Below are 288,358 nucleotides of genomic sequence, written 5' to 3' on the forward strand. Positions count from 1 at the left end.
TCTTCCACACAGTGGAAATTATCGAGATTACTCAAAACCGTGAAAACACTTTATTCGGGTGAGTTTATTATTTTGTACACCTTTGTCACAATTCTCTGGATAATACACGCTGATGCAGAGCTGGAAGTAAATCCAAGGCATTTTGTTAAAGCACAGAAAAATGCATATATTCAACCAGGATGTAGTTCATATAACAACTGTGTGCCAGTCAGAATCCCGGTGCCAGCATTCCAACCGCTGGCATCCGATGGTAAGTATTGCGGTTAGGGGGAGGGATTGGGGTTAGACACTAGGGGGAGGGTTAGGGTTAGGCTGCGGGGGGAAGGTTAGGTTTAGGCTGTGATGGGGAGGATTAGGTTTAGGCTGCAGGGTGGGTGGGTTAGGCTTAGGGGTAGGGTTAGGATACTTACTGCAGGTGTCAGTTTCCCTACTTTGTCGAGATGCCAGCATCAGGATTCTGAGCGCCGGGATCCCGAGCGTTGGCATCCGGTACCCAACCCATTCATCCCTAGGGAGGGTTGTATGCGGTACATCTTGTGGTGCATCCGCCCCATGTGTGCAACTATTTGCTACTAGTCATCATTATCACTGCACAACTGAACCTAGGCATGCTCACAGATAACTTTGCCCTAGTAGGAATGCCCTGTCACAACCCAGTTATGCCTCTTCATTCATAAAAATTGAATAATAATATAGAGATAGGGTGACCAATGTCATTTAATTTAATAGATATTAAAATAGTTGTGCAATAGTATCGACATAAATAATATACATGATATATGGCAAAATGAGAAAGAAAAAGAAATAGAAATAGATATATAAAAAAAGGAAGGGGGAGGTTTAGGAGTACTAAACAGAGAAGATTATTTAGCAGAAGCCACTAGACAACTTGAGAACCAACTATTCTATCTTAAACTATCTTCTAATCCCACAAACAGTTTCCAGGAAGAACTTAGTACCCTCCTGGATGCTGCTCTTACCAATGGTATTATCACTAAAGACACTTTTAAGTTTTTGTTAGTAGATCATCCCATCATTCCTATATACTATTATTTGCCCAAGATACATAAATCTTTAGAATGTCCTCTGGGACGTACTATCATATCAGGGACAGGTTCACTTACCACCAATCTTTCAGAATTTGTAGATGCCCATTTGCAAAAATATGTAAGTGCACTCCCATCATATATTAGAGATACTACTCATTTTTTACAAATGATAGATTCTATTGCTTGGAAAGATTCCTATGTATTACTCACGTGTGACATTGAGTCACTTTACACAAATATTCCTCACAAATTTGGGTTATTAGCTATCAATCACTATCTAAATCATGATTTAGGTCTACATTCTTGTCTATGTGAATTTTTGTTATCTTCTATTCGGTTCACCTTAGAACACAATTACTTCTCTTTTAATACACTATTTTTTCTACAAACATGTGGCACAGCAATAGGGACCAAGTTCGCTCCGAGTTATGCCAACCTCTACACGGGCCTCTTCGAGGAACGGCATGTGTGGTCGGGTGAATTCGGAGCAAACTTGGTCCTCTACAGTCGATACATTGACGATATTTTCATTATTTGGGATGGTAGCATTGAAGAATTGGAAAGGTTTGTCTGTCACCTTAATCACAACACTTCGGGTCTCACTTTCACTCATAACTTTGATTTCATTACTATCAATTTCATTGATATTCAAGTGACAGTATCAGATGGCAAACTGCACTCAGTGACATTTACTAAAGAAGTAGATTGTCAAATTATCTACATTACAAAAGTAGTCACCACAAACCCTGGAGAGATAACTGTTCCAGAGAGTCATCTTTTGTAACCCAGAGTCAAGATCTCTATCAAACCTTTGTTCAAAAGGGTTATCCAAGACACATTCTGGAGAGAGCCCTTTGCGAGGTTAACCAGATCTCTAGGTCATCTATATTATCAAAAACAAATAAGAGGACTGAAACATCACCTTCCATTGGAGGTTCTCACATAATGCTAGATAGATCACTCACTTTTGTCAGCAGATATTAGTAACAGAGTCAAGCTGTCACAGATATACATAGCCGAATGTGCTTAGTGCTGTAGTCCTCCAGATAAGAAATTAAACCCATGTAAACATGTAGTGGCCACGGTACTGATGGTACCACATTTGCTGTCTCTGAACGGGCCACCTTCCTCTCCCTCTCCTTCCAATGTGCCTTTACCTCAGTGCTCCCCTTACTGCTGGTTGGGGCTGGCGAGTCTTGCTGGGATGGAACTGCTTCTCTGGAGTGAATGCTGGACAGTAAGTTGCATGCAGAATGGTAGTGGTTAGAAGAGGCAGAAGAACTCCTCTATAGAGGTGGAGTCCTTAATCCTCATTTTACATAATTTTTTTATGTTTAAACACTGATTTTGTTGAAAGTACCAATAAATCTAAAGGTTTAATTGTATTGACCCTTTACATTTGTATTACCGTGAATGGATGGGTAAGGGTCCCAGTGCACTGCTTTGCCCAGTGCCTACAATTCTGTTAAGATGGCCCTGACCTCGACCCTGGCCCACCATGTACTGGAGGCAAGTATTGCAGCCTCGCAGCCTCCCCTTCTCTTACCCAGTGCCTTCCAGACAATAAGTGAAATGCTGGATGGTAGGTGTACACGATGGGCTGCTACTTACCTGCTATAATAGGGTTCGGTCCTCCGCTTCCCCCAGGTTCATGTGCACCCTCACCCCCGACTAGTTCATGTGTTTTTTATCTAACTTTGATTTTTTTAAATCGATGGTTTTTAGCAGTTTTCTCTGTGAGTTTTAAAACTGCAAATATATTAAAGGCAATTCCAGGCACCTTATGTATATTTTCCAACCCAACACATGAGGAATTGGTATTATTAGAATTGTCATTTTAAAAATGTTACAGTCATTGCATCAGTTTCATTAGCTTTGAACATACATTTTACTGGAAGAATAATCATTTGTTGTATTAAAGACATGAGAATTGTTAGACTGTCACATGTCCCTTACCTGTATGTCTCGTCACGTTTTTCAGATCTTCTCCCATGTAAGCAGCAGTTGTGTGGAATGTGAAATGCTTTTGTCTTGGACATTATCTTTCTTCTTAGAAATTTTTGCTTGTAGTTCAGGGCGTGATTCAGAGGTGGGTGCTAATGCATACGTGCCTGGGATTTCTATTGGATATTATGCAAATGCTAGTCTCAGCCTTCTCCTGTAATTGCCAGGGCCGGCCCGAGACAAATTTTTTTGGTAAGCAAATATATATTTCGGTGCCCCCTGTAGTACTTTTGAGCTATAAAGGTGAAAACTAACTAAAGGAAAATTAATATCGCAATATTGCATTTCATATAACACAACACAAGGACTGTAACTTTAGCAGAAGACAAAAAAGAAGTTTCATAATTGGGAATTCACACAGACTATTAAAATTACACACGTCACATGCCTTTTCCATAAGCAAATTTCGGCTTATGCTAGGAGGCAGACCACAACTGTTGTGTGTGGCTGGCATTTCCGTAGGCTACGACAATGAATTAGCATCACTGGGCATGCTCTCTACATATTGTGCAGAATAAGAGAAAACATTTTTGTGGAATACAGAAAAATATAACTCCGGTATGAATATCATTTAAGGTATGAGGCTATCTCCTCCGGAAGGTTAGCGTTTGTTTTCTTATTTTTTGATTGTGAGAAAATATTATTGGCAATAATATACGCTCACCAACAAAAAATAACAAAACAAGCTAACCTGGCTGAAGCAAAAGGCTATCTAATTCATAAAAACAAACAGTGGACGGACTATGTCCGCCTTTTCTTTATTTTTGGAGGAGTTTGACAGACTAGGAGGGGTTCTGGCAATAGATGCCAGCGCCGCCCCTAGCAGATGCAGTCCCCTTTGGATTGGACCCAGGACCCCACGCCCGCATTTTTATTTTCAAAGTTCAGACTCACTCAAGAGTCAGGACCAGGGTTGGACTGGGACTAAAAATTGGCCCTGGCATTTAAAGAGCACACAGGCCCACCTCGCGTCAGCATCTGTCTCCTGGCATAGACTCCTCCCCTAACTATTCCTGACCCCTCCCACTTAGTCTATGCTCTTACAAATGTAATTAATATTAGAACAGACAAGTACACATAATTATCTATTAAAATACATACAACAGAACACATCCTGCATGGGAGTCAAACATTTGGTATTGTGTTGGTTCTGTTAAGCTGTATACACACCTATAGATATATCTGTCCAATTCGTGTGGTGGGACAGAAAATCTGGGAATGTGTGGGTGCAAATAACAATAGAAATTTGCTCCCAGATGCTGGAAAATGGACCAGACTTTCCCACCAGACAGATTGGACAGATATCTATAGGTAAAGCTGGCATTTCACTGGTGTAGGTCATACACAAGAAAGGGGAAAGCATTTTCCCAAGCGATAGTTTAGCAGTTGTAGAAGATTAGATAGTGTTCACTGTAGGACTTTTTTAGGGCAGGGGTGCTGAATGCAGAGGACACCTCTGTGCACCAAAGCAGAGCCACAACTACACATTTTAACAAAAGAGCGTTTGTGCTGCCAACTATAGGGGAAGCAGGGAGAGTGCATACTGAAGGCACGCGCAAAAAAAACTCAGGCGTAGTTTTGCTGGGAAGGGGCGTAGCCAGCTAATATTTCACTTTACGTCACACAGTAGTGTCCCTTTTCACATTATGTCACACGGTAGTGGCCCATAGTCACGTTACGTCACACAGTAGTGTCCCTTTTTCACGTTATGTCACACAGTGTCCCTTATTCACATACTTATATATGAATATTTGCACATAAATATTATAAAATAGAAATATAATAAACAATATATTGTATACAATATTAATACTACATGGATCTGCAGGTTTGAAATAGCAACATACTTAAAGGAATAGAGAGACAGGAAAAAGAGAGGAGGAAAGGGGGGAGCCAGGAGAAAAAGAGAGGAGGAATTTGGGCAGCTGGGGAGAGAGAAGGAAAGAGGGGACCCAACATAGGAGAATTAGGGAGAGCCAGGATAGAGAGGGGGAGACGGGAGAGATGGAGGGGGAGAAGGGGAGATGGGAGAGATGCAGAGGGAGACAGATGGGAGAGGGGGAGAGAGAGGGGGGGGAGAGGGGGATAGAGAGAGAGGAAGGGGTGGAGGAAGGGGGGGAGAGGGAGACAGACAGGAGAGGGGGAGAGAGAGAGACGGGATGGGAAGAGAGAGAGAGACGGGAGGGGGAGAGAGAGAGAGACGGGAGGGGGAGAGAGAGACGGGAGACGGAAGAGGGGGAGATGGGGGAGGCGGGAGAGGGGGAGACAGACAGGAAGGGGGGAGAGGCAGAGAGAGAAACGGGAGGGGGAGAGAGAGACGGAGACGGGAGGGGGAGATGGAGAGAGAGATACTACATGCTGCACCCCCCCCAAATGACATAGCACATGCTGCGCATGCAGCCCCCCAGGCCCCAACACTGCACCCCGCACAACTGACATTATTTACACATGCTGCTCACCCCCCCTTTCTCCCTGCTTGCCCCGTGGAGGTGTAGTTACCTGGTGAAGCTGCAACAAGCACATGCGCAGCGAGCACATCTCCCTGCTGTGCGCTTGCCTCATGATCCTGCCCAGTCAGTGCCCAGTTCGGAGGGTGGGCGTGGCAGATGGGAATGGACAGCCTGGCCCCAACCACCGCCCAGAGAGAGGACAGCCCGGACAGCTGGACAAGTGCAGCCAGCAGCAGGACGCGGAAGCCGGTCTCAGCCGGTGTCCGGACTCTTCAGTGCGGCTGTGTGCATGGCCCTGGTGGCGGCAGTACAACCTCCCATACCTCCTCGTGCTCAGAAAGATTTCAGGAACGCGCGGCCGCGTCATGATGCAGCGTGATGATGTCACTGCATCATGACGCGGTCACGCATTCCTGCAATCTGTTTACTGAGCAAGGCGCCGCCCGGGAGGTTGTACTGCCGGGTGAGCCTGTGCTCAGCCAAAGCGGCCCATTTGGCCATCGGCCCTTCTGGCATTTGCCAGATGTGCCCGATGGCCAGTCCGGCCCTGGTCAGGACTTACATGTTTTTTTTCTCGAAGCCTGCTGCCTGCCATGGCTAGCAGATCTCCAAGTGCTCAGGTGCAGCCCCGGGTTGAAGTGTCGGAGTCCTCTCCAACGGCCGCCGGCCACCAGTCGCCGCAGAGGTACAGTCAGGGTTAGGTCCCTTCAAGCCAGCAACTAGCCCCAGCCTTCATTGCGCACTGTGATGAGAGCAACGTGACGTCATGACGTCATGTCACCTGGCTTTTCCGCCCAGCGATACAAACCAAAGGAGCCGAGACCCGCCACCAATAACAGGATAGCGCGGTGCAGTCAGCTGTGTCACAGTGACACAATCTGACTGTCACCTGCCTTCAGTTTGCATGTCGCTGGCCACAGCCGGGTGAGGACGCCCTCTTTTATGTAGCACCCTACTCGGCTGCATAACCAGCGTATATGTAGAACCTGCCCTGGTAATTGTCAGCACCGGAGATTACAAGCCCTGAGATGCCTACTTTCAATGTTCGTGGACAGTGCAAATCCTCCATTGGACAAAAAGACTCCACCATGAGTGCACCATTGCGATGACCGTCAACACTTATGGTGCCCTATGGTGTTTGAGAATGCAGCCGCATTCACTGACCCACCTATAACACTACTATAATGCCCCTGAGACAGCCGGACTTTTTTTCTGCGTTCCCTTCAGGCAGGGGCACACTTGTCTACTTTTGAAAAAGCTTTTCAAGGAGATTGTGAAAGCAGCACCTATGAGCGTGGCGGTACAGTGGGCGTGTACTGCTACATCTGAGAGGCGTGTCACAATACTGACTTACATCCAAGTGTAAATGAGCCACAAAGCAATTAGTAAGATCTATGTGTTGATGAAAACACACTGATACTTTACAAAAAATGCTTAGGGATCATTGGGCCTGATTCACTACCAATCCCAACTGCGATTACGCACGTAATCGGTGGATTGTCGCCTTGTGCGCATGCATCGCAGACCTATTGCCGAGTGATTGACAGGAAGTGCCGTTTGTGGGTGGTAACGGTGGGGGGAGGGTGATTGGCGAAACGAAGGTGTGCCAGTGCATTCGGATGCCGCTACAGGAGCGTGCATAAATTATCCACTGTGAAGCCTTACGCAGCCTGAGGCCTCATAGCGTGCAATGAAGTTAGCAATTCCTGAGTAAGGTCAGAGCTTGTGCAAGTGTGCGTGAGGCTCCCATTATACTCGATGTTACCGATGGTTTCGCAGTCTTACGGATGTGTGTAAGGAAAAGTGGGTGTCCTTGTGTAGTGCTGCAATGACATAGCGATCCCAATGGATTAGCATACTATCGCAGTGAGACTGGGTGCGTAATCGCTATTGCAATCGAAGTTGCGTTCCTTACTGAATCAGGCCCATTGTGCCTTATAACTAATGCAGGGAAATTATACTAATGATCCCATCTGAATGTATATAAATAACAGCTTCATAATGGGGGTAAGGTGAAATCAGGGAGGTTACTAGACTCTGCAGGGAGACAGGGAGATTGCTACTATTTCAGGGAATCTCCCTGATAATGAGGAAGAGTTGGCAAGTATGGGCAGGGGCTTTATAAGAGAAGAGAGGGCCCGTGTGCAGACAGTGCAGGCCCCATCCACTCTGGCAGTTCAGTATATTCTGGCTTGGTGCTTGAATCTACTACGCGGGTCCCTGGGAAAATAGTGCCTGCTCCTTATTCCCGGGGACATCTCTACTGTGCACGCACAAGTCACCAGGAAAATGGCCACCACCATTTTTCCCTGTGATTGTTGTTGCAGTGCAGCTCCCTGGAGACTGCAGAGAGGTAATTAAAACTATACATGAGTGAAGGGTGTGCGGTGTGGGGCCCCCTGGGCCCATTATAAGTACACCATTGACTTCAGGCCACCTCCCAGGAACGCCCTGCATGACTTTCTGCTGTCATCTCAAATGCGATCACCTACGCAACAGTAATCTCTGCGTACACTCAGCAGTGTGCATGCGTCATAGGAGGTTCTCAGACTTCTTGCGCGTGCACAGTTGCTAAACTGCGCAAATATCAACCATGTGTCCACCTCCGAATCAGGCCCTCAGGGGTCTGTTTACTAAGCTGTGTTAGGAGATAAAGTGAACGGTGATAAGGTACCAGCCAATCAGCTCCTAACTGCCATTTTACAAACACAGCCTGTGACATGGCAGTTAGGAGCTGATTGGCTGGTACCTTATCACCGTTCACTTTATCTCCTAACACAGCTTAGTAAATAGACCTCTCAATCTCTACCTTCATATGCACAACTGTATGGTCTTATATTTGTCACACAGAATGTTGTACATGTGACATTCTTTAGCAGGGGGGATGCAGGTCGCAGTCGTGAGAGTCGCTATTCTGTGCTGTATTTGCTCTAAACTTTAAATTATAGTAGTCAAAACCACATCAGACATCCTACTATTCTTTTCATTTCATGTTACTATTGTAGTCGTGCATACCTTTCATCTCAGCTAATTTTTTCAAAGCATGCTTAAACAGGTGAAGTTACTGAATAGTCACTGAATAGGTTCTGAAAAGATCCTTGTAACTTATTTCTGGCTAAAAAAAAAAAAAACTTGACTGTCTCCAAACATATCGATGTCCACAGTAAAGGTGGATGAAAAGATGAATAACTATTACATAAAGGTCTCTCAGAAACAGGAAATTTTTGTGTCTGTATATTGCTAATCTTGTATTTGTAACATATGGTTATTATGCAATACTAATACCACAATTTGTTTAAAGGGGAAATTATTTTTTCTGTAAAACATATTTACCCATCCCAATAACTAAATAATTAGAATAAGGAACGTCAATAAAGGTCATTTTCATGGGACTCCAACCATTCCTTTCAGTAAGAACGCTTCTTAATGAATTCTATAAGCATTCTGCCTAGAAGAAAGAAGGTAATATGTATAGGTTAGTAAATTAGCTGAATAGATGAGGAAAAGCAATATGGAAACTTTCTGATGTAGCCCTTATCAGAAATGACTGTGATTGGGCATTAATTCATTGAATAAATAAATAATATATCTATTAAATAGTAATGGTTTGTAAGAAAAAAATATAAACTACATGTGTATATAGGGGAATAAAATGATATGATATAGGTTATATCTTTACACAACGTTTGAGGTAAAATGTTAATGAATTCATGCCATATATATATTATATATTACTAGCAACCTGCCCCGGCTTCACAGGGGAGCAATTTAATCTCGTCACAGCATCCTGCATCTCATAACAACCTATGCCATGTGACCACAGCCCCCTGCATCTCTCCACAACCCGCAATTCTGTTGCCCTGCATCTGGCAGTGGCCCGGCCACTGGGATGTGCTGGGAATGGCAGGAGGATCATGGATGAGAGATTTGTATTGCAGCTACCATAAGCATTATCAGCAGGTTGTCCCCGGCGCATCTATGCATATTTCCGCATCCTCCATGCACACCCCTCCACGTTTGCGGAACATGGCGATGAGCAATGTCCTGTATTTCCTGGGCTTCCTGTTGAGCTTCCGCAATGTAGTGCCCCTGTCCGAGAACAGCGCAGACTTTCATGGGAGGTGCCTTCTGTTCACTGAGGGTGAGTGGCTAAGTGGGAACATCACGCTGGAGAGGGAGCACTTCACGGTGGAGGAGTGGTGGCCGAACTCTGCCTACAGGTTCAGCGTAGGAATGGACATCAGAATCCCATGGTTCTAAACAACAATGTTTTTGTTCCAATAGCAGTGCCTTTACCATTTGATAGTGGTGGTCCGATGTTTGTCACCATCGAATGAAAATGGTTGTTTGTTTGTTTTGTTTAATTCCTGATAGCTATGCCTCTCCTGGCTCCTTCCTGTCTACTGAGTCTGCATCAGGGCATCTTCATGGGTTCATTGGAGCCTGTCTCTCACTCTCTGTCTGCCAAAGATGTGACCCTGCTTAGTCCCTGTATTGACCAAGGCACCTGTCAGTTTTAAAAAAAAGTTTGTCTGCACTCTACATGTCAGACACAGGTATAACATTTAATAGCATGACAAGAAAAGAAACAGATTTTTCAGAATAATACAAGTGTTTCTTTATGACACTTTTTTGACCCTTAAGGAAAATTCATCAAATATATGACATTGGTGGACATTATTCTTACTTATAACGCACCACAAGGGATCCACAGCACCTTCTAAAAAAAAAATACTTAAAGTACTAAACATTGCAGAACATGGGATATAAGCAACATAAACACTGCTGCACATGTCATAATAACAAAAGCAGAGTCAGATGATCCCATAGGTCCTGAGCTGTTGTTGGAAGAGTGAAGAAGATGGTAAAAGTGAGGAAGAGATAAACACATGAGAGAGGAGGGCCCTGCTCATGTGAATTTATAACCTAAAGGACATCCAATGTAATTTTGTATTTATTACATGTAAAACTATCATAGTTATAAAACAAGGGGTTCCTCACCAGGAGCACATTTGCACTGGAGCAAGCATTTTCTTAAACACATTGTTTATGTACTATAGAGTTGTGAGTTATAGAGTAAGCTAGCCCATGAGCGAGCTATTTACTTAGAGGACACCTTCTGAGTTTTCCATTCAGTCTGCAGCAGGCCCGCTGCCAGGCTGACTTCCTCTATAACACAGAGAGAGCTTCTAATGCTGAACAAACACTCCCAGGCAAATGTGATGTAATATGATATACTTTATCTTTATAAAATACATAGGGTACAATGCTAAATTTAGCAAATATATATATATATATATCATAGGTCACAATTATAGATACATTTTAGGATAACACAAGGTGTCATCTGTAATTATTTAATCTTTAATCAATAATAAAGTATCCCAAGATGACTAAATATACAAAACTACAGTATTACTTTTACAAAAGTAATTTTTTAACTTTATTCATCTTTATGCTTTATGCTAATATTAGGACACTGTTATAAAGTTGGCTAACGTACATGTTTTCTAGATAAGCCGATTAGAAGCTGACAATTTTGTTTAGTGTGTTCATGATGTGAAACAGTGCAGATGTTGCTTATCAGAAGCTAGATATTTGGATTTAAGATTATTAGGAAGATAAATATTTACATTGTTATTGACGTTGGTATGCTAAGGGAATTAGGGGGGCCTAACTGTGAAGACAAAAAGTCTACAAAGTGTTACGAACCCATTAGAGACCTAGCACCGTGTGACCTTGGACAAGTTCATTTATCTCCTTGTGTCTTAAATTGTAAGGTCAATAGGACAAAAATTCATAAAGCATGTAAAATGTTCTCTCTTTGGCCTTGAATATGGTCAGAGATGTTTGGAATAAACATGATACTGATCAATTTCAATTATGTAATGAAAATTTTTGTGCTTATGATTTCCAATAGCTATGAATACATAAAGGTAAAACTCCCGGCAGCTGTTTTTGTATAAAGGTTTTAGAAGAGAAATAACTGGGCAAGCGTTGTTCTTACAAATATCCACATTACATGGCCTCTAAATGGTATTTAAATATCCCACTGAAAATAGTCTGACAGAATGCTCAACAAAATTGTAATATTTTTGACCAATTGTTTTTAAAATTATATATATATATATATATATATATATATATATATATATATTTATAGATTTTATTGTTTTGATTGGTCAAATACAAGTAGGAAATAAATGTTATTTTTAACAAGTTCTTGAAGCACAAAAATAACAGCAAATTCAACAAATGTTCAATAAATATTTATTTTTATTTTTTAAACTTTTTTAAACAAAAATATTCTGATCAAAACTGCAAATAAAAGGTTTGTGAATCAATTCACAAAAAATGAACTACTTGTCCTAAGTAGACTGAAACGTGGGAGTTTCTCCTAATCACTTGATGACCATGATGACAGATTTAGCTCCATCATTAAAGGATTAGTAATTCATGTAACAGCACAATATTAAAAGACATCTCTAACCAAATTTTCTTTAGAAAATTTTTTAACACTTGAAAATGTTTTGTAATTAACCTTAATTAATAATTATTTACCTTTCAGAAATAATTTCCACAACAATTGTACCTTGCTAAACCTGGCCAACCCTATCATCTGACATTCAATCACATAAGAATCTTCAACACATTATCAGTAATCAAAGCATTATGATTTAAATGAAAAAAGGAGTGAGAATAAATTTTTGTTTTTAAAAATAATTCACTTGATTACATTTAAGTGTTTGTCAAAGCTTCAACCACACTGACATATTCTAAATGCATTCACATTCGTATTAATGCATGTAAACAAGTCAGACATTAAAAACCATCTACAGTATGACAACATTACTCGTGTATTGTATTTGCATCAAATAATTATATTTTCTATGTTTACAGCGTATAAAAGAAAGCTACAGTGAGCTAAAAAATGATAGTAAGTACACAAGTAAAACGTGGAGGCTTTTGAAATATTTTTATTCATTTTTTTTGTAGCAAAACATTTTTTTAAAACAGGTGTTATGAGGACCTATAAGTATTTTCAAATACTAATGATTTTTTAAATTGGAAAGCAAAATAGTTTGCATATTCGTGTAGTACGTTAGGATGATTTAAATGATGTAGGCATTATATAATAAAATAAAAATAATATTGATTTTATTTATATAGCATTTTTCTCCAATAGCAACCAAGTCGCTTTACATTTCAGGGTGGCAACACATAATACAATGATGGCAAGGCAGCCATCTACAATAATTAAAGTGAGAAAATACCACATGCGCAGTACAATTATTGTGGTAACAATGAGAAAACAAGACATAATCAGTTCCCTTTATCATTCATGCTATCCCCAATGGGTGAGGCCACCATCTTGAGCAGACTACATGGTTGAAGGTACAACTACTTTGTTTTAAAAAATTACTAAACCCAAATAAAATACATTGATATTTTGCCTTTCTATTGATGTGATAAATAATTATCTAATCAGAAATCTATTTCAAAATTGATCACTGCAATTTTCTATATTTTTATGAAACCATTCATATTTCACCTGCAGAAGTTTCATAGAGAGCCTCAGCATAAGTGAGGTCCGGCATATCTATTGTGAAAACCCACCACCCCGGGCTCAACCGCCAAATAATTGATCTATGCTATGGTGTCAATTCAATTCGCACCATACATCTCGTTCTGAAACTGCATGTCGCAGTGCTCCTGTACTGGCTACCGTAACTTGCAAATATGTGCACAGCCGAACATCATACTGATGTGCTCGGCGGCACATAAAGTCTAAATAAGTTGACCCCCTATATGTGTTTAGATTTTTCTGTTCCACATTTAGCAATAATAGTGCTGATAGGAGGTGAGGGTGAAAACTGGCAAGAAATAGGTGTCAGTATATATTTTGTATATTAAAGACAGTGAGGCACATGCATATAAGATATGCAGTCAGACATGTACAGAATCATTCAACATTTCAACACTCACAATACCGACAATAACAATGTCGACATTGTCAGAATGTCAACATTCCATTTTAGGTTTAGGCAGTAATTAGGTTTAGGGTTTGGCATCAGTTGGGGTTAGTGTTAGGCAGCAATTGGAGTTAGATTAGAGTTAGGCTGCTGTGAGGCTTGGGCAGCAAATGGGGTTAGTTTAGTGTTATGGTTAGGCTGCAGTTAGAGTTAGGCAGCAAATAGGACTAGGGTTAGTTTAGGGTTAGGGTCAGTATTAGATTAGGATTAGGGTCAGGCTGCAGATAGTTAGGCAGGGACGTGCAGTCATGGTAGGCATTGGAGGCCGAGCCTCCCCTGTTATACTCCTGAGATTTTATATAAAAATTATTAGAATAATACAAAGAAGATATTTATAACTTATTTTTTTTATCTTCTTTGTTTATTGTAATAATTTTTATTGTTAACCCTCACCAGCTTTGTGGAGCTCCCTGGGACTGTAGGCAGATGAGAGATGAGGCAGCAACAGCTTAGCCTCACTTCTATATAGTCAGACACTGCTTGTAGAGCTGGGGACGGGGCCACACCATGGGCAGTAAGCTGCACAGAAAGATGGCTAATTGAGGCATGCCTCTGTGTATGGGGGGATGCTTTGAGCACTGATGGACATCTTTGATGTGTCATGTGACCAGGAAGTGCACTGCAGTATTTAGAGATTGGAGCTCAAGTGAGCAGCAGCAAGAGAAGACACAGTGATACAGGTAGAAGAATCAATGGACACTGAATCTTAGTGTAGTGAGGGGAGAGTTACAGTGTGTAGGTGGCGAGACAGGCTCACAGCACTCAGACCCATCTCCATGTGTGCCTCCCCAGCCTTGACCTCACAGCACATCACTGGAGTTAAGCTGCAGTTAGGGTTAAGCTTAGAGTAACAGTGAACGGCAAATCCCATTGTCGACATACTGACTGTTGACATTTACAATATCTACATTCTGGCATAATATGAGTGTCGACATTTGACATGTCGACATTCTGTACACGTCAACATTCTGTACATATCGACAATATGCTATCGACATTGTGAATGTTGACATTCTAAATGATGACAAAATTGACACACCCGCATATAGGACAGTAGGTTTAGGGCTGGCAGAACCTAGAGAACTAATTCAAATTAGTAATGTTCATGCTATAGCTTTCTAAATTGGTGTGGTGTGTTTTTTTTTTTGCATTGTTTGTTGATATAATTAGTAACACTATTTTATAGTGCACATTACACTAATAAAAATGTTTATACTTATTTGTATAAAGTAGAAGAAAGACGTCACTTCAGCCACTGCCTGAGGCAGCAGAATGGCTATCAGATTATAAGACTCCTGACAATGATGGGGTGTGTAAGGAAAACAGACAGAGGAAGCTAATTATCAAGGTGGTGATATTGCACATAATGTTATTGCTGTAGGTGGACAATCGTTAACCCTGCTCGTTAGCAGACATTCTTCCCCATGTAGTGTACATAATTAATTGGTAGTGAGACTCTATAATAAGTCCTAATACTTCTGCAATTAATTACTTTCAGGTTTTGCTCAAGGGGAAAGGGGACAGCAGTGTTGCACATTGTAACACTTCCGCAGCATTAAATGGAAGATCAGAAGGAATACGCAGCTTTACGCAACTTCTCGTAAAATTAATGAGAACCACCAGCACTTCTGACTGAGGTCTCCCTGACCGGTAAATAGGAGGAACACTGTTCCTTCCCTATTTAGCTCAGCTATTAATTTGCCAATAAAAAGTAAATGAAGCCGTGAAAATCTTGCAGACACAAGTCATTTTCCCAGTGACCATGTACCTCACATTCATGGAATTATTAAAAGAGTGAAGAAGCAGCTGTAAGGGTGTTAAACTGGTTCTTCAAGTTGTTGTGGCAATGAGTAAAGATTAAGGAAATTTTTAAAAGTATAGTGAACATATTTGTCTCATTCCCCATTTGGACTTTAAATTTTGCGCATTTTGCCAACCTAAATTAGCATTAAGAGAGATTTCATAATAAGCCCATTTGCGCCACATAAAGACATGACTTGCGTAACATTCATCTCTCTGTGCAAATGCATAATTTATGCCAATAATTTTAAGCTAAGCAATCCTTATACTTTTGACCCCTTGCACTGGTTGTCTTGTGCCAGGTGCATTTGAGAGTTCACTATAGTAAATGTGCGGCAACGCAAGGCAATCACTCCATGTATCTGATTTTGAGTTACACTTATCTTGAATTTACACCTTTTAGGAAGTACATCTTTGCACACGGCAGAATCCCGAATTTATGATGATGATGATCAGATTATTGTGATCAGACGTATCTGTATGCTAGAATTATAGTTACTGTACCTTAAGATACATCTGTAAGTGCACAAATAAAAGCACTTTGTTTTCTAATTAATTCTAAATCAGGCTCTAAGTATATTCATTACTACACAAACCGTAAAATGAATTGATGTCATCATCACAGCTCTATTCTGGGGAACATGACACTACTCTTTATGATTATCTTTAAACGGTATTAATATATATATATTTTTTAAAATATACTGTAACCTGCATTTTAGCTCATTTAGGTTCTTAAAAATCTTAATTATTTTGGTGTCATTAATATTAAATACATGTACAATACAAATAAATATTTTATGGAATATGTATAGAAAACATTGGTAAAAAAAAACTTCCTTTATGTATGAATTCATCTGAGAAGTGTGTTTATGTGTGAAATAATAATTAAAACATTTTAAAAATGTTACCTATACCACACATTTTAAAGTTAAATGTAAAATACACTAATTTACATTTCCTACATAACATCTTATATTTAACTAGTGATCCGCCCTGGATTCGCATGAGAGCAATTTTGAATTTACGGCAATAGTCTTTTTTAACCAAGGTGTTATAATATCGCCTTCTAGATGAGATTAGTCATTGTTCCTCCTGATGTCAACACAAAAATGTTTAGTTTTGACGTGACGCACAAAAGGGCCAAGTAAAGGTGTCCATGAGCAAAACAGTCTCTACTTAGGTCAAATCCAGCCACATTACATGTCTTTCCCTATGCATTATTTATTGCCATGCCAAAGCAGACTCTTACCGGAAATTGGACTCGTTTGAAATTAAAGAATCGTTTTTCACATAAATGAAATAGGAACGGTAAAAAAAAGGAGAAACTGAAATTTTGTATCACTAAACAGGGCTTACATCAATTTTTTGGAGAAACCAGATAATATGTATTGATCTCTACATGGAATAAAAAAAATGTCTATTGTTGTGATATACGTATCTTTAACGGTTTCATTAACTTGTTTCACTAAAATCGTCACTACTCAGCTCCCTTTTGTCATACATTAATGTTTCATACACCTAAACCATCATCAACAAATGCTCTATAGAATAGTGAAAACTGCATCGAAATCCGTCCAGTGGTTTTCAAGATTATACTATGTATAGATAAAAAAAATTAAATGCTGAAATTCATGTTTAAAACTAAAATATTTAATGCCTCATAAGATTGCATTTTAATATAAATAGGTTTGACAATTATTTTATAACTAGGCCCTACTAAGTAGGTTGTATTTGTTAGTTTGTTTTGACATTGTGATTTAAAAAAAAAATGTTTAATACTTTTTATGTGAACTGTGTTTTTATTAGATTTTCTAAAACAAAGAAAAAAATAAAGTGATATAGTGGTGGCTCTATCCAGTATAATATCTTATATTTCAAATAATGAAAACAGAAAACAACTAGAAAATAAATGTTTTCCTATTATAAATCATACAAATATATTCTAGAACATGGAATATTTGATTCTCCTAAATTATACACCTTTAACATTTCAGACAAAGACTCAAATCTCAAGTGAATGTATATGTTCAAAAAGTTGTATTTCAAAGAATTTGTACTTCTCAATATCCTGACTAGTGAGGCTTAAAGAGATACACAAGACTGGGTTTGATAGGAAACTATTCTTTGAAGAGTGAAATTTAAATCCCATTTTATTATGTTGTCAATGAACTGCCGAGATTCTCTTTTGCTTGTTAACATGATAGCAGACAGATGAGAAGAAATAGAATGTAGTGGTCTGTGAAAGTAAAATCAAAGACGAGAGTTTGAAGGGGGTTCTCAGGTTACACAGGTGAGTCTTAGATCCCCAGTCAGTGACCCAGCTAGTGGGTAGAATGGTGATGGTTCCGTTTGGATGATCCAACACTTCGGTATCCCAAAGCAGTAACAAAAGGACTGCAAAATATAATAGCTTTCTAGTACAATAAACAAAAGAGGACATTTCATAGTGAATAAACAACTAATTGCACTGTTATTGCTGTAATTTGTTTTTTAAACAAAGTTTTTAGAACATTTTGGAAAAATATTTTATTGTTAGACTAAAAAGCTAGTTGTTTGTATATTTTAGACTATCTTTGTTTATATCACATCCAGGGGAATTTCTCCCTTAATAAATAGACCAATTTTCTAGTTTTGTTGATCTGCCTGTTTCACTTGGAAGAAGTTTATATTTTTGTGGCATAGTTACTGTATTTAGATTTTTTGAGACATAAATTTGAATGTATATCATTGCAAAAATTGGTAATGATTGTTCATGGACTTGAGCAACCTACATTCTCTGTGAATTTTACAAATTGTGGGTGCGTAGATGATAAAGAATTTTTCCTTAAAAAATAAATAATAGCTCCAAACTGTCTCCTTATGTATATTATGTTTGATAGTACTTGACAAATATAATTTTATAAAATGTTCTTACTAATACCAATACATCATAAATACACTACTTTTTAAAAGTTTTTTCTTTAAATTAAATGTAACTCCTATTGGCCAGCCAAGTTGACATACTGTAAGTAGTGCTGTTAACTACAGATTCTGGTACAGGTTGAGTCTCCCATATCCAAATATTCCGAATACGGAATATTCCGAAATACAGAATCTTTTTGGCTTGACTGAGACAATGAAACCTTTGATTTTTGCTGGTCCAATGTACACAAACTTTGTCTAAGGCACAAATTATTAAAAATATTGTATAAACTTACTTTCAGGCTGTGTGTATAAGGTATATATGAAACATAACTGAATTTTATGTATGTACACAAACTTAGTTTGAGCCACAAAATTATTGAAAATATTGTAGAAAATTACCTGTAGGCTGTGTGTATAAGGTGTATACAACACATTAATGCATTCTGTGTGTATATTTGGGTCCCATTCCCAAGATATTTCATTATGATATGCAAATATTCCAAAATACAGAATATTTCGTTATCCAAAATACCCCTGGTCCCAAGCATTTTGGATATCGGAGACTCAACCTGTAATAACAATGAAAGTTGGCAACATTCATTGACTGCCTTGAATAATTACTATGGTTACAATGCCTGCCTTTGAAGAAAGCCCTGTTACTCCTGAGGCTAGAGCCTTTTCTGCCTTTCACATGACCTTGCCCAGGATGTTTTAATGGTAGGTTTGAGAACATTAAGCAGTTACAGCCTGATGCAACACCTCCATGTGTCTGGCTGAATTAGCCTCCTCAAATGAGTTGCAATGCCTTTTCTGGGTTCCAGATTTGCTCTAAAAATGTGACACTTGCACAAGAGAACATCTGCTCTAGATTCCAAAATAAGTTTGTATTTTTGGGGCACCATGCCTGGCATAGTGGTTTGCCTTAATGCCTCGCAACCCTGAGTTCATGATTTAGTGGCTGTAGAGATCCGACCTACTAAGAATTGCCCAGAGATGTGCATGGTCAGTGTGGTAAAATTTGCTAAATGCGGCTGCATATGGCAGGGCCAGCTTCAAAGCATGTTCAACCAGTGCAGTCAAACGGGGGTGCCAACCCATAGAGGACGCACCCCTCCCAACCATCCCAATTTTCAGCAGGACAGTCCCATTTTTCGGGCACTACCCCGCTGTTCCACCCGCGGGCCAAGATGTCCGCGGTGCCAGCCCCGGAGAAGAGGAATGGATGCCACGCACATGCGCATGGCATCCATTCAGTGCAGTGAGAGGTCTGGGAACAGCCCAGCTACTGAAGGAGTGCTGGGCTCGCCCCAAGCCTGACGTTAGATGGGAGGCGTGCCGTACGGGCATGCCCCAATTAGCGTCGCTTAGGGGATGGGGACTATGTTAATTAGGCCATGCCCCCTTTTGAATGTGCACGGCAAGGGGTGATGGGGCGTCGGAGTCCCTCTCCACACAGGGCATGGCAACACCTAGAGCCGGCCCTGGCATACGGTGCTACGTGCAACTCAGACGGGAGAGTGAGATTCGGTTCTGATGTATGCAGAGAACTATAAGATCATGTTCAAACTATTGTAAATGCATGTTAACTGAGAAACAGACATATAACGGCATTATTTTCAGGTGGTTGTAGCAGGTACAAACACTGGGTAAAGATGATGGTAACCAGAATTCTGATCTAGTACTCAAGATGTTTTATAGGGCCCTAACTGTGAGGATTTACATTTTTTTTTTTTCAATATGTGTTTATTTCAGTTTTTCAGCATGTTAGGTAAAATAAATTGTTTCAAATATACTGGTAGATTAATTGGTTCCCAACAAAATTAACCCGGGTGTGTATGTGTGAGCATCTCTGGTAGGGAACATGGATTGTAAGCTCCACTGGGGCTGGAATTGATGTGAGTGGCCAAATATTCCCTGTAAAGTGCTGCATAATTTTTGTGCACTATATAAATAACAGATAATAAATAATATAATAAAGCAATCAAATTAGCGATTATAGCAATAAAAAAAATAGCAATATTACACCCATCACATCATAGATCAATAACAAATAATATAACCACATATAATAAAGAGCTCATCCAAATCATGTAATACACATGTAAATTACAGTGAAATATTTATGTAAATGAAAAGAAAAAGAGAAGGAGAAAGAAAGAAAGAGAAAGAAAGAGAAAGAAAGAAAGAAAGAAAGAAAGAAAGAAAGAAAGAAAGAAAGAAAGAAGAGAAGGAGAAAGAAGAGAAGGAGAAAGAAAGAAAGAAAGAAAGAAAGAAAGCAGACAAGGAGAAAGAAAGAAAGAAAGAAAGAAAGAAAGAAAGAAAGAAAGAAAGAAAGAAAGAAAGAAAGATCAGTTAGAAACATTCTAGTTTTGTACCATAATGTAGAACAAAATAAATTATGAATTTGTTGTTTAATTGAGATGTTAAAAGTATCAATAAAGGATTCCCATATAGAGAATAACTTCTCTAGTCATTGTTCATTATGTATGAAGGTCTCCATCCAGTCCATCTTAATTACCTGAAAGAGCTTATCTTTAAACATTCGCATAAAGGGAGGGGAAGGATGTATCCACTGCTGTAATACACATTTTCTCGCCACGGCTGAGAGAGTCAAAAGCAGTTTGCGACAGCCTGGTGAAATTTTGGAGTTAGTCGCGAGAATGCCAAAGGTAGCCCGTTCTGGGGTCAATGGTAAATAATTCACCAGCTCCGAAAAAAGCAAATTGCTTAACTTGAGGTGCAATCCCAGAAACAATGGTAGTGGGAAGCATCTGGTCTCATACACTTTGGGTAAGTTGACGAGGAGGAGAGTCTAATTAGATGACTACGGGAAGGGAGAAATACCCTCTATAAAAACAAAATTGTAAAACATTTCCTGATTGGTCGCAGCTAAAAAAACTGGAATAGAATATAAAAGAGTGTGCAGAGTTTTTGATTCGCTAAGGTCAGGAAAGTGCTTCAGCCAAAGTGTTATACCAGTATTGTAATGACCATTGTAATATGGTGCCTGGAGTATTTTGCAGAACAAGGAACCCCTAGAACCAATAGGAGATTGTATTGCCGTATCCAATTATTTCATCCCCACAGGCGAGAGGAAGGAAACCACCTTAGAGGCATATTGCTGTGCCTGCAAAAAGAACAAGTGATAGGAATGTAAAAAGGGGTACAGAGACTGTGGGGTCTATTTACTAAGCCTTGGATGGAGATAAAGTGGATGGAGATAAAGTACCAGCCAACCAGCTACTAACTGTCATTTTTCAAAAACAGCCTGTGACATGGCATCTAGGAGCTGACTGGCTGGTACTTTATCTCTGTTCACTTTATCTACATCCAAGGCTTAGTAAATAGACCCTTGAGCCTGAAAGAATGAAAATGGATGTTGAGACAATAAGTGTAACAAACTGCATTAAGAGCTTTGGAAGCTCAAAACGTAAATGGACAACAGGCTGAACCGTGCTGAAAGACGACATTACCCAGCAGAGGCAGGAACAATGAATATGAGGCATTGAGGTTTCATTTATTGAGAATAGTGTGCCAGGATGACCATGCAGACATTAATAGAGGGTTGTCTTTGTTAAGACGTAAAAAAAAAACACTAAGGCCCTTACTTGCAGTGAACGCAGATTCCCAATGGTCATGAATCTGTGCAGGCACCCCACCCGTACTGCGCATGTGCAGTACAGGTCCTGCATGATTGCATGCAGATCGTCAACAGACTGTCAGTGATTGACAGTCTGCTGCCGTTTGTGGGTGGGAGGGGGCAAATGGAGGTGTGGCATCGCGGTGGGAGGGAGGGAAGAGGCGGATCTCCATCGGCTGACAGAGATTTCCTGGCCTCTTTCACTCATCTGCAGCAGCCGGCTTGCGTGACCCAATGGGTCACTTAGTTGGCCTATGTTCCCGCAGAGTATCCGATGCTTCATTGTACAACGCACCTGGGATAAGTGATGCAGCAGGAGGCATGATGCTTCCTGCTGCATCACCATATCTGCAAGGACGGAATTGCAAAATTGCTTGTGTGCAGCTTTGCAATTCCGTTCAGTACTGAATCAGGCCATATTGGTAAGAAAGGATTTTTCAATCAAATAGTTAGTATATAAGTTGGAGTGTGAAATCCAATCTTTAATGTGTCTGAAAATGTCCGTGTAATTATATAATGCCATGTTTGGGACGTTAATTCCCCCTCCAATTTACTATGCTGCAGCAATCGCAATTTCAGTCAAGGTTTCTTCCTCTTCCAAATAAATTGTCGAAAGCCTGTGATAATTCGTTTTACAGAAGAATAGCCCCCAAAAACTGGTGTTTTCTAGGATTATACCTCAAACATACTTTGATAAATGGGCCCCTTGGTCCTTTGTAAACTACCCAAATTTAAACGATCTCTGCAGAGAGAGGTAGCCAAGGCCATTGCAATAGATTTAGTAGGATTTATTGTAAAACCCAAAATCCTACAAAAATCATCTATTTTGGAAAGAAGGGGAGATAGGCAAGTTTGGGGGTTGGAGATTGGCAAAGGCCGAGACCTTAATCTACATCCAACCAAATGAAATACCTTTAAAGAGGGACCAAGACTGTAAAATATTGTAATAAGGGATCGAGGGCCAAATGAAATAGCAGAGGGGATAATGTACATCCCTGCTTGGTTCCTCTAAACATTTGAATAGAGTCACCCAGAAGACCATTTATTAATAATTTCGTATAAAGAGAATTGTAAAAATAATGAATTATATTAATAAGAGAAGAGCCAAAATCTTGCAGTTGTAACACTGTAAATAGGTGGGGACACAAAATTTTATCAAAAGCCTTTTCAGCATCCAAACGTAATAATATATTGGAGGAGTGGTCTGGAGTAGAAAAGAAATATGAAGCCGCCATAGCCAAACAAACATTTCGGAAAATGTGTCTCCCATGGGTGAACCCAGATTCATGCGGAGATAGAAGGGAAGGAATAAAAGATTGTAAACAAGTGGCTAATATCTTTGACAAAATTTTGTAGTCCTGATTTAGGGTCAAAATTGTTAATGCCTACAAATATATACTTTATTAATTTTTATTGTGTGTGTGCGCGTGTGCTTGTGTGTGTGTTGCACATTTACCAAGAAATCATATGGGGTTTTTTTGCTCTTTTTACATTATGGAGATATAGCTTTTCGCTGTATTTTTACATCATGGAGATATAGCTTTTCGCTGTATGTTTACATTATGGAGATATAGCTTTTCGCTGTATTTTTACATCATGGAGATATAGCTTTTCGCTGTATTTTTACATCATGGAGATATAGCTTTTCGCTGTATCTCTTCAAATGAATTAGAGGAAAGCAATTCTCATGACAGATTTAGAGAATATAAAGCAATCTGGTCATATTACATTTAGATACCGTGTGCAGTCCCTGAGAGCTACATTACAAACAGCCTATTGTCAACAGTATTTTATGTGTCAATTTGGAATCACGAAATAGATCGTGCTTCAAAATCAAACCATCAAATCCAAAAACTTTGCACGTTATGGTGTTCCGTATAACCAGTGCGCCCAGTGCCTAATAACATCGCACAGAGGGGGTGGGGCCACCAGCACCGGGAAGTGCAGCACTGCCCAAAGCGTCCTGAGAATGCTCCGAGCGACGGCACAGACGGCATGGTGCGTGTCCGGTCCATCCACAGGCACCTTGCTAGCCAGTAGTAAGAAGTGGTGGATCCAGGGAAGGGGGCGATTGGAGCGACCCCCCCAGCACAGTCCATCCTGCACTGAACACAGTGCAGGCTGTGTGCCCTCACTGCCCCTTATCTAGCTGCACCGCCGACGGAGGATGTGTGTCACTGTACTGCACACACTGCTGGGCTGCTCTCACGCCTCCTCCCTGCCCCAGCAATAGTGTGACACACACCGCTGGCTGTATGCACTGCACTTATGGATAATTAGATAGGATAAATACCTGGCTATAGCAAGGATGGGGTGAGACAGGAGAGCAGCCGGGGACCAGTGGTGTAGTACAGTGAGAGTTAGACTCACGTTCGGTGCGGGATCTTGGGAAGGGGAGGTGTTAGAGTCACCCCCAGCGGTGTACACTGCACACTGTCTGTAGTATGAAAATGACTTTCCTGTGTGAGGCGGCTCTGGGGCGGGCACTGCAGCCCTGCTCCGGGTTTCAACTGCTAAGGAAGGAGCAGTGATGGTCTGTATATAAGTAGCTGCCTCTCCGGTCCTAACACACAGCTTTATTATATACTGAAGCTCACCCCATACACTCCATGAGACTTGCTGTTTGTGTGTATGTATAAATGTGTGTGTGTGAGTGCCCAGGTGCACAGCAATAGTATCACTACACAAACATTACATACAGATGGCTCTCATATGGGACTTGTTAAACCTTATCTCTGTACACCCCTTCCTGGCAAATGCCAGAAGGGCCGATGGTCAGATGGGCCGGTCCGGCCAATTTCGTGGAGGGAGGCCCGGGTGGCAGAAGCTTTGAATTTGTTGCCGCACGGCCACCCAACCGTCCGCAGCAGCCCTCGAGAATGACAGCTCTGCTCTCATTCTAATCTACTGTACGTAATCCCGACCGCCGGCTTCCCGACTGTCTAATCCCGGCAAGTGTCTAATGACAGGCGTCGAAATCCCGACGCCTGTCATTAGACCTGCGCCAGGAGCCCGACACCCGGCTTAACGATCGAAGGTAAGCCGGGCGTCGGGCGCGGACAGCCGTCGGGGGGGCTCATAGGTTTGGGGCCCCCGGGGGGATTTAGGGTTAGGCACCATTACCTCCCACCATTGGAGGTTAGGGTTAGGCTAGGGTAAGGGGGGGTTAGGCACCCCCCCTGGGATACAGGGTTAGGCTGTGGGGAAGGGGGGGTTAGGTTTAGGCACTTAGAGGGGGGTTAGGGTCAGGCACTTGGGGGGAAGGTTAGGGTTAGGCTAGGGGAAGGGAGGGTTAGGGTTAGGCACCCCCGGGGGGAGGTTAGGGTTAGGCACCCCTCCCCCTGGGAGACTTAGGGTTAGGCTGCGGGTAAGGGGGTGCTAGGTTTAGGCACTTAGAGGGGGTTAGGGTCAGGCACTTGGGGGGAGGTTAGGGTTAGGCACCCCTAAAGGAGGGTTAGGGTTAGGGGGTAGAATTAGGTTAGTTTATACTGACCTTTGGACATTCGGGATCTTCACCCTTACCGGGCTTCTGCTGTCGGGATTTGAACCATGCGGCTGGCGGTAAATCATACTGATTCCCTCTCATACACCCCTAGTTACAAGCATCACAAACTAAAGTATCTATTTGCACACTCATGCCACTGGGAAATATTTAGAATTGTATGTGTATTTTTTTAACCAGATATTTGAACATTTTTCTTTATTTGTTCGAAGAACATACTGTATACACAGTAAGCTAAAAGTATAAAATAAATATATAACAGTGATACATTTAGGCCTGATGCAGTGTTGAGAGCGGGTCTGTTGGCCTGTGCGTATCTAGCACTGCCCACGCTCTGGATCTGAGCCTACGCATAGGCGTAGCAGAGCAGGATGCAATTTAGTTGCATCTCCACATGTTGCTGAAGGGGCGTACCTGGGCTGTGTGACTGTGTTCTAATGTAGGCTCAGTGAAGACGTGTCGATGGAATTGTGGGCTTTGCAGAGATGTGCTAGGTGTATATTTGCCTATCTTTTGTCCTTACCAAGTGTGCCCTGATGATGATTATGATGGGTACTGTATCACACCATCTGTATGGATAGGAACAGTCCAGCTGCAACATACAGCTCTGCATATGGGTGGATACCTATTCTTAGTTCCAAGCACACAATGCAGGAGCAATTACAGCCAATTTGCGTTCCCATCTGCATCAGCCCGTAGTGACAATACATATATGTAATAGACAGCAATGCATCAACATACAGTAATATATACCAAAGTTAAGAGAATGCTATCAGCATTAGGACGCCCATTAGCATCCACCAAGAGCTTGTCCTGTGCTTTGCTTTGAGAGTGCCTTATCCTATGGATGCAGTTACCTACCTTAATACAGAAGCACCGTAAGCATGTTGTTTCCTGCAGCAAAAACCCTTTTGGCCCACCCACATTGGAAACTGAGGTTACTACATCTGTCATTAATACCGGCTATCTTCACTGAGAAGTGACTGCACCACCACAAGCAGTAACCACCCCACAGAGAAGAGCCTGCTCCGGAGGCTGGGCAGTGCTATCAAGGTGTCACTAATTGAAGACCTCTGCTGACCGTGCACCGAAGCTTATTAATAGCAGCCCCTGTTCCACGCCACCATTGGATTGTTTATCACTGGTTCCCCACTGCACCCTGACAGTGGGCCTTTGGCATATTGACGGCAGCTATCATCAACACAGGTGGGGAATTTCTATATGTTTCCCAACACCAGAGGTCTTGGATATCAGCTACCGTGGTGTGATCCACCCTTATGTGACGAGAGTACTCACATTTTTTTACCATTTTTTTTCTATTCCACAATCATCTCTGTTATTGTCAAAAGAAACTTTTTCCGCAGCTTAAAGGGGCTGAGTATGATATGCCGGCGGTTGTAATCCTGACGCCGGAAGCCCAATCAGTGAAGATCCCGGCAGGGGTGGTAAGTACCCTAACCCTTCTCTCCTCCCTAAACCCCTATTGGTAGTGCCTAAGCCAAACATCCCCCTGGTGGTGCCTAATCCTAACCTCCTCGCAGTGATGCCTAACCCTAACCCCCCCTGCCCGCCCCCTAAACTTAACTCTGTAGGGGGTGCCTAACCCTAACCCCCTCCCCGGTGGTGCCTAATCCTAACCCCCCCTCCCCATAGCCTAACCCTCCCAGGAGGTGCCTAAACCTAACCCCCCCTTCCCCGGGGAAACTCAAATACTTACCCAGGGCCTAACGTTCGGTAATCCGGCATTCGGTATACTGATCTCCTTCTGGGTAGCAGTGTCAGCATTTTGCCAGGCGGCGGGATTCCGGCATCAGAATATCGGTGTCTGGCATCCCATCCGCCGACATATTAACTACATGCCCTTTAAAGGAATATATTCATCCTTTCTCCACCCCCTACCTCCCTCCATTCCCTCCCTCCCTCCACCCCCTACCTCCCTCCATTTTTGCACGATCACTGTCAAGATCAATACTGAATGACATTTATTCCTTTTTCAGCAAGCACTAAAATAAGGACTCTGTTGTGACTCTGTTAGTATGTTACGCATTTTTACTGTAGCAATAGTTAGCAACAATTGTTGCAATTTGCTCTTGTGGATCTCATAATAGTGTAATGGTGCATACACACGGTCAGACCTGCTAGATCAACGATGAACGATTTTACCAACGAATTCATGAACGATGAACGATTTCTGACAGTATTTAAATGAATGATATTGTCCAAATCTGACTGCAAGCACAATCGATTTCATATATCGTTATCTGACATGCGGCATGCCAAACATGTCAACGATATGAACGATGTTACGATTTTTACAATCGTTATCGGTCATATCTTCCAGAAAATCTGACCGTGTGTACCTTCCATAAAAGTTTGTTTTATTTATTGTAAATGCTATGTATTTGTCAACACTTATTTGATTGACAAATGCTAATGTCATTATGTTTCTCTTTTTAAGAGTAAATAGATTTTTATAACTTAATTAGCAATCATCTGTGTTCAGCATATCTACATTTTATCAACACGATATATTGATTGGATTAACAGAGTGCTGCAGTCCCATTTTCATTGCAGTCCACATAGTCCAACGCGACACAATTCAGCCAGGAGACAGCTGGGGGTCATCACTTACATTACACTTATATTACTGTAGTGCTGGGAATAGTATATATAAATTATAACATAAAACAATATTAGTTGTCAAAATAAATAAAGAGATAAAAACTTGCTGATAATATATAATTGGTACAATTTAATGTCCAATAAACTTTAAAATCACACTTAGAAGGAGACGTTGCTAATTAGCAGCATAAATGATTGCAGCAGGATTTAAGAACCAATTCATATTATATTAAATCAGAGCAAAGTCCATCATCGGAAATTAATATTCCATACAGCTGACACAATATATACATAGAAATAGAAATGTCACAGTGTATGAAATTGTTACCAACAGGTGATAGATCCCACACAGGCTGCAGTCCCAGTAGCAAAGTACTCCCTTTCAGTGGCAAACGAAGGATTTCTAGAGGGGGGTTTCCAAATGCTTGATTTTAGAGCGAGTGCAGCCAGTCCACGAAGAGGGTAGAATCAGCACTTAACCAGCTTTAATATGCATCATACAAAGTGTATTGTGTGTCATAATTCCAGCATTCCAGTTTTGGCGGGGAGGGGGGTTTCCAGGCAGACGGAAACCCCCCCATGCGTTTGCCTATGCCTTTACAATGAAATTGGTCTCCTGGATTCACTTGCACTGTGATAGCTGTATCTCAATAATCCTGGAAGTGTTTTGCGGTATCAGATTGAGTGATTAAGCTGTAAACAGTGGTTTGTGCAGCTCTGTGAATGGTCAGCGGTGAGACTCTGCAGTGGAGGCCCACAAAAGGAAGGAAGCTGATACACTGACCCAAGAAGGATTGGGGGGTTAGAAGTAACCAAAGCATTTGTAGGGCTTCTTTCTAATATTCTACTTCATAAGTCTTTTAAAATATTTGTTATTAGAGATACGAAAGTCTCCTGCAGTCAGGGCTGTAGCCAGCCGGCCCAGGCTCCATTACTATTCATGGGGCATGGACTAATCAAGGAAGGCGAGGCTATGCCCTCTTAGAAAACAAACACTATTTGCAGTGGCTGCACTGTGCACTGGGAAGGGAGACACTGTGAGCCCCTCAACCCAGCGCAAATCCTGAGGGGGCGCGATCAGTGCGATCATTCCCCCCACATGCAGGGGAGAGGAGATTTCTGCTGCAGCTCAGCGGCAGTGAGCAGTTTCCCTGGTCTCCCACTGCAGCGAGGGGGGCAGCGTAGGACAACCTTCCAACAAGCCCAGGCCCTGGCAATTAGTACCTGCTCCCCCACCCTCTCGGTGCCTCTGCCTGCAGTTCCGGCAAAATATTCATTCAAAGTATTGGTGCCATGCCTCAATCTCCACAATAGCAAAGTCCATTGGAATATACTGGCGCTATATAAGTTAATGCTAGTAAGCAAGTATGTAAATAGATAAATAAAACAATATAGTTAGTTTTGCAAAACCTAAGTTGTGATGTCAAATATACTGGTAGGTTATTTGACTTGCGCCAAATATTCTCTGTAAAGCGCTGTGTGCACTATATGAATATGGTAAAAAATAAATGTGTGGGTGTTATTGCACATTGCACATCAGGGAACACAATATCTTGGCACCATTATGAGATCCCCTCATTGTTAAACCCATTTAATGTTATAGGAGGACTCCTCACTTTGGCAAAAAAGTCTTAATTAAGAAGTAGCAAGATAAAAATTAGGTGATCCCAATGGTGCACACATATGAATGTTAGACCTTACATGTAGGGGTGCCGGGAGGGGGACGGGTATGGGTACTACTTACTCAGGCTGGATGGAGGGACCCAGCAGGTGCCCAGGCATGGAGAGAGAGTAGACTGCTGCTGCTCAGTGGCAGCAGTCTCTCTTTCCAGACCAGCACACAGGAGGTGGGGGGGAGGTTTGATTTCACTGATCACCCCCAGGTAAGGGAGACACAGACGGGACTAGAGAGTAAAATAAAATAGACCAGGGACAACCTATAGTCGAATAATACATGCAAAATATATCCCAACAGTAAAGCATCCTGGGACCATTCACGTGTGGGATTGCTTCTCAGCCAAGGGAGTGGGCTCACTCACAATTTTGCCTAAGAACACAGCCATGAATAAAGAATGGTACCAAAACATCCTCCAAGAGCAACGTCTCCCAACCATCCAAGAATAGTTTGGTGAGGAACAATGCCTTTTCCAGCATGATGGAGCACCTTGCCATAAAGCACAAGTGATAACTAAGTGGCTCAGGAACAAAAATATTAAAATTTTGGGTCCATGGCCAGGAAACTCCCCAGACCTTAATCCCATTGAGAATTTGTGGACAATCAAAAACCCACAAATTCCGACAAACTCAAAGCATTGATTAGGCAAGAATGGGCGGCCATCAGTCAGTATATGGCCCAGAGGTTGATTGACAGCATGCCAGGGCGAAATGCAGAGGTCTTGAAAAAGAAGGGTCAACACTGCAAATATTGACTCTTTGCATAAACTTAATGTAATTGTCAATAAAAGCCTTTGACACTTATGAAATGCTTGTAATTTTACTTCAGTATACCATAGTAACACCTGACAAAAAGGTTCAAAAACACTGAAGCAGCAAAACTTTGTGAAAACCGATACTTGTGTCATTCTCAAAACTTTTGGCCATGGCTGTATATATATATATATATATATATATATATATATCAGGAATAGAGCAGCACTCACTATTAAATGTACATCCTTGCTGGGGTGCCACACTCAGGCTTGTATATCCAAAAAAGGAGCCAATATAAATAATTGAAAAAAGAGCGCACTCACCAGGCTTTTCCAAAATTGAAAGGTATACTCAACAGTTTATTGCATCATGTAGTCATAGAAGGTCGACATTTCGATCCACACAGGGACCTTTCTCAAGACCAACAACCTGCACAGTAACCACACATAGTGAAGATGAAGCCCCATACTGACACCTGTGTGCCCTTATATACCCATAACAACGATAGTATACACCTGCAGCATAATTGCCAACCGGAAGTCACCATCTCCAAGCTCCAACATCGTTATGACCATATCTCATGTTAGCCTTAGTATAACAACATCTTTAATATATAACATACCTAGTGCGTCCGTTCACACTGTAACCCATCTAGGTACAGCCACGCGCTACTCAAAGCGTCGCGGCATACTCCCCGCAGTCTCTCTCTAAACAAACAGCCAGGAAGTCCCACACTAAGCGGCTACGAGGCGTGGAACGCATAACCTGACAACTGAACAGGCTTGCGTTCCACCTGCATTAGGAGCCGATCACATGATGAAATCACAGGCCGAATGAGAGATCCGGAACACATAACTAAATGGCAGTTAGTGTTCCACAGTGTCATAACAGTCTCCCTGTCCATTACCATGAACCGGAAAACTTAAAGTGTAGAGCCCAATACCAACTCCTAATCTACGTTATATCACTCATAGTCAGGGTCCAGAACACACAGGTGTCAGTAAACACACCCATAAATTACCATTTTGATCATTCTAATATGAAAATGCAACACATGTACATATGAAAAACATAAAACACATATATTATAATTGACCTGATCACCAGCTGTTTTAAAACAAAAAAACTTAGTGATACCGAATCATAACATCTCAGGTATTAATCTAGACGATAAGCCCTTAGACAAAAATAGAAAAAGAATTCATCTCATTAAGGCCCCTGGGGGCCACTGTTCCCAAATGGTGTATCCACCACGCTTCCTTCTTTAGTAACCTCAAGCCTCGGTCACCACCCCTTGGTAATGGGGGTATCCAATCTATCATCATACAACGTAATGTTGCCAACTGGTGATTTTCCTTGAGGAAATGCAACGCCACAGGTTTATCAGAGGAGCCACTGTTATAGGCCAAACAAATTGATGATCTATGTTGATTCATCCTTTCGCAAAAAGTGCGTATCGTTTTCCCAATGTACATCAGGCCACAGGGACACATCAACAAATAGATTACATGATCCATAAGGCAGGTCAACTGATAACGAAGGTAGATCTTTCTCCCAGTGTGTGGGTGACTAAAGTACTTCCCCACTATCATTGCTCGACAGGTTGTACATCCGAGACATCTATAACAGCCTTTCTGTTGCGATAACCAATTATCATCCCCGCATTTTACAGGTTGCATATTAGGTCTCAATAGGGCGTCCTTTAGATTGGGTCCCCTTTTCACACTCAATAGTGGTCGATGACCTTGTAATTTCTTAAATGCAGAGTCACTGGTTACCAGTGGCCAATGTCTTTTCACCGTTCTCTGTACTGTTTTCAGGCTGGTGTCACAACGAGTGTTGAGAATCACTCTATTAGAGATGTTCTTCTCGGACCCACCTTCATTAGATCCCATATAGAATGACTTTTTAGCTCTGGTGAGGCACCTTTTTACCACCTTGGGACGATAGCCCCTCTCAATAAATCGCCGTTTACACTCCTCCAATTGTATCTCAGCTCTGGAGTTGTCAGAGTTGTTACTCAATATGCGCAGAAATTGAGATATAGGCAAATTCGATTTGAGTGAATCTGGATGGTGACTTGTGGCCCACAACAACATATTTCTGTCAGTGGGCTTCCGATATAGGGTGAATTCAAGTGTGCACCCCATTTTCAACACAGTAACGTCCAAAAAATTCATAGTTGCTGCGTCAATCGATGCTGTAAATTTTATAGGGCTATTCAAATCGTTCAAAGATTTAACCATACTGTTAAATGATTCGGCATCATTCCCCCATATCAAAAATGCATCGTCTATAAATCGACGAAAGTACAGTATATCCTCAAAAAATTCTTGCAAAATATATTTATGCTCAAATCTATTCATGTAGATATTAGCATATGTGGGTGCGATATTCGATCCCATAGCAGTTCCCGCAATTTGGATATAGTACTCCCCCTGATACATAAAGTGATTACACCTCAATACTTTACCCAAGAGCTCACACATGAACTCAATTGGTGGACCATTATATGGGCCCCGTACAAGGGCTTCCCTAACGGCCTCTATCCCATCATCATGTGGTATAGAGGTGTATAGAGATACTACTTCCAAAGGAGCCAATAAGGCATCATGAGGCAGTGATTCAATAGATTTCAAATCTTTCAAAAAATGACCCGTATCCCGAAGATAGGTCCTAGTAGATTGTACTAAAGGCTGTAAATAACGATCGAGAAACTGGGCAATTGGCTGTAGAATTGACCCCCTGGCAGATATTATAGGTCTGCCAGGTGGGTCAACCATCGATTTATGCACCTTTGGGAGAGTGTAAATAACAGGACACACCGGAAAATCCACAGTTAAAAATTCAGCAGTGCTATCATCGATCCACCCACACTTAAGGGCTGTATCAATGAGATCATCAACTTCCTTCTTAATGCAAATCATCGGGTTATATTCTAACTTTGAATATGTACAGATGTCAGCCAGTTGTTTTTTAACCTCAGCATCATATTTCTCAAAATCCTGTATAACCACTGCCCCACCTTTATCGGCATTTCTTATTACTATAGATGTATTGCTGCGTAAAGATTTCAAAGCCTGTCTTTCATCAAATCTCAGATTATCAAACTTCTTTTTATTCTCAGCAGCATCGATTTTTACATCATTGTCCACCATTCTCAAAAATGTCTTTAAACTAGGATTTGTAGATATTGGATCAAAAGTACTACTTTTACTAAAAGATTTAATACTTTTATTATCAAAATTAATTTCTCTCTTTTCTTTCTTATCAAAATATTCACGAAGTCTAAGTTTACGACCAATTTTAAACAAATCAATTGACCACCGAAAATCATCAAACGATTGAGTTGGGACAAAGGAGAGGCCCTTAGAGAGCAAAGAATATTCAGATGGACTTAGGGTATATTTAGACAAATTGAAGATCAACTCTTCAACCCCTTCCTCCCTTTGCCCTTGCCTCTTCCTACCCCCTCTTCTAGGGTGCGGCCTCTTCCCCCTCCTACTTTTTGACCCCCTCTCTTTGATCTGGTGCTTGGTCCTAAAAAAGAGGACCCAGATGGGGGGAGCCCTTCTGTTGTCTCAGACTCAGAAGAGGATTGTGTATTTTGATCAAACTCACTCTCCCTCACCTGTCGTCTAAATCTCCTATTCTGTGTAAAATGCATACGTCTATGTTCTCCAGAGAGCCAACTATAAACAGTATGCCTTTGATAGTCAATTTCCACACTTTCCAATTTTTCCTTTTAAAGGAAACTAAATCGCTCTTAAATTTATCCAACTGAACTTGCATGCGCTCTAACCAATTATCAGATTTATCTGCTGCAAGGATAGGTGTATTCTCTCTCTCAAATTCTTTCATTTCAGACCTGATTTTCACAAGTTCCTGGCTAACTTCCTCAATCACCAATGTGATCAAATCTAGAGAGCATTTATTCAGAATTCCACACCATCTCACACAAAACCCAGGATTTCTACGCCCTATAGTAGGTACATTAGTTACTCTAAAACCTCTGGGTATACGTTTCTTCCTGACATATTCAGATAAGAACTGCCCATGTAGAACCAGTTCAATCTCTCTTTTTTTTAAACGATTCAATTTATAGAACACATCAACAGGAGTCTGTGTGGGTACTTGATCGAATTCAAATTGATTAAACAAAACTTTGTTGATCTCATCATCAGTCAAGCTGATTTGAATACTTTCGGCCTCACTTAGAGAGTCATTATCCACCAAATTGAATCCATGAGCCATACTGTACTGCAGAAGTCAATTCTACAATCTTACAAATATAAATGATAAACCACTCCCCGTTTTTTAAAAAAAAACATAAATCAACACATAACAGCTATGGTGATCAGGTAAAAAGAAAAAAATTCATAATTACAAAAAATAAAAATAAGGTGCTAAAAAAAGGCACAAACTCACAAATCTGGTAACCATCTACAGGTCAGCCGTAGCCAAGAAAAATATATAAAGAATAGAAAAAATCCACCAAAGTAACAAATGTCCACTTTAAAATTGTGTTTTCAGGGTGCACACTCAAAGGTCATCCAAATCCAAGGTCCTCAAGTATATATCAGGAATAGAGCAGCACAGAAAGGCTGTTATAGATGTCTCGGATGTACAACCTGTCGAGCAATGATAGTGGGGAAGTACTTTAGTCACCCACACACTGGGAGAAAGATCTACCTTCGTTATCGGTTGACCTGTCTTATGGATCATGTAATCTATTTGTTGATGTGTCCCTGTGGCCTGATGTACATTGGGAAAACGATACGCACTTTTTGCGAAAGGATGAATCAACATAGATCATCAATTCGTTTGGCCTATAACAGTGGCTCCTCTGATAAACCTGTGGCGTTGCATTTCCTCAAGGAAAATCACCAGTTGGCAACATTACGTTGTATGATGATAGATTGGATACCCCCATTACCAAGGGGTGGTGACCGAGGCTTGAGGTTACTAAAGAAGGAAGCGTGGTGGATACACCATTTGGGAACAGTGGCCCCCAGGGGCCTTAATGAGATGAATTCTTTTTCTATTTTTGTCTAAGGGCTTATCGTCTAGATTAATACCTGAGATGTTATGATTCGGTATCACTAAGTTTTTTTGTTTTAAAACAGCTGGTGATCAGGTCAATTATAATATATGTGTTTTATGTTTTTCATATGTACATGTGTTGCATTTTCATATTAGAATGATCAAAATGGTAATTTATGGGTGTGTTTACTGACACCTGTGTGTTCTGGACCCTGACTATGAGTGATATAACGTAGATTAGGAGTTGGTATTGGGCTCTACACTTTAAGTTTTCCGGTTCATGGTAATGGACAGGGAGACTGTTATGACACTGTGGAACACTAACTGCCATTTAGTTATGTGTTCCGGATCTCTCATTCGGCCTGTGATTTCATCATGTGATCGGCTCCTAATGCAGGTGGAACGCAAGCCTGTTCAGTTGTCAGGTTATGCGTTCCACGCCTCGTAGCCGCTTAGTGTGGGACTTCCTGGCTGTTTGTTTAGAGAGAGACTGTGGGGAGTAATCCGCGATGCTTTGAGTAGCACGTGGCTGTACCTAGATGGGTTACAGTGTGAACGGGCGCACTAGGTATGTTATATATTAAAGATGTTGTTATACTAAGGCTAACATGAGATATGGTCATAACGATGTTGGAGCTTGGAGATGGTGACTTCCGGTTGGCAATTATGCTGCAGGTGTATACTATCGTTGTTATGGGTATATAAGGGCACACAGGTGTCAGTATGGGGCTTCATCTTCACTATGTGTGGTTGCTGTGCAGGTTGTTGGTCTTGAGAAAGGTCCCTGTGTGGATCGAAACGTCGACCTTCTATGACTACATGATGCAATAAACTGTTGAGTATACCTTTCAATTTTGGAAAAGCCTGGTGAGTGCGCTCTTTTTTCAATTATTTATATATATATATATATATATATATATATAAACAAATCGCTCCAGCAGCCCCCCTCTCCAAGCCAGTAAAGTTGAAAGTGCAGGTGCCTTCCTCACATGTGCCTCCAAAGAGGGGGATCACGTTGCATGGGACAACAATCAGACGGCACTCATTGCAAAGTTGTAACAGGAGACTAGGTTATACCAACGTTTCAATGTTTTAATGTAACAATTTTCCTCAGGGCACAAAAAATCATACAAACAAACTCACCTATATACCCCCACCGGGCCGTCCGTGTCACCGCATGTACGCCGAATCCTGCACGTAAGAGAGAGCCCGATACATACATCAGTACAGTAGCAGATAAATATGAATGACAAATAAAGTAAGCACAAAAAATGCACAAATCAAACCATCTCACATAGCAATGAAAGATAATATGTGGTAGCATACTAAGCAAAGTATGTTCATCGAATGTATAGAATGACCTAGAGCCTGATTCAGAGCCGGACGCTCTTGAAGAGTGCTCGCTCTGAATCAGGGCGTTTTTTTTTTGTGCGGCCTCCTGGCCGGCGCTAAGCTGTGGGTGACCACCCACAGCTTTTGCGAGTGGCCAGGTGATGGTCGCGATGGCCGCAACCAACGCAACTATAGGGGGTGGCGACAAGACCCTTGCGGTAGGGTCTCATCCGTCGCAAGCCCCAGAGAGCTTCCTGCTCTAACAGAGCAGGAAGCTCTCCACTAACATCACTGGTGATGTCAGTGGTGCCTCCCACAAACGGCAGGTGTTCCTTCGGGAATGCCTCGTTTGTGTAGCCACCCCTCTTGCCCGCCTCCAAAACGGGGCGAGCTGTCAATCAAAATCGACAGCCGCCCCCTTTTGGTGCGAGACCCGTAGTGACGGAGTGCCCGTCGCTGACTGGGTCTCACGCATGTGCAGTGAGGGACCATCGACCTGCTTGCGAGTGCTGTGCGCTCGCGAGCGGGTCTGAATCAGGCCCCTAATGTATACATTAATGCAGTGGAAAATAAGCATTGATAAGTAACAAATACAGAAAGCATATGGGAACCAAATTGCACTAATTGTATAAACTGCTAAATATATATATTATATGCAAAATACGATTTCTAATAGTGCTAACAAATTAGTTACTACTACAGTAATTTATAAATCATGAAGAGGTATCATAGAAAACAACTTAATCCCAAATGTTCATTAAGTCCCCGAGGAGACAAAGTAGCTAGACGAAATATCCACCTACATTCTGCTTGCAACAATTGAAAGCCACGATCTCCACCTCGTTTCAAGGGTTTGACATGGTCAATGATGTGATAACGTAATGAGGCCAAGCTGTATCGTGCCTCTAAGAAATGTCGGGCCACTGGTTGGTCCGTTTTACCTGAGGATAACACAGATCTAATCGTGGACCTATGGACCGCCATTCTTTCCTTGAAGGCCCTCTCCGTTTTTCCATCATAATGTTTGCCGCAAGGGCAACTAATCAAATAGATGACAAATTTCGTGGAACATGTCACTCTGTAACGGATTTTAAACCTTTTGCCAGAAAACGGATGACAAAAAGTATCTCCACAAATCAAATAGCTGCACGTAGTGCAGCCAAGACACTTAAAGCAGCCATTACGAGCGGTTTTAAGAAAAGTAGAACCCCTTTGGGCTCAATAATTCTGAGGTCACATCAGTCTTCATGACATAATCACGTATATTGCGACCTCATTTATAGGCTGGCATTAAACGCGTACCTGACAATTTGCTTACATTCATATCTGATTGGATAATTGGCCAATAGGATTTGCTGATGTGATTAGAGTGATTACTATTGGTATTGAAGGTATTCACCCAAATGAAGCGGTTATCTGTGTTCTTTTTTGTGATGATGTTAATACATCAGATCTGGACATTTTAAGGACTCTCTTTTTTGTTTTAATCAAAGATGCACGATCATATCTCCTAATGACGAATTTCTCAACCATATTGTTTAAAGCTTCATTCAATGCCGATTCGTCACTTATGATGCGTCGAACCAGCAATATCTGTGACTACGGTAGTCCACCTTTATGGACCGCAGGATGATGACTAGAAGCAAGCAAAATATTATTCCTGTCTGTAGGTTTGGAAAACATGGTAGTGTTGATGCTATTGTTACATACTGTAATTGTGACATCCAAATAATTGACTGCAGAGACATCGATATGATAAGTAAGTTTGACTGGTGAGTCTGAAGCATTATGTGTACAAATTAGATCCACAAGTAACTGGCGTGGTCCCGTCCAAAATAATAATAGGTCATCTATGTAACGTAGATATAATAAAATGTGAGAACAGATATACGCATTATGAAAAAATAATTCCTCTTCTACATGGTAGATGTAACTATTTGCAAAGGACGGTGCCACGTTCGAACCCATGGCACAACCTTTAAGTTGCAAATAGTAAGAACCATTGAATGAAAAATAATTGCGCTGTAAAGTCAATTGTAAGAGTGTTAGAAACAGCTCAATGTTAGGACCAATGTAGAGTGGATTATTTTCAATGAGAGTCCTAACAGCAGCCAGTCCCTGAAGATGCGGTATGCAAGTGTACAAAATTTGTACATCAATGGTGAATAATAGATAATCAGAAGGGACAAAATCAATAGTGGCCAATGTGTTGAGCAGGGCAGTAGTGTCCTTCAGATAGCTAGATTTGGACTGAACACATGGTTGCAAAACAGAGTCCAAAAAAATGGAAACTTTTTGAAAGATGGACACTCTGGCAGAGATAATGGGTCTCGCTGGTGGGTTATGACAGTTCTTGTGTATTTTGGGTAAAGAGTACAGCAAAGGAGTGATAGGAAATGGAGTACTTAAAGAATCAGATATTGATTGAGAAAGTAAATTGTCTTTTACAGCTTGACTTAAGATGTTGTCCAATTCATTCTTAAAGCGAGTCGTCGGATCCTTAGGGAGAAGGCGATAAGTACTGGTGTCACTCAGTTGTCGATCAATCTCTGATATATAATCCGAAACGTTCTGAATGACCACTGCTCCGCCGTTATCAGCGGGCCGTATCACTATATCAGTATAGGTACTGAGGGCTTTTAGTGCCTGCCATTCTTCTTTAGTGAGATTAGAATGTGGATATGGCTGTTTGATGGCTGCTTGTTGCACATCTTTATCAATCATATGACAAAACGTCCAAATAGAGGAATTAGATGATACAGGATCAAACTTAGATTTCTTTTTTAAAGACTTAGGTATAGAAAAATTCTCATCACCATCAGGTTCATTTGTAGGCTCAACATTATTAAAATGTTCACGTAGTCTTAACTGGCGACTTAATTTATAATGTTCCACCTTCCAGCAAAATGGATCAAAATTATTAGTAGGAACAAAATTTAGGCCTTAAGAGAGGACATTAGTTTCCACAGAGTATGACAGGTGAGTAGATAAGTTGAAAATTATTTATTTCTGGGTACCGGTGGATGACCACCGCCTCGTCCTTTTCCCTTGGCCCCCGTGCCTTGTGTAGCGCCTCCGGGATCTGCATTTTGTGCCCTCGTACGGACCCCTAAAGAGTGACATCCATAAGAAGAGGTGGAAGGTTCTAAGTCACTTCCAGAAGTGGTGCCATCCGTGGAAGTCTCAGTGTCAAAGGTTCCTCAGTTGTGGTGGCCTTGTCATATTGCCAGTACCCGTGGCCTTGTTGGTGGCCTTGTCATATTGGTGGCCTTCTTGGTGGTCTTGTCATATTGCCAGTACCCGTGTGCCATGGATACACTTGTTTTCTAGTATAATTCATGTTGACTTTATCCAATTCAGCTCTTTTGTATTGGACCAAATCCTTGCGATATTTATCTATCTGCGTTGACAATTTGTAATACCAGTTAACAGTAGAATCAGATAATAACGTTGGTTTGTGCAAAGTCTCAAAATCATGAATTTTAGTACAGATGACAATCAGTTCACGAGATACTTCCTCAATGACTAAAAGTATTAAATCATACGAACACTTGTTCAAAATAGAAATTAATTTTTTACAGAAGGGAACATTGAAACGACCAATTGTGGGAACATTCTTAATGCGAAAACCACGTGGGATCTTGCCCTCCTTGTGGTAATCTGACAAAGTCACACCATGATAAAAATAATCTTGTTCACATCTTTTTAACTTAATCAATTCATGATATAATTCAATATTGTCAGGATTTCCACTTGATGCACTAAGGTTTTCTATAAAACGAATATTGGCTGCATCAGCATCAGAATAGCTGAAAGTCTCACCATATATTAACTCTATTGCAGCTACTAGCTCATCCAAATCTGTGTCTATAGGCTCAGACATATTAGCAGTAATTGTGCAAAAAATTAGCAAATGTGCAAAATAACGAATTTTTTCTATTTTTGCACAAAGTATCTTGTGTGTATCTATCTCTATTTATTGCACTGAGCACTTTTTTCCATGTGACATTGGAGGAACCTACAGCTATTGGACTGCGTTATTTTGCACACTTGCTAATTTTTTGCACAATTACTGTGCAAAGTTCATTTACAATCATAAAGTTTAGCAGCACATATACATTATGAGTGTAAATGATGTCATATTTGCACTTTCTGCCTTCTTAGTTGACATTAAAGAATTAAATAAATGGTGATTAGTATATGGTATTAAAAATAAAAAAAATAAAAAAATCTTCCTAATTCGAATAGTAAATTAGAAAAAGTGATATATAAGAAGGCTATAATTCCTTAAATAAATAGTTTATTGCTATAGTAGGCTATTTGGAACAGACCAGAGGAGGAGCTGGGCACCTGGCATACAGAGATTGCAGCTGTGGCAGGTTCCGCTAAACATCATGAAGTCACATGTGCCCCATGTGAGACCTGCCCAGAGTGCGTTATTGCTCTGCTACATTGCTAAGTGCAGGGTAGCCTAATGTACAGTGCTCTCAAAGAGAAAATATACAATATTTGCATTGAAGATTTCCCATTGGTTCAGCTCACAGGTTCTCAAACTCGGTCCTCAGGACCCCAAACAGTGCAGGTTTTCCGGGTCTCCTCCCCAAATCACAAGTAAAATAATTAGCTCCATCTGTGGATCTTTTAAAATGTGTCAGTGAGTAATGATTACACCTGTGCACCTGCTGGGTGACCTGGAAAACATTACCTGTGTGGGGTCCTGATGACCGAGTTTGAGAACCACTGGACTTTAGCTGATATAAATATTCAGTAGGAGAATACAGGGGAATAATCTACAGATAATCAGCAGGTCTTTGCATATTAAATGTGTCAATCTGCAAACTTCCCAACATTTAAATACGTGAACCCGGAAAAAAACATAAGAAAGACCTGCACCTGATCCGCCCAAACTTTGCCCCAATCCACCCAAACCCCATTCCTGTCTGACTATAATCACTCACTTTTGGTCAAAGTTCCACCCATTAAAAGGTACATGAAAATCTGGACAATTAAGAAGGTATGGATGTTCAGCAGTATTTGTTGTATTAAAAAGAGACATACAGTACAGAAAGAAAGCTTGAAGGACACGTCTTCTTTCAACCTAAATAACTACGTAACCGTGAAAACGATGATATAGTAAGTCTGAACATAAATACAGCAAGTACCGTAGGTATTTAGGAAGGTTTTATGTTTCAGCACAATGCTTGAAGGACACGTCTTCTTTCAACCTAAATAACTACGTAACCGTGAAAACGATGATATAGTAAGTCTGAACATAAATACAGCAAGTACCGTAGGTATTTAGGAAGGTTTTATGTTTCAGCACAATGTGGCTTGGTTTAGCTGAATGCATTGTCCAAAAAGTTTTATGCTTAGGTTAAACTTTCAAAAGCAAAGCTTTTTACCGCTAAGCTTCCACTTTCCCCATGTTTGTTTAACGAATCAGCTCTAATGCCTGAAAAGAAAATAACATGTGTTCCTTATTCAACCCAAAGGTTGGTCTGTTTCAGGCAGAACAATGCTTAAAACAAACATATATTAACTTTAGGTTGTCTGAAAACAATGACTGTATGAGTGCTATCTTGGGAAGTGGATTGGAGAGTGATTGTCGTCCATTGTCATTGAAAAGTAAAGTAAGCTTGCAAAGAAGCAAACAGGTGTAGCTGAGGTTAAAAGTATGCGACAGTGGAGATCTGTCATTTGTTATGCAGGGTGGAGCTCCCATTAAGTGAAACTAGGGTGGTTGTTTGGTATGCAGTTGGGATGCCGACAGTCTAAATGCCAGCAAGGGTCTAATGACAGGCGTTGAAATCCCGACTCCTGTCATTTTACCTACGCCAGGAGCCCAACGGCCGGCATCCCGATCAAAGGTAAGCCGGGCATGGACAGCTGCGGGGGGGAAGGGTTAGGTTAGGGGCTCCCCGGGGAGACTTATGGTTAGGCACCCCCCCTGGGAGGGTTAGAGTTCAGCTAGGGGAAGGGGGATTAGGGTTAGGCACCCCCGGGGGTAGGTTAGGGTTAGGCACCCCCCGGGAGACTTAGGTTTAGGCTGCGGGGAAGGTGGGTTAGGTTTAGGCACTTAGAGGGGTTTAGGGTTAGGCACTTGGGGGGAGGTTAGGGTTAGGCACCCCTAAGGGAGGGTTAGGGTTAGCGGGGGGTAGGTTAGTTAGTACTTACCTTAGCTGCTGTCGGGATCTTCACTGGTGCCGGTCTTACGGCGTTGGGATGTGAACCGCCAGACATGCATCCGGCGGTAAATCATACCGATCCCGGTTGTCTAGGATGAGCTTAATATATAAAGAATGAGTGATAAAATGTCTCTTATCAAGTTATGCCTCCCCAGTGCCCCCATATTGCCCACCAGCCGCTAACATGCTGGAGAAACAGCCATCAGCTTCTTACATGTATAGCTGTCAACTGTTGCTCTTCAATGTCAGTGTTGTGCTGAGCCAGGTGCCATACTGTTGGTCCGAGATGCCACATATTCTACCCCCCACCTCCTGCCTACAATGCTATAAAGGACAGGATTGCCGCTTAAGAGTGGGACGTGGGTGCTGCTTCTAAATCTGGTGCTGCAGAGCTTGCAACAGCCCTGCAGTTATGGACATTTAAACAAGTCTGTGTACGTAGCTGGGACTCCACCAAGCCACAGTCAGAGCAACTTTCCAAATGGAGAAAGTTTGTAGCAGACGTCAATCTTTTCAGAAGGGGCCGTTTTGCAATAACTCTCCATCAAATTGTAAATTATCATAGAACAACATCTGAGGATCCGCATTCTCATTGGTCTTGGCTAAGGCCAGGGTCGCCGCCATCAGAGAGTAACTAGGCAAAAATAGGCTCTATGGCAGGGTAGTAAGCAACTCCTCACTAATAAGCATAGGAGTGTTCACCAAAATTGTCAAAATTCACCTGGATGGTTACGAAAGAAATCCATGGACTAGTGCTGAGGTGGCCAATAAGTGGCCCTCCAGCTGTTGTTGATCTACATATACCAGCATGCCCTGAAACAGTTTTAACATGGCCAAATAGAAAAACTGGCAGGGCATGCTGGGATGTGTAGCTCTACAACAGTTGGGGGGGGACAGCATATTGTTCACCACTGGACTAGTGAATTCAAACTTGTTATTTGTTATGTCTGTTACAAGTCTAATATTGCAATGTAATGCCAATGGTCATATATAGTGATTATGGTGTCATGGTTTAGGCACGATTTGTTGCTTTGGAACGGGATGCAGTTAGGATACCGGCGGGCGCTATCCCACCCGCCGATATCCTGACACTTACATCCTGACATGGGACGTGGAAATGCTGACTCCTATCATTAGCCCCACTACGGAATCCAGCCACCCGGCATAATGAACGAAGATATGCCGGGTGTCTTTGCATCAAGCCGCGGGGGGGTGGTGGTTAGGTTTAGAGACCCCCGGGAGGACAGAGTAAGAAACCCCCCTGGAGGGTTAGGGTAGGATAGGGGGGTTAGACTTAGGCACCTATAGGGGGGGTTAGGCACCCTCTCGGGAGGGTTATGTTTACAGGTGCGGGGAGGGGGGGGATTAGGGTTAGGCACTAACGGGGGGAGGTTAGGGTTAGGCACTCCTAAGGGAAGGTTAGGGTCAGGGGGGGGGGAGTGGAGAGTTAGGGTACTTACCTTGACCTGTTGGGATTTCGACCTGCCGGGCTGCCGCTGTATTTGATCCAGCGTTACATACCGATTCCCTTCGGAACATGGCTAACTTACCCTCATTGAAAACGTAAATTTTACTATGTATCAGAGGTTTCCACAGGACAGTATCAGGTCATCCATCGATAAGCCGAAGCTTCATTATGCAGTAAAATAGATAAACCAAAAAATTCAAAGAAGTATTTAGTAGTGTACCTGAAGACAAAGATATTTGGGGTTTTGGAAAGTATAAGTAATAACTTAAATCCAATAAAGCATTGCAGCAGGATTTTTATTGAAGTGATGTAACCAGCTACAGTAATAGGAGGCCAAGCACCTTTCTGGTTGAAGATTGCTTAGATTCCTTGTAAATAAAATGCAGATAAATACACTTTTTCATCATCAGAGAAATTCACTAAACGTGTGATGAAACGTGCCAGGACTGTGACCTATCTCCATATGATTAGCAGATTATTGCATCCCTGTGCTGATAACCATGTGAATTAAGTAAGGACTTCTGGCATATATTCACACCTCTCTGCCGTGTTCACCAAATACCACAAGCCAACCTAAGCTATTAAGTAAGAGCACTCTAGTCACTCTGCTTATCATAACGGGACAGTTCCAATTGTAGACACTGAGCTGGCATTTCATTTGGAGGACACTCCTAGACCGGACATTGATCCCCAGCTCAACACCTCGCAGGTACCTACCAACAAGCGGTAATATATTTGGACCATGTTCTTCCTATCTTGGGCATGAGGAAAACTATCAATTTTATTTGCTTTAAACTGCCATTCACAGTTTAACCAGTTCATTATTATTTGTGCTTTTCTACATAACTATGCCCGTCTTTTGATTCTACTGCATTGTGTCGTGACACCTTAGTGTCCCTGACGTGTCACGCAAAAATGACGGTGGGCGACACAAGACAAAAAGGCAGGGTCCTGCAGGACGTGCTCAGGCTACTCAGCAAAGCAAGGGGAGAAGAGGATGCTTTCCCATTCTACCCCCTGCTCCAGGATAAGCAATGGCCAATCAGCAATGGGAGGAGAGTGTTTTCCCGGCTCTACCCCCTGCTCCAGGACAAGCTCCAGCCAATCAGCAGAGCAAGGGAAGGAGAGGGTGCTTTCCCATTCTACCCTCTACTCCACTGGGTACCATACAGTCTTATCGAAACAAACTTCCATCCAGCGCCTGGCTTCCTGCAGCATCAGAAAAGAGCCAGGAGCAGGCAGCCACAGCAGTGCAGACGTCTCAGCATGATGGCATTTGTCACCGAGTGGAGCCAGGAGCAGGCAGTCGCACACCCAGTAGGAAATGAAGAGTAAAGGACTCATAAGGTACAGTAAGCAAACTACAGTGATTGAAGAGAATGTGGAAGGGGGGGGTTGGTATGTAAAGAACCGCTGGGAGTGTGTACTTTGGGTACTATAAGGTTCATTTACTGTACATTTATTTTTATATCTTTAAAATGTTGTGTTACATATGTGGATGTCACTCCTCAGTGAGTCACAGCACAAAAACGTTTGAGAACCATTGTGCTACAATATGCTATCAATGGGGCACTGTTGGTACCAGCCAGGCACATTTGGCGTCAGTATTAAGAACACTTATATGCGCACTAATAAACTAACACATTTAAGCACACAGAAAAAAAGTATTATTTTAGGCTAAATAAGTTGACATAAATGTAGGGTAGGTTTCAAATGCAAATAGGACGGTCTTTGAAATTCATTGTATATACAGTACTTTCCAACGTGGGAGTTTTCCATAGCGGGTGCATTCATGCAAAGATAGGCGCACCAGTGTGCGTTAGGCAACAAAAAAAGGCATTTAAGCAAAAACTAACTCATCCGCATATTATGAAGCCAGTAAATGACCCTTTTATACATTTTCTAATTTTAACCTAACACGACACATTTAGCAGAACAAGCGAAAAAATAAAAAAGTTACAAAATTTGAACTCTAGAACACACGATAGTCTCTATTGTAACTTTCATTATTCTGCTTGGAACACACAGGACCTGTGAGTAGTTCTAGTTGGCAAAAGTTTCTGGAGTGACAAACATTCCTCTTTCTACAGTATTACTTTACAATTAAATGTTCCCTTTTTTATTTTAATGGGTAGACCAAGAGAGTAATTTGATGTGCTTTGAACCAGGCAATCAAACATCAATTAAAGTCAATGAGAGTTTTCAGACTGTCCAGGCGCAATTGTATTTTTGCAGCATATTTAATAACCCCCAGAGGATCCTAAAATATTTTGTGATTTTCAGATAACAATGAAAAAAAGAGAAAGAAAAGAAACCTGAACGCGGTGTATCAGACTAACAGTCACAACAAATTAAACATGATCTGTGCGAAGCCGGGAAAATCGCTCAGCTACATTTTTTAACACTTTTATTTTTTTAACAAGCAAAACTTTAAAAATAGAGTTTAGTAAATTGATAAATACTGTACTAGAATGTGAACTAAAATAAGAAAAGAACTATATGCAGCTGTCCGACAGTGAATAGTGGAACAGTAGTATACCCCTACATCTATAGCTGAAGCTGGAAAAGTGCACAACTACTATACATATATATAATATATATATATATATATATATATATATATATGTATATATATATATATATATATTTATTTCCAACTGACTTTGTGTGTATAAATATATATATATATATATACACGCACACACATATATATATATGTATATACACATACACGCACACACATATATATATACACATACACGCACACACATATATATATATGTATATACACACACATGCACACACATATATATATATGTATATACACATACACCTACATTAGAACAAGGAGTACAGGTTCATTTCTCTTATGTAGCTGCTTTCAATATGTATGAAGAGTATTTTTAGCTTGGTCATTACACTGCCAAGGTAGGAACACCTAAATTGGACTTTGCAGTATATCGTATAATTGCATCTTTACTAATTCGCTGTCTTGGAATCAGCTTTCACTCTACTCTATTCCTCCTCATACTTGGACAGTTTCCAAGTTCTGTATATGGAGAGTATGAACCACTTGTACAGCATCTCCTTATACGTCCTTTCACTACACAAGATGCCACCAGGAGAATGAGCTACGCCCAATCATTTGCCACTTTGAACACTGCAAACGGCCTCGCAGTAACAAAACTATTTTCCCTGTAATCAATCATGAATGCTACATCTGATCTCCTCTAGACAGCCCACCATTCTTCACTTGCTTACTGTCTTTCCATACATTGGCTACTCAGTACCTCATAACTAAACGTAAAGAGTTGACCGTACCTCTGTCTCACCTATATTTCTGACCTCTACGTTCCATCCATGACTTTCTAATGTTCTTTTCTTTCTTCATACAAAACATCTCTAATACACATTTATAGAACTATGGGGCCTATTCATCAACACTAAAATAACGTTTTTAAGGACATTTTCCTTAAATAACGTTATTTTGGTATTCATGAACAGACTTAACACAGGAGATATCACAGATATCTCCTTGCTAAATCCCCCTGCGTTAATTTCCACACTCCCCATACATTAGTACATTAGTATGGGGATGTGGAAATTATGGTATTCATCAAATTCCGAAAATTATCAATTTTCGGAATTTGATGCAGTTACTATTCGCCACTGTGAGGTGGCGAATAGCAGAATCCACTAACCTGTATCAGCGTGTGCAGGTCCCCCGACGAGTCCCTCCGGCGCTCTGCTCCGTCCTCAGGCTCCGGAGGCTGGTCTGTCATGTGTGCTCCCCAGCAGAGCACAAGAAAGTTTAGAAAAAGAAAAAAAAAATTTTTTTCTAATCTGTCATGTGGTCTGCTGGGAAACCACATGACAGACCAGCAGGACGGAGCCGGAGGCTGCTGCGCGGACAGGTAAGTCGGGGGGGGGGGGAAGGTGAGTGGAGGGGGGAGGGCCGGGGGGGGGGTACGAAACTTACCGCAATTGTAGTCAGTACTGCGCATGCGCTGGTTTTGCGGATGTAACAGCGCAAGCGCAGCACTGTTTCCAGACGCGATAAGGTAGTGTAGAGAGGGAAAAGTATCTATTTCCCGAAAAGCTGTCATCGCAAAAATTACAGCTTTTCAGGAATAGATACTTATGGAGAGGTGGAATGATGAATTCCACCTATAATTAGCTAGAACTCCATGAGAGTTCTAAAGCTAATTATCTCCAGTGAATTTTTAAGTTTAATGAATAGGCCCCTTAGGCCCATATTTATCAACGATTGATATTCTTGTTATTCTTGTTATTAATCGTTATTAATCTTAAATGTGCTCCAACCAATCAGCTCCAACTGGCATTATTCAAACACATGACAGCTAGGAACTGATTGGTTGGAGCAACATTTAATATTAGTAACTAGCGATAACAAGACTATCACTTGTTGATAAATCTGAGCCTTACACTTTATCCCGAAAATAACAATCCCCACTTTATTCATATTCTACTTTATACTGACCAATACAACCTTCCCGGCTGTTGTTATTTTCCCTCTACCCTTTTACCAAAGTGATCTCCATATCCAAGTGATCCCCACGCAAGTTGGCTTGATATCACAGAATGTTGGCCAGAAAAATTACGCCAGTGTGATAGAACCTGTGCTTCCTTTCCATGGCACTCAGTGATACGCAGGCACCTTTTGTTTTAGTATCATTTTTTATTTTAATTATTAGAAAAAAAAAGTGAAATAATTTCAGACATAATACAATGAACATCTGAAGACTTATCCAGCATGTGGAAGCTCCTATATAGGGGCGTATTTATAATAGGTGTAGGGTGTGCGGTGCACATGGGCCCCTGAGTCCAGGGGGGCCCACACCGCACACCCTGCACCCATTTGTTATAATACCTATCCCTCCGAAGTCCCACCTGTAGCGCTGGACAAAACACCTGCAAAATGGCCACCGCAGCCATTATACCAGAATTTTGCGTATGCGCACTAGGGAAGTCTCGAGGAAAATCCCCAGGGTTTACTGCTGCGGTGACGCTGGGGAGAGAGGAGGGGGCCCCGGACGGGGAATGCACATGGGCCCCCTCCTCTCTTAAGACGCCTCTGCTCCTATACGTCTTGTATCAACTTGAAAATTTAGGTATCAGAATCTTTTCTCTGAGTACTGGCACCTTTTTTCATTAATAAATAAATTAAATAACAATCACTGTTTAGGATTATTATTGGACATGTTCAGAAATGTGGTGGATGGGAAATGATCATAAGTAGTTCCTATCGGCCTGTGTATACAGACATCTTCTGACACCACTAGCAGGTCTCAGTGAACCTGGAATTGAATCTGGCTGCTTGTCAATCAGTGAAAAGCGTAGAGGAGTGGACCAGTGGAGAAGTTGCCCATAGCAACCAATCAGCTTTGAAGTAGCATTTATCAAGTACAATCTATAAAATAATAGGTAGGAGCTGACTGTTTGCTATAGACAACTTCTCCACTGGTCCACTCTTTTCACTGCTTGATACATAAACCCCTAAGGAGTGTACTATGCCTTGGAGAGAGATAAAGTGGAAAGAGATAAAGTACCAACCAATCAGCTCCTGTCATTTTACAGACTGTGTTTGAAAAATGACAATTAGGAGCTGATTGATTGGTACTTTATATATGTACATTTATCTCTCTCCCAGGCTTAGTACATAAACCCCTATATCTCATCCAATTTAGCCACCTATGTGGCCATATTGGACAATAAACTTGCTGCTTGTGCTGATTTGCAGGATCGCCCTATGTGTGACTTGCTATAGATTGTAAGCTTGCACAGGCAAAACTACCTTTACCTTTTGTTTTGATGCCATTGGGCTTCACTTACAAAGCACACTGGAGGTGCAGTGGAAAACACCTTGACTTTGCACTGGAAAATCTAAATGGTGGAGGTCTACTCTCTGCCCGCGGGAGATGCCTCCACAAAGCAGTAGATATGTAGAGAGGTTGGAAATTCTATTGCACTGAGCAATAGTGTAAACGTCCCATCAAAGTCCAACTTTACCTTCCACTTTAGAAGCACTCCATTCATTAGCTCTTACATTGCTCGTAGTGCACCTACAGGTGAACTGCTCTGATGAAGTGCAATATAAAGGCGCAAAATGCTTCTCATTTAAATAAACAGGACAGAACCAGGAGACCATCAGCTCTGAGCTGGTGCAAATTTCATGTCTATTTGTGAAATAAATCTGGCTGGTTGCACCTAGATGCAGCATGGGTGCACCTTAAAATGTCACCCTCTACACCCCTTTATCTCATTCCAATACTCTCACTGTGCAAAATGAATCTAATTTTTACACTGCTCTTACAGTAGGCTCACCAATGTAACTACTTCTAACTCGGCAATTAACATTGTCACTTGCCCAACTGCTCCCTTGGGCTTATGCAAACCTCTGGTCATTCTTGAACCTAACGGTATTGGTGGAATTTATTTGTACATGCACAAATCGAGGCACCGAGGTTGTGCCGTACCTCTGCACTTTTTCACTTTGTAAATGAGGCCCACAGTGTGTAGTTTGCAACATGATCTAGTGCGTAAGCAGTGCTGTTCAACGAGTGGGTCCTTTTTAAGTAAAAGATGATAATAATAATCTATATAATAATCTTGTATGGCCTGTCCTGAGATCGACATAAGTACCCCTACTCACACCAAGAGGCAGGGCCAGATTAACGGGGGGCCAACTGGGTCGGTTGTCCCTGGGACCTCACACATAAAGGGCCCCCACACAATGTCCCCACAAAGGCCCGGGCCCCCCAGTTTAGAGGGGCCCTGATATTCCAGTGCTCAAAATGGGGCTATAGTGCAGCCACGACCCTTCTGTCCCTGCCTCCATTATTGCAGCCACAGCCACCTAAGAGGAGCAGGAGGAAAGAGAAGTGGAGCAAGCTGCTGCACCACCACCGGTGTCTGCTCCGCAGGCTGCAGGCATCCTCTCCTCAGAAATACAGTTTTATGGTAAGTGAACTTTATTTAGTATATATATTTAATTGGGGCCCCCACGCCCTTAATCCGGCCCTGCCAAGAGGGACAAAGTAAACGTTTTCAGAATATGCTTAAGAATCCTGAATTTTGAGAAGTATTTCCAGACTCCCTGGGTAGAAGACAACCCTCCCGGAACCCATCCACTTCCCCAGTGTAGTGGGCAAAGGGGAGGCTTGATGACACAACTTGCTGTGAAGTCATCATCCTGGCCACGCCCCCCTCTACATGAAACCATGAAATGCAGGCATTGCACAATAGTGGCGGTGAGGTGGCATCTCCTGGAGGGTATGTATAACAGAACAACAGTTCTTCAGTAGCTGTGGTGTAATCACTGCACTATTATAGCGCAGCCCCAATCTTTTTAATTTTTTGCTTGGAATAAAAGTATAGTATGACCTATTTTAGGGGAATTACATTGCAAGCTGCGTGCAGGGACTGCTGTACAGTGCTGCACAATAAAATATTTATATATACGGTCATTTCTGGGGCCTTTCTCCGAAATAAACTGATTTCTTGTTCACACTTAGGGCCTGATTCAAAGATGTTCGCTAACCCGACGGTTACCACACATCTCCGCTTGTTAGAGGACTGCACATGTGCAGGATGTGTACAGTGCCTGGGCAGCCCTCCATCTGCTAGTCCGCTCTCAGTGCCTCCCAGCCACAGCCTGATTGACCGGCTGTGGTGTTTGGGAGGCGTTCCCAGAAACGGGGGCGTGTCACCCCCCTTTTCCAGGAGGGACGAGGCCAGGGTCTACATCAGTGGGTGCAGATTTCATGGCCTCACAAGCTGCCAGGACCTGGTCAGCCTGCGGTAAGCTTCAAACACCGCAGCCTGGCCAAAGGGGCTACCATAGCGACCGGTTGCAATGGTCATCCCAGGTTGTGACCTTGATCGCAACGCTTGGATTGCAGATGCAGCAAGGAGGTGTTTGTTTCCTACAGACACCTCCTGCTGCATTTGCACTTTAGATGGACGAAATGGCACAGCCGCTTGCGTGAGGCTCTGCAGTTCCGTCCAATCCTGAATCAGGCCCTTAGCTATTAAACTAATTTACTTTTGCAACGGTCTAAGGCGACAACATTCACAAAGTTTTTCTTCCCTCTAAATCAGAGGTAGGGAACCTTAGGCTCCCCAGCTGCTCTGTGGGACTACAAATACCAGAATGCTTTGCCAGTCAGAGGACTTCTAATACTGGTACTTACCGTTTGAGAGTCACTGGTTGCCTAAGCCTGCAACCTATGTTATTGGTGACTGGTGGTGACCAAGGCGTGGTTTTGTCACACTTTTTCAAGACCCACAACTCTCCCCAAAACTTCCATTGCCCTTATCCAGTTATATCTCATGACAAGCTGTGACTGCTCCGCTGCTCAGTCCCTTGTGTGAGATTTACCTCATTTTGCAATTTCACAAAACAGTCCCATTTTGTGGGGGCAATGTGTTCTCCAATCAAAGCATAGCGTGCGATTCGAGCCCAGGACGTCTCTGTCTTATTTTCCCATGTGCTAAGTGCTTTTACTTTGTTGTGACCTCTTGTGAGTGTTCTTTTTGTTCTAGAGATAGTGATAACCCCTTCCTGGGAAGTCACCCTTTTTGCCTGAGCTTCCACAACCTAATCTCATCTGCATGTCTCAGGATGTTTAGGAAATGTCACATCTTTTTCCCTGATGTCACAAGATGTCTCATATCTGATCAACTCGCCAAATGATTGCCAATTATATCCAACAGTCACTCTCTGTGCAATGACTTAATTGCTTGAGAATAAGATAAATGGATTATATGTGGTGTATTTGAGGAAAGGAGCCCAAACTCCTCATGACTGCTGGAAAAGCAGAGGGGATTTCACTATTAGGTTAGGTTAACACTGTATGCTAATAGGTTCCCACTACTCATCCAATGTATGAAGTAACAGGGGGTCTCAAGTGAAATTATTTCTATTCAGAAACAAGTTTGATTCTTGGAAAATTTAAAGCTGGAGTTTTTCTTGATTGACTTTTTAACTCATGTTTTGGATTAAGTCTTATGCCTTTATTATGCTTTTATTATGCATTTACAGCCCAATAATGCAATATATAGGTACTGTTCTACTTTCTAGATAATATGAGTGCATTTAGAGTATATATATTATATATATATATATATATATATATAATATATATATATATATCAAATTTAGAGCCGTATTCAATTTGATTCGCACCCGCGATACTTTTTCGACTCCTGGACTTTCCACCTACTTCGCCTGTTTTGCATGTGGAAAAGTATCGTGCGTGTGCCCGCGTATCCCCGTATTCAATTTGAAAGTACGTGAAAACGGGACCCGGCGAAACTGAAACAAGTGCAAAGTCCTGTCAGATTTGGGGAAATCAGCCTGACACCCCCCAAAAGATGCTCTGGCATGGGGGTTAGATATAGTTACCCCCGGTTTGGCTTGCTGCAGGTATTTGGTGTTTTTAAACAGGCTCAATAGCTGCTAAATAGCGTTTTTGTACAAGTGCTGAAGAATAGTATTCAGGAGGTTTTTTTGCAGAAAATAACTTATACCAGCAAATTTGGGGGACTTGAAAATTGGGGTCAGCATATTTTAAAGTTGTTAAAGTTAAGTTTATAAATTTTAGAAAAATCCACTTTCCGCAAGCACCTGCAATGAAAAAAACACTTGGGGACCCCCCTAGAGTCAAGTTCACTAGTTTTTAACTTTGTCCCCCAGCATTTATTTTTTTTCGCCCCAAAATGAAAGTGATTTTTTGGCGTGTTTTTTTTTTTTTTTGACGCAGTTTACCTTTGGGGGACTGTCTGAAGGCTGCACGGGGGTTCCGCAACGTTGCACCCCAAAACCCCAATTCTGCACTTTTTTCCGCCTGCTATTCATAGGCGAATTTTTTTCGGCTATTACATTGCATTGACTTTCCGCCTAAGTGGAAAGTCTTTCAAATTGAATACGGCGATACTTTTCCGCCTGGCGAAATGACGTCATCGGTGAAACTTTTTCGCCGATTCCGGCTTTTTGCTCCAAATTGAATATGGGCCATAGTGTTGGTGCTGCAAATATAAAAATCAGGGTATAACCACCCACAAAATTGTATAAGGCAAACACGGCATCTTTAAATGTATAAAGGCTGCTTGCCTCAAAAAAGTACCACTTGTCAGAAGTGCTTGAGAAAATCTGGAAAAAAAAACAAACAAGATTAAGACGTGCCCAATGGTGCAATATCCTTTAAGTTCACCAGCATGTGCACACATGAATTAAAAAGTGAACAATTATGTGCTTGCTATTATGTAAATGCAGCAGGAGGTATATGATGCCCCCTCATACCTCCCAACATTTTATAATCCCAACTCGGGACATCCGCGCGTAAAGGAGATGCTGGGCTGCCCCCGGGCTTTCCCCCTTACTGTGCATAAATGCTGTGCGCAAGTGCACAGCATCTATTCTTGCTCTGCATACATGCTGCTCTGCTATGCAGAGCAGCGGTGTATGCCACCCCCAACTTATCCCCACACCGCGGCCCGCGGATGGGACAGCGGGAAAGTCCCAGAAAAACGGGACAGTTGGGAGGTATGCCCCCTGCTGCATTTGCGATCACAGCACTGCGACGGAGGATGCAGGCATGGATCACCATGGCTGTGTTGGTGGACGGCGCTTGACGGCCAGCCAGCTGTATTCCAAAACTAAGGGGTCTATTTTAGGGGTGTGCACCGGCCACTTTTCGTGTTTTGTGTTTTGGTTTTGGATCTGGATCTTTCTTCGTGTTTTGGATCTGGATTGGTTTTGCCAAAACCACCCTTCCGTGTTTTGGGTTCTGGGTTTTGTGTTTTGGATCTGTATTTTTTTTAAAAAAAGCATAAAAACAGCTAAAATCACAGAATTTGTAGGTTTTTCTGCTCCTATGCTATTATTAACCTCAATAACCTTAATTTCCACTCATTTCCAGTCTATTCTGAATACCTCACACCTCACAATAGTGTTTTTATGTCCAAAAGGTTGCACCGAGGTAGCTGGATGACTATGCTAAGCGACACGAGTGGGCGGCACAAACACGTGACCCATCTAGGCGTGAAACTGCAGTGGCAGACAGGATGGCATTGAAAAACTAGGCCCCAAACTGTACATAATGCAAAGAAAAAAAAGAGGTGCAAGATGGAATTGTCCTTGGGCCCTCCCACCCACCCTTATGTTGTATAAACAGGACATGCACACTTTAACAAACCAATCATTTCAGCGCCAGGGTCTGCCACACAACTGTGGCTGAAATGATTGGTTCGTTTGGGCCCCCACAAAACAAGCTGGCAATTAATCTGTCCCTGCACAAACTGGCTCTACGGAGGCAAGAAGTCGTCCTCATCCTCCTCATCCACAGATTCCTCACCCTCTTCAGTGTTATGTACATCCTCATCCTCACAGAGTATTAATTCGTCCCTGCTGGAACCACAGGTCCCTCTGTACGTTCTGGAGGCTGGTCTCCCTGGAAGAGTTGATCATTCATTTTATGAACATCATCTTCTCCACATTTTGTGGAAGCAACCTCCTACGCCTTTCGCTAACAAGGTTCCCGGCTGCACTAAACACTCTTTCGGAGTACACACTGGAGGGGGGGCAACTCAGGTAAAATAGAGCCAGTTTGTACAGGGACCTCCAAATTGCTTCTTTTTCCTGCCAGTACAGGTACGGACTGTCTGACATGCCTACTTGGATGCTGTCACCAATGTAATCCTTTAACAGACAGACGCACGCTTGTCGCTGCTGCTTTGAGGATTCAAGTGCGGCTACAGCCCACACAATTCACAAAGACAGAAAAAAAAAAAGAATATTTTTATTGTTTGTGGAGCACACTTTGAGGGTTACACCACCCTCTAACAGACAGACGCACGCTTGTCGCTGCTGCTTTGAGGATGCAAGTGCGGCTACAGCCCACACAATTCACAAAGACAGAAAAAAGAAGAAGAATATTTTTATTCTTTGTGTAGCACACTTTGAGGGTGTCACCACCCTTTAACAGACAGACGCACGCTTGTCGCTGCTGCTTTAAGGATGCAGGTGCGGCTACAGCCCACACATTTCACAAAGACCGAAAAAAAAGAACAATATTTTAATTGTTTGTGTAGCACACTTTGAGGGTGTCACCACCCTTTAACAGACAGACGCACGCTTGTCGCTGCTGCTTTAAGGATGCAGGTGTGGCTACAGCCCACACAATTCACAAAGACAGAAAAAAGAAGAATATTTTTATTGTTTGTGTAGCACACTTTGAGGGTGTCACCACCCTTTAACAGACAGACGCACGCTTGTCGCTGCTGCTTTAAGGATGCAGGTGCGGCTACAGCCCACACATTTCACAAAGACCGAAAAAAAAGAACAATATTTTAATTGTTTGTGTAGAACACTTTGAGGGTGTCACCACCCTTTAACAGACAGATGCACGCTTGTCGCTGCTGCTTTAAGGATGCAGGTGCGGCTACAGCCCACACAATTCACAAAGACAGAAAAAATAACAATATTTTAATTGTTTGTGTAGCACACTTTGAGGGTGTCACCACCCTTTAACAGACAGACGCATGCTTGTCGCTGCTGCTTTGAGGATGCAAGTGTGGCTACATCGCACACAAGTCACAAACACATTAAAAAAAAAATTTTGATTTTTTGGAGCACTTTGAGAGTTACAACACCCTTTAACAGACAGACGCACGCTTGTCGCTGCTGCTTTGAGGATGCAAGTGCGGCTACAGCCCACACAATTCACAAAGACAGAAAAAAAAAGAACAATATTTTAATTGTTTGTGTAGCACACTTTGAGGGTGTCACCACCCTTTAACAGACAGACGCACGCTTGTCGCTGCTGCTTTAAGGATGCAGGTGCGGCTACAGCCCACACAATTCACAAAGACAGAAAAAAAAAGAATATTTTTATTGTTTGTGTAGCACACTTTGAGGGTGTCACCACCCTTTAACAGACAGACGCACGCTTGTCGCTGCTGCTTTGAGGATGCAAGTGCGGCTACATCGCACACAAGTCACAAACACATAAAAAAAATAGTTTTTTATTTTTTGGAGCACTTTGAGAGTTACACCACCCTTTAACAGACAGACGCACGCTTGTCGCTGCTGCTTTAAGGATGCAGGTGCGGCTACAGCCCACACATTTCACAAAGACCGAAAAAAAAGAACAATATTTTAATTGTTTGTGTAGAACACTTTGAGGGTGTCACCACCCTTTAACAGACAGACGCACGCTTGTCGCTGCTGCTTTAAGGATGCAGGTGTGGCTACAGCCTACACATTTCACAAAGACAGAAAAAAAAAGAACAATATTTTAATTGTTTGTGTAGCACACTTTGAGGGTGTCACCACCCTTTAACAGACAGACGCACGCTTGTCGCTGCTGCTTTGAGGATGCAGGTGGAATCTAGACGGGATTTGGAACCGAGGACACACTACCTCCATCAATTGTCTAAATCCCACTGCACTAATGTCGGATACCGGACGCACGTCTAACACCAACATAGCAGTCAAGGCCTCAGTTATACGTTTTGCTTCAGGATGACTGCTGTCGTACTTCATCCTCATCGCTAGGGACTGTTGGAGGGTCAATTGTTTAGTAAAAGTAGTGATGTTCCTACTTCCTCTCTGGGATGATGAACAACTCCCAGCAGCAGCAACAGCACTAGTAGGAAGTGGTTCTTGATCTTTCCCTATTTTATTTTTATCAGAGAAAGTTTGGTCCTCCATTTATGTTATATTGATATATATACGTGCGGCTAAAGCGCACACAAACACAGAAAATATTTTTTTATTTTTGCTGGAGAGTAGTGCACTTTGTGGGTTACACCACCCTTTAAGAAATGAGCCAGCCGGCTCTTTACTTATGGGACACAGGCGCACGCTTGGCGCTGCTCCTTTGTTGATGCACGTGCAGCCACAGTGCACACAAGTCACAAACACAGAAAATATATATTTTTTTGGTTTGGAGTGTACTTTGGGGGTTACAGAACCCTTTAACGGTCAAGCCAGCCGGCCCTTTACTTATGACACAGGCGCACGCTTGGCACTACTTTGTTGATGCACGTGCGGCTACTGCGCACACAATTCACAAACACAGAAAATAATTTTTTTTTTGGTTTGGACTGGAGTGTACTTTCGGGGGTTACAGCACCCTTTAACGGTCAAGCCAGCCGGCCCTTTACTTATGACACAGGCGCACACTTGGCACTACTTTGTTGATGCACGTGCGGCTACTGCGCACACAATTCACAAACACAGAAAATAATTTTTTTTCGGTTTGGACTGGAGTGTACTTTGGGGGTTACAGCACCCTTTAACGGTCAAGCCAGCCGGCCCTTTACTTATGACACAGGCGCACGCTTGGCACTACTTTGTTGATGCACGTGCGGCTACTGCGCACACAATTCACAAACACAGAAAATAAATTTTTTTTTGGTTTGGATTGGAGTGTACTTTGGGGGTTACAGCACCCTTTAACGGTCAAGCCAGCTGGCCCTTTACTTATGACACAGGCGCACGCTTGGCACTACTTTGTTGATGCACATGCGGCTACTGCGCACACAATTCACAAACACAGAAAATAATTTTTTTTTTGGTTTGGACTGGAGTGTACTTTGGGGGTTACAGCACCCTTTAACGGTCAAGCCAGCCGGCCCTTTACTTATGACACAGGCGCACGTTTGGCACTACTTTGTTGATGCACGTGCGGCTACTGCGCACACAATTCACAAACACAGAAAATAATTTTTTTTTTGGTTTGGACTGGAGTGTACTTTCGGGGGTTACAGCACCCTTAACGGTCAAGCCAGCCGGCCCTTTACTTATGACACAGGCGCACGCTTGGCACTACTTTGTTGATGCACGTGCGGCTACTGCGCACACAATTCACAAACACAGAAAATAATTTTTTTTTTGGTTTGGACTGGAGTGTACTTTCGGGGGTTACAGCACCCTTAACGGTCAAGCCAGCCGGCCCTTTACTTATGACACAGGCGCACGCTTGGCACTACTTTGTTGATGCACGTGCGGCTACTGCGCACACAATTCACAAACACAGAAAATAATTTTTTTTTTGGTTTGGACTGGAGTGTACTTTCGGGGGTTACAGCACCCTTAACGGTCAAGCCAGCCGGCCCTTTACTTATGACACAGGCGCACGCTTGGCACTACTTTGTTGATGCACGTGCGGCTACTGCGCACACAATTCACAAACACAGAAAATATATTATTTTTTTAGCACTTGGGGGGAGCACCCCTGATGGACAGAGCACCCCCTGGACAACACTACAGCACCTCTTTAGGACTGGGACACTGCACAGGACTTTGGAGTGGACACAGCCCCTATGGAGAACTGACTGCACAACACAGTCCAGCCAGCCCCTATGGACTTTGAAGTAGTGGACACAGCCCCTATTAACAACAGCAGCACAGCACAACACAGCCAGCCCCTATGGACTTTGAAGTAGTGGACAACAGCAGCACTACACTACACTACACTACACAGCCCTAACTCCCACCCTCCCTCTTCACTGTCCACAGCCGAGTGAGAAAATGGCGCCGACGTGGGTACCTTATATAGGATCCAAAACCCGCGAGACTCGGAAGGCGGGATGATGACGTTTTGCCTCGATTTCAGATCCGAGTCAGGCGGGAAAAGTCGAGCCTGATTCGGATCGGACTCGGATCGGGGGGGCTCGGGGGGGTTCGGATTTCAGAAATCCGAACCCGCTCACCCCTAGTCTATTTACTAATCAGTGTTAGGAGTGAAAAGTGATAAGGTGCCAGCCAATCAGCTCCCAACTGTCATCTCACAGGCTGTGTTTGAAAAATGACAGTTGGGAGCTGATTGGCTGGCACCTTATCACTTTCTTATCACTTTACACTCTGTCTCCTAACACTGCTTAGTAAATAGACCCCTAAATTTTTATTGATATGTGGCTTATCTGGGTATCTTTTAAGAAGTATTATGCTATGAAATATATTCCCAGGGCTGGCTCTAGCCAAATTGGTGCCCTGGGCAAGAATTTAGCCGGTGCCTCAGACCTCCAACCCCCCACATGCGCCTTCAGCATGTGTGAAATGGGTGTGTGGCCTTACATGAAGGGTTATGGTCTCGTGAGACATCCTGCTTTCCATCACTTTGGGGGCGTGGCCAGCACTCCCAGAGATGCTGCTGCCCCCAGGTTCTCCTCACACTGTGAAGATGCTGTTCGCATGGCATCTATTCACCTGCAGAGCAGCATAGTGAGAGTGCACCCCACCACCCATGCAAGACACTGCAGCCCGCAGGAGGAGGAGGGACCCGCTTGCGGGCACAGGAAAAATGTGGGTCTTTGTTGGGAAGGGCACTGCACACGGTGTTAATAAATCTCCCGGTGGCCCTGGCAATACCTCAAACTGGTTTTATCTGAAGAATATATCTAATGCGAAACTATGAAACCTGTTAAGTTTGCCTCAGTCCTTTTGGCATTTTAAGTTTAGATAATTTATATACAGTATAGTAGCAGCTCCAGAGGTAGGGCTGCAGCGTAGTCCAAAAATTCAAATAGTGGAGCCACCCTAAATGCCAGTGAGTCCCGGCTGGCGATGTTTGGCAGTGTTTGGGGTGGCAATTGGTGTGGCTCCCCTATTTGAATTTTGGAGTGCAGCCACACCTCTGGAGCCGCCGCTGGTTATATATAAGAATTTACGGACACAGGGCCTGATTCAAAGGCACACGCTATTTGCGTGCGCTCACTCTGAATTAGGGCATCCCTTTTTTTAAAATTACGGCCTCTAGACCGCTCGCACAGCTGTAGGTGACCATCCACAGCTTGTGCGAGCGACCTGGTGATGGTCGCGATTATCGCGACCATCGGCATTGCGAGGAGACCCTTGTGGTAGGGTCTCAGCACTCACAATGCCAAGTGGACTTCCTGCTCTAATAGAGCCGGTAGTCCACGAGTGATGTCAGTAGGGCCGCCCACAAACGGCAGGCATTCCTTCGGAAACGCCTCCGTTTGTACAGCCACCCCCCCTCAACATCGACAGCCGCCCCATTTTGTTGCGAGCCCCGGAAAGAGTGATTTCTCACTCGCTACGAGGCTTACGCATGCACATTGTGCACGCCGCACGTACGTATTGCACAACAATCTACCCGCTTATGAGCGCAATGCGCTCGCGAGCGGGTCTGAATCAGGCCCACTGTACATAAGCTTTCCTAAAAGTTCTGCAAATATCCGAGTCATGCTCTGATCCCATTACTATTATCTTCAGCCTTTGCTATAAATGCATGGCTCCACTCTGTCGGGGCGATGTATCAAAGCTTGGAGAGAGATAAAGAACCAACCAATCTGCTCCTAACTGTCATTTTATAGGCTGTGTTTGAAAAATGACAATTAGGAGCTGATTGGTTCCTACTTTATCTCTCTCCACTTTATCTCTCTCCAAGCTTTGATACATCTCACTCTGTGCCCCTAAGAAAGTGTCAGGACCCAGAGTCATTGAACCGTATGCAGTGGTGACTGCGTCTTTCTCTATGACGTGCTACACACCTGACCAACAACCTTCCTGTTAACTCCCAGGAGTGCCCGCTAAAATTTCCTCTCTCTGCATCCAAATTAGTTCTGCGCCCCCAGTTGGTAACCATCGGAACACAGACGCAGTGCGACTCAGATGCCCGTGCAGACTGAAAACCTCGTCCGCTTGCGTCCAACACCGACACTGCGTCTATCTCTGAATCAGTTCCGTCGGTTTATGTACCGTAAATCAAGGGCGGTGACCATGCTTAGTTCTTTATCTTTGTCCAGACTAGGAAAGACAGGAACCATCAGCTGCCCGTCCCCCTGTGGATTATAATTTATTACATGAACAGTTAAAGAGCACTGTAAGCCAAGGCTCAAAATAGACCTTAGGGAACAATGACCTAAGTATATTATTAATAAATAATGATGTAGAAACAATCCCGCAGAATAACAAAGAATACAATTGTTCCAAAGGGTGCAGAAAATACTGTGATGGTGTAAAAATAATCGATCACCAATTTCAAGAATTCCTGACATTAAATATATTAGTATTAGAGATAAGCGGTGCGGTTCTACTTGGTTCTTTTCGTCAAATTAGCGCAAGTTCCGATTAATTTTACTGGCTATTTAAAACTCGTGAGAGCCGATAGCCAATAAGATCCAAACCTGACCTAACCGAGCCAAAACCGAAACGCTCATCTCTAATTATTATAGTTGTGATTATTGGGCCTGATTCAGAGCCGCTCGTAAGCGGCTGCTCGTTCGTTCCGAGCGATGTTTGCCCAACTGCGCATGCGTATGGATCGTAATACGCATGCGCGAACCAGTCAGTGCGGCCGAAAATCGTTTGTTCGCTAAATAGCGAATGCCTGCTATTTTGAGTGACAGGGAGGCGTATGTGGGTGGTAACAGGGAAGGGTGCTTGAAAACAGGGAGTGGAGATCCGAACGCAGGCGTGCTTAAAGGTCAAAACGGGCGTTTTATGAGTGTGCATAATTAATACAGCAGCGTCATTGACCACGTCATTGGGTTATTTTATAGTCAGAACTGCTCGCAAGATTGCGGTAGGAAAAACCAACCACAAGAATAGCCAGCAGTTCATACGCTGGTCGATGTACTCGATTAATATAATAAATAGCGGACATGACGTAGGATGCGAACGGCCAGGGGGCGTAGTTATCCAAAAAACGACCGCAAGTTTTGTTCGCTCGTTCAGACATAGAGGTGGGAACAGACCGCAAAGAGCGAATATAGTTTTGATGAGGGTTTTTATTATCCAGTTTTTAAAAGTTTCCCTGGAAAGCAGTTTCCCTGATTCCGTTATAATTTCCATGTTTTAATAATTGCATTTGACGAGGGATAAGATTTTCCTATGGTTAGTCAAACGTATGTTCATATGTGGTGCATTGAGGGACAGATTGGGAAGTTGTTTAGTGGACTAACCAAATATTCCAGACTGCACAACTGGCCATGGATTGCACGATAGTGCAGCTGACCAGCTGACGCGCACCACGGACAAAGCGAGAGGCATATTTTCGGAATGCCTCCAGGCACTGCAAGATATATGAGGCGATCTCCATTCTAAGCCTGAAGTTTGCTGAATGATGGTCAGGCCTATCAAACAGGTTTGATACCCAAACCAAATGATCTAGACAGTTTCAGGCTGAGAACGATTATATAGTTCAGTACCATACACTGAACGATAAGTTATTTTGTCGGCTGGTTTGCACAATTATTGTCCATCTTATTAGGCATTATGCTTCCCACTGACTGATGAGTAAACATCCACAGGGCCACCAAGGAATCAGGCTGACTCCGGTGCTAGAGTGAGAGCGTAGCCAGTTATCTTCTACATATTGGGGCAGATGTATGGAGCTCTGGGAAGTGATAAAGTTGAGAGTGATAAACGACCAACCAATCAGCTCCCAACTGTCATTTTTCAAACACAGCCTGTAACATGACAGTTAGGATCTGAATGATTGGTTGTTTATCACTCTCCAATTTATCACTTTCTAGAGCTTAGTACATCTGCCCCATTGTCCACTGCTACAAATGTGTACAATGATGGGGGAGGGGTGGTGTTTCTCCACCTCCATGGCTGACCCCGGGCCCTGACCGGACCCCCTATTCAGGCCTGGGTAATCTATACCTTCTCGGTCCCCTCTTGGATATTCACAACCTGACCAAAATGTTGATCAAAGTCAATGATCATTTTGCCCCTATGCACCTAGTGATTTTATACATTGTAGGGCTAAGAGCCTGAGTTAGAGATGAATGGCATTGCACAGCCGCAAAGAAGTGGGCAAAAAGGGGATATGGCCTTCCGGCTAGGGGCGTGGCCTCATGGGTGGGGGCGGGCGCTGCATTGTAGCACTTCATGTACAGATTGAGACTCATTCACACTAGGGGTGAGCGGGTTCGGATTTCTGAAATCCGAACCCCCCCGAGCCCCCCCGATCCGAGTCCGATCCGAGTCAGGCTCGACTTTTCCCGCCTGACTCGGATCTGACATCGAGGCAAAACGTCATCATCCCGCCTTCCGAGTCTCGCGGGTTTTGGATCCTATATAAGGTACCCGCGTCGGCGCCATTTTCTCACTCGGCTGTGGACAGTGAAGAGGGAGGGTGGGAGTTAGTGCTGTGTAGTGTAGTGTAGTGTAGTGCTGCTGTTGTCCACTACTTCAAAGTCCATAGGGGCTGGCTGTGTTGTGCTGTGCTGCTGTTGTTAATAGGGGCTGTGTCCACTACTTCAAAGTCCATAGGGGCTGGCTGGACTGTGTTGTGCAGTCAGTTCTCCATAGGGGCTGTGTCCACTCCAAAGTCCTGTGCAGTGTCCCAGTCCTAAAGGGGTGCTGTAGTGTTGTCCAGGGGGTGCTCTGTCCATCAGGGGTGCTCCCCCCAAGTGCTAAAAAAATAATATATTTTCTGTGTTTGTGAATTGTGTGCGCAGTAGCCGCACGTGCATCAACAAAGTAGTGCCAAGCGTGCGCCTGTGTCATAAGTAAAGGGCCGGCTGGCTTGACCGTTAAGGGTGCTGTAACCCCCGAAAGTACACTCCAGTCCAAACCAAAAAAAAAATTATTTTCTGTGTTTGTGAATTGTGTGCGCAGTAGCCGCACGTGCATCAACAAAGTAGTGCCAAGCGTGCGCCTGTGTCATAAGTAAAGGGCCGGCTGGCTTGACCGTTAAGGGTGCTGTAACCCCCGAAAGTACACTCCAGTCCAAACCAAAAAAAAAATTATTTTCTGTGTTTGTGAATTGTGTGCGCAGTAGCCGCACGTGCATCAACAAAGTAGTGCCAAGCGTGCGCCTGTGTCATAAGTAAAGGGCCGGCTGGCTTGACCGTTAAGGGTGCTGTAACCCCCGAAAGTACACTCCAGTCCAAACCTAAAAAAAAATTATTTTCTGTGTTTGTGAATTGTGTGCGCAGTAGCCGCACGTGCATCAACAAAGTAGTGCCAAGCGTGCGCCTGTGTCATAAGTAAAGGGCCGGCTGGCTTGACCGTTAAAGGGTGCTGTAACCCCCGAAAGTACACTCCAGTCCAAACCAAAAAAAAATTATTTTCTGTGTTTGTGAATTGTGTGCGCAGTAGCCGCACGTGCATCAACAAAGTAGTGCCAAGCGTGCGCCTGTGTCATAAGTAAAGGGCCGGCTGGCTTGACCGTTAAGGGTGCTGTAACCCCCGAAAGTACACTCCAGTCCAAACCTAAAAAAAAATTATTTTCTGTGTTTGTGAATTGTGTGCGCAGTAGCCGCACGTGCATCAACAAAGTAGTGCCAAGAGTGCCCCTGTGTCATAAGTAAAGGGCCGGCTGGCTTGACCGTTAAAGGGTGCTGTAACCCCCGAAAGTACACTCCAGTCCAAACCAAAAAAAAATTATTTTCTGTGTTTGTGAATTGTGTGCGCAGTAGCCGCACGTGCATCAACAAAGTAGTGCCAAGCGTGCGCCTGTGTCATAAGTAAAGGGCCGGCTGGCTTGACCGTTAAAGGGTGCTGTAACCCCTGAAAGTACACTCCAGTCCAAACCAAAAAAAAATTATTTTCTGTGTTTGTGAATTGTGTGCGCAGTAGCCGCACGTGCATCAACAAAGTAGTGTCAAGCGTTCGCCTGTGTCATAAGTAAAGGGCCGGCTGGCTTGACCGTTAAGGGTGCTGTAACCCCCGAAAGTACACTCCAGTCCAAACCAAAAAAAAAATTATTTTCTGTGTTTGTGAATTGTGTGCGCAGTAGCCGCACGTGCATCAACAAAGTAGTGCCAAGCGTGCGCCTGTGTCATAAGTAAAGGGCCGGCTGGCTTGACCGTTAAGGGTGCTGTAACCCCCGAAAGTACACTCCAGTCCAAACCAAAAAAAAAATTATTTTCTGTGTTTGTGAATTGTGTGCGCAGTAGCCGCACGTGCATCAACAAAGTAGTGCCAAGCGTGCGCCTGTGTCATAAGTAAAGGGCCGGCTGGCTTGACCGTTAAGGGTGCTGTAACCCCCGAAAGTACACTCCAGTCCAAACCTAAAAAAAAATTATTTTCAGTGTTTGTGAATTGTGTGCGCAGTAGCCGCACGTGCATCAACAAAGTAGTGCCAAGCGTGCGCCTGTGTCATAAGTAAAGGGCCGGCTGGCTTGACCGTTAAAGGGTGCTGTAACCCCCGAAAGTACACTCCAGTCCAAACCAAAAAAAAATTATTTTCTGTGTTTGTGAATTGTGTGCGCAGTAGCCGCACGTGCATCAACAAAGTAGTGCCAAGCGTGCGCCTGTGTCATAAGTAAAGGGCCGGCTGGCTTGACCGTTAAGGGTGCTGTAACCCCCGAAAGTACACTCCAGTCCAAACCTAAAAAAAAATTATTTTCTGTGTTTGTGAATTGTGTGCGCAGTAGCCGCACGTGCATCAACAAAGTAGTGCCAAGAGTGCCCCTGTGTCATAAGTAAAGGGCCGGCTGGCTTGACCGTTAAAGGGTGCTGTAACCCCCGAAAGTACACTCCAGTCCAAACCAAAAAAAAATTATTTTCTGTGTTTGTGAATTGTGTGCGCAGTAGCCGCACGTGCATCAACAAAGTAGTGTCAAGCGTGCGCCTGTGTCATAAGTAAAGGGCCGGCTGGCTTGACCGTTAAGGGTGCTGTAACCCCCGAAAGTACACTCCAGTCCAAACCAAAAAAAAAATTATTTTCTGTGTTTGTGAATTGTGTGCGCAGTAGCCGCACGTGCATCAACAAAGTAGTGCCAAGAGTGCGCCTGTGTCATAAGTAAAGGGCCGGCTGGCTTGACCGTTAAAGGGTGCTGTAACCCACAAAGTACACTCCAGTCCGAACCAAAAAAAAATTTATTTTCTGTGTTTAGCCGCACGTATATATCAAATCGATATAACATAAATGGAAGACCAAACTTTCTCCGATAAAAATAAAATAGAGAAAGATCAAGAACCACTTCCTCCTAGTGCTGAAGCTGCTGCCACTAGTCATGACATAGACGATAACATGCCATCAACGTCGTCTGCCAAGGCCGATGCCCAATGTCATAGTAGAGGGCACATACAATCCCAAATGGCAAAGTTCAGGAAAATGACCTTGAAAAAGACATTTAAATCAGCTGAAGAGAAACGTAAACTTGCCAATATGCCATTTACGACACGGAGTGGCAAGGAACGGCTAAGGTCGATCCCTAGTATGTTCATGACTAGTGGTTCAGCTTCACATGACGATGGAAGCACTCCTCCCACTAAAAAAATCAAAAGAGTTAAGCTGGCAAAAGCACAGCGAAGAACTGTGCTTTCTAAGAAGATATCACAAATCCCCAAAGAGAGTCCAAGTGTGGTGGTGGTTGCGATGCCTGACCTTCCCAGCACTGGACGGGAAGAGGTGGCTCTTTCCACCATTTGCACGCCCCCTGCAAGTGCTGAAAGGAGCACCCACAGTCCACTTGCTGATATGCAAATTGAAGATGTCACTGTTGAAGTACAACAGGATGAGGATACTGGTGTAGCTGGCGCTGAGGAGGAAGTTGGCGAGGAGGATTCTGATGGTGATGTGGTTTGTTTAAATCAGGCTCCGGGGGAGACAGTTGTCCGTGGGATGAAAAAGCCCATCACGGTCATGCCTGGGCAGAAGACCAAACATTCCACCTCTTTGGTCTGGCAATATTTCTATCCAAATCCGGACAACAACTGTCTTGCCATATGTACCATATGTAAAGGTGAAATAAGTAGGGGTAGGGACGTCAACCACCTAGGAACATCCTCCCTTATACGGCACCTGCAGCGCGTTCATAAAAAGTTACTGTCAAGTTCAGAAACTTTGGCTCAGACCGTAAGCAGTCCAGGGACACCTAAATCCCGTTGTCCTGTTGTATCCAAGCGCCTGCAAACCACACCGTCAACTCCCTCCTCGTCAATTTCCTCCTTAGTCAGGATCGGAAGTAGTCCTGCAGGCCATATCACTGGCATGACTGACTCTCCTATCCGGGATTCCTCCGGAGGATCCTGCATTGCTACGCCTACTGCTGCCGCTGCTGCTGTTGCTGCTGCTGCTGGGAGTCGTTCATCATCCCAGAGAGGAAGTAGGAACACCACTACTTTTACTAAACAATTGACCCTCCAACAGTCCTTAGCGAGGAGGATGAAGTACGACAGCAGTCATCCTGAAGCAAAACGTATAACTGAGGCCTTGACTGCTATGTTGGTGTTAGACGTGCGTCCGGTATCCGCCATTAGTGCAGTGGGATTTAGACAATTGATGGAGGTAGTGTGTCCCCGGTTCCAAATCCCGTCTAGATTCCACTTCACTAGGCAGGCGATACCGAGACTGTACAGAAACGTCAGAAAAAGTGTCCTCAGTGTCCTGAAAAATGCCGTTGTACACAATGTCCACTTAACCACGGACATGTGGACAAGTGGAACAGGGCAGACTAAGGACTATATGACTGTGACAGCCCACTGGGTAGATGTATCACCTTACGCAGCAACAGCAGCAGCGTCACCAGTAGCAGCATCTCAGAAACGCCAGCTCGTTACAAGGCAGGCTACGCTGTGTATCACCGGTTTCAGTAAGAGGCACACCGCCGACAACCTCTTAGAGAAACTGAGGGAAATCATCGCCCAGTGGCTTACCCCACTTAGACTCTCCTGGGGATTTGTGATATCTGACAACGCCACCAATATTGTGCGGGCATTACATCTGGGCAAATTCCAGCACGTCCCATGTTTTGCTCACACAATAAACTTGGTGGTGCAGAATTTTCTGAAAAGCGACAGGGGCGTGCAGGAGACGCTTTGGGTGGCCCGAAAAATTTCTGGCCACTTTCGCCATTCAGCGACTGCGTGCCGAAGACTGGAGCGCCAGCAAACACTCTTGAACCTGCCCCGCCATCACCTGAAGCAAGAGGTTGTGACGCGGTGGAACTCAACCCTCTATATGCTTCAGAGGATGGAGGAGCAGCAAAAGGCCATACAAGCCTATACATCCACCTATGACATAGGCAAAGGAGGGGGTATGCACCTGACTCAAGCGCAGTGGAGAATGATTTCCGTGTTGTGCAAGGTTCTTCAGCCCTTCGAACTTGCCACACGTGAAGTCAGTTCAGACACTGCCAGCTTGAGTCAGGTCATTCCCCTCATCAGGCTTTTGCAGAAGCAGCTGGAGAAAGTGAAGGAGGAGCTAAGACGGAGCGATTCCGCTCGGCATGTGGGACTTGTGGATGAAGCCCTTCATTCGCTTTGCCAGGATTCCAGGGTGGTCAATCTGTTGAAATCAGACCACTACATTTTGGCCACCGTGCTCGATCCTAGGTTTAAAGCCTATGTGGTGTCTCTCTTTCCGGCCGACACAAGCCTGCAGAGGTGCAAAGACCTGCTGGTGAACACACTGTCAGCTGAAGCGGAACGTGACACGTCAACGGCTCCTTCTTCATTTTCTCCCGCAACTGGGGCTGCCAGGAAAAAACTTAGGTATCCTAAGCAACCCGCTGGCGGTGATGCAGGGCAGGCAGGACCAAGTTTGGACATCTGGTCCGGACTGAAGGACCTGGCAACAATTTCTGACATGTCTACTGTCACTGCATATGATACTGTCACCATTGACAGAATGGTGGAGGATTACATCGGTGACAGCATCCAAGTAGGCATGTCAGACAGTCCATACCTGTACTGGCAGGAAAAAGAGGCAATTTGGAGGCCCCTGTACAAACTGGCTCTATTTTACCTGAGTTGCCCCCCCTCCAGTGTGTACTCCGAAAGAGTGTTTAGTGCAGCCGGGAACCTTGTCAGCGAAAGGCGTAGGAGGTTGCTTCCACAGAATGTGGAGAAGATGATGTTCATCAAAATGAATTATCAGCTCTTCCAGGGAGACCAGCCTCCAGAAGGTACAGAGGGACCTGTGGTGGTGGATTCAAGTGGGGACGAGTTAATACTTTGTGAGGATGAGGATGTACACACTGAAGAGGGTGAGGAATCGGTGGATGAGGAGGATGAGGATGACATCTTGCCTCCGTAGAGCCAGTTTGTGCAGGGACACATTAATTGCCAGCTTGTTTTGTGGGGGCCCAAACGAACCAATCATTTCAGCCACAGTTGTGTGGCAGACCCTGGCGCTGAAATGATTGATTTGTTAAAGTGTGCATGTCCTGTTTATACAACATAAGGGTGGGTGGGAGGGCCCAAGGACAATTCCATCTTGCACCTCTTTTTTTCTTTGCATTATGTACAGTTTGGGGCCTAGTTTTTCTAACTGCCATCCTGCCTGCCACTGCAGTGTCACTCCTAGATGGGTCACGTGTTTGTGCCGCCCACTCGTGTCGCTTAGCATAGTCATCCAGCTACCTCGGTGCAACCTTTTGGACATAAAAACACTATTGTGAGGTGTGAGGTGTTCAGAATAGACTGGAAATGAGTGGAAATTAAGGTTATTGAGGTTAATAATAGCATAGGAGCAGAAAAACCTACAAATTCTGTGATTTTAGCTGTTTTTATGCTTTTTTTCAAAAAAATACAGATCCAAAACACAAAACCCAGAACCCAAAACACGGAAGGGTGGTTTTGGCAAAACCAATCCAGATCCAAAACACGAAGAAAGATCCAGATCCAAAACCAAAACACAAAACACGAAAAGTGGCCGGTGCACACCCCTAATTCACACACAGATGTATAAATGTCGCATGTCAAATTAATTATGGCAGTCTAGCCAAGTAGTTTTGTTGCTTCCAGTTTTTTTTATTTGTGCGAATATGAAGCATATTTTGAGCAAAAAAGACACTCGGCGCAGCCCAGTCATCTGGTACCGGGTGCCCCGAGATGGACTGTTTTGTGCTACTGAAGCCGCAGTGGACACATCTGTATTTATTGAATGCATTAGCCTCCCCTATGGACAATATTCATGTGGAATATATTAATTCTATATCAAAAACATAAAAGAATCTCCAAGTTAATATTAAACGTATGTTTAATTTATATCTTTGTGAGATCTATTTAGCACTTCACATGCTCTCCAGAACAATCCATCCTGCACTTAGGAGTCCAGACAAGGTCAAAGCAGGCTGTCTGCACAGTAGGTGAATATTCCTGATCTGCACAAGCCTGTGTCATGGTCTAAAAACACAATAGGTGGGACACAGACTGGAAAGGCATTACTGGAACCTGATTTACTGTACGTTACAGCAGTAGAGCTGTGACATGAGTGGGAGATCCTATGAAGACATTCAAGTGTCAGACCTGATACAGAACCATCATCACTGTTTTCAGAGGGGGCTCTCTTGTGAATAAATAGTTGTGTAAAAGATTTGGTTTTCTATCCTTATATAGAAATATCAAACCTTCTAAAGAGGACAAATAGAGGTATTGCACAAAGCAACCAATCAGATTATAGCTATCAGTTATCTAGTACATTGTAAAAAACGATAGCTAGAATCTGATTGGTTGCTTTAGGCAAACTTGTATAAGGTTTGATAAATCTTCCCATATTAGTCTTTGGGCCTGATTCAGACCCACTCGCAAGCGGCTGTCCGCTCGCAAGTGGGTCGATGTTGTGCACTGCGCATGCGCACGACGTCGGGAGTTCCGTCGTGCGCATGCGCCAGACGCGACGAGCGAAGGACTTTCCTTCGCTCGTTGTGTCTGATCAAAGGGGGCGTGCTGTCGATGTTGATTGACAGCACGCCCCCTTTGGTGGGCGTGCCGGGGGCGTGCCTCCCTGACGGAGGCGTTCCCAAGGGAACGCCTACCGTCAGAAGCCGGCCCACTGACATCACTAGTGATGTCAGTGGGAGTGATTTTGGCTCTGATAGAGCCAAAATCACTCCGGGCCTTGCGGTTGAAAACCTCAACCGCAGGCTCCGGCTCGCAGTGGCGATGGTCGCGATTGTCAAGACCATCGCGGCCATCAAACTGCATGCTCGTATAGGCTGTGGGTGGTGACCCACAGCTATACGAGCGTCCAGGAGGACGCTCCATAATTATGGAGGGTGGCCCTCATTCAGAGCGTGCGCTCTGCTCAGAGCGTACGGCTCTGAATGAGGGCCTTTATTCCTAGTAGTGATCCCAAAAACAAACTTAAGACTTAAAGCCCCTACAGACTAGACAATATTTTAAATGATTTGGCCGATTCCGATGCATCGGAACAACAAATCGTTCAAAATAATCAAGTGTGTACGCACTATGCGCGATCCCACGGCATCATTCGTCGCATCTTCTGGTCTTTTGTACATACAGGAAGATCTGTCAATCTCGTTAACGATTTGACGCAGATCGTGCAGTGTGTATGCACCACCGAACAACGAACAATATGTTGTTCTGACCTGGCTGAAGCTGGCGTAACTTGACTAGCACTCCCTGGACTCTCCCCTCCTCCATTTTGTGTCTGGATCATCAGAAAGAGCAGTAGCAAGCAGCATCTAGGCGCGATTACCACACAGCATCTACAGTATATCGGTAAGTATATATTCCTGCCTCTATACCATACTTGCCTACTCTCCCTGATTGCCAGGGAGACTCCCTGAAATAGCAGTAATCTCCCTCGTTGCTCCTTACACCAATTATGAAGCTGTTTTATATATAAAAAATAGAGATATATATACATTCAAATGGGATCAGTAGTATAATGTCCCTGCATTGGTTATAAGGCACAATGATCCCTATGGCTACATGCATTTTCTCATAAGTATCAGTATTTTTTCATCACCATAATAGATCTTACTAACTGCTTTGGGGCTCATTTACATGTGGCTTTAAGTCAATCTTATAGCACACCTCTCAGATGTAGAAGTGCACGTCCACTTTACTGCAGCGCTCATAGGTGTTACTGTAGCAGGGCTGAGTGTACCAGTGCGGTCACTCACCCTGCTACTAGGCATCCTCACCCTCCACGCCTCGATGGTGGGGGTGCCTTGGGGCAGCGGGAGCCCCGGGCATCAGAGTGGGGTGGGATCCGGAGAGATCCCAGCCCCGTTCGAGAGTGTGGCGGGGTCCATCCGCAAGCCGGCCGGCGGGCCAGGATCGGTCGTGATCCTGCCCCCCATCCGGCGCAGCGGGCGGGGAGGTAGCGGCGGATTGCCGCCGCTACTCCACGTGCGTGATGGCGAGTCTGAATCTTGGGGGATTCAGACTCAGCCAATCAGCACGAGCCCCTTTGAATGTGGCGCCGATTGTGAACCAATCAGGGCTCACAGATCGGCAGCCAGCAGGGGATGGCCACGGCGAGCCAATCGTAGCTCGCCGCGTCATCACCCCGCCCCCTGGCGTCGGCTTGAATTAGCTGGTGCGAGGAGGGGAGGAGAGGTGCGACGGCCGGGACGGAGCGTGGAAGAGCTCCCGAAGACAGGAGAACGAAGACGCCGGACGAAGAGCCGCAGACCGGCGCCCACCAGGAGTGAAGACGGAGAAGGCGCCGGAGGCCCTGGGACAGCAGTGTGCGACGCAAAAGAGCTAGCCCCGGCCACTGCTGCCCAGGTGGACTGCAGGAAGCCCGGAGGTGGCGGAAGTTGTTCCACCTCCGGCGAAGACCACCCGGAGGATGGGCCAGGCTCATCTCAGCCAAAGGCCCCAGGATTGGTGCTGAGATCAGGACTCATCCAGCAAAGGGACAAGATTATTTTCGGTGAGCGTAATTGTTTTGTGTGCTGTTTGTGTTGTGTGTCACCCAACTTCCCTTTTCCCTGTCAGGAGTTTTCGTTCGGGGTACACCCTTGTGCTTGGCACGTAGGTGTAGCCAGTCGGAGGCCTAAAGTGCCAATGATGACCATCCACTGATCCCAGTGGAGGTCACCCCGCCTCAGCACCTTGTTCTTTTCCAGGGCCAGGAGTGGAAACCCAGTTCGACTCTCCGCGTCCGACCTATGTTCCAGGACTGTCGACGGGAGCGCCCTCGGCGACCTGAAGGTGAGAGTCTGGGAGTCAGGAGGTAAGTGTCCGAGTCCACTGGCACCCCAGCCGAGGTTGCACACTTACAGTTCAGGGGGACCCCCCCCCCCCACCTCTTACATTACTTTCACAATCTTCCTGGAAAACCTTTTTCAAATGCAGGCAAGCATGCTCTATACTGCTGGTGACACCCTGCTGACCACCAATGTCTATTATATGCCACTGACCACCAGTGTTTCTTATATGCCACTGACCATCAATGTGTTTTATATGCCACTGACCACCAATATGTATTATATACCACTGACCACCAATGTGTGTTATGTGCCACTGATCATCAATGTGTGTTATATGTCACTGATCACCAATGTGTATTATATGCCGCAGACCACCAATGTGTATTACAGTATATGCCACTGATCATCAATGTGTATTATATGCCACTGATCACCAATGTGTATTATATGGCACTGATCACCAATGTGTATTATATGGCACTGATCACCAATGTGTATTATATGCCACAGACTACCAATGTTTCTTATATGTCACTGACCATCAATGTGTATTATATGCCACTGATCACCAATGTGTATTATATGCCACAGACCACCAATGTTTCTTATATGCCACTAACCATCAATGTGTATTGTATGTCACTGACCACCAATGTGTATTATATGCCGCAGACGACCAATGTGTATTACAGTATATGCCACTGATCATCAATGTGTATTATATGCCACTGATCACCAATGTGTATTATATGGCACTGATCACCAATGTGTATTATATGGCACTGATCACCAATGTGTATTATATGCCACAGACTACCAATGTTTCTTATATGTCACTGACCATCAATGTGTATTATATGCCACTGATCACCAATGTGTATTATATGCCACAGACCACCAATGTTTCTTATATGCCACTAACCATCAATGTGTATTGTATGTCACTGACCACCAATGTGTATTATATGCCGCAGACGACCAATGTGTATTACAGTATATGCCACTGATCATCAATGTGTATTATATGCCACTGATCACCAATGTGTATTATATGCCACAGACCACCAATGTTTCTTATATGTCACTGACCATCAATGTGTATTATATGCCACTGATCACCAATGTATATTATATGCCGCAGACCACGAATGTTTCTTATATGCCACTAACCATCAATGTGTATTACAGTATATGCCACTGATCATCAATGTGTATTATATGTCACTGATCACCAATGTCTATTATATGCTGCAGACCACCAATGTGTATTACAGTATATGCCACTGATCATCAATGTGTATTATATGCCACTGATAATCAATTTGTATTATATGGCACTGATCACCAATGTGTATTATATGCCACAGACCACCAATGTTTCTTATATGTCACTGACCATCAATGTGTATTATATGCCACTGATCACCAATGTGTATTATATGCCGCAGACCACCAATGTTTCTTATATGCCACTAACCATCAATGTGTATTACAGTATATGCCACTGATCATCAATGTGTATTATATGTCACTGATCACCAATGTCTATTATATGCTGCAGACCACCAATGTGTATTACAGTATATGCCACTGATCATCAATGTGTATTATATGCCACTGATAATCAATTTGTATTATATGGCACTGATCACCAATGTGTATTATATGCCACAGACCACCAATGTTTCTTATATGTCACTGACCATCAATGTGTATTATATGCCACTGATCACCAATGTGTATTATATGCCGCAGACCACCAATGTTTCTTATATGCCACTAACCATCAATGTGTATTATATGTCACTGACCACCAATGTGTATTATATGTCACTGACCACCAATGTCTATTATATGCCGCTGACCACCAATGTTTCTTATATGCCACTAACCATCAATGTGTATTATATGCCGCAGACCCCCAATGTGTATTGCAGTATATGCCACTGATCATTAATATGTATTGTATGTCACTGACCACCAATGTGTATTATATGCCGCAGACCACCAATGTGTATTACAGTATATGCCACTGATAATCAATGTGTATTATATGTCACTGATCACCAATGTCTATTATATGCTGCAGACCACCAATGTGTATTGCAATATATGCCACTAACCATCAATGTGTATTATATGTCACTGACCACCAATGTGTATTATATGCCGCTGACCACTAATGTTTATTATATGTCCTGACCACCAATGTTTATTATATGCCACTGACCACCAATGTGTATTATATGCCACTGACCACCTATGTTTATTATATGCCACTAACCACCAATGTGTATTGTATGCCACTGACCACCAATGTGTATTATATGTCACTGACCACCAATTTTCATTATATACCACTGATCACCAATGTGTATTATATGCCACTGACCACCAATGTTATATGCCGTTGACCACCAATGTTACCACCAATAACCCTGCTGAATACCTAAGTTACCCCGTGATGTCCTTTTTTGTGATACACCAATTCTTCTTTTCAATTTTGTTCATTTGTGGCTTTCCGGCCTTGTTGTATGTCATTAACAATCAAAAAGACCTCATCTCAGGTATGTTATGTCCACGCATGCACCCCTAATCTACTTTGGGTAAAACAATGCAGACCAACAATGTTTATTATATGCCACTGACCACCAATGTGTATTATATGCCAGTGACCAACAAATGTGTACTATATGCCACTGACCAACCAATGTGTATTATATGAGGCAGACCACCAATGTGTATTATATGCCACTGACCAATCAATGTGTATTATATGCCACTGACCAACCAATGTGTATTATATGCTGCAGACCACCAATGTGTATTATATGTCACTGGCCACCGATCATGTTAAATGGCCCCTGTTGATTGGGGGCCACAACATGTGTCTACAAATCTGGCCACCCCCTTACTGATTTTTAGTCTGTGTTTAATTAATTAAAAAAAAAAAATTGCAATGAATTCCTGTATACACTAATATATATATTTTTCTGGTAGATATGGCTATGAACAAAGGAGCTAATTCAGACCCACTGGCAAGTTGCGGTCACTCGCTTGCAAAAAAGGGGCCGTATATTTAAATGAAGTGCTCGCACTGTGTAGCGTAAGGAAGTGCGCTTGCAAGTGTCTAAAGATGCCCCCTTGCCACTCGCAACACACGTCATCTCCGGGAAATTTAGGATTAATCGGGACCATCGAGAGCCATCGCAACCCTTGGGGTTGCCTTAACCTGCCGCAAGCACAGTGATCAGTGCTGGCTGAAATACATGCAGGTGATGTGTACAATGACGCTACTTTGCTAATTATGCACGCCCTTTAAATAGCGTTTTGGCGGCCTGACACGCCTGCGTTCACACATCCACTCCCCCGTTCACAAGCACCTTCCCCTGTTGCCACCCACAAACGGCACTATCTGTCACTCAAAGCAGCGACCTGATAGTGGCATACGAGCAACCAAAATCAGATTGCAACGAATGGCTTGCGCACGCACGCTGCGAATTATACGCATGCGCAGATGGGCAAAAATCGCTCAGAGCGAGTATTCGCTCCTTAGCGAGCGGGTCTGAATCAGGTCCAAAGACCTGAACAGGGTTTATTTATCTTTACAGAGAGGAGTGTCTTTGGAGAGTAAAGGCGAGAGACTACCCCAACAAACATTAAAAGAATGCTGCCCTCCAAGAATTAGCGGATTACAGCCAGAGTCACTACAGTGCAGCCTCCAATGAATGGGTCCGTAAAAAGATCCCGAATTTGCATACAGTGTTCCTAAAAAAGCACAAAAAGAGTCAAGCTTCCAAATCATCGGGAGCAGGGGCAGGTGACATCTACCATCCAACGCTCTGGTATTATGAGCTGTTATGCTTCACCCTGGACCAGGACCCTCAGCTCCCATCTCGGAGCTCTATTGATCCTGAGCTGGGGACGAAGCTGAAGATTTGGGGAAACGTCCAGCGTTGATTTGGTGAGTGGAGACACAATGCAAACACACCATGCAAAATGTTTTAGCAATCCCTAATAAAGTTAAAATTTGTCCTCTCTAGTTTATTTTAGACAGTCTTCCTGCCATGGCACTGCCCCCACTCCATTAAAATAGGTCAGATACTCCTCCCTGACCTGTTTTGCACGTGCAGTGTACTTTTCACAAACCCCTGTTGCTGCCACAGACGACCACCGATCCAAGGCCTATGGCTGTTCTGGGTCATCTGGCATAGCTGTGCCATTTGTCCTTTGCTGGCTCTTTTTCCACCTTAGAAAATTATGCAGGGCACAGCATGCCAAGACGACCCAGTCTATCTTGTCCACACGCAGGTTGATGGCTGTATGGAAGATGCGGAAGCGATTGCTGTGGATGCCAAACGCGTTCTCCACAATCCAGTAAGCAGATGACAGTATGTAATTGTAAATGAGCTTCTCCTTCGTCAGTCCACTTTGCGCATGCGGCTTCATAATGTGTTCATGAAGTGCAAAGGCCTCGTCAGGCAAAAACACCAAATTTAGGCCACGTTTCATGTCCTCAACAGATGGCAAGTTAAGGCTTTTGGAAATGAGCTTCTGGTAGAAAATGTCTGTCTGAAGGACTCACCATCCAAAGCACGATCATTCTTGCCAACATCCACAAATAGAAATTCGTAGTTTGCTTTGACCACAGCCATCAGAACAATGCTGAAGAATCCCTTGAAGGTGTAGTAATAGGAACCAGTGTTGGGAGGTGGGGTTATTCGAACATGCTTGCCATCTATACTTCCCCCGCAGTTAGGGAAGTTCCGCCTTTTCCATTCCTCCACAGTTGTAAGGAACTAGATTTTTTTTTTTTTTTAATGGTTAAAACATGACCTTTATGAAAAACTTTTTTTTTTTTTGCTGTCACCCAGGACTTCAGCAGCATCATGGAGAGTGAGGGTGAAAGCTCTAGCCAAGCAAGACCAAAACCCGCAAAAAACAGCAATGTATTACCAGCAAAAACAAGCCGTAAACAAGCACCCTGCAGATCAATTTCGGCAAAAGGCTGAAAAGGGGCTCCAAAACCCACCTGACCAATTTGACATCCTAGCCTCACATTTGGGCAGTGCGATGTGTCAAATGGTCCAGGAGCAACAGCTCCAATTTGAGAGGCTGACCTATAATTTAGTCATTCAGGGGAAAAGTAGCCAACTAACGCCACATACTTTTATAAGTGAGCCTCAGCAACACCAAATTGCCCGTACCAGTACAATGATGGCTCCAACCCCATCAAACCCTACTCCTCCACCCACATATACGTCAACATCTTCCACTGCCATTTATAGTGCCTTAATGGAAGCAGAGGAAGACCCTCCTCAGTTTTATAAATTTTATAAAATGTGTTATATTTCGGTACCCCAATTATCAACAAGTTTTATCATTCCTAATAGCTACTCTATGATATATGGTGCTTCTGCCGCAGATTGTACTAGGTCAATAAACACATGCCGTAAGGGCAGATTGAGGGTGCCGCAATTTGCGCATACAGCACGTGTTGTTTATTGACCTATTCAAATCAGCGCCACAAGCACCATATATCATAGAGCACCAAAGTTATTGGGAAAGATAAAACGTGTTGATAATTTTACTTATAATGTTGTTTACGTACAAATAGATGCACATACTGTTTGTTTGGAGAGAAAATTATATCGTTAACGATCTAACGATTTGGAAGTCTTTAACGACGCACAATATATTATTTGGTCGTTCGTTAGATTGCACAATGTGTATGCACTAGATCGTTTGCCTGGGAGTTCAAGTGAAATTTTTGACGACATCACCTCATTTGCAAGTCATCTAGTGTATACCTAGCTATACTGTACCTGTTTACTCAAGCATCTCATTAATGCCTTTTATTTTCTAAAAAAAAACAAATGCTTATCTATTCTTTGTACTCTGTTAATCCTTTCTATGTTTTTATAAGTAACTGTTGTTATTATTATTATTATTATTAATAATAATAAAAAAAAATATTTTATTTATATAGCACTTTGCATGTCAATATAAAAAAAACACATGACTAGTGGAATCCAAAGTGATATATAAATATTATTATTATTATTGTTATTATTATTATTTTTAATAATAATAATAATAATAATACTTTTATTTATATAACACTTTACAGTCCAATATTAAAAAACATGATTGCGTTTTTATTAGTGAAATGCAAAATGATATATACATACAATTATTATTATTATTATCATCATCATTATAATAATAATAATAATAATAATAATAATAATAATAACAGTTGCTTATACAGCACCAGCATATTCCATGGCACTTTAAGCACCATATTACTAAAAAAAAACCTTAAAAGTGTTTTGTCAATTTTATGATGATTTCAGAATAGTCTTGAATTCCAGGGAATCACAAAGTCAACTTATCCATGTCTGCACAGCTTTGCCAGCCGGGTCCCTGTGGCATACTTAAGATAGCCGCACATCAGGCGATTACTGTTCTACCCAGGAGACAAGTGTGACAAGCTAGCGTGTAGGGGGTGACATGTGTGGCAAGCTGCTGTGCAGAACAGGGGGGGGGGGATTGTGTGACATGCTGGTGTACAGGGTGGGAATTGTATAACAAGTTGCTGTGCAGGGGGAATTGTGTAACATGTTGCTGTGCGAGTGGGAAGGAATTGTGTGACAAAATGCTGTGTAGGGGGAGGGTGATTGTTTGACAATCTGCGGAGGAGAAGTCTGATGGCATACTGTATGTGAAACACATATTTTATAATTTATTTTTTACTTTAAAAAAAATAAATAAAATAAGTATAGGCAAGGGGTGGCTGGCAACTTTTAGACTGAGGGGGGCAAATGCAATTAAGTGGCCCTGACTTTTCTACCAGCACACAGCAATGGCAAAATAGACATGGCAGAAGAACTGCAGGTGTAGTTTATATAATGGGGATGCGGTTTAAATGTGTAGTGAAATATATGAAAAATAATTTTGTCTAAGAACTATAATGAAATACATCACCTACCATCCCTCTCTGACAAACAGAGACTATTCTAGTGGCTGATATAAAATATAGGACGCAATATACACTAACCACCTCACAGCACCTCATTGTTCGACGTGGCCATCTTTTTGTAGCCTGCTATGGTGGCAGCCATTTTCTGTTAGCCCCTGCTGTTTGGCTAGATCTCTACAGAAGGCTCTGGATCACTAAAATTGTTGCAGCCCGGGGTGTAGATGGCACCTTGCCCCTCAGCCCGTCCGCCTACTTCTGTGACATCAGAATCGTTCAGTTGGTGAGAATTTGGCTGGTCTGATGAAAAAGTTGGTTAGATGTGTGGAGTACATAAGTTGGACAGATAAGTTGAACAAAAGTTAGACAGTTGTTTAGTTGGATGAAAGCTGGTAAAATGTGTGGCCAGATTTTCCACTTTTTGTTTCCAATCCCCGATAAAGCTGGGGAGGTCCAGGTGGGAGAAGCGAGGATATGCCACAGAGAGTTGCATCAGTGATCCACAGTAATCATGTCTTCACTGGAGAAGTGGGCAGCATGTGGGAGATCTGTCAACTGTTCCGGGAGCCTGGAAGATCTACCCCAAATTCAGGAGTCTCCTGAATTAGGCAAGTATGCCCTGTGGAGGGTAGAGTTGACCCAAGCATTTTCCCTGCACACTGGCCTATCACATTTAGAAAATGCCCCAAACGGCATATAATGAATAGTATTATGTCCAGAAGTGTGCCCTCTCAACAGCGTATCCGCTAGTTGTGTGTGCACAACAGGTAAAACAGCTGCTGTGTTGTTTGTTGTGATGATCAATAAATATCTGCCAACTAGATGGACGGTTATGTAAACAGAGATACTATTCCGGGTGCATGGTCCTGCTCTTGAAAAGAAAAACACATTAAAGAGGCCAAGAGGTCATTTTTTATCATTCTTAATGTATTGACATTTGAAGATCAAAGACTACTGAGGAAGCTGCTGAAAGAGTCTAGACCTGATAGATGTGAAGACTTTTTCTTGGTTCTTGAACTAAATGTGAGGGTGTGATCCTGGTATCTCAGTGTTGACACTAATTACACTGTACAGCCCATCCAGGCTCTGAATCAGCAGATATGTTACAACTTTGTCTGAGTGAGAAGGGAAGAAACAAATCCAATTTGAAATAGGAAAGAGGAGCCTGATCCTTTTCCAGTAAAGGAAGTTCCGATGAGTTTTATAGCATGGCCTAGATGAAGATTCATTGAAAGTCCAGAGAAAGAGAACAGCAGCAGGATATATGTGTTAGAATTTCTTGTGTATTGCACACTTTTATTAAGGAGTTACCACCAGTAAAAATGTGACAATGTAAACGGTCGATGGGACTTGGATAATACCCCAGTATTCGGTTTGGTTCATGGAATAATACTAAATATTTGGCTCATATGTCTATACAGTATCTTGCCCAAATGATCCAGAATTCTTTTTAGCAAAATTGCCTTGAACAACACAAAATTTGGTTACAAATGTCTCTATCCTACCCTATTCCCAAGTCAGAGTGGTAAAGGCCAAAATAACTGCACCCCCATCTGTGAACTGGAGAGCCACTTTCGACCTGATATCTTACACTGACCATCACCTGGTGAGCTGACGGACTGATGTTATAATATCCTCCCAGCTTGAAATTATAGAGCAATTGGGCAGCTGTGACACGTGAGATACTCTAATCCAGCGCTGCTCTGCATGGTCAGTTCTTCAGCTCCTTTCACGCTGTGCTAATCTCACTGCGACCAGTGTACCGAGATGGCGGCTGTGAGCTTCCTGCGGCAGACCAACACATTTGTGCCGTATACCCTTCACAACTGCAAGCCACAAGCGTCCTGCAGTGGATGATACACTGGACTGGTCTTTTCCTGCCCCATGGTACAGTCCTGAACACAGAGCGTCAGTGAGTATTCACTAATAAATATCCGCTGTGGGCAGTTACGGACATACAAGACTTGAATGCACAGCAGTGAAAATTAAAGATACAGATTCTCCCCTAAAACAGCTTATTTCCACCCTAAACAATGCCTGGGTATTCTTATTGAGAGGGGAACTGTTACATATATATATATCCTTTTGACAGATTCTCCGGTGTTACCATCCAAAGTAACTTATTTGTATCAGCTGAATAGATATCTGTTCCTCTATTGGATACATTTTTGGATACATTAACTCTGGACATTTGTTTTTATTGAGTTTTTATTATTATTATATTTCATTTTACACGCTGTATAAGAGTCTGATCAACTCTTACTGCTGAATGTTTTTATGTCTAATAAGATTCATGGTGCTAAATAACTATTTACATACATTTCATGTGTTTCTGCATGTTCAAAAATAAAATCTAAATACATTATACTTATATTACTTATATTTGCTGTTCTGATGTCCCAGCTTAAATATTAAGGTGCAGTAATATTTTCCCAAAATAACTGAGAGTTAAAGTTATGATCGGAGAATGAAAAAAAGAAAAATGCAGCATACGTCTTACATAAAAGGGCTACAACATATATATAAGCTCTGTGGTATATATAGTGTACTTATAACCGGTTGACAGTGTGGCTGGATGTAACCGAATATATGTAACTAAGCCAGCAGTGTTCCTGATGGTGTAATTCATCTTTTTAATCGGATCCTCAAATATGTGTTCTAATATGTTATAAACCAGTAAAGTTCAGGTGGGCAATAACTTGAGGCTGGGGGTTGTTGTTCAAGACAAAGTCTGAACACTCGGATGGACAATAAATGTAGGCTGGAGCTTGACCACTCACAATAAAAAAGTCTGTCCCATGTAATATTAACCAGGTGGACAAAAATTTTAGGCAGAGTGTTGGGTGGGTTTAATGCAATCCTTTCTATATGATGTAAGGGTGAACCTCCTCCGTCCGGGCTCAAATGTTTTGACTGCTGGTCCGTCACCTCTCTGCATTCTCATCCGATATGTGCATGTGAGTAAGGAGCCGAGTGTGTTGAGTACAACTGAGAGCTGAGGCTCAATTAGTAAAACAATCTACTTTATTTATTAATAAATAGTAGTAAATAATGCCAAGGTCAGTGAAACTGCAATCCAATCACAAATGTAAATATAAAGTCACGAGCAAAACTCTGAATTATACCAACGTGTTTCGCCCCTTTTCATATTTTTTCAAGGACAAATGGCTGCTGGTGTCCTCTTACCGTGCTTTATAGTCAGTGTCTTCATTTGTAATCCTGGCTCACAGTGACAAGCCACACTTCCGGGTTCAGGCTGTCTCACATGCGCAGTGGGTACCTGTCTTCCTTGTGTCACTGAGCCTGTTCAGTCCTGTCCACAGACATTCATTTCATCAGCGGTTTGGTGGATTGTTAATCAGTTCTCCTGTATCACCCCATGGTCCGGTATCTCTATTGTTTGTAATCCTGACTTCACCTGTAGAGGTGGCCATCTTTGGTTGGTCTTTATTGCAGGAGATGCCTCTAAGCTCTGATCATTACATGTTTGTGTAGTCTGTCCTCCTAAAAGTAGTAACGGTGGCCATCTTTGGTTGGCCCATATTCCATTGATAAGTCTAGCCTAATATCAGGGATGTAGTGCTTCTTTGTGGATAGCAAGTAGCAAGATGTAAAAATTTGTTCCACAAATATGTGATCATATAGTATTAGTATTGGTATTTACTAATAAGGGTGTATGTGTGCTGTCACCGGTTATAGTATTAAACATAAAACTGTAATCGTGGATCTTTACTTCTGGCAGGCATGGGATCACGTCATATGTATATAATATATATATATATATATATATATATATATATATATGTGTCTAATACAGTATATTGTCATATTACAGTTTTTCTCCTTCTGATAAATGGGAGAACTGAAAACTAAATATATAAAACAAACAGACCCACCCTGGATAATCTGCAGGTTGTGTTTTCTAGATCCTTGCAGTTACATCCATTCCCTCAGGTGGGTCTTTATCCTCTAATCATACATAATCTCCTTCATACATAGTGTTTATTAACTTCATGTTCATTATAAGTAGAGTAACTCAGGGTTAGCACTCTAATAGCTATATGTGTTCTGGAAAATCCTGTAATCATTTTGTCCCAATGCCTAAGACATCCTTACTGATCATCGAGAGCACATAAAAAAAATTAAAATATGAATAATGCATATGGCCCCTCTGACCCTAGGGTCAGAGTGTCACTAACTGTATAGATGAATAGTGATATCTATGGGTCAATGTTTAGACCTTTTGGGTGTAGTGTGTGTAGATCATAGATCTCCCTGCTTTCCACACATTCTATTTTATCAGTTTTGTTCCCGCCTTTCCAATTGTAGTGGATTTTATCAATCGCTACAAACCTCAGACCTATAGGGTTACACTGATGTGTAGTCCTAAAATGTTTGGAGACGCTTTGGTTCTCAAAGCCTTTTGATATGTTCCTAATATGTTTGTTTATTCAGACTTTGAGAGCTCTTGTGCATCCTACATATTGTAGCCCACATGGGCATTTTAATAGGTAAATGAGGTTATCGCAATCACAGCTTATTGTATCTCTAATTTTATATTCCTTGTTGGTTTGATTTTATGTGATGATACAAGTGGGTCTTGTGCTCTTGTAACCCAACTTTTTACAATTACAGCACCTACCACAATGGTAAAACCCCTCTTTGATAATGGATCCCTCTAATGTCACCTGTTTGGATCCCTTTTCTGTCCTAAGATGGTTGTGGACTAGTTTTTTCTTTATGTCAGGGGCTTCACGGAAGGCTATGTCTGATTTGTCTGGCAACATGGTGCTCAAGCTACCATCCATCTGCAGGATGTGCCAGTGCCTTTTTAGTATGTCCTTCACCTTCAGTGATGCAGCTGTATACTCTGTTACAAAACATACCTTCTCGTTTTCTAATGATGGCTGCTTGGAGGAATATTCAAGTAGTGTTTCTCTAGGTTTTGCCCCTTGAGCCTGGAATGCTTCTTATACTTCCTTCATGTTATAATTTTTCTCCTCAAATTTTAGTTTTAGATTTTTACCCTGTTCTCTGTAATCTTCTAATTTTAGTATAATTATGTCTCAGATGTGTAAATTGTCCTTTGGGGATACCCTTTATCCAACTTGGGTGATGGTTATTATATGCCAGGATATAGCTGTTGACATCTACCTGCTTATAATGTGTTTTAGTATGTAGTTTGGAATCTTGTACAAAGATTTCCAAATCCAGGAACTCTACCTTTGTTTTGCTATAAGTAGAAGTGAACCTTAGGTTCCTATCATTCTCATTGATGTAGGTCAGGAATTGTTGTAAAGATGTTTCATCCCCTCGTCAGTACATCATCTATATACCTCTTCCAGAGGACAAAGTTCCCCCAAGCTCTGCATTGGACCAGATTTAAATGTCCTCCCAATGGCTCATGAAGATATTTGTGTAGCTTGGGGTGAACTTGGTCCCCATTACTGTCCCCCTCCGCTGTAGGTAAAAATTCTCATCAAACCACATGTAGTTGTGTGTTAAAATGTACTCTATTCCCAGAAGTATGAATTAATCTGTTCCTTCTCTAGTTCCCCATCCTGATCTAAGAAATACCTCACGCTATTGATACCTTGTTGGTGATCGATTATGTTATAGAGTGGGTGACATCACTGGTTATAAGCAAAAGCTGATCATCCAACTCCACATCCTGTAGAACATGGAATACCTGAGTAGTGTCCCTAAGGTAAGCCTTCTGTTTTTGACATATCTTTGCAAGAAGTGATCTATATATTGTGAGAATGGTGAAGTGATGGAATTTATACCAGATGCAATTGGTGTGCCAGGGGGGTGGGTTGTGCTCTTGTGGATCTTAGATAGATGGTAGAAAACCGGGATGACTGGATTGGGTGTGTTTAGAAATCTGTACCTAAGTTGTGGTCATCAAAATGGATGGATGCGTGCAGGATTTGGGTGGATGGGGTTTGGGTGGATCGGGGTGAGGGTTAGGCAGATCAGCGGCAGAATTTGGGAAAACTAGGCATGGGACTTCTTTTGTCTCAGTTACACGTGTCTACAGGTTAGGAGGTATGTTAATATGCTGCATTGTAAAATAAGTGGAGTGTGTTCATTATCCCATTTTTGCCTTAATATAGCATGTACGTGGACATATCAAAAGCTGTTGATAATATTGCTGGGCATAATGCACCTATGTTGCTTTGATCCACTCAATGTGAAATCTTTAATTGCATACAGAAAATACATAATGTGTAAGCTGGCAAGCTGGTTCAGCTATACATGCAACGACTGAGACTGACTCAGGTAAGTGATAAGCAACTATTACTACCCACAGCCAGTATTGTGCGGGCAGCTGATTTTACCCTGTACTGCCTCTGTGTTATTGTTTAGATAAATATGGTCAAAATATCCTTTTTTATCACAGCGATAAATGCCTTTGAGAGGTGAATAATGATAATTTGGCTTCTCAACCCTGAATTAATGCTTGGGGTATTGTTAGAATGTTTTAAAACCGAAATGCGGCACTTCGAGGGCGGCATTTGCTACTCTCTAACTTTCAAAGTAGTTGCAAATTTCCTTCAGTCTCAGTAAAGAGTACAAGTTCTGCATAAAACACGACCTCGCTTACTCTGCTCCCTTTTTTCTCCCTCTCCCCTCTGTAAATGAAAAGAATAAACAAATCACCTCTGCACATGCCCTCAGGTCCCTACATGTACTCCAAACTGGAGCACCAGTGATCAGCTACCACCAATTAACAACTGATGATCACTAACTAATTAATGATAACCAACAATTAATTACCACTAGGGAGGATTTTTTTCCTTTGGGCCTGTGCTTTTGGCCAGAAGCATAGGCCCACAGGAAATAAATAAAACTTTCATGGCTCCCCCTCCTACACCACAGGAATAAAATAACATTAATTTTTTATCTTAGAAAAAGTAAATAATAATAATATTTGAATTGCTCAACTCAATCCCGGTTATCGTGAGAATCCCAGGATTGAGATTTTTTCAATCCCGGGATTGCAAAAATGAGGCGGGATTGGCTTCACTAATTACCACCATACCACCATTCCCAAAGAGTGCACTTTCCTTATGAACCAGGATTTAGGTCTCTCTGCAGTTGGAGGAGTAAGGTCATGTGATACTAATCTGCTATAAATCTGGACTCTTATTATGTGCACTCATCTGCATTACCGCCTCCACCTATGGTCATGCCTCATGGTGTAGTTTACAGAATATGAAATGTAGGTCACTTGGATTCATTCTCCACCTGGCATGATGTCTGACTCCTCGTTACATAACAGTTCTTCTCAATAAAGAGGCCTTTGTTCCTTTTTGTGGATAAAAAAGTTATATCTCTCTAAGGTAACTTTCCACTGTAATTGTCCAATTACCTCGTATGTAGCCAACTGAGGGTATTATGAGCTATGACCATAGTGAACTAACTAGCCTACAACGAAGTAATACTAGTGTAAGAGCTTAGATTTTTTTACAACGACATGTATTTCACCTTTACTAGACCTAATGCAGTTCTCATTGAGTTTTAGACAAATGTCGGTCAGTACTGGGGTTCCCTATCACATGTACAGTTCATTAATGTTGTATATATAGACAATATCACCATCATTGCTTAATTATTGAACATTATACAGCATTCCCAGGACTATGATGTATTCGTTACAGTGCATTGCCGTCATCAATCTGGTACATCATCATGCATGTTTCATCAGTGTATACATTTATAAAAGCACCCAGGCCATGCACTCTCTAATAGTTAGCCAAGCCTCTGTGGTGGATGGCCACACCCCCTCCGATGACTTGCCACACCCCTTAAGCATGGTTCCCAACCACTGCATTCCCCCCTTCATGCACCAGTCTGACACTGGTGTGGACTATGGCTGCTCGCTGTTGGCGGGCGCTCGCTCTGAATGTGGGCATTTTTTTTGTTTTGTTTTCAGCTTGTGCGAGCGGCCAGGAGACCGTTGCGATTATCGTGACCATCGGGCTTGCGACCCTGGGTTAGGGTCCAGCTGCCGCAAGCCCGAGTAGACTTCCTGCTCTAATAGAGCAGGAAGTCCACTACTGACATCACTAGTGATGTCAGTCCGCCCTCCTACAAATGCCAGGCGTTCCTAAGGGAATGCCTGCGTTTGTTCGACCACCACCCGTACCCGTCCACAAAATGGGGCAAGCTGTCAGTCAACATCAACAGACGCCCGTCTTGTTGCGAGCCCCGTAGCGACTGAATTTCAGTCGCTCACTGGGCCTCGTGCACGCCGGATGTGGTGCGTGCACAGTGGGAAACCATCAGGCCGCTTGCGAGCCCACAGCGTTTGCGAGCGGCTCTGAATCGGGCCCTATGACTTTCCTGTTGACGTATAAGGTGGACAAAATATAAAACTGGAAAAATGTATCTTTCAGGGCTGTAAAAACAAACGTGCACTCCTGTGTCCACAGCACACCATGGCAAATACTTCTTGTTTCCATCGGGTCATGTAGGGGTTTGGCCTGAGTGCTGTGCTGAGAAATACATTTAAAATAGTAACCCAATATCCCTAAAAAGGCTGTAACCTATTTTAGTCAATTGAATAGTGAATAGTGCCACTTTATAATGGCTTATACATTGGCTAGGTCATGGCACACATGATCAGTGGCGAATGTTACCTAAGGGCAGCAGTGCTGAAGTCAAGTCCCCCCAGTAAAATCCACCAACCCCAGTGAACCAGTCATAGGGCCTGATTCAGAGTTGGGAATAGAGAGAGAGATAGCACTTAACTGTGTACCTGGACAAACCATGTTGCAATGCAAGGGGTGTAAATACATAATTTTTTTTTGCTTGTAGGGTAAATACTGGCTGCTTTTACATGTAGCCCACAAATACTGCACAGCTTTATTATTACTCTACAATTTAGATGTCAGTTTGGACACCTCCCTCCCAAATCTAAATCTCTCTGCACATTTAAATCTGCCCCACCTGCAGTGCAGCATGGTTTCACCAAGATGATCAATTGAGAGAGATATCTCTCTCTATTCCCAACTCTGAATCAGGCCCATAGTCTTCCAATGGGAAGCGACTGCCAGTGAAGCACTATCTGCTAATCCCACACATGACAGGCAGTCCCATGGGGAGGTGTTTTCTGAAATGCCAATCCAGGCTGCGGTTAGCAGAGAGAGCTCCCAATGGCCTTTCCATCAGTCCTACCAGGTTTCTAGAGACTGCAGCCAATGCAGTCCCTGGAAGTCGCATTTGTGTGCATGCATCGGTCCCCCTGGTGTTTGTACGTATGCTGTGGCATGCGCAATGGACCTGGCAGGTGTTGCAACAGTCCAGAACGCCGACCCTCTGGACACGTTAAACACAATTTACCCAAAATGGACCAAAAAATGTGTTTGTTTTTTTTTTAAATTGTATGAAAATAATTCAAATCAAATGTTTGTATTTTTTTTTTTAATAAAAATTACAAATAATTACTTTGTGGTTCTTTCTTCAGCATTAATCTATTGGCAGAACCTATGGTGCTGATAGGTGTCAGCGGTGTGTGATGGTGGTCAGTTCACATAATGAAAAGCTTCATCAGGGATTGTTTTTTTATCCAGGTAGAACACAGTATACTAGTCAAGACGAGGTTAATGCAACTGGTATACAATGCAGGTAACAATGCAGGAATACAATGCAGGTATACAATGCAGGTAACAATGCAGGTATACAATGCAGGTAACAATGCAGGTATCCAATGCAGGTAACAATGCAGGTATACAATGCAGGTAACAATGCAGGTATACAATGCTCCTGAAGAAGGTGTGGGCTCCTTCCACACGGAAACACGTTGAGCCTTGGTTGCTGATTTCCCTACCCATTTGGATCCACATAAGGATAAAGAGTGTTTGGAATTACTACCAACAGACCCGGACCGGCCACCTCTTTGATTAGAGACATCATTGGATTTCCTCCATTACATGAGGATACGCTAATTGCGAGGACACCTTGCTAACATAACCAGGAATGGTAACATCTCTTTCTATATAATATTGCTGGACATTATACGTGGACTCAAACTTCCTATGCACACCACAGTCAGCTGATACGCTGATTATCAGCAACCTTCTTTTACAATTTGTTTTATTTGCATGCATGTGTATATCACTACTCCCCTTACAGAAGGTGATAAGATATTAATGTGTCTATTAAATATTTTATAAACAAGCCATGTCTATCCATATATAGCTTTTTTATAGTGGGTGAATTTCTCAAATCCCACTTTAGAGACCAGTATATGCCCCTATTAGCGCTGTTATCTGTTTTTACTGCAGGTAACAATGCAGCAGGGATGCCGACACTGAGCTCCCTCCTTCCGGGAGGGAGCTGTCTGGCAACCACACGGGGGAGTATAGCAGGCAAAAAAGGGGCATGTCGTGGCGGTAAGGGGGCGTGGTTCAGAGGATGACATGTCTTTTGGGGGCTATTGGCATTGTGATGCAGGGGGCGGGGCTACGATGACGCGATTCAGCGCAAATCGCGTCATCGGCCCCCCGCTGCCGGGGTTAATGCAGGTGAGTCGCTAGGGCCGGGAGACTTGCCTGCGTTTCCGGGGGGCCGGGAGCGGCACCCGATTTTCGGGAGGCTCCCGGCCGAATCGGGAGGGTAAGTAAGTATGCAATGCAGCAACAGCAGTAGAAGCAAGGAGACAGCGCAGAACACTGTACTCAACAACCCCGAGAACAATATTAAATCTATCTTTTACACTATTACCTCTGCACCCAATGTCTCCAGGGCCTGGTAAATTTTTAGGAGAAGGGGACCCTCACTTTATGAGGATTTCCACAAAATCAACCGAAATTGACCTTTCGTAAATTTACCCCATAAAGTACTTTTAATACACTCTCCCATGTTTCTAGGCTTGTAAACATTTCTGCAGTGCTTTGTCTGGAAGGGGTGGGGCTTAAATCATGAGGTCCCCCAGATTGATTACAAGCTTCACCCCCTCCCAGTTTAGAGCAACAGTAACTAGAGATGTGCGCTGATCCACGATCTGGTGGATTCGGATAACTGGAGAACAGAACCGCACATCTCTAACAGTAACTATAAGGGGGGACTTTTAGGCAAGTTTCACATCTCCCACTTGAGTGGGCTGGGGTTCAGTGCTTAGAACAAGTCTGTCAGAGTTCAGCCAGGGATCGGCCATCCCTTACCGTCCAGCCGGCTTCCTCTGACTTTTCGGGCAGTCGGGTGGCTGGCGCGGTGACGTGGGAGGAGCTGAGCATTGACCCTGTTGCTGTGGTGTCGGGCGGTCCGGTGAGCAGGGATCGCAGTTTCCGTCATGGGCGCCGCCATGACACTTGTCCCTATGACAGTACTTCCTTCCCTGGGTGGCCTGGCTGGTCAGCTGACGCTGTTGACCTATCAGCAGGCTTCCAGGGGTACATATCCGGCTCCTGTGTATCAGGTAGTTGCCCGAACAATCATTGTCGCTGCTAGTGTAACTAGTGGAGTCTCGTTCCAGGTTCCCGTGCTTCCAGTGTGTTTCTTCCAGAGCTACAGAGTGTTTTCACCGCAGAGCTTTACCATTTCAGCCTGTGTGCAAGTTATACCATCCATCTCACCGCAGAGCTTTTCCATCTCAGCCTGTGTGCAAGTTATACCATCCATCTCACCGCAGTGCTTTACCATCACAGGTATCAACCAGGTTAGCTTGTTTACTATAGGGACCCGCGATCAATGGCGTTTGGGGGTTTGGTGCATGTGCTGGATGTTTGATAACAATCATCCAGCACATGCAGGATGATCAGACAATGATATCTGATCGTTGTCTGATTGTCCCGTGTGTACGGGCCATCATGTCAGATTGGAGAATTGCCAATATTGCTGTCAGTCCAGTGTATCACTGTGGCCCTCTCATGTAGCAATACATTTGGCCCCAGTGCCAGACTAGATGCTGAGTCACCGGTTATCTGGCTTGTATGTGTGTACACTTTAGGATCAGGTGTGTTCTCCTTCCCAGACCCCTTAATGTTGGTCTCTTCATCTGAATCCTTGTGTGAATGTCCTATTCCCTTGCCTGCAGAGCATACATTTGCATTGTCATCTTGAGATGCCACAGAGACAGGCAGCCTCTTATTCACTAAATAGGGGAAGGGGCTATCTGGCCTCTTATTCACTTATGGAGTTTTCTTAATAATAAGAGAGTTACAGGGTCTCAGCACTTTGACCACTCATGTCCCTCACAGTGGGCCTAATTCTGAGATGGAGCTAAGTGCCGCCTATGTGGTCAGCTGCCAGATTTACTAATTTATGCTAATGCAACTATCTGTCCATCCATGCAAGTACCGGTCTGTCTTCATGCCTATCCCATCCCTCCGCCCACTGTTTTCCCAGCCGCGGCCATGACCATCAATGATATCGCCAATTACAATTACAATCACCCCATGCTGTGTGCAAAGGATCTATCTGCTAAAAGAAATCTCTACTCAGACCACATGTCTCAAAAACGCAAAGAAGTCTGGTTACAGGCTCACAACACTCCCAATTAGAATAACTCACTGATGCAAGCTATAAGAATGTTTGTATTTTCCATTTGGCGTTTGCTATGTGTCTTTGGATGCAACAGTGATGCTAAAATGTGCTAATGCCGCCGGAGGCGTCTTGTGTAACTAGGCGCCTAATGATGGCTTCTGTGATCTTCTGCTGCTGCCTCCGAGGATGTAGCATTGCATGGCCATTGTTTTCACGCAGCTGAAGCCAGTGAAGCTGCGTTCAAGGACTCGGTAACTGGCTTAAGCACACACAAAAATTGGGAACGACATGCCCATTTTCTGGAACGCTGCAAGAAGCTGCCCCGGCTCTACCCCCACATGGCTGCAGTCTGTCAGCAGTGTCCGGGGACCGCGAACCAGCTCAGATCTTTAAACATTGCACAGGTACGCAAACCATCGGGAATAGAGTAGGCAAGTCTGGACTATCCTAAATTCCACAGCACACTCATTTGTCTCCAACTGCACTGTATCTGTGCCACACATTTTCTAAACCCGGTGATCTGACGCGGTGCTGCCGCTTCCTTGCCTTAGTTACCCCCGTGGGCCGCTAAAGACATCCCTGGGTCTGGTGCATGTCAATCAGCTGGGTGGTTGGCATATCTCTGGGATCAGCTCTCTCCTCGGCTCTGCCATCTTGACTCTTGTCAGCTGACTCTCTGCTCACCAACCCGTAGCCGCTCTAGGATCAGCTGTACCATGGAGCCTATCAGGGCCTAGGGTGCCCTATTTAAGGAAGTTCCAGCGAGCAGACTGGTGCCAGAAAAACTTCACTCTCGTTCAGAGTCGTAACTAGACTTTTTGGTGCCCTGTGCCAGAAAGAGCATTGGTGCCCCCCTTATTATTCAAAGGGACATAATGCACCCAAAAAAGGGCCATGACTTCATTGGGAAGGGCCAAGGAAGAGAAAGGAGAGGCCAGGAGATGTTGGGGATGAAATAAGTGGAAGCTACAATCAAGAATGATAATAAACAGAATTTGACAGGCCCAAACAGCGCCCCCTGACCTGTGGTGCCCTGTGCTATGGCACCGGCCACACTACCCTAGCTACGGCCCTGCTCTCATTACCTGCTATTGGCTCCAAGCTGCTATTCCCTGATGTGTTCCGGTTCCTAGTTCTGGTCCTGCACCTCAGTCTGCAAATTCCAAGGCTAGTTAATTCCTACGCAGTGCACTTCAGTCTGCATATACCATCATCCGTTCTTCGCAGTGTAATTCATTCTGCAAGTACCAGCATCCGTTCTTCACAGTGTACTTCAGACTGCAAATACCATCATTCATTATATGCAGAGCAGTCCAGTCTCTTGTGCATTTCACCCAGCAAGTACCAGTATCCTTTCTACACTGTGCACTTCATCCAGCAAGACTATTATTATTGAGTAATGCCCTCTATCCAGCAACTGTCTACATCCACTCTGCACTGTGCACCTGAACCAGTTCTGGCATCCATCTAGGACTATATGCCGGCACTGTAGCACTACTTCAATCCTCACCAGATGGCACACCCTGTCTGCTGCATTCAGTCTCTGCTATTGGCAGCCGTCCTCATCATTTGGCACAGTGCTCCCTGGCTTGGCATATTGCCTGCTGCCGTCAGTTCTGTACCAGCTCACTGTCAGTCTATCTCCAGACTACATCTCAGTTGTCCAGTCTAAATACTGCATACCCTCTGGCACCCAGCCATCTCCCACATGAAAAGTAGCACACTCTCCTAATTTCCAATCCGACCCACTGGTTCCTGATCCAAGTTCTCAAAACCATAGAGACCTGATAATCTGCCTCCCTTCTCCATCAGACCCTAAACTGTCTCAGCTTTCCCTATAGAGTTTAATTCAGAATCCTCGCTCTCACCTATAAAAAAAAAAAAAAAACATTATTTTTCCTGTAAATTTACCTTGCTATCACCATCTTGAGATGGTAACAGTGATAGAATGGCTGCCCTAGCTGAAAAGGCTTCCCCATGAAAAGTAGAGACTCCGCAAAAGCTATCATTAGCCAGTGGGCTTTACTAGAAGGGAGATGTAGACAACCTCTCCAAACCAGAGAACCCAAGAGTGTGTCACCAGCAAAGCCAAGTAAGTTCTGCTTACAGATGAATATCAGTATTCACAATTCTGAAGCAATGTCCTCATCTCCAGTCTTTAAATTATCAACTTATCCTGAGCACTCTAGCTTCAAAATAGGAGGGACAATAAAGCAGCTAACATATTTACCCCCTCATTCAGAGCCACTCGCTCGCGGCAGTACGCTCGTTCCGAGCGATGTTCGCACATCTGCGCATGCGTACGGATCGTTATACGCATGCGCGAACCAGTCAGTGCGGCCGAAATTCATGTGCTCGCAATATAGCGAATGCCTGCTATTTTGAGTGACAGAATGAGGCGTATGTGGGTGGTAACAGGGGAAGGTGCTTGAAAATGGGGAGTGGAGATCCGAACGCAGGCGTGCTTAAAGGTCAAAACGGGCGTTTTATGGGTGTGCATAATTAATACAGCAGCGTCATTGACCACGTCACTGGGTTATTTTATAGCCAGAACTGCTCGCAAGATTGTGGTAGCAAAAACCAACCACAAGAATAGCGAGCAGTTCATACGCTGGTCGATGTACTCGATTAATCTAATAAATAGCGGACATGACGTATGGTGCGAGCGGCCAGGGGGCGTTTTTAACAAATAAACGAGCGTATGTTTTGCTTGCTCGTTCAGACTTAGAGGTGTGAACAGACTGCAATTTGCGAACGGATCATTTGAATAGCCACCCCTTGTTTTTGAACGAACGACCGCAAATAGCGAACGGCTCTGAATCAGGCCCTTAGTACCCACCTATGACTTTTGTAAATGTTTGCATATGTTGTAATGGTGGTGATCCTACAGAATTTTTTTTAGTCTGGCACCCAAAAGGAAAATGTTGCCTACCCATGCACTAGGGCATCAACCATAGACAATGTTATTGAAGGCTTCTGATGACATTGTGAATTAAAATGCTCACTTCACAGGGACGCCAAAAGGAGAGGTTGAGCCAGTACTAATTTCCCAGGCCTGGGCTTGTTGGTGGAGCCAAATGGGGACCCGGTCCAGGCCCAGATAAACTGCTAAAAGGGACATTGGCCCTCATTTAGACCCAGTCACAAGCGCTGGGCGCTCGCAACCAGGTCAATGTTAATGGCCCTGCGCACACTCAGCAGCCGCACTGCGCATGCGCAAGCCCCGGAGCGAGAGAGAAACTCTCTCGCTCCGGAGCTCACTACAAAAGGGGCGGCTGTCGATGTTGATCGACAGCTCGGCCCGTTTTGTAGGCGGGGCGGGGGGTGGCTACACAAACGGAGGCATTCCTGGCGGAACGCTTGCCGTTTTGTGGGCGGCCGCACTGACATCAGCAGTGATGTCAATGGGGAGCTTCCTGCTCGATCAGAGCAGGAAGCTCCCTGGGGCTTGCGGCTGCCGAGACCCAACCCTAGGGTCTCGTCGCAAGCCCCGATGGTCGCGATGGTCTTGACCATCGCGACCATCAACCAGGTCGGTCGATAAGCTGTGGGTAGTAACCCACAGCTTAGCTAGCTACCAGGAGGCCCTACTGAAAAATAGAAGCGGCCGCCCTCATTCAGAACGAGGGCTCACTTCTTGCGAGCACTTCTGAATGAGGGCCATTGTCCCTCTTTGCAGTGCTGCTGATGGGGACAAATGTCCCACTGTGTGGTCACCGCCACCCCCCGTGCACCCATTGGTGTGATCACCGGCACCACCCGTGGCAGCTCTCAGCGCACCTGTCTATACATAAGTACCTCTTACCTTCCAATATTTGGGGAAAAAACATTTTGACAGAAAATGGCCTGGGTTCTAATTTGCCCAACTCACCCATTTTGCTTGTAGAAAAAACAGGATTTTCAGTTATGAATTAAGGCCCCCATACATCAGAGATTGATTGCAGCAATCGTGCAATTTGCAATCGATTGTGTATAAAAATCTTTCCCTTTTTCAATCGATTGCTGATTACAGAGATGCCACAATCGATTGAAAAAGGTAAAGATTTTTATACACAATCGATTGCAAATTGCACGATTGCTGCAATCGATCTCTGATGTATGGGGGCCTTTACCTGCATTTGGTTATAGGCTACTACAGTATCTACAGAAGAATAATGGAGCTTCAAAGACTATGCTACTAGTTATGAATACACAATGAAATGCTCAATACAGAAAATGAAATGATTACTACCACATAAACACTGTCATATTACTACCGGATTACAGGAAAGCTCCTTCTGCCATATGCCAATTCGGGACTGTTCCACTAGGATATGATGTCCCTGACTTAAAGGTTGAAATATTGTGATAAAAGCTATAAAAGTAACATGTTCATTCAGAATCCCACCTGCTATTCCAATTTGGCTCACAAATTATCTAGCAAGTTACTAAAACTGTACTGATGTGTTTTTAAATATAAATTACAATACACCTCCCAAGTCCCTTTAAATAAAATATATTAGTATTTACAATATTTTCTCCCTATAGTAGATTCTGGAGGAGTGATCCAGGGGGGAAGTGCAGAGAACTTGACGGTGCGATTCACTGCTAAGTGGGCACAATGCGGGACGATGGCCTGGTCTTCCAGGAGTCTGGGAGAACGCCTCGAAATTCTGCAGTCTCCTGGACATACAGCAACAGTAGTTAAGTATAGTGTAGCCCTTAATTTCTTCCTATCCCCAATTGAAATTGCTGCTCACAGATTCAGACATTAAGTTCTCAGGCTAAATGGAAGTTCCTTTGTATGAGCTACACTCAGGCCCTGATTCAGAGCCGGGAGCTCTGACAGAGCGCTCGCTCTGAATCAGGGCCGTCGGCCTCCTGGCCGCTCGCATAGCTGTGGGTGACCACCCACAGCTATAGCGAGCGGCCAAAATGATGGTCGCGATGGTCAAGACCATCGGTAGGGTCTCGCTGCCGCAAGCCCTCGCTGCCGCATGCGGTAGGGTCTCGCTGCCGCAAGCCCTGGAGTGCTTTTGGCTCTATCAGAGCCAAAAGCACTCCCACTGACATCACTAGTGATGTCAGTGGGGCCGGACCCAGGCGGTAGGCGTTCCCATGGGAACGCCTCCATCTGGGCAGCCACGCCCCGGGACGCCCACCAAAGGGGGCGTGCTGTCAATCACCATCGACAGCACGCCCCCTTTGGCGCGAGACCGTTAACGACGGCTTGGTCGTCGTTATTTGGGTCTCGCGCATGCGCACGATGGAGCCACCTCCGTCGTGCGCATGCGCACTTGGGCACCATCGACCCGCTGGGTCAGAATCAGGCCCTCTGTTACCTGTTTTGTGGGTAAAACATTGAGGCCATCAGAAGCACCAAAATCCTCTATTTAAGGCTGACTCGTCTTCCATGGCCAACAGTGATTGCCAGAATTCACAGACTTGCAGACTGAAGGAAACAGTCATCCCTGAATCTTTGAAAAACATTTTAGTCTTGCTGTCATTTTTTATTTATTATTTGTCCAAACCTATTATTATTATTATTATTAATTGTATTATTTTCATTATTATTTTTTATCATATAATAATAAATGCAAGCTAAAAAAAAAAATAGATGATTATTAAGTACTAGCTGGAATACCTGGCATTGCCCAGATTGAAAACTGAACTCTGAAGTACACCTGCAGCCTTTATTTGTTTACATTCTTCTCGCCTATATCCCTATTTCTGAAAAGGACCCCACTGTTTGCTAACATGTACGCAAACAGTGGCGTAACTACTGTGGGTGCAAGGGGTGTGGCTGCTATGGTGCCCGAGCTACCTCTGTGGCCCGCCGCTCCCTGTGCACCCAGTCACGCACAATGTGGGCCGGCCCAGTCAGGGCCATCGAGGGAGGCACGGGTGTTAGCAACTTTGATTTGGTGCTGGCCAACCAGCTGATTACAGCTGGCACACTGGCAGGCAGTTATGGCGAGACAGCGCCAGTTGTGAGGCAGTCAGAGCTCGAAGACCGGCAGCCAATCAGCAGTGGCAGCTCCTGATTGGGCACTACTATTGTGTGGAATAATGTGTTATATAGGGCACTACTACTATGTGGCATAATCTGTAAGGGGCACTACTGTGTGGTATAATGTGTAATGGGCATTACTGTTTGGTATAATGTATAAGGGACACTGGTACTGCATGGCATATTGTGTATAAGGGGTACTACTGTGTGGCATAACCTGAATGGGCTCTGTGTGGCATAACCTGAATGGGGTCTGTGTGGCATAACATGACTGAGATCTGTGTGGGGGAAAATGAATGTGTTTTTTTTTATCTCTGGGGGGCCTGATAAAGATCTTTCTATGTGGCCCACAAAGTACTATGCCCTTACATGCAAGCACAGAGACTCTGGATTTGATATGAACTTGCATGAGTCATAAAGTTTGCGCAGACTGAGGTTAAAAGGTTACTTTTGTAGCTTTCTCACAGGTTTTTGACAGACTGCCAATTTCCACTGGAGCCAGCCACAAAGACTGTGTAAAGAGTGTTCTAAGTTTTCGGGATTGTGTGACAGTGTGTGGCCCTGAGGAAGTTCAAACCTAGCCTAAAACCTAATCCTGGTCAAACTACACCTCTCTGCCAAATTTGGTGGGGCTAGGTCCAAAACTCTGGCCGTGCATAAAGGACAAACAGACGGACAGACAGACACACTTTCTTGCTTATTATAGAAATATAAGCCATTTCCAAGTTACACAAGTTTCAGCCTAATATGTTGTTTGTTTGTTTGTTTGTTTATTTCAAAATTTTAACCATATGAATTTATGGGGGTATCCAAAAAAGACAAAACTCCAAAAATGGACTTCTATGAAGCTTACAGTCGGTCCCCTCTGTTAGAATGGCAGGAATACAATGAATGTCCTATGTATGCCACCTATTGACAAGAGAAATCATTCATCTATGACATTTTGAAGACTTTCGTGTACATGCATTTACTTATGTTTGGGAAGCACCATCCACCATAGAACCAGGCACTGCTTTTAGCTGGTCACGCACAATACTGACTCGGGGGAACCTTGGTGCACTACAGTAATCATCATGTCACCTTTACTCTACTTGATAGTATTTATTTTACATACTCCTTTCTTAATATACTGTCATTTAAGTTATAAAGTCCAGAAAAATAGAACAAATGAAAATACTTGCATTTACCATGCAGTTGGTCAATACTGATGATAAATTGGGATGATTCCATAAATTATTATTATTATTTATTACCAGTTATTTATATAGCGCCTTCATATTCCGCAGCGCTTTACAGAGAATATTTGGCCATTCACATCAGTCCTTGCCCCAGTGAAGCTTACAATCTATATTCCCTACAGCATGTACACGCACACTAAGGATAATTTTTTGAGAGCCAATTAACCTACCAGTATATTTTTGGAGTGTGGGAGGAAACCGGAGGAAAACCCACGCAAGCACAGGGAGAATATACAAACTCCACACAGTTAGAGCCATGGTGGGAATCAAACCCACGACCTCAGTGCTGTGAGGCAGTAATGCTAACCATTACACCGAAATGATGATGATTTTCATGCTGATGATTATGGTAGAGGATGCAAGAAATGTAATTGATTAGAAATTTGCTGGCTGGACTATGCCAGATGGAGACAAAGGGGCCCATTTATCAAAGATAATTTGAGGTAAATTCCCCGAAAAATACCTGTTTTCGGGGGTTTACCTCAAATACTTAGTATCCCCCGAATGTATGAAGGAGGGACCGCAGCAGGTATCTCCGATACCTGCTACGATCCCTCTATTGCCGCCGGCAGCCGCCTCCCCCATAGGTTTCTATGGGGGATGCGATGCTGCCAAATGTATCAATATCGGGAATGCAGATAGCGTTAGCCGCTGTGTCCTATGGGCACTTACCGCATTTGAGCCGGCGGAGGTATCTTCCAGATCCCTCCGCCGGCAATGGGCGCCGCTCATGTGCAGTCCGCGGGACTGCGCATGCGCAGCAGCCCGGAATGCGCTCCGGCCACATCGCAGGGACGGGCTCTTTTCGGAGCCCGTCTCCGTGCATGTGCCGGGTCATACATTCGGCCGGTATGATCGCATTTTGCAATGCGATCATGGGCGATACTGCATGCCCTGATGGCATTGCAAAATGCGATCCTTAATAAATGGGCCCCAAAGGAGTAGATTCAATTAGGCACAAACCAGGTTGTGCAACTTTTTAAAGCAGGTTAAACCCACAACTTTTTGCCACTCAGTTTGAAATCCATGTTAGGTTAACTTGTGTTTACTTTCAATGGGAGAAATTGTGGTTTTTAGTTCGCACCTCCAGACTAGGTGAAAACTAAAAAAAAGTCCTTATTTTAATGTAAAAATGCCGGTATATAGTGTATTACCCCCTTAGACACCCCAGCCATTGAATCATACAGTGATGGGCTGGTGTATAATGCACAAGCGCAATGGCCGTCTGCACAATGCACTTTCAACCGGCTGGGTCAAAGCAAAGCCTGGAAGCTAGAAAGGTTTTTGCTAGTTCCTCATTGCCGGTAATAGACGTCAGCGATCTGTAGATGGCGTTAGCGATACAGTGACAAACAGTGTTCAGCTAAGCTTACTGCTGGTTGGTCAGTGGCGTCACAAGGGGTGTGGGGGGTTCCGACTACACGGGTGTCACCCCCCACACAGTGACAGGAGCCGGATGCTGAACTGTAGCGTCACATGCAGCACTCGTCTCCTGACACAGTGAGGGAGCCTGCACTGCACACAGAGTGGTTCCTGGGGGAAGTCCGCACCTCCGGGACCCCCAGAGTGACTAAAGTGGCCCCCTGTCCACAAGGCTCCGCCGCAGACACTACAACCCTCCCCACACCAGGTGTCACTGTGGGGCGGGACCCTACTGTGTTTGTTAAATACTGAATGGAGCTCATAACCCCTTTAGCGAGTACTAAAGGGGTTATGGGGTCTATGCACTAAGCCTTGGAGAAAGATAAAGTGGACAGAGATAAAGTACCAACCAATCAGCTCCTAGCAGTCATTTTTCAAACACAGCTTGTACAGTCACAGTTAGGAGCTGATTGGTTGGTACTTTATCTCCGTCCACTTTATCGTTTCCAAGGCTTTGTAAATAGACCCCTAGGTCTCATAGTTAAATAGAGCCCGGAACGTCTGATTTCATGAAGTTCCCAGTATAACAATATCAGTTGGAATAAGATTGTAACCATTTTTACAGTATTTCAACTTTGCTTGTTTGTCATATACACCATGGAGGGAAAATTATAGATGAGAAAGACTTTGTGACACATGTGTCTCCCCCTTTTTTTTTGTTTCTAAATTATTTAGGGACCTCATCATGTGTGAAAACGTGCCTGCGGATTGAGAAGTGGGAAAATGAGGACAGGCCTTACCTTTCTGTGAGACCTGCATGGCTGCATGTCCTTTCCAAACCTACCAGTGAAACAATTAATAAAGGAACCCATTAAGGTCTGATTATCGCTGCTAAAAAGGGAGGTTAAATTTCAGTCCTTTGAAGTAACTGAGAATGATTCAGGCCTCATTACAGAGATATAATCTACATTCATACATTTATGTTAGTGATTCAAATCTATTGGGACAGATTGAATTCCGTTAAATAGTGCATCTTTCCTAAGGAACCTTTCACAGGCTTTCTCAGGCTAAACCAAATGGTGGCCAAACAATGCAAAGTAGTGGGGTATTTAGAGATTTGACTGTGCTGTAAAATAAAAGGCCATACAGACAAGGGGGAAAAAAGGAGAGATATAATCTAAAAAGCTAATTCAGCTTTTCATTTGGTCTCTGTTTTCGAAAGGGCCTCCCTGTCATCACACAGTATGGCAAAAACTGTCCATGGATTTATGTACTGCATCTGTCATTCCAAAAATTTTCTTACACCCTTTAAAATTGTAACATAAGGACGAGCACTATAACGTATGTGATATAGGGTCTAGCAGGAAAACCATTTGAAACCTATAAGGGGCATATTTACTAAGGTGCGGGAAGTGGAGATGTTGCCCATAGCAACCAATCAGATTCTACTTAACATTTATCTTGCACTTTCTAGAAGATAATAGCTAGAATCTTATTGGCTGCTATGGGCCAAATCTCCACTTCTAAAAACCCGCACTTTGGTAAATATGCCCCTAAGAGTTAAAGTGTTACACTTGGTTGCAACAATAATGACCATTCATTGAAACAATGTTTAAGCTCTTTTATGAAAGGGTTGAGCCTGGGTGATTGGCAGGTTGAGGTGGCACTAGGTGAGCCTAACTAGCCCTATGCTTAACCTAATGCTTCCTCCGTGGTTTCTTCTTGTGCCAATGGGTGCTTCCCCCTGCTATCGGCTGTGGCACTGAGTTCCATGCTTCACTGAGAACTGGAAGTGGCATCAAAGTCGGGAGTCGGGGGATCCACAGTGCTATTTTGTCCCATTCAAATGGTAAAATCGATATATTTTATTGGTAATATCCAGTGAGATTCTATGCACCATCCCTGATTGCTCATTGTGCTCATGGAACTATGTGGACCTGTCCAGGTTCGTTGTGACAAAATGTTGGGAGGTATGATGTTCCAAAAAAGTGTTGCTGCGATATTGTTAGGGTGGGATTTATTTAGCAAATGCTCCTGGGCATAACACCCTCTTGCTGGGAACAGTCTACGTTAAAAACTAGAATAGATCATTGTGAAATGAATGTGAGTGAAATGTAATTTGTATGGCGCCTTTTTAAAAAAAAGAAATTGGGAAAGAATACATCGATAATACATAACAAGCATCATACCTCCATACAAGACTGTAAGCATCATACCTTCATACCAAGCATCATACCTTCATACAAGACTGTAAGCATCATACTTTCATACCAAGCATCTTACCTTCATACAAGACTGTAAGCATCATACCTTCATACAAGACTGTAAGCATCATACCTTCATACCAAGCATCATAACTTCATACCAAGCATCATACCTTCATACAAGACTGTAAGCATCATACTTTCATTCCAAGCATCATACCTTCATACAAGACTGTAAGCATCATACCTTCATACCAAGCATCATAACTTCATACCAAGCATCATACCTTCATACAAGACTGTAAGCATCATACCTTCATACAAGACTGTAAGCATCATACCTTCATACCAAGCATCATACCTTCATACAAGACTGTAAGCATCATACCTTCATACAAGACTGTAAGCATCATACCTCCATACAAGACTGTAAGCATCACACCTTCATACCAAGCATCATACCTCCATACAAGACTGTAAGCATCATACCTTCATACCAAGCATTATACCTTCATACAAGACTGGAAGCATCATACCTTCATACCAAGCATCATACCTTCATACAAGACTGGAAGCATCATACCTTCATACATGACTGTAAGCATCATACCTTCATACCAAGCATCATACCTTCTTACAAGACTGTAAGCATCATACCTTTATACCAAGCATCATACCTTCTTACAAGACTGTAAGCATCATACCTTCATACAAGACTGTAAGCATCATACCTTCATACCAAGCATCATACCTTCATACAAGACTGTAAGCATCATACCTCCATACAAGACTGTAAGCATCACACCTTCATACCAAGCATCATACCTCCATACAAGACTGTAAGCATCATACCTTCATACCAAGCATTATACCTCCATACAAGACTGTAAGCATCATACCTTCAAAGCAAGCATCATACCTCCATACAAGACTGTAAGCATCATACCTTCATACCAAGCATCATACCTTCACACAAGACTGTAAGCATCATACCTTCATACCAAGCATCATACCTTCATACAAGACTGGAAGCATCATACCTTCATACATGACTGTAAGCATCATACCTTCATACCAAGCATCATACCTTCTTACAAGACTGTAAGCATCATACCTTTATACCAAGCATCATACCTTCTTACAAGACTGTAAGCATCATACCTCATACAAGACTGTAAGCATCATACCTTTATACCAAGCATCATACCTTCATACAAGACTGTAAGTATCATCCCTTTATACCAAGCATTATACCTTCATACCAAGCATCATACCTTCTTACTAAGCATCATACCTTCATACAAGACTGTAAGCATCATACCTTCATACCAAGAATCATACCTCCATACAAGAATGTAAGCATCATACTTTCATACAAGACTGTAAGCATCATACCTTCATACCAAGCATCATACCTTCATACAAGACTGTAAGCATCATACCTTTATACCAAGCATCATACCTTCATACAAGACTGTAAGCATCATCCCTTTATACCAAGCATTATACCTTCATACCAAGCATCATACCTTCATACTAAGCATCATACCTTCATACAAGACTGTAAGCATCATACCTTCATACAAGACTGTCAGCATCATACCTTCATACCAAGCATCATACCTCCATACAAGACTGTAAGCATCATACTTTCATACAAGACTGTAAGCATCATACCTTCATACAAGACTGTAAGCATCATACCTTCATACCAAGCATCATACCTTCATACAAGACTGTAAGCATCATACCTTCTTACAAGACTGTAAGGATCAAAACAGAACACTAGATATAGCAAATAATCCACAACAACAATAACTTCCAATAAATACAATACAAAGAGAAAAGTGGTAACCAAAAGAACAGGATAATCTACCATCAGAACCCATCTTGTTTCGGCTACAGCAAAGGCATCAGAACGGGGGCCGGTGGTCTAGAGTACAACGGTGGTGGTATAGTGTACTTGCAGACATACAGCAGGACACTGTATGGCTCTTTGGTGATGAGAGTCTCCTGGCCCAACCTGTCCTTATGGATGCTGGGGAACAAAGATGTGCAGAGATGCCGCGCATTCGCAGTAGAGCATGTCAGAGGTCAGATCTCTCCTAGTTGAGTCTCAGCAGGTTCTAGTAACCGCCAGCTGTCTCTTCCAACGGTATACAATCGGGAAGCCAGCTGCCTTAATACCGGCAGCCGGCTTTCCGACTGTCATATCCCGGCGAGGGTGAAATGTCGGGCGTCTAGATGTAGACACCTGACATTTCCCCAATGCCATGCGCCGCGAGCAGACATTCGTGGGGGGGAGGGTTAGGTTTAGGGCACCCGGGGGGACTTAGGGTTAGGCACTCCCCTGGGAGGGTTAGGGTTAGGCTAGGGGGAGGGAGGGTTAGGGTTAGGCACCCCCCCGGGGGACATAGATGTAGGCAGTGGGGAAGGGGGGGTTAGGGTTAGGCACTTAGAGGGGAGATTAGGGTTAGGCACTTGGAGGTTAGGGTTAGGCTCCCCTAAGGGAGAGTTAGGGTTAGGGGGTTAGGTTAGCCAATACTTACCTATCCACGATCGGGATTTCCAGCGCTGTCGGGCTTCCGCTGCCGTAAACTCTGCTTTGGTCGGCCAGGTGCTGCCGGGAATCGATTCCCTTCCAACACCCCCCCCCTTTTTCACTCAAGAAGACATGCGGGGTTAGGCAGACAAAACAAAGCATAAACATTTTGAATATGTTCCAATCCATATTCATGCAGGAGAAAATTTGAATATGAAAAATTAGACATTTGCTCAACATTTCACTGGAAGCATAAACCGCACTGACTAAAACATTCTAGATCAGATCCCTGCTACAGTGGTCTTCAGCAGCATGTTGATGGCCCTCTCTGAACTAAACAGATCAAAAACATTTAGAGGTAAATTGACTAATCGTTGGTTTCAAAACCGACGTCAACCGATGGGCATTGACATGTGTTTGTGTGTAAAAAATTTTAGTCTTCCATTTCCTTACCTCGCAGATGGATGTGCAACACTTGATACATCATGTTATTATTATTATTATTATTATTATTACCAGTTATTTATATAGCACACACATATTCCGCAGTGCTTTACAGAGAATAGTTGGCCATTCACATCAGTCCCTACCCCAGTAGAGCTTACACTCTAAGTTCCCTATCACATTCTCACACATACACACTAGGTTTAATTTATGTTTTTGGAGCCAATTAACCTACCAGTATATTTTTTGGAGTGTGGGAGGAAACCGGAGTAACCGGAGGAAACCCACGCAAGCACAGGGAGAATATACAAACTCCACACAGTTAGGGCCGTGGTGGGAATCAAACCCACGACCTCAGTGCTGTGAGGCAGTAATGATAACCATTACACCATGTTTTCCAGGCATTTGTGGGATCAATAGTAGACTCCCATCCCTGCCAATCATAGGTTGGTTTTGGATCATGAAGTCTCTGAGATATACAGCGAACAAGCCCAACAAACTCCCGGCTTAACTTCCTAGGAGGTTTTCCTTGTTGCTCCTCATTGAGCTCCTGTTTCTTGAATGATTATTTACTTTTGTTATTTCACTCTTCTCAGACACACTATCAGCTGCAGGCATATCCAGCGACACAGGTCCCTGTGACTGTGACATCCCTGTTAACAATAACTGAAGTAGTCTCGAGAAACACAACGTCCCATGATAATACAATCAGAACTGCTGCGGCTGCTCCTGATTCGCTGCCATTACATGAGCTCTGATTGGCTCGCTGCCGGCGCCATATTCGAAATACAGCCGGTGCTGTTTCTCCTCTATGCCTGGTTGCCGGTGCAGTGTATCAACTGCAATAAGCTGGTGGCCCGGCTTAAATCCAAACAACTGCCACCCGGGCCTCCCCTCTGTCTCCGGGCCTGGGACTCCAGTACCGGTAGTCCCCCCCTGATGGCAGCCCTGCTTTGGATAATAAAATATGCAATTCCACTGACAGATCAATTGTCCCCATACTGTAGCTCTGTTTACATCTTCAAAACTGTGATTGTCACTGCAGCCACTAGTGACCTTCCAAAATTTTCCTGCTTTAGCAGCATCTCCATGGCAAACTTCTATGTAGAGATGTTTTCAGGAGCTGTCAGCTTTTCAAAAGACATGCTGCTCCCTGCACTGCACCAGGGCTGCCATCATAAATTGTGGGGTCGGTGCTGACAAGATAGGCAGCCCCCCCCCCCCATCCCCCGGAGGTGGAGGGGTCAAAGGTGGGCGGCGCTACACTGGAGGGGTGGGACATCGATTGGTGCCTTTAAAAATTCTCAAACCTTGCATTGTGGTTGTTGTTCAATTGACATGCTGGATCAAATATATATATATATATATATATATATATATATGTTTTTTTATTACACTGAAAAAGCTGGATCCACAGAAAAAGCCAGGGCAGGGAAGGCTGGCTGACTAGGGGAGGGACAGGGAAGGCCGGCTGACTAGGGGAGGGACAGGGAAGGCCAGCTGACTAGGGGAGGGACAGGGAAGGCTGGCTGGACTAGGGGGCAGGCACAGGGAAGACTGGCTGACTCTGGGGGACAGGGAAGGTTGGCTGGACTAGGGGAGAGGCACAGGGCAGGGATGGCTCAGTGTCAGTTCAACTCAGTGTCAGTCTGAGTGGGGGGACAGGGAAGGTTGGCTGATTTAGGGGGTAGGCACAGGACAGGGAAGGCTTGCTGACTAGGGGGTGTACAGGGAAGGCTCAGCTGGCTTGACTTGGGGGTAAGCACAGGGCAGAAAAGGCTGTAACGGGGAGGCAGGGCTGGCTGAAACAGCGGGGTGGACAGGGAAGGCTAGAGCACAGGGGGGAGAACACAGGGCAAGGTCAGGGAGTCCCTGTCTTTTCAGCTGGCTGCGCTGGTGCAGCCAGCCAGTTAGCATTAGCACTGACTCCTTTTCAGATATGGGGGCCCGGGTGGCAGCGGTGCTGCACCGGCAACCAGGAACGGCAAGCCAGTAGCATTCATACAGCCGCTCTGACGGCATTTCAAAAGGCGGCCGCGAGCCAATCACAGCTCGCGGACCGGCAGCCAATCAAGTCCTGATTGGCTGCCGTTCCGCGATCTCAGGCTGGCTTGTGGTCACAGGTGTGGATTGTATGAATTCTGCCTGCATCCCTGTCTGCCTGTGTGGTGTAGCACCGCTGCAGCCCGGGCCCCCCTCTCTCTCCCTTCCCTACGGGCCTGGGACATGAGGCCCGGTGGTCCCCCCCTGATGGCGGCCCTGCACTGCACATTTCTATCATACTGAGGGGGAGATGTACTAAGCTCTGGAAAGTGATAAACTATCCAGCCACTCAGCTCCTAACTGTCATCTTACAGGCTGTGTGGGCCTCATTTATCAACCAACCATTCACGATGAGTGATAAAACTTGATGCGTATGATAATGGAGCTCCAGCCAATCAGCTCACAACTGTCATCTGTTTGAAAAATGACAGTTGGGAGCTAATTGGCTTGAGCACCGTTTATCATACGCAACAAGTTTTATCACTCATTGTGAATTGTAAAACTTGTTGAAAAATGTCAGGAGCTGATTGGTTGGTAGTTTATCCAATGTGTCACTTTACAGAGCTTAGTACATCTGTCCATGATAAATAAGGGTCTTTCTGTACTCACTCAGATCTTGAATGGTGACGGCCTTAAATCAGGCCCTTGTGTTAGCCTGGTGACTAGATAGATGTTTAATCTGGGGAAGATGGTAACTGTTGTTGAAATATGGATTGAGCTACTGCGCAGTCTCCATGATGCTCCTTTAACGAGGCATCAATACATAACCAAGTTGTTCGCTGTTAGGTCTTCTGTGTATGTGCAGTGCCATCTTGTCACTGTGAATGAGTGTCAGAGTGGGGCACGTCTCTCTCTGAGAGACCCTGCTATATCCTGCAATAGATGCCCACTGTCACAGCTTACACAAATACCGCTACCCACATACAGACAGTCTGCACAAGCTCCGCTCCATCCAAGAGTCTGTAGGTGCATAACTGTGTGTACGGCTGCACAAATCACATTACTGCTTAAAACTACCCCGCTGGTTAGGTTAAATACTGGGCTTTTCTGTAACTTGAGGGATGCGCTGGTGTATACTATTACTCTATCACCATCAACAATAGTACACACATAATCAACTCCTAGCACGTGGTTACTGGGCCCATAACCTATGAACAGAGATGGTGGTGCCTGCAAGTCATAGTCTAAACTGTCACAATGATGCGCATGTGGAATTTGCTGGGAGCAGTAGCTCTACAGATGAATTTATACACCAAAGTATAATATAACTAGCCAGTGTGCGAGTGATGTTGGTTAAATGTATAACCCGATAGTTGGTGCAGGTGGCACTTAGTGCCTGATTCAGACCCACTCGCAAGCGGCTGTCCGCTCGCAAGTGGGTCGATGTTGTGCACTGCGTATGCGCACGACAGCGGGAGCTCCGTCGTGCGCATGCGCCAGACGCGACGAGCGAAGGACTTTCCTTCGCTCATTCTGTCTGATCAAAGGGGGCGTGCTGTCGATGTTGATTGACAGCACGCCCCCTTTGGTGGGCGTGCCTCCCTAACGGGGGCGTTCCCAAGGGAACGCCTACCGTCAGAAGCCGGCCCACTGACATCACTAGTGATGTCAGTGGGAGTGATTTGGGCTTTGATAGAGCCAAAATCACTCCGGGCCTTGCGGTTGAAAAACTCAACCGCAGGCTCCGGCTCGCAGTGGCGATGGTCGCGATGGTCAAGACCATCGCGGCCATCAAACTGCACGCTCGTATAGGCTGTGGGTGGTGACCCACAGCTATACGAGCGTCCAGGAGGACGCTCCATAATTATGGAGGACGGCCCTCATTCAGAGCGTGCGCTTTGCTCAGAGCGTACGGCTCTGAATGAGGGCCTTAGTCCACAGGTGGTATGTTTAACCAGTTCTTAGATTTAATATATTATTTATTATATTTCCAAACAACAGGTAGCATGTGAAACAGGGAAATGCACAAGTGTAACAGCGGTACATGTACTACACTGCTTGTGGCGGCCAGGAGCTCAGGGTATTGCTGGGCATTATAGTGCACCTGGCATGATCACAGTCCTTTCATTGGTGGATAGTAGCACAGGTGGTCTAATGTACAATCCTGGCGGTATAGAGTACTTGCAAGCATATAGCCGGGCACTGTGGGGCTCTATGGTGGTAAGAGTCTGCTGGTCCTAACTGTCCTCATGAAAGTAAAGATACGAGGAGACGCCCTGCAGTGGTGCATGTCAGAGGTCAGACCTCTCTCAGCTGAGTCCCGGCGGGTCCTAGTGACTCCCAGCTGTCTTCTACATGGATAATGCTGGAGGTAGGCTGCACAGGGGTCCACTCCATGACGTAAAACGGGAGGCGTGCATACGGGAATGCCCAAAAAACTTCACATAAGGGTGCGGTCTATGGAAATTAGGCCACACCCCCTTTCAGGCACGCACGGCTTTGGGGTACGCAGGGAGGAGAAGGGGAGCCAACCATTACTGGGCATAGGGCGCAGCTCCACCTGGAGCCGGCCCAGCACATAGCTATTGTGTGCACAGTGTACCTCATACATAGCTGCACTTGTTCATATTGCGAGGTTACTCGCAGCTAATTATTTTCTCCCCTATGACTGAATGATGTTTTAATCAAAATATGAACTAAAGCCTCATACTTTCATTTTGCTACTATAAATTGCATTAGTAAGGGTAAGCTTTTGCAACTACTGTTTTATTTTTAGATTGTAAGCTCTTACGAGCAGGGCCCTCTACCCTCTTGTGCTTCTCCCTACTTTAGTTTAATCTACTTCTTACTCACCACTAGGGCACCTAACACTTGGTTGCTTATGTTCTGTTGCTCATCTGGGTGTTATGGTCGCTAATGTAGTAATATATATTATCTATGTCCTGGATTGTATTGTTCTGTAACTCGCTTGTCTACAACTTGTTTATGTACTTTGTAAGGTGCTGCAGAACATTAGTGGCGCCATATGAATAAATGATAATAATATGTTTGTATACATCACACTTGCCACAATGTTGCAATTGTCACAGAGAGGAGATGGAGGTGGCCGCTGAGAGAGGGCTGGGTGGGTGAATAGTGACATGTGGCCCCGCTCCCTGCAAGGCAATGCTGATATCATGGCATCACACACTGGAGTCAGGGCTATGATGACATTATATGCTGAGAATCACATTATCACGCCCCTAGTCCCTCCCAAGTGGACAGCATGTGGGAGAGTGCTTCACTCTTCCTGGGAGGCCAAAACAATATCCCGGAAATTGGGCAAGTATGCTATGTATATATATATATATATATATATATATATATATATATATAGGGCATTCATGCTGCCATGCAGCTGGCACCCTCAACAGTATGAGATATACCGTGCACAAACGTTTTCCTTTCCTACTGTGAGTGAGATGCAGGATATTATCCACTACAGTCTGCTATGACACTCCTATATGTCTTATGGTGCATCATGATGGGGTCTTAGGGGCATGTTCTCCAATATGCCCCTAACGTTCCTGTTATTCAGTCATCTGACTTGCTGCGAGTTGCAGCGTCAGATACCAGAGTACCGAAGCAATTCAATACTGCTCCTGTGTGGGGACAGCTGCTCCAAAAAACAACTGTCTTCACGAGCCCTTTCATTGCTGCTTTCATAGCAGTGAAATCTTACACTGCGGGGTCCTGAGTTCACGCATGCGCACTACTGTAAGGGATGCAGGACGAAGGAGGAATGGAACACATTCCTCTTCCCAACCCTGACCTCCTTCCCATAGGAAACAGCAGGGCTCCGGGACCCAAAGTCACTTATCCAACTATTTCCACTTACATTTAAGGGCAGATTTAATTAGCTATGGGTCTTACCTATTCAATTACTTGCCAATTTCCACACACTGTAAAGGGGCACATCCACTAGCAGACTGTGAATTGACTTCACGATTACGACATTGTCCATTCCTCTTCCCAACCCTGACCTCCTTCCCATAGGAAACAGCAGGGCTCCGGGACCCAAAGTCACTTATCCAACTATTTCCACTTACATTTAAGGGCAGATTTAATTAGCTATGGGTCTTACCTATTCAATTACTTGCCAATTTCCACACACTGTAAAGGGGCACATCCACTAGCAGACTGTGAATTGACTTCACGATTACGACATTGTAATAGTGCAGTGGATTCACAGTCTGTGCTGTGCCTGCACTGAATGATCAGTCGTTCAGTGTAGGCACCCTCCCTCATCCCCGAACATGGCCAATCTGTTGTTATAGGCAGATTGACCATGTTCGGGCGATGATAGATGTAAAAAACGACCAGCGGAAGCACGCATCTCTGGTCGTTTTTCACATTATGCTGCCTGATTTGTGCCCGATTAACAAGCGATTGAACGATAATGATGTAATTATCGATCGCTCTGTTTAATCGGGTAGTGGATTTGCGCTTTAAGACTGTGGCTAATGCATCTCCAATTCTAAAAACCTGCACTTTAGTATATTTACCCCTTAGTGTTACTTGCCTCTACTTTTGTTCTCACTGACAGTATAAATCTTTGCTTTTGTAATGATGACTGACAGTAAATTCTCTGACTGTTGGATTGCCCTTAAGGAGGGATACAGAGATATGATTTTAAAGTATATTGCTATGTCTACAACATTGACTTCAGCTGAGATGGAATCATCCATATACTGTACAGAACATACATTCCTGCTGAGCAGTGCAACCCTAGCTCAGAACAGGAGTCACATTCAGTGCAGTAAATACGGTTTTCCCAAATGCTGTAGCAACACAAGTGCACAGTTCTGTACAGGGAATACAATGTGATGAATTGTAAATTCTATCTATCTATCTATCTATCTATCTATCTATCTATCTATCTATCTATCTATCTATCTATTTATTTATCTATCTATCTATCTATTTTACTATCTTACTATCTATCTTACTATCATCTATCTATCTATCTATCTACCTTACTATCTATCTTACTATCATCTATCTATCTATCTATCTATGGGCATGATTCAGAGACGGCGCTATGGCGATTTTTACACAAATCCAGCAATTGTTTGCTGATGCGCATGTGCAGCGATTGCATTGCGTTTACGAATACACAATGTACCAACTTGCAAAGTGAGTGGCAGTTAGTCAGCATTTGGGAGTGGTATTGGCGGGATGGTTAGAAAACCGCAGGCGTGTCTGACCGTTTAAACAACACTTTGTGGGCGCGCATAAATTAGTCCCTGTGATCTCCTGTGCAGCATGAGACCTCTCTGCGTCTCAGGAGAGCTGCAGTGTTTGCGGCTGGTCAGACTTACAGTACATGCTGCGTGACTGCCTGTTGTGCGTCAATGGAACTGATGTCTATGCTGTTGTACGTCCTCGTACGGAGATGAGAAGGCAGCAGTGGGCGTCCCTATGCTCGACTGTGCTTTGGAAAGCATTAGCATATTTAGCAACTGCGATCTGTAAGAGTATGCTGTGGCGTTGGCATTACCGGCCATCTCTGAATCAGGCCCTATTTAATTTACCTCCTGACTGGTGATAGCATAGTCAGGCACTCAGATTCGGATGACCTAGCTAGGCATGAGCCGTGGAAATCAGGAGGTATTGCCTCCACGCTTCACTGTTTATATAATTGTCAGGCCTCCTGGTCCTAATGATCATTAAACGACCTTACGCATTATTAAGACATAAAGAGAAGTATTTCAGATGAGATTAGGAATCATGCTTATTAAATCCCAATGACTGGTAAAAAAAGAAAATATAGTTGATTTATGCATATATGAATGAAGTGTTTATTATCATCTATACATAATACATTTGCATATGGTTATATTATATATATATATATATATATATAGTATTATTATTTCATTAATAAGTCTGGAGCCCTTCACACTGCAACTGTAGGGTTACTATAGTGTGTCAACTGTCTTTTAAAGAGAGCCTCATGTATTGATGTGGATGAGAATGCAGAACTTTCTAATATATATATATATATATATATATATATATATACACATATATGTGTGTGTACTAAATATATAGCAGTGCACAAGAATATATATATCAGCAGTGAAGTTGAAGTAATAAGACATATGAAATATGATGTCAGCATATAATTACATTTATGGATAATAGAGCGGTTATACAGCAGATTTATAATTAAAGTAAAAGACTGATTCTCACAATCGCCTTTAAGTTCATATATTGTGGATCGGGGTCTGTGTACCAGACTGGCAGACTTCATCATTCTTTTGTGCGTGAAGAGCCGATAGGTGAAGCGTTAATACTATGTATACAGCCTGAGAGGCTACAGTACAGTATATAGAAGTATGCAGCAGCAGCAGCAGCTCCCAGGCTGGTTACCCGCAGCCTCAGGGGTAAAGTATAGGAAGCTAATTGTTCTTTTTCTTTTCTTCGCAACAGTTCTTTAGAACGGGAGTGAAGAAGAAGAAAAAAGAAAAAATGAGCAACAATCTCCAGGTGGAGCACTTCTTCCCTGCCCAAATCTAAGAAGAGGGGCTCCTGGTGGGGGATTGGCTCAGCCTGCAAGACAGCAATATTTGCAAAAGCATAACATCCAAAGCATTGCTGGTGGGCAGCTCAGACTGAGGACCTGGGCGTTCAGCAATTTGTAAGATTCAGATCAGTGGAAGGGATCAGTGATCTCTCTCTACAGAGCCGTCAAGAGAGCCCCCCCTTCCTCCCCTTCCTCCTCTCCAGGGACTCCCTCTTACTCCTGGGTTTCAGATGTCCACCGCTGCCTGACCCCTTGCAAGCAGGCTGCCCACTAGAGACATCCCACCCCTGGGCTGCAATCACTGACATTTACTCCGCTCTCATCTGCAGGCTGACAATTAGCCCAGTGAGGATTTCTCTGCAGCCTGGAACCGAGAGCAGAAGGAGGGGGGGTTAGCACAGATTAGGACTTTTTTTTTTTTTTTTTGGGGTGGGGGGTGAGCTGAACATGTCATTGTTTTCCAGGCACTGCTGCAGACTTCAACATGTTGGGAGAAGCTGCCGGGAAAGTGTGTGCATGAAGTAGGAGCAGCCAGGACAGTCATCCAGCAGCAGCAGCAGTATCACCTCCAGCAGGACATCGTCCAATACCCTACCAGGAGCATAAGAGGTCTACAGCTGGGGATAGTCTTCTTCTGAGATATGGATGTTAATGCCATAGGAGCCAGCTCTGTGGGTGCTTGAGCACCCTCAATATTTGTGCTGCCACTATCCACGTCTAGGCATGAGAATTTTTAGTCCTATGGAAGGGCACCCCCCATCATTTTGAAAAGTTGGTGCACTACACTCTGCAGCCCGGGACAGGTAGTGGCCAGCAGTTCCCAGCTAACCCCAAACCGGATTTTATATTTCCATTATGTTTCTTTCCATGAGGCATTTTCTGAAGCCCTCAGCCTCAGTACAATGTGCAAATGGATACTGACACATGGTGCCCCAGGCTGGTCTCACCTGCCCCGCTCCTGGCTCCTCTTCTTCTTGGTCTACCTGTTGTCTGTCACCTGCAATGAGGTCGGGGGCATGGACCCTTTGCACCCCCAGGAGCTCTCCTCCAACACCTCCTCTGGGAGACATGTGCGAAGTTACAACCACCTCCAGGGAGATGTGCGCTGGAGGAAACTTTTCTCCTTCCACAAATACTTCCTCAAGATCGATGACAAAGGGAAAGTTAATGGCACCAAGAAGGATGACTGTCCTTACAGTGAGTACCCCCTTCCCTCCCTGACCACGGGGCTCCTGCACTGGGAGTGATAAAAGCTGTTTTAGAGTTTGTGCAACCTAGTGGGTCGTTAATGGACTGTGGCTGTTGTCTCACTATGCTGCTGAGACAGAAAGGCACCTCCAGGGTCATAAAACAGGGGCATGCCAACGTGTGAGATCTGCTGGACATTACAGACTTGTGGCTCTCCAGCTGTTGTGGGACAACAAGTCCAAGCAGGGCATGATGAGACTAGTGCCTCCACCACAGCTGGGGATTAGATGTGTTTCATGTGGTCTGTATATAAGTAAACTACAATGGGCAGCAGGCTGGCACAGTTGTTAGTATTGCTGCCTCGCAATGCTGTGGTCATGGGTCCATTCCAACCAAGGTCATATCTGTGTGGAGTTTATATGTTCTCCCCTCTCTGTGTGGGTTTACCCCAGGTTGCTCTGGCTTTCTTTCAGACTCCACTGGCAGGTTAATTGGCTTCAGAAGAAAATTAACCCTAGTGCAGTGGTTCCCAAACTTTCTTGAATCACGGCACCCTAGAGTATCAGCGTTTTTTCCACTAAGCCAAAAGTTTCTTATTGAAATCCAGAGAAGATTATTTTATTAAGCCAGTTGTGTTTACCTGTTACTCTTACGCTCGGTTATGTGGTGGCGGACAGGGTTGTGCTCTGGTTGTCCACATATTTTATGACTGGCAGCCACTATCACTGGCTTTTCCTATTACATTGACCATAAATATTTTGAGTTGGTTCTGGACCACCAAACTGGAGGCTCCCTTGCAAGTACCCCGAGGCACCCCAGGGTGCCACGGCACCAAGTTTGGGAACCACTGCCCTAGTGTCTGTGCTGTAGGAAATATAGATTGTATACTCCACTGGAGCAGGGACAGATGTGACGTTTGATGTGACCCAACCATGCTTTAACCGGCAGCATCCCATGCGTTATTTATTTCAGTACTGAAAAACAGTAAAGTGTGGTTCTGACAGTGGCTCATGTATGAAACATTATATAGGTCCCCAGTGAGTCTAGTGTTATTCCAGGAAAAGGTCATATTAAAGTTTTGTTTATGCTTAAAGTAATGGTTTGTGGTCATTGAGCTGTCTGATCTCCTTACATGAGGTTTACAGTACATGACCATGAAACTTAAGATAATCTTTAAATTATGCAGTCTGTTGAGTCACGCTATGAAAATATGATTGTATCTATCTATCTATATATATATATATATATATATATATATATATATACATATATATACATACATATATTTATAGATAGATAGATAGATAGATAGATAGATAGAGTCGGTAGATAGCTACTGTGCGTTTTATGAGATTATGAGATACTGTATTTTAAAATAATTGGAGTGTGTGAGTTCTGTAGCAGTTCTCCGCATAGGGACCTTCATTCTGACACAGTTTTCTAACTCCAAGCTACTGTATAACTATTGCACCATTTATTGCCTGATGAGCTGGACCCTTGTCAGCCATCTGTCCCTCCTATAGGGGTGACTACTGCTTTGTCACTGCATTCATAAGCGAAACAGCTTTGGGATGGACCAGTTGTAAATAACCCTGATGTGTTGAAACTACCACATTTCATTTCCTACATTTACAAGTTAGATTTGGTTAACTCTAAAACATCACCTGTGGACCTTAAGCTGTTGTGGAACATGGTGCAGGTTGGGACTTGTAGTTCTACAACAGCTGGAGAGCAATAGGTGACCTACCTCTTCCCTTGTGTATAACTGTCACATGAAGAAAATATTTAGATGTGTTTTACAGTCATGGAGATATATTTATATATTTAAATGCAGGTTTTTAGAAGTGGGGTTGTTGCCCACAGCAACCAATCAATTTCTACTTATAAATTATCTAGCACCTTCTAGAAGATAATAGCTAGCATCTGATTAGTTGCTATGGGCAACAACTCCACTTTTAAAAACCTGCATTTTAGTAAATATACCCCATGGAATCTATTTTTATAGTAATGTATTATTTAATTGGTAACCCAAGAATATCTAAACCAGTGAGATCTTGTCACAGTAGCCCTTTGCTGTACAGAGTCCTAGGTCTGGTCACTATAGCCCTGTGGTGTATACATTCCTAGGACTTGTCATTGTAGCACTGTGTGCTGTATACAGTCCTCTGTCCTGTCACTGTAGCAATCTGTGCTGTATACAGTCCTCTGTCCTCTCACTGTAGCACTGTGGTGTATACAGTCCTAAGAATTATCACTGTAGTCCTGTGTTGTATAGGGTCCTAGGTCTTGTAACTATAGCCATGTGGTGTATAGTCCTAGATCTTGTCACTGTAGCCCTGTGATATATACAGTCCTAGGTCTTGTCACTATTTTACAGTGGTGTATATTCTAGGTTTTGTCACTATTTTCCTGTGTGCTGGCTGTATAGACTCCTAGGTCTTGTCATTGTAGCATTGCTGTGTATAGGGTCCTATGTTTTGTCACTATAGCCCTGTGGTGTATACAGTCCTAGGTCTTGTCACTATATCTCTGTAGTGTATACAATCCTATGTCTTGTCACTGTAGACCTGTGGTGTATACAGTCCTATGTCTTGTCACTATAGCCCTGTGGTGTATACAGTCCTAGGTCTTGTCACTATAGCCCTGTGGTGTATACAGTCCTATGTTTTGTCACTATAGCCCTGTGGTGTATACAGTCCTAGGTCTTGTCACTATAGCCCTGTGGTGTATACAGTCCTAGGTCTTGTCACTATAGCCCTGTGGTGTATACAGTCCTATGTCTTGTCACTATAGACCTGTGGTGTATACATTCCTAGGTCTTGTCACTATAGCCCTGTGGTGTATACAGTTCTAGGTCTTGTCATTATAGCCAAGTGGTGTATACAGTCCTAGGTCTTGTCACTATAGCCCTGTGGTGTATACAGTCCTATGTCTTGTCACTATACCACTGTGGTGTATACATGCCTATGTCTTGTCACTATAGCCCTGTGGTGTATACAGTCCTAGGTCTTGTCACTATAGCCCTGTGGTGTATACATTCCTAGGTCTTGTCACTATAGCCCTGTGGTGTATGCAGGTCTAGGTCTTGTCACTATAGCCCTGTGGTGTATACAGTCCTAGGTCTTGTCTCTATAGCCCTGTGGTGTATGCAGGTCTAGGTCTTGTCACTATAGCCCTGTGGTGTATACGGTCCTAGGTCTTGTCTCTATAGCCCTGTAGTGTATACAGTCCTAGGTCTTGTCACTATATCCCTGTGGTGTATACAGTCCTAGGTCTTGTCACTGTAGTCCTGTGGTCTATACAGTCCTAGGTCTTGTCACTGTAGTCCTTTGGTGTATACAGTCCTAGGTCTTGTCACTGTAGCCCTGCGGTATATACAGTCCTAGGTCTTGTCACAGTAGTCCTGTGGTGTATACAGTCCTAGGTCTTGTCACTAAGGCCCTGTAGTGTATACAGTCCTAGGTCTTGTCACTATATCCCTGTGGTGTAGTCCTGTGGTGTATACAGTCCTAGGTCTTGTCACTATAGCCCTGTGGTGTATACAGTCCTAGGTCTTGTCACTGTAGCCCTGTGGTGTATAGGGTCCTAGGTCTTGTCATTGTAGTTCTGTCGTCTATACAGTCATAGGTCGTGTCACTATAGCCCTGTGGTGTATACAGTCCTAGGTCTTGTCACTGTGGTCCTGTGTGCATTATAGAGTCCTAGCCAGGACTTGCCTCTCTGGATCATCCGGTCCCCCTTTTGTTTTGCAACTGTGTATCCATTTCACTCTCAAAGGTTGATGTTTAACTGTTCCATTTGGTCCTAAATAACCACATAAAAACAAACACAATTATAGAGATCTGAAGGAGTAAATGTTCCTAGCTTGAGAATAATTATCCTTTATTATTTAAGGAGTGTATAAGAACTTTAAAGGGAAGGGGGGAAAAAAAGTAGATTTTTTGCTTAAAAGCAGACTTCTGGTTCTGATTAGGGCTCATAGTTTGGGTAAAGGGTCATATACTGTATTATGTACAAACGCTAGACAATAACAATAATGACTAAATCTCTGTTTCGTTGCCTTGTTTGGATACATTCAAAATCTTTGACGAAATGCAATCACAACTCGCATTCATATGTTGATTATTGCCGGAATGTCTTTCTCTGTAGCTCTGATTGTATAATCCTTACGTAAAATGTGCCTCAGGGCTCTTGGGACCCGGGACTGTCAATTTCATTATAGACTCTGGTTATAATACCCGCAGTGTTTTTTTTATGTATGTTTTCTGTGTGCGCAGGTTGGACATTCATAAGGGAGCTGTAAATCTAGAGTTATACAAAACCCTTATGGTTGTCTGCTATGGTGTGAGTTACCTAATGGGTTTAACCTCAGTTGCTAAGCATGTGTCCAATATATTGCAGGAGATTTCTGCTTGGGGTCTAGTTCAGGGTTGCAAATACTTTTTACTGACAGGAAAAAAAACTGACGACTAAGGTGCTGTATAAAGTGTCTATTGCTGAAAGCAGGGACAACCACTGTAATACAGCAAAATTGAATTTAATGACGTAAAGTAAATGGTTCACAACCCTATATACTCTCAGAATCAATGTTCTCTGTGTAATAATGTTCTGCTCATGTTCTTTTTTTAATTGCTGAAAATGTTACCTCTTTTTTACTGGCTATACATTTATTAATGGTTAACAACTGTAGTCTTGTTATTTCTCGGTAGGGACCAGATAATTATGTGTCGGAATGCCCTGCAGGGAACCAAATCTGTGTCTGGGAGGACATGCTGGGAGCTGTAGTTCAACTACAATTGCAGTGCTAAGGGTGCAGATTTTACTTTGGTATAAAGGAACATGGGATTTTCAGTCTATTAATGCTCGAGGTGTTGTTTATAGTTAGTGCTACCCTAATTATTATGGGGGAGATGTACTAAGCCTTGGAGAGAGATAAAGTACCAACCAATCAGCTCCTAATTGTCACTTTACAGGCTGTGAGGTCTATTTAATAAGCAGTGTTAGGAAAAGTGAAGAGTGAAAAAAAGTGATAAGGTGCCAGCCAATCAGCTCCTAACTGCCATCTCACAGGCTGTGTTTGAAAAATGACAGTTGGGCACTTTATCACTTTTCACTCTTCACTTTTCACTTCTCCTAACACTGCTTAGTAAATAGACCCCTGTGTTTGAAAAATGACAGGAGCCGATTGGTTGGTACTTTATCTCTCTCCAAGTCTTAGTACATCTACCCCTATAAGTGAATACACACTGGACATCCCAAATATTCATGCCCTTCTAACCAGCACCTACTTCCAATATTTTTCACAGGATAAAATAGATATCTGGCAAAGAACCAGTAACAAATACATGAAAAAATAAAAAAGAATAGAAAATAATAATACAACTATTTGTGTGCTACCCCTGAACTGGTGTCCCCAAGGCCTGTGCCCAGTGTGGCTGGCAATACATTGACTACAGCCCGCATGAACTTGGATGCCAGGTTCTGCTTATATGACAACAGGTCTGTTCTCTGTTTATCGCAAGTGTGGTCTTTCCTGAAGCTTTGTTCTCTACCATATGGGCTGGCAGTCCATTCCTAACATCTACTGTACTACTCTTTCAGTAAATGACAGTATTCATGTATAATGTTACCTGTGCACTTTCCTCCTACTTGTTTGAAATGAGGTGTATTGTCCTCAGTTTCTTACATTTGGAAAATCCTTCCTGGTGTTTCCTTAAACAAGGGACAAAAATCCTAAAAATAAGTTTAATTACTGTACTTTTCTGTAAGATGTAGGAAGTAATTTATTCACTTGGTAACTGTTGTGCATAAGGCAAATGTCCTTCTATATTGTTTTCATATTTAAGTGTTCAGTAATAGACCCACGCGGTCAATTGTGCAAATATGATTAAGCAGGTTAGAGATATATATTTAATAGAGTGTATCTAAAAGGTACCTGAAATTATAAATAGACTTCTGTCTTCATGGGCTGGCTATAGTATGAGATGGACTATAGATGTGCACCCTTAAAATATGTGTGCCCCTATAATATCTAATACAGCATATGGATACTATTTGTAATATTCTTGCATGCAGTTACTAAATCTTAAGTTATCGCAATAGAATAGACCTCACACAGGTTGTTTTCTAGGCAACTTTGTTTTTTTTTTCCTGTCTATTCAATTATTTATTTGTGAAACAAGAACCAGAAACCTCCTGTCTAGATTTTACCGTGAATCACGTTATTGATTTTTTATTTTTTTTTTCTGTTGTGTCGATCGTTCCTCTGTTACAGGATAGCAAAAAAAAATGTGTTTTGCTTTTGTAAAGTTCTATTGTAGTGTTGCAGACTCATGTTTGTTTTGTTGTTGCTCCTGTGATCTGTAAGTGCGTTGTTGTGATGCCTCATTTTTATAATTGTGCTGTGGTTCTGTATTTGCACTGTTTCCTTACTCTTTAATCAAGTTAATAAACCCACATTGCTTTGATGTTGTCACTGTCGTGCTACCGTTCCCCATTTGTTAATCCCTACAGATTGTTCTGCAGCCAGACAGCCAGTGTAGTTATTACACCTCTTGTTTGCTGTGTCTCAGCATCACAAGATTGTCCTTTGATAGGTTAACAGCTCACTACAAGTTCCTCACTTTTAAGTCTTGTACAGACAATGGGTGTATCCCATCGCCCAGGATCATCCTTACTTTAATCCTGGCTGTTTTGTTATTTTTACTCTACCAAGACACATATTTTTGTTTACATAAATAACTTGTTTCCTTAATGCTTCAGAAAAATAATAATGATTAGAGGTGTATTCTATAAATGGCAAACTATCAGGCAAGCAAAGTACTTCCGAATGATACTAGTATGAGCTATTGTATTATGCCCATATTCTGTTAAGCAGGGACCTTCTTTTGTAGTTTGTCTGTTTGTTGAACTGTGGGCCTGATTCAGCACGGATTGCAATTGCAACCGTGTACGCAGATCGGGCCGATAGTGGGTACTGTGCATGCGTAAGGCACTGCAGTGCACGTGCGCAGCAACAGCATTTTGATCGCACAGAGATCGCGCACGCACATAGAAAGCCATCGCAGAGTGAGTGACAGGACGTCAGCATATGGGGGTGGTGGCGGGGGAGTGGTCAGAGAAACGCAGGCACGCCTGTCCGTTTGAACGCCGTTGCATGAGCGTGCATAAATTAGCCACTGCGACGGCATACGCAGCTTGTGTATACTGTGAGTGCAACGAGACTTGCAATTTCTGAATAAGAGCTGCTGTAATTGTCCATGAGGGTCGATGTTACCGATGTGTACGCAGGACTGCGAGGTATTACGGATGTGAGAAAGCGGTAGAGGGCGTCTCTATGCTCTATTTGTGTGTGTGTGTGTTTTTATCATGTTGCAGAAATCAAAGGTGACTATGCTTTGTGTTATACTGTAGGGGCACCATTGCTCTAATATACACACATTTCACTTAATAACAGGGAGGGTTTCTTGTGCTAGGTGAGTCTTATGCCCTAATAGGTCATAGACAGTTACACATTCCATCATGGAACCTCACAAGAAGTTGTGTAACACAAGTGACATCACTACTCTCCAAATACTAGTGATGACAATGGGCCTGATTCAGACCCACTCGTGAGCGGCTGTCCGCTCGCAAGTGGGTCGATGGTCTGCACTGAGCATGCGCACGACGGAGGGAGCTCCGTCGTGCGCATGCGCCAGACACGACGAGCGAAGGACTTTCCTTCGCTCGTTGTGTCCGATCAAAGGGGGCGTGCTGTCAATGTTGATTGACAGCACGCCCCCTTTGGTGGGCGTGCCGGGGGCGTGCCTCCCTGACGGGGGCGTTCCCACGGGAACGCCTCCCGTCAGAAGCCGGCCCACTGACATCACTAGTGATGTCAGTGGGAGTGATTTTGGCTCTGATAGAGCCAAAATCACTCCGGAGCTTGCGGTTGAAAACCTCAACCGCAGGCTCCGGCTCGCAATTTCGATGGTCGCGATGGTCACGACCATCGCGGCCATCAAAATGCACGCTCGTATAGCCTGTGGGTGGTGACCCACAGCTATACGAGCGTCCAGGAGGACGCTCCATGAAAATGGAGCCCGGCCCTCATTCAGAGCGTGCGCTCTGCTCAGAGCGTACGGCTCTGAATGAGGGCCTATATGTAAGTACAGATTCTGCAGGGAATGTTACAGGAGTCTTGTTCAATATTTTGCATGGCTGGTAAATGAGTAAGAAAAACAAAAGAGCTTCTCCTTATCTGAGAAATGCTTGGTTCTAGAAAAGAGCAAAATTGGAAATTTTGTACAAATCGAGTATGCAGCCAAATATTTTTGGAAAAGTTTTGGGTCATTTCTACCTGTCTTAAAATTAGGGGTGTGCACCGGCCACTTTTCGTGTTTTGTGTTTTGGTTTTGGATCTGGATCTTTCTTCGTGTTTTGGATCTGGATTGGTTTTGCCAAAACCACCCTTCCGTGTTTTGGGTTCTGGGTTTTGTGTTTTGGATCTGTATTTTTTTGAAAAAAAGCATAAAAACAGCTAAAATCACAGAATTTGTAGGTTTTTCTGCTCCTATGCTATTATTAACCTCAATAACCTTAATTTCCACTCATTTCCAGTCTATTCTGAACACCTCACACCTCACAATAGTGTTTTTATGTCCAAAAGGTTGCACCGAGGTAGCTGGATGACTATGCTAAGCGACACGAGTGGGCGGCACAAACACGTGACCCATCTAGGAGTGACACTGCAGTGGCAGGCAGGATGGCAGTTAGAAAAACTAGGCCCCAAACTGTACATAATGCAAAGAAAAAAAGAGGTGCAAGATGGAATTGTCCTTGGGCCCTCCCACCCACCCTTATGTTGTATAAACAGGACATGCACACTTTAACAAATCAATCATTTCAGCGCCAGGGTCTGCCACACAACTGTGGCTGAAATGATTGGTTCGTTTGGGCCCCCACAAAACAAGCTGGCAATTAATGTGTCCCTGCACAAACTGGCTCTACGGAGGCAAGATGTCATCCTCATCCTCCTCATCCACCGATTCCTCACCCTCTTCAGTGTGTACATCCTCATCCTCACAAAGTATTAACTCGTCCCCACTTGAATCCACCACCACAGGTCCCTCTGTACCTTCTGGAGGCTGGTCTCCCTGGAAGAGCTGATAATTCATTTTGATGAACATCATCTTCTCCACATTCTGTGGAAGCAACCTCCTACGCCTTTCGCTGACAAGGTTCCCGGCTGCACTAAACACTCTTTCGGAGTACACACTGGAGGGGGGGCAACTCAGGTAAAATAGAGCCAGTTTGTACAGGGGCCTCCAAATTGCCTCTTTTTCCTGCCAGTACAGGTATGGACTGTCTGACATGCCTACTTGGATGCTGTCACCGATGTAATCCTCCACCATTCTGTCAATGGTGACAGTATCATATGCAGTGACAGTAGACATGTCAGAAATTGTTGCCAGGTCCTTCAGTCCGGACCAGATGTCCAAACTTGGTCCTGCCTGCCCTGCATCACCGCCAGCGGGTTGCTTAGGATACCTAAGTTTTTTCCTGGCAGCCCCAGTTGCGGGAGAAAATGAAGAAGGAGCCGTTGACGTGTCACGTTCCGCTTCAGCTGACAGTGTGTTCACCAGCAGGTCTTTGCACCTCTGCAGGCTTGTGTCGGCCGGAAAGAGAGACACCACATAGGCTTTAAACCTAGGATCGAGCACGGTGGCCAAAATGTAGTGGTCTGATTTCAACAGATTGACCACCCTGGAATCCTGGCAAAGCGAATGAAGGGCTTCATCCACAAGTCCCACATGCCGAGCGGAATCGCTCCGTCTTAGCTCCTCCTTCACTTTCTCCAGCTGCTTCTGCAAAAGCCTGATGAGGGGAATGACCTGACTCAAGCTGGCAGTGTCTGAACTGACTTCACGTGTGGCAAGTTCGAAGGGCTGAAGAACCTTGCACAACACGGAAATCATTCTCCACTGCGCTTGAGTCAGGTGCATACCCCCTCCTTTGCCTATGTCATAGGTGGATGTATAGGCTTGTATGGCCTTTTGCTGCTCCTCCATCCTCTGAAGCATATAGAGGGTTGAGTTCCACCGCGTCACAACCTCTTGCTTCAGGTGATGGCGGGGCAGGTTCAAGAGTGTTTGCTGGCGCTCCAGTCTTCGGCACGCAGTCGCTGAATGGCGAAAGTGGCCAGAAATTTTTCGGGCCACCCAAAGCGTCTCCTGCACGCCCCTGTCGCTTTTCAGAAAATTCTGCACCACCAAGTTTATTGTGTGAGCAAAACATGGGACGTGCTGGAATTTGCCCAGATGTAATGCCCGCACAATATTGGTGGCGTTGTCAGATATCACAAATCCCCAGGAGAGTCTAAGTGGGGTAAGCCACTGGGCGATGATTTCCCTCAGTTTCTCTAAGAGGTTGTCGGCGGTGTGCCTCTTACTGAAACCGGTGATACACAGCGTAGCCTGCCTTGTAACGAGCTGGCGTTTCTGAGATGCTGCTACTGGTGACGCTGCTGCTGTTGCTGCGTAAGGTGATACATCTACCCAGTGGGCTGTCACAGTCATATAGTCCTTAGTCTGCCCTGTTCCACTTGTCCACATGTCCGTGGTTAAGTGGACATTGTGTACAACGGCATTTTTCAGGACACTGAGGACACTTTTTCTGACGTTTCTGTACAGTCTCGGTATCGCCTGCCTAGTGAAGTGGAATCTAGACGGGATTTGGAACCGGGGACACACTACCTCCATCAATTGTCTAAATCCCACTGCACTAATGGCGGATACCGGACGCACGTCTAACACCAACATAGCAGTCAAGGCCTCAGTTATACGTTTTGCTTCAGGATGACTGCTGTCGTACTTCATCCTCCTCGCTAAGGACTGTTGGAGGGTCAATTGTTTAGTAAAAGTAGTGGTGTTCCTACTTCCTCTCTGGGATGATGAACGACTCCCAGCAGCAGCAGCAACAGCAGCAGCGGCAGCAGTAGGCGTAGCAATGCAGGATCCTCCGGAGGAATCCTGGATAGGAGAGTCAGTCATGCCAGTGATATGGCCTGCAGGACTACTTCCGATCCTGACTAAGGAGGAAATTGACGAGGAGGGAGTTGACGGTGTGGTTTGCAGGCGCTTGGATACAACAGGACAACGGGATTTAGGTGTCCCTGGACTGCTTACGGTCTGAGCCAAAGTTTCTGAACTTGACAGTAACTTTTTATGAACGCGCTGCAGGTGCCGTATAAGGGAGGATGTTCCTAGGTGGTTGACGTCCCTACCCCTACTTATTTCACCTTTACATATGGTACATATGGCAAGACAGTTGTTGTCCGGATTTGGATAGAAATATTGCCAGACCAAAGAGGTGGAATGTTTGGTCTTCTGCCCAGGCATGACCGTGATGGGCTTTTTCATCCCACGGACAACAACTGTCTCCCCCGGAGCCTGATTTAAACAAACCACATCACCATCAGAATCCTCCTCGCCAACTTCCTCCTCAGCGCCAGCTACACCAGTATCCTCATCCTGTTGTACTTCAACAGTGACATCTTCAATTTGCATATCAGCAAGTGGACTGTGGGTGCTCCTTTCAGCACTTGCAGGGGGCGTGCAAATGGTGGAAAGAGCCACCTCTTCCCGTCCAGTGCTGGGAAGGTCAGGCATCGCAACCACCACCACACTTGGACTCTCTTTGGGGATTTGTGATATCTTCTTAGAAAGCACAGTTCTTCGCTGTGCTTTTGCCAGCTTAACTCTTTTGATTTTTTTAGTGGGAGGAGTGCTTCCATCGTCATGTGAAGCTGAACCACTAGTCATGAACATACTAGGGATCGACCTTAGCCGTTCCTTGCCACTCCGTGTCGTAAATGGCATATTGGCAAGTTTACGTTTCTCTTCAGCTGATTTAAATGTCTTTTTCAAGGTCATTTTCCTGAACTTTGCCATTTGGGATTGTATGTGCCCTCTACTATGACATTGGGCATCGGCCTTGGCAGACGACGTTGATGGCATGTTATCGTCTATGTCATGACTAGTGGCAGCAGCTTCAGCACTAGGAGGAAGTGGTTCTTGATCTTTCTCTATTTTATTTTTATCGGAGAAAGTTTGGTCCTCCATTTATGTTATATCGATTTGATATATACGTGCGGCTAAACACAGAAAATAAATTTTTTTTTGGTTCGGACTGGAGTGTACTTTGTGGGTTACAGCACCCTTTAACGGTCAAGCCAGCCGGCCCTTTACTTATGACACAGGCGCACTCTTGGCACTACTTTGTTGATGCACGTGCGGCTACTGCGCACACAATTCACAAACACAGAAAATAATTTTTTTTTTGGTTTGGACTGGAGTGTACTTTCGGGGGTTACAGCACCCTTAACGGTCAAGCCAGCCGGCCCTTTACTTATGACACAGGCGCACGCTTGACACTACTTTGTTGATGCACGTGCGGCTACTGCGCACACAATTCACAAACACAGAAAATAATTTTTTTTTGGTTTGGACTGGAGTGTACTTTCAGGGGTTACAGCACCCTTTAACGGTCAAGCCAGCCGGCCCTTTACTTATGACACAGGCGCACGCTTGGCACTACTTTGTTGATGCACGTGCGGCTACTGCGCACACAATTCACAAACACAGAAAATAATTTTTTTTTGGTTTGGACTGGAGTGTACTTTCGGGGGTTACAGCACCCTTTAACGGTCAAGCCAGCCGGCCCTTTACTTATGACACAGGCGCACTCTTGGCACTACTTTGTTGATGCACGTGCGGCTACTGCGCACACAATTCACAAACACAGAAAATAATTTTTTTTTAGGTTTGGACTGGAGTGTACTTTCGGGGGTTACAGCACCCTTAACGGTCAAGCCAGCCGGCCCTTTACTTATGACACAGGCGCACGCTTGGCACTACTTTGTTGATGCACGTGCGGCTACTGCGCACACAATTCACAAACACAGAAAATAATTTTTTTTTGGTTTGGACTGGAGTGTACTTTCGGGGGTTACAGCACCCTTTAACGGTCAAGCCAGCCGGCCCTTTACTTATGACACAGGCGCACGCTTGGCACTACTTTGTTGATGCACGTGCGGCTACTGCGCACACAATTCACAAACACAGAAAATAATTTTTTTTTAGGTTTGGACTGGAGTGTACTTTCGGGGGTTACAGCACCCTTAACGGTCAAGCCAGCCGGCCCTTTACTTATGACACAGGCGCACGCTTGGCACTACTTTGTTGATGCACGTGCGGCTACTGCGCACACAATTCACAAACACAGAAAATAATTTTTTTTTTGGTTTGGACTGGAGTGTACTTTCGGGGGTTACAGCACCCTTAACGGTCAAGCCAGCCGGCCCTTTACTTATGACACAGGCGCACGCTTGGCACTACTTTGTTGATGCACGTGCGGCTACTGCGCACACAATTCACAAACACAGAAAATAATTTTTTTTTTGGTTTGGACTGGAGTGTACTTGGGGGTTACAGCACCCTTTAACGGTCAAGCCAGCCGGCCCTTTACTTATGACACAGGCGCACGCTTGGCACTACTTTGTTGATGCACGTGCGACTACTGCGCACACAATTCACAAACACAGAAAATAATATTTTTTTTGGTTTGGACTGGAGTGTACTTTCGGGGGTTACAGCACCCTTAACGGTCAAGCCAGCCGGCCCTTTACTTATGACACAGGCGCACGCTTGGCACTACTTTGTTGATGCACGTGCGGCTACTGCGCACACAATTCACAAACACAGAAAATAATTTTTTTTTGGTTTGGACTGGAGTGTACTTTCGGGGGTTACAGCACCCTTAACGGTCAAGCCAGCCGGCCCTTTACTTATGACACAGGCGCACGCTTGGCACTACTTTGTTGATGCACGTGCGGCTACTGCGCACACAATTCACAAACACAGAAAATAATTTTTTTTTTGGTTTGGACTGGAGTGTACTTTCGGGGGTTACAGCACCCTTAACGGTCAAGCCAGCCGGCCCTTTACTTATGACACAGGCGCACTCTTGGCACTACTTTGTTGATGCACGTGCGGCTACTGCGCACACAATTCACAAACACAGAAAATAATTTTTTTTTGGTTAGGACTGGAGTGTACTTTCGGGGGTTACAGCACCCTTTAACGGTCAAGCCAGCCGGCCCTTTACTTATGACACAGGCGCACGCTTGGCACTACTTTGTTGATGCACGTGCGGCTACTGCGCACACAATTCACAAACACAGAAAATAATTTTTTTTTTGGTTTGGACTGGAGTGTACTTTCGGGGGTTACAGCACCCTTAACGGTCAAGCCAGCCGGCCCTTTACTTATGACACAGGCGCACGCTTGGCACTACTTTGTTGATGCACGTGCGGCTACTGCGCACACAATTCACAAACACAGAAAATAATTTTTTTTTTGGTTTGGACTGGAGTGTACTTGGGGGTTACAGCACCCTTTAACGGTCAAGCCAGCCGGCCATTTACTTATGACACAGGCGCACGCTTGGCACTACTTTGTTGATGCACGTGCGACTACTGCGCACACAATTCACAAACACAGAAAATAATATTTTTTTTGGTTTGGACTGGAGTGTACTTTCGGGGGTTACAGCACCCTTAACGGTCAAGCCAGCCGGCCCTTTACTTATGACACAGGCGCACGCTTGGCACTACTTTGTTGATGCACGTGCGGCTACTGCGCACACAATTCACAAACACAGAAAATAATTTTTTTTTTGGTTTGGACTGGAGTGTACTTTCGGGGGTTACAGCACCCTTAACGGTCAAGCCAGCCGGCCCTTTACTTATGACACAGGCGCACGCTTGGCACTACTTTGTTGATGCACGTGCGACTACTGCGCACACAATTCACAAACACAGAAAATAATATTTTTTTTGGTTTGGACTGGAGTGTACTTTCGGGGGTTACAGCACCCTTAACGGTCAAGCCAGCCGGCCCTTTACTTATGACACAGGCGCACGCTTGGCACTACTTTGTTGATGCACGTGCGGCTACTGCGCACACAATTCACAAACACAGAAAATAATTTTTTTTTTGGTTTGGACTGGAGTGTACTTTCGGGGGTTACAGCACCCTTAACGGTCAAGCCAGCCGGCCCTTTACTTATGACACAGGCGCACGCTTGGCACTACTTTGTTGATGCACGTGCGGCTACTGCGCACACAATTCACAAACACAGAAAATAATTTTTTTTTTGGTTTGGACTGGAGTGTACTTTCGGGGGTTACAGCACCCTTAACGGTCAAGCCAGCCGGCCCTTTACTTATGACACAGGCGCACGCTTGGCACTACTTTGTTGATGCACGTGCGGCTACTGCGCACACAATTCACAAACACAGAAAATATATTATTTTTTTAGCACTTGGGGGGAGCACCCCTGATGGACAGAGCACCCCCTGGACAACACTACAGCACTCCTTTAGGACTGGGACACTGCACAGGACTTTGGAGTGGACACAGCCCCTATGGAGAACTGACTGCACAACACAGTCCAGCCAGCCCCTATGGACTTTGAAGTAGTGGACACAGCCCCTATTAACAACAGCAGCACAGCACAACACAGCCAGCCCCTATGGACTTTGAAGTAGTGGACAACAGCAGCACTACACTACACTACACTACACAGCCCTAACTCCCACCCTCCCTCTTCACTGTCCACAGCCGAGTGAGAAAATGGCGCCGACGTGTGTACCTTATATAGGATCCAAAACCCGCGAGACTCGGAAGGCGGGAAGATGACGTTTTGCCTCGATTTCAGATCCGAGTCAGGCGGGAAAAGTCGAGCCTGACTCGGATCGGACTCGGATCGGGGGGGCTCGGGGGGGTTCGGATTTCAGAAATCCGAACCCGCTCACCCCTACTTAAAATGTACAGTATTGCTTCATAGCAACAAGTAAAGAATTCACCACAGTTTTCATGACCATTCGATCACTAGATGGCATTGTAAAACTGCAGTTTGGGGATGAGTGTGTGTGTGTGTGTGTGTGTGTGTGTGTGTGTGTGTGTGTGTGTGTGTGTGTGTGTGTGTGTGTGTGTGTGTGTGTGTGTGTGTGTGTGTGTGTGTGTGTCATTTTGGTATCCATTCAATCCTTATATCCCTTTTGCTGTACTCAATTACTGTGGTAAATTACATTGGAACAAAATAAATGAGCTCTCATCGCCTGGACATCTAAACACATACCTGTGAAGTTATTCAGACTTCAATGATATTCATTACAGTAATTGTCTATAAACAACTTCATGGTAAGTGGTGAGAAGAAATCAATTTTGCTCTGTTGAAAAGTTTTAAGATCAAAGAGCACAACAAACTTTAATTGTCCGCTGTATTCTTTGTACACTGAATTTGTTTTTGTGTTTTGTTTTTAATGCATAGGTTCAAAATAAACTCGTCCGTTGTGATTTGTCTTTAATGAACATCTGTGTTAAAACAAAAAACTTTGGAAGTAAACGTATAGGTTTTGTAAGTCTTAATTCCCCATGTGGTTGTGCAGCCAGTACCTAAGCCATTATTTGCAGCTGGACTCCCTCAGCACAAGTTCATGGTGTTATGAAGATATTATCTAAATGTTGCCTAATTACATGGGAACGGGATCTTGCCGTGCCTAAGGCTATTTAGTCGGCCCACCAAATGGTAAATTGTAGCCAATTAGAATGTTTAAACTGTAGTAAATGCTAGATATTTTTGATCCTAAACCCACACCTGATATGCTGCTTTTATGACCTCCTAAAAAATGCATTTGTTGCTGGGAGCCTGAAAGAACATCTGTCCTATTTCTATAGCTGTGATAGAGACTCTTAAATAAAGAGCATAAAGTGTGATATGCTGACTAACTGCAGAATAGCTCAGGGATGGCATCTTGCCACGATATCTTCATCGCTCGATCACATGATCACTCTATAAATATTATAAAGGGGCGAAGAATACAAGCTGTTCATAATATAAATAGCAGCAGTATTTTAATGGCGTGCCCTTTTGCCAGTTCTAAATAAATGTTTAGATTAGTGGTTATCTTCTTGCAGTTCGCTGTTTCAAAAATAAACACATACCTGCTGGAAGTTATACAGTCTGCCTGAAGGATTATGTGTGTAATTCTCAGAAGTTGATTGGGTGTATGTGTGTAAGGTAGTGCAGAACATGTTTCATTGCTAGCCACATTTTGGATCCTAAACTTTTGAGCACTCGTCACCTAATTCTGCTGTCAGAGAATGACGTGTCTGCAATCTCTGTGTTCCCGTTGCAGGTAATTGTTGAATATGAATTTTGTTCTCCAAAGCCGTGAACACTGGCTTAGACCAGTGGTTCTCAACAGCAGCCCTCAGGTACCACCAGCAGGTCATGTTTTTAGGATTTCTGTCTGTGGAAACAGTTGGCATAATTACTGATCCAGCAAAATAGATAAACTCACCAGTGCAGGGGTACCTGAGGTACTTGAGGACTGGAGTTGAGAACCACTGACCTAGATATTTTTGTTTGGTGGTGGCTTAGTGGTTAGCATGCCTCCATCACATCACTGGGGTAATGAGTTCAGTTCCGGCTCTTGGTCTATCGTGTGGAGTTTGTATGTTTTCACTATACTTGCGTGTGTTTCATCCATGTGCTCTGGTTTCATATCATTGTTAACTAGTCAGTCTGAATCAATGTTAACATTTTTATGCAAAGAATTCCTTAGTAGGGATTTTAAGTATATTTAACAAATGGTGGTTTTGTGCTCGCTGGGAAACAGCAAATACTTTCTTGACTTAAAAGGTTCTAACTTTATAATTTATTATTATTCTGCATGAAGATTGAAGGTAAAATGCACTGTTCTGTGGTACCCAGACGTTCCTCAGCACTTCCACTACAAAACAAAGTGCAATTGAGCAATGCTCCCGCTGTCTTAATAAACAGCTGTAGCCTCATCCCAAACCTTTAAACACACTGAGCTAAGATCTGATATGGGACAAAAAGCTGAAACTGAAAAGCACAGCATGTACGCTTGATATAACAACAATGTCCATGCCGCTGTGGATGATCCGCCAGCAGTTAAGCAGATATGCCGGCACCCTCCTCCCCCATCCGCATAGCGCTGCATGGGATCGTACATCACATGTCCAGATGAAGTGAACAAGCAGTAAGATCTGGAGGTGTGATGTATGACCCCACGGGAGAGCACACTGGCCGATATCATGCCCACACACGGTACGGTATAGCAGCGATATCATATCAATCCGTCGGATCGGCTGCTATATCGCACCGTGTATGGGCACCTTTACACCTTCCCCTGAATGGTGTCTAACTGAAATCGGACAGGATTAACAATTTGGATGTACAGGTTGAGTCTCCCATATCCAAAATGCTTGGGACCAGGGATATTTTGGATAACGGAATATTCCGTATTTTGGAATATTTGCATTTAATAATGAAATATCTTGGGAATGGGACCCAAATATACACACAGAATGCATTTATGTGTTATATAAACCTTATACACACAGCCTGCAGGTAATTTTATACAATATTTTCAATAATTTTGTGGCTCAAGCAAAGTTTGTGTACAGAAATAAAATTCATTTATGTTTCATATACACACTATACACACAGCCTGTAGGTCATTTTATATATTATTTTTAATAATTTGTGCTTTATACAAAGTTTGTGTACATTGAACAATCAACAATCAATGGTTTCATTATCTCAGTCATGTCAAAAAAATTCCGTATTTCGGAATATTCCGTATTTCGGAATATTTGGATATGGGAAACTCAACGTGTACTGTAATGACTTTGTTTCAAATAGCCGTGTTTCATACCTCAATCTTCCCACATTAGCTTGATAGGAGGTGTGCATCATAACCCTGTACTGTAGATGACTGTGCCTAGTTCCATTATCTTATACCCTTTTACGCTGGTCACATTACCCGGGTTATTGCCATGTCAACCCTGGTCGCGGCTCAGTATAAAAGGATCCTCGAAAATAACCCGGGTCCAGTGACCTGGCAATCCAACCCGGGTAGCAAGCAGGATTGAACCCGGGAAAGACGCGGGTTACAGGGCAGTGTCGGCTCATTGGCGCTTTTAGACGATGTCATCTCCATGCACCAGTACAAAACTTAACAGTGCACCCATGTGCAGTGTAACCGGCTTGACCTGGGAATATCCCTGGTCAGAGCCACAATGTGAACGGGGTCTGTCCCGTGTTGAAACCGTGTTCCAAATCCTGGGTCAGACCTGGGATTTTGGTGTAAAAGGGGTATAATTGTCTATCACACCAGATCATGGAGAGGGAAATAAAAAAATATTGTGGTAATAATAAGCAACTCCTTAATTTAAATGTTTTTGGATTAGTATTGTGGTGTTAGTGCTAACACAATACGTGACAGTTGCAGAAAAGGCAGTCGGTGCTTTATTTTAGTGTTGCAAGTTCCGGCACTTTACACACGGTCAGATTTGTCAGATGAACGATTGAACGATTTGAACGATTTACCAACGATTTGACCAATTTGAATGATTGAACGATTTTTGCCTGTATTAAAATGAATGGAATTGTCCAAATCTGACTACAAACACATCAGATATCAGATATCGTTATCTGACAAACGGGAAAGCGCATCGTTCATCGTTCATCTGACAAACATGTCAGATTTTCCTTCAGATATGAACAATTGAACGATTTTTAAAATCGTTATTGTACAGATCTGAAGGAAAATATGACCGTGTGTATGCACCATAAGACTTTTCCAACAGTTATTTGAGAAGCAGAGAGAGGCCAGGATTTCAGTACATGGAGTGACCTATGGAACTGAGGGCCTGATTCAGACCCGCTCGCGAGTGCTTGCAAGCGGGTCGATGTTGGCCCAGTGCGCATGCGCACAACGGACCCGGCTCCGTCGTGCACATGCAAGCCGTCGCTATGGCTCTCGCTACAAAGGGGGCGTGCTGTCGATGGTGAGTGACAGCACGCCCACCATGGGAAAGCCTACCGTCTGGGGCCGGCCCCACTGACATCACAAGTGATGTCAGTGGGAGTGCTTTTGGCTCTGATAGAGCCAAAAGCTCTCCAGGGCTTGCGGCAACGAGACCCTACCACAAGGGTCTCGTCGCAAGCACGATGGTCGCGATGGTTTTGACCATCGTGACCATCTTCCTGGCCACTCGCTATAGCTGTGGGGGGTCACCCACAGCTATACGAGCGGCCTGGAGGCCGCTCTAAAAATTCAGAAGGGCGGCCCTGATTCAGAGCGAGCGACCATCGGGTTTGCAACGAGACCCTTGTGGTAGGGTCTCGTTGCCGCAAGCCCTGGATTGCTTTTGGCTCTATCAGAGCCGAAAGCACTCCCACTGACATCACATGTGATGTCAGGGGGCCGGCCCCAGACGGTAGGCGTTCCCATGGGAACACCTCTGTCTGGCCAGCCACGCCCCCGCCACGCCCACCAAAGGGGGCGTGCTGTCACTCACCATCGACAGCATGCCCTCTTTGTAGCGAGACCCATAGCGACGGCTTGCCCATCGCTATCCGGGTCTCGCGCATGCGCACAATGGACCCGGGTCCGTCGTGCGCATGCGCAGTGGTCTGAATCAGGCCCTGAGGGGCTGATGCTGCGTCGCATGCTGATTTTTCTTTTGCTACTTTGTGTGCGTGAAAATCTCTAAAACACTTGTACGGAGCACTCGTTACCCGGTGTGTACACAAGGAGGCGCAGTTGCGATTGAGAGGCACGGTACCAAAAATGTATTGAAAATTAGCTGAGAGTTCCTGGGAGGCGGCTATACTGGTGCACAGCGATGTACCGTCTTATGGAAGTGTTGCTGAAGTGGCAGCCACTTAATCGCTGACATTGAACGCCATACTCATATGGAAGATCTGCACCATAGGTGCGATCAATGGTGGTGTTTAAATATGCACCAAAATGGTGGATTGTCACTGCCATTAAGGGGGAAGGGGGGAGACCTGGATCTCCCATCAGCAGGTGAAGATTTCCTGGCCATTTTTGGAAATCTGCAATAGCCGGCTCCCATGGCCCCATGGTCAATCAGCCGGCCAAGGGACACGCAGATGATCCGATGATGTGTCCAAGGATGCAGCTCGGATCAGTAATGCATGCAAGAGGCGTGACGCCTCCAGCTGCATTACTATACTACTGCTATTGCAGCTGCTAACCCTAAACCTTACCCTCCCCGGGCGGTGATTTTCCCTAGCCTCCCCCCGGCGGTGACTAACCATAACCCCCATCCCCGCAGCCTAACCCTAACCTTCCTCAGTCAGTGCCTAACCCCAACTATACCTAGGCAGGTCCCTAAACCTAACCTGCCCATCCGCACCCATCCTAACCCTAACCCGCATACTTACCTTCGGGATGCCAACGTCCGGCATCTTGACTGGATCCCCTTAGTACATAGACCCCTTGGAAACAGTGTTAGAAGAGAACATTTATCTTATTGAGGGCCAATGGAAACAACATTCACTGTCTGGCTACAATCTATTTTATGTGATCATATAAAATGGATACATGGGCTAATAGTAGAGAGAATATTTAGTGTTTTCATTTGATTGACACCCAGTAATAGGCGCATTAGCACATGCCATAGATTGGTTTATAGTATGAGCTATCCATGTCTGTCACTGGGATTATCTCCATGTACTGTAAATTCTGAGGTGCCAGTTTGGAATAAATGTTTAGGGTACAGGAATTAAGTACCGATTATGCATGTGCTCAACTCCGGACAACTATAGCATAACAGGATTTGCTGTTCTTGGAAACCTGCCCAACAATGTCTAAGTACACCAGCTGCTGTCATATTAAGAAAGATATTGTGGAGTTGCAATATTGTCAATGCATTCACCCATGTACCACAACATTCATGATTCAATGCAAGCTTAATTGGTTTATAAATCTCAACCTGAATTGCTGTCTGAGAGGTTTTCTGCCGATGGAAATCTATCTTAGCAATAAAACATAGAGGCTAAGAGCAACCTTTATTTATTAAAAAGGGATGGTTTTAATCAGGGGTAGGCAACCTGTGGCACTCCTGCTGCTGCAGGACTACACATCCCAGCATGCCGTGACACAGTTTAACGGGGAGTGTATGCTAAAAGTGCGACAGGGCATGCTGGTGTGTGTAGTTCCACAGCAGTTGATTGACACATTTTGCCTACTCCTGGTTTAAATGGTGGGAACGAGTGTCCTTAATTTTGAACTGTAAAACCATTATGGTGTAATAGCCTCTTACATACATTGCAGATCTGACATCATACTTGCCATCTCTAGTTCATGGAGGGGGGTGAGAAGTGATACTGTGCAGCATCCCCCACCCCTGCGACAAAAAGCAGCAAATTCAGGAGGGGCCGAGGCCAATATGAGGTGATTCTCTGACAATCTCTAAAATGTAATAGTCCCCCGGACACTACAGTAGACTAGGCAAGTATGTCTAATGTATCTTCCTACAGTGGTGGTATCAAACTCGGGTCCTCAAGCTACAGTGGAACTACACATCCCAGCATGCAGTGCCACAGTTATGCTATTAGGGCATGCTAAAACTATGACAGGGAATGCTGGGATATGTAGTCCCACAAAAGCTGAAGGGCCCAAGGGCCTTTCAGAGCCGCTCGCTCTGACAGAGCTCTCGTTCTGAATCAGGGCCGGACTTTTATTTTTTGGAGCGGCCTCTTGGCTGCTCGCATAGCTGTGGGTGACCACCCACAGCTATTACGAGTGGCCAGGATGATGGTCGTGATGGTCAAGACATCGCGACCATCGGGCTTGCGACAAGACCCATGTGGTAGAGTCTAGCCCATCGCAAGCCGCAGAGAGCTTTCAGCTCTAACAAAGCCGGAAGCTCTCCACTGACATCACTTGTGATGTCAGTGGGGCCGCCCCCAAACGGCAGGTGTTCTCATGGGAACGCCTCCGTTTGGGCAGCCACCCCCCAAGCCCGCCCACCATCGACAGCTCGCCCCCTTTGGTGCGAGACCCGGAGCAACAGAGTGCCCATCTCTAGCCGGGTCTCGCACATGTGCACGACGATGCCGGCTCCATCACGCGCATGCGCTGTGGGCCACCATCGACCCGGTTGCGTGCGCTCAGTGCTTGCGACCGGGTCTGAATCAGGCCCCAAGTTTGACACCACTGTAATCTACAATATAATGCATAATGATGATACACTGATAACAGCAAGTATCTGGTAAAATACTATTAGGGTTTTCGTGCCATGTTAATGAATTTAGCAATTTCTGTAACATTATCTTATAATATTATTTGTCTAACACATAATTATTTTATTACTATCACTGGTGTATTGTTCATGATTGATTATAGTGTTTTCTAAATTGCCAAAGGACGGTCTCCCCTGGGTGTTGGCAAAAGACACACTTTAAAAGTTTTAAATTATGAAAATTGTGACTGTCCTGAGAATATGAACACTCCAAAGGTGTCCCCCTTCCCCTCCACCGCCACGATTGGATGATTTAGTAACATGGCTGTGGCTATGAGGGTCTGCATCTCTTCATATTTGGCTATATGTGTCTGTTACATCTACCAAATCCAGTCAATCTGTGTTCAGGTCAAGAGAACAGATCATTGGGGCCCTAATTTTGGTCTTCTGATGAACCCCCACACACACAGAGGGTGGTCACCTGCCAACACATCTGAAATAGATTTTATTGATGTCAATAACATCAGTGGCGTCACTGGGGTCAGTAACACCTAGTGCGCCAAGCTGAAAAGGTGGCGTAACCTTGTGGGGAAGAGGTATGGGCTCACAGCACGACCCCCTGTTTCATCACTCTGGGGACATGCCCAGCACTTTCCGAAGATGCCAGGCTGCCCCCAGAGACTCTCCATGTACTGCCCGCTCCTTCTCAGTGATTGGGAGCCGGGCGCTGTACAATCACATCACAGTGCCATGTCTAGCTTCTTCTCAATGAAGAGGAGCTGGCATTTTGGTGTCACCCCCTCAGTGGGTGACACCCGGTGTGGTCGGCAATTTTACTAGTGATATTGGAGTGCATTGCCAACAGCCCATGACTCTTATGTTTTAAGAGTAAACACAGACACAATTCCAAGGGCTGTGTATTACAGAGTTGAATAATGAACATGTACTAAGTAACTAGGATGTTTTCACTTCTGGCTGGCCAATGATGTCACAGTAACTGAAATTACCGAAATCTATTGTTTTTGATCAGTATTTGATACCGACTACAAATTAAACTCAATTCAGTTCAGCTATTTCAATTGAGTTTAATTTGCAAATTGCAGCTGTAAGCTGTGGAGGGAACTTTTGACTAATTGCCCTCCGCAACCGACTCAGTGTGTCAGAATAGTGGACAGCATTCACAGTATCTCCCTTGGTGAGTAAATCAACAAGTAGCATGCCCGTTGTTGTCCCAAAACACTGTCGCCATGACCTTCTTTGCTGATGGAGTTATTTTGAATGTCTTTGAAGGTGGGGGGTGATGTGTGTTTCCATGTCATGGATGCTTGCTTCATCTCTGGTATCACATGATGCAGCCACGTTTCATCACCTGCAACAATACACTGCTGAAACTGCACACCCTACTCATGGTACCGCATGAAGGACCTCATTCAGAGCCGCTCGCAAAATGCGAGCGCTCGCTCTGAATGAGGGCGGCCACTTCACATTTAAAATCCAGCCTCCTGGCCGCTCGCTAAGCTGTGGGTGACCACCCACAGCTTTAGCAAGTGGCCAGGTTGTTGGTCGCGATGGTCAAGACCATCACGACCATTGGGGCTTGCGACAAGACCCTTGTGGTAGGGTCTCGTCTGCCGCAAGCCCCAGTGAGCTTTCGGCTCTAACAGAGCCGGAAGCTCACCACTGACATCACTCCACATCACTCGGGAACACCTCCGTTTGGCCAGCCAATCCCCCACCCCGCCTACAAAACGGTGCAAGCAGTCGATCACCATCGACAGCCGCCCCTTTTGTAGTGAGCCCCGGAGCGAGAGAATTTCTCTCTCTCCGGGGCTTGCGCATGCGCAGTCCGACCGCTGCACGTGCGCAGGGCCTCAACATCGATCACTTGCGAGTGCTCATCTGTGGTGGATGGGCTTGGTGGCTGGATTGCTGCTCATCTTGAACATGTGTCCTGTAATTATCGAAGGCTGTGCATCAAACCCAAACCTGTTTCCGTGACCTGATGTTATCACTGTACAGCTCGACAAGTTGACAATGAATTTCAGCCTCTTATGTGTCTTTTAGACACAGAAATCTGATCACACTACGCACCCCAATGTTTGACTATGTTTCCGCCAGCCCCGCCATCTTATTTATTTTATTAATTTATTACCAGTTATTTATATAGTGCACACATATTCTGCAGCGCTTTACAGAGAATATTTGGCCATTCACATCTGTCCCTGCCCCAGTGGAGCTTACAATATATATTCCCTATCACATGCGCACACACATGGGACCTCATTCAGAGTCGGTCGAAGCGGCCGCACGGTCGTACGGAAAAAGGGGCCGGATATGCAAATGATTCCCTCGCAAGTTGCGTCCCTAAGTTCGGATCGGTAGTTGGCTGACCAAGGGGAGGAAGCGGTCGTAAGACAAAAAAATATGCCCCCTTCTCGTACGCATTGCACGTCATCTCCGGGCATATAAGGATTAATCGAGACCATCGGAACTGGTCGTAGAGCTTAAGGTTGACCATACCCTCTCTTAAGCTCTACGATCATATCAGTGTAAAAACCTCCCATGTCACATGTGCCATGACGCTACTTTGTTAATTATGCACTCCCATAATCCGTATGCACTCTCATAAAACGCCATTCGCATAATGAGGCACGCCTGCGTTCAGATCTCCACTCCCCCGTTTTCAAGCACCTTCCCCTGTTACCACCCACAAACGCCTCCATCTGTCACTCAAACTACCGACCTGGCTGTGTTCAAGCAGAGAGAAATTTCTGATCGTAGCGGCTAGTTTGTGCACGCGCATTGCGAACTTTACGCATGCGCAGTATTGCGAACATCGGTGGCGTACGACCATGCGGCCGCAACGACCGACTCTGAATGAAGTCCATACACACTAAGGTTAATTTTGTTGGGATCCAATTAGCGTACCAGTATATTTTGTGTGGGAGGAAACCGGAGTACCTGGAGGAAACCCACGCAATCACAGGGAGAATATACAAACTCCACACAGTTAGGGAATCGAACCCACCACCTCAGTGCTGTGAGGCAGTAATGCTAACCATTACACCATCTGTGCTGCATCTTACAACCGATGTTGGGACAGTACTGTATGACTGATATGAGGTGCAGTCTAATAGCCATGAGGGGAAGCAGTGGTCTACCTGCTCTGGCCTGGTGGGAGATTAGAATGATATATAGAACATTACACATGTGACAGGTCTTGTTACCTTATTGAACCACCCTCATATATATAACTTTGTAACTTTCTCAATAATTGCTGGTACTTGGGGACTCTTAGTCGAAGAAAGCAGCTTATTCATACAAAAAAACTTTCATCAGATATAATCATAGTCCCTGCTGGAGATGGAATAAGCTGTTTTCTTCAACTGAGGTGCCTCGAGTGCCACATATCTAGGATGTATGCTTCATTTCTGAGCAAAATACCAGAGTATATAATCTTTCTTTGTGTTTGGAGTGGAGTGTATGTATAGAGAGAGCGAGAGAGTGGCAGGGGTTACTAGCTTGGCTTTAGCTGACAGTACACAGGTGCAACTGGGGCTGCCTCCTCTGACTTTGCTGCATAAATAGCATAGGTGACTATTTAAATTTCCCATGGCTGGTATCTGCTATAGCTCACAACAGAATGCCAGAGCATGGAAAACCGGGGTTCAAATCCCAGCTGGCACTGGTCACCTGGTTACATCATTGAAAATCTATTACACTGTTTAGTCTGTGGGGTAAAATTGGCATTAATTCAAAAATGCTTTCGGTTTCAGTGTTTTTGCGCATGTTGCACTATTTCTATTTTTAAGTTTAAAGTAGATTAAATTGACACTTAAATAAGACATGTACGCAAATACTAACAAATATTCCTCGTGCTCAAGAAAATAGTTCCATTTCAAGATTTTTATTTATTTATTTATTTATTTATAAGTAATGACTTTCTGGGAAGTTTATTTAAAAAGTGATGTTTGAGCTTAAACAGAATTTTTGTCTTTTTCTTTTTGAATGAGTAGAAAAAAAACCTACCATACTTATACTTGTGTAATATACACCTCCGTGGCACACTGATATGAATGTACATGCAATCTATTTTTTTTTTTTCAGAAAAGGTGAAATATAAAATATAGGGGTCTATTTACTGAGCAGTGTTAGGAGACAAAGTGAAAGTGATAAGAAAGTGATAAGGTGCCAGCCAATCAGCTCCCAACTGTCATCTCACAGGCTGTATTTGAAAAATGACAGGTGGGAGCTGATTGGCTGGCACCTTATCACTTTCTTATCACTTTTCACTCTGTCTCCTAACACTGCTCAGTAAATAGACCCCATAATCATTTTCTAAATGTGAGAAATTACAAATAATGAGAAATAGTGTTTTCTAATGTCCCTCATCTGTAACAAATGACAGTTAGTGGCTAGCATCTAACACAATCTATAAAATGACAGTTACGAGCTGATTGGTTGCTATGGGGAACTTCTACATTTCATCTCTAAGTTTTGATACATCTCCCCCTTAAGATGAGCTGCTGTCATAATAAAGTATAAATTATGCATAGTCGCATGCAAGCCAGTCGCTTTTGTACTCACATTGTTTGCAACGGAACGAAAGGTGGATAGTTGACCTGAATTGTACCCATCCATGGCACCATAGCGCCGCTGTCTGCACTTCATACCTCCCAACATGACCCTCTCCAGGAGGGACACAATGCTCTGGTCCTGGACTTCCCTGGTAATTTCTGATTGGTGGAGACTCCAGGGGTGGGGCTGCAGTACAGTCCAAAATTCAAATAGGGGAGTCACACCAACTGCCAGTGAGTCCCAGCCAGTGATGTTTGGCAGTGTGTGAAATGACAGTTGGCATGACTCCCCTATTTGAATTTTGAACTGTGCTGCAGCCCCACCTCTTACCAGGGACATCCAGGACCAGAGCATTGTGTCCCTCCTGGAGAGCGTCATGTTGGGAGGTATGGCACTTGGTGTCATAGCTGTCATCATTCTCAGAGCACACTTGTACCAGCTCTATACTTGGTGGAAGAGGTGCATCCATAGTTGCCTACCCTCTCGATTCGGCCGGGAGCCTCCCGATAATCGGGTGCCGATCTGGAAAGACAGGCAAGCCGACCCCCCGCGGCAACCTGAGAAACCCCCGCAGTGAGGGGGGGGGCCGTGACGCGATTCACGCTGAATTGTGTCATTGTGCCCTCTGCTTCACAATGCCACAAACATAAGCCCAACTGAGAGGGGAAAAAACAACATCCAACTGTGAACAATTTAGCCTCTCCGCGTACTGTTGTTGGCACTGCCTTGTTCATGTTTGGCGCTAGGGGCCTGATTCGGGTTCCGGTACAACTCTATGTCAGGCCCTATGTTCTGCGCATATGTATACTTTTGGAAGAACATGCTTTATAAGGTTAGGATATAAGAGGGGAAGCGTAGTAAATATGCAGCACAGCAAAATGGGTGGCACAGTAGTCAGCATTGCTGGCTTACAGTGCTGGGACTATGACTTTGCTGCCAATCAGGATACTATATGTTCTCTCTGTGATCTTGCAGGTTTCGTCCGAATATCCTGGTTTCCACCCATAGTCCACAAAACACACTTGTAGGTGAAATCGCAGCTGTTAAAAATGGGTCCGTTTGTGTGGTTGAGAATTTAGACTGTGACCTCCAGTGGGGGAGGTAAGAGTCAATAGTGCATGTGGGGGGGGGGGGGTTTTCTGAGTAGCTGAGTAGCGATATACCCCACTGATGGACAGATGATACTCTCACCACCACCACACACAGAGGGGACAGGGCCAATATGACTAGCGGGGCCTAATAATGCGAGGTGCCTGCAATCTGCAGCAACAGCTGCATCAACAGTGTAAGTATGTATGTATACTGTGTTAATGTGTAGGTATGTGTTTGTATGTATGTATGTATATATAAGTATATGTTTGAGATATATATAATAGAGAGAGAGATAGTTCCATAGCCTCCATTTCTCTTCAACTTTAAAGATAAAAACCTATAGGCCCGAATAACCTGGGACGCACCCTTTCATACAGTAGGCAACTCGGGTCAGACCCAGTGCTTTGTTCATTGGCTGTTAGAGAATTTAGTAGATACACGTGTTACTGAACTCTATGTGTATATTCTGTTCTGTTCTGTTATACTTGTACAGTTTTCACTTCTCAGTGTGTGGCCTACAGTGCAGGGGCGCATTAACACCTGAGGGGGCTTGTGTGCAGAGACCCCCTCCTCTGAGCAACCACCCCCCTCCCCAAGCCCCGCATCTTACCTTGCTCCAGCAAGCTGGTCCTCCTCCTCTGCGCCGCCATCTTATCAGTGATATTCGAGAAGATGGTGCATGCGCACAAGTGTGTACATAGGGCCTGATTCAGAGCCGCTCGCTCTGACAGAGCGCTCACTCTCAATCAGGGCCGGGCTTTTTTTTTTTTTTTTGAGTGGCCTCTTAGTCGCTCGCATAGCTGTGGGTGACCACCCACAGCTATTGCGAGCAGCCAGGATGATGGTCGCGATGGTCAAGACCATTGCGGCCATCGGGCTTGCGACGAGACCCTTGTGGTAGGGTCTCGCCCATCGCAAGCCCCAGAGAGCTTTCGGCTCTAACAGAGCCGGAAGCTCTCCACTGACATCACTTGTGATGTCAATGGGGCCGCCCCAAACAGCAGGCGTTCTCATGGGAACGCCTCCATTTGGGCAGCTACCCCCCCCGGCCTGCCCACCAAACGGGGCGAGCTGTCACTCAACATCGACAGCTCGCCCTCTTTGGTGCGAGACCTGGAATGACGGAGTGCCCGTCGCTAGCCGGGTCTCACGCATGTGCACGACGGAGCCGGCTCTGTCTTTTGCATGCGCTGTGGGCCACCATCGACCCGGTTGCGAGCGCTCAGCACTTGCGACCGGGTCAGAATCAGGCCCATAGTTCCGGAGTCTATGCTATCACTGCGCATCACCATCTTCCCAAAGATGTCTCTGCGGAGAAGGAAGGACCCGCATTCCGGAGCAAGGTAAGTATACTTTGGGTGCCGGTTGTGAGGTGCGGGGCCCCCGTACACTGCACACCCCACACCCATTATAAATACACTTTACTAGAGTGTGAATGTGGATCTCTATATCTTCTCCAATCTTTAGACATTCTTAATGGATTTTAGAACAGACAGGTTGCTTTATTTGAATGCTTCTTCCTTGTACGGTGTCCAGATTTCTTATGTGGGTTGTTTCCAGAGCTTATCACTGTGACTGGGATGATATTTTAATAGTTATTTTCGCTGCCCCCATCCTATGTCTTGTGCACTGTTACTATGTTTAGCCAGACGTCATATTGTTCCTGATTATTTTGTGTCTGTGATTCCTTTTCGCTGACCTTACAGTATGAATGATCACACTTCTCATACGTGGGTAATATTGATTCACTTTGTTGCATTAAGCTGACTTTGTATCGATTCATTGTTTAGAATATTCCACGTTAATAAATTGTCGCAGTCCTACATTCCGGAAATGTAAAACTTTGATGCCCTCCCTCTTACAGTCACCCTAAATTGGTTACAAATGCCTTAAAAAAGGAACTCATTCTAATGAGAATCCTTCTTTCAGATCTATTGAGAGAGATAAGTTTAAACTGGGGAGAATGTGGCCCATATACTAGATGGTGCAAGGATGAGGCACCAAGTGTTCTATTAAAATAACTCACCTCAGCGAGTCCTTCGCGAGTAAGTGCAGCTATATGCCGGACTTACGGTTGCTCAAGACCAGCTCAATTTTGTTCACAACTTCATCGAGTCAGGGGCGAGATCGGGCCGCGAGGGGACCTAGAGTAAGTGCACGTTGCCAGCTTTTTCATGCCTTTGCAATGGCAATTCGCCCCCCCTCGCGGCTAAGTGAATTGACCCCCAAGAGATGGCCAACTTCACCACAATAGAAATACTTTCATGATACACTAAGCAGGACAGTTGACTGACATCATGGGAGACATGGCTCACCAACAACTGGCGTGTCAATGTTTGGTCGTCTTTGAGATACCATGATTCTACCAAACTCAGGGGTGGAACATGGCAAAAAAATTTTGCCCTCTCTCAAGACTCAGCACTGTTCATGTGTATGCTGGTAAATCACATTGAAGGGCCTGTTGCATCCACACAAGAAAACTGTCTTAGGTACTGGCCCAAAAGCCTTCACACACTTCATCTGTGTGATTATGTGTACATCATTTTCTTGACTGCAAACTAGGAAAATTATTAATTTTATTGTATTTTATCTTCCAGTTTGCAAGCTAAAATTCAACTCTCAAAGCACTATGCTGCAAAATCAATTGGTCCATATCTAGTATTAATTAGCACTAATAAGATTGAAACAAGCTTGCAAGTTGTATTTATAATTTTGCATCTATTCTATAAAGTCATTGGATCTAGGTACATGGTTGACTAATAAGGGGCAAGTAAGGAACAACCAGGATTCTTTAGGTAATCTCTAATCATTCATTCATTCTTTGGTTATATAGAATAATGCTGGTTACAATGCTGGTTATTCTACAGTCATTATGAAAATAGCTATCTTTAGATATAAGAAGGTTTAGTCTCCATCACACCTATTGGAGGGTTCTCCAGCTAACCCTTGTCATCACTATAAACCTACAGTTTATCTAAAACCTTACCAACACAATGACCCATTCAGTGTCCATCACCTAGCTAATGTATTTTGTTTATTTGAATACTTGAATGTTGTTTTCTCCCCCTTTTTTGTCAATCACTGAACCTTGGATCTCATCACCTTAATACAGAATTTATCTAGACATTTCCACTTCTTCTTCCAGTTTATCACTTCTTATCTCTAATGTTCCTAAGTCTCCTACAGTATTGGAAATATACCCTGCTGTGTGAATGACCTTCTGGCCACTGTCCTGCTGGGGCTATCTAAAGCTAATAAACCACATACCCTTATGTTTAAGCAGAGATTGGGATAATATTCATTAGGAGACAATTTATGAGGAGCATGGCAGTGATGGGGTCAGGTCACTTGAAGCCATTCAGTACTTTACAGAATGTAATGTACAAAATGAACTGCAAAAGGAAAAAATTCTCATTACAGATAAAAATAAATCATACACACTCAATATTTCTCGGAGATTCGCGAATTTGAAGGAGAGAAACGAACCCTCCTGGATCCTGCCCATTTGTCTTTGAAATTGGACAGGGTGGAGGTGTGGACAGTGTGGAGGCGTGGACAGGGTGGAGGATGACGTGATTTGCGGTAAATATTTCCAGGAGATTCACGAATTTGAAGGAGTTCTTCTGGGATCCCAGGAGAGAAACTGACCCTCCCGGATCCTGCCCATTTGTCCTGGAATTTGGACAGGGTGGAGGCGTGATAACGTGATTTCCGGTAAAACGCGTTGTCATGGCTCCAGATCACCTGAACCGCAGCATTATGTTGTAGGGGCGGGGCCATGACCATGCGATTCGCCGATCACCTGGACCTCTCTCTCCTGAAGCTCAGCCTTTAACAGTAGGTAAGTATGAAATCTATGAATCCAATTGTATTGTGACCCATACAGACTGCTAAGAGAGATAGATAGATAGATAGATAGATAGATAGATAGATAGATAGATAGATAGATAGATAGATAGATAGATAGATAGTGATAAGGATTAGCTTTTGGGGGATTAATTGCCCCTAGTCTTTTGCCTGCCTCCCTTATGTCTGTACCTATTTCTCATTTGTCTGCCACCTTTTTGTTTTTGTTAAGCCTACCTTGGTATGTGTAACATATTTGGGGTCACTAGATCCAAAGATTTTGGACCCCTTTACTGCTGCCTCCCCTAATGTTACACCACTGCCAATATTTAACAGAAACATCAGAATTGTTAATTACAGAATTGTTAGTTACTCCATTTTTTGTTTGCTCTGAATATGAAATGTATAGATCCTAAGGATATTATCATTCAAGGAGCTCTCTATAGGGCAGATTTATTACAATTATATTGACAAAAATAATGTGAAAACGGGTGTTTTCACACCCTTTCCACATTATTTTAGTATCACATAAATGTATTAAAGGGCAATTGGAGTCGTTTTTGTGAAACACAACTCCCATCCCTTCAATTCACATATTTTTAATGAAGCAGATCCCATTTCCCATTACTTGTAACTACTTGAAATTTACTTAAAATCAGTTGTAAAAAATCCCTTGTTTCCCCGACTCCTGCTCTGCTCTAACAGGCATAGCAGAGCCGGGCCCCTGTGATCAGCTTTGTGGTCTAAATGGACCACAAGCTGATTACTGTAAAAAAAAAAAAAAGTTTAAAAACAAACACCTGTACTGGGGCCAGCAATCGTGACCTCTTCTGACCGGTGGATCAGCTGATGCTGCAATCAGCTGAGCTGCCGGCACTTACCTGCATCTCAGGTGACTGCAGCATCAGCTGATCCACCGGTCAGAAGAGGAGGTCACAGCTCAAACTCCTACAGAGGAGTTTCTGCAGGGTACATTGACCCACAAATTGCATGGAAAAATTGTACCAAATGTAAACCCGTGCTACTACAAAATGTACTAAGTGGCCCAATTCACCTGTGTAGGGAAATGTAGTTATATTGTCGATATTTATGCTGTTAGCAGTCAAAAATGTAATTCTTCTGGAGGGACTGGTATTTACTTGAACTGTTAGGACACTTTCATTGATTTATTCATATATAAATGGAGTCCTATGGGATGGACCTCCACTATCCCTATACAGCTAAGGATAATAGAAAATTTACTTTGCAAAGAACATGACCTAAAATATAAAAAGGAAGGGATATTGTGGTTTCGTAAGCTGGTACTTTACTCTAAAGCTAAAAGAAGGTTCAGCTTGTAAGCGCTGATTGGGACTATTATTTTGACAATTAAAGTTAATTCCATTCAATTCCTTTTGGTCTGCATCATATGAAATTATTGTAATCATCTAAATAGAATTATTTTCTGTAAATCAATACACAGCTACTAAATATGAGCAAACCGTTAATGTTGTGCAGCCTCCGAATCGATCTGTCAAAGTCCCACTTGAGCAAGTTGGTGAATTCCGACTAAAATTGTCTGTTTACAAAAGGAATAACAAAATATTTACAAATATCCACAAATAAAATCTGTTGGTCCAATATTGCGAAACCTCCTGAGAACCAAGCTCCTCTTCAACTACCGCCTTCATCTATAAACACATACTTCACACGATACTCAGTTCATTTTCCAACGAATAACTTCCCAACACATTTTAGCGCGCAGCATGTGAAACGGTCGGTTATCCCATGGCGATGGAAGACATTCTAGCTTTAAAAGGAAGGTTGTCATTCACAAGTCATATGTCACGAGCTACTAAAAGTGTCAGAATCCCAAAGGAGGTTGAAGGTAGCTTGTTAATCTCTCCTGTTTAAAGGAAACAGCCTAATTCACTTAAGCGTAATGAAAACCATTCCTGAAATGCTAAATAGCTCTCTAAATTCTTTTTGGCCTGTCAGGTTCTACTTCTTTCTCTCAAAGCAATTTCGTAGTTCTCATATTTACTAAGACGAAGAGGAAAATCGTCCTTATATGTAATGGGCCTCTAACAGCGGTTTCCACGTGGAAATCAGTTGTTTAATCACTGATCGAAAATTACATGTTTATGCTGCAATTATATTCAGCCTCCTGTAAAAACAAATTACTTTTGCGTGTTTTTCTTTGGAACTAAATGTCACTTTCTAAATGGCAAGAGTCTATTTGAGTCACATTAGTAGCCAGAATTTTTGTTGATGATATGATTATCATCTAATTACCTTCACACATGGACCCAAAGACGTCTGCAGAAAGAAATTATAGTTATTCCTTGCAGTATCCTTTATCCTTACTTTATATGTACCCTGGGGGGTGTAATCATTAGGTCGACATTTACAGTATCGACATTCAAAATGTCGACAACACAATGGCAATAGTTATGTTGACATTTTTCAGAATGTCGACATTTGGGTTATGCTGTGGGCAGGAGGGTTAGGATTAGGCACCAGGGAGAGGTTAGGGTTAGGTTGTATGTATGGGAAAGTAGGGTTAGGCACTACAGGGAGGATTAGCGATAGGGATTAGGGTTAGGGAATACTTACCAGAATGCTGGAGGATGGGAGGTCTGACCCAGAAGTGACGGGGACATGATCGCCGAGACCCGGAAGCCACGCTGGAGCCGCTGCATCTTTCAGGAGCAGATATGGGACTGCTGGACCACCAGGAACAGTATGTCAGCATTCTAACTTCTTAAATGTCAACATTATGACTGTCAACATATCATACCACACCTGTGCTGTTTTAGGCTCCAAAGCTCATGGAATTACTTTGGGGTCTATGTGCTAAGCCTTGGAGAGAGATAAAGCGGATGGAGATCAACCAATCAGCTCCTAACTGTCACTTTACAGGCTGTGTATGAAAGATAACAGTTAGGAGCTGACTGGTAGGCACTTTATCTACTTCCACTTTACCTCCATCCAAGCCTTAGTACATAGAACCCTTTTACTTTTAAAGAAATGTGGACGATTCACGGAATAGTAAATGAGATCAGACAGTTCAAAGGCTTTGAAGTTTTGACACAATCATCGGGCCAGGACCTCAAGCAGGGTTTCAGAATCTATTTCTGGGGTCCCCAGATTAGTAATTCATAGCCTACTCCCAACTGTCCCAATTTAGGCAGGACAATCCCAATTTGAAGGCTCTGTCCCTCCAGATCGGTGGGTTGGGAGCTACTGTACATCCCAAACCTGCTGATGAAGGGGAACGGGAAAGGGTTCAATCCAATGTCTATCACTTTAGTTGGGACTAGTGACATCACTGAGGAATGAGAAACTTGGTGGTATTTCTGTGGATATACTATTTCGATGAGCTAATAGAATTCAGAATTGTTTTATTTCATCTTTTAAATAACATTTTTGGTCTTGTATAATGCTAAAAAATCACATGGCGTAGAGGTTTATTTTATATTCATGTCTCCGTCATATCGAAGCACTAAAGCCAGATGTGCGTTTGACCTTTTGAACTCATTATTCTAAAAGATCTCTAGTAGGATAAAAAAAAATGAATGAACTAGGAAATAATTGATACAAATGAAATACTAGCCTTTAAATTGGATTAGAAGCGCTAGATATCCAACAGCAATGTGGGAGGTTAGAAAAATATATTTTGCCTAATTCCTATGACATACACACTGTTTTCCAGATGTATTTTATAAAGCATTTCAAGTTTCTATAGAGCCACCGGAATAAATTGAGGTTCGCATATCTGTCCGTGTTAAAGGTAGGTCAGTGTCGTAAACTACATTGAGGAAACGTACAGGAAAATTTTGGTAACGTAAAGTAGTTTTACACTTTTACTTGTGATTTCTGCATTGGGTTGATTTTTTTCCACCAAGCAGATTGCTGTGTATGTACAAACAAAACAAAGTCTGTAGGTAGTATCCTAAAGCACACTTGTATGTAACTTTGGGCAAGAAAGCAGACAATTTCTCCCTGCAGTGCTATTAGAAGGTTTACAATAAAGCTACCGGTTCTGCCGGAGAAATATCAAACATACACATACACAATTTTTTGTGTGCAGTATATACTTACAGTACACAAGGGACAAAGCCAAATGCTAAATAAAAATGAAAGATCAGTAGGACACATACAGTGTTAAGGGGGGTATCCACTTAGCGATTTATCCAACCGATTGCACGATAACGATGTCGTTATCGTGCAATCGCTTGCAACTCGCGCATGCATCGGGCATGCATTGGGCATGTTTTGGTTGGAAGCGACCAGCGATGCGCGTGCCCGCTGGTCGCTTCCGACATCCGACATCGTACGTACATGCTGGTCAGGTTCAGCATGTGCGGGGATGAGGGATGTGCCTGGACTGAACGAGTGAACATTTAGTCTAGGCATATCACTAGATATACAAACGAGAGCACAACAGCAATGTCGTAATCATGCTCTCGTTTGTATATCTATAAGTGGATACCCGCCTTAAAAGGACAACACATGAATGACAGCTTAAAAAAATATACAACCAAGGTCAATGCTAATAACCAGATTGTGAGACTATTAGAACTATTCATGATGTTAATTCCAATAATTAACATTCTAACTTTACGCGAGCACCAGAGCAATTCATCATTGCTCCAGCGCGGAGACAGCTGATCTGAAAATCATCTGTCTATCCGACGTGTTTCACTGCTCCTTTCAGAGGATGGCAAATGCTCCCGCACTCAAGCTCCAAAAATCTTGATCAATTCTGTCCCCATACTAGAGTTTGGGGACAGCGGGCCATTCCGCGAGAAGAAAATAAGCGGTAGATATCTGTGATACTAGAGTATGGGGACAGCGGGCCATTCCGCAAGAATAAAATAAGCGGTAGATATCTGTGATACTAGAGTATGGGGACAGCGGGCCATTCCGCAAGAATAAAATAAGCGGTAGATATCTGTGATACTAGTGTATGGGGACAGCGGGCCATTCCGGGAGAGGAAGGTAAGCAGGAGATATCTGTGATACTAGTGTATGGGGACAGCGGGCCATTCCGCGAGAAGAAAATAAGCGGTAGATATCTGTGATACTAGAGTATGGGGACAGCGGGCCATTCCGCAAGAATAAAATAAGCGGTAGATATCTGTGATACTAGAGTATGGGGACAGCGGGCCATTCCGCAAGAATAAAATAAGCGGTAGATATCTGTGATACTAGTGTATGGGGACAGCGGGCCATTCCGGGAGAGGAAGGTAAGCAGGAGATATCTGTGATACTAGTGTATGGGGACAGCGGGCCATTCCGCGAGAAGAAAATAAGCGGTAGATATCTGTGATACTAGAGTATGGGGACAGCGGGCCATTCCGCAAGAATAAAATAAGCGGTAGATATCTGTGATACTAGTGTATGGGGACAGCGGGCCATTCCGTGAGAAGAAAATAAGAAGAAAATAAGCGGTAGATATCTGTGATACTAGTGTATGGGGACAGCGGGCCATTCCGCGAGAAGAAAATAAGCGGTAGATATCTGTGATACTAGAGTATGGGGACAGCGGGCCATTCCGCAAGAATAAAATAAGCGGTAGATATCTGTGATACTAGAGTATCGGGACAGCGGGCCATTCCGCGAGAAGAAAATAAGCGGTAGATATCTGTGATACTAGAGTATCGGGACAGCGGGCCATTCCGCGAGAAGAAAATAAGCGGTAGATATCTGTGATACTAGAGTATCGGGACAGCGGGCCATTCCGCGAGAAGAAAATAAGTGGTAGATATCTGTGATACTAGAGTATCGGGACAGCGGGCCATTCCGCGAGAATAAAATAAGCGGTAGATATCTGTGATACTAGAGTATCGGGACAGCGGGCCATTCCGCGAGAAGAAAATAATCAGGAGATATCTGTGATACTAGAGAATCAGGACAGCGGGCCATTCCGCGAGAAGAAAATAAGCGGTTGATATCTGTGATACTAGAGTATCGGGACAGCGGGCCATTCCGCGAGAAGAAAATAAGCGGTAGATATCTGTGATACTAGAGTATAGGGACAGCGGGCCATTCCGCGAGAAGAAAATAAGCGGTAGATATCTGTGATACTAGAGTATGGGGACAGCGGGCCATTCCGCGAGAAGAAAATAAGCGGTAGATATCTGTGATACTAGAGTATGGGGACAGCGGGCCATTCCGCGAGAAGAAAATAAGCGGTAGATATCTGTGATACTAGAGTATCGGGACAGCGTGCCATTCTGCGAGAAGAAAATAAGCGGTAGATATCTGTGATACTAGAGTATCGGGACAGCGGGCCATTCCGCGAGAAGAAAATAATCAGGACATATCTGTGATACTAGTGTATGGGGACAGCGGGCCATTCCGCCAGAGGAAAATAAGCAGGAGATATCTGTGATACTAGTGTATGGGGACAGTGGGCCATTCCGCCAGAGGAAAATAAGCAGGAGATGTCTGTGATACTAGTGTATGGGGACAGTGGGCCATTCCGCCAGAGGAAAATAAGCAGGAGATATCTGTGATACTAGTGTATGGGGACAGCGGGCCATTCCGCCAGAGGAAAATAAGCAGGAGATATCTGTGATACTAGTGTATGGGGACAGTGGGCCATTCCGCCAGAGGAAAATAAGCAGGAGATATCTGTGATACTAGTGTATGGGGACAGCGGGCCATTCCGCCAGAGGAAAATAAGCAGGAGATATCTGTGATACTAGTGTATGGGGACAGTGGGCCATTCCGCCAGAGGAAAATAAGCAGGAGATGTCTGTGATACTAGTGTATGGGGACAGTGGGCCATTCCGCCAGAGGAAAATAAGCAGGAGATATCTGTGATACTAGTGTATGGGGACAGCGGGCCATTCCGCCAGAGGAAAATAAGCAGGAGATATCTGTGATACTAGTGTATGGGGACAGTGGGCCATTCCGCCAGAGGAAAATAAGCAGGAGATGTCTGTGATACTAGTGTATGGGGACAGTGGGCCATTCCGCCAGAGGAAAATAAGCAGGAGATATCTGTGATACTAGTGTATGGGGACAGCGGGCCATTCCGCCAGAGGAAAATAAGCAGGAGATATCTGTGATACTAGTGTATGGGGACAGTGGGCCATTCCGCCAGAGGAAAATAAGCAGGAGATATCTGTGATACTAGTGTATGGGGACAGTGGGCCATTCCGCCAGAGGAAAATAAGCAGGAGATTGCAGGTGAAAATTTTAATTTTCAGCTGCTTTTGTAGAAATTAAGTGATGATGAATAGGCCCCTTAGTGGGATTACATTATATGAGCACAACAAGATGAAGCCTTTAGGATTGGCCACCAAGGCACCCAGTGCTAATGCCTACCAAAGCTCAGTCAGCATGAAGACGCCCACTGCTGCTTTCTTGTATCCATCCAATGTCGCTCTTCTGCATAAACAAGAGCTCTCCTGTCGCATATGCAGCGGCAGTGGCTAATTCATACACGCTCATGAAACGGGGTTCAAACGGACAGGCATCTCTGGGTTTTTCCAACAACCCCCCCCTCCCCCCGTTGCACCCCCAAACTCTGATATCCGGTCACTCACTTCGCGATGGATTCCTCTGTGGGGCCGCAATCGCAATGCGATCCCAGCGCAGAGGGGCTTATACACTTGAATGATGGCAAACATTTGCTGCTCTATCTGCATCCGTGATTGCTGAATCAGGCCCATAGCCTTTATTATCATCGGTGGTATGTATTAATTTTTATATGTAACAGTGATTGGTATATTTTTGTTCCTACTGTATGTAGCTGCTAATGTATAGTGTCATAACAGAACATTTGAAATGTAAAGTGTTATCCCACTAACTGTAAACATTATTCATATATGATTCTTTCAGTGTATGACGGTAATTTCTTCTGGGAATTGTGCAATAAAGACTTGTGCTATATACACTGAGTTTATTACATACTCCATCACCCAGGCAGGGCTGTTGTACAGGATCAGAACATATTTTATTCGCTTTATGGAGAAGACGGAGGGTCTTGTGCATCTTATTTAAGAATACGATGACATAAATAGCAATATGTTACATTAGCTCAATGTTTTTAGATTTATTCCTATTTTATTTTGCACTTGTCCTGAAACCCGTTTTTTCCCTCTATCTGTATGTGGTATGTAGCTCCACTTCCTAAGTTATAGTCAGTGCTGGGGCCTATTAAACCCGCTTGGAAGCCACATCCGGACATTAGTGCTGTAAAGGACCACAGAAGGAAGTGCTTACTGCTGTAAATTGTCTATTTTGCTTAACTGTTAAAACATCAGCTACATCCTATCACGAGAATGTTTTTTTTCTTTACAATATATGAATAAGCTGTATATAGAACTAGTGTTTCCTAAGCCTGTGTTTGGGTGATTCCTGATGGGCAAAATACAATATCGGTTACAAAATTATCATCCAAACTAAATCAAAGTTTAAAAAAAAAAAATAAAATAATAATCCGATTTAGGACTCTGAATAATGTAATCAGCAAGTTATACGCTATGGAGCACATGTATTGTCCGCACTTATGGCGATTCTGCAAATGTTGCTCGGACGATGTTTAAAGTGGAACACATGGCAGGCAAAGCTCTCCTGCCTCTGTGAATAGATGCCGGGCGCGTCCCCATGTGTGCCAATCAGCCAGCCTCCCCCTTTTGTGCCAATCAGCCAGCCTCCTTCTTTTGTGCCAGTCAGCCAGCCTCCCCCTTTTGTGCCAATCAGCCAGCCTTCCGCTTTTGTGCCAGGCTCCCAGTCTCCCAGCATCATCTTCTGTCTCACCAGCACACACTTTCTTCACGCTTGGCTTCTCCTCCTACAGTGCCGCTCCATGTGCTCCCAGTTTCCCAGTCCTCTCCTCTGCGCTTCTTCTCAGACAGGCATGAGCCGCAACAGGTGAATGGTTCTCACTGAATGGGTTCTGAGCAGTGGTGGATGGATCGGTGCTTCATCAGGCTCTGTAGTCAAATTTGGTTAATGGCCGTTGCTCTAGTCTCTACGGCCAAGTTCTGCACTCAGAAATAAAGACCGGCGGCTTCACTGCTATTGCGGTGGTCCTCTGCTCTCAGAGAGAGTCACGTCGCCCTGTGCGTGTAGATGCAGCTAGGGGAGGCAGAACTCGGAAGGTTAGTGTAGTCTTCCCGGTCTTTGCCAGCAGGCAGTGGGGGTCGGGGGTGAGGCATCCCGTGAAATGGCCCTGCGCTACTTCACATTAATATAAATATAAAACCTGTCTGTTATCTAGCTGCATTATATACCTGAGTTAACGTAAGTATTTAGGGGTAAATTTACTAAAGGTCGGTTTTGGGGTTTTGACAGTTTTTCCATCGGTTTTGCAAACCAACTATTTACTAAAGTTAAAAGCTACTGAAAAAGAACCATAAACCTCAACTTTAGAACACTTTAGAACAGGGGTATTCAACCTCTAAGGCAGTGTGGGCCACATTAAAAAATTAAACGAAGCCCAGAGGGCCACTAAGCTATACTGCGGTATTTAAACTCTGCCCCCTCCTCACACAATTATGACCCATAACTGCCCCCTACTATAGTTTTAATTATGTCCCATAACTGCCCCCCTCTGCAGTGCCCTCAGTAGTGCACCTTATACAGTGCCACCAGTAGTAGTCCCCCCCTGCTGTGCCCCCAGTAGTAGTCCCCCCTATGCAGTTCCCCCAGTAGTGGTCTCCCTTATGCAGGCTACCTGTAGTGCCCCTTATACAGTGCCCCCAGTAGTGGTCCCCGATGCAGTGCCCCCAGTAGTGATCCACCCCCAGGAGTGCCCCAAGTAGTAGTCTCCCCCTGATGCAGTGCCCCCCCCCAGTAGTGCCCCAAGTAGTAGTCCCCACCTGATGCAGTGCCCCCAGTAGTGCCCCCCCAGTAGTGCCCCAAGTAATAGTCCCCCACCCGATGCAGTGCCCCCCCAGTAGTGGTCGCCCCCCAGTAGTGCCCTAAGTAGTAGTCCTCCCCCGATGCAGTGCCCCCAGTAGTGGTCCCCGTCCCAGCAGTGCACACAAAGACACACACATTCAAAAAAGAAAACAAAACACTTACCTGAATCCCTCCTGCTCCCGCCGCCGTCCACTCCTCCGTCCCCGCGGGCCGGCCCACTCTGAATTATGGGAGAGATGTCATGACATCTCTCTCAAGATGGAGCTCATGAGTGAGCTCTAGCCCGGCTCCTGCAGTGGGCTCAGCAGCCAATGAGAGTCTGTCTGATTCTCATTAGCTGGCTGTCAAAACAAACATACTACTGCTGGCCGCGGTTTGTTTGTTTCTGTGTGTAGTGCAGACTGCACTTTCTGCGGTCTGCACTACACTAACCATTGGCGGGCCACGGGGAATGGCTGCGCGGGCCACGGGTTGAAGACCCCTGCTTTAGAACATCGGATCAGCAATCAATTTTTTACATAGACAGGATGAGAAAACACAGATTTACTAATGATCGCTTTGTAAACTGACCGAAACCTGACCCAAAAACGATGGAAAACCCAACCAAACAATAGACCTGTGTGTTTGGGAGAAGCACTGCAAAGATCACAACTGTATGATCTGTGCAGGCTTTGTTACTGTAAACCAGTGTCAGGTCCCCCACAATATCAATAACCAACCCTGGACTAGAGGTGCTAGCGGGCCCTAAATGCCTGGACATGCTGGCACTTGTTTTACAAGTGCCAGCATGCTGGGACAAGCTGCCTGGGACTTGTAGTCCACCTGTAACAAACAAGATTATTTATTATTTTATTACAATTATTCCCACACCCACCACCACTAGGGGCGAGAGGAATAGCCTCGGGCTGGTAATTGCCTGGGACGGATGACCCTATTATATTTTAGGGGTCCCACTTTCTGTGGTTTTCCAGCCCTGGGCTGACCAGTTTGGGGCTGGTTAATGTGATGGCCGGGTGACCACGCCCAGTGTGTCCCCCTGCTATGGAATTAGCCCCCCGGCTGGTTTAGGCATTGCTGGTCATAGGAAAATAGGGAGAACCTGACTTCGTTTTTTCCCCTCTATTTTCCCATACCAGCCCAGGTCGAGAGTCCGGGGCTTGTCATTGATTTGGCATGGGGGAGAATAGAGGATCCCACACAATTTTGTATTTAACCCTTTCTTTACAGTGCAGTGCTTTTTGTTTGGATTAGAGAATTAGAGATGTGCTTGGACCTCCGTGTTTTGGTTGTGGTTGTAATTCATTATCGCATTTCAAGTGCTTTGTGGTTCGCTTTTGGATTCCTTGAAAATCAATACAAATCAATAAAAACAGTTAAGTTCAGCTTTTAAATCCGAGTTTTAACCTGACAGCAGACCCGAGCCAGGACCCGGTTCGACTCAGAACCCTAAAGTGATTCCGAACTGCAACTGGATTCGACTCAGAACCTAAGTTCGGGTGTGTTTCAGGAAAACCAAACAGCACATATCTAGTTTTGATGGGGTTGCTGTCCATTTTCCACTTCTGTTTGCCGTCGTTTTTAACTGAAAGATCAAAAGGGACAACATTTAGAGCTGCAAGAACTGACGATGGGTTAAATTGAAGCTGAAAATGATAAATAGTCTGATTTTGTACAGCAATTCGACTTCAATAACATTCGGTATCTCTCGGTTTTGGTTTTGAATCAAACTCTATAGTGCATTCATGGACCTTAAAACAATCATCGGTAGATCTCTATAAGGACTGCAGTAGAAGTTTCTATGGTACTATTTTAAAATGACAAAAAATATCTTATCTGTCTGCATCCAGGATTCACATTTGAAGCACAGTGTTTCACTCGCTATTGCCCCAAAGTTTTTCTTATAACTTTTAAAGTAATTGTTGTACTTTAGTGAAATATGACACAGACATACTTTGGACTATGAGAAACATGAGGAAGTCATAGCAAGCTTAAAGTGTTGGCTGTTAGCATCCCATGCCAGCTGTTCAAATATGTGCGAAGTGAAGGTCAGCACCCTAATCAGCAGTGCAGTTCAAAATTCAAATAAGGAACCACACCAACTGCCAGTGAGGATATAACCAGTAAGGATGCCAGTGAGAGTGGCAGTTGGTGTGGTTCCCCTATTTGAATTTTGGACTTAGCTGCAGCCTCACCTCTGGAGTCGCCACTGCTAGTCAGTAGACATTCCTGCTTCTGACAGTGGTGTTGTGTACTGAGGTGTCATCATTCATTGTGTCTGTCTGTTGCGTGCCGATAACACCTTTACCGAATCAGTTTTCCAGTATGCCTGGACAATAAATATGCGTTGTTCAGCTGTGTTCATATTGGCACGTAACACACAGGCACGAGGTGGGGCTGTGTCAAATTTCTCTAAATGACGTCAATTAGTTTAAAAGTTGTAAGAAAAACTTTGGGGCCAATAGCAAGTGAAACTTCTTGTACTACTGTAGCTACATAATCCTTATATTGATCCATGGATCACCATTGTGAGATCTGACCAATTTGCCTTCACCCTCTGATAACTTGACATTACACCACAGGTTACAGGCATACTTCCCTACTTTTGAAAAAGCTTTTCAGGGAGAATGTGAAAGCAGTACCTATGAGCGCGGTGGTAAAGTGGACGTGTACTGCTACATCTGAGAGGAGTGTCATAAACCTGACTTACATCCAAATGTAAATGAGCCCCAAAGTCGTTAGTAAGCTCTACTTGTTGATGAAAACACAATGATACATTTCAGAAAATACATGTAGCCATAGGGACCATTGTGCCTTATAATCAATGCATGTAAATGATACTAGTGATCCCATTTGAATATAAATATCTCTGTTTATTTTTATATATAGCATCGTCATAATGGGGGTAAGGTGTAATCAGGGAGATTACTAATGGTAAATATACTAAAATGGGAGTTCTGTTAAGAAGTGATGTTGCCCATAACAACCAATCAGATTCCAGGTATTATCTTCTAGAAGGTGCTAGATAAATGAGAAGTAGAATCTGATTGGTTGCTATGGGCAACATCACTTCTTAAATAGAACTCCCATCTTAGTAAATTTACCCCTTAAGGCCCCCATACACGGGACGATAAAGCAGGCGATCCGACTGATTGGTGCGATTTGCCTGCTATATCGCACCGTGTATAGCCCTGATGTCGGGCCAGTATGCTCCCGTGGGGTCGTACATCGCACCCCCTGATCTTTCTGCAGAACCATAACATCAGGGGATGCGATGTGCGATCCCATGGATTGCTATGCGGGTGAGAGAGGGGGGAGCCGGCATATCGGGCGGTGGGCCACCCGATCACACCATGTGTGCGGACCTCCCGATATGTCAGATGACGGATACCCTGTCGTCTCGCACGGTGCCATTGCACTGTGTATGGGGGCCTTTAGTCTCTTCAGGGAGTCAGGGAGATTGCTACTGTTTCAGGGAGTCTCCCTGACAATCAGGGAGAGTCAGCAAGTATGGTTACAGTACTATTAGGTATGAGTTTGGGCCTTTAAAGTTTCTTAATTTGCAGCCTCTCAGATTTGAAGATCATTCATAAATAATGTCTGTCTCATTCCAGTTTAATTTGTTGATAATTGTGTGTGTGTGTCTAATTTTATGCACTTAAAATGAGGACATTATTGAAGTATAACTAATGTTGTTATGATAGAAGGAAATAGTTAATGCTATATGAATGAACATCTAGTGTACTGTTGTCCGTGGAATATGTTCTGAGACATCTTTAAGTGTCTGCAGAACTGTGGGGGAAGGGTGCACTGACAAGGAAAGGTCTGGCTACAGTATAGTGCTCTTCCTGTGTAGGCTACACACACTCTATATACTGTACACACAGCACTTCCATATCAGTACAAACGCCGCTCACCAGGACGCGCCGTGTTTATATGGATTATTAATGACTTAGCATGTGAGAACGAGGACATCATACAAAATATTACATTTCCACCAGCTTTCCTGTGTTAACATTTGGGAAAAAGCAAAAGAAAAAAATTGGGTCAAAGTGTTGGATTTATTTTAGAAAGTGTATGAAGCATGGCCTACACAAAGAGCAAAAAAAAAAATCCTTGTTAAATAAACATGTAACCTTGACATTTGCATGTATTATCTATCATTTGTAACGTTAAATAAAAATTGTTTTTGTGGAAACTTGCAGACAGATGGAGGCTTAGGTGACACAAGGAAAACTTGTGGAGAATGAAAGTTTGTTACAAAATAATGTTACAGCGTAGGAGCTACGAATGATAGTTACAGTAATGTGTACACAGTATATAGGTTTGATCTTTTTTACAAATAATTGAAGTAATGCCAGGTGGTCTTTACATAGGCAAACATCATGTTGATGGCAGATAAAAACTACCTGGAACATTTAGTCAATCTGGCTTTTTAAGAGATAAGGGGTCTGTGTGCAGTGCCATGTCTGTGCCGGTGACCAGTGTTACTGTGAAAGCCCCCTCCCCATTCTGGCTCTTGTCGGTGCCGCCATCTTTTGTCATGGTGGTACATGCACACTTTAGCTATTTCCTGTTTTGGTGCCATCTTTCTGAAGATGGAGCCACCTGGAGCAAGTATAGGGGCAAGGGGGCACTATCTGGACACACTGGCTGCCACCACAGGTATAACCCATGGACGCATATGCACCTCAGACATTGCTACACCCAACCGTCTAAGAGTTCATACACCTGGATGCTTACCCTTCTCCTATGGTATGTTCTGTATGAGTTTCCTTCACCTCTTGGTGAATGCAGCTTAACCAGCACTGCGGATAGGGATCACTGTACCCTATATAGAAAGTGTCAACTCTCATCTGCTGGAATCTGCATCCAAACTTACAGCTGTAAGAATTGGTGCAACCTGGGATGCGTGACAATAATGGTGCTCTATGGTTCTGCTTTCTAGAAGCTTGTTCTAAACCTTGTAAAATAATCATTGACTTATTCTTTAAGATAATCTGTGGGTGCCTAGATATCAGCTAAGCATGTACTGCTTGTCCCAATGTCAGGATCACTGTCCAGTTTGGCCCCAGACATGGATTTGCTTATTGGATAGAAATCCAGCTGTTTGGTGTATGTGCCAAGTGACTGGACTCTTTAAGGTTTCACTGGGGCCCGTTGACCATATACACATACCAGTAGCACTCATTAATATGGGCCTAGTCATGCTGAACCATTGGGCTGCATGGTTAGTACCAGTGGTGGCTCCAAAGGTGGGGCTGCAGATCAGTCCAAAATTCAAATAGGGGAGTTACAACAACTGCCCTTCCAAATGCTGCAAAAATTGCCGGCTGCTACTCATTGGCAGTTGGTGTGACTCCCCTATTTGAATTTTGGACTGTGCTGCAGCCCCACCTCTGGAGCGGCCATTGGTTATGGCTAAGGAATGCATGATCCTAATTGGAGGTTTCATTGAGCACTGTGCCATGGGGGAGATGTACAGTATCAAACTCATACTTACCTACTTTCCCGAAAGTTGCAGGAGGTTCCTAATGTTTCAGGTAGTCTCCTGCATCCCCGAGAGACTGGCCGGATCTCTCACATCCTGTCCACTTCCTAGTGAATTTGGAAAAATGGGGGAGATAAAAACAGGAATTGCAGTCCGTATGGAGGGTGTCACAAACTCTCTGACGGATATTGGACGCAAACCGTATTCAGGGAATTGGCCAGACCTATTCCTGAGGCACGGAGTCTAATGTGCCGGCGGTATTCACCAAGGACCCTCGCAAGAAGGTACGGACTTGGCTGCGTCCGACACACAGGTCACGGCCCTCAGGTTAGGTTTCCCTATACAGGTGCTGGTGTACTAGTTGAAGTGCAAAGAACTTTAGCGTAGTTGACAAGCCGGGTCAGAACCAAACAGTCGAGACGGTACCAGGGTGCAGGCATAAACAGGTCACGGGGAATAGCCGAGGTCAGAACCAATAATCAGGATATGCACAGGAACGCTGGAGTATGGTAATGGAGCCTATACTCTGGCACTGAGGTGCTCCCAGGAACTTCCTTATATAGGTCAGGGTTCAAACCCAGCCCCAATCAGCAACTCCCTAATCCTACCTGTCCCTTTAACTTTACTTGCAGTACGGCGCACGCGCCCTAGGGGAGCCGCGGCCGTCTGCACACATTCCACAGTAGGAGCCAGAGGCAGTAGACGCCGGGACCTCCCTGCTTGCTGCTCGCCGGAGAACCTGACAGTAGCCAAGGAGGACGTCAGCGACACCGGGCGCCGGGATCTCCCCGCCCGCTGCCCATCAGGAAGCCAGTGCTGCCGGACCCGGTAAGTGACGACTGGTGTCCGGCGCACTGTGACAGAGGGATTGGGGCGCAAAGAGTCCGGCCCCACCACCCAACGTTGCAAGCTGCATCCCCTCTCTGGGCTTCTCACGGATGAGGAGATATAATAGGAGTCTATTTACTAAGTCTTTGATGGAGATACAGTGAACAGAGATAAGGTACCAGCCAATCAGCTCCTAACTGCCATGTCACAGACTGTTTGAAAAATGACAGTTAGGAGCTGATTGGCTGGTACCTTATCACCGTTCACTTTAGCTCCATCCAAGGCTTAGCAAATAGACCCCGAAGTAGGCAACTATGATCAAACTTTGTAAAGAGGACAAGTGCGGATCTTGCCCACAGCTTCCAGTTATTATAGTATCTAGTACATTCTATAAAATGATACCTATGCTATGATTGGTTGCTATGAGGCAATATCTCCACCTGTCCTCTTTAGAAGTTTCGATGAATCTCCCCCATTACTGATTAACACAGTGCCTGAGAACGTCCTTGGCTGAAAACCTAATATCTTCCAGCAATACATTGGAAAGATACCTGAATAACAAGGCAAGTACAAAATATTGGGCACGCAGTCAAAAAGCTGCCAGTCCCTGTCATAAAAACCAGATTACATTTCTACTGCTCGTATCCTGCTGCCAAAACACAGGTATGACACTGGTATGGTCGGCAGTCAGGCACATGTGGTTTTCAGTAAGCTTCTTAACCAGAAAATAATGAATTTGTTGAGCAGAATGAATTAGATAAGGAAAGCTAATGCACAATAATCATTATGCTGAGCAATGAGGTGGAATATTTTGGAGGCTGACAGAGGGTACTTGGAAACGTGCAATAAATCGTAGTGTGAAAATGCGATTATACAAAGCATAAAACGCGACTGTAGTTTACGGCACGGTCTCTGCTTGTTTACGTCCTAATGTTCCATGCAGATGACAAGAAGCAACTGCCTCCACCAACGTATTAAACAGTGCACTATGCAGCCGGTACAGAATCCTGGTGCGCAGCCCAATCCTAGGTTCTGCTGTGTAACAATACAACCGGCTGGAGGAAAGACATATATATATATATGATAAATAAATTTATTGGGGCGCATTTTTTTTTTTTTCCCTGTGACAAACAAACAAACAAACAGAAATTTCCCAACAACCAAATTTTGACTGAACGTTTTAACCCTTTCATTTCCTCTATCATACCCCCCAACATGATCAGACCACATTTCAGAATTTTACGGCAGTAAAACTGAAAAAATATATATTTCTTGTTACAATATGTACCCTAGATTACTTTATTGTCGGGAACAGATAGATCATTCTTATGTTACGTTAGCGTATTGCAATAACGGTTGTTTTATTTTTAGTGAATAATATGCAGAAGCAGGGTAAAGCGGACAAAACAGGCAAAGACACTTTCCAAGAAAAAGAAGACTTGGAATAGACCACCCAGGACACGTGACTGTGCACACCTACCCATCCTTCTCGGTATATGAAGACAACGGAACTTGGAATGAAGAAATCCGCGGCCGCTACATTGTAGCACTTCATATACAGATTCAGAGACTCCGTCACACACAGATATACAGGTGTCACATATCAAATCAGCACAGTTGCTGGTGCGTCCTAGTTGCATCACATTGCGACATAGACGCAAATTCAGCAAAAAAGATGCCTGGCGGTAGTAGAGACTCACTGGTCCTGGCGCGCCGAGAGGCGCTTATTAGCGCGATTGCAGCAAAGATGTATAAGGACACATCTGTATGACTGTAAGTTGTATGCAAATGCAGACATGGCAGCGTCATATGCTGCCGGGCGCTTGCATGTTTATGCTAAGACTGCGACAAATTCCTTTCCCTGTGTAAATATGTGCGTCCGAAGGTGCATTGTTTTTATTACATTTTATTTATAGGGCGCCACAAGTGGTCCGCAGCGCCGAACATACAGTACATGGTGCACAGAAACTTACTTTACAATACAGTAACCAAAATATAAACAGAGCACAAGTAACAATTAGCAACACAGTTCTCCATACACAGTACAGCTGGGAGGGCGAAGGCTGTCATTGAAGTGCTTGAGATGAGGGCTGTGAGAAAGTAGGGAGGAGGACCCTGCTCCTAGAAGCTTACAATCTAGGGGCTGAGTGCATGGACTGAGACACCCAATCGCAGCATCTATACAGGCCACATTGACGTCTGGAGCATCTTTAAACTCCACCATTGGTCACAGCATCAAAACTTGCACAGTCCTCTGGCAGGAGCATTATCTCCGTCTCTGCATGGGCTCCTATTTGAGTTGGTGTGCGTTTCTGCATCTCTGCATGCAGCCGCTTACAGTGACATGCCTAGAACACTCTCATGTTGCGTGCCGTTCGGCAGTGCTACTTTAGTATCCAACTCACTGCGAGTAGCAGCAGTGGCTATTAAAACACCGGAGCAATGTTGTACTGAAGAACAGAGACCCCCGTGTTCCCTATCACTGCTACTTCGGTATAGGGATGGACATTGGAGACCGATGGTTAGCAGCCATCAATGTTTACGATTCGATGGAATCACTTTTTCCATCGAATACCAGGAATTTGATGGTTGCTAGCCATTGGATGCAGCTTTCCGATGCCCATCTGATGTCTGGCTGCGGTGGTGAGCAGCGAGAGAATAGATTCCATGTGCATCTATTCTCTGTGTAGGGGGAGCCCTGGGGTCAGCCCAGCATCTCGGAGATTGCTGAGCATGCCCCCACACTGATGCCCGTTCACAGAGGCCCCACCCTCGGCCACTAGTCATATGAATAGTTTTTACCATCAAATACTTTTAATGTGATGGTTAGTTACCATTACATCGAAAGTTTCAATGGTGGAAGCCCAGCCATCATTTGATGGTGGGCTTCCGATGTCTATCCCTACTTCCGTAGCACTCAAAATTAGCACCGTCAAGTCTGATTCAGCAGTGCTAGTGCGCATGTGTGAACTTGGGTTCATTCATACATGTGCACAAAGAATGCGGCATCCAATGAAGTGATCCAAAAAGAGAAGGAGAGATCTCATTAGATCCCTCTTCGCAAAACACTGGTCTGCTTCCCATAGAAAGGAGCAGAGGAATGGATGCCATCTGAGGATATTCTTGCAAACAAATTCCTAATATTATGTATTTTCGGAGTTTGATAAATGGGGAAATAAGGAGGTACTGATATTACTGTATGGAGACCATGTTCCGTTTTGGGCATGACAGGTAAGCAGGAAATTTCACTAAAATTTCCTGCATCACCTATTTAATGAATGGGGCAACTACTTAAGTTCTACAAAGGTGTGTGGAGAGAGACAAGAAAATCTCAAGAGACGCTCTGTGCAAAAATGTTAAAATCAAATGAGCGCCACCCTCGTACCACTTTACTACTGTACGGGAAATAAAATAAATTGTTCTCCTAAAATACGGCTAAGTTTTGACATTTGTTTACGGCTTAATTAATCAAGGGAAGATACATGGGGCCTGTGTTTAGCATGTGACAGTTCTGTTTGTTTAACCTTTTGTTATTTTACATAGAGTGCTCCTGGATTTGCGCTGCCTCGCTAAAATGCAACATAGAGGTGCAAAATAGATTTTAATTGTGTTTGATGTAACGCAAAGTTTAATAATTAAATTCAATCTCTTTTTGCTTAGCGGAAATGACCTACTGCTCTGTCCTTAAAACCGCACCCTCTGCACCACTTTATCTAATTTTCGCAAAAGGAAAAGCAATCTCTGCACAGCTCCGCACACCTAGGCGCCCCGCTGTGCACTGCAGGTATTTTCACTTACAGAGTTCATTAAGGATAAGGGTCATTTTTAAGGTGTGTTTAACTAGGTCCAGAGCCCCTTTAATGTTTTCAGCCATAGCGACTATTTTCAGAAGATGGGTGCCCTGATGCTGTTAGCTCCAGCGACAATAGAACGAGTAGTACTGTACAATGATGCAGTTTTCCTGCCACTCTGACCGTGGAAAAATGTAGTGTCAGATACCAGGCTAAATGAAACAAGTTCGTACTTCCAAATTGTTGAGCCTTTAGAGTAATGCTCACGGCAGCTCAGACAATTTCCCCGATGCCAGGCTGCACAGTGGCAAACGCAGGATTTCCTGAGGGGGCTTTCCACAGGGCCACAACTAGCGGGGGCTAGAGGTGCACGTGCACCAGGTTGGGATTGCGGGGGGGTGAAAAAAGATGACTCAGCCATCCGGTGGCCAGGCCATCCGAAAATGGCCACCGCCAAAGAGGAAACAAATGCTAGAGGTCCTTACTGGACCTCTAGTGTCTGTCTCTTCCTTGGCAGCTGCCATTTTTGGATTTCCGTTTTCAGCAGATTCCAAGCGGACTAGCCGTCCGCATGGACTCTGCTGAAATCGGCCATCCAAAAATGGCCGCCGCCAAGGAAGAGACAGATGCTAGAGGTTCTACTGGACCTCTAGTGTCTGTTAGCAGAGCGCAATGCACACAGCATTCCCCAGAAGTGCCGGGAACGCTGGCGCTGCCGGGAGAAGATGTTGAAAGCTGCATCTTCTCTTGTGAAATCCCCTGGCAATGAGCATAAACCCCCCTGGAAACGAGCATGAAACCCCATGGCAACGAGCATGTAACCCCTGGCAACGAGCATAAACCCCCATGGCAACGAGCATGAAACCCCATGGCAACGAGCATGTAACCCCTGGCAACGAGCATAAACCCCCTGGCAATGAGCAGGTAATTTTAAAGTAATTAGAAGCCTTACTGTGGGATATAATATGGTGTCAGGCAAATATGTAAGTGGCACTTTGGTAATAGGCATTACAGTGTGTGGCATAATGTGTAATGGGCATTATGGTGTGTGGAATAATGTAAGTCACTATACCAGGGACGTCTGAGTAGTGCACTGCCTTATGGAGGAGCAAGGACAAAATCCAGGTACAGGAAGGGAGGGGACGCAAAATTGCTGCCTTGCTCCGGGTGACGGATATCCTAGTTTCGGCTCTGGTTTCCAAATGCTCGATTTTAGAGTGAGTGTGGCCAGTACATGAAGAGGGCATAATTAGCACTTAACCAGCTTTAATATGCGTCATACAACGTGTATTGTGTGTCATAATTCCAGCATATACAGGACCAGCGATTACAGTAAGCCACTAACTGTCATTTTTCAAACACAGCCTGTGAGATGACAGGAGCTGATTGGCTGGCACCTTATCATTTTTCACTCTGTCTCCTAACACTGCTTAGTAAATAGACCTCTAAATGCGGCAGTAGGGCTATCCTGCCTAAGCTGAATGTTTTTATTTTAGATGTGGGCACAATTCTAGAGTATTAGAGCAAGTCCGGGAGTCTGGGAGCAACCTAGCACTGCCCTGGATATATATGTACATTTTGGGCTCTATAGCAGCACATCCCTAACAGTGAATGTTTTCCAGAACTCCTAGTTGATGCACAGGTTATTTATTATTACTAGCTGATACATGTTAAAAGATCCACAGATAGTGCTAATTATTTCATTTGTGATAGTGAGAATAACATGCAGCACTAGTAAAATTCTATTATATTACTATTTCTATTGTAGTCATGGTGTGGGCTGGGGAGGGGGGTTTCCAGACAGATGGAAACCCCCCCTGCGTTTGCCTATGCTGCAGGGAGTGGGTCTTCACGGAGCAAGTATGGAGTGGGCACTGCCATATGTGATGCTGCAAATACATCCTTTCCAGTGTATTTACTGTTACTGACACTCTCTGTATGCTATTGTACCACTTGTTGCCTAAGGCAAACTTGGCGAAAGTCTCTGATGAATTTGTGTTGAAATCTAAGGGCACGGTGAGAACATTTTAAACAAACCAACTCTCTGAATTGCATCAAAAATGTTCCAGGGAAGCAAAACTTCTAAATATTATCTTTCCTCCAGATGTAGCTGGAACGCCAACTGTCCTTGACCACCGTGCTGAGGAAACACAAACGTCTCATATGTGTGTGGTTCCTGCTCTGCCATAGGGTTTGATGGAGCAGAGGAACTTCTTTAATTACCATTAAAATGCTACCATGCTAATTTCGTCTGGATTTCAGGAGCAATTTCATGATTGATCATCTCAGTATTTTGTCTAATAGTTACTCCGAAACAATTTAGGGTTTATCAGAGCCCTTGGCAAGCCAATAAAAGCAGTATTGACCTTGGACCATGTTTGAGAGGATGTCATTTGTTACTTCAGTGAAGTGGAATGACCTTTCCCAAAACGAGATTGGGAAAGAGGTTAATAGCTGCCAATTGCTGAGGTGTTTGAGAGCTGCATATGGATGCCATCTATAGCAACTACAGAAGGGCTGAAAGGAAGAATAATGACTTGGTGTACCGCACTTTAAGTTAGATGTAATGTCGTTTTGGCCTCTCACAGGAAATGGTGATTTCCAAAGACACAAACGATATCAGGAACCAGTGACACTAGGGCTCTATTTATTAACATTATTTGTACTAAAATAAAGTGAAAAGGGGTGTTTTCACAGTCTTTTCACATTATTTTAGTTTTACCTAAATTTACTAAAGTGCAATTGGAGTACAATTTCGTAAAATTATACTCCAAACCCTAAATATCACATATTTTTAGTAAGCAGATCGCATTTCCCATAATTGTAATGGGAAATGTGATCTGCCTAAGATTTACTAAAAATAAAATGTGAAAAAATACCAGGAGAGGCCCTGTGATAACGCCACCTGGAGGTGGCGTTATCCAGGTCTACCCCCGTTACCGGACTCCTGCTCTGCTCTAACAGACCACAAGCTGATCACTGCTAAAAAAAATATATATATATATATATATATACAAAAAAAAAAAAAGCTTACCTGAGTCCATGGCTGGTGATCGGTGCTCAGGAGATGTCCTCCATGGCTCCGGTCAGCTGGGCTCCCATCCTGCACTGCGACCCGGTCAGCTGAACGGGTCACAGTGTAGGACGGGAGAGCAGCTGACCGGAGCCACGGAGGACATCACCGAAGCACAAATCACCGGAGGTCAATGAAATTAAGGAGGGGGGGTCGCAGGGGGGGAGTTACGGTCGCAGGAGGTGGTTTGCGATCTCGGGGGGGGGTAGCGGCGGCCGGTCACATGCACGGGCACTTTGTCACAGTATTTTTTCAGAAAAATACAGTGAAAAGGCTGCGTAGGGGATTCGCAGGGACAGAGCTTTATCGCTATAAATCCCTGTGATGTTGCCTGACTTCGCAATGCGTATTCAGTTGGTAATATCACACTACAATCTGCATTTTACTGTGGATTGTAGCAAATAGAGCCCTTAGTGTATTTCGTCTTTCTTTAATGTTACAGAAGTGTATGAAATACTCATTGTTAGGTAGATGCTGACCATTTGTTAGATGTCAGGTGGGCGATATATTGCGGCTGGAAAAAAATATATAAAATTTTTACTAGAATTTATTTTAAATTATATCATTTTTATTATTATTTCGGTTATGTCAAGTATATATTTTAATCACCTTATTTTAGTGCTTGATTTGTGTGTTAAAGACCTCATTTAGGGGTATTTTTACTGAAGTGTGGGTTTGCCCATAGCAACCAATCAGATTCTACTTAACATTTATCTACAGTAGCACCTTCTAGAAGATAATAGCTAGAATCTGATTGGTTGCTAGGTGCAACATCTCCACTTTTAAAAACCTGCACTTTAGTAAATATACACCGTAGAGTTGGATTTGAGTCCAACTGTGTCTGAAAAGGGTGCACTGACGCACTGTACTTGTGCTGCAACATACAGCCGTACTTAAAAGTAGGCCCAACCTGCACTTGCCTGGAGCGGCGTATCGGGGCTGAGCAAGTGCAAGTTATGTACAGTAGGGAAGATGCGCTCTATTTAGGGTAGGCCACATTTCCAGATACCGTATATACTCGAGTATAAGCCGACCCGAATATAAGCCGAGGTACCTACTTTTACCCAAAAAACTGGGAAAACTTATTGACTCGAGTATAAGCCTAGTGTGGGAAATGGCAGCAGCTGGTATTGCCCCCAGTAGTAATTCCCCCTGGTTGTGCCCCCAGTAGTAATCCCCCTTTCAGTGCCTCCAGTAGTAATCCCCCCCTGGTAGTACCCCCAGTGGTAATCCCCCCTTTTAGTGCCCCCTGTAGTAATCCCCCCCTGGTAGTGCCCCCTGTAGTAATCCCCCCCTGGTAGTTCCCCCAGTGGTAATCCCCCCTTTTAGTGCCCCCTGTAGTAATCCCCCCCTGTAGTAATCCCCCCCTGGTAGTGCCCCCTGTAGTAAACCCCCCTGGTAGTTCCCCCAGTGGTAATCCACCCTTTTAGTGCCCCCTGTAGTAATCGCCCCCTGATAATGCCCCCTGTAGTAATCGCCCCCTGGTAGTGCCCCCTGGTAGTGCCCCCTGTAGTCCCCCCCCAGTAGAGAGAGACGTGACAAGAATAACATAAAAAATCACTTACCTGAAACTCCCGCTCCTGGTCCCGCCGCTGTCCGCTCCTCCGGCCGCTTTGCATGGGAGAGACGTCGTCATGACGACGTGTCTCCCATCACCCACTGCGGGAGCCAGAAGATGGCTCCCGCAGTGGGAGCAGCAGCAGCCGCTGAGAGTCTGACAGACTCTCAGCGGCTGCTGATTACACCAAACACGCAGCTGCCGGCTCCGGCGGCTGTGTGTTTGGCAGTGTGTAGCGCTGACCGAACTCCGTCCGGTCAGCGCTACACTTGACTCGAGTATAAGCCGAGGGGGTACTTTTTCAGCACATTTTTTGTGCTGAAAAACTCGGCTTATACTCGAGTATATACGGTACGTCTCTCAGGAGTCATATCTCTTGTGACTCCCGGAGACCTGGTGTAAAGACAAGCGTTTATGATGATGACCTGCAGAAAGTATCTTTACTACAAAGAAAAACATGCACAACTGAATTCAAAAGATAGATACGCGGACAGCCATTCATAATGCCCTGCATCTAGGGATAAGTGCAGAAAACAACTGTGTTTTTGTTTAGTAGCTGGAGTGGAGATGCGGTCTTCTCCCAATAAGCCCCATCTACTACTTTTGTACATCTGAAATCAGGGGCGCCGAGGGGGGTTCGACTTTCCCAGGACAGTTGGAGGGACCCAGCAGGGGTCCGGGTCAGCGACCACCCCCACTGCTCTGCCCACTACTGCTGCGGCCATGTCTGTATACTTCTGTATACTTACAGCTGTACAGGCTCCGCCGCAGCAGTAGTGGGCAGAGAGAAGTGTCTCCTTAGAGCCGCCCCCTGCGCTATGGGGTTCCGCACACAGTAGTTTATTCATTTTTTTTTTCCTCACCCCGGAATTGGCCACACACATACACTGCCCCTCCCGCCACCAGTACCAGGGCCCGTTAGTGCTCTTGACGACCCTGTCTAAGATAGAACATGGTACCTAAAATAACTGTGCAGCCTGTTCTACCCCCTACAGAGTGGAAATGTCAAAGTTTACACCCCTAGGAAAAGCAAACGATATGTGCAGACAGTAAACCGGCAGATAAAAAGGAGCATAAACAGTCATCAAAAAATGGTGAAGGGGGTGGGGCATACTTACCTACATTCCTGGGCAGCTTTTCGGGAGCAGCAGGAGGGCACCTGCTGCTCTCCACTTCGGCGGACGGCGCCAGACGATAGACAGCATTAGGCCCCGCACCCTTTACAGAAAACTATTGGCATGCAGCACAGTGGTGACGAGGCCATCTGATTTAAAGATACCTTTATATGAGGAAGTCATAGTATTTGAACGTGAGTGCGGTACGATCATCCTTTCTGTTCATATTCAGAGGAAGAAATTACCAATTATTTGTGTTATTTGAGAGACATTTTTTCATTACAAATTACTACACTATATTATTTTCTTCTTGTTTGGTCTCTTTTTTCCATTTTCGGCAAGATTCAATACAAGAAGAACTACAACTACATCCATCACATTGAACATTTCCTTTGGGCAGTAAGACTATATTTATAGTATTGTATCGGTTTCTTTGCTGTATGATGTGTGCTACTTTATAAGGAGTGCGCAGAGTTTTAGGGTTGCCCAATCTTTTTGGTTTGTGTCCTTTACAGAAAACCCCTGCGATTCACGGGTCCGTGAGGGGGCGGGGCTGAATGACGCGATTTGCCCCATTTAGCCCCGCCCCTTCCCGACGGACCCGATAATTTCAGGTAATTACCATCACCATCCTGTACCACTTCACTAGGGGGTGGGCGGGATGCGGGAGATATGCCTACTCTTCCGGGATCGCAGGGGTTTACCTGAAAAATCGTGAGCCTTCTGTGATTCCCGGGAGAGTAGGCATGTATGGGGTGGGCATCTTTTTGTACAAGCTTTTCCTCATCTCTCAGTCCTTCTTGTGGGTCTGATATTAAGATGTGTCAGAGCACACTGTTCAGTTTGCTCTCACAAAGGGGTATATTTACTAAAGAGCTAGTTTTTAGAAGTGGAGTTGGAGATAACAACCAATCGGATTCTAGCTATTATCTTCTAGAAAGTGCTAGATAAATGTTAAGTAGAATCTGATTGGTTGCTATGGGCAACATCTACACTTCTAAAAACCCGTACTTTAGTAAATATACCCCTAAATGTCTGATTCCTAGACGTAATGGTCGATGCATGGTTGCATCATACTGTACTTGCCAACTCTCCCTGATTGTCAGGGAGACTCCCTGAAATAGTAGCAATCTCCTTGACTCCCTGCAGAGTCCAACAATCTCCCTGATTGCATCTTACCCCCATTATGAAGCTGTCATATAAAAAAAAAGATATCTATACATTTAAATGGGATCATTAGTAGAATTTCCCTGCATTGGTTATAAGGCAAAATGATCCCTATGGCTACATGTATTTTCTGAAAAGTATCAGTGTTTTTTCATCAACAAGTAGATCTTACTAACTGCTTTTGGGCTCATTTACATTTGGATATAAGTCAGTGTTATGACACGCCTCTCAGATGTAGCAGTACACGCCCACTTTACCGCCGCGCTCATAGGTGCTGCTTTCACAATCTCCCTGAAATGCTTTTTCAAAAGTAGGCAAGTACTGTATGCAGCGCCGTAGCTAGACGGCAGTGCGGCCTGTGCAGCACTGCCGCCCCTCTCACTCCCTCTCCGCCCCCCTCCTCCCCCCTGAGTGCTTACCCTTACTTCCGAGGGGAGGAGGGAGGGCGGGATCCTGCGTCGATATTCACTGTGTGGCGCGCACCACTGCCGGAGGTCTCTTCCTGCAGACCTCCGGCGCAGAGAAGTGTGTGGCCGGTGCCGCTGGAGGATTCGGCCCTGTGCGGAGGCACCGGCCGCACCACCCTCCCTACGGCCCTGACTGTATGGGTTGTATGCAAGTCAGTTTTGCAAACAGACCTTGTTTCTCTGCTTCCCTCTATTTAAGAAGAGTTGAATTTTTCTGTGGAGATGGCAGTCAAAGTCAATTTATTACTCATAATGATAGTTATAGATACTGAACCACCGGTGGTGTTGTAAATCTTTATATACGTCTTCACACTGAGGGGCTTATTTATCATTGAATGAAAAAACTTCATTTTTTTTTAGCATGGCAAATCACAGCGGTAAGGAATGATTTTGTATGCCTATTTGTCAAGAGCCCGTCTCGGTGAGGTTGAAGAGTAAGGTAACAGTTTATGCTGTTGCTTTACTGCAAGGTTCGGATCCAGCTTACCTACTGTGCATGTGCAGCCATAGGCAACAAAGGAGCAGGGCCGGTTCTCCCGTTACGCATGGTACGCAGCTGCGTAAGGCGCCACATAGTGAAGGGCGCCTCTGCTGCGTACCATGCGGGCCGCGGGCAGACTGTGCACCGCGTGTGTAGCGCTGACCGGATGGAGTTCGGTCAGCGCTACACAGCACAAACACACAGCCGTCGGCAGCTGTGTGTTTGCTTTAGCAGCTGATGAGAGTCAGACAGACTCTCATCGGCTGCTGCTCACACTGCCGGAGCCGGACATCTTGCGGCTCCCGCAGTGGGTAATGGGAGTGACGTCATGACGTGACATCACTCCCATAATGCAAAGCGGCGGACGGAGGAGCTGGTATCGGTGGAGGGACCAGGAGCAGGAGCGGGTTTCAGGTAAGTGGTTTTTTTTTTATTTTCATTACGTCTCTACTGTGGGGGCACTACAAGGGGAGATTACTAGGGGGGAATACTACTTATGACACTACAGGGGGTAATACTACTGGGGGCACTACAAGGGGGGATTACTAGGGGGGAATACTACTTATGACACTACAGGGGGTAATACTACTGGGGGGCACTACAAGGGGGGATTACTAGGGGGGGAATACTACTTATGCCACTACAGGGGGTAATACTACTGGGGGGCGCTACAAGGGGAGATTACTAGGGGGGAATACTACTTATGACACTACAGGGGGTAATACTACTGGGGGCACTACAAGGGGGGATTACTAGGGGGGAATACTACTTATGACACTACAGGGGGTAATACTACTGGGGGCACTACAAGGGGGGTTACTAGGGGGTATACTACTTATGACACTACAGGGGGTAATACTACTGGGGGGCGCTACAAGGGGGGATTACTAGGGGGGAATACTACTTATGACACTACTGGGGGTAATACTACTGGGGGGCGCTACAAGGAGGGATTACTAGGGGGGGAATACTACTGGGGACACTACAGGGGGTAATACTACTGGGGGGCGCTACAAGGGGGGATTACTAGGGGGTATACTACTTATGACACTACAGGGGGTAATACTACTGGGGGGCACTACAAGGGGGAATTACTGGGGGGGAATACTACTGGGGACACTACAGGGGGTAATACTACTGGGGGGCACTACAGGGGGTAATACTACTGGGGGCACTACTACTGGGGGCACTACAGGGGGTAATACTAATGGGGACACTACAGGGGGTAATACTACTGGGGGCACTACAGGGGGTAACACTACTGGGGGCACTACAGGGGGTAATACTACTGGGGGCACTACAGGGGGGGAATACTACTGGGGGCACTATATAAAGGGCACTGCATAGTGGGTACCACTACTGGGGGCACTGCATAGGGGGGAGTACTACTAGGGCACTATATAAGGGGAATACTACTGGGGGCACAAGGGGCACTGCACAGGGGGGACCACTACTGGGGGCACTGTAAAAAGGGCACTTCCTAGGGGGTACCACTACTAGGGGCACTACATAGGGGGACTACTACTGGGGGCACTATATAAGGAGAATACTACTGGGGGCACAAGGGGGACCACTACCGGTGGCACTGTAAAAGGGGCACTGCATAGGGGGGCGCCAAAAAATATACTTGCTTACCAAAAAATTTGGGCTAGGGCCGTCCCTGCAAAGGAGGCTAATGAAATCTAAAGGGCGATAAATTGATGAAGACTGTAGTCTCTAATGAGAATTTTTGGGAGTGCAGTACTAAGCTGAATGTAGGAAATATTGCTGCTATCTCCTGCATTAAAGCCCCGATATAAAAAAAAGGTTGCCTTTATCGGCCATTTCCACATGGTTTTGGCTTAGAGTGTGAGAGCAGGCTTGCTACAGCAAAAGTGACCTCAATATCACTACCTGCCCAGTATCACATTTATACCACTCACTTCATTAATTTACATATTCTTATTCTTATTAGATTACTGCTCTAATCACCTTCATTTAAATAACTCAAGCCAGTAGGGGGACACCAAGGGGCCTATATATCAAAGTGTATTTGAGGTAAAATCCCCGAAAACACCCATTTTCAAAGGTTTACCTCAAATACCCAGTATCCCCCGTATGTACGAAGGTGGGACCGCAGCAGGTATCTCCGATATCTGCTGTGATTCCTCCATTGCCACTGGCAGCCGAATCCCCCATAGGTTTCTATTTATTTTTAATTGTATTTGTTTATGTGCACCTAACATGCTTCCTGCACCTTTTGTAGATGGGCCAAAAGATGCCACTGAAAAAGTACCTGCAGAGGTCAACTTACCTCTATCTCCTAGCAGTAGCACCGAGAGAGAGGAGGGGGGGGGGGGGCAGGTACTAATTACCAAGGCCCGGGATTGATGAAGGAGCCCGAGTCCTCCACCCTCCTGTTCCATATCTGTTAGTGCCAGTGTCTCCCCAGCCTAGCATACGCTGCTGTGTGCCTGGCTGTGGTGGGTGCAGGGAAGCGCCCCCTCATAATGGGTTCTATTTACTACAATCCGCATTAAAATTAGGGATGTGCAGGCTCGGATAGGTTCGAGTTTGCACGTTGAGTTCGGATTTTTCCCTCCAAAAAAACGGAACTCAGAAAGAGGCAAAATGTCATCTTGCATGGACGAACATCATCATTCCTGGACTTTATTAAAATGCAGATTGTAGTGTGATATTTCCGACTGAATTCGCATTGCAATATCACAGGGACTTATTAAAAATTCCTTGCAGGGACAGAGCTTGTGCTAAAGCCCCGGTTCCCTGCGAATCCCCTCCGCAGCCTTATCACTGAAAACACCCTTTTTCACTTTTAGTAAAAATAATGTTAATAAATAGAGCCCATGTATTTTTAATATTCTTTTGTAAAGGGGTGTGACCACGCCTCTTTACATTAGGACACGTCCCTTGACAGTACCCAGGCCCGGCCAGCATCGGTATGGCCCTGTCTCCTAAGCAGTATTTGTGTGGATACATTTAGAGGCTGGATCAGTACCACAGAATCAAAGCAAACATCACCCCTTGATCACTAATCCCATAAAAATTGGCATAAAATAAAAATGCTTTTGCAACAAATCTTCATATTTCTCAATGACAAAGGGGCCTATGTATCAAAGCTTGATGAGAGAGAAAATTGTGAGCTATAAATCACCATCCAATCAGCTTCTAACTTACATTTTATAGGCTGTTTGAAAAATGACAGTTAGGAGCTGATTGGTTAATACTTTTTCTCTCACAATGTTATCTCTCATCAAGCTTTGATACATAGGCCCCTTATTCTGTGTTTTAGCCAATGATAATTAAGTATCCAACTAGCCGCGAGTTGTGGTAGTGGATACTTTAGTACCGGAGTAATACAGTATTGTTACAATAGCGGGACAACTGCTCCAAATCCCTACCACTAATACTGTCACTGCTGACTACAAGCGGTGAAAGTTTACACTGCCGGGTAGCATAAGTCTGCGTGCTTGAACAGAGAGCCCCATTGGAGGCCCAGGGACCCGTTTTCTATCCAGCTTTTGCACTTCGGAATTCCATCCAATAGGAAGGAGTGGGTCATCGGGAACTAATGCCATCCGAAGATGGCACCAGTTCCCGCAAGCAAACTCCGAAGACTTTCAGTTTTCACACACATTGGGCCATTAATAATGAGTGGGCCTGACACTTAATACAAGTGGAAATGAGGGATAATGAATAGGCCCCTTTAATGAACATCGATCTGTGCAGAGAATTTTATCGAAGTGCGTCGCTACTGTGAAGGTTGTCGTGTTAGGCAATGGCTGCTAGCGGTTAGCGTTTTGTGAATCATCAAAGGTAATAGAAACAAGAATGAGGAGGCAGTGTGCGGGAGGAAAGCTTTTAGCAGCAGCCAGGAATGTCTGCTAATTACTGGATTGTTAATATGTTGCATGTGTGGCTTGGATTGATTGGTGTGACTCAGGACATTCAGTAGCAGCTCTGGAGTTTATCCGTCACAGATTCAGAATTAACTCCCCAGCAGCTTTATTATTCTTTAATAACCCGAACGTTTATGAAAAAGCCTTTCCTGTGAGTTTTCACTCAGCATCTCTTCAGCTTTTAATTTATAGCTGACAATTTGGCATCTGTGGACACATTTACAAAAGCGACCATTAAAATGGCCTTATTAGTATGTCAGACTTTTTTTTTTTCTTTACTTAAAGAAGACCAGTCATATATATATATATTTTTTAATAATGTCTGAATTTAATTCATTATTATAAAACTATTGTTATAGAGCTACAATTATATAATTGACATCTTCTACCTAGAAACGATAAAGCAGACATGCTTATGCAGCTAAGGCGGCGCTAGAAGACGCAGGTACAGTATTACGAAAGAAAAAAGTAATTTACCATCATGCTTCTTCTCCAGTGCCCATATCGCCTCTTGAGGCTTCTGACATGTGCTTCTCCCCATGTGGAAAGCAGGAGTGTTTAATGTCTGAAAGCACATTTGTCAATAAAGTTTGTTAAACAAAAAAAGTTTATCCTCTCAAAGCAACCTATAGCAACCATTCAGCTTCTAGACTGGGCTAGATAAATGATAGCTGGATGCTGAAGTTGCTATGGGCAACTACTACACTTTATCTCTCTCGAAGGTTTGATACAGCTCCGCTCTAGTCTGCATCCCGGGCATACTTGCCTACCCTCCCAATCCGGCCGGGAGCCTCCCGAAAATCGTGTGCCACTCCCGGCCCCCCGGAAAAGCAGGCAAGCCTCTCGGCAGCTGCCGAATCCCTCCCCCCCGCCTGCAGTTATAAGAGAGAGGCTGATGACGAGATTCACGGTAATCTCTGCATTGTGTAGCGGAGGCGGGACCAAAATGACACGATCGCGTGGCTTCGCCCCCGCTACACCCACAAATGCTGGGTAAGCTATCAGACCACGCCCCCCTGCCATGCTGATGTGGCTACTCCCTCCCGGGAGGGGCAGCCGGAATGTCGGCAACCCTGATCCCGGGCGATAACACCTGTAATCGCGCATGCTCAGACAACAGTAAAGACACCTATGCGTGTTTGCACAAATCGCAGAGGGCGTCAGGGTGATTTATTGTTCATACACTTTGGCGCTCTGGTTCTTGTTACATAACTCTGCATTTTCCCCCACGGTAGGTGTATTTTTAATACACGTACCCCTCAGTCACCTCTCTATTAGGGGTAAATTTACTAAGCCACCAGTTCTAACTGTTTAAATAAGAAATGGAAATTATATTCACAGGAAAACATGGCGATACATATACACAGGGTAAATGACCCACTAAGGGGCCTATTGATCAAAAATGCGATAATGTCTGTAATTAATAACATATGATACTGCATGCCGATAATTAATATTATCTTTTGAAGTTATCATTGATCCCTATGAAGCATAGTGTGTGAGAAGACCTGCAGTGTTAACTCCTAAATTCGCAATGCGAATATACGTGAAATTATCACACTACAATCCACATTTCAAATGCGGATTGTAGTAAATAGGGGCCTTGTGTCAAAGATAGCCCTTAGGATACTATGCCTTTGCTCCTTTAAGGATGACATTTGTGTTTTCTTTCCTCACACTGAGGGCCTGATTCAGACTCGCTCGCAAGCGCACAGCGCTCGCGAGCAGGTCGATGGTCCCTCACTGCGCATGCGCACGCCGGAGCCGGCTCCGGCGTGCGCATGCGTGAGACCCGGCCAGCGACGGCCGCTCTGTCGCTACGGGTCTCGCACCAAAAGGGGGCAGCTGTCGATTTTGATGGACAGCTCGCCCCGTTTTGGAGGCGGGCCGGGGGGGTGGCTACACAAACGGAGGCGTTCCCGAAGGAACGCCTGCCGTTTGTGGGAGGCACCACTGACATCACCAGTGATGTCAGTGGAGAGCTTCCTGCTCTGTTAGAGCAGGAAGCTCTCTGGGGCTTGCGATGGACGAGACCCTACCACAAGGCTCTCGTCGCAAGCCCCGATGGTCGCGACCATCACGACCATCACCTGGCCACTCGCAAAAGCTGTGGGTGGTCACCCTCAGCTTAGCGAGCGGCCAGGAGGCCGCAACAAAAAAAAAAAACGCCCTGATTCAGAGCGAGCGCTCTTCAAGAGCGTCCGGCTCTGAATCAGGCCCTGAGTTATATAGATCAATCTATTCCCTATTTCCTCCCTTATTGCACCTTGTTTGGCACCCGATATGTACACCTATATTAATAAACTCTTCACTGAGAACGTACAATGTGTATCTGGCCCTTGAATCAGTAACACCTACTGTGTGGAAAATAAGATCATTTTATGTTCAATTCCGTCTGAATCTCTGCCAAGTTGTGCGAATCTGCTGGTAAATGCGAACAAACATCTATTTTTGCAACACTGTAATGTAGCATTTCGCATGCAGATACACCCGCAGTCGCAAACAGAATATAGACACGTCGCATTTCATTTTAATCCTATTTGCATCGCTTTGCGAATAAGACGCATTTGCAGGTAAAACGTTGCATTAACTGAACTGAACGTCTTTTATTAGTACATTGCTTGTAATTTTAACTGAGCTCTGCCGTAAAGCAAGATGGCTGCTTCCTTCACATATTATTAGTTGCTGATGCTAAAGATGGTCACCTAAACGCACAAACACACACATATACAGATTGAGTGAAAAGTGATAAGTCAGTGATAAGGTGCCAGCCAATCAGCTCCCAACTGCCATCTCACAGGCTGTGTTTGAAAAATGACAGTTGGGAGCTGATTGGCTGGCACCTTATCACTTTCTTATCACTTTTCACTCTGTCTCCTAACACTGCTTAGCTCCTAACTCTGTCTCAGATGTCAGTTTGACATTGGTAAGCACACATAGGGCCTAATTCAGAGATTTACGTAAATTTGATATTTAAGTACATCTCCGAATCTTGCAGATCTGCGCAATTGGGACTGTCCGACCTAAGTCCCTACAGTTTGGACATATAGTGTATATGTGACCCCTAAATTATTGTCCTGCACAAGAACCAGCCTACCCCAAAATGTGTTGACTGATAGACATCTATACAAGGGATGTCCAAACTACGGCAACCTGCTACACTTTGGCCCCTTGTTTTAGGGTACCTGCTCTGTGAAACTGCTGAAAGCACCTGATGCAGCATGCCAAGCTTCTGTCGGAGAGAGCCAGAGAGTGGTGGGGTTGGGCTTCTTCCAGTGCTGATCTCCAATTCCCGCCATCCACGGCCATTTCAGATTGAATATCGGCTTTGCGGTTAGCAGTCAGCACAACCCCACAGCCTCTGCCTGCACTCTGCATCTGCAACAATCTAGTCTGAGGTACGCACATGTAATTATATATCAGGGGTGTGCTTGCAAGGTGCTTGGAACAAAACCATGCAGTATTGCTGCCGGAGTGCGCCCCGATTGTCCTCAATCTAAGCAGCCGATCAGAGCATCCTCGGGTCAGTGCTGCACTTACCTGTGTTGGCAGCCCGTCCTCCTTCTGCACAATGTAATTACGTTATGCGCTCAGGGGGCGGGGCCAGCATAGAGTGCACTTGATCCTTGTTATGGCACTGAGTGTTATGCATATTTCTTTGGGGGCACTGATGTGTGGCTTATGAATTGGGTGCACTGCTGGGGGGCATATCAATGTAGGGTACCATTGTGTGGCATATTATGAATTGGGGCACTATTGTGTGGCACATTATGAATTGGGGCGCAGGTATGAGTCAAATAATGAATTGGGAGGCATTGCTCTGAGGAATATGATTACCCGGGGGCGCTACTGTGCGGCATATTTTGAATTTGGCATATCTGAGGCATATTTGCAAATGGGAACACAACTGTGAGGCATATTATGAATTGGGGGCACAGATGTGTGTCATATAATAGTTTGGGGCACTACGATTTACTCAGCAAAGAAACCTTACCTGCTGGGTGGTCATCTGTGAGAAAAACAAACTGTTTACCCTCCGTTCAAAGTTATTTTTTTAATATGTTTGAATGCCCCTGATCTAGACCTACAATATCTAATTCTACCATACATATTTGGACAAATTGAAAGTTTATCCTGAAACTAGAGCCAAGCAGCGGAAGCATTACCTGTTTGGCACAGTATTAGGTGCATAAACCTCGAAAATCAATTGCAACAAGATGTAACTACACTAGACAAATGGTAAAGTACAGTAAATGTAATTATTTCTGGAAGAAAGTATTTGAATACTTTACATTTTTGAATGCTAATAAAAAAAACCTTTAATGTGGAATTATAGTGTGGACATTTTAAGTGTAAAATACAAAGTATGAGTTTGTTGTTGACACAGCGCTGACGAAACTTACAGGAAGGGTTGTCCTAATGTAATGACAGCATTTTTTAGCACCTTTCAAAATATCTTTTCCTCTTGCTAAACTACAAAAGCTCTTGAGTTGCAGATCGCTTACTAGCCAGATCAAAGGTGTGAGCTAGGAGCATTGGAAGAAAACATGTACACACAGTCATCCAGAAAGGAAATGTTCAGTTAATTTTATAGCAGATGTGCTGTAAAAGATGTGCCAAGAACAGTCATAAATTGTCATGAATTTCAAGCCCAGGTCTTTAGCTCACACAACCCATGTACATGACATTCCGCTAAGGAACGCGCTCGTTCTAATCTCTTTGTCAAAAAGAATGAAAACATATTTAACAAAATGTCCCTTTTCCTTCTAAACAACATACTTTCAGCAGGGGCGTATTAAGAGAGGAGGGATCGCGTGTGCATTCTCTTTCTGGGCCCCCTCCTCTCTCCACGTGCTTTTGCATGATCAACTGCTAGTCCAATGGAAGGCAGCACTGAATAGTACGATATTCTAATAATTTGTCAAAAAATTGCAGATTCTGAATTTTTTTTTTTTATTGCAAATCCAATAATATGGGTGGACTAGGCCTGGAAGATTAAATTCGCTTCCATTCACGCATTTGTACTGTGTTACAGTAAAGGATACAGAAGTGTTATAGGCTGTTTTCTAGCTTGTCCTATGAGGGCTTGAGGGTAATGTTATGGGCATGTTTTCATTGTTCATATTACATTTCCTTGTGATGGGTGGTCTCTTGTTGCTGCATTAGTTCCCACCCTCCCTTTCTTTTTACTTGTTTTTGTTGTTGGCTTCTTTTTGGTAAATAATGGTAGCAGTGGCTCTCTTGATGTAGTTCTTGAGGTGCTCTTCCCGTCAATACATGGGTTAGGCCGATCTTACCCTACTGAGGTCAGTGACATCACCGATCCAGGTGGGCTTATTGTGTGTCATTAGGAGGAGAGGTTGTATACATAAGTTGGTGGTGATGGACTGGCAGTTGTCCCCCATCTAGATATTGAGCTGTTGGTGATGGGCTGGCAGTTGGCCCCCATCTAGATATTCAGTTGATGGTGATGGGATGGCAGTTGGCCCCATCTAGATATTGAGTTGATGGTGATGGGCTGGCAGTTGGTTCCCATCTAGATATTGAGTTGATGGTGATGGGCTGGAAATTGGCTCCTATCTAGGACTTGATGATATCATATTATGGGCATCAGTACCCCCATTTTAAATAAGCTTGTTTGAGCAGACAGTGTTGCTGCATTGTAAGGCCATTCTTTCTTCACTAACATACCTTCACCCATCTATCCAATAAATGCTGACCAAATGTCTCCGAGTCTATATTTTAGATTTATTTATTTGGATAAGTTTATTATGATTGTTCTTGTGCATAAATGTGGACTGACATCAGCTGCCAGAGAGTTTTTGACCCCAGCAGAGCGGTACACTGTCTGCCCTGCAGTTGCGCTGTGCATTGCAGTATGGAGAACGGCCAATAATATAGTACGCCACTGTGTCCATCTCTGTGGCACAAAGTAGCATTGGCGAGATTGTGAGCTAATTTAGAACACATCTGTAGTCTAAAAATTGTTACACAGCTCACAAAGTTATACTTATAGAACCACTGTTGACAAATAGAGAAGAACTTTCCTGCCAATACTTGCCATCATGTATTGATCAAATAGGAAAATTTGTTTTGCTAATCCCGATCTCACTCCAACTTTTCCCAATTTAAGAAGAAATGTGTAAAACCAAAAAGTACATGAATTTTTTGCGTATGTGAAAGTAACTATGGGGCATCTCAAAGAAAAGTGTATTCTTTCATATTTTAATTCATTTTCTCCTATGTAATATGCTACCAGTAGAAAGTACTCTTCTGAAGAAAAATAATAAATGCAAATTCACTTTTGTGGACGATAAAATAAAAAATTATGCTCATTTGAATGAAGACATCCCTAAACGTGAAGTTGGTCTGATCGTGCAAGGCTAAACATAATTGCTGACTATTACATACCTGGTGTTCAACCAGTTACTTCAGAGCAGCCATTGACCAGAGTGGGCAAGTTGAGGGTAGAGGTGGCCAATCTACGGCACTACCATCTATGTTCTCCATCGATAGTGCCATTGGTGGTTTACATTGATGGCAGAAAACCATAGACTGGAAACCATCGATGGTTTGAGCTACTTCATACTTAAAAAACAGCATTTGTTAATGGTATATAATGAGGATTAAAGAAAATACAATAAATTACAATATAAGGGAATCTGGAGAAATTGGGGTATTAGGAAATGTGTGGATGCCAGACTGATAATCCTACAGGGCTGAGTCACTGTTCAACATGTAATGTGAAGTGTAATAGGGTTGCAATCGGGAAGCCGGCTGACATTATACAGACAGCCGGCTTCCCGACTGTCATATCCCGGCGAGGGTGAAATGACCGGCGTCTAGATGTAGACGCCACTCATTGTACCGACGCTGGGAGACCGGCGCCCAGCATCCCGATTGAAGGGATGCCGGGCGCCGCGAGCGGACAGCCGCAGGGAGGGAGGGTTAGGTTTAGGGCTCCCGGGGTGGGACTTAGGGTTAGGCATCCCCAGGAAGGTTAGGTTTAGGCTAGGGGAAGGGGGGTTTAGCATTAGGCACCCCCAGGGTGGACTTAGGGTTAGGCACCCCCCCGGGGGACTTAGGTTTAGGCGGCGGGGAAGGGGGGGGTTAGGTTTAGGCACTTAGAGGGGGGAATAGGGTTAGGTGCTTGGGGGGGAGATTAGGGTTAGGCACCCCTAAGGGAGGGTTAGGGGGGTAGGTTAGGTTAGTTAGTACTTACCTGTGGACGATCGGAATTTCCAGCGCTGTCGGGCTCCAGCTGCCGGGATCTCTTCCTCTGTCGGCCTGATGCTGCCGGGATTCGAACTGCCGGCCATGCGGCCGGCGGTATTACATACCGATTCCATGTAATATACGTAACATTACATGAAGGCAAAAGAAACCGACTCATCTCAGCAGCGAGGACAATTCAATAGGTTTTAGATCTACATGAATTTGTTATATTTCAGCACTTTGATCCTTACATCCTACTCCAGGGTACAGTACGAAATGCATAATGAAGACCCCAGTCTGTTTCTTCACTAGGGAAGTGTGAGCAATCGGAGAGTGTGGCCTTCTTTCTCGAGAGTCCAGGAGAAAACCCTGAACTTCAGGGGTTTCCTGGACATTCCGAGACAGTATGCAAGTATAAGAAGTATGACTTACTATATATCCTACAGTATATAAGAGTAGTGCCTACTTTAAAGTGTAATTTTCACCATTACATTTTCTTGGATTTTATTCTATTTGCCCATATTATTGATCACATTGATTCCTAAGTAATTTTTTGGCTGTTTTTAACTGTTTGTTCCTAACTCATTTTCACACTATGGGCCTGATTCTGAGCCAACAGCCAATGATTTTTCACCTGAGCATGCTTATGGGTGGCACCACGCATGTGTCACGGTTTTGTTCGTACAGAACAAATTTAGATGGACGATAACAGAAATATAAGGGTTGTTCCTGGACCCTCAGTGGGAGGTAACAGGGGATGGCTAAAAGGTGTTGCATCTGCTCACATAGGAGGCCATACTGAGACGGAGCAACTGCACCTGCCAAAGGGTTGGTGCAAGTTTCAGTGGGGCAACCAATGGTACATCCAAAGATGCACTAGACTGCAATGCAGTTGTCTAAAGACACTGACAGAGGGCGTCTCAGTCCTGGCACAATCGGAGGCACGGATGTACACCAGGGAAGGGCTTTGTAACAGCATTAGCATAAAGTCACAGATGCAAAAGACGCAAGGATGGCCTAGACTGTGTCCGACTCACAATCTGCTCCTATATGCAATATATCAACACCATGCCTCCCAATCATCCCAATTTCAGTGAAAACAATCTTGATTTGAGTGTTCTGTCTAGGGAGGCCAATTCCGGGACTTGGATTGGCGGGATCCCGGGATTTGTGTCTAATAATGGTCAGAAATGAAACCCGGGATTGACCATAATTGTTATTTTAAATGCCGGACAGCGCTGAGCAGCTCAAACGCTTCCCGGCTTCACCTCCCCCCGGCTGGCACAGTGCACAGCGTGACGTGAGGGGCGTTTCTACAGAGGAGGGGGCCAGTGTACAGTCTTTGACACGGGCCCCCTCTCTGTCCGGTGACTGTAGTGCGCGGCCAGTGCCGGAGTTATATACTCTGGGCACTAGAGTGCGCCCAGAGTCTATAGAGTATGCGCAGGTCGCCAGAAAATTGGCTTCGGCGGCCATTTTCCCTGTACTGCGCATGCGCAAACGAGGGGAAAATGGCTGCGGTGGCCATTTTCCAGTCGTTTTTACAGTACCAGACCCCATCACCAACATGGGACTCCGAAGAGGTAAGTAATAGTATGGGTGCAGGGTGTGCGGTGCGGGGCCCCCCTGGACCCAGGGGCCCGTGTGGCCCGCACACCCAGTCCCCAATATAGATACGCCCCTGCCTGCGGTTCCGTCACTTGTCTATGTGTGAACACCCAGTTACACCTCTTGTAAATGTAGATGTGACTGAAATGCGTACAGCTTTGCGCCACCCATACTTCCGTACACTCAGTTCTGGAGTATGCTCCAGTGGTGTCACTAGGGAGGTTGTGAAGGGTGCAGACCAAAATGCCAGCTCCTGTGACTGGGAGCCTGGCATCTCTGGGAGTGCTGGGCCCAAACCCAGAGTGATAAAACCGAAAGGTATAATGCAAGACCACACCCCTTCCCAAAACTACATCAAACCCAGTGACGCCACTGGTATGCACAGTGCAAAAATAGGCAACATACGCTCCGCAAATGGGCGCATATTCCAATCTGTATCAAGCCCCTTAGATGCAGATTGCGTCTGAAGCAGCCCTATAAAATTTACCTGAGGCACTAAATTACTCAGCATTCAATGCATTATCCAGTGTGACCCAGCAAGTAATAACTACAAGCTTTTCAGTGCAATGCTCTTAAATGTGCTTTGATGACAAATTAATAGCAATCAGCTTATTCAACATAAGGGCTGAAATTAACCCAGGAAGTTACTATCAATTGCCTAGGTTTCTGTATATGTATGTATGTATATATATATATATATTATATATATATATATATATATATATTATATATATATATATATATATATATATATATGTATAGTGATTTGAGTGTGCACCTGCGTTTTATTTTTCTGCATAGCACTTCAAGTCTGAGCATGGTAGCACCTCTTATTATGTTTAAAAGTAATGCTGCATTAAAATGTGGCACTATTGTACTGTGGTACTATTGTAATGTGGCACTATTGTAATGTGGCACTATTGTTATGTGGCACTATTGTTATGTGATACTATTGTTATGTTGTACTATTGTTATGTGGTACTATTGTTATGTGGCACTATTGTTATGTGATACTATTGTTATGTGGTACTATTGTAATGTGGTACTAATGTAATGTGGCACTATTGTAATGTGGTACTATTGTAATGTGGTACTAATGTAATGTGGCACTATTGTAATGTGGTACTAATGTAATGTGGCTCTATTGTAATGTGGTACTATTGTACTGTGGTACTATTGTAATGTGGCACTATTGTAATGTGGTACTATTGTTATGTGATACTATTGTTATGTGGCACTATTGTTATGTGGCACTCTTGTTATGTGATACTATTGTTATGTGATACTATTGTTATGTGGTACTATTGTTATGTGATACTATTGTTATGTGGCACTATTGTTATGTGATACAATTGTTATGTGGTACTATTGTAATGTGGTACTAATGTAATGTGGCACTATTGTAATGTGGTACTATTGTAATGTGGTACTAATGTAATGTGGCACTATTGTAATGTGGTACTATTGTAATGTGGCACTATTGTAATGTGGTACTATTGTTATGTGGCACTATTGTTATGTGGCACTCTTGTTATGTGATACTATTGTTATGTTGTACTATTGTAATGTGGTACTAATGTAATGTGGTACTATTGTTATGTGGCACTATTGTTATGTGGCACTCTTGTTATGTGATACTATTGTTATGTTGTACTATTGTAATCTGGTACTAATGTAATGTGGTACTATTGTAATGTGGTACTAATGTAATGTGGCATTATTGTAATGTGGTACTAATGTAATGTGGTACTAATGTAATGTGGCATTATTGTAATGTGGTACTAATGTAATGTGGCACTATTGTTATGTGGTACTAATGTAATGTGGTACTATTGTTATGTGGCACTATTGTAATGTGGCACTATTGTTATGTGGCACCATTGTAACATGGTACTATTGTAGAGGACATCTGGTTAAGCTGAGAACGTAGCAATACAGTATCTTTGATAGCCTGATTCAGAGGCAACTTTCTAAGTCACTCGGTTTTCAAAAACCTATTACATTACACAACTGATGTTTGGATATAAATGTAGTTTTATGTTATTTGTCTTATGTTTCTGTTAGCACAAAAAAACGTCATTTATAGATCAGAGGAAGGAAGGTAAAACAACGAGCTGCAAAGTCAGCTGAAATGAGTATGTAAAAAGATCCCCCCGTGCTTCTATTTATTAATGTGCAGTCGTGATATATCTAAGGAAATACAAATGGATTGTTTTTTTAAATCCTCCAGTGCATTTAGCAGGGTGGCACAATGGCTAGCATTACTCATTTCAGTATTGCAGCATCATAAAGAAGGAAAGAGGACAAACAGTTATTAAAACAGGATTTCTTCACATACCCGAAGGGGCTCATGTAGAGATAAGTCTGGAATAAAGAATAGTCTGATCCAGCTTTGCAATAGTATAGTAGCAATATATATATGTGCTAGATTTACGACTAGGAGTAACAAAACGTAGAGAGGCTGCTTGACAGTGTCATTAGTAAATGCTAAAGTCACCTTACCTTATGAAACATCTGGACAGTGTTATTAGTAAATGAGAAAGTTGCATCTACCATATATAATTAGAGATGTGCATCGACTCCCGTGTTTTGGTTTTGGATCCGGATTTATTTTCATGTTTTGGTTTTGGTTTTGCGAATCCACTTTCACGTGTTTTGGTTTTGGATCTGTATATTTTTTTTTTATAAAAAAACAGCTAAAATTATATAATATTGACCTGTTAGAATGCAATTCAAAACCTGAGTTTGTTTTTTAAATCCAAGTTCCGAACCACAGGAAGATCCAAACTGGGACTCAGTTTAACTCGGTACCCTAAAGCAATTCCGAAGTAGGACTCAGGGCCTGATTCAGAGCCGGACGCTCTTTCAGAGCGCTCACTCTGAATCAGGGCCCTTCACTTTTTTAGAGCGGCCTCCTGGCCACTCGCATAGCTGTGGGTGACCACCCACAGCTATAGCGAGCGGCCAAAAAGATGGTCACGATGGTCAAGACCATCGCGACCATCGGGCTTGCGACGAGACCCTTGTGGTAGGGTCTCGTCTGCCGCAAGCCCTGGAGTGCTTTTGGCTCTATCAGAGCACTCCCACTGACATCACTTGTGATGTCAGTGGGGCCAGCCCCAGACGGTAGGTGTTCCCATGGGAACGCCTCCGTCTGGCCAGCCACGCCCCCGGCACACCCTCCAAAGGGGGCGAGCTGTCACTCACCATCGATAGCATGCCCCCTTTGTAGCGAGACCCATGGCTTGCCCGTCGCTATTCGGGTCTCGCGCATGCGCACGACAGAGCCGGGACCGTTGTGCACATGCGCACGTGTCCAACATCGACCTGCTTGCGAGACACAGAACCCCTAAATTTGGTTGTTGTTTGTTCTCTGAGAGCCAGTCCCGCACATCTCTATATATATAATACAATTAAATAAAGACACAAATGCTAAATAAAAGTACAAATACATTCAACTACTATTAATGTAATCATCCGTTGTCTGCCTCTTTAATAATCTAATGGAACTATTCTTATTTCTTGCAGTCCGAATGCAAATACCAATTAGGTAATGTAAATTGATGGACATGACTGCATATAATATAGGAGCCAGACTATGGATTTATATATGCAGTAAAATGCGTCTAAGAGCAATCAGCCACTCAGAAGCACCTTCTAATTGTCATCATCATCGGTGTGTATTTTGCGCCAGGAGTCGAACATTTGCACATTGGCGTCCAGGTCTAGCGTACTTGCATGTACGTAAAAATGCCTTTTGGTGCATACACACGGTCAGATCAGACCACGATCAGATATCGTTGTCTGATCGACCAGCATGTGCTGGATGATCGTTATCGAACATCCAGCACATGCTCCATTCCCCTAACTACTATAACGACGATATCGACCAGGTTGGCCTGCATGCACGGGCGATGGTCCATATCAATATCGACCATCTGTGCCTGCGCATCATTTGATCGTTTCTAGATTGTAGATCCCCTAGATTGTAAGGGTCCTCCTCCTCACTGTCTCACAGCCCTCTTCTCTAGCACTTCTAGGACAGCCTTCACCTTCCCAGCTGTGTTGTGTATGGAGAATTGTGTTGCTAATTGTTACTTGTGTTCTGTTTATATTTTGGTTACTGTATTGTAATGTTCTGTGTACCCTTTACTGCATGTACGGCGCTGCGGACCACTTGTGGCGCCCTATAAATAAAATGTAATAATAATAATTGTTTGGTTGCTTGCGGGGGCAAACAAAGGTCGATTTAAACGATCAAACGATAAAAAATATCATTATTGTTTAAATCGACCAAGAAATCTGACTGTGTGTATGCACCATTGCCTGCACTTGCCCACCAGCTCTCTAAATATAGGGCATGCCAATATAAAAAGTAAGAAAACAAACAGTTTATCCGGTGCTGACAATCTGGTTGCGATCGCAGCCTCAGCGTGAAATGTGTTTGTCTTTGCAAATGGGAAAATACACATAGAAAGCAGTAAAGGGGGTGATTCAGAGGTGGGCAAAGTCGCAGTACTGGCCGATGGGCGTCCTGCTAAGATGCCCACTGGCAGTGGCGCAACCTCACCAATGTGTGTACAATGACGCACTATCGGCAGATCATGAGCTGCACCATCGGACATTGCACCAGTCTATAGCAGGCGCAGAATGTCACGATGACGGCGGCAACAAGCCGCCTGTTAACCACCCCCCTTACCACCCAGAAAGATGCATAGAAATTACACTTGATCTGCGTCCCTTGTATCAGACGCATGCGCAGTGGGAAAACACTGAACGTTTGTAAATCTGAGACTCTATAAGTTAAACAACTTGAACCCAATTTTATAATGATAAAAATATTTTACAATCAATACAACGTATAAAATAAAGGGGTTCATTCAGACCCGCTCGTGAGCGGCAGTACGCTCGCAAGCGGGTCGATGTTCCCCCACTGCGCATGCGCACGACGGAGGGAGCTCCGTCGTGCGCATGCGCGAGACCCAGCGAGCGACGGGCTCTCCATCGCTCCGGGTCTCGCACCAAAGGGGGCCTGCTGTCGATGTTGATTGACCGCACGCCCCCTTTGGTGGGCGTGCCGGGGGTGTGCCTGCCAGACGGAGGCGTTCCCATGGGAACGCCTACCGTCTGAAGCCGGCCCCACTGACATCACTAGTGATGTCAGTGGGAGTGATTTTTGCTCTGATAGAGCCAAAATCACTCCAGGGCTAGCGGCAGCGAGACCCTACCGCAGGGTCTCCGTCGCAAGCCCGATGGTCGCGATGGTCAAGACCATCGCGACCATCATCATGGACGCTCGCTATAGCTGTGGGTGGTAACCCACAGCTATGCGAGCATCCATGAGGACGCTCCAAAAAAAGGTAGTAGGGCCCTGATTCAGAGCGAGCGCTCTGGTCAGAGCGTTCAGCTCTGAATCAGGCCCAAAGTCCCTGTTTGTTTGGACCAATCTCAAGAACCACTGGACAGATTATGATGCAGTTATCACTATTCCATAAAGCATTTGTGGAGGAAGGTTTAGGTGTATGACACATTAATGTATGACAAAGGGAGCCGAGCAGTGATGATTTTAGTGAAGCCAGTCCATGAAAAAACGGATGTCCGAGCGCTTTCTTAGCTTACGCTGCCTAAACCGTTAAAGATACTGTATGTCGCAACGATGGACTTTACTTTATACCATGTAGAGATTGATACGTATTATGCAGTTTCTCCAGAAAAGTTGATACAAGCTGTTTACTGATACAAAATGTCAGTTTTTCCCGTTTTTTCTTACCGTTCCTATATCATTTATGAGAAAAACGATTCTTTAATTTCAAACGAGTCCAATTCCCGGTAAGAGTTGTCTTTGGCGTGACAATAAATAAAGCACAGGGACAGACACCTAAGGTGGCTGGAGGTGACCTAAGTTGAGACTGTTATGATCATGGACAACTCTACGTGGCCCTTTTGTGTGTCACGTCATAACTAAGGGGGCGGGATTTACTCAGCAATGCTTCTGCGATACGGTGCATCCCCCTGTCTTCAGGTACATACCACAGTTCATTACCGCGGTATGTACCAAGAATATCGCAATGGACAGCTCTCCCGATAAGAGCTGTCCTTTGCGATGGCTGCAGACGGCGGGACTTCCGGGTTTAACACCCAGATGTCCTTCTAGCGTCCTTCTATGCAGAAGGCTGCAGGCCGCGGGGGATGATGGTAGGGATCGGATCCCTCCCAAGGGGGATCATCGGGATAAGAAGCCCATAGGCATCGGGGCAAAGCATTCCTGTGCTTAGTACATTTGTGGAATGTGGTAAAACCCCAAAAACTGTGGTTTCGGGGTTTTACCTAATTTTTCCCTTTAGTACATCCCCCCCTAAATCTTTTCATGTTGACGTAAGGAGGAAAAACGACTAATGTCCTATGCAAGGCAATCTTATAAGACCTCTGTTAAAATAGACCAGCGCCGTAAATTCAAAATTGCTCCCATGCGAAGCCGTAGCGAGTTTTAGTAAAACATAAATGACATTAAATACAGCACAATTGGCATATAAAGATGTGTCCACACTCAACTTCGCCGCCGCCTCGACTTGCCGAAGCACGTATGCCACGAGTCGCGCGCCCGTGAATGGGTGCGTGCGTCTTGTTCGCTCCCGCAATTCGTAGGATCGCATGGTGCGAATGCTTAGAGTATTGTGGCATTCGCGTGCGCGGCAAGTCGCATGCATTAATGTCTGCGCACCTTTGCCACATCGGAGGCAAAGATGAGCATAGAAACATGTGTATCCATATGTTACAGTGTCAAATCCAAGGACATCACACTAGGAAAGAGAAAAACAAGAAAAAATGGGGGGGGAGGGGGGGATGAAACTGACGTTGCCATAGTTACCCTGACCAGTTTACATTCAGCAGCAGCATTGGACATTCACTCCATACTTGTGCGGTCCAGCGCTCTAGAGATTGGCGCAACTATACTTGTGGGCCGCAAACATTATTTCATTGACATGGGTCTCACCGCATGAAGCTGCTTCATTAGGGCTACAACCCACCAACCAAAACAGCAAGCGGAACACATGGAGGCTCCAACCATCTACCATGTCTCCTCTCACACATTCAACTGTCTTTGTGCCAAATCCAGTGAGACCAATCAGCTGTGTTGGAAAGCACCTCCCTGCAATTTCCGGATACCTGTGGGTAAGCGCACTGTACATCTTCTGTACATCTCACCACTGAATAGTGTATTAATACTACAAATCTGGATACGCAATGTGATAGACTACCCGCTATATAAACACACCGGCTAAAGCGGAAAATGGAGAGTAGACAGTTTTAGAACATTTATATATATTTTGTTATCTTCCCATTTTGTCTTGCTTTTCATGTTTACTAGTTTGATGTCATTAGGTTAAAAAAGTCATTGAATTTGTCACTGTGTCATAGGGATGTATAACAGTTATCCTATTCAGTGTTATTTATGTTTTATAGTAAAATAGTTTTATCATTAGAAAATTGGGCTCCAGAAACACAAGTGCCTCATATTTCCCGGTTTATTTGCTACATGAAAAAAAGGTGAATACAACCAACTCCACATCTACATTTGATTATGGCCTTTTGAAGTGTAACGCCACTTTAACAAATGCCTAATGCAGAAGATATGAGAGTCATAATATGATGTGAGGAGTAGGGTTCTAGGTCTGTAAATACAATTGCATAACAATCATGTCCTGTAGTTAGGTCATATTGGGGGGTGTAGTGTCTTTTGTCTGACCACATGCAAAGTTCAAATCATGCCTGTATATAGTGTAATAGAAATATATCACAATCATGTCTAGTGGTCAAGACATGTTGGAGGTATAGTTTCCTTTGTCTGTATAGTGTGTAATAGAACTGTATTATGAATGATCATGTCCACTGATCAGGACATGTTCAGGGGTGTAGTATCCTATGTCTGTATACAATGTAATAGAATTGTATTATGGTCATGTCTCATAGGTCATGTTGGGGCTGTAGTGTCCTATGTCTGTATACAATGTAATAGAATTGTATTATGGTCATGTCTCATATGTCATGTTGGGGCTGTAGTGTCCTATGTCTGTATAGTGTGTGATAGATTTGTATTATGATCATGCACCATGGTCAGGTCATATTGGGCGTGTAGTATTCTATGTCTGTATAGTGTGTAATAGAATTGTACTATGATTATGTCCAGTGCTCGAAGTGGGAATTTAGAGGTGGGGGTATGGAGATATGGAGATTGAATCCCCCCCCTCCGGCCCCTGCTTCCATATCACCCCACTGTACTTCTCACCCCCACTGTACTTCTCCCTGCCTGCTCCCCTCTCTCACACCCTGCCATTCTCACTAAATGATTCCCTCTCTCTTTCACCCCCTACAATACTAACTACCTGCTTCCCTCTGTCTGCCCCCTATTCCCTCTTTCAACCCTCCTCTCTCTCTAATTGCTACTGACCTGTGTTGCTGGAAAGGAGCCACCGGGAGCATCGGGTTCTTGGTTGCTGTAGTTTAATCCAGCGATGCTTCTTAGCCAATGAGAAGCTGCCACTTGGCTGCTTCTCATTGGCTGGCTACCAGCGAGCCCCCCGATAGGCTGGCCACCAGCGAGCCCCGCCGATTGGCTGGCCGCCAGCGAGCCCCATAATTGGCTGGCGGCCAGTAAGCCCCACTATTGGCTAGCCGCCAGCGAGGCGGCCGGTGCGTGCTGCGCCTGTTACTTTACAATGCAGCCGGGACCTAATGCTCTGTCCCGGCTGCTAGATGCCAGCGCCTCCGTTGATCGAGATGTGTCCCCTGCGGGACACATCTCTACACATTGCCAGCGCTGGTACATTCTCTTCTGTGGCTAAAATGAAGTGGGGCCGAGAAGTGGCGGTATGTCATACCGCCGTATACCGCCCCACTTCGACCACTGATTATGTCCTATTATCAGGTCATGTTGGGGGTTTAGTATGCTATGTCTGTATAGTGTGTAATAGAATTATATTATGATCATGTTCCATGGTCAGGTCATGTTTCGGTCATGTTTCGGGTGTAATGCCCTTTGTCTGTATAGAATGTAATAGAACTGTATTATGATCATGTTCTGTGTTTAGGGGGTCTATTTACTAAGCAGTGTTAGGAGACAGAGTGAAAAGTGATTAGAAAGTGATAAGGTGCCAGCCAATCAACTGTCATTTTTCAAACACAGCCTGTGAGATGACAGTTGGGAGCTGATTGGCTGGCACCTTATCATGTTCTTATCACTTTTCACTGTGTCTCCTAACACTGCTTAGTAAATAGACTCCTTGGTCATGTTGGGCCATACTTGCCAACTATCCCTGATTGTCGGGGAGACTCCCTGAAATAGCAGCAATCTCCCTGCCTCCCTGAAAAGTCCAACAATATCCCTGATTGCACCTTGCCCCATTATGTAGCTGTTATATACTTGGGGGAAAATAATTATCAGATATATACATATAAATAGGATCATCAGTGCCATTTCCCTGCATTGGTTATATAAGTAAGCCCAGGATTCTTAGGTTCTTCTAACCTATTTCTAATCATTTCCCATTACACTCAAAATTTCAGTTTCCTTTTATGTTTTATGTACCAGGGAAGAGTTCCGGCCGGCTCCCTCCATGGACGCAGCAGCTGGCGGCTGTGTGTTTGTTACTGTGTAGTGCGGACCACTCTCACTGCAGTCTGCACCTCACTTGTGGGGCTCGGGGGACAGTAGCAGCGGGTGCAGTGGCAGCTATGGGCCCCTGCACCACAGCGGGCCCCAGTGCAAGGCACCGGCTGCACAGCCGCTAGTTCCGCCAATGGCAGGGAGCTTCTGCAAACCACCCACTCCAGTTTGTCCATTACAGTGAGGGATGCCTTACAGGTGCTGTGGCCAGATGCAGAGAAAGAGGATAAGTTACGCTTGTTTGTGAAAGACAGTGCAGCTTCCATGCTGATAGCGGGTGTGTAAAGGCTTTCAACCCTCGCATGCTCCATGTCACCCCTCTAATGCATGGGCTCCACTGGGTAGCTGAAGCAATTCGGGACCAGCATTCTGTAGTCAACAAGATCATTTCATCAGTGAAGAAGATCTTTTGGAGAGCACCAAGTTAAATCGTTATATTCATGGAGAAGCTTCCATCGATACCTCTCCCTCCACAGCCTGTAGTGACCCAGTGGGGGGGACCTGACTCTCAATCAGGAAGCTGGATGAAGCAACTCGACCAATGACAGAAGCGCTTCAGCTCATGCAGGAAGTGAGGGACAAAGTGGCTCCTGAATCAGTGGGGGCATCCTTAGCCAAGAAGTTGGAGGCTGTGCTGGCACACAATCCTGATTTCAAGAAGATTGAAAATGTGAGTCTTGTTCTCTTTGGAGAGAGAGTGCAGGAAACACTGCCTTGGGGTCCTGTGGAAATAGCAGCCATGAAATTTGCACCCTTTACCACATATGACGTATGTGGTAAAGCGAATTCAAGCAAATGTTAACGGAATACAGAAGAGGTTTTACTCCAGAAAACCTGTCAAAGTATTTCATTGCTCAGTGTCATGTTAGGATTGTTCTAACTAAAGGTGCGTATCCACTACATGAGAGTGGAACGACTGTACGATTACAACATAATCGTTCATCACCCTGTGCAGTGGATAATGTGCCCACACCGAATGATATTTAGTTCAGTGCAGGCACCCTCCCTTATCTCCGAACATGCACAACCTGTCGATATCGGCAGGTTGGCCTGTATGTTCAGACGATGATAGATGTCGAAAACGACCAGGGGAGCGCGCATCACTGGTCGTTTTTGACATCTTATTGCAAGATTTTTGTACGATTAATGAGCGATTGAACGATAACGATGTCGTAATCGTTCAATCACTCATTTTAATCGTTTAGTGGATACGCGCCTTTAGAAGTTTCAAATGAATAATTTACATATATTCCACAGTGGAGCTCATTCAGACCCGCTCGCAAGATGCGATCGCTCACTGGCAAAAAGGGGCTGGATATTTAAATGAAGCGCTCGCTCTGCGTCGCGTAAGGACGCCCACTATATTTTAGTGAGCTACGGCAAAGTGCGCTCGCAAATGTCTGAAGACGCCCCCTTGCCACTCGCAACACACGTCATCTCCGGGAAATGTAGGATTAATTGAGACCATCGTGAGCCATCGGAGCTGCTCGCAGCCCTTGGGGTTGCCGCAAGCACAGCGATCAGCGCTGGCTGAAATACATGCAGGTGACGTGTACAATGACGCTACTTTGCTAATTATGCACGCCCCTTAAACGCCGTTTTGGCGGCCAGACACGCCTGTGTACGCAACTCCACTCCCGTTTACAAGCACCTTCCCCTGTTACCACCCACAAACGGCACTATCTGTCACTCAAAGTAGCAACCTGATAGTGGCTTACGAGCTACCAAAATCAGATTGCAACAAATGGCTTGCGCACGCGCACTGCGAATTATACGCATGCACAGATGGAAGAAAATCGCTGAGAGTGAGCGATCGCGCCTTAACGAGCGGGTCTGAATCTGGTCCAGTGTTTCACACATAATGGTATATTGTATTTCAATGTTAAGCCTCATGATAGGAGTTTCAAATGAGTAGTTTTCATATGTAATTCATATATAATAAAGGCACAGTGTTTCAAACATAATGATATGTTGCTTTATTTTCATACAACGTATAAATTCCTAAATTAAATTTTTTGAAACCTATAAAATCCTAAAATATGGATTGAAAAAAACTAATTTTAGTTTTTTAGATCCCAAATATGTTGGGCCTAGTTATAAGGCACTATGGGGGTCATTCAGACCCACTCGCAAGCGGCAGTACGCTCGCAAGTGGGTCGATGTTCCCCACTGCGCATGCGCACGACGGAGGGAGCTCCGTCGTGCGCATGCGCGAGACCCGGACTGCGACAGCCAAGCTGTCGCTCCGGGTCTCGCACCAAAGGGGGCGTGCTGTCGATGGTGACTGACAGCACGTCCCCTTTGGTGGGCGTGCCGGAGGCGTGCCTGCCAGCCGGAGGCGTTCCCATGGGAACGCCTACCGTCTGGATCCGGCCCCACTGACATCACTAGTGATGTCAGTGGGAGTGATTTTGGCTCTGATAGAGCCAAAATCACTCCAGGGCTTGTGGCTGGGAAACCCTACCGCAGGGTTTCCGTCGCAAGTCCGATGGTTATGATGGTCAAGACCATCGCGACCATCTTTTTGGACGCTCGTATATGCTGTGGGTGGTCACCCACAGCTATATGAGCGTCCAGGAGGACGCTCCATTTTAATGGAGGAGGGCCCTGATTCAGAGCGAGCGCTCTGGTCATAGCGTCCGGCTCTGAATCAGGCCCTATGATCTCTATTGCTGCATGTATTTTCATATTAGGTTTCTCTTGGATACTTACAGTACATGGTACAAGTATCAGTGTGTTTTCATCAACAAGTAGATCCTACTAACTGCTTTGGGGGGTCGCTTACATTGGGATGAAAATGTATTTCATGAGACACCTCTCCGATGTAGCAGTACACGTCCACTTTATTGCCGCCCTCATAGGCGGTACTTTCACAATCTTCCTGAAATGCTTTTTCAAAAGTAGGCAAGTATGTGTAAGGGGTGTAGTGTCCTATGTCTTTATAGTGTGTAATAGAATTATATTATGGTCATGTCCAGTGGTCAGGAAATGTTGGGGGTGTAGTGTCTTATATCTGTATATAGTGTATATTACACTGCAATATAATTGTATTATGATCATGACAGTGGTCAGGTCTTGTTGAGAGTATAGTGTCTTATGTCTGTATAGAGTATAATAAAATAGTATTATGATCATGTACAGTGGTCAGGTCATGTTGGGGGTGTAGTGTACTATGGGCCTGATTCAGAGCTGAACGCTCTGACCAGAGCGCTCGCTCTGAATCAGGGCCCTCCTACCTTTATTTTGGAGCGTCCTCATGGATGCTCGCATAGCTGTGGGTTACCACCCACAGCTATAGCGAGCGTCCATGATGATGGTCGCGATGGTCTTGACCATCGCAACCATCGGGCTTGCGACGGAGACCCTGCAGTAGGGTCTCGCTGCCGCAAGCCCTGGAGTGAGTTTGGCTCTATCAGAGCCAAAATCACTCCCACTGACATCACTAGTGATGTCAGTGGGGCCGGCTTGAGATGGTAGGCGTTCCCATGGGAACGCCTCCGTCTGGCAGGCACGTCCCCGGCACGCCCACCAAAGGGGGCGTGCTGTCAATCAACATCGACAGCTCGCCCCCTTTGGTGCGAGACCCGGAGCGATGGTGAGCCCGTCGCTCGCCGGGTCTCGCGCATGCGCACGACGGAGCTCCCTCCGTTGTGCGCATATGCAGTGGGGAACATTGACCCGCTTGCGAGCGTCCTGCCGCTCGCGAGTGGGTCTGAATGACCCCCTATGTCTGTATATAGTGTAATAGAATTGTTTTATGACCATGTCCAGTGGTCAGGTCATGTTGGAGGTGTAATATACTATGTTTGTATATAGTGTATAAAAATTGTATTATGACCATGTCCAGTGTCAGGTCATGTTAGGGGTAAGAGCCCTATGTCTTCATAGAATATAATTGAATTGCATTATGATATTGCCCGTGTAGTGTCTGTCTGAACCAATTTATATTATATTGGTTCTCTATTCTATTGTAAATCTCCCTGTAAGGCACTACGGACACTTGGTGGCGCCATTTAAATAAATGATAATAATTATATTATGATCATAACCACTGGTCATATAATGTTAAGAGCATAGTATCTTATGCCTGTATAATAAAAACAATAAAATATGAGTATATTAACACAGTAAAATCATTATTTATTAGCTTCTCAGCTGCACAATATAAAATGTTTTAAATTGAAGGCATAGAGCACATGTGGAACAAACGGACATGAGGTGTTTCCCTGAGATCCTTAATTAGATAATTAGGTCAAAGTCATATTTCGGGAAAGTACTTCAGCTTGTATTTCCCTTTAAAGTCTGTTCTCCTCCCTTTTTTTAACAATGGGTGGGAACTGTACGTACCTCCTATTGTATTACTAGTTAGCTTGTGCCGTTTCCCATGTGCCCAAACAAAACATTCCTGGCTAAGTAAGTCTGGCACGTAAATAAAACAATATGTGGCCTATGATGTCAGCCAGCGTTGAATAATTAAATTTTCCTTTCAAATATGTGAATGTGCCTATCCAAGAACTGCGCATTGGATGTTACAAATGTAATATTGTGGGGTTTATGCTTCTGAGGTCAATGGTAAAGCTCTATGTAAATCATACCTGACAGAACATTTTGGTGCGTGGATTATGGTTTCCCCTTTCTAAACCGTGCTACAGAACCGTACCAGTACTTCAGCAAACGATTATCATGGTGACGTAGTTGGATGGACAGTGACGCTGCCATAGAATCAAAACTCGCTGATACGAACGCTTCTTTTAAAAGAGAATTACACCCACTTTTTTCTATATTGCAAATTGGGGATGCAGTCAGGAAGCCGATGGTCGAAATGCCGACTGTGAAATCCCGGCAGGGTACTAATGACAGGCGTCGAAATCCCAACGCCTGTCATTAGACCTACGCCGGGAGCCCGACACCCGGCATACCGAACGAAGGTAAGCCGGGCACCAGGCGCGTACAGCCGCGGGAGGGGAGGGTTAGGTTTTAGGGCTCATGGGAGGTCTTAGGGTTAGGCACCCAACATACTGATTCCTGCAAATTGATATATATTATTAATATTGATTGCTCGTTGGAATTTAAAAATCAGTGTATATTATTGTTTTTAATCTGTTTACTTGTTTGCCGGAGAGTAAAACGAATAGATTGAGTGGAGTTACAAAGACCGTAGCTTAGACCTCCCATTCCCTCCTCCCCTCACTGCGCAAGTAGCCACTACTAATGCTCTTTAAATGATGTTGGGGCCCTCTGCAAAAAACACAAATGTAATTTGTTGTTAACGCATGGGAATATGATGTTGCAAGTAGCTTATTATCAATTACTGATGAAAACATTTGTAGTTATAATATTTCCTATAGTAGCTGTAAGGCAAGTAGCAGCAGCCAGGAAGATAAGGTTTGCAGGCTTTAATAAAGATTATGGGGGGATTCAATTAGCCCCGTTAACTGAACGGGTGCTAATTGATCGCCGGCCCGTATTCAATTGGCCCCGCTTATTGGGGATTTCTTTCGGGTTTCCTGAGACCCAAAAAGCGATCCCTGTTAATTCTGCAGTTATCAGGTGATAACTAGCAGTTAACGCACATGACGGTGAACTTTTCACAGAACCTGTGCATTTACGCCCGATAACCCGTATTAACCCACATGTTCAACATGTGTTAACAAGGCTATTGGGCGAATGCGGGAGGCTAATTGAATAGTCCCAGGCTACCTCCCATTATTGCCTGTAGTTATATACTGGGGGGTAATTGAATTCCCCCCTGAATTCAGTTATTTACCAAGGACTACAGGTACCCATACACGGTGCGATAAAGCAGCCGATCTGACAGATTGGTACGATTTGGCTGTTATATCGTACCGTGTATGGGCATGATATCGGACAGAGTGCGCCCCCGTGGGGTCGTACATCGCACCACCAGATCTTACTGCAGGTTCAGTTGATCTGGGGATGCGATGTGCGATCCCATGCAGTGCTATGCAGGTGGGGGAGCCAGCATATCGGGCAATCGGCCACCCGTCGCTCTGTGTGTGGGGACCGCCCGATATGTCGGACGTCGGATCCCCCGTTGCGTTGCGCGGTATATATGGCACCATGTATGGCCAGCTTTACTCTTGGAATACTAGAGCTGAAGATGGAGTTTATGCTTCTGAGGAGTCAAGGACATTGCGTGATTATGCACAGAATGAGGCTTTATAGTGTTTAAGTTTAAATAAATATCTATCAGCTCTCATCACATTGCAGGTGTGACTGACATAGCTGGTTCTCCCCTGCAGAATACACTATGTATGATCCCACACCTACTGGATGTCATAAACTGAAAATAACCACAATGGTGACTTAGGTTACATACAGCAGGGAAACAATAAATAATTGTATTTATGACATAATGCAGTTAGAAGTATATGAATAATGCAATGCAAGTGCATGGGGTCTGTTTATTGTGTGCATATTATAATTACCACCATGCAAAAACTGACCGGGAATATGACAGTCAGGTATGTACTTAGATTTTGGGCAGCTTGAACTGAATTCTAAAATAAAAATGGAGTAATTGAAGATATTCAGTGGATAAGGAGCGTCAGCAGTGAAAGGCTAGCTGAGCCGTTGCATTGAGGAATAAAAAATGCTGTTGACTGCATTTAGAAATACTAACACAAGAATACGTTTGCTGTGGCCATATAATGGTGAGACAGAGCAACTTGCTGGACGCCCTGTTCTTAGCTCCTTGTAGCCTAGCACATGTCCCTTTCTCTCCCTGTAGCACAGGCACCAAAACTATATCCTAAGTTGAACTGGGTGGGGAAACTAAACCAGGACAGTCCACTTTACAACGCCATACTCTATGCGCTGTAATAATAAAAAATTAAAAAGTTGCATTCTGTAACGACTTACCTGTTTTTTTTCTATCAGTCTCTTTAATAAGACAGTACGTAGACTGTAAAATAACACAGGTAAGAAGTATGTACGTTTTCAAAGCCTTTTGTCACGATTGCGTCATCTAATTGGTGCAAGTGTTTCTGCAATCATTAAGTAAAACCGAAGTTATCTGTCTGCATTAGACCCTCAGACAACCCAAACAATTAGGACAGATATTTTTGATAAGGACAGTTGTGCCTCATTTTCTTCTTAGCACTGGAGGGAATATTTACTAAAGTGAGAGTTTTTAGAAGTGGAGATGTTGCTCATAGCAACCAATCAAATTCTAGCTATTATCTTCTAGAACAGGGATGGGGAACCTCAGGCCCGGGGGCCATATAAGGCCCGCAAAATCATTTGGTCTGACACTCTGAGCTTTTTTCTGCTAGCCTCATCTGGCTAGCAGGGTGCCTAGAATCTATGCAGCAGTGCTGCCTGGAGTGTTCTTAGGATGCTTCAGACAGTCAAACCACTGCCCTTACAGCTCCCTGGAGCATCCTCAAGATGCTCCGGGCATTGCTGTAATCACCGGTAATTGTGGTCTCGCCCCCGTGTGACATCACACAGAGGGGGCGTGGCCTGCACCGGGCACACAAATAATGTTATATATATCAAAATGGCCCTCGGCAAAAAAAAGGTTCCCCACCCCTGTTCTAGAAGGTGCTAGATAAGTGTTAAGTAGAATCTAATTGGTTGCCATGGGCAACATCTCCACTTCTAAAAACCTGCACTTTAGTAAATATACCCCTATGTCTTTATGGAAAACCCAAATACATAGAATGGCAGTGACCAGCAAAACTACCTCACGTTTCTCATGAAATTCGATTGTGCTGGGCTCCTGCTATATTTGATCTCTGAGGATTTAAAACGAGTCTCTTAGCATCTTTGTCATCTTGTGTCGCCCTTCCTTTCCCCTGTGTGCGTTTAGTTTAAACCCGAGGCTGGGGAGGGGATGCTATTATCTTACCTGTGCTGTGGAAATGGGAACTTGATCTTGTAGGAAACAGTGGTGTGCTGGAAAGATCAGTCTCATGTCACAGAAGCCGCTCTCTTATCTAGGACTTAGTGTCAGGATAAATAAATAAACTACCAGGCGTTAAATAAATAATACTGTTTAATTGTGTCCCAACCTTCCCAAGCCTTCTTTAAAGTGACCTCCAGAAAAATGGTATCATTTAAATGTATACTAAATCATAAACTTTAGATGCCTTGGGGCCTATTTATCAAATAATATTTGCAGGATATCCCACGAAAATGTTAAGTACCACCCCTAATGTACCATGGGAGGACCTGCCGCAGTCCCTTCACTTCCGAAAGCAGACGCAGCCCCCATAGTCTCTACAAGGGGCTGGAATGCAGCAGCCCGATAGAGGAGGAAATCCCGACTGCCCCTAAGGTAAGTACAACTAACCTAATTCTACCCCCTAACCCTCCCTTAGGGGTGCCTAACCCTAACCTCCCCCCCAAGTGCCTAAACCTAACCCCCCACTAAGTGCCTAAACCTAACCCCCCCTTCCCCGCAGCCTAACCCTAACTCTCCCAGGGGGATGCCTAACCCTAACCTCCCCCCAGGGGTGTCTAACCCTAACCCACCATTCCCCTAGCCTAACAATATCCTCCCTGGGGGGTGCCTAACCCTAAGTCTCCTAACCTAAACCTCCCCCCCCCCTCGCGGCTGTCCGCACCTGGCTTACCTTCGATCGGTAAGCCGGGTGTCGGGCTCCCGGCGTAGGTCTAATGACAGGTGTCGGGATCTCCACGCCTGTCATTTGACACTTGCCGGGATTAGACAGTCGGGAAGCCGGCGGTTGGCATTGGGTCCGCCGGCTTCCCGACTGCTTCCCCTGGAATGCTGCCAGATTGACCAAGCTCAGGAATGGGAATCATTCGGGGACTTGGTTTTGGCAGCTATTGTAGACTATGGACTACAACCTGCAGAGTATTTCGGGAAAACTGTCCACTCGCATATGAGCCGACCAATGTCAGCGCATGCCCAGCGGGTCGAAATAGAAAGTAAAGTGATTGTGAATGCGATCACTTTACTTTTACTGAACGCCGTGATAGGCTGCTATCCCGGTGATTCAGTAGTTATAAGGATTCCTTATTGTCACGGATTGTGGAGATAAGGAATTGTTATTTTCGGGGAGCTGGCCACATTTATAGGCACAAAAGACCTATCACTTCAGAAACGCCCCATTTTCCATTAAATCCAACTGTTCCATGTTTTGACTAGATAATACTTCATTCTAACCTATCCAAGTGTCAAGTGTAGGGGTGTTATATTGCACGGCAGGGCCATGATGAGGCCATGCAATGAAATACATCACATCCCCTACCAGCTTTTCTTTATCACCTGGGAAGTGGGTGGGATGTGAGGGGGGGGGGGGTGCCCTGCTATTCTAAATTTGGGAGATTCTTGGACGTCCCAGGAGAGTAAGTGAGCATGATCTAAAGGATTTTTAGTACTTTCACGTTTTGGTAATAGGTTTATTTTTATGAGTAATAGAAGCGACATCTTATGTATAGATTGTATTATGCTTACTTGGAGAGATGAAACTGCAGACTCAGGATGACTATCATAAGCACAAAAACTACTTTTGCACATTGTGGCTTCCGTTGCGGAAAATATCCCCAGGTCCAAAGCATCTTGGGAGAAATGACACCGATCAATTTGATGTGTGACATTTGTATATCTGTGCGATACAGAGCGTGATTCAGAGATGGACGGAATTACAGAGCCGCACACAAGCCGCTGTGCAATTCCGTCCATCCCAAATGCAAATGCAGCAGGAGGTGTCTTTGGGAAACAGAAACCTCCTTGCTGCATCTACGTGATCCCAGCGCTGCAACCGAGGTCTGTATGAATGAGAAGGGGCTAAAATGACAAGAAATTGACATGAGATCCCGGCCCTGTCCCCCAAAGTGGTCAGCTGCATCTCCTCTACAGGCTTTCCCCGGAGCGGAGCAACAAAACGTTGGCAAGTATGGCATGAGGGCACATCTGTAGCTGCCATTTTCCCTGCGGAAATTCCATACATAAATGGCAGGGACGGACTGGGGCTGTACATCAGTCCTGGCAGTCCGCCCTGTGCGCACTCTCGCAAAGGGGGCATGGTTTAGTTTCAAGGGGGACGTGCCACGAGTCACAGGGGCCTGGCCTCGCGGCACGCCCCCCTCTCTTCCCGGCCCATTGTCGCCACCCCTTCTCTCCCCCGGAGCTAATGGCATGTAGCCGAATGCGTGGGGTGGAGAACAGGGGTACTTCCGCCCTCCTATATCCGGCCCTGGCAGAAGTGCCAGATAGCCAATCCGACCCTGATAAATGGTAACTGGTTTTACAGTGGTACTGGTATCTGTATTGCTAGATAGAGTGTTAATGCATAGCGACTACTCTTCTGAACTCCTTTCCAGGCCATGAGGAGAGCACTTCCGTGTAGTCAGGTCAGGAGGGAGTTAATGACCGGATCTCCGCCCACTGCAACACTTTGACAAAATTTGCATCCTAGTGCCCCGCCCACTGCAGTGTGATAGTGTGAAGTTGCATTGTCACACTGTATTATTAACTTCACGATATACCATATTATTAGGCATCAGGGAGTTTACTAGACTCTTTTGGGAGCCTGGGCAGTCACCCATTATCTCAGAGTCGGCAAGTTTGGTTTAAAGGTTGGATGATCTAACTGCACATTTGGGAGCAATGCTGTATTTCCTTACTTCTCTACGCTGTTGATGTCAACAGTTGTTTTCATCTTCCATGGGAAGTGGTTCTGGCTTTGTCATCATACTGCAGTTATTACTGTGAGGATGGTATTGTCATTGCATCTTAGCACCTACCATGCCAGCATCATTGTTTTTTTCCAGGATCACTGTACCACGCTGCGCTTGCAGCTCCGCATCGGCTGGAAGACCTCAGGATGTGAGACCTTGCTCTCACATATTACAGGGGAGAGACTCACGTAAATGTTTAAAACATTGTGCTCAGGCTCCCTAGTGGGTTTCAGTGTATGTCAATGTTAAATGAATTAAATGTATCACACTAATTGATCAGAGTTCCACCATTGATCAGTTTATCAGTACTCATCCTATTCTCAGGGCCACTGAGACATTGGGCGGACTCGGGTGCTAGGGAGGCGTGGCCGCAGAGGGGGCATATTTAATGCTTCGTACACACTAGACAATATGTCGTCCTATCCGGAGAATCGAAGCGACATTTTGGGCACATCGTCTAGTGTGTACCCGCTATGTCACTGATGATGCACGCACCCACGGGTCATCAGCAACATTCTCCATCGGCCCTACATGCAAGGCCGATGGGGGATGTCGTTAGCGAGGGCCATGCTGCCAAATGCAGTATGGCCCCCGCCGTCGCTCCGTCGTTGCCCGCATTGGCAAGTGTGTATGCACTTGCCGATGCCGGCTTCCCCTCCGGGTCCCGTCACTGCAGATGTCTGGCTGGGTGCACATCATCTAGTGTGTACCCAGCCTTAGCTTTGCATTGAGGAGAGTGGGGTTACACCTCCCCTACACTCCCTCTTAGACCACCTCTCTTGGAAATCCCAGAGATGAGGGCCATAAAGTAGGCATGTGTAAGCAGAATAATGTAATCGCAATGAGATAACAAATAGTATTTTGCTCATGCACTCTCATCCGAATAAGTAAAATGTAACCACAACATATCTATCGCTATTGTTTCAAAAACATCACTGTTTCTTCTTATCTAAAGAGGCCCATACATCAGCAATCAGAAAACAACCATTCTGCTTTTCCCCCCCTGATTTTACAATTCCCCAATCTGCGCCTATACATATACATAACAAATCTGCCAGTCCTGAAGGGCTCATCATTTTACTAGTAACGGTCCGTAAATCGGATGATTGTTACCATACACCAGCAATCTATAGCTCCAATTGGTCGGTGAAATTCGACATGTTGGACAACCTGATTTACTGATTCTGATCCCTGTTTGGCCGCTGTCAGCAGTCGGTAAGCCCCATACATTATCTGCAAAAAGGGGAATTGTCCCAATTAATTGCTGATGTATGGGCACTTTTACACGTCAGTGTTGATTTTTTTAAATCTTTAAAAAATGCAAATGCTTGGAATCCTTAATAGATGAAAACATGAATAACCCTTTAATAGTATTGGGGCCTCTTTTATTGTTCTGTTAGTTATTGTTCTTAGTGAATTCCTAGTATATTGGGAACATGTTGTTCTATTTTTGCAAGTTCCTTTCAATGATGCAAATTTAGTAACAATTTCTTGTCTTTCTATTTATGCTGGGGCTCATTTACAGTTTGATGCATGGACAGTTTGTAAGCGTAAGCGCATTTTTGTACTGCACATGCACACGAAAAATGCATATGCCTGCATCTGAATTGTGCTTTAGCCTATTATCGTATGGAGGTGGAATGGGGGAAGGAAAGGTCATACTTGCCTATTCTCCTAGAACAGCCGGGAGGCTCACGAAAATTGGGTGGCCCAGCCGCCCGGAAAAGTGGGTAACTCCCCTGGACGGCTGCATACCCCCGGACCAATCCGCACCCCAACACACACCCCTACAGACATTGACATGATTTGCAGTGAATTGTGTCATCATGGCCCCACCTCCTGCTGCAAAATGCCGGTAACCTCGGCATTGTGTAACAGGGCCATCATGACATCATCGCTTGGACATGCCCCCACACCACCCTCAGTTCTTCGTTGTGTCCCCCACCACTCCCCCTATGGTGTACCACGGCCCCCCCCCCCGCTATGCCCACATTTTGTCAAGTATGGTAAAGGTGTGTCCCGTAACTGCTCTCTTCTCTTAGGCCTATTCTCCTAGGATTTTCACGAGCCTCACAAATTTGGTTGTGTTCTCCCAAGCTCCCAGGAGAGCAGACAACCCTCCCGGATCCCGGGCGCTTTTCCAGTGAAGTGGGCAGGGTGGGGTTGTGATGACGCAATTCACTGCAAATTTGCTGAGAATCTGATCTGCACCCCTGTGTGGGGCAGGATGACATTATGTGATATGCGGCACCACACCCCCAGGACCTCCCACCTAGCACCTCAAGGTCCCAGAGGAGACCATTGAGAAGTAGGTAGGTATGCTGCAGATTGACAGCTGCAGATTGACTCCTGAAAATGTTTTTTTCTCTAGGGAACCCAAACACACTACCCTAGTCCTTCCACTTCTGACTCCCTGCCGGCAGCTCATTAGTTAGCTTAGTATGATGACCAGTGCTGATGAGCTATGCTAATGTGATTAATTCAGGAGGTCACTTCAAGACTCCCCAAAAAAGCGCCCCTCTATCGCCATAGGGGGAAAAAATGGTTAAATATCAGAAATCAGCATAATGTTTTCTGTGGCATTACTTGCCCCAGCAAGCCATGGAAGCCACGAATTGCTTGGTTTTCATAGCCCTTCAAAAACTATAAATGCCAGTACAGTATACTGAGGGTTGCCTGATAATTTACCATTCTGGACTCACTGGAACTTGAAGTGCCACAGACAAAAATAACATTTAAAAGACCCTCTTTAGGTAATCTATTATTCGCAGAAATCACTGGAGGGGATCATCTTCTTTCTTCCAAATTTGTAGTCCATAAGCTCCACTTGGGAAGGTGAGTGACCAAATGTTCTCTGTAAAACACTGTGGAATATGTATGTGTGCCATATAAATACTATAAATAAATAAAGAAATAAAGAAAGAAATAAGAGAAGATGGCTATAGTTACTGGCTGAGGCGTGACACAGTTTGAAGGACGCAAGACTTGTTACCTCTACATACAGATCAGCGTTGCTCTGATTGGTCAGAGGAAAAGAAAGCTACTCTGACTGGTTACAAGTTGATGTGGGTTCTTCTAACCACAGTAAACTACATAGTAGAATAAAATTTTTCAATATCATACATTCTATCAATGAAGTACATTGTAAACTGTATTGATGTCTATTCTTTTCCCAAAATGTGTGGGGGACTCTCAAAATTCGTAGAGTTCTCTTGTAATCATTTGGATCTCATCCAATTCACTGGGGGGCTTGATGGCGGAATTTGCCCACCATATGCTGCATAATGCACCTCTCACCTAGAACACCCACTCTGTGACCTCAGGGAGGGTTACAAGTGCAAAGTCAGCAACTATGATACATTTGTGTAAACATTTAAATACTACTTGCTTTTTATTATAGTCCCTATTTTACTATATGTACAGTATATTACTTTTAGTTACAAAATAATCTCAAGCTTTGGGGAGTTTTTTTTTGTGTAATCATTTTTTTTTGGTCCAAAAACTTGTGACAGCTCGAGTGGCAGTTCCTGAGCGGTGAGCGGTAGCTGGACAGCCAGAATGCAGGCTTTTTAATGAGTAGCCCCGGTGATCTTTACAAATCTTTAAGATGAAAGCATTGTATTCTTATTAAAGTAACGTAATCCATGTTTGAATAAAGAGAAGAATAATGTTCCATCTGTCTGTAGCACATGCTTTATGAGACCCATATTGCTACTTTCTTCTCTCACCACAGTCCAAAGTAATTAACGGGAAATTACATACAATTTAAAATAACATGCTCACTCTTCAGCCATCTTTTTTTTTTTTTACATTCAGTAGCCCTTTCTAGTTGTTAGCGTGGTCACCTAAATAAGTTTATGGAAAGCAGAATATGTTTGGTGCTATGACTAACATTTGCTGTTCGTGCCATGCAGAAATGTTAAGTTCCCAACTTATGTTTGGGGACAGGAAGGAACTAATGTGGTAGCATGGAGCCTGAGTGGCTATGAGGCCTGGAAGTTCAGGGGTTCCACCTTTACATCATAGTTGCAAGTTTTTGTCTTTTTTTGTGTGTGAATTTGACAATAGCGTGCATGAGAGTGTGGCCACTGAGAGTTCAAGCATGGGGATGGGGCGTGACCATGTGGGGGTGCCCTATTAGAGGGCATGGTTACACATTCCCAGCAAAGCCCACCCCTTCCCCCCTATGGTGCTCCTGCATGAGAGGTGAAGAGGGGTGGACCGGCTGTCCATGCTCAGCCTCACCCGACAAAACGGTAACGGAAGGTCTTACATGGCACTATGTAGGCTGAAATGTGAAAATGTCTTTGACTGCATGATGTGGCCCTCGGGTCTGTTTATAAAGCAGTGATAGGCCCTTTTTCTGTCGCTTTCAAAGTAAAAAGGGATTATCACTGCTTCATGCAACTCAAGGAAAGGGTTATAGCATAGATTTGATGATGATAGATGTTTGGCTGGTGGGCAGGTACCAGCACTGGACTGTCTGAGAGTTGGGGCGATGATGATGATGATGATGATGATGATGATGAATAAAAATGAGGATATTAATGGGACATGAAATTAAGTGGTGTCTAATGGTGTAGCCGGCTGGAAATGCATTGAGATGCTCACCAGTGGCTTCGCAGATCCAAGCAAGTGCGTACAAATACGCAGCCGCCATTGCAGACCATTCTCTGGGTAACCCAATGGTCATGCAGAATGCCCATCTGAACGGTTACGTCAGTACTACCTTATCTGTGTAGGGGATCGCAGATGCATGCTACGACATGTCTTGAAAACTCTTGGGATAGGTCTGTATTTTATGCCCACCACTTCCCTTTACCTCCCTCAAATAGTCCCTGACTGTCAATCGCTTTGCAAAGTAATCCCCACAGCGAGCGGCATTGGGGCATGCATAGTGCAACCATGATGCATGTGCAGTTGACCACTGTTGGTGTAATGGAAAAAAGGTAGTGTCTTTCTTTCCCTTTCTAAAATGCACTACATAACCGAGTTACAATCAATTTAGTTTTTTCTTGTGCATCGTTTCTCAGATATGTCCCAAACTTTCTGCTGTGATTAGTCATAAATCTACGGAAGTTTCATTGCAAATCTCTATTTCACCAAATGAAGATCTTCAGTGATTTCAGCATGTGAGGTTGAGTGGAAATTGGACGTAGCATCATAAGATTGACGTGGGTGGTTTGGTATATGGTTTGGGCAATATGTGACATGACCTAATTTGTTCCGATTTTTCATTCACGATTACTGTGAGGTGTGCAGATTATATAAATAAGGTCTACAGGAAAACTATGGGGGCGTTTCATACAGTATGTTGTGCTGGCGCCTTTTTTTTTTAAGACGCCCGACGGAGCAATTCAATTGTTGCTCAGTCAGAGCGAGATAGCTGCCGCCGCCAGCATTACTGCTCGCACCCTCAGGAGGGAGCGAGCAGAAATGTGCGAGAAAACCCCTGGTTAGGGCACGCTAACTGCACTTAGAGCGCCCTAACCAGAACTTTAGACAGGTTTAGCCATTTTACACGGCTAAACCCGGGGCGAAAAAGGCGATAATTAATGAACGCCCAGAACAATTGAATTGCAGCACTGGGCGCTCATTAATTATCACACCATAAAAAACATTTGAATCACCCCCTATATCTTCTATTGTTAACATTGCTGTTATTTTTGGGGCAGCTGGCATAGTGGTCAGCAAAACTGCCTCACAGTGCTGAGGTCTTGGGTTCAATTCCGCCTCCAGTGGCCGTATCTGTGTGGAGTTTGTGTGATAAATTCCATTGAAATCTGTGAATCTATGGGCTGGGTTACTCCCAGTCATTCCCATTAAAGTCTATAGGCAAAGCACTGATTGACCGAGAGAGCCGTGGGCCCCAAGGAGTAGGTAAGTACATAGTGTGAGTTGGGGTGAGTGAATGGGTGAGTCAGTGAGGAGATTGAATGTGTAATAAAATAATAGAACATTTGGTGTGTCTTGTGGTTTTTTAATATATTTTCCACAGTGGGGGTACCAATGCCAGCAGCCTACAGAGCAGAAACACTGGTACCTATAGTCCTTCTGTGAAAAACAATATTAACTCTCTATTATTTCCATTAACCCTACAAACACTGCCACCAGGGATTGATGCTCAGGCCGAGGGACTGTATTTTTTGGGGGGGGGAGGTCCCAACTTTCCGAGGATTGTCAGCCCTGGGCTGACCAGTTTGGGACTGGTTAATGCTTTGGCAAGTAGACCCCACGATGTGTGCATAGCGATCTGTGCATGCTTCTTTATTACATGTATTTAAATTAGGTTGTATTTGCATTTGGTTTTGAATACAAAGTTTAAAACCGAATGCATTTACACCAGCCAAAACCGACTGACATCAAATTCAATTTTGAAAACAATTTAAAAATCGAATGTTAGTAAATGAGAGATTTGGGCAGTGATTTATACAGTTTATTTTGAGTCGATTTCAGTTGAATAAAATCGCCATAAAAATTGACCTTTAGTAAATATACCCCCTATTCTGAATCACTGTTACCGTGTTTACATTTTAAATAGATTGTGAAAATGCCATGAAGTATAACAGAATAAGAGAAACTGTTTTGTGTAATTAGTGAAAAGTAGGGACATAACCAACATTTCCATGGATTTATCATTCACACCTAATATTGACCACGGATATTATGTAGAGATGGCAACTCTGCATAAATGGATCAGCTCTGATAATTTATCTCATGGCAGTAGCCCACTGTGCCCCTCAGGGCACCACACCACAATCCCACATATCATATACTGTAATAAATAATAACAATGTAGTTTGGGAACGATCTCCATCCTTGGTAGTAGACAAGCAGGGCTAATGCTACCACTATGTGAACCTAGGGTGCCATGGTTTAGGAGGCATCTAAAACCCTCAAGGGAGATTTGTATGAAGCCTGCTGAAGAGGACAAGTGGCAACCAATCAGCTTCTAGCTATCATCTAGTACATTCTATAAAATGATAGATATCAGCTGATTGCTTGCTATGGGATAGCTTCTACACCTGTCCTCTTTAGAAGGATTGATACATCTCCCCCTTAATGAGTAATTTATAGGAAGTAAGTTTCTGTGTATTCAGCAGTCGTAATAAATAGTAAATCTTATAGAAAAGGACAAGATATTCCTATGTGAAATACCATTGTAGACATGTATAGCATACAGTAACTAAACTGAAGATATTTGGAACTGTACATTCCAATAACAAACCGTAATTATTACGTCCCCTTATTCCTTTGTATTTTCCGCTAATGACAACATAAACATGCTGCCAGTGCTGTTACTATTTACCTTATTATGTTTTGATTTACACTGAACTTGGCGACTGTGTGTATTAAGCGCAGATGATTCTTGGAATATTTGCATGTATACATGACCAGCTCTCTTGTGCCCTATATAAGCATGGTAAAAGTGAATATATTATTAATCCTAACCTGAAACATGTGTGGAAAACTTGATTTTCAAGCTTAAACTAGCCTCTGTCTGCACATGTTTGGATTACATGCTTTCTTTTTAGAGAGTTGAACTTCTAAAATAAATCATTAATTACCAACTAATTAAACTATTTATATGGAGGCACCCCAACTTTTATTTCTTAGTCTAGTCTGTTAAAAATGTTATATATATATATATATATATATATATATATATATATATATATATATATATAAATAACATGGGACTGGTGGGGGCCGAGCCAGGGGCATCTAGATATGTAAATAATGTGGGACGGGTATGTGGAGGTGTAAATGATGATAGGACAGGTATGTGGAGGTGTAAATGATGTGGGACAGGTATGTGGAGGTGTAAATGAAGTGGGACAGGTATGTGGAGGTGTAAATTATGTGGGATAGGTATGTGGAGGTATAAATGATGTGGGATAGGTATGTGGAGGTGTAAATGATGTGGGACAGGTAGGTGGAGGTGTAAATGATGTGGGACAGGTATGTGGAGGTGTGAATGATGTAGGACAGGTATGTGGAGGTGTAAATGATGTAGGACAGGTATGTGGAGGTGTAAATGATGTGGGACAGGTAAGTGGAGGTGTAAATGATGTAGGACAGGTATGTGGAGGTGTAAAGGATATGGGATAGGTATGTGAAGGTGTAAATGATGTGGGACAGGTATGTGAAGGTGTAATGGATATGGGACAGGTATGTGGAGGTGTAAATGATATGGGACAGGTATGTGGAGGTGTAAATGATGTGGGATAGGTATGTGGAGGTGTAATGGATATGGGACAGGTATGTGGAGGTGTAAATGATGTGGGACAGGTATGTGGAGGTGTAAATGATGTGGGATAGGTATGTGGAGGTGTAAATGATGTGGGATAGGTATGTGGAGGTGTAAATTACATGGGATAGGTATGTGGAGGTGTAAATGATGTGGGATAGGTATGTGGAGGTGTAATGGATATGGGACAGGTATGTGGAGGTGTAAATGATGTGGGATAGGTATGTGGAGGTGTAAATGATGTGGGACAGGTATGTGGAGGTGTAAATGATGTGGGACAGGTATGTGGAGGTGTAATGGATATGGGACAGGTATGTGGAGGTGTAAAGGATATGGGATGGGTATGTGAAGGTGTATTGATATGAGAGGGGTTTTAGAACTTGCAGATGAGAAGTAAGAGTGTTTTTTCCAACTGTATACAAGCTTATATGAAAACACTACAAAAATACCATACAGCCATTTTTTATGTTCCCCAAAATGCTGGAAATACTTTAATTTGCTTTAAAACGCTTGCTATCACTTTTCAACCATTAATAAAAAGTGCAAAAATCAGCTATTTCACACCTTTTAAGAACCACAAGTACTTTCCTTATGGCCACTAACAGCCTTCTATATGGTCCTGTTATCTCAGTTGTCAATTTTTTTGGGTTCCACTTTTTCATGCACTAACTTTGCAGCAATTTCCGCAAATTTTCACTTCTAATTGAATCTCGCATTTCTCAGGTTCGCGCATTCATGCGTTGTATGCGAGTCTCATATAACAAACTCGCTCCTAACTGAATTGACCCCTATGTATATTTGATTCTGGATCCCTTCTAGAATAATCAGCTGACATGTACAGTATGTCCATTACATTTGACAGTCTCTATTAGTTTCAGTGTAGGCTGGCAGCTAGGACATTTGTTTCTTTAAATTAGCAACAATGTTGTCCCGCGAATCAAAACCAATGTATCCAGATATTAGTATCCTCTTTTACTGAATATAAATAGAGAAATCATAGTGGGCATCTCCTTTACGTTTATCTAGCAGTTAAAAAAAAACCTTCATAGCAATGTAAATAATATCTCTAACTGGGACATAGAAAGATGTCAATGATGTTTTTAGTGTTGTACAAAGGGACTCTGTGATCTACACTATCATCATTTGTAATATTTACGGAACCAAGTGAGGGAAAATAGGGAATAAATAATACAAGTTGTGGAACTTGCGTCCCAGCATGCCCAGCAACAGTTTTAGCATTCCCTAATAAAAAAAAACCTGTGGCAGGGCATGCTGGGATGTGTAGTTCAACATGGCAGGTCATGATGAACACACCTGCCGGCTATACAAATAAATGTTAATAAATAATGCATGCATAGATAATATCACCATTCACAGTTTAATTGTAGTTATATCATTATTCACCAATCCATATCTTATTAATATATATTGGTCTTTGAACACCTAAGAAGATTTAAACTGAACAAATTAATTTCTTTTCTCTACAGATATAATAATATAAACACTCTAAATACAGGTCAGACCTGTGAATTGCGTGTTACAGTGACTTATAATCACGGGACTGCTTATATTTTTAAATGCAATTTTACATTGTTTCTAGTGTCACCATGCCCAATGACATTTTTGCTTCTGTTGCAATAGCATTTTTGAATTGCTTCTGCATATAAACTATAAAATGTTAGTAAACAGTGATGGCATTTGATGCACTTTTACCTTCGCATTAGAAACATAAGAAAACACCAATGGGTATGATTGGTGATAGAGCCTTTTGTTAATGTTTATGCCACCACTTGATAAACAGAGCCCTATGTCTTAAGCACAGTAATATTGTTGTTTGTTTGGAAATACTATGGTATCCTTGAGTGCTGCGCAATGTGTGTGCCAGCCGGGGCATGCTGGGTGCTGTAGTCCTACAGCAGCTAGCCAGCCAAAGGTTGCTGGTGAGAGAGTGGCTGCAGCTGAGATTCAGGGCCCTGGGACCTTATCTTAGGGATGGACATTGGAAGCCGATGGTTAGCAACCATCGATGTTCCTGATTCGATGGACTTACTTTTTCCATCAACTTCTGGGTATTCGAAGGTTGTCAGCTATCGGATGCAGCTTTCCGATGCCCATCCGATGGCTGGCTGATTTGTTTTTTCACCCAGAAGTTGTGTCCACGGCTCAGCTAAAGTGCACATGTGCAAAGCTTTGACTGCTTCTGCGCATGTGCAAAGTATAACCATCGATGGTCATACCATTGAATGGTTGTGAGGCGATAGCTAGTAGCCATCACATCACTAAATTTGATGTTGGAAGCCCGGCAACCATTCAATGCAGTGCTTCCGATGTCCATCCCTCTATATCTGCGGCAATGGGTGCTAATATTTAATTGGAAAATAAGCAGCCCTAAACAATTAAGGCAAATTCATATACCCTCATAGAGGCTGAATTAATCACTGAATAGATTAAACCTTCTATATAATGGATGGTACTATATGGTGTTATACTGTAGATGATGACTGCAATATGTAGTTATAGAAGCAGATTTCTTGCATAAACTGTTAAGGTGCATACACATGGAGCGATAAAACTGAACGATATATCGTTAATATCATTATCGCTCATATCGTTCATTTTTATGTACTTACCAACCTGTCAACGACCAATGAGGCATGTTCCTGCATGGTCGATAAAGATATCTTTCATGCATGCAGGCCAACTTGGATGATATTGTCAACTTTGCCTGTTCAGAGATGTGGCTGGATGACTCACTGAAAGATATCATTCAGGTCGTTACAGATTGTACCATGTGTATGCACCATCAAACCTCATAACAGAAATGCTAAACCATAAATGATAGTGATAATCCATGTATACCAGCACTACACATTAGCCAGGGACTGGTATAGATAAGGAGTGTCTGTATATATCATAATCTTCTACTTGCATAGGAATAAAGTGTATAAACTAGGACAGGAATTCACAAATAGTCTGTTATCATCACTTTAGTTTGAAAAGCAGTCTTCACATTCACTATACTTTTACTAATGTTTTGTTTCCAAATAAGGTTCTCCATGTAGCACCTTTTTCTAAGATGTTGGTGAGCAGTCCACCCGCTCGCACTTTGTCTCTGATGCCAATTGGTTATTTGTCTGTTCCTTATTACAGGAAACACTACAACATTTAGCGCTCCCATCGCTCATAGCCAAAACACACACTTAGATGAAACAGACAGGGCCCCCCTCATCCTACCTACGACACCCCCACCCAGTGGACGCAGAGATGTAGCATGGAGACAAGTACATGCTGTGACGTCCCCCACCACAGTACTAACATTCGCCTCATTCCTATCAGACCTTTTCTCACCTCATTTAGATATTGCCACATGACACACACACACACATATGTACATCATACATACATACACATGCATAGAAAAGAAATAAATAAGTTACAAAATATCTGTGCACTGCAGGTCCCCCTCTAAGACTGAGCTCAGTACATTAATATTTACTGTACCCTCCCCCTTCCCCCCTGATGCGGGCCTGCATAGGCGTTATTGTGGCCTCTGGATTCTTCAACAGATCTCTTAATTTATCCACTTGTACCTGATTTGGTGGTGCACACAGTAAATATGCTGTACTATGACACAGTTCAGTCTGGAAGGTTTCATGATAAACTTAATACTGTAGTGTTACAATATGTATTCTACTTTTGTCTTTACATGTTTTCTCCCTTAATGAGTATCTTCCCCAACTTCCCTCCTGCATCCTTGGTACTTTTTTGGCCAAAATGCTTTTCTGAAAAACCCACCTGCATCAGTATAGCCTGCACGCAATGTGGTTCCCGCAGGTGGGCCGACTCCAGGAGATGAGATCATACCACTCACAGAAGTCTCACATCTGGGGCTAGATTTACTATCCAGCGGTTTGTCAGAGCCGCGAAAGACCAGCGCCTATGACTGATTTATAGCTGCAACATAAATAAATGCTAAACTATGCTGGTCATCTGCAGCTTTCACAAACCACTAGATAGTAAATTTAGGACCTCATTCAGAGCCGCTCGCAAAAAGCGAGCGCTCGCTCTGAATGAGGGCGGCCACTTTTTTTTTTTAGCCAGCCTCCTGGCCGCTCGCTAAGCTGTGGGTGACCACCCACAGCTTTTGCGAGCAGCCAGGTGATGGTCGCAACCATCGTGACCATCGGGGCTTGCAATGAGACACTTGTGGTAGGGTCTCGTCTGCCGCAAGCCCCAGGAATGCCTCCGTTTGTCCAGCCACCCTCCTCCCCGCCTACAAAACAGGGCGAGCTGTCGATCAACATCGACAGCCGCCCCGTTTGTAGCGAGCCCCAGAGCGAGTGAATTTGTCACTCGCTCCGGGGCTCGAGCACGTGCATTGTGCACGCTGTGCATGCACAGTGCCCCACCAATGACCCACTTGCGAGCACATAGCGCTTGCAAGTGGGTCTGAATGAGGCCCTTAGTCCCTAGTGTTACATGTCAATGCCTGACTCACCCTCAGTTTAGTATAATTTCTAGTTGCAGAAGAAAGCAGTGAAGTCATTTCAGAAATCAATAAAACAAGTATCTTCGTGCTGGGAACACACCTGGCAGAGCTATCTGCCGTCGTCGTACCGACACAGCTGCGGATCAGCTAAGCCATACACGCTTACCGATCAGCCACTTGATGTGTCTGTGCTGACATCACAACTGGGCGGGCATTTGAATTTGCCCGCCCAGTTGAGATGTCATTCACCGGCGGTCCTTGCAGCATGTGTAACGGACGGTCGGCAGGTCACCCGTACACACAGCAAGATGCGCTGATATATATGTGCAGATATATTGGGCATCAGCTGTGCTGAAATTCAGAGGTGATATGTCTGTGAACGACGTTGTCCAGAGTATAGAAGCTACTTCTTGTGTCAACTAGTAACTTCAGGTGAGTAACGTTACCTTTAATTCTAAAAACTGATACCATTTTTCATTTAAAAAAAAAAGCTCTGCTTACGGCTAGAATGTATTACGGTTTATTATGCTGTTTCAGATTTTACCTAGAACTGAAAGTAGTTGCAGAAATTACAATTCATAGATGTTTGATAAATTGTTTATAGCCCTACTTAATGTCAAAGGCATTCATTATAAGAATGGGTCTGATTTTTACTGGTCACTGTTTTATCCTTTACTGATGGATGACAAATCTCACTTATTTTTAAGGGGGATTCAATTAAGTTTTACTGTAGCAATAGGACTTTGCGCAATATGGGCTGCGCTATAAACGGTAATGGTAGAGCTTCCTTGGCTGACTTCTACACGCACCTACTAAGGTTGCTAACAAAAATCAGCATAAACACACTGCAAAAGCCCTGTTGTACTGTAGGATGCAGACTCTGACCTTGATCGGGCAAATAAATAGCTTTTGTGGCTAATTGAATTCCCTCCTTACTGTCAGTTTTCAATGATGGGGAGGTTTAGGCAATGGTGTATCATTTATTTGATTTGTATTCCCATTTCCTAGAGATCACCAGGACAAATGTAACAAACACCCAAAAAAAGGGCATAGTCACGTCAAGTGCGTGGTGTGCCACTAGGCAAAACCAAGACATACAGTATGCTCTTCCCTAAAAACATTATTAAATTGCAGTATGCTGTAGACGCACCTGCCTCTGGTGCTCCAATGACCATAGTGATGTCAAAAATACTTCCCAACTTATCGTAAGTCATGGCAAATATGCTCACTGATGGAACGACAGGCAGTCTTCTAAACCTGGCATGCACAGTCTATATTGAAACAGTTGAGAGGCATGTGGTGGCTCAAGCCTCCTACAGACAGGCCGCAAAGTACCCAAGTCAGTAGTCACTACACCTTTGAAAATACCACAATTTACGATTGCACCTTATGATGGAATGTGAGTATTATGGACTATGGAAATGGTTGTGTGGCAGAACTTGTACAAACTATAACACGCACATTGGCTACTCCAGAGTTTCCAAAACGCCGCCATTATGGTCCGCGTTGTAAAGATATCCATGCTTGAGCACAGATGACTTAATTAGTACCTCTGTCAATTTGATTTATCAATCTGGACTAGTTTGGGAAACTCCAGGATAGTAACATTTGCATGTATATTCTGAAACATAGATGTCACTGCTTTTATATATTTGTTTTTAACTTTAAATTAAAAAAAAGCAAAACATGCATGGGAATGTACAACGTAGACAGACTGTGCACTGCAAAACTACATATCAATGTGTTTTCAGTTTTCCTGCATTTAAACATGTTCATTACAGAGTGGAGGGGCCCTAATGCATATTGTACTTCATGTTTTACAAACTAAAGAAATGAAGCAACGGGAACTTTGCTATAACAGACATTACTGCATTCAAATAATGTTTCACGCTGCCCCAGCCGACTTTCCCAAGTACTTTATTTCACATTTAAAGTGCAGAAGTCCCAGCTCGGAGAACACCTTTCACACTACACCACAGACCCCCTACATGCATGAGCCGTGTCTGCCCTGGCATTCATTGTGAAGTCATTTAAAGTAGACACTTTTTTGTCTCTCTGCCGTCTGGCGCAGATGAGGTAATCTGTAACAGCCCCAGGCAGCCCCGAACAGCCAATCAGTTACTTCTCAGTGTGACCCGGGTCTAAAAACCCGGGTGGTATCATTCAGACATAAACCGGGCCACTGACCCAGGTTCCAAGTCGCGGGAATAAGTCTGGTTGATTGCAGGGTCGCAGACCCTGGACTGTCAACACGGTGCGGATCTTCTCAGACATAGGCAGGAGCCGGGACGACTCAGTGTTCCCCCGGCAAATCCCCGGTTTTGGGCTATGTCTGAAAGGGGTATTAGAGGAGACTTACTGTACACTGCTTTACAACACATAAAATATTTAATTTTGTTTCTGCAACATGCCATGCAAATCAGCATCCTGGGCTCTGCGTTCTTCATCCATTTCTAAACTTCTGTCAGCTTGTAGATAGTGACTCACTCACTCTGAGATGTTGGGTAAAATGCGTTTTTGGAAAACAAAAAAAAGTAATCTATTTTAAGAATGTAGAAAGTGTCATGAATAACATACAATACGGATGTAGTAATAGTCCAAACATGGAATAGTTGAGGCATAAAAGATAAAGGAAAATTTGTACTAAATTTTCTATTCCTTTGCGTTTCCTTTCTGCACTATGAGGTAGATGTAGATGTACTATATAATGAAGAGAGATAATGTACCAACCAATCAGCTCCTAACTGTCATTTTTCAAACACAGCCTGTAACATGACAGGAGCTGATTGGTTGGTACTTTGTCTTCATCCACTTTATCTCCCTGCAAGGCTTAGTACATCTACCCCTTTTTAAGTAGTCACCCACAGCTATGCGAGCGGCCGCCCTGATTCAGAGCGAGTGCTCGCTTTTTACGAGCGCCAATGAATCAGGCCCTTACTCCCTGGGGATGTCCCTTACACCCTCCGTTTCCCTCCTAACACCCATTCATTGCTGGGCACACACACCACCTGTCAGAATTTTCTTGTCTTCAACACTATTTGTAAGCGTACAACCTATCCATTTACTAGAAAATAGTGACATCATTAAGACATGAGACATGCAAAGTGATGAGCAAAATATTTGTCTATATCACTAAATGACTGACTCAACCGAGTGTGTGTAGATGACAGATCCACCGTAATAACATGGTGCAAAATGTAAGTGATCAGTCAGACATTGGGTTTTAATAGCCACACTTTAAGCTGATTACAGCGACTGTCTGGTTGGCTGTTATGCATGGCAGCACATTTGTGTTGTGTGCACAATTTAAAAATGAAGACTCAGGTCCTGATTGAGAAGTGTACACTAACGCAGCCGCAGCTGTGCATATGTATGCATCAACTGTGCAAACTTCTGCAAATGTCGCAGCGGCTGGGATTTGTATTGAGTTGCCCGTTTGCAGCTTCGCAAAATCAAAAATGCAGCTCGGTCCAATATCAGTCGATTATGAGACTTCAGAGTAACCATACGGTAACGCAGCATGGGCATGTGAGCCCTGCCATCATCAGGTATTTGCAACAGTAAGCAATGTATAGGTGTACCTACTAAATCGGGCCATTATTTCGCCAAATGGGTAAGTATAGTACGCAGGCGGCAGAGAGCGATATTACTATATATATATATATATATATTGTGCAGAAGTTTTAGGCAGAAGAATTGATGCTGTTTTGAAGGCAAAGGGTGGTCACACCAAATATTGATTTGATTTAGATCTCTGTGCTGTTCATTCACTTTGCATTTTGTTAATTGATAAAAATAAACTATTAACACTTCTATTTTTGAAAACATTCTTACTTTGCAGCATTTTTTCCACACCTGCCTAAAACTTTTGCACAGTACTGTATATGTATGTACTGTATATATATATATATATATATATATATATATATATATAGATATCAAATACAACACTCCAGCACGCCTTCACTCAGTGCAACCAGGCATTGCGCCCTGACTTGCTCCGGTGCCCACCAAGGAGGGCAGCACCCCCACCTTATTATACCAACCATGTACAGGTGGCACTCGGAGTTTGGTGAAACAAGATACCCTCAGCGGAGGGAATTTATTGGGTCGACGTTTCGAGGTGCAATTCACCCCTTCCTCAGGACAACAACTTTTGTTGTCCTGAGGAAGAGGTGAATTGCACCTCGAAACGTCGACCCAATAAATTCCCTCCATTGAAGGTATCTTGTTTCACCAAACTCCGAGTGCCGCCTGTACATGGTTGGTATATATATATATATATATATATATATACAGTAACACAAAGAAACATATAGCTTGCAGTACCTCTAAAAGTAGTTTTGTTGCATTAACCATGTAAGTGCAGCTATATAAAACATAACGAGCACAAAGAGAACACCAGCAGTGTCAGGTACCAAGTCTTCTCTTTTTTTTATAATGTGAAATTAAGCATCTTGCTTAAATATTTAATGTTTTGCATAGTTTAAAGAGTTGTCATCACTCCGAGTTAAAATCCCACCGTATTTACACGCAAAGCCAGATCACAGTGCGAGTCTAGACGTCCTCTTTTGACATCGAGCTATGTGATCTAACTGCTCTGTCCCGCAATGCGCACGTGATAGGTAATGAATTTGCCGAGGTGTAAGATGACGGGTGTAGTGTGATAGCCTTTTAAGTGTGTTTGTGAGTTTAAAGTCTTTATCAATGTCTGATGATGTGTTGAATGACTGTTTATGAAATTGGTGTGTATTGTAGATGTATTATAGGAGAAGAAACTGTTTACGTTACAGGACAGAATACAATTATTTAAGTCTAATCTGCTCCAGATTTACCAGATAATTAATATTTTTCTTCTTGGTATACTGCAGTTTGCAGCTGTTGTTAATTTTCAGTGAAGAAATCGCTCGGGATGAGGCTTATGGATGTGCTTTCTTGGCATGGATATGAAGGGAACGCATAGCACCCATTAGAACAAAGCCAGTTGCAGCTGCTTAGGCTACCTACTTATCTTAGTGCATTAGTAACTATGTTGTATTGCCATCATGCACTGTAATGCCATTGCCATAGGCTGCATGTGTGGTAAACAACCTATGTCCTTTTAGTGTTATATTTAATTTCAAAATACACCTTAAGAGAATCTTAAATATTGCATTTATCTAAAATACTTTGTTTATCCTCCACCATAACACAAGTCTCCGCCATGTCCCGAGGACCCGCACTTCATAATCATGTTGACACCTCTTGCAGGTGGCTGTCACTGATCTCACAGCTTCAGAGACTTTCATGTTCAAAGGCAAAGTGTGACCCCCATAAGAGGCTCTTTCATTTCCATCTAATGCTTTCAGTGTCTTATCTGTACTTTGCAAATGAGACACCTGAAACACGTCTCACAGAGCCGGAGTATGACCAAAGGGCAGGTGCTGGGAGAGAAAGGGAACTTGAAACAGATGTCATATGAGTAAATGCACTGAATGGAAACTGGAAGGGAAATGTTGAGCATTGTGGTGATCGGTATCACCGGTGTATATAGGGAAGCCTGGACAATTGCGGAGGTCCTGAAATAATCTTCTGGAACAGTAATCCCTTTAAAATCTAGTTATACTATTGACCATGTCATTTAAAAAATGCTAAAAAGGTCACTCTTGTGCAACATCACCTGTTGCTACGAGTAACTGCATGGATCTGCGGGCCAAGGTGGCTGAGGGGGTGCACGTGTTGGCATCTTGTGATGGAAGGAGTGATAATAGCTTATATTTCCAAGTATTATAGATTGTAAGCTTATGTAACATCTACAGCATTGCCTTATAAGTTAAATAAAAAGGGGCATAGAATTAAACAGTATTAAATGATGTACTTACCTGTTCTCCCAGAACGCAAATCACGTCATTATAGCCACTCCCGTAATATGTGATCCCGTACATTGCAGCATTGTGCAAGAGAGGTGAGGGCCATGCTAGGGCCACCCATAGCAACTATGAGCACCCTGACAAATTTTGATCCCCATACGCCCCTATACTGTAGTCTTGGTAACCCTGTAGCATTGCCCCCCACCCCTTTGACCATAGGTCTCCATTGTAACATTACCACCCCGCGGAGTCTATATGTTCCCATTGTAGAACTGATTTTTTAAAATGCCAGGGGATGAGGAGGAGGGCACGGTCATGTTGGATGTGTCAGTGAAACCTTTTATGCGACCATGCCAGTGCCGAGCATCATGACAGTCCCTCTATGGGTGGCCCTGACCATACCTCCAACACCTGCCATTTGGATGTCTCAAAGGGGAGTTAAAAAAAAAAAGAAAGGAGGCAAGTATATGGAATGCTCAATTCCAAGCTATCAGATAAGAGGGGAATGCATAGGTTTTGTTGACAATCAATGTCGACAAAATATATGTGGCGAATACAAACGGTATTATGGCGAAACTTGTAATGTTAGCTAAAGCATTTTAACCAGGTTGGCATTAGAACTGTAAACATATTTGCAAAGCATCATGTTTAAAGTTCTAATGCTGACACAGTTAAAATGCTTTAACTAGCATTACAAATGTGTCGGCATAATGCCGCCAGCATTCTCCCATCAGTGTGTTGATATATTGACTGTCGACAAACCGACTACTTCCCAATACATGTGCACATTGCATAATTACCAACTGACCCTAATTTCAAGATATAATGGTTAAATGGTTACAGAGGCAGTGGCATCACGATGGTGGTGCGGGGGGTGCAGGCCGCACCGGGTGTCATCCTCGGAGGCGCTGACACCAAAATGCCGGCTCCTCCTCAGTGACAAGAGCCAGGTGCTGCAGTGTGATATTCTCCTGCTGCGGCATTCGGCTCCTATCAGATGAGGAGCTGAGAGTGCAGGCACCAGTCTCTGGGGAGCAGCCTAGCATCTCTACGGATGCTGGCCCCAGAGTGATGCTATCAGGAGTCCCCATGAGGCCATGCCCTCTTTATTATAGGCAGGGTTTGACTGGATCACAGGGGTATAGGGGAAACTCCTGGTGGGCCCCACTGCCTATTGGCCCACCCCCCTCTTCTAGGTGTCAGGTTCCCGACCTCAAATGATAGATTACTCTATTAGACGGTCAGTTACCTAGAGGAGCAGGACCACTGATCAACATGGGAGCTTGAGAAACTACACCAAGATTTGCCTAATGGTTAGCCAAGCATTTGTGGTTGCTGGCCACATCCCCCTCTGGTGGATGACCACACCCTTTAAGAATGGGCCCCTACCACTGCATTCCCCCGACACTGATTGTAGGCCACGTCCCCTTATCGGGCGCAAATGGCTTCTCTGACAGAATTGTACTTGTTGTAGGAAAGCCACAATACCCAAGCAGCAACTATATGTTATCTGTATAGTGGAGGTCGGATAATGAAAGTAAATGTCTTACTTGTCAGCAGATTTGCCCGTTTAAGCAATGTCAATAGGAGTCTCGTGTTCTCACGATTTTTCCTTGGAAACTTTTGTCCCTGGCATTGCCCTTATTTTTTATTTTTAGCATGGACCCACAGCAGGTGATGCACGTGCTCAGTATCAAATTGTTTATAAAAATTGGTAACTGTAGCACTGTGTGATTTCTGATAAAGGGCACAGTTAGGGGGCAAGATAGCCAGCAAGACCTTTCTACATGTCAGTATTCAGTCATGGTGGATGTTTGGACCAGCCTTCCTCTCTAGTCACAGGCCATAGCACATCAGATATGTAACAAATACACCAGGCTATTTTTGTGTGTTCCCAGCCCCCACTTCCACCCCATGTATTGTGCTGGAAACCATTTATAAACATCCCCTTTCTGGATGAAAAAATCTTAGGAAGATGTTTTACAGGACTGCACAGTTTTATTTGTGTCAAATTAAACAAAAAAAAAATCGCAATAAATCTGATACAGATTCTAAAATATGGAAATTTGCAGCAAAAAAAAAAAACACCAGGCACATGGGAAGTAGAGAACAGCACATAGGCAAAGAATAATATTTTATTCCCAACAACTGCTTTCAAAATGATATTAAAAGTATCCAGTAATTCCAAATAAAACACCAACTACTAGAGAGATATTTGCTTATTTATAGAGGACAATTCTGCTTCATTTTCCTAGGGGGAGCTGAGGTAAATTGTTAATCAATAAATCTGGAAATTCCCATCTCTAGTTACTTCTAAATTTGGTACAGTACCTTGATGAGCTACAGCGTGGGCCGATGCTACCGCTAGGTGAACCTAGGTAGTCGCCAAGCACCAAGGTTTAGGGGATGCCTCAAACACTGAATGAGTGAAATAATACTGTCAGCTGCTTACCTACAGCTCCTCTATGTCACTAGCGGGTAGTTGTGTGGCACTAACAGATGTTGAAGAGTAAAGGTGGGAGCTTTAGATGAGAGGGGCGGAGGTCTAGGGTTCTTGCATTGGCAATGGCTGCCCTCAGGATTTTTACCTGCCATTTCAATGTGCCTTGTCTATGCTGTCATATGAATACAGCCCTGGTCCACAAAGCTACACCCAAGTGTGCCCCAAATTGGTAAGACACAAACAAAGCTATTTGCAGCACTCAGTCCTTGTGAGATTAGAAGGGAGGGTGAAACCTGAAGAGGATGGCCAGCACCTGGGGTAAAAATACAGAGGTGGTAGGTTGCTCCACAAGTTCCTGTCAGAGAGAAGGGACATTGGAAAAGTGTGGGAGATAAGCGACCCCCCACAGTGACGTGCGGTGAGGTAAATGACTGGGGAGGCGCTGGCTGGTATCAGAGTCAGATTTACAGACACATATCTGAACCTGAGGGTTCATATGGGCATTATACAAAGGTGCAGCAGTATATAGTGCTGGAAATTTGGTGTGTGTTTCGATCATGGATGTGCAAAAAAGATAGATAGGGGAGGCAGTGCCTCACCTGCCATACACTTTTTACTAAAGAGTTTACACTATAAAAATGATTAGAATAATACAAAGAAGAAATTTATCATATTTTCTTTAAACATTTTTGAGGCAGAGTTTTGACTATAAATATTATAGTCAAAACTCTGCCTCATCTGACCGCACATCACTGCCCCCCGATATGTGTAAGTTTTTATATTTTAGCTAATTTTTTTATTATGTGTTTTTCCTATAGATGGCATGTGAGGAGACCCCTCTATATTCTATTTTTAATATTTTTTTTTTTTTCATTTATGTGTATTTTTCCTAGAAATTAGATGTGGTGGTGGGCACTGATTCTTAGCAGTCGGGACAAACAATGCCAGCTAAAGAACAGCCCCCTCAAATCGCATCTGTCCATAAAAAAATCAGGACATCTGAGAAGTATATTATTGCTCATTTTTTATTCAATACAAACGGAGGAACTGAGACTACCTGCCTTTGGCCTTTAGCAATATAGAATACGGCAGTCCCATTGAAATGGCTAGATACAAATATGCAAAACTCAAAATATTTTTGCAGGATAACATGTGGCCATGTGTTTTACGGAAAGCCCACAGAATAATAAAGTGAAAATAAACCCTACTTATGTGGTATATGTAGCCTCTAATGATGTATAAATTCCATGTGAAACTGTTTAAGTCTGCTATTCCATCAGCCATTGCATCATTTTATTAGACTTTATATAAAAAAAAATCAATTAAAATATTTCTCAGCAGAAAAGATTTGTATAGCACTTGCCTTATGTGATACATTTATCTGCCCAGTTATTTGTGTCGGTGCAGTGAAGACTACCATAGCTGACTATTACCTGCTACATACGCACTATACATAAAGAAAGATCCCAGCTGTTTTACATATGCCGGCACCTCATCTGTTTATCATGTTACTTGTTTGGCGTAATTGGCAGAACACCATAGTGCGATAGAGTGTGCTGCTGAAGTATGTTAAGTATTCAGCACATTGACTTGGCACAAGTAGCTGGTTAACTCTGTTTTGTTTCCTGTAATCTCTTGGTTATTGACACCAGCAAAACATGTTGAATGTGCCTGGAGCTATTGAATGCATGTGTCAGAAAGCCTACACTTGGAGTTTAGATGTGCCCCTGTTTGCACTTACAATATTTCCTCCTCCCATGCATTGCTCTATTGTCAACACCAGTGATGATGATCTTAGGTCCCATTTTTGCACTAAGAAATTCATGTTGTCCCAAGTTGTTGCTTAAAAGCAGCATTAATGGTTAAATAATTAATATGTTATACAGGAGCATATTTATTAACGTTAAATTGGAGGAACTCCATCAAAAACAACTGTTTTCAGGGGATCCCCACACAAGATAATCATCCCCGGGGATTAACGAGGAGTAGGAGCAGGAGATATCCATTTCCAACTGCAAAATCAGGTGTCTATAGGAGCTTGAAATTTTACCAGAGAGAGGTCCGACAGCCATGCATGCACCGTACACGCCCTGAGTCCGAACCCAAAAGTGGAGTGATAGTGTAAGCCAGAGCCGTAACTAGACTTTTTGGTGCCATGTGCCAGATAGAGTGTTCGCTGTTTGCGCATTCCCCCATTTTTAAAATAGGCACATAAGATGAAGCATCGGAAAAAGGGCTCATGGGGAACGGCCAGGGAAGAGATAGGGGAGACAGGAGATGCTGGGGTTAAAAGAAGAGGAAGCTACAAGTGAGAATGATAATAAACAGGAAAACTGATAGGCCCATACAGCGCCCCCTGTGGTGCCCTGTGCCATGGCACTGGTTGCACTACCCTAGTTACGTCAGTGGTGTAAGCTGTCACTCTGCCTCTAGTTCTTCACCAGGATGGCTTATACCGGAGCCTGTGTCCTGGCAAGACAAACATGGTGAATTCAAGAGAATATATTCATTTTTGCTTTTCGAATTTACCTGATAAACTGTCATCACAACTGCATTAATTATGCGAATTGTGATAAATAGGCCATATGAGTATGATGATAAGTACTTCACTACTGGTTCCTGTTTATTTATAAAACCAATTAATATACAGTTTTCTCCTTTAATTGGATGCTACCACAACAGTGAAAATAGCCACCCTATTTATGATTATCAGTTGAAAACAACCTTTTAGGTTTGAGTAACATAATCTGTTTTTGGCCTAGCGCCTTGCGCACTTGTATTGTAAAAAATAGCCAGTTATTATATGATCCTCTTTCCTGGAAAAAAAGCATAGAAAAATCTTGAGCACTATATACAGATGATTCACATCTGGGTTACATCTGCTCTATGTTTACTCCTGAGTGGTGTCCTTGCTACATCAGAATATGGAGAGAACCTGGATGAAAAAAAGCCTAAATCATTATGCAACCCAATCACTGCCACTGAGTAAGGTTACTTGCATACAGGTCGCTGTTTTCCTTTACTCTCTCCCAGGTGGAGAGTACTGTAGGTCAGGATGTAACCCATCACTGCTACTAAGTTGTCATGTGGAAAGTTTTAAATGAATGGGGAAGATTTGAGATTTGACAAATTTGGGGTGGGGGGGGGGTTTCAGGCCCAAATCAAAAACATTTTATAATATCTGGGTAAAATGCCTTATAAAAATATTAAAGAAATAAAATTTGCTTCACCAAGCACCATTTGCATTGCAGTACTTGGACAATGTTCCAGCACACTCAAACTCGTGAGCCGGTTCACACATGTTCAAGTTAAATTTTAATAATTTCTTTATTGTGTTTGCTTATTGCAAACGATAGTTCTCAGTCTGATTTAAGAAATAAGTTGGATTTGGGTCCCATAGCTAATCGGAACTCAAATATATTCGGAGTTGTCAAACTTTTGAATTTCATAGGTTATACTGTAGGTTCTGAGTTTTCGAGTATATTTATTCCTCAACAATGTTCATATTCAATGGATGTGTACTTTTTCACCATTGTGCTAGATTTTAAGTGTTTTTTATTAAGTGCGTTATAGTAGTTGCACTGCTACATAAGTTTCTTTATCTTGGGAATAGTCAAGAACTACTGTACCTACGTGCTGATCCCATGTAGCAATCCTCACTAGTGTTGCCTAGCAAATCTTCTCAGACAAGTTAGTTCTATGGAAAAAAATATATATCTATATATACTGTATGCATATATATATATATATATATATATATATATGCAATTATGTAATTATTCTCAACAACTCACTTCTCAACACTTATCATATATTACCATATTTCTGTGTTTCAGATTAAGGCTCTTTTTTAAATTCCATGTGTCAATTTTATGTTGTAGTTACTGTCAGCATACTAACAATCAAATAAATGTTTCTCTGTCACTTTAGGTATATTGGAGATAACATCTGTAGATGTGGGGGTCGTAGCAGTGAAATCCATTAACAGCAATTATTATTTAGCCATGAACAAAAAAGGCAAGGTCTATGGCTCTGTAAGTAAACATTGTTTTTTATGAGAACACTATTACTGTACCCATAATTACAAGTAACCCTAATGCATGTCTATTTTGTATTATATCTGTAATGGTTTTACAAGTAAAACATGATAAATCGAAAGAAATATACAATTCTGTAGTATGCCATTTGTTTTATTTTTTTTTCATCTAAATTTCACTTGTAGACTTGCAATATTATGTGAATTTCATACGTGTACCATTAGTGATTTTGCATAAAAGATACCACCAACAATTTTCAATGTTTTCAAACTTAGATCTTTTTTTAAGTAATATATTGTATTTTTTTTATTATTATTATTATTATTATTATTATTATTATTATTTTAATTTTGGAAAAGCCAACAAACTATTTTTTTTTAAATAGTTTACAAGGTTAGGGTAGAATAGGTTGGATGAACAATCTGTGGATTTGGTGATTCTATGTGCATTGGTTTTTTTTTAGTATTTCACCTTCTGTATTTTGTATATCCTTAATGTGCATCACATCTCCAAATACAGTATTGCTTATCCTGCCCGTTGTAACCTATGATTGTGTGCCTATTTAGTATGCCCAAGATGGCTGCCTTGGATGGACAATAAACAGAACTTGTCATTCTGTAGAACTCATATTTTATATTCACCCACTCTAACCATTGTAGTGTGCCCAGAATAGCTGCTTCTTTTGTAATATAGTTTATGTCCCGCAAATGCGCTATTTAAATACATTTTATTATTATTATTATTCTACTGTACTAAAAAAACACAAACTATCAAACTTTGAGACAAATATACTTCTGAATGTTTTTAATATCTTACCTATATATTAGTAAAGTTGTACATTGTGACTTTTGTCTTTTTTTGTCTCTTTATTTTCACAGAAAGAATTTAATGTAGACTGTAAGCTAAAGGAGAGAATAGAGGAAAATGGCTATAACACGTACGCATCTCTTACTTGGAAGAATGAAGGGAGACAAATGTTTGTGGCACTGAATGGTAAAGGAACTCCAAAAAGAGGACCAAGAACGAGGAGGAAACACCCTAATGCTCACTTTCTCCCCATTGCTCTTTAACTTTAGATGAAGGATTTGTTGCATTAGACTGATGTCTTGTGAAAACATTTGAAGGAACTTCCACAGTTACCTTTTTTTGTAAGCAAAAAACAGAAGAGACTGCTATAGACTATCAGTGTACTATCATATGGAGGAGGACTTGTTTGTACTGTGTTATAAATGTGACTCTGGCCAGGCCGAATGCGGGAAAATGAAAGCTAACCGCCCATTTGAGGAATGTTTTTATTTGTACAATACAATTTAAAGGACATGAGACAACTGGAGAGATGATCTTCTGAGAAAGTTATTTATGGAATTCTAACTCAAATCAAAGATTTTCATTGCTCATTGAGGCCCAATGATCCAATGATCAGTTAGACACGTGAGATATTACTGGAAGCACTTGGGTCAAAACTACAACAGTAATGGATTTTTCTGAAGAGACATCCAGAAGATTTTATAGGATTAAGATGTGTAAACATGTTCAACCCGTTCTAAAAAATTAATATTGTGGTATGCCGGTGTATCCTACCTTCTCCCCCTTTTTCAGTTTCTTTGTAAGTTATTTATTTAATAGAATGTTTAATATGTCTCTTCAGTGTTTGAGTGGTGTGTCTACAATTTTGCATCTGTTTTAATCTCAGCATCATAGAGGGATTGTTGTGACTGCATAAACATCGTAATAGACGACAATTTCTCTAGAAAGCGAAAAAAAAGTGAAGACATATTTGTATGGTAAATTAGAAAACACTATCAGTTGATCGTATTGGCATTTTAATTAAAAAGACGGTTTACCGGAAGGCCTTGACACTAAACGACAGTTGTGTTACAGATTAAAAAGTTGGGTCATGGCTTAATACGTTTATTTGACTCTTTATGGCAGAAAGTTACTCATAATAGTATTACATTAACAATTATCATTTACAAAAAATGTTTTGTTTCTCTACCACGGTCATTATATAGTTAGGGCTAAATAAAGGGACTGGCTGGGCCAAGTTAATTAAGTGGCATTAAAGCTGGTGTCACCAGGATAAGGGCAGAATTTGCTTTTAAGTTAAATGATGGGATATTATATACATTGATTGCTTTGAGATTGGCAGCAGTTTATGATTGTGCTGTAAAGTCATCATCCAAAGATGCAACACACAGTAACTCATTGACATCCTACGTATACATGCAGTTCAAAGGATGGCTTTTTTTCCGTGGCCCATGTAAAGACGAGTTATGGGGCAGTTCAATACTGTGTGTAAGAGTTTGTCACAGAAGTTATGGTTGACCTGATCGTGGATGGTTCATAATATTCTCTTTGTGGCAGGAATTATATCGGATTCATATTTACCGCTTTTCCTATAGTACAGTATGTACCTCTTTCTGATTATCTAAGCCACTTGTCTCAAATGTAGAGATGTGATGTATAATGCCTGCTTTAAAAGATGGAGTTTACATTTCTGAGTATTTATATTCAAGATTCTACTGTAAAGTGAAATCATTGTAGAACCTCCAGGTGGATTATCTGTATCAAGGTACAGTTGGTGACCCATTTCGGGAATCAAATAAAAATATTTAATTTGCAAAAAACATGCCACAAAGTTAAAACATTCCACTAATCGTAATTATACATGTTCGTTATTTCATTCGCTCCAAACATCGCAAAGCATTTTATGTTGCTACAGAGTACCAAGGTTTTTTTTACTACAAAAAAATGTCTTTCCAGGCGGAGAAGTATCAAGCAGTAAAAGAGTGTAAAAGTGGACCAGTGGAAAATTTGCCCTTAGCACCCAATCAGCTTTTAGGTTGTATTTAAAAAGTATATTCAATAAAATGATAGATATATGTTGATTGGTTCCTGTGGGAAACTTCTCCACTGGCCCACTTCTCCTCTCTTTTCATTGCTTGAAACATCTCCTCCCCAGGTCACTGTTCATATCATTATCAGATCAATTAGATATTATGATTAAGACTTGCAGTACATCCCTTAGATACAAACATACATTCAAATCAGTGTTGAAATGTATCTTCAATATTCTATTTTTTTTTTCATTAAAAAATTTCATAAATGAAAAAAAAAAATTACTGACCGTAAGATGAAAAATTAAATGAACATTAAAATTTTATCTAATTACAGAAAGTAAAATGAAAAATTAAATGAACATTGAAATGTTATCTTGTTTAAAAGATAAAATTAAATTGTTTATCTGGTTTTCAGAAGTTTTTAAAATTAACAAAGTCAAAATATATGTCCTCCTTTTCTGTGGGGGTGCACTAAATATTGTCACTTTAAATTTTGACACAGCGGTCATAGTAAAGGTAGCTCATCATCAGTCATTAATAGTCGGTTCCCCTTCTTACAATGATACAAACCATTTTACGCAACGTTTCCATAAATCAGAACTTCGATGACACGGAAGGAGAAAACTACTCCTGCTTATTCCAAGGGGAAAAAAGGCAGTTACCTATTTACCTCAATAAATTTAATTAACTCAAAATGTTATTTTATATATTGCTAGAAAACAAAGAAAACTTGAGACTTCCCCTTAAACAAGTAAATTTTTTTATAATAGCATCTCTTTTGTTACAACAGATACAGCTGTTCTTCTTCTATACATACCACGGGCTACACATTGTATTCCACAAAATAAGATCTTACCCTGAGTGTCTCTTATAGTGTCCTAGTAAAAGTAATGTAGTCTAATAATATTATTTTGTTCAAAACACTTCACGTGATAACATGAGATTATATTGATGCTGCAGTTTTATGTTCAAATTTCTTGTAAAAAAACAAAAACAAAAAAAAGTATGTTTTATTTTTAATCTTTGGAAACTGTATTTTGGTACAAATGAGATACTTACTAATGTGTCTTTTTACTAAAAATTAACCACTAGAAATACTGGTCTTTAGTGGTTTTATAAGTTATTTTGTCAATGCTTTTTACCAGCACTTCCAATGTAAAATCTTTTATTTAAATATTAGCTGTTTAAAATGGAGCTTTCCCTTAAATTGCAAATGGTTAGATTATGCCGTCTTCCTCAATAAAGCTGTTAACATAAACATTTTTTGTAGAGTCAGTATAAAGTTAATCATGCCTCTGGTGTCTCATTTTATTGCTATAATGATTGTTTGTTAGGTACTCTTTATTTTAGACATGTTTTGGGAGTTTTAGTTTTGCTTAGTCTACTCATCAGCAAACGAGTTGGTTTTGGGTTTGCAGTCATATAGTTTAAGTCTTAAAAAAAGTCAAGGCTGTTATTATTACACAGTTTTGCCAGCAGTTGCCTATAAAAAATGATGTATCTTTGACTATAGCAAATTATCTTTGATGTAAAAGGGATTATTACAAAAATTTATAAATTGGTTATAACCCACCATTCCAAATCAGTGATATTTTGCTATAGATCCTGGAGATAAAAATCGTAGAAATACACACAAAATTTTCACTTTGGTTAATCCAGAATCAGTCACACCAAAGTATATGCTTCAAAAAACTGACTCCACTCCGTTCAGGGCATCGCATTATAAACACAATTTTCCTTTCTTGCACTTTTAGCACCTCTATTGTTTGTTTAATATATATATGTATTATTTCCACATCTTTATTTTTCACCTTACTATATGCAGCAGCAGCTGCTCTTATCTATCTTAACACCTTTTTACACTTCACCTTTCCTCATTAGAGTGATGCCCTGGGGTGGCTCAGCTGGGCCTGTTTGGGGGTGTCCTGCATTCTGGATTTAAACCCAAGTATGTTAGTGACCTACCCTCAGAGGTTACCTGGGCGCGGTGGGTAGGCCCATAACCATGGCCATGATAATGCCAAAACCTCTATTAATTTATTGCAAAAGTCTATTGCAAAATGTATTATATATATTATATATAATTAGTAATGTTGGAGTTGTGCACTTGTAATTCTTCTTTTTGTGTATGCAACAATAGTCTCCACAGGTAGCACCTCGCATTATATATATATTCAGGGTGTGCTGTCTAGGGTCCCTTTTCAACATATTCCACAACGTTCTTATCTGATCTGGGGGCAAGAAGAATTCAATGGTAGGTTGAGTCGGTTGTAGAGTGTAGGGGTGCAGAGAAGAAGGGACCGCGGGCCTATGTCTGTATGGTCTGGGCAGTACAACAGCAACTACAGACGAGGCCCAGTATTCACAATGGGGAGTGACTGTGCCCCAACATGCTTGGCCATCAATACCAGAATCTAAAAAATGTCTTCTTGTAGACCGTATAGAATGTTCATAATTAATTCACTAATCCCAGGAGTGTGCCACAAGTGAATGCTAACAAATGGGGGAAGAGAGCCTGTTACATTTTTGACTGATGTCATAATCAAAGAGCCCAGGTAACCTTGGTAGATTACCCATCAACTACACGAGGAAGTCATTCTGTGATCTGACTCAATAGTCAGCCTGTCCTTAAGGTTCCTAGAAAATTTATAGGTTGCAATAAGATGGGGGGGATGTATTAAGCCTACTAAAGAGGACAAGTGGAGAAGTTGCACATAGCAACCAATTAGCTTGTAGCTATCATTTATCATGTACATTCTATAAAATGATAGGTAGTAGCTGATTGTTTGCTATGGGGAACTTCTCCATCAGTCCTCTTTAGAGGGTGCGATAATTCCAACAATAGGCTACCTTCACTATGAGTACTGTAGCTGAACAAAGCCAATTAGGAGCAGCTACAACCACTCTTTACCTATACAGTTCTAATCACTAAACAAATCAAGACTGTGTGTGTGTGGGGGGTGTATCTAGTGGAGAGAGATAAAGTACCAACTAATCAGCTTCTAACTGGCATTTTTCAAACATAGGGGTCTATGTACTAAGTCTTGGGCAACTTCTCTACTGGCTCATTTATCCAGTCTTTTCACTGCTTCATGAATAGACCCCTGTGTTTGAAAAATTACAATTAGGAGCTGATCGGTTGGTGCTTTATCTCTGTCAACGTCTCTCTCCAAGGCTTAGTACATAGACCACACAGTCTGTAAAATTACAGTTAGGAGCTATTGGCAGGTACTTTATCTTTCTCCAAGGTTTGATACATCTCCCTCACAATGTTCCTCTGAGTGTGTTCACTAAACCACGAAGAATGCTTCCTTCCCATCTTCATCTGCCATGAGTGTGTTTGCACCAGAGGCGGATCTAGACACTTGCTTTAGGGGGGGCGGTGTGTATATACAATATATATACTGTATGTGTGTATATGTATATATATATATATATATATATATATAGTTATATACACACATAAGCTTATATATATAAATATATATATATATATATACATATACAAATATATATATATATATATAGTATATATGCACACATATAAATATATATCTAACCATGATGAGAGTACTCACGTACTTCACCAGTCACTGGGAAGTCGCTTGCCCGCTTGGACCATCTATCTCAGCACCTACTCCCACACATACTCTGTGAACTAACCTACCTGTCCCTGTCACTAGAGCCGTCAAGGAGTTTCGACTCGGGCCCAGTGGAAGGAGGTGTGGCCTAATTGCAGGAGGCGTGGCTACACCCCCTTAGAAAAACAAACAAACACATTTTCTTCGCAGCGCGGTGCGCCATGTCTCCTAGCTTCCGGCTGTCAAACAAAGATCCCTTCTCCTGTTGCCAGGTCCCGTGTCAGCGTCAGTACTCTGTAGGTAAGTGCACAATGGCTGTGTTACAGGGGGGCGTTCGCCCTGATCGCCCCCCTGGATCTGCTACTGGTCTGCACAGTCAGGGACGTATCTGTAATGGGGTCAGGGGGTCCAGGGGGCCCCACCCGCACACCCTGCACCCATATTATTTAAAACTCACCTGTCCGTGGTCCAGCGTCGGGTGTCAGCTCTGCACAGGACGCCGGAAAATGGCCACCGTTGCCATTTTTCTGGCGTTCTGCGCATGCGCAGCAGACTGTGGGCACACTCTAGTGCCCAGAGTCTACTGCTTCTGCCAGCTGCAACATTCGTCTGCCGGCCGCCGGGGAAAGGGGAGGGGGCCCTGCACGGGGAATGCACACTGGCCTCCTCCTCTCTTAAGACGCCCCTGTGCACAGTCATACATTAGTCCCTTCAGATGTTATATATCTCCCCTAATTACCCATCATTTATGACTAAAATATGATTTTGTTACTATTAGCAACCCACCATCTTGTTATTTAACAAATAAAGGTTGAGATTTATCAAAACTATATCAAAAGTGGAGGTGTCGCCTGTAACAACCAATCATATTATAGCTTTAATTTGATAGAATATACTAGATAAATGATAGGTAGAATCTGATTGGTTGCTAATTTCTTTAAAAAGTTTGAGTGGTCTTCCCGCCAATCTGCAATATAATGCCATAAGGGAAGTCCCGCCGATTACATCACCGGAGCACGCCGAGATCGGAGGCAGACTAGTCTCCCCAGGCGAGGGGTAGGGATAGCTCACCTCTCTCTCCTCCTGGCGCATAGAGCACACTTACAGCAGACGGCTCTCGTGCCCGCGGCCTGGTCTCCCGTCCATTGCGGCCCTCGTGACATGTTCCACGTGTCACTGCAAGTATCTCTGGAGATACCGGAGATATTCACAACTGCACACCGCTTTTATCCTGCACCCAGCTACTGGCTACTGGCTACGGGCTGCACATAACTGTTCCCTGCTATCTCCACTGACAGTCATCTCTGCCAGCACATCTGACTACATTAGGGGGATGCATTGACTTTCTGGAAGTTTCCAGTTAGGGGTTACCTCGGCGCGGTTACCTGGCTGTTTTACCACATGTGAGGTATACTTTGCTGATTCCCACAGTATCACCTGAACACAGTAGACAACGTTCGATTGACGCTCTACTAACCCTTCTTTGGGGGAATAGCAGTCTACAAGTATTCCATTATCTTTGCAGCCTATACTTCTACAAATAAATTGTATACATCTCTATTGAATACACTCTCCCCCTTCTGTTGTAATCCTGCCAAAGTGGAATAATCAACTATATAAATCCTCAAGTGCATTCAGCCTTTATGTAGGTTAAATGTGAGACCACATAGCTGCTCTCTGATTTGCTACTCGATAGGATTTAATGTCAATGTGATGCCAGACCGCAGGGAGTCACCGTGTGCGGGATTTTCACCTATGTAACATGTCTGCAACCTGATGTCGCCTACTGTGACCTATGCTACTATTTACTGATCTTCTTCCTTACGCTACATTATGGTCAAAAATAAAAAAACACCTAAAAAATGTAACACACCTCTACCAAAAGGACCCCATTCTCAGGCAGATCTGAGACCATTTCTTCATACCAATCCTAACAAGGTCATAGCAGATCCCACAACGTCCAGCCCTTTGTCGTCTTCAACATCCCCCACAATGTCCCTATTTCAGGAAGACCAACCTCATACATCCGCTGAGAAGGATACAGATCTCCAGGACATTCTGTCTTTTATGAAGACCCTACCCACAAAATAAGATCTCGAAGACACCATTCGACAGGAACTTGCTATTGTCCGGAAAGACATTTCAAAGATCTCTGACCGTGTCGCTTCTCTAGAAAATTTTCAAGAATCCACAGATGCCTACTTGATATCTTTGAAAGATGTAATTTCAGCCCAAACAAAAGAAATTTGTGCTATTAATCTAAGGATGACAGATCTCGATAACAGGGAACGGAGAAATAACGTTCGAATTAGAGGTCTGCCAGAAGATGTCCCCCAATCTGGTCTGATAGATGCACTTACGAAAATATTCAACGAAATTCTGGGAAATGACCCGAATGAGCTTATTACCCTTGATAGAGCTCTCCGAGCCTTAAAACCAAGAGGTCTTCAAGCTGATCGCCCCCGTGATGTCATATGTCGTTCACACTACTACTCATAGAAAGAGGAACTAATGCGTAAAGCTAGACAGTTGGACGGGATTGATTTCAATGGTACGGTTATCCAAATTTTCCAAGATTTATCCTGGCATGCGCTTCAACTGCGTAAATCCCTTAAACCTGTCACCGATGAGCTCCGTAAGCGCCAATTGAAATATAGATGGGGTTTCCCCTTTAACCTTCAAGTATCTTTGGCTGGGAAAACACATTCTTTATCCTCGTATTCTGATCTGCCTTCATTTTGTTCTGTACTTGGTATACCAAACCTTGACGTCCACAATTGGGATTTTGATCTGCCTGAACTGCAACTACCTCAAACACCCGTGAATAACCCGCCTTGGCAAGAAGTTCATGGCTCCAGGAGAAGATCACATGCTCCATTACCTTCAATGGCTGAAGATGCTACCTGATTGATCCTGTCCACTCCTGGACTAGGGTTTTCCTCCATTGATAGCGGGTGAGATCCATCTAACTGCTGGTTTTCTTGTTCGCTATGTATTTGCAAAGTCCATTAGATTTGTTTTTTTTGTCTATCTCGATAAATGGATAGTTGACATTTTTTCATTGATCTATTAGGTTACCAAATTTTTGATCCTTTTTGCAATATTTGGTGTGTTTTTTCCTATAAACTTAAGATGTAAAGTAACATTAAGCATTTCTATGTTTTGTCTTGTTGCAACATTATTGTATGTTTCCCTATTAAGGCCCAATGCGGTGACTCCCTAACCCCACACCCGCCTTTGGCTTATATGCCTATTGGGTCTCTGGCTCCGCAGGGTGCCGGTTTCACCACTGCGGGTTTAACCCTGTTTTTGCAATTCTTTTTTCCTTTATGTTTCACTTTATGTTTTTTTTCAGATGTTACTGTTTTTATTTGTTTTGTTTTTTTTCTTTTGACCTTTTTGAGGATTGATGTATGTTCTCTATTTTCACAAATTACATGACCTCCCCAAGCACAATTAAAATACACTCGATTAATGCTCGGGGCCTCAATATACCTGAGAAAAGATCCACTCTACTTAGATCCTTATGGGCAGATAGGGTAGATGTAGCACTGATACAGGAGACTCACTTTAAGATTTCAACCTGCAGCCCATCCCTAACCAATTATCGCTATCCTCTCGCATATTACTGCAACACCCCAGACAGTAAATCCAAGGGAGTTGCGATCTTATTTTCCAAAAATCTGCAAATTTTCATAACTTCGGTCCATAAACCAGTCCCGGGTAGAATACTTCTAATAAATTGTAAAATATATCACCAACCCTGTACCTTTATTGTAGTCTATGCCCCTAATCAGGACCAACCTTCCTTTTTTCAATCTCACCTTTCAAAGCTTGAACCTCTATGTTCTGGGATTGTAGTGTTGGGGGGGGGGACCTAAATTGAACTCTTGACCCAACCCTTGACATTTCGACTAAAGCCCCCAGATACTCCCAACAGAAGTATAGTAGAGTCAGGAAGCTGTTTCATGATCTTATGGCTGATACGTGGAGGGTTTCAAGCCCATCGGGTCGAGATTACTCGTTTTACTCCCATCCTCATAAAACATATACACGGTTGGATTATTTGTTCTTAAGTCACCGGCACCTCCCACTTCTTTTAGATGCAGCGATTGGTTCAATTACTTGATCAGACCACGCCCACATATCAATGACTCTGTCGGCCCGACATCAATCTCCTAGTCAGTGGACCTGGCACCTGAATGAATCGTTATTGCAAGATATTACTTGTAGAGACGAAATCAACAAAACCCTGATTGATTATTTCTCCATTAACGATACTGATGATGTCTCTAAAATTACTTTATGGGAAGCACATAAGTGTGTTTTGTGAGGCAAGATCATTCAGCTAGGCTCCTTTACGAAAAAACAAAAAATGCAACGCATAACGAACCTATTGCAGCTAATTCATTCTTTAGAGTCCACACATAAATCCACACTGTCTGGGCCAAAGTATATTGAGCTGACAGAGGCCAGAAATCAGTTGAAGAAGCTGCTTTCTGATAATGCCCAGCTTTCTCTCCATAGATGCAAGCGTAGATATTATCAATGGGGAAACAAACCGGGACGTTTGCTCGCTCAAGCGCTTCAGTCTCAGAGGGCGAATTCATTTATTGGCTGCATGAAAGATGAAACCGGCTCTCTTCATTTTAAGACCCCCGAAATAACATCTTGTTTTAAAAAATATTATACAACTGCTTATTAAATGCTAAAGAATATCTGGCAAATGTCACATATCCCACTCTTTTGCATTCTGATCGAGAAGAACTTGAAAAGCCCTTTACTCTCCAAGAACTAGAACATGCCATCTCATCAATGCCATCGGGCAAGAGCCCTGGTCCAGATGGTTACACGATAGTTTATTATAAAACATTTAAAGATATTTTGGCTCCCAGACTTCTAAAGGCTTTCAATTGTATCTCAGTGGATACTCACTTTTCTCCCCAGTCCTTAGAAGCTCACATAACTGTGATCCCTAAGCAGGGTAAGGACCCCTCGGTGTGCTCCAGTTACAGACCTATTTCCCTTTTAAACGTGGATATAAAATTATTTGCAAAAATAATGGCAAATAGACTGAATGGCTTACTCCCCTCATTAATATATAATGACCAGGTGGGATTTGTACTTGGCCGAGAGACGAAGGATAACACCAACAAAGTTCTAAACCTAATTCATTTCGCTTCCAAAGGTCAGGTTCCCACTATTATGCTTTCCATCGACGCCGAAAAGGCACTTGATAGGGTTAAATGGCACTTTATGAGGTCTGTGCTTGAGCATATCGGGCTTGGTTCTCTAGCATTGCATAGGATTATGGCCTTATACAATACGCCCACTGCTAGGGTCCGTGTTAACGGCTCTCTCTCCGACCCCTTCTCAATAAGCAATGGGACGAGACAGGGCTGCCCATTATCCCCTCTGATTTTTGTTCTTTGCATAGAAGCGCTAGTCAGATCAATCAGGGCCAATGAACATATATCCGGCCTTTGGATGGGTGATGTGGAGTACAAACTAGCTATGTTTGCAGATGATATTCTGGTGTTGGTCTCATATCCAGAGACTTCCCTTCCTCATCTAATGCAGGAATTGGACTTATATAATGCACTTTCCGATTTTAAAATCAATATGTCCAAATCATGCGCTCTCAATATATCAACTTCTCCCTCACAAATGGTGAAGTTGAAACATTCTTTCCCCTTTCAATGGCAGAACTCACATATCACTTATTTGGGTATCAAATTGCCTCGGGATTTATCTTTAGTTGTCTCGTTAAATTACACTTCGCTTCTTAAAGTACTACGAGCAGACTTTAGTAGATGGCACTTTAAAAAACTCTTGTGGCTGGGTAGGATAGGTGTCGTCAAGGTGAATACTCTCCCTAAGTTGTTGTATGTTCTTCAGACGTTGCCGATAGGTGTTCCCGACTCCTGGTTCAGCTCCATACAGCTTCTGATTCAACAATTTATCTGGTCCCTAAGAGACCCAGGATTAAACGATTAATTATGACGCGATCCACTCGCAGAGGAGGGTTTCAGCTTCCTTGTATTAAAAACTACTACTATGCGACTCATTTAAATAGGGTGTTGGACTGGACCAGGAGCCGAGAAGATAAACAGTGGGTGGGTTTAGAGGGGGTATACGTTCAGCAATATTCTGAAATTTTCCCATGGCTTCCGGTTTTGCCGAAGCTTATTCATTCTCACCCGACAATCACCCCGACCCTTACGGTCTGGGGGGTTTTACGCCGCGTACCTGACATTTCTTCGGTAGTCGGTCCCTTAACTTCATTTTTAGCCAATGCTGAATTTTCCCCTGGTATGACTTTGTCACACTTTTCGGGCTGGGCGGTTGAGGGGCTCTTTAGGGTTGGTCAGCTGGTGAATTCCATTGGTGTGAAGCAGTTCTCTGATATTAAGACTAAATGGGATATCCCATAAAAAGACTTCTGGAAGTTTCTAGAGATCAGACATTATCTCCAATCGGGTTCTAGACTCACATTGATATCTAGGGAGTTGACACAAGACATGTGTGGCTCCTTCAAATCCTAGGCATACAATATCCACTATATATAAATTATTACAACATCAAAACTCCCGGACCCCACTCCATTTCGCCTCAGCCTGGGAAAGAGACCTTAATTTAAATCTAACAGAAAAAGATTGGGAAAACATATTTCTTAAAGCTCATAGTAGCTCTGCATGTATTCAAACTAGAGAGACCCAATATAAGGTTCTAATGCGCTGGTACAGACATCCTCTGTTACTACATACAATATACCCTTCAATATCAGCTAAATGTTGGAGATGCCTTGACTCAGTAGGATCTCTACTACACATATGGTGGTCATGCCCTCTCATAGAGCCCTTCTGGAAGGATGTCATTGCAACCTCCAATGACCTACATGCAATATCTGTCCCTACAGATCCAGCCTTCTGGCTGTTAAATCACTCTCCTACTCTGCTGTCACAATATAAAAAAATCACTTTTACGCCACTTAAGTAACGCGGCTCGAGCGTCAATACCCATTCTTTGGAGATCATCAATTCCCCCTACTCGCAAAACATGGTTTTCCAGAATAGACTACTACATGTCAATGGAGAACCTTCTTTTATCTTCAATAGATAAACGGTCTGTTTTCCTGTCCACCTGGTACCCTTGGTTTGATTACAAATCGACGAGCACATACACCAATTTTATTTCTACATGTGTTGATGCACACTGATTCAATATGAATAGAATGTATGTATTCCTTGTTTTTTCAATTTATGAAGATGTCCTCTAAGGTCAATTACTTCTTTTTTTTTTATTTATCTTATTTTATCTCTCCCTTCTCCCTCTTTTAATTCCCCTTGTTCTTCAGTTCAGAAATTTGATGTGAATTCTATTTTGAATATTTTCTACTCGATATATTGTTATATATAGTATTGTTCAATTCTCTCGCTGCGTCGAGACTTGATATAATGTCTTGTTAACAGATTATTTTCTCTTCGAGATTGAATGGAAACTGTTTAACTCTGTTTTCTTAATAAAATAAAAAAGAGAATTTAAAAAAAATATATATAATGCCATAAATCATGTAATCATATCAGGAACATATTCGGTCATTTTAATTTTCACTTTTCCTCATGATCAGTCCCAGGGACATTCGGTTACATACTGCAGATGTCCAGGTAACTGTTCCTATTCTACAACACCATAAGGGGTTAGCTATCGATGGCCATTAGCCATTAGCTATTAATGTTATTAATGCGGTAGATAGGATTAAACAACACAATTATACAGAGTATATTGTAGGCTATATTAACATGTTTCCGAGTATAGGACAAGAAGCTAATGTATTATGCTGTATTATGCTTTATGTAGGTCTGGGAACAAAAGGACACCACTTTATGTTTTTAAAGCTAGTCGGCTCAATGGATCCTAACCTTCCTAGTAAACACAGGGCCTGATTCAGAGCCGGACGCTATTTGCGGACGCTCGTTCAGAAAAAGGGGCTGGCTATTTAAATTAAGCACTCGCTCTTTGCGGTCTGTTGACGCCTCTATGTATGAACGAGCGAACAAAACATGCGCTCATTATTTAGAAAAATAGCTGCTCGCATCCTACGTCATCTCCGCTATTTATTTGATTAATCGAGTAAATCGAAAGGCGTATGAACTGCTCGCAGTGCTTGTGGTTGGATTTTCCTACCGCAATCATGCGAGCAGTTCAGGCTAAAATACAACCAAGTGACGTGGTCAATGCTTTGTTAATTATGCACTCCCATTAAACGCCCGTTTTGACCGTTTGGCACGCCTGCGTTCGGATCTCCACTCCCCGTTTTCAAGCACCTTCCCCTGTTTCCACCCACAAACGCCTCATTCTGTCACTCAAATTAGCAGGCATTCGCTATTTTGCGAGCACACGATTTTTGACCGCACTGACTGGTTCGCGCATGCGTACTAAAACCCATACGCATACGCAGATGTGCGAACATCGCTCGGAACAAACGAGCGGCTCTGAATCAGGCCCACTATTCCCTATTTCCAAAAATCTGAATGGTTGTCATTGTAATGGAGAGCTTTAAGGCTGAGAACAAAGTGAATTTAGAGGACACAAACTATTGAGATTTGATACCGTGTCCTTGAACCTAGACATAAGCTTCATTATAATTCATGACATGTGCTAATCTACACATAAGGAGAAAGTAAACAGGCTTCAGCTCCCGGGTAAAGGACCGGGCTATTCACTTAGCGGCCCGCGGTAAGCCCCCGGACTAACCCTGCGGCATTTAACGCGGATTTCTGCTTGCACCCTCCGGTGCGGGAATAGCTGTGGTCACTTTACTCAGCAGTTGAAGTCACACGGAAAAGCCCACTGCTAATTGCATTCCACACATAAAATTATGCCTCCACTATCCATGACTCGCTATTGTGCATGTTTTTTCACACATTATGGGCCTGATTCAGACCCGTTCACAAGCAGCCGCTCACTCGTATGCGGCCGATGTATGCATTTGCGCATGCGTATGCATCGCAGTAAGCGTGCGTGAACTATTTTGAGCGATCGGGAAGCACTCGCTCGCCCAGCAAAGACAGCCCAGTGGAATGAGTGACAGGAGAGGCCGTTTGTGGTGGTAACAGGGGAAGGACACTAATAACGGGGGAGTGGCAGTGCGAACGCAGGCGTGCCTGAGTGTTTCAACGCCGTTTCAGAGGCGTGCATAATTAACAGGCAGCGTCATAGTACATGTCACCTGGTTGATTTTTACACAGAACTGCTTGCAGTGCTTGCAGTAGGGTACAGTCAACTACAAGCGCTGCTGTCTGTTTCAATGGTTCCCGATGTACCGATGGTTATATATACTTCCTGGAGATGCCGTTCGCTAGTGGGCGGCTAAAGACAGGCTTTTGGGAGTCTATAAACACAAAGTGATCACTCGCCAAGACATAGTGGGCGTGCTTATACCTTTCCGTGCAATCGCCTGCCTTGACGGCACTTAGCTGAATTTGCATACGCTGGGAGCGAGCGACCGCATCTAGCGAATGGGTCTGAATCAGGCCCTATATCCAAACTCAGTTTCACTATTTGTTCCACCAGTTATAATACACAACATGTCTATATATTAATACACTATGGGGCTTATGTAATAGGGTGCGATCAGGTGCCGCTGCGGGATGGAACAGTTCCGGTCATGTGAATGATTGCCGCCCAGTTACCACTCATATCACTGAAAGAGTACTCTGTCGATGGATGGATCAATCCATACACACTAGCGATCTCCGTATGCCTGGTCCGATTAATGCGCAGAAGCTGAGTTTTGTTTGGCGCATACACAGTGTGCTGAGATCAGCCATCCATCCACATTCCCATTTGCCTCCTAAATCTCTAGGGCAGGCCTAGCCAACCTGTGGCTCTCCAGCTGTTGTGAAACTACAAGTCCCAGCATGCCTTGCCAGAGTTTTAGCATTCCCTAATAGCAAAACTGTGGCAAGGCATGCTGGGACTTGTAGTTTCACAAAAGCTGGAGAGCCACAGGTTGGCCAGGCCTGCTCTAGGGTCTATGAGAAAATCCTGTCAATGTTTTAAAAAAAACACTCACACTCGCCCTCCAGCATTTTTGTACAATGTAAAAATATCAAAAAGCATGGGACAGAAAATGTTCAATATTACAATATAATTAAATGCTTAGAGGCCAATTCAATGTAGTGCGATCAGTGGCGTAACTAGGGCAGGGCGAGCAGGGTGCATGCCCCGGGCGCCGTGGGACCATCGGCGCGGGTGGGCCCCGCCAGCCACGGTCCGGCCCGCCCTAGTTAGCCACCAGTGTAGCACCGACTGCAGTGAGTGCGGTCAGTGCTACACATTTACACAGGACCGGCGCTAGGCTTCCAGCGCCGGTGGTGTGCTGCACACCTGAGCCCGTTCTCTCCCCCTGAGCGCTTGCCCAATAGCGCCAGGAGGCGGACTCAGGCTGTGCATAACACACGCATCGCCACCAGCGCTGGTGGCGATGCGTGTGTTAAACAGCAGCCAATGAGAGTCAGATAGACTCTCATTGACTGCTGCAGCACCCACTGCAAGAGCCGGACTTCCGTCCGGCTCCTGCAGTGGGTAATGGGACAGACGTCATGACATCATGACGTCTCTCCCATTATGCTGAGCGCGCCAGCCCGGGAGGACTGGCGGGCAGCGGCGGGAGAGGTGTCGCGGTCCGGAGCAGCAGCGTGGATTCAGGTAAGTATGTTTTTATACATTTTTTTAAAAAAAACCTGTCAGCACTACTGGGGGCACAACAGGGGAGGGGGGTGGCTACCACTGGGAGAACCTCTACTGGGGTGGGGGCACAACGGGGGGGGTGGCTACTACTGGGGGCACCATTATTGGGAGGACCTCTACTGGGGGAGGCTATTACTGGGGGCACCATTATTGGGAGGACCTCTACTGGGGGGGACTATTACAGGGGGCACTTAATCGGGAGGGGGAACCTCAACTGGGGACCACTACTTGGGGGGGGGAACTACTATTGGGGTCATTATAAAAGGGGCCTACTACTAGGGGCACTGCACTGGGGGGACCACAACTGGGGGCAAAAACAGGAAGGACCACTACAGGGACCACTGGATAGGGGGGGTCACTACTGGGGGCCTGCATCAGGGGGACCACTACTGGGGGCACTGCATGGGAGGGGGGGACTACTGCTGGGGGCACTATATAAGGGGCTTACTGCTAGGGGCACTGCGGGGACCACTACAGGGGGCACTAGATAGGGGGGATCACTACTGGGTGCCTGCATAAGGGGGACCACTACTGGGAAAACTGCATGGGAGGGACTACTGCTGGGGGCACTATATAAAGGGCATTGCATAGGGGGGGACTACTACTGGGGGCACTATATAAAGGGCACTGCATAAGGGGATACCACTACTGGGTGCACTGCATTGTGGGGACTGCTACTGGGGGCACTGCATAAGGGGGAACACTACATAGGGCACTGCATTTGGGGGGACCACTACTGAGTAAGGGGAACTAATTGGGGGCTGTATAAGGGGGACCACTACTGGGGATACTGTATAAGTGGCACTACTATGGGCCTGCAAAAGAGGGACCACAACTGCATACTGTGGGTACTGTACTACTGGGGTTAAGGTGCATATGGATAGGAATGTTCAGCGTGAAAATAAAGGGGTGTGTCATGTTGACACGCCCCATTTTAAGTGACCGCGCACATATCGGTCAGCCTAGTTACGCCACTGAGTGCGATGCTCAAAATGCGAGGAAAAACTAGCGATGCAGATGGCTGCAAGGTGCCATACCAGAACGGCACATCGTGGCCATCGCACAGATTTGAATCACAACCTTCACTTCAGCTGTACCACCTTTTATGTCATTCAAGTATTAGGGGCATATTTATGTGGTCTACCCCAAAAACGAAGGATTCTTTATCACCGCAATTCATGGCGATAAGCAATCATTCATCTGAATGGAATCGGTATGTAATGCCACCGTGTTTAATGCCGGCGGACTAAATACCGACAGTGGAAGGCCGAACAATGAAGTTCCCGACTAGGGCTCATAAGTAAACTAACCCTCCCCTCTCCCCCCGTAAACCTCCCTTAGGGGTGCCTAACCCTGTCCCCCCCGGGGGTGCTTAAACCTAACCCCCCCTTCCCACACCCTAAACCTAACCCTCCTGGGGCAGTTCCTAACTCTAACCACCCACCAGTGGTGCCTAACCCTAACCTCCATATCCTCTAGCTTAACTCTAGCCCTCCTTGGGGAATGCCTAACACTAACCCTCCCCGCGGGTGCCTAACCCTAAGTTCCCCCCATAAAATGTTAAGAATGAGCTCTCTGGTCTTGACCTTCTTATCTCCTTACAATTTGTATAGAGCCAACATTGAGAAATTGGACATATATTCAAGGGTTTGATATGTAACTGTTACATTTATGGGATAAGCTGAGAAGTCCCCATTTGTGAGGTTCTCTTGACTTTATAAAGTTTTGCCTATATTTTGACACCAGAGAACGAGGTCAACATGATGTACTAAGAATAAGTCCCCGTCATGTGTTATAGACAGGATGTAGTTATTATCCCCGCTGTCGGGATACTGGCGCCCAGGATGCCGGCGCTGCAAGTGACAATCCTGGCTCCGGCATCCCTACAGAAAGTGTTGGGGTTAGGGGGAGGGTTATGGTTAGGCACTAGGGGAAGGGTTAGACACTAGGGGGGGAGGGTTAGGTATAGGCTGCGGGGGTGGGAGGTTAGGTTTAGGCACTAGGGGGGAGGGTTCAGTTTAGGCTGTGGGAAGGGAGGGTTAGGGAAAGGAGAGTATACTTACCTCCTTCTGTCGGAATTCTGACCCTGTCGGGATCCAACCCGTTTAGACTATGTCAGGTCAGTGCATAATAAAGAGGAAACTGATGATGGTAACATAGGGGCTGATGCAGATTTGCACGCAAGAATTATGAATATTTGCCCAGTTTCGTGCATCTGCGGCCATACTGCCCCTATCCATCCACTTGTTGAAGAAGCCATCATCACTAAGAGATCCGCCTGAAATCGGTTAGATCTCTGCGCACAATTCTGCACCAGTCCCAGAATGTAGATTACAAATTATGCAACTGAGTTAGTGAACTTTTATTCAGAGTAGGAACATATGGGCCTGAATCAGTGATGGACGCAATGCCGATATATTCACGATGTATTCACGAAACGAAGGCAGCAGTGGGCGTCCCTATGCTCGGCTATGCTTTGGAAGGCATTAGCATATTTTAGCAACTGGGATCCATAAGAGATCGCAGTTGCGAATGCATTAGCATCTCTGAATCAGGCTCTATGTATTCAAGAGTCGTATAAGGTGGACAGTATACTCTTTTGATTTCTTATCGGGTTGACAGGTAATTGTTAAGGTTTCAAGGACTTTAAGGGAACTCTTACAGTCGTACATGCCTACACTCCCGTAAGTCGCAGGAGACTCACGATTTTTCAGGTAGCCCCCAGCGCCCTTGGAAGTGTAGGCATATCTCCCAAATCCTGCAGTATGCAGGATGGAGAGATTTAATGGGGAATTTGCAGGTCCGTGAGGAGAGGGCGGGGCTGAGTTATTTAGCCCCACCCCTGCCTCGCGGACCCACAATAATTGAGGGCTTTCCCATAAAAAGGGGTGGGGCCTAATTACATGAACAGTCCTGCCCCGCCCCCAAAACCGGGCTGGTTCTGAAAAGGATTATTACAATGTCGGTAAGTATGCTTAAAGTGTTGCAGACCTGAATGGAAATGAAATAATTTATCTGCAAAGAAACAAAATAGAAGAAAGTGAGGGGAAGGGGGGGGGGGGTGATAACCAAAATTGGTTGTTGTTCATGCTAAACAAAAGCACACTGTGACGAATGTGCTGTACACACTCTCCTTGGCTCTCATTGTCAGTATCCTACTTGATTCCTGGACCCAATTGAACTAGATTCAGCTTATACCATGAAACACCTTTACTTTTCTTCCATTCCTTTCTCATGAAACATTCCGAAATAAAGACACAACACACTGTCCAGATGATGTACTGTAAGTATTGCTCAGGCTGTTTTATTAATAAGAGGCAAAACGCAGACGTCAATAAAATAGCAAATACATAAGACACTTTAACAATCATTTATTTATGGCTCTTCCGCACATACTGTATAGGTAAAACAGAGCGTAAATTACCAATAATAGTGTGGCCAGGACAAAATTGGAAAACTCATAGATCCCATCCGCTGCAACTCCCCAGCACAGGTCACTTCATGGCTTAAATTACGCCTAACTGACCGCCAAGTGGCCGGATGAGCAAGAGGGAAATCAATTCTGCCCATGTTCACATATGATCTCCTTTTAAAAACTGGGGAACGGAGGAGGAGGGCACAGTTGCCAGAGAAAACCCATCTGACTGCAGTCGTATCTCATGTGACCGTGCCAGTTAAGTGTTTAAACACATAAGGGTTATTTAGCACATATACATAGGTATGATGAATCACATGTATCGAAAGGCGTTTCCAGCTCAGATACAGTATTATTTGTGTCAGGCATACTTGAAGCATGGAAGTCTGTTTAAGTATACCTAAGGATAAGATAGAGATGCGTAGTGGCGTCACTAGGACTGGTGTCACCCAGTGCGGCACTGCGGACTCCTTTTGCTTGCCGAAGGAGGTTTGACAGTGTTAATACTATTAAGTGTTTAAATCACATTACCATATTTGTATACAAAATCATGATGTACTGAATTATCATTTAGACAGTATTTATAAATATGATAATCACATTCACATTTTAAAATATAATCTAATTAAATATAAAATACCGTCACATTTGTTGATTAAAACTTTAAAAATCAATGTCTACGTTCCTGCCCCCTGGGCCCCAGAGATATTTTGAGGGCCCAGTTGATACGAGGGGGAGGTGTAGTCACACCACCACATAAAAAAATGAATGGGATAAATTTTGCAGTGCCATGGAGGGGGACATTCCATCTCCACAGCTCCCCTGCACCCTGTTGTGCCCCTCAGATAATGCCAAGCCTGGGTAATTAGCAGCCCCTCCCATCGGCTCCCCTGCATGCCCCAATCCAAACGGAAATATTAATAAAGAGACGTGAATAGACAGTCGCAAATTCATATAATATATCAGCTACACATATTAATTGATAAGCTGCTTATTGTCATAATCATCGTCCATATCCTTGTATTTCACTGCACCAGCCTTTTAGCACCTGAAATAGATACAATTCCTGACCGATGAGTCTGTGACCAGGAAAGAGACGGGCGACAATTACATCAATATGTTCTTTCTATACTCATAGTAGAGAAGGTCGCCCATTATTATTATTATTATTATACTTTATTTATATGGCGCCACAAGGGTTCCGCAGCGCCTTACAATGTACATAATCAAATGAGCACACAAGAAAACAGTTATTAACAGTACAAACAATGCAGGACAAGTACATGATTAATACATTCCTGCATAACACTTAGATAAGCAGCATGGTGTCGGCAACCAAGGGTGGGGTACTGTTGTATATTAAAGTATAATTAAGTGGAGGAGAAGCACATGAGGGAAGAGGGCCTTGCTCGTGAAAGCTTACATTCTAAGGGGAGGGGGCAGACAGACAGGGGTGACACAGATTGCTTGGATACAAGGGTGACAGTAATATAACATTTATGGAAAGGTTAGTTTAAACTTAAGAGGAAAAGACAATGATTTGATCAAAATTGCACCAAGCCTCAAGATTTGTGGGCCATAACCAAGGTCCATTAGAGGGGTCATCTTGCTGCGTCGTTTGGTATGGCATAGTTGGAGTGGATAAGCAGATTGCATGAGGAGGTCAGGAGGGATGTGAGCAGCATTGGGGATCCAGGTACAGGCACAATCCATAGGCATGTTGGAAGTGTGGTGGTACATTAAAACAGTCCTTAATAGCAGGAATAGTTGATTTGTTAATTTCTCCATCTGTTCTCCTCCTGTTTAACTCCTGAATAACTCTGGCTTCAATTGAAAAATTCTAGTTACACTTTAAACTAAGCACTTCAAATCTAAACACTCTTGCAAACGCCTTCCATGTTCTGCCTATCCAGTCACAATAAGGGGTCTATGTACTAAGCAGTGATAAGTGACAGAGTGAAAAGTGATAAGTCTGTGATAAGGTGCCAGCCAATCAGCTTCCAACTGTCATCTCACAGGCTGTGTTTGAAAAATGACAGCTGGGAGCTGATTGGCTGGCACTTATCACAGATTTATCACTTTTCACTATGTTACTTATCACTGCTTAGTACATAGACCCCTAAGTCACATATCTATGAAGCAACAAGGCTTCTGAGTCAGAGGTGGATGCAGGTGGGCCCGCAGCTGTGTCTATTGGCGGTCGCAGTTCTGCAAACTTATGCAAATACCGATACAAAGTCCTACCGTGGTGTACATCCATGCGTCTTAATGTGCCATGCTCACTTTGTGCTAAAAATCTACGATACAGATTTTAGTTTTGCCGCATATTGTCAATCAGTGGCTTCTTTTGTATCCCCAACTAAAATGCCCCCCCTTCCCCCCCCCCCTCACCAGTGTGCGCGACCGTAAATGTTTTCTTTTTCATAAGGAGAGGGATCTGGCCACACCTCCCTGAGTTGACCACGCCCCCGCCCAGTTTCGGGGCCCAACAAAGTCGTTGGCAGCCATGGCTACTGGGACCAAGCTCTGGAGAGCATCACATTCTGGAGCTTGGTAAATTTCACAACCCCAAAAATCGGGAGTCACCTCCCGGACCTTCCGGGGAGAGTAAGTAAGCATGCCCACAGGGCTGGGGTGCTTTGCCAAAAAAGGGGGTTACCACTTCTTCATAAATAGCCTCCTAACTGTAAATGTTTAAGCAGAAATACTCCATCACTTGCACCTGGGACGCACTCTGTGACTTTGCTGGAAGAATGTGCATTTGCTGCTGCTAGGAACAACTTGTGTATACTTTGGGCATGTTTTCCCTTTTTATTCTCATAAAAAAACACATATAATTTGATCTTGTTTTGTCAACAAGAGACTACAGTAAGGAGCCCATAGAGAAACACAATAAAACAGATGGTTAGAATTCTTAGCAAACAAAAAAAGAAATCGACTGAATTAATATTTTAATACAAAACACTGCACCGTATTGCAGCATTACATGCTTAAGTTATTGCACGCTACTCGCCATGATTTTTGACTTGTTGTCAGAGAAGCTTCACCTGCGAGCTCTGGGATTTCCCCACACAGGCTTAAGCTTCGTGCTTTGTCAAACCACTATACATAAGCAGAGGCATGGAATGTTCAGGATGCAGAACTCTCTGATCCTCCGTTTATGCTGGACTCTTAATAGGTGCAGACAGACACGCACTGCTCCGTACCAAGATACAATGACAGAGCTAGGATGCTTGGGTTTTTTTCTTTTGAAATACTGTCAGATATCCTAAACACAACCTGTTTAACTAAGCATTGGCTTATAGTCCTTACAATTTAGAATCCACATTGTTGCAGTGTTTCAAACTTTCTTAGCGTCTTATTGCACAGTGGGTGCTGCAATCCTGCATCTGGTTGCTGTGCAAACATATGCTAATGTTGTCTGGAAACAGATTGAAATGCCCCCCGCCGCCGCCTTAGCAGATCCAAGGAAGTGCGCATATATATACAGCCGCCGTCGCAGATCTGAGTAGCTCTATGGCCATACAGAATGGCCACCTGAACTGAGCTCACGGAACTTCTTTATCTGCATACGGGAACGCAGGCGCAGGCTACGACATGCCCCAAAACAGTGGCGTAACTTCATCCCAGGTGCCTGGAGGCAAGATAAATGTTGGTGCCCCCCCCACACCCCCAAATTAAAATGTACCACCCCCCCAGCTCCTGTGCCAGCCCCAGCTGCCGCCGCCCCCCCTATGCAGTTCCTTTTATACCCTGCCCCCAGTAGTGGTCCCCCTATGCAGTGCCTGCCTATGTAGTGCCCCCCAGTAATGGTCCCCCTATGCAGTGCCTCCAGTAGTTGTCCGCCTATGCAGTACTTCCAGTAGTGGTCCCCCTATGCAGTGCCCCCAGTAGTAAGGCCCCTGTGGTGCCCCCAATAGTAAGGCCCCTGTAGTGCCCCCATATGATGCCCCCAGTAGTAATGCTGCTGTAGTGCCCCCATATGATTCCCCCAGTAGTAAGGCCTGTAATGCCCCCTGTAGTGTCCCCAGTAGTAAGCCCCCTGTAATGCCCCCAGTAGTAAGCCTCCTGTAGTGCCCCCAGTAGTAAGCCCCTGTAACAAGCCCCCTGTAGTGCCCCCAGTAGTAAGCCCTCAGTAGTAAGCCCCCAGTAGTAAGCCCTCTGTAATAAGCCCCCTGTAGTGCCCCCAGTAGTAAGCCCCTTGTAGTAAGCCCCTTGTAGTAAGCCCCCTGTAATAAGCTCTCTGTAGTGCCCCCAGTAATGCCCCCTGTAATAAGTCCCCAGTAGTAAGCCCCCTGTAGTGCCCCCAGTAATGCCCCCTGTAATAAGACCCCAGTAGTAAGCCCCCTGTAATGCCCCCAGTAGTAAGACTCCTGTAATGCCCCCAGTGGTAATCCCCCTGTAGTGCCCCCCCACGCGCACGCACACACACATACAAAAAATAAATAAATACTTACCTTAAACCCCGCTCCAGTGCCTGCTGCCGTCCGTCCCCGGCGCCCGCTCCTTGGAACTATGGGAGTGCACTGTGGGACCCGTAAGCTCCTTGGAACATAGTGCACTGCGGGACCCGTAAGCCGGAGCTCAGCAGGGAGCTACCGCCGGGGGGAGAGAAGGAGCCGGGCGCCCGCTGGTAACACACTCAGCGGGCGCCCGACAAATGGAGGGTGCAGGGGGTGCGACCACACCCCCTTCACCCTCCGTAGTTACTACACTGAAGGTGGAGCGCCAATCAGCGGCGCTCCTTCTCCATGCAGCTCCGGGTGACAATGGAGCCAGGTGCCCCCTTCAGGGCTGGTGCCTGGCGGCAAATGACTCCATTGTCTCCGGAAGTTCCGCCACTGCCCCAAAAACATCCGGGACACGCCAGCGTTTTTTGCCACCACTCCCTGTTATGGTCCCTGACTGTCAATCACTTTGTGAAGAAATCTTCTCTACAAGCGGGTTCGCAAAGGTACCTTGGCGCGTGTGCGCATTGCGATCATGAGGCATGTGTCGTCGACCAATAATCGCTTAAATATCGGAGTAGCGTACATTGCTGAATCAGGCCCTGTGGTCGCAACTGCCCATTATGCAGAGTTGTGCGCAATTGCGCTCGCTAAGAAAGCCGCAACTGCGAGCATATTCAAAGCAGCAACGTTCCTAAGACATGGAGGTTGCATTTAGTTTATGCCAGACACACGCAACAGACCCTTATCTCCCTCCTGCTATTCTGTACATAAAACATGCACTTTCCTGTATACAGCGCACCTGGTTGATGCTAAAGGTACTGTGTGGAAAGTCCACCATAATGGTCTGATCTCTCAGCCATGTATGAAGTTTAGGTTGTTTGGTGCAATACAAATACTGTAGGAGAAAAATTGATTTAAACATGGTGCGTTCTCTTCCCCTTAGAGCACCTTTAAATATTCAGCTCTGTAGCTTCATAAATTACCCTGTTTCTTATTGGGAATGGCAGTTACAGGACTGTGAGCACTTTCTCCAACCTACTGCTTTTCACTGTTCACTCATTTATCTTCCTGTCCAGAGCATTTTGTCAGAAACCTGTCAACAGCACATGGCCTTCTAGATAAATAGATACAGATTCTCATGTCATCAGTGGTATGAATGGTAAATATATATATATATATATATATATATGCATGAGAGAGAGAGAGAGAGAGAGAGAGAGAGAGAGAGAGAGAGAGAGAGAGATGCAAATATATTGGAATTCCTGTTTTCTTATACCCTCTCTCTCAACATGCATGTTAGCTCTCTATCCTTTAATACCAACCAAATGTACTTTATATCATACCTTGTATGGTTTGGATCCTAACAGATTAAGGGGTCTAGTTACTAAGCAGTGTTGGGAGACAGAGTGAAAAGTGATAAGGTGCCAGCCAATCAGCTCCCAACTGTCATTTTTCAAACACAGCCTGTGAGATGGCAGTTGGAAGCTGATTGGCTGGCACCTTATCACTTTTCACTCTGTCTCCTAACACTGCTTAGTAAATAGACCCCTAAGTTTCCATTGAAGTCAAACTGAGTCTTGTCCTACATGGAGAGCCACGGCTGTGTTGCGATATATATATTCTGATTAGCCAGGTTTCTTGGCTGGGCTTATATGGCCGATGTGGACTTCCCATATCTAGGGTTCTGGGCACTACTGGCAAAGTGAAGAATTTGACTAACTACAACTTGTCATCTGCATTGTGACCTCATGGTGTGCTACAGGCTGCACTTCTGGGCTACAACATCACAGAGACTCCGTGACGGAGCCCAGAGCTAGGAGCTCGGACCAAAAGGCAAGGCTGGGGTACTGTAATTTGCAGAGAGACATTTTTGGATGGATGTGGGCCCACCATGGGTTAAACTTTGTGGGAGGCAGAGCAACTAAAGGTAGTGTCCTCTTGTTTAATATTATAAAATAGTTGTACACCCTTGTTAAATATAACAAAATAGGTTGTGCTCCCATTTCAATATAATAAATTGGTTGTCAAAATAAGAAAGAAACAGTACCTGGTGGTAACTGATGAGGCATTGCCCAGTGGTGTAAAGATCCAATATTAAAGTGAGCTGCTGTGTAGATTAGAGGATGGTCAGTCCTCACAATACAGGAAGATTAAAATAGAAAAATAACAGCGCTCAAAGTACAAACATAAGCATAAATGACAATTTAATAACAAGTATGATCAATGCACAAGTAAAAATACACATATAGGGCCTCATTCAGAGGCAGTCGGAGGATGCAAGCGGTCGCTCAGAAACTGGGCGGCCGCTTGCATCCTGACCGCCCGCCTCTGTTTCAGTCGTTAGGCTGTGGGTTTACACCCACAGCTCTAACCACCGCTAGGGTGATGGTCGCGATGGTCATAGACCATCGCGACCATCGGGGCTTACGATGAGACCCTAGGGTAGGGTCTCACTTGTCGTAAGCCCCGGAGAGCTTCTGGCTCTGTCAGAGCCGGAAGCTCTCCACTGACAACACTAGTGATGTCAGTGGGGCCTCCCCCAAACGGTAGGCGTTCCCATGGGAACGCCTCCGTTTGGGCTGCCACCCCCCCAGCCCGCCTTCCAAACGGGGTGAGCTGTCAATCAACATCGACAGCTCGCCCCCTTTGGAAAGAGACCCGCTACGACCGGCGCTGTCGGTCGTAGCGGGTCTCACGCATGCGCACGAAGGAGCCGGCTCCCTCGTGCGCATGCGCACTTAACAAACATCGAGGTGGCCGTGCGGTCGTAGACCGTACGGCCGCCTCTGAATGAAGGCCATAGTTGTATGGATGCACTATATCAGTGTAGTGACAACAGAGTAAGAATTGTACAATGGAAGCACTGTATCAATGCACAAACATGCAAAATATAAAAATATATATTTAAAAAATAGAGAATCACCCAATCCCCAGGGACAGAAATGATGTCCAAATTATAACACCTGTTCAGGAAGCAAATATCCAAATAAAGTTCCTTGTTGTCCCTGCTAAAGGACCCCACATTATTGTCTGGACACTGGAGCTAGTAATGATACCTCTTGTTGGATACCATATAACTAGCACCATCTACCTCCTTAACAACAACCCTAATCCTCCCTCCTGGTGTCTAACACTAACTATCGGGGTAAGTGCCTGACCCTAACAGACCCTTCTAGTGCCTAACCCTAACTCTCCGGGAGTGCCTAACCCTCCCTCCTGGTGCCTAACCACTGTGGTAAGTGCCTAACCCTAACTGTTGGGGTAAATGCCTAACATTAACACTCCAGTGAGTGCCTAAACCTAACCCTAAAAACAGAAAAAAATAACGTGTCGACCAATTTTGTGTCGATCATTTTCACATCAACCCTTTCACCACGTCGACCATTTGTACCTGTCAACCTTATTACAGGTCGACCTTTAGTGTGTCAACATTTTGTCACTGTCGACCTTTTGTCCCAATCGACCTAATGAATGTCTAACATCTGGTGTCTATCTAGACATTGTCTACCTTTTTACTGTAGATCTTTAGATTAGATGCCAACATAGAAGAGCAGAGCAGGGTCCTCGGAACTGAGAACCAGCATTACCTGGTGGATCCTGACCCAAGTTTTGCTATGGGGCCCACCAACAATGTATTCTCCTCCTGCAGAGCTTGGTAAAGCCAAACATATGTATCCTACAGTTTACCTTGATAATTTGTCCAAATGGCTACCATCATGTCTGTGTCACAGAGAAACGTCCTATGGGGCACAAAGGTTATATTAAATAAATACACTATTATTATAATTGCTGTTCCTGTCAACATAGCTGCTTAATTCAATAGCCATTATACTAATAGAAGGATGTGTCCTCTTACATGAGTTCCCGCATGGAATCCGCTCATATAGGAACACCAAATGCATCCTGTATATAATGAGTACATTGAAAACCTTGGAGTGGTTATTGTATTAAATGGCACTTCGTTAATTGCAGAACAGTAAATAGGAAAACACATTTATGATAACGATCAAGGGCTGGCATCCTGTCCAGTATTTAGGATCTCTCCTAAGCACCTAGTATCACAGAGTAGCATGTGGCACATCACTAGCCACAAGCCACAAAAATACCTATTTTACTGGTATTTAGATTTACATTGACACCCACAATATCATATGAATATCAGATCATAGAAAGACATAGGGGAATGGGATGAGAGAGAAAGAGATAGCACTCCTGAGCGGAGGTCATCTAATAAGTATCCAAGTCTACTCCCCAGGGCCGAGTAGGCTCTCAGGAGCCCAGATTATACATACTGTATATATATATATATATATATATATATATTCTTTTTATGCACATTTTTATGTTTTGTGGTGTTTGTATGCACAGGAGGTGGAGAAGAGGGCCAGGTGAGCGGGTACTATTTACCCATGCCTGGGTGCCTGGGCTGGCTGGAGGGGCCCAGCTGGGGCCCGGTTCAGCAGCATATCGAGCAGGGACAGAGAGGAGACTGCTACTGGGTGGCTGTGCTGCACGTATTTGAGACCCCTCAAAAAACCAGCGAGATCTCATTGCGAGTGAACCACAAATGTGTAACTAGACAAGTGACAAAAAGCTCAGCTGTTCATCACTTAGTAATGGGCATAATACTTTACTGCAATAGCTGGCTATGTAGGCTGTGCAATTAAGACATACTTGTCGACTTTTAGCTCCCTCCTTCCGGGAGGCAGCTGTTGGGCTTCCACGGTGGGGGGGACATGTCGCGGCAGAAGGGGACGTGACGCGCTAATGGAGCATGGGGCGCGACAGCACGACCGCACCATCGTGGCCCCGCCCCCTCTTCACAATGCCGAGATTAACGGTATTGTGAAGCAGGGGGTGGGGCCACGAAGATTTGATTCAATGCAGGTTTTATATTGTAACCGCGGGAGCGGGGAGGGGGCACAGTGGGGTCGCCGGGAGGCCTGCCTGCCTTTCCTGGGGGGCGGGGGAAGCACCCAATTATCGGGAGGTTTCCGGCCGAATCGAGACAATAGGCAAGTATGAATTAAGAGACCCCACTACCCTCTTATGCTTCTCCCTACTGTATTTTCATTTAGCTCTTACTCCCCACTAGGACAACTAACACTTGGCTGCTTATGTTGGTGTAAAGGTCGCTAATATAGCAATGTTTACTATCCTTGTCCTGCTTTGTATTGTATTGTATTGTATTGTAAATCACAGGTTACTTATTTGTTTATGTACTTTGCAAGGCGCTGCGGAACACTTGTGGCGCCATATAAATAAATAATAACCCAAAAGCGAGGTGGAGAAATCTCAGAAAAGCAGTAATAATACCCTTTTTTGCGTTTTCATCGATTGATACACTTTCCCCTTAATCTGGCTCTGCAGTGGACAAAAAAAGAGACAGAGGGCCGTATTCAATTTGGAGCGAAAAGCCGTTTTTGGCAAAACTGTTTTGCCGATGCCAATTCCATTTATCCCTTATTCAATTTGTCCGACTTGTCGCCAGTGCAAAAAGTTTGCGCCTTGTAACCAGCGGAAAAGTTTTTCCAATGGATACCCGGCGGAAAAAAGTGCAGAACTGGGGTTTTGGGGTGCAAAATTGTGGCAACCCCTTTAAACCCTTTTTAGACCCCCGTGGACACTAATTGCGTCAAAAAACACTAAAACCCCCAACAAAAGACACCCCAAAAAAGCACTTTGAAAAAATGGGCGAAAAAAAAATCAAATTGGGGGTACAAAATCAAAAAGTAGCTAAATAGCCTTTGGGGGAGTCTGGAAGTATGGGGGAGGTGTTTTTTGGATTGCAGGTGATTGCTGAAGGTGCATTTTTGGCGCTATTTAATGCTTGACTTTAGCATCTTTAAAATATGGTTGCACCCATTTTCATGTGCTCCAAATTTGATGGGAATACTTATTTTCCCCCAAAAAAATAACTAAATGCTATTCTTCACCCCTGTCCCAAAGACGCTAAATAGCGCCTATTGAGACCATTCAAAGACCCCAAATTCCTTCAGCAGGGCTAATCGGGGGTACCCATAGTGAACCCCCATGTCAGAACATCTTTTGAGGGGTGTCAGACTGATTTCCCCAAAAATGACATCACTTTTCGCTCATTTGATTCTCGCCAGGTCCCGTTTTCCCCGATCTGGAATTGAATACGGGGATAAGTGGGGACGCGCGAGATACTTTTTCGCACCCAATACCTCAGATGACGGCGAAAAGTCTGGCCTCGGACTTTTCGCTCCAAATTGAATACGGCCCAGAGAGTGGAAAGAGAGGGTGAAGGAAATTTGGGAAGAGAGAGATAGAGAAAGAGCAGGGGGGAGTAAAGACAGCGAGGGAACGATAGAGAAAGGGGGAGGGAAGGCGATGGAGACTATAGGAAGAGAGGAGAGAGAGTGAGTGTGTAAATGAAAAACAGCAGTAGTTTGTTTTCCAGCTGAGAATCCCCAGTAATGCAGCTGAACAGGAAGTTCATAGAATGATCTTTGCAGTTACTGACTCCTAGGGGATGCCATAAAATGGATGGGTAAAGTTATTTTCTAGTCAGCACAAGAGAGAGCCTCCGAATTAACAAGTTTATTGCTGAACATGGGGAAACACTTTAGTTTTAGTAGAGCAAGCTTTCACATAAACATGCATTCTCTTTTCAGGTAAGATTACTCATGTCATGAATAAAGCTCACGATACCTCCTCCTGTATTCCTTTTTCCTTGCTTTAATGTACCGTGCAACTTCTGCCTCATTTTGGTAACAGTTACTATAAAATGTTATTGTTGCCTTTTTCTTTCTTACAGTTTTCAGCGTTCCGTGCGCGGTTTTACACAGAACGTTGCATGGGGAGATTTTATTAAGCCCAGCAGATTTGTTAACGGATTACTCTACTTGATTGACAGTTTACTGCTCTCAGTGATGTCATCCCATTCAGAGATTCTTTGCTGCTCCTGGGTTTCCGTGTCACTACGCAATATGGAATCAATCGTTGCAGTCGTTACTTATCAGTTATAGTTACAGGGCTCAGCTTTGTTAGGGGAGTGGCTTACTATAGCCTTTTGTACATCTACATTACTCATATACTCCGAGTACAGATGGGACAAGGTGCTGCTAGGAGTGGAAACTGATCATTTTGGAAGATGTTTCCAGTTACCATAAATTTAGACACAGAGGGGGAGATGTATCAAGCAGTGTAAAGAGTGGACCAATCAGCTTCTACCTATCATTTTATAGAATATACTTGATAAATGCAAGCTAGAAGCTGATTGGTTGCTAGAGGCAACTTGCCCACTCTTTGGAATACTTGATACATCTCCCCCAAAGTATTACCTGTTTTTTTTCCTACGCTCTCTGATATGGTGGAGTTTGGATGCTGTATATTATTTCATTAGAATTCCTTATACGCCATGTAGCAATGGTGACCGAACTGAAACCTTAAACACTTGCCTGGACCACTCCAAGCTTGGCTTTCCCTGACACATGTAATAATCAGATGACCTGATTATTTATTACATACTCCTGGAAATGGTGGAGATCAGGGGGTATATTTACTAAAGTGCGGGTTTTTAGAAATGGAGATGTTGCCCATAGCAACCAATCAGATTCCACTTAACATTTGTTTCGCACCTTCTAGAAGATAATAGCTAGAATCTGATTGGTTGTTATGGGCAACATCTCCACTTCTAAAAACCCGCACTTTAGTGAATATACCGCCAGTCGTCAACCTTTACCTTCAGTGGGGTAGGTTTACCAGCACTACTACCCGGATGTGGAACAACAAATTTTTATATGCCCAAATACAGATGTCATAAAAAAGTTCAGCTGTAGAACTGTCATCAAAGAGCAAAGTCACACAAAAAGTATTTGGATACAATTCCAACAATCAAAATCAGGGTGTTATTTTTTCCTTCCACTGTCATCAGGAATCTGTACCCTTACTGTATACAGTTGCAATCATAACTTGTCCCCACTTTTTGTAAATCTGTATAGCATACTTGCCTGCTTTTTTTTCTACCCTCCAGCAGAAGCCTGAAGAGAAGATGCACCTGACCACTTTGGGGGCGGGGGCGGGGCCAGGCTCTTTACGTCATTAGGCCCTGCCACCACCGTGGCAAAATGTTGTGACTCGCGGGTCTATGGGGAGGAAGCTGAGCTAAAACGCAGCAATTAGCATCATTTTATCCCCCGCCTCCTCCCTACGGACCCGCGATTCCCAGTATTATCTCCCCATCCTGCCCACTTCACTAGGAAGTAAGCGGGATATGGGAGATCTACCCACTCTTCCGGGGGGTGCGGGGGACTACACGAAAAATTGGGAGTCTCCCGCAACTTCCGGGAATGTAGGCAAGTATGCTGTATATATGTAACAAAATGAATGAGGTATTCGGTCATATTTTGATCAAAACATTGAAACTTGCAGCCCACGTCATGGCTTCTCAAATTCCTGCAAGCCCTACACTGACATTTTTTTTTTATATATTTATATCTACTATATAAAAGCAAAAATTTGTCCTTCTATCCTTCTGTCTTTTTAGGGATGCAACCAGATAACCGGCTGACGTGATCCCGACAGCCGGCTTCCCGACTGCTTTATCCCGGAAAGGGTTAAATGACAGGCGTCTATATCTAGACGCCTGTCATTTTCCCGACGCCGGGAGACAGGCGCCCAGCATCCCGGTTGAAGGGATGCCGGGCGCCGCGAGCAGACAGCCGCAGAGGGGGAGGGTTAGGTTTAGCGCACCTGGGGGGGACTTAGGGTTAGGCACCCCCCGGTAGGTTTAGGGATAGGCTAGGGAGAGGGAGGGTTAGGCACCCCCGGGGGGGACTTAGGGTTAGACACCCCCCCAGGGGACTTAGGTTTAGGCAGCGGGGAAAGGGGGGGTTAGGGTTAGGCACTTGGGGGAGGTTAGGGTTAGACACTCCTAAGGAGGGTTAGGGTTAGGGGGGTTAGGTTAGTTATTACTTACCTAAGGACTATCGGGATTTCCAGCGCTGTCGGGCTGCCGCTGCCAAGATCTGTTCAGCTGTCGGGCTGTCGCTGCCGGGAATTGAACCGATTCCGTCTTTTTATACAGTTTACAAGCAAAGATTGTGAAATTTTACATACGAGTGTATTAAAACATAGAGGCAACTAAAAAAATTTGAAATCGAAATTACTTACTGTTCATTTTTCATTCATTAAAAGACACAATTTTGGCATAGCATTCGCCCTCTAGAGGTCAGGTATGGAATTAGAAAAGGATTTAGCTTATCTACTATTTTTTCTTTTCTATCTCTACTATCTACTATATAAAAGCAAAGGTTTGTCCTTCTGTCTTTCTATACAAATCCACAGTTTACAAGCCATAGTTTACAAGTCAAGATCTCTTATGGTTCTACACCTAAAACACCAAAGAAGAATAAAAGCATTGTCCTGTTTGGTTTATTGTTAGATGCAGATTTGGACACCATTCTTCTTGGACACCACCATCTGCAAGGTCAATAATAAAAATATTAAAATGTTATATTTGTTTAATTTCATAATTTGATTTTATAACATGCATTTTGCTAAATACTAAGGAATTATGGAATTTTATTCTGTAGCATATAATCTAAGTCTCTGAACATCATTTACTGTGGCTCTCCCGTGGAGTTTACAGTACCTTTTAAATGCTGTATGAATTTATAACCACTATTGATATTAAGCCAGGCTTATTATGAGTCTGAATATGGTAAAAATTGCTATCTGCATCCATGAGGAGAGATCCATCTGATTTACAGTCAGGCCCATAAAGATGGTAACTATACTGGCATGCAAAAACGCAGCTCTGCAGCACAAATTTTTATTTATACTTGCTCATGCATCAGCTTACACAACTAGATGGTGTCAACAGTGGCGACCAAACTTTTTTGTCTACCTCCTTGGTTGCTGGACCGCACTATGGAATGCAGAGAGGCTACTTCCGGTTCATTCCTTTGTCAGCCCCTGAAGGGTAAAACTGATTGGATGAATCTTATACACTGTGGAGACCCTGAATGCCGGAAACAGCTGCACAAGGAACTGGAAGTAGTTGCTGTGCATTTCATAGTGCGATCCAGCAACCAGGAAGTACACAGTCATCCTGGTATCAGAGCAACAGAAGCTCTTGGCCGTGTTTACACTGTACATCCGACAAATTTTGAATGCTTCTATCTCCGAAGTTTGCTTTACTCCATTACAGGTCCTACTTCCTTCGAAGACCTTAGGACTGTGGATGGGGAAGTTTCTCACACATTTCGTGAGGCCTGGCTAAGGAAAAGTTTGTTGGAGGATGATGTGTAAACAAACATTCTTAAAACCCTGGGCAACGCCGGGTACTCCAGCTAGTATAATAATAAAATGCACTTAAAATCAATTGCACTCACCTTAATCGGTATGCGTCCGACGCCGGTCAGAATCCTGGCGCCTGCATCCCGACCGTTGGGATGCCTTAGGTAAGTAGCGGGGTTGAGGGGAGGGTTAGGTTTAGGCACTAAGGGGGGGTTAGGTTTAGGGTGCGGGGAGGGGTAGGTTAGGGTATGGAGAGGGGAGGGTTAGCACACCGACCAACAAGTGTCAGTATGTTAACCCTGTCGGGATCCCGGCACCAGGATTCTGACCGCCAGGATCCCAACTGTCGGTATTTCATACCGATTCCCTTTAATCATAGGAGCTGACATGCAGCAACTGTCTTCTGTTTTGTATCAATATAGGGGATAAATATTGCAATGCAGCTGGTGCCATTTGTACAGTACTATGCGATTTACAGAGCACAGACTTGTCATTTCAGTATTTATTTTAAAATAATACCTTCTATTAATTGCTTTCCTCCCATACCCTTGCTTTGCATGGTGGAACCACTCCTGTAATCTCTCCAACGTCTTCAACAATGTAACAATATTCTCCTGCTCTGTGTACCTGATCCAAACAGTGGGAGTTATGGCCAGTGTACCTCCAATGTGCATGGGAATGACAAACTGCATAAAATAAAGAGTTACTGCAAAGCAGGGGTCAGGGAACTTTTTAACCTTTTACCCCAAAATATATTTAGATACGCCGACGTTACCCCCCTTGATTTGAAAAGAAGGAAATCATATAGTAGTGCCCCCATATAATGCCCCTGTAGTAGTGCCCCTATATAATGCCCCTGTAGTAGTGCCCCATATAATGCCCCTGTAGTAGTGCCCCATATAATGCCCCTGTAGTAGTGCCCCCATATAATGCCCCTGTAGAAGTGCCCCCATATAATGCCCCTGTAGAAGTGCCCCCATATAATGCCCCTGTAGTAGTGTCCCCAAATAATGCCCCTGTAGTAGTATCCCCATATAATGCCCCTGTAGTAGTATCCCCATATAATGCCCCTGTAGTAGTGCCCCCATATAATGCCCCTGTAGTAGTGCCCCCATATAATGCCCCTGTAGTAGTGTCCCCATATAATGCCCCTGTAGTAGTATCCCCATATAATGCCCCTGTAGTGCCGCTTGTACAAAAAAAAAAAAAACACTTACCTTAATCCCCACTCCTGCATCCGCCGCCGTTCTGTCCGCTTGGCTGCTCCTCGGAACTATGGGAGAGACGTCATGATATCTCTCCCATAGTGCGCATGGAGAGAGGTGGAAGCTAGAGTTCAGAAAAGAACTCCAGCCTTCGGCTGGCCACATCTTCAACTGGGCATGTGCCATTAAATCCTTTACAAATTTGTCATACTCATTAGTGGCTAAACTTAATGCTATGCAACCGCATAACGTTGTCGCTTGTTAGTGAGGTCCGTAGGTGACCATACACAAGATCACCTACTGAACCGATATACAAAAATGCCTGGAAATTCCATAAATTGGACTGTGGGGTCGATTCAGACCCGGACACTAAGCTGCGCGCTCTCGCTGCCAAAAGAGGCCGGTATGCAAATTCCGCGATTGCACTATCTGGTGTAAGGACGCACGCTATGTTTTAGAGAGCGACGGCAGAGTGAGCGCATGCTGTTATAAAGACACCCACTTTTCTTACTTAATGCACATCATCTCCAGGAAGTGTAGAATTAATCAGAACCATCGAGAGCCATCGGAGCTGCACGCAGCGCTTGAGGTAGACCCTACCTCGCCGCAAGCACTGCCATCACTGCAGGCTGAAATACAACCAAGTGACGTGTACAATGATGCTTCCATGCTAATTATGCACACCCATAAAACGCCGTTTTGACGATCAGACACGCCTGCGTTCGCAGCACCACTCCCCCGTTCACAAGCACCTTCCCCTGTTACCACCCACAAACGGCACTCTCTGTCACTCAAACAAAGTAGTGCTCAGCCTTCGTGCTAAGAGCGCGCAATTCCCGATCGCAATGACTGGTTTGTGCACTGCGATGCATAAGCATGCGCAGACGGGCGACAATCGTCCATAGTGGGCATCCGCGGCTTAGCGTCCGGGTCTCTGTGTTCTTAATTGCAATTGTTTCGTGAATTAAAAATGCACCAAACTGTCGATATTGGTGCACATGTGGCCCACTGAAGTGGGAATGTCATTTCTGGTAATAAGTTTTAAAGTGAATGAGTTCATTTTGCTTTACAAAGAAAAAATAAAATAAACTGGAATATTTTAGAAGTGTTACCCTATTTCTTTTCTTAACTGTCTTCGCTCCATGTTTATCAACAGGAAACAATCCAATTCATGAAACTCTCTAATATTTATATAGGACTTTTTTTTTTCTCAGAATTTCCCCCATTTTTCTTTCTAAATAAGGCCAAAAATTTTCTTTACAAGGTTTAACAGAGTCCAATCCTCAGATATTCCGTGAAATGATGCAGAAGTATGCTCCTCGGTCCAAAAAACGATAGAAATGCTCATTAAGATTGAGAGACAAGTCTTACAGCTTACTAATGAAATACAGATTGTTTATATAATAAGGGCTTTGTTTAGAAATATAAAAAAAAATGTTTTCACTTTTATGAGAGTTTGATCTCATTGTGTTGCCCAGTCCCCATGTAACTTTATTTAGGTACAATGACACAATTCAGGGTATTTACTATATATTTCAGTCAGTTGCAACAAACCTTAGACCACTATCAAAAGCAAAGTTCTATGAGCAGGCTTTCTGCTAGTGGTTCTAGGACCAACCATGGCTACTGTTCCAGCGACATCAAACAAATACTCTGCACAACTAAGGAACATATTGAATAATATGAGACGATGTGTATATTAAAATGTAATGCTTACAGTGTATCTAACTCCATCTCCCGATAGCCTTAGCGGGATGCAGAATGCCGGCTAGGGATTATTGATAGGCATCGAAATACCGACGCCTATCATAATCCTGACGCCGGAATCCAGAATGACGTGGGACCGAACGAGGTAAGTCCTCAAGGCTGCGGGGGGAAGGGGGGGCGGTTAGGTTTAGGACACCCCGGGGGGATTTAGGGTCAGGCACCCCCCGGGAGGGTTAGGGTTAGACTAGGGGAAGGGGGGTTTAGGGCTAGGCACCCCCAGGGGAAGGTTAGGGTTATGCATCCCCCGGGAGGGTTAGGTTTAGGCTGCGGGGAGGGGGGTTAGGTTTAGGCACCCCAGGGGGGATGTTAGGGTTAGGCACTAAGGGGGGAGGTTAGGGTTAGGTACCCCTAAGGGAGGTACCCCTAAGGTAGGGTTAGGGGGGGAGAGGGGATGGTTAGGTAGTTTACTCACATCCGTCGGGATCTCCGATGTTCGGCCTGATCACACCGATCCTGCATTAGCCACTGTAGTAGCCTATTGGCCACAGATCGCAAGTGCGCATGTGTAGTAGCGCTAAAAAAGTTAAGTTATTGCAATAATGTAGCGAACACTTTACTTCTACAACACCGTAAGAATGAGCTCCTTTCTGAGCCCCCTTCGGGATGACAACAGTCGGAATACTGGAGCCAGGATCCCAATGCTGTTGGGATTTTGGCACCGGTACTTAGACCATCGACATCCCGCACGCTGGGATGCTGACTATATCCCCTGCCCACAACTTCTGTTACTATATATTGTCTGGTTGAGCCTCTCTATGATGATGGCACTGGTTATATTCCTACGCAAACAGGCATCTTCCAGACATGAGATCTCCTACATGAATAGTGACTACGACTGAAGACACCATCTGCCCAAGGAGGAAGAGAAACCACCACATTGGTAAGGTGTCTTTTTATTTAGTACACATACAACGTATTGGAAGAAGTGTGTGTGGATGGCTGAAAGTTATGGTTTAGGTCGAACACTTGCGTCTGGTAGGGTAGTCACTGACCTGCAATGACTGTTCTATGTGAAAGGCCTCTGCAATGGTCACAGGACACTGGAGCAAATTATCCAAGCCAAAGAAAGGCCAGAAAGGGGTGGGGGGAGAGGCGCAGTCACTTGAATAGGACAGGCTACATAGCAGTCTGTGCACAGGGCACACAGTGACATTGGTGTGAGTGGTGGGTGAATAGGATAAGGCTACATAGCAGTCTGTGCACAGGGCACACAGTGACAATGGTGTGAGTGGTGGGTGAATAGGATAGGCTACATAGCAGTCTGTGCACAGGGCACACAGTGACATTGGTGTGAGTGGTGGGTGAATAGGATAGGCTACATAGCAGTCTGTGCACAGGGCACACAGTGACATTGGTGTGAGTGGTGGGTGAATAGGATAGGCTACATAGCAGTCTGTGCACAGGGCACACAGTGACAATGGTGTGAGTGGTGGGTGAATAGGACAGGCTACATAGCAGTCTGTGCACAAGACACACAGTGACATGGGTGTGAGTGGTGGGTGAATAGAATAGGCTACATAGCAGTCTGTGCACAGGGCACACAGTAACATTGGTGTGAGTGGTGGGTGAATAGGATAAGGCTACATAGCAGTCTGTGCACAGGGCACACAGTAACATTGGTGTGAGTGGTGGGTGAATAGGATAAGGCTACATAGCAGTCTGTGCACAGGGCACACAGTGACATTGGTGTGAGTGGTGGGTGAATAGGATAAGGCTTCACAGCAGTCTGTGCACAGGGCACACAGTAACATTGGTGTGAGTGGTGGGTGAATAGGATAAAGCTTCACAGCAGTCTGTGCACAGGGCACACAGTGACATTGGTGTGAGTGGTGGGTGAATAGGAGAGGCTACATAGCAGCCTGTGCACAGGGCACACAGTGACATTGGTGTGAGTGGTAGGTGAATAGGAGAGGCTACATAGCAGTCTGTGCACAGGGCACACAGTGACATTGGTGTGAGTGGTGGGGGAATAGGATAAGGCTACATAGCAGTCTGTGCACAGGGCACACAGTGACATAGGTGTGAGTGGTGGGTGAATAGGATAAGGTTACAAAGCAGTCTGTGCCCAGGGCACACAGTGACATTGGTGTGAGTGGTAGGTGAATAGGAGAGGCTACATAGCAGTCTGTGCACAGGGCACACAGTGACATTGGTGTGAGTGGTGGGGGAATAGGATAAGGTTACATAGCAGTCTGTGCACAGGGCACACAGTGACATTGGTGTGAGAGGTGGGTGAATAGGATAGGCTACATAGCAGTCTGTGCACAGGGCAAATAGTGAGATTGGTGTGAGTGGTGGGTGAATAGGACAGGTTACATAGCAGTCTGTGCACAGGGCACACAGTGACATTGGTGTGAGTAGTGGGTGAATAGGATAGGCTACATAGCAGTCTGTGCACAGGGCACACAGTGACATTGGTGTGAGTGGTGGGTGAATAGGATAAGGCTACATAGCAGTTTGTGCACAGAGCACACAGTGACATTGGTGTGAGTGGTGGGTGAATAGGAGAGGCTACATAGAAGTCTGTGCACAGGGCACACAGTGACATTGGTGTGAGTGGTGGGTGAATAGGATAAGGCTACATAGCAGTCTGTGCACAGGGCACACAGTGACATTGGTGTGAATGGTGGGTGAATAGGAGAGGCTTCACAGCAGTCTGTGCACAGGGCACACAGTGACATTGGTGTGAGTGGTGGGTGAATAGGAGAGGCTACATAGCAGTCTGTGCACAGGGCACACAGTGACATTGGTGTGAGTGGTGGGCGAATAGGAGAGGCTACATAGCAGTCTGTGCGCAGGACACACAGTGACATTGGTGTGAGTGGTGGGGGAATAGGATAAGGCTACATAGCAGTCTGTGCACAGGGCACACAGTGACATTGGTGTGAGTGGTGGGTGAATAGGACAGGTTACATAGCAGTCTGTGCACAGGGCACACAGTGACATTGGTGTGAGAGGTGGGTGAATAGGATAGGCTACATAGCAGTCTGTGCACAGGGCAAATAGTGAGATTGGTGTGAGTGATGGGTGAATAGGACAGGTTACATAGCAGTCTGTGCACAGGGCACACAGTGACATTGGTGTGAGTGGTGGGTGAATAGGATAGGTTACATATCAGTCTGTGCACAGGGCACACAGTGACATTGGTGTGAGTGGTGGGTGAATAGGATAGGCTACATAGCAGTCTGTGCACAGGGCACACAGTGACATTGGTGTGAGTGGTGGGTGAATAGGATAGGCTACATAGCAGTCTGTGCACAGGGCACAGAGTGACATTGGTGTGAGTGGTGGGTGAATAGGAGAGGCTACATAGCAGTCTGTGCACAGGGCACACAGTGACATTGATGTGAGTGGTGGGTGAATAGGAGAGGTTACATAGCAGTCTGTGCACAGGGCACACAGTGACAATGGTGTGAGTGATGGGTGAATAGGATAGGTTACATAGCAGTCTGTGCACAGGGCACACAGTGACATTGGCGTGAGTGTTGGGTGAAGGCGCTGCTACCACCAGTCTGTATAGCGCTGCTGGTTACATGGACCACTCCCTTGACAGGGCCTGCAATATGACTAGAACACCTCAAATAAAAAAACACGTTGGCAGAAGAAATTTCATCCTGGCCGAAGCTGCTGGCTTCAGCTAGTTTTAAAATAAATGCATTTATAAATCTATTTTCACAGGTCAATTGTAATTATTTTTTACTCTGCAGTATAAAATAAGTAAACTGTGGCGTAAAATTAACCTGTGACTTTTAAAAATGGGTCCTATAAGAGAACCAAGATGGTGGAAGCCTTGTGATTCACAAACAGTCATCCCTTCAGCATTCTGGAGAAGAAAAAACTCCTGTGGAGTAAACCTCTGGGGAACCATGGCTTGAAGGACTGCCCATCCCTCTGGGCATTAAGAAGCTATGCAGAGATTAATGAGCCAATTTAAACAAATCTGAAAAAACAGTATGAGACCAAAATGTAAATTATACCATATTTATAGCTAAAGTAGGATTGGACAATGCACTGTATATAGCAATACCCAATTCCCATACCTCACAAAGCTGCGCATTTAGCTGAAAAGTATGGTCATCTCTTTTTTGAGAAGGACCAAATAACACATATTGCTAAGATATCGCGGATAATACCTTTGTGCCAGATTTCATCAAAAGAAAGCAATAAAAATATGTTTTTATAATAAGAAAAGAACACATTTTTAAAACGTATCTGCATATGTATGTAATACTGTAAGTACAAATGGACACACATAACTTGCACACAAACACAATGTATTTAGCCCCTTTTGGAGTTGATTTGCTGAGTGTAACGGTCTTCAGTAACGTGGCAACAATAAGGAAACTATCCATAGCTTACCCAAATGTTCAGCCGTACTTAATAACTTTCTCCTGCCGCAGATGCTTGGCACCGGTGAACTTTATGCCAGAGTCCACTGCGCAGGTGCAGGTCTCAGGGAACATTGCGCCCGTGCCACGTTCTCAGAGGCATCTCTTTTGATTATGCGCAAAACACAGAGAAAATGGCCACCACACCATTTTTCCAGTGATTTCTGCTGTACTGCAGTGCTGAACCACGGGGACTCCGGAGAGGTAAGTATAATTATGGGTGCAGGGTGTGGTGTGGGTTCCCTTGGGCACTGTATACTCTGCACACATTATCGATACGCCAATGTATGTCAGTGTCCTGAATGTGTGTGAGAGAGGCAGCAACAACATGGCTCCTGACATAAGCAATTACCATTATGACATCACAGCATGATCTCACTCGTGTTCTATATTTCATAAGCGCACATGTCATAAGAATCTCTAGTGATGTGTGATACAGTATGTTTGTATGCCTCCTTCACTGCCGCTTATACCTCACGTTAATGCATGATCCCTTGCCCATTCCGAGGTTAGGTGTACATTGCATGTCAATGATTACTCTATAAACAGTGGGCCTGATTCAGACCCGCTCGCGAGCGCTCGCAAGCGCTCGGAAGCAGGTCGATGGTGCCCTAGTGCGCATGCGCACGACGGAGGGAGCTCCGTCGTGTGCATGTGCGAGACCCGGGGAGCGTCGGGGAAGCTGTCGCTCCAGGTCTCGCACCAAAGGGGGCGTGCTGTCGATGTTGATTGACAGCACGCCCCCTTTGGTGGGCGTGCCGGAGGCGTGGCTGCCAGACGGAGGCGTTCCCATGGGAACGCCTACCGTCTGGGTCCGGCCCAACTGACATCACTAGTGATGTCAGTGGGAGTGATTTTGGCTCTATCAGAGGCTTGCGGTCACCGAGACCCTACCGCAGGGTCTCGTCGCAAGCCCGATGGTCGCGATGGTCTTGACCATCGTGACCATCTTTTTGGCCGCTCGCATATGCTGTGGGTGGTCACCCACAGCTATGCGAGCGGCCAGGAGGCCGCTCCAAGTTTAGGTAGGAGGGCCCTGATTCAGAGCGAGCGCTCTGGTTAGAGCGTCCGGCTCTGCATCAGGCCCAGTGTGCAACAAAACATAGGTATGTGTATGAAAAGAGCAACCAAAGTGATCACACACAATTAATGACTGCATAGCCAATTATATGAGAGGGGGGTGATGAGCTGTCATAGAGTAATGTTGGAGGCCAGAAAACACTTCTGTTGGCATGAAAGATTAATTGGGTTTAGGAGTTCCAGGATGGATGATATGACCACCAAAGAAGATCCTAGCCTTTAATAATCGTGCCTTTGCTTTATAGGTTTATCTGTCATACACAAGACATGTCATATTATCCTCAAGTACAAAGGAGGAATAGGCTGGGTTAATCTAGTTTAATATTAGTTCATCTAATAATTGCTGTAGTGTAAAGATGCTTATCTTATATTGTTTATAAATCACTGTAGTATTGTGACTATAGTTTTATTACATCAATAGTCATTCATTATTTTGTTTAGATTTTTTTTTTAGGCGCTATTACTGTGATTTTTTCTCTTCAATGCCATCAACTAAAATACATTAAAAAAAAACAATCATTTTCTATCAATAACACTTAGGGCCCCATTTAACAACGAGACATATAGCACTCGCTAAAGGGGTTATGGGGGTCATTCAGACCCGCTTGCGAGCGCAGGACGCTCGCAAGTGGGTCGATGTTCCCCCACTGTGCATACGCACGACGGAGGGAGCTCCAGCGTGCGCATGCGCGAGACCCGGCAAGCGACGGGCTCTCCATCGCTCCGGGTCTCGCACCAAAGGGGGCATGCTGTCGATGTTGATTGACAGCACGCCCCCTTTGGTGGGCGTGCCTGCCAGACGGAGGCGTTCCCATGGGAACGCCTACCGTCTGAAGCCGGCCCCACTGACATCACTAGTGATGTCAGTGGGAGTGATTTTGGCTCTGATAGAGCCAAAATCACTCCAGGGCTTGCGGCAGCGAGACCCTACCGCAGGGTCTCCGTCGCAAGCCCGATGGTCGCGATGATCAAGACCATTGCGACCATCATCATGGACGCTCGCATATGCTGTGGGTGGTAACCCACAGCTATGCGAGCGGTCAGGAGGCCGCTCCATTTTCATGGAGGAGGGCCCTGATTCAGAGCGAGCGCTCTGGTCAGAGCGTTCGGCTCTGAATCAGGCCCTATGTCCTCCTTTCAGTATTTAGCGGTAAATGAAGTCACTGAACTGCTTATACCATCATTCCAAAGTCTGGCCGTGGCACGTGAGCATGATACAGTAGCCTGTCACGTTAGGGGAATGCCCACAGAGTGGGCGGAGGATGCCGCTGAGGAGGGGAACGCCCACAGAGTGAAGAAAATGGGGAGAGGTTGTGAGGTCACGCCCCCTTCATAAGAGGCCACACCCCCTCCCTATCAGGTCTCGCCCCAAATCTCATCCTGACAATGTTGGGCGGTAAGCTGGACCTCGCCAGAGTGGCAAGTAATGTTAAATACCAACGGCATAGTCATTAGTATCACTGAGATACTAACCAAAATATGCCATTGATATCAAGGTTCATTGTTAAATGGGGTCCTTAATGTTAGTAACAAATTCATGTTTATCTACAATTTGGCACATTGTACTAGCTTCTTAAGTGCTCCACATATGGAGTTCCGTACTAAGGGTCTCATTCAGACCCGCTAGCGAGCACTGTAAGCTCGCAAGCGGGTCGATGTTACCCAAATGTGCATGCGCACGACGGAGGCGCCTCCCCGTCGCTCGGGGTCTCGCACCAAAGGGGGCATGCTGTAGATGGTGAGTGACAGCACGTCCCCTTTGGTGGGCGTGCCGGGGGCGTGGCTGCCCAGACGGAGGTGTTCCCATGGGAACGCCTACCGTCTGGGTCCGGCCCCACTGACATCACTAGTGATGTCAGTGGGAGTGTTTTTGGCTCTGATAGAGCCAAAAGCACTCCTGGGCTTGCGGCAGCGAGACCCTACCGCAGGGTCTCGTCGCAAGCCCGATGGCCGCTCGCATAAGCTGTGGGTGGTCACCCACAGCTATGCGAGCGGCCTGGAGGCTGCTCCACTTTAAGCTAGGCCGGCCCTGATTCAGAGCGAGCGCTCTGGTCAGAGCGTCCGGCTCTGAATCAGGCCCTAAGTACAGATTGAGAGCCATAATGATACTGGTGTTATACTGAAGTGCAAAAACAAGTAACTTTTTTTTTAGTACATGATCATTTTAAATAAGATAGAGAAGGCAGATTTACAGTACACGTTTATTCTCTCCACACACAAAGCCTTCAACGCACCTTGGATTTTCCAGTCTTTGGGTAAAAACATTTCTGGGTGCACTTGTAATTGGTGCAACCCCATGGTTGCCGACATTCTGGCTGCCCCTTCTGGGAGGGAGCAGCCAGATCGCCATGGCAGGGGGCGTGGCTGGTACAAGGGGGCGGGGCCATAGAGCTTATGATCATTTGTGGGTGGAGCGGGGGCAGGGTCACACAATCGCATAATTTTGGCTACGCCCCTGCTACACAGGCATTGTGAAGTAGGGGGCGGGGCCAAAATGAAGAGATTCAGTATGAATCGTGTCATCGCACCTCCCCCCCGCACCGCGGGGGTTTCACTGGTTATCGTGGGGGAAATAGGAGCGAGCGATGGCTGCCGGGAGGCTTGCCTGCCTTTCCGGGGGGCCGGGAGTGGCACCCTATTTTCGGAAGGCTCCCGGTAGAATCGGGAGGGTAGGCAAGTATGTACAATACAACCCGTGAATTAAGGAGCTCATTAAGACCCGTTTGCTAGGCTGCGCTCTTTCACTGCCTTCAGAAACGAAAATATGCAAATAAAGCGATCGCACACTAAGGTATAAGAACACCTCCTATGTCTGAACGTGCGATCGCCGGGTGAAGTTAGACCCCCACCAGCCTGTAAAGACGCATACTTTCAGATGTCATTTCCAGGAAGTGTGTGGGCGACATCGAACCAGCACGCAGTGCTTGAGGTAGACCCTGGGCTACCTCAAGCACTGTGAGTGCTGCTGGCTTTAATTTACTTGTATGACGTGTATGCTGACACTGCGTCTTAATTATGCACGCCCTTATAATGGTGTTATAACGCACTGACATGCCTGCGTTTGCACATCCACACCCCCATTTCCCTTGTCCTTCCTCTGTCACCACCCACAAAATGGCCCGTCCTGTCACTCAAACTAGCGGGCTGGCTGTATGCTGAGAGTGATCGTTTCCCGATCGTTATGACTGGTTTGCGCATGCACACTGAGTCTTTTTCGCATGCACAGTTTGTAACAATCGTCCAGCTTAGCGAGTGGGTCTGTATCGGGCCCTAAGTACAAAAAGGTGGAATACAACTGGCAGAAGAAAAATGTACTGCTTTACTAGACAGGTCCCTTATATGCATGCATGACCCGAGTCACAAATAATGCAGATAATACAAATAATATTCTTCAATAAAATGACAGTTTCTATCAATAACACTTAGGGCCCCATTTAACAACGAGACATAGCCCCTTTAGCACTCGCAAGGTCTGGCCGTCGCACAGGAGCATGACAGCAGCCTGCCTCTGGCAACTATTTATTAAAGACTATGGGCTTCATTCAGGTTGGATCGCACGTCTGTGTTCGCACGCACCCAGTCGATGTTTGGGTTCTGAGCATGCGTATGGATCGCAGTGCGCGAACTGGCTGCTGCAATTGCAAAAGCGAACGCGGCGGGTACGCAGAGCCACTGAGAAATGATACGAAGGGCCGTTTGTGGGTGGAGAGGGGGAGTGGTGGAAGGAACTCAGCTGTGCCTGTGCATTTGAAGTTGAACACCGTTACAGGGGCGTGCATAATTAAGCCCCTGCTACGGCTTACACAGCCAGAGGTCTAGATGGCGACAGGAAGCTTTGCAGTGTGTGTCAAAGCAAGCTCAACCACAACTGTGTGTATGGGTCCGATGTTACTTGATGTTACCGATGTTTGCGCTGACTTGCGGATGTATGTAATGGGAAGTGGGTGGCTTTATAAGCTTGTGGGTATATTGGTATAGTGCTGTGATCGCATTCAGTTGCATATATTTGCAACGAGCTGGTGCGTGAGATTTCAGACTTTCGATCTAATCTGAATGAGGCCGTATTTCCACTGCTGGCTATAGTCTTTAATAAATAGTTTAAGAAACCGCCTATCTCCGATGAATACTGCTGTCTTCACAGACAAAGCTTTTTCGCAGAATAATAAACACCCTTTTGTGATCACAGCTTTCACTATACTGTATAGATGCCAGAATGACCCATACCATTTGGTGTTTTGCCTTCATTGCCAGCTATATATTCTGTTGAATTATACAACTTCTATCTACAGTAACAATTTCTCTCATTGTTCTCTGTGTTTCACCAGTCTCCATTTTATTATATTTTCTAGGCACAGGCTATGCAGACCTATAGAAACAAACACTCCTGCTTGCCTGTTAGAGGCCTGTCTTAAATGCAAATTACAGCCACTGTCAATCCCTTATATACCAGTGAAAACCACTGACGTGACTGACGTGGAGCCAGAGCTTGGAGGGGGAGGGACAGTGGACCTCATTCAGAGGCGGTCGTTAGATGCAAGCGGTTGCACAGAATTAGAGCGGCCGCTTGCTTGTCGATCGTTAAGCTGTGGGTTACCACCCCCAGCTTAACAACCGACAAGGTTGATTGTCGCGATAGTGATCACCATCGCGACCATCGGGGCTTACGACCAGACCCTAAGGTTGGGTCTGGGCACTCGTAAGCCCCAGGGAGCTTCCTGCTCTGATGGAGCAGGAAGCTCCCCACTGACATCACTGATGATGTCAGTGTGGCCGCCCACAAAACAGTAGGCATATGTTAAGGAACGCCTCCGTTTTGGAGACCACCCCCCCGTCCCGCCTACCAAACGGGGCGAGCTGTTGATCAACATCGACAGCCGCCCCTTTGGTAGCGAGCTCCGGAGCAGGCCTTACCATCGAGTCGGTTACGAGCGCGTCGGCGCTTGCGACCGACTCTGAATAAGGTCCACAATGCCTATCTATTTAGCATACGCAAGCGGAGATGTTTAAATCCTTCAAGAGAGATGTGGAGAAGTTGCTCATAACAACCAATCAGCTTGTAGCGATCATTTGTCTAGCACAGTCAATAAAATGACAGTTAAGCCCTATACACACTGGACGATATTTTTGAACGATATGAACGAAAACGACATCGTTGATTGATATATCATTCAAATTGTCCAGTCCGTTTGCACTAAACTATGAATGATGCATGCTCCCCCGGGTCGTTAACAGTATCCACAGTTGTCTGTACATGCAGCTCATTCTTTGGGATATTGTTAACGATGCCATGCTGCCGAATGTAGCATGGCCCTGCTAGCCTCACCTCGCTGTCTTTCGCCGATGCCGGCCAACCCCCGGTCGCGCCTGATATCGCTGGGTACACACATCGTCTTGTGTGTACCCGGTATTAGAAGCTGATTGGTAACTTCTCCACTTTATCACTCCCTAAGGTTTGATATATCTCCCCCTCAGTCTGCTCTCTCAATGTCCCTCTTCTAGTCGGCTTTCAATAGCCTGTACTTAAAGGGTAACTCCCATTACAAACTAAATCATCCCTCCCCATAGTCTTTACAGTTTGTTATTATTAGAGAATTAACATTCTTACCTATCTATCCCATTTAGCAGTAGCCATGATGATAAATAGCTGGGGAGAGAACTAGCTCCTCTCTGCTTAACAACCAATTTTAAGCATCTGGATAACAGCTGTTGCTGCCTCAATATTATGTGCTATATGTAATAGCACACAACTATAATACAGTACTATGACAACTATAATACAGTACTATGGTGTGCTATCACATGTAACACATAATATTGATGCAGCACCTTGGCGAGACAAGTGTCCAGACGCATCATAATAACGTAATATTTATATAGAATATAGGGTAAGCACAAATTTAGGTTTAAGAGGTAATATGTCCTCTTTAATGTAATAGACACTATAAAATAAATACTTTGCAAACAACTTGATAAATAACAACACATTCAAGATGGAAGATGTTGAAAGATCAGTCACAGGACATAAGTAAGCTGAGCTTTCCTTTAATACACACTGCATTTACTCCCTCCTTTATACAGTATTATATGGAAATAAAAAACCTGTACAGCTGCGTCCTTTTATACTGTGGCTCAAGTTGCGCCAAATACCCCTCTCGGTGCACCTGGTCCCTTGCGACTCGGCTACACCGAGCATATTGACATAAATAAAACAACCGGATGTGACAAAACTGCATTTCTAGCATACACTAACCACCTGGGTGTGCGACATTTATAGATATGTGTGCGACTGAGTCTGAATCTGTGTAAAAGGCGCTCTGATGCGAGCAGCTGCGGCTTTTCCGTATGCCAAGTTCCATCACACTTCATCTGCAACTTTGTACGTGTGTTAAACCAATTCCTGTGCAGTTAAAGATGCAACGTAGCGTCTTTAGTACATTGCGAGTGGTTTATCGCTGCACCTGCAATGTGGCTAAGGCACAAAAGTTTAAGAAAAATACATATAGCCTAATGCTAATAGAAAACCATAAAGTGCTTTCTCTGTACGCAAAAATATAATGGCCTTAGCACCTCATGTATTTGCTCCTAACGCTAAGGGGCATACTCAATTGGGTGCGAGGTTTAGCGAGATAAAACATCTCGCGTCCCTCGCGCCCAATTTTGTAATACCGTGGGTATGCGCGCTCCGAATACATGCGGTATCCAATTAAAAAAAAGTGATTGCAAGGTTTTCAGCTGTGAAAACGCCACGCCGTGTAAAAAAAGAAAAAGAATATAATTCTTCATTTACCTGCCCGGGGGTCTCCAGTGGTCTCCGCGTCTCCCAGTGGCCTCCCCTCTTATCTTCTTACTGAAGAGGGGTCTGCTGGGAGGCTCCAGGGGTTGGTAGGAGGGGCAAAGGCGGCTGGGAGATGTAGTTCTCCCAGCGCCCATTCAGGGGGGCCACACTGACACTGGGGGACGCATACACCGGGGGTCACACACACTCATACTCACTCATAAACACTCACACTCACATACTCACCGCTGCTGCAGTAGATCAGGTCCCGACGCTGGATGAAAAAGACGGCACTTCGGAAGGTGAGTAATTACTGACTAATTAAGCTAATTGGAAACTTCCAATTGCTCAATTAGTCCAAAGGGAGGGGGGGTTCCGCCGGGGTGCCAGAGCAAGTCCTGTTGATTTTTTCTAAAATTATCGACTTTAGGAAAAATCACATTTGCTCGGGAGGTGCGAGAATTAAAACCCCCCGGCGCGTAAAAAAGAAAAAATCTGCAACTATTTGAATTGCAAAAAATCCGCACCTGCAGGAAAAACCTTGCAGGTGCGGGTTTTCTGCTATTCTCGCACCCAATTGAATATGCCCCTTATACCTCTTTTCCACCAAAAACCCAGGTTTTTGGACATGGTTCCAACCCTGGTCAGACCCAGGTCAGACCCATTTACACTGCACCTTTGATCTGGGTTACTCCCAGGTCAGCCCTGTTCACACTGAACTCAGGTCTGCCCTGCTAAACCTGTGAGGTCATAAAAAATGGGAGGTGAATGCTCGACAACCACCAATCCGCTCATTTTAGGCATGATCCAGGTCAGATAACCCGGGTTGCACCGTTTACACTGCATCATTACCTGGGTCCATCCTGGGTCCAACCCTGGTAGCTACCTGGGTTGAATTGCTGGGTCACTTGACCCAGGTTATTTTTCAGGGACCCTTTTACACTGAGCTGCGACCTGGGTAGACCCAGCAAAAACCCAGGTTTTTGCTCTGGTGTAAAAGGGGTATTAGTGAGACTCTTAAAGGCTCATTTATGAGAAATAAAAATGCAAGCTTTATTATTGGCACAGGTAAGTCTATATCCAACCTTTGAAACATCCTGCCCTATTCTCTTGGAATGTCTGGGAATAAGTCATCCTCCCGAATCCCAACCACTTTGCAGCAAATTGCATCATCATGGCCCTACCTTCAGCTGCACAAAGCAGCAAATTGTGGCATTTTGCTCCCCACCCCACATTTACCCAATGAACCTTTCCAGAGAGAAGGTTCAAAAAGTTGTCAAATATGCTGATTCCAACTTACAGTACTACCACTTTACCACTGCATTCATTTCAACGTTTGACTTGTTCTCCTCAAATAAGGCTCTGTCTTAATCACGTGAGTAAGGGGATGTGAGGACTGTCTTTATTACAGGTGTAAGTACTGTGGGTTTGGCTCACATCTAAGATAAACAATATCGCTTCTTTATGTGAATAGAACAGCCGTTGATATGGTCTTTGTGTAAATAAATACAGGATCACTGAGATATAGAATAATTTCTAAAAACAACGGTGAATCAAGCAAAATGTCTTTATTCTAATAACATACATAATTTAAAAGCGTATCACAGAAATGTTGTACTACATAAAAATAAATACAACAATAGTTCGAATCTATATCACCTTTAGTTAAAAAGGGAAATGGTGAGAAAGGAATAAAATCCAGTGCATAAAATGCTGAAAAAACAATTACTCTATTAATTTAAAGGGAGATCAAATACTTGGAGGTAGAAGACACACATACCGGGGTGGTGTGATGATCTTTATGTGGGGGGTTTCGGTGTATATATATATATATATATTAGGGGTGTGCACCGGCCACTTTTCGTGTTTTGTGTTTTGGTTTTGGATCTGGATCTTTCTTCGTGTTTTGG

At 44.2% G+C, this 288,358-nt stretch overlaps 1 protein-coding gene across 1 annotated transcript; it reads left to right on the forward strand.

The window, feature by feature from the left end:
- The first annotated feature begins 116,598 nt into the window (after positions 1–116,598).
- Positions 116,599–240,007, forward strand: FGF10 (fibroblast growth factor 10). The gene is made up of 3 exons (XM_088469497.1): positions 116,599–117,328; positions 235,819–235,922; positions 236,804–240,007. Exons 1-3 carry the CDS (start codon positions 117,034–117,036, stop codon positions 236,993–236,995), a joined length of 591 nt encoding a protein of 196 aa, XP_088325623.1. The 5' UTR covers positions 116,599–117,033; the 3' UTR covers positions 236,996–240,007.
- Positions 240,008–288,358: the final 48,351 nt, after the last annotated feature.

This window comes from Taudactylus pleione, unplaced genomic scaffold (assembly GCF_031769625.1).
Source record: "Taudactylus pleione unplaced genomic scaffold, aTauple2 ptg000092l, whole genome shotgun sequence".
Taxonomy (NCBI): Eukaryota; Metazoa; Chordata; class Amphibia; order Anura; family Myobatrachidae; genus Taudactylus; species Taudactylus pleione.

What these genes read in the sequence shown, in the direction of transcription:
- FGF10 (XM_088469497.1), top strand. Translation starts at nt 117,034, where the DNA reads ATGTGCAAATGGATACTGACACATGGTGCCCCAGGCTGGTCTCACCTG. An exon ending in GAAGGATGACTGTCCTTACA is followed by an intron (nt 117,329 to 235,818) that starts GTGAGTACCCCC and finishes CTGTCACTTTAG; the next exon opens with GTATATTGGAGATAACATCT. An exon ending in AAGGCAAGGTCTATGGCTCT is followed by an intron (nt 235,923 to 236,803) that starts GTAAGTAAACAT and finishes TTATTTTCACAG; the next exon opens with AAAGAATTTAATGTAGACTG.